Source organism: Pelodiscus sinensis, chromosome 2, assembly GCF_052426305.1.
Source record: "Pelodiscus sinensis isolate ZL-2025 chromosome 2, ASM5242630v1, whole genome shotgun sequence".
NCBI lineage: Eukaryota > Metazoa > Chordata > Testudines > Trionychidae > Pelodiscus > Pelodiscus sinensis.
This window is the reverse complement of record NC_143053.1, coordinates 154,158,325-154,446,682: the sequence shown is the minus strand read 5'-3', so window position 1 is coordinate 154,446,682 and position 288,358 is coordinate 154,158,325. Positions and strand designations below refer to the sequence as shown.

Below are 288,358 nucleotides of genomic sequence, written 5' to 3'. Positions count from 1 at the left end.
ACCAAGTGACAGCTCCAAGGAATCCTTGTGTTCCAACCTATCGCAGATGTGGTTGCATTTCAGCAGACCACGGGTTCTCCACCAGATGTCTGGGGCTATGACTACACTGCACACTACAGAGAAAAACTGTAGCAGTGGGGAGGGCACTAGACTGATGCTTTTAGCAGTGTAGATGGGGAGGCATGGCTTGGGTGAGTAAAAAGTCGTGTAGGGTATGTACTCAGGTATGTAATTGCCATCTTACAGGCATGTGTTTATTCACCTAAGCTGTGTCGCACAGTCTACACTGCTATTGATACCCGTGCTGAGGGGGCTGCATGTGTGCATGCACTGCAGGCCACCAAAAAAAAGCATCTGGTCATTCCCTTGATGCTAACCGGGAAGCCTGCAGTGCAGAAAGGAGAATCCTGCAATGGAAAAAGCGTGAGATGGGAGAAAGCGAAGAGCAGCATTCCGCACACAATGCAGTCTGAGGTGACGAGACATGGAAAGGTCTGAGAGAAGGGAGGGGGGAGAATAAGGCAGAGAAGAGTTTCAACTGGGTGGCACTGAGGAAGTTTTTGCTACCAGTATGAAAATTGGGTGCCAGCGGCAGCCAGCAGGTGAACCCTGCTTAGTGATCAGTTACTACCTGGCAACCACACTGCTCTGGAACCATGAGGCGTGTGCCTACATCGAGCGGGAGCACTATGCTAATGCATATGCTGCCACCCCCTCAATAGTGGCACCGAGGCCTCAGACCCCTCCTCTTTGCCAACCACCAGTGGGGCACAGAACCAGGAGGTGGGGAGAGGCTAGCACCCTCTGTAAGGAAAATATTCAGGAGGGCTGACATACGTTTCTGCCCCGCATACTATCTAAGGGAGGCAAGAGTGGGATCAGCTGTTTCCACATGGAGGTGAGAGTGGAACTGGGGGATGGGTCGGAATGGCCACCACAGCACGTGAGATGATGCTGGCTGCTAGACAGCAGCTAGGAAATACCATGCACCAGCCACTAGGGTGGTGGAAAGGCCTCAGCACTTGGGCAGGGCTCATGGGCACTCAGACAACAGCTCCCAGAGTGGAGGAGCACATTTCCCCCAAGTTTCAGTAAGGCCCCTTACTCCCCTTCCTGTCCCTCCATACCTCTTCCATTAACAGTGAGATTCTTCTCTACCACCAATTTTTTCTATCGTTGTCTTTAATACGACCCTTTCCACACGGGTGCTGTTTCCAACAGCTGCTGCTGCAGAGCAACATGGGAGAGTTTCCAAGACACAAAGGAGAGTTAGGGAATCAACAGGCACTGAAAGTTGGGGTGGGTTGAGCCCCTAAATCCCCACAGTGCCTTTGAAAAATCTCTCCCATCACCATCTCAAATGTCTAGCAGCCAACCGAGCAAGTACTTCATGCAAAGGGGAGCACAGCCCTTTTTTGTCCTGTGGCACATGTTAGATTCAAACCAGACACTTGGCCATCAGTGGCTGTATAATCTCACTGCCAACTACCCTCGGTGCTCAAATGATCAGTGTGGAAATCACAATGCTAAGCCATTCAAGATCTGAACAGTTCTCATTCGGACCCCTTACAGATATCTTCCCTAGTTCTTTAAGGTGCTTTAAAAAGAATAGTACCAAATAAGGCAAGTGCAAATTCCTTTTTAACCAAAGAATAACTGTCCTAAAGATATTTTCTTTTAATGACACAGTCTTATTTTATTTTCAGTACCAGCCTACTGACATTTGGCATCGCTAATATATGCTAAGAGGAGATCATCTTAAAAACTTGCAAAAAGGAAAGAGACAGAGAGAGTGTCTGCTGCATACAGAGCCCCCTTGACAGCAGCAGAGATTGACCAGCATCCAGATTATTCTTCATAATGGTAGAAAATGGATTCGAGTGACCAAGAGCAATTGCAGTTATGTGGAAATAAACTTGCTGAACACACAAAATGCCAAGAATCTGCGGAAGAACTCTGGGCAGAATGGGCTATTAATCACTGTAGTCAGCTGCATCTTATATACAATACTCACCTTGTGAACTTGAAAAATGTAACTATAATCAGAAAAAACTATGCCCTTCAAAAGACTCTTCAGGTGCCCGGCACAGTTAGTGCAATAACTCTTAGGGACAGTTTTCTGGCTGCCTCTGTTAACAGAACTATTCTTCAGCTCTGATTCCAGGGGCAGCTGACATTTAAAAAGAACTTTCTTTCCTTCCCTTTCCATTTTGCCCTACTAGTCACCTTCCCCATCTTCTCTCTGGATCTCGATTTTTGGTTTGAGCCTCTCTGTAAAGGCCTCTGAATTTGGGGGAAGTTCAATTGCTGATTCAGATCTAAAACTCTGCAGCTGTCCCTCACCTGTATCACAGACCAAATCAAAATATCCAGAAGCATTGGGGGAAGTCAGGATCTGAATCTGAATCCCGCAGCTCAGGGCCATCTCTGTTACTCTGCTAGTCCCCTTCAAAACCTATAAACTGTAACCGTTCAGAGATGAGAACACCAAAAACAAACCCACCGTAATAACGAAGAAATAAACTCCAGTTTCAATCAAGCCTGCATTCCCAACTCCTGGAACTCAGTCAGCAACAGCATCTGATATTCAAAAAACAAAAATGAGCTGCAAATGTTAGTCACAGGCAGAGGCAGCAACTGGCAGGAGGAAGTAATTGAATTCCCAGCTGGCTCCAAGAGATTCCATCATTCTCTATGTCAGCTGATTAAGTGCACTGGTCCCTAAAAACTCAGCATGAACTTGTAGAATTCTACCCAAGCACCACGTGGTGGGCTTTTAGGACGTCATCTCCTATTCTGGCTTCATGTCTGTCCTCACTCATACCTTCCTCTGTTGTGCCTTTGCTTTCATTCATAAGACCCTAAGGTCTAGATTTTTATAGGTATGGGTTGTACCTCCCTGGTCCAGCACCCTCAGGACCTGACTGGTCCCAAAGCAGGGATCTGGACAGACCAAGGGCAGTCAATGCTGGCCCCTCTGCTACTGCTGGCTGTAGGACCCACTCTGGTGGCAGCAGAGGGGCCAGCATTGACTAAGCAGGGACTGAGAGACAGAGGCACGATGGATGCGGAGCCCTACGAGCAGAGCCCTGTGGGAGTGCACCAAGTCCCGTAGCAGCTGAGATGCACTCTCCACTCCTGCTGGCTACCAGCGGCGCAGCTCTGCAGCCACCCTGCCTCTTCCCCCAAGCATCCCCTGTACCTGCTCCTCCCTCTGCTTCCCTTTCAGAGCTTGAGCGCTGCAAGTGAGCTATTTACAGCACTCCAAAAGCTCTGGGAGGATGGGGAAGGAGTTGCTGAGCAGAGGGCCCATCTTTTCCCTGTGAGTGCTCCAGTCTGGGAACATAGGCACTAAGAAGCCAAGATCCCATTGCTAGCTAGTTAGGTTCCAAAGTGCTGAACACTGCAAAAGATAAATAATTGTAAAAATCTGGGCTTAGGCCTTTAAAAATATGTGCAGTGAGAAAAAATGCAGGGAACTTTTTAAAGTGTGTGCCACACATATAGGGATGTGCTGGCCAAATATTAGGCAAATCTCAAGTGCTACAGCCATAAACATGCACTTACCTCCTAAAATTCATTAGCACTGTTGTATGATTGATTTCTAGCTAACACGAGCTAAGCAGTATTCCCACTGGCTTAGATACAGTAGTTATGGGAGGGCTGAACTCACTGTGCTACTGCTTTGTCACGTTCCCACAATTATCACATGTACAGGGACTAGAAAGAGGACAGCTACCAAAACACCTGACCCGGCTAGAATAGACAAAAACACTGTGAGTAAGCAGTCAGCACTCAGATGTATTCCCCATAAAAAATGTTTCTTGTTGCAAGAGATGGGAAACAGCCTCCCTTTTGAAGCTATTTGCTGTGAGGTACTTCAGATTATTGTCACTTGATTTCCACTGGTTTTAAGGGCACAATCTTGATCTACACCAGCTGAGGGTCTGGATGTAGAAGTTTAACTCCTCCTTCCTCACCAGAAGGAATAAAAAAGAATCCAGCTGACAGCTTGCCACGTCATAGACGTGCACAAAAAATGGCAAAACTTAAAATATCTTTCTCCCTGTGTACATATGTATGTATTTGTCTATTTTTATGGCTTATCTCAGACCTCATAGTCTATACCATCTAGTCTTGCCTATGGTCTTCAGCAGTCATTGAAATATCTTGTATTTCTAACCAAGTCTTTTAGGGCACGTCAACACAGCAGGACTAAAATGGAACTTTATGCAACTTCAGCTACATCAATTGCATAGCTTAAGTCAAAATAGCTTAATTCGGCTTTAGGCTCTGTGTTCCCAGCAGGAAGGCGAAGGAAGAACACTTTTCCTCTGACTTCCCTTACTCCTCATAAAATGAGGGTTACAGGAGATGGAGTAAGAAGTCCTCCAAATTGACACTAAAAATAATTTTAATTGACATTAAAATAATGTCTTGCTGTGTAGACACGCTCTTTGTTATTTCAGAATAAGATTAGTTATTCCGAAATAAGGCTGTTGTGTAGACATAGCCTTAGAGACTTTTTCTCCTATGTTTTCTCCAGTGATAAAACTTACAGAACCCTAACCCTCCCTCACACACCATTACCAGAATGGCTTATATATGTGTTCAGAGGAAGCCTAGTCAACGGGACACAGAAATCAGGAACCTTGGACTCTATTTCCAGCTATGCTGCTGGTGCATGACATTGGACAAGTTATGTCACCTCTTCAAAGTCTCTATTCTTCTCCCACTTTTGTCTCTCTTGTCTATTTGGATTGTTAGCTCTTTGGGGCCAGGAGAGTCTCAATCTGTCTGTAAACTCCTGGCACAATGGAGCCTTGATCGCAGCTGAAACCTCTGAACGCTGTTGTAATACAAAGAAGAATATATTAGTTAGCATGTGCCAATGAGATTATGATGATGAACATGGCACAAATGCCTAGATAGATGTAGAGAGAGAGAAAATGATATGATATTGTACAAGGGTCATTTATTTCCTTTGTATCTACAGACTATGGACTCGTGTGCCTTTATTACCGTATTTTCCGGCGTATAAGGCGACTAGGCGTATAAGACAACCCCCTAATTTTTTAGTTAAAAGATAGGGTTTCGTCTTATACCCCAGCGCCCCTCCGCCTCCTTTGCTCCCGGTATCCCTGGTCTGCTGGAGACAGTCCCCAGCAGACCAGAGGCACCGGGAGCAAAGCCGCAGCAGCGGCGGGGTCCCGTGCCTCTGAGGCTTTGCCAGAGCAAAGCCTCAGAAACGCGGCACCCCGCCGCCGCTTCGGCTTTGCTCCTGGTGCCTCTGGTCTGCTGGGACCGTCTCCAGCAGACCAGGGACACCGGGAGCAAAGCCTCTGAGGACGCCCCGGCAGCGGGACAGCCCCGGCGCGCCTGGGCTGCCCCGCCGCCGGAGCCCCTCCGCAGCTTTGCAAAGCCTCAGGGGAAGCCGGCGGCGGGGCAGCTCAGGTGCGCCTGGGATGCCCCGCCACCGGCTTCCCCCGAGGCTTTGCAAAGCCGCATACCCGGCGTATAAGATGACCCCCGATTTTGGGGGGATGTTTTTTAACATCAAAAGTCGTCTTATACACCGGAAAATACGGTATACATTTTCCCTTGATGAATCCTGTTGCAGCCTCTGTGGTTTGTGGCAAACATCATTGTTTCTATCTATTAAAACTCTTTAATCCATATTCAAAAGCCATCGAGAAAGCAAACAGGAATTTTGCCAAACGTTGTGTGTCATGGTAGCAAACATGGTTTAGAAATATTAAATATGTTTCATTGCCTACAGTAATCTGTGCACACCTTCTCCAGTTGCAGGAACTGAGGTAATAACTTCTGGTTTTGGGGGGAGGGGTGGAGAAGCTGAGCAGGGGAAAGAGGGTTGCACTTCACCAGCAGAAGCTCCAGATATCATTGGGCTCCTAGCTGATGTGAAGAGGGATTGTTTGTCCTTTTCAGGGAAAGAATGCCTCTGTGGCTGCTAGTTTGTGTGTCCCTCCCCCCTCTCCTCCGAATTAGGATTGTCATTGTCTCTGTTCAAGTTGCAAGTGGAACAGGAGTACAAACTGTCCCTGCATAGGCATGTTTTGAAATAATTTCCTTCATCCCCCACCAAAAACTTTTCAAGTTAAGAGAAAATAATGACTTGGATATTTAAAGAAGCGGTCCAATGTGAAAGAGACTTTCCCAGACACAGCAGTAGTGAGCTGCAATGGGGAGGAGGACATCCCTCCTACAAATCTATGTGCATAGATTAAAAAAAAAAAAAGGATCCATGTTTAGTGCCCTTGGATATCTTGTCAAAATAAAACCCTTAAGCAGAACTGGACTGAAAATGGAAAATATTTCCCACAAAAATATTCAAAAGATAGTCTAACAACATGAAAAGGTATGTGTGGGTGTGTGCATGTGACAGACAGAGAGAAAAAATGTTGCTGATTTTAAAATTAAAATTAAAATTCCCAGTTTTTCATTTAAAAACTGGAAAATGTAAGAAAAAAATCTGTATTTTTTTTAAAGAAAGACAGTTGTCATCAAAAACTGAAAAATGTGGCAAACAAAATAGTTCAACATCTCTTCAGTTAAATCCCACCTGTTCAGCCTACCAGTTTGAACAATACTGTATGCGTAAGTAGCAAGTTGACTGTGAAGGCGATTTATTGTTACAGCTGGCTGAAATTTTCAGACTCTCAATTTTTCAGTTATATTTTGGTCAACATTGAATGTTAATGAAAAAGTGGGCAAATTCTTCACAGATAATCATTCTACTTTTGAGCTCCGATAGAGTGGATTCTGAAAACTTGGGAATGTTATTGACATTTTGAATTTTTATGGGAAAAGGGGTTCACTTTTTCTGTATCTGTGCACTTAAGCTTTGTTAAGAAAACATTCTGCTACACATGGTCAATATGCACTTTCCAAATTCTCATATTTCACTGAAATTAAAAATCCTCCAGTACTGATTCTTAGTGACATAAATGCCTTACCCTGCAACATTTCCACTTTTAAAGCCCAACCATATCAACTGTAGAGCAATTCACATAAGACCAAAATATGTGTGATCATTGGAAAAGTGCAGTAAAAACACCTCCCCTGGCACTGAAATGACCTCACTGTTTTAACTGAAACATTCAAAAAAGAAATCATTCACCTTTTGAGCAGAGACCATTGGACCAAGATTTGACATGCCTAATGATTCTGGATGCATCAATTTTTGGATTCTTAACTTGGAACACCGTAGAGGGGCATTATTTTCAGAGAACAGATGCCCATCACTTTCTGAAAAATCAGGCAACTTTAAGGTTTCTTCAGGTTGGACACCCAAAGTCACAAGGCACTGCTGAAATCTTGATATTCATGTCTAGTTTATTTCAGCTCCAAAGGTGAAAGTTTTAGAAACTTGTGAGCAACTTAGCACATAGGGCTAGAATGGAAATGCCTGCAATCTTAACTGTGGAAAGGTACAACAAAAGAAGTATTAGAAAAAATAACTCCTGCTGCAGTCCACTCCAAACTTTTTCAATCAGTAAAGTATGCATCCATAACAACCCTTTATTGGGTTCATTTTTTCCACCCAACATCCTATTTCACCTTCTATCGTAACTCTATTTTAGCCATCAGTCCCTGAGATGAAACATTTCCAAAAGCATTTTGAAAATCTAATTATAACATATTGAAAGAGCCTTATCTGTTGACAGGAAAGGAAAAAAATGCTGCCTATTAAAAAGCCAATGTAAGGACCGTTTCCATTCAACTGAATAACAAAACTCGCTGATTCTAACTGGAGACAGATAAGAGGGAACAAAAATAATCTAAACAAGGCAACACAGAAAAATGTAGACAAGCTTTCCATCAGTCTTAAATACTATCTGTCATCTGTGTGTGTGTGTGTGTGTGTGTGTGTGTGTGCGCGCGTGCACCTGGGAGTGGCTGGACGTGTGCATGAGTAAGTGAGTGAGTGCGTGTGCACATGCATGTGTGTCAGGGAGAGAAGAGGCTTACATGGCACTTTACACACTGATCCACCACTAACACAATATTAATATAGGTTCTTACACTGGTAAGTGTACACAGCAGTGTGCTTCAGAATAAATTAACCAGTACATTTCTCCATAGTGTCAGTCTCTCTGCATAGGAAACACTGCAAGGGACCCAGCTGTTAGTAATTCCCGGGGCTGCTCAATGCTGGAGTAATACCGAATTTCTAAATACCAGTAGTCTGGTGGGTGTTTACCATGACTTGGATGCAATCACTGCAGGTGCTTCAGCAGTGAGCTTTACAGGCATTTGGGGACCCTTGAGGGGGTCCCTACACACACTTAGACATATGGCTATATGAAAGGGAGTTTTAATAGGACTTGCAGGAAAGGGGTCAAGTAATAGTGGTTTCTAGAGGCAGCCCAGTTGAGAATCAGGGCTTTTAGGCTTAGTGCCTGGGTTGCCCTCTCCAGGCAGCTGCTGTTCCCAGATAGAGCTGAACTAGTAGCCACTTCCTGGTTCAGGACCTTTCCTCTTTCCTGAACAGGGAAGAGAAGTGCATGGGGAGGGGCTTATGGGAGTCGTAGTTCCCTACTTAGCAGATCTATAACACTATTTACAAAATAGGAAGGAAACAGATGGCAAATCATTCTTGCTAAAAAAAAAAACATGCTAAGAAGGAGGCTATGCCACGAGCATCTTTGGACTCATGCTGTAAGGGGAAGAGTACTACGCAAGAGGTGCTGAGCCCTTTCCCATCTCACTGAAGCAAAATGCTCAGCATTGTGCATGGCCAAGTCATACTGGCTCATTTTCTCTCTGTTTGCATTTGAAACACATCTCTAGAGTCAGCCAATGTCCCATCAGGTACAAAAAAGAAATATAATGGGTCAAACTCATTTCTGATGCAATCTGTTGATAGCATTGGAGCTAGCCTGGAGATGAATATAACCCAATATGTTTCAAGAATGAAAGCTACCTTAGCAACCAAAATGGCATCACATACATAAATAAAAAGGGATGTAAGGGGAACACAAAGAAAATGACATTTCCAATATCAATTCATTTGTACTGAAGCAGAAAAGAATGATATACCCTTGCCTAGCTTTTAGGAAAGCAAACAATCACTTTGGCAGCCAGCCTAAAACGGGGTTCATAATGCTACATATGATATCTAAAACATTTTGACATTTTCTCGGGCTTTTGAAATGTCTCTATATATAGGAAATAAGCCAAATAAATAAATAAATAAATAAATAAATAAAGGGCTGGAAAAGTACATTTATTGGGCTTTTACAAACACAGCCTCAAGGTCAAGCAAAGCAAGTCATTTCCTTAAGTTCTGGAATTGAACAAGATGACTACAGAAAACTGTCCACCACAGGGGATGTAAAGTGAAACGTGCAATACCATCTCTACAGTGTAGTTGCAACCATGATGTAATTTTGAAAAAATGCCTGTTTGTTGACAGATTTTTTTTAAACATCTTAACAAGCTTTAATTGCTAGAAACATCAATTTGTTGTGTTTTACAAAATCACAGAAGCCTCTAGCAGGGTTCATGACAAAAGTATACATAGCAGGATACAATGTGCTAAGGCAATATATGTCCCAAAATGGGAACCATCACTGGCTTGTAATGTGCACAAAGGCTGTGATCTTCTAAACTCTGTGCATGTGACTCAACCCCATTGATATCAATGGGGTCACGCTCATGTATAAATGTACACAGGTGGCAGAGTGCTCAGTCTGATTGGAACCATAGTGAGTGGTACTGAGAACTTTACACAACACAGATCTAACATTTGTAAATATTGTTCTGACTTGTATGATGTTTTACTGGAAAGTTATGTTAATACCATTGCACAAATCCTGAACAAATTCAACCAAAGGACTGGCACTTTTGAAATGCACAGAAACTGCTAAGGTATGTCTATACTACAGCGCTATTTCAAATTAACTTAATTCAAAATAGTTCATTCGAATTAAGCTAATTCAAATTAACACATCTACACACAAAACCTATTTGGAAATAGCGTTTTGCTATTTCGAAATAGAGCATCCACACTGAGTGGACCCTGAACCAAAGTTAAGGCTGGCTGGAACCAGTGCCGGCAGGGCATCAGGTTAGGACTTAATGTGTGGGGCTGCTGCCTGAGGCTAACTGAGCTCCATGCTTAAAGGGACCCTACCCCCACCCCAGACAGACAGTTCTCAGGGTTCCCTGTTTGCTTGTCTTCCTCAATGAGGGACAACAAAGCAGTTCCTGTCTTGGAGTACCCACACTCAGGACACCACAGCACTCGGCCACATGGAGCCAGAGCTGCCCCTGGGCACACTGGTGCGTCTTGTGGGGGTCATTGCCATCAGCCCAGTTGCACTTGCTGCAGGCTGCCATCTGGGGCGTCTATCGGGGGGCTGTCAGGATCCAGGAGGCCCTGAGGGAGAGCGTTCACCCTGAGGAGCCCTCAGAGCCACCATGGCCCTCCCCACCAGGGACTTGTGCCCCATTCCTCCCTCATATCCTTCCACTTACCCTTCCCTAGCCCCCTTTCCTGATGTCAAATAAAAGACACGTATGTTCAAAAATACAAACTGGGTTTATTGAACAAAACTGGGAGGGGGGGAGGATGAACCTCTGGGGAGACTGGCAAAAGGAGGTGGGAGAGGGGAAGAGAGGGGGTGGGAGAGGGGAGGAGGATACCTGGGAGGAGGGAGCTGGAAGGGGGAAGCAAGGGGAAGAAGGGGGAGGGGAAGCTCAGGGTTGGGAGTCTCACTAGACTAACTTGGTTTTAATGCAAACCTGATCCTGGGTTCGCATCCTGCCATAGATGGCCGCATTACTCCATCTAGTGCGGAGATCATGGATGTTGGGGGCATCCCCCCCAAACTTGAATATACTCCATGATCTCCACCCTGGACCAGGAAGGCGCCTGCCTTCTCCAGCCCCTGGCAGGCTCCTGGAAGCTGGCAGACTGCTCCTGGGGAGCAGGGCCAGCCTTAGGCCGATTTAACCAATTCCCCTGAATCGGACTGCATGCCTAAAGGGGCCCCACACCCTGAACCCAGAAGTGTGCTTGGTGCCATGGGCGTGAGTTAATATTCAGAGCCGGAGACCCTGTTCTAGCAATATTTGGAGCTGGTTCTCTCCCCCGACTCTCCCTGGAGCCATCCCTGGCCCCCACCTGCTGGCCCCCCTGCACGTTTTCCCACCCCAGCCCCGACCCTGTCCCCATCCCGTCCCTGCTGTGCATGGCTCTTGGTGTGGCTCTCCCTCGCTGGCTGCTGCTGCCATGTGCAGCTTTCCCATGAGCGGGGATATGCCCAGGCGTGATGTGATGTCATGACCTGGGACTTTAAAAGTCTTGGCACTGCATTGCAGGGCGTGGCCTGGCTCCGGGTTCAGAGTCTGGGGCCAGAGCACAGACTCCGGCCCCGCAAAGTGTAAGGCAGAAGGTAGGGGTAGGGGAAAACTAGGGGGAGGGGATGGAAGAGGAAGGGGCTTGTGCAGAGGGAGGAGGGACAGGAAAGAAAGAGGAAGGGGCTTGTGTGGAGGGGGAGAGGGAGGGGGAAGAGGGAGGAGCTTGTGTGGAGGGGGAGAGGAAGCGGGGCTTTTGGGGAGGGGAAGGGGAAGGAGGGCTTGTGGGGAGGGGGAGAAACAAATGCCAGGGGGCCAAGTGCAGACAATGAGGAAAAGGGCAGGAGGGGAGGTGTCAGTGGGAGGGGGAACAGGGTGATGCTGGGAGAGGAGAGAGTAAGGGCATTGGAGGTTAGAGGGGGGAAGGGGAGGTGCTGGGAGAAGGCTTGAAAGAAGGGGTGGGCATGAGAAAGGTGTAGAAGGAGCAAGTCATGTGTGAGGGCACAGGGGCAGGAGGGGAACAGGAACAGAGAGTGGTGAGGGGGTGGGCATCAGGGAAAAAGAGGGCAAAGGAGGCAGGGGCAGTAAGGGAAGGGGGAGGCACCAGGAGGATGCAGGGGTAAGGAAAGGTGCAGGTGCCAGGGGATTCTGGGATGAAGCAGAAGGGACCAGCACCAGAGGAGAGAGGCAGGGCAGGTGTGTAGAGGGAGGTGTTAGAAGAGGGGATGAGGAGGGGTAGCTCACACAATCAGAGTGGGGCTACTGGAGGAGTGGGCACAGGGGGGACAGAAGGGCTGGTGGAGGGGGGCAGGTCATAGGAGGACTGAGGGCAATGAGAAGGGCAGGAGTCAGGACAGCAGAGGAGGGTGAGGAGTTGGGGGGCAGCAGGCACCAGGGGAGCTGATGGAGCAAGGGGATGAGACATGGCAGCAGAGAGAAAAGGTAAAAGTTTATAAGATATTTATTAATAACTTGGGTGCCACAGTGACACATCCAAACAAGCCACATGAACTCGGCACAGGTGCACAACACAAAATCCATTCTGCTCATGGGAGGAAACTCTTAGGCTATGTCTACTCTGGCAGCTTCTTGTGCAAGAAGTCTTGCGCAAGAACACTGCCATGTGTGAGCTGTGCTTTTGCGCAAGAGCATCCATGGCAGTGTGGACGCTCTTTTGAGCAAGAAAGCTCCAATGGCCATTTTACACCTGTTAGAAAAGAGCATAGCTCTTGCGCAAGACACCCTCTCTTACCACGCCGTACTATAAATTTCCTTGCACAAGAGCAGGCGGGCAGTGTGACTGCTCTGTGGGTTCTCGTGCAAGAACGCCTATACTTGCGTAAGAAACCGCGAGTGTAGACATAGCCTTAGAGGGAACACTTCCTCCAGCCTCTCTGCCCCCAAGTTAATATCACACACATCGGGTTAATGCAATTGCAGGATATTTGCATGAGAGGGGTTTGGTGGGGGCCAAACTAATCCCTGTTGGTAGGAAGATGGTGGGAAAAGTCCTTCGAGAGGGGTGACATGACACCTTTTACTTCTGGTCATGTGTCCATCTTGCCCCAAGTGTGTTGCCTCCAGAGGCCTGGTTGATGGCGGTCAGGGTGTGTGGCTAATGGGGGTCGTGGTGTGGTTAATGTGGGTTGGGGGTGTGGCTAATGGGGGCTGGGGCGTGGTTAATTGGGTCAGGGAGCGTGGCTAATTGGGGTTGCGGTGTGGTTAACGGGCATCAGGGAGCCACTGCTGGCTCTGGGCTGGCAGGCTTGGAGCTGGCACAGGCACTGTGGCCAGAGTCTACCCCTTTAATGGCTGCGGGGCTCGGGAAGAGGAGAGTAAGTTTTCTACACAGCACTTAATTCGAAATAGCTATTTCGAATTTGGCATTACTTCTCGTAGAATGAGGTTTACCAAATTCGAATTAAGCGCTCCGCTATTTTGAAATAGCAGTTTGCATGTATAGATGCTATTAAAGTTAATTCAAAATAACGGCTGTTATTTCGAATTAACTTTGCAGTGCAGACATACCCCTAGGGATTTTGCTGTGGGCCAACAACAAAAGAAACAAGGCAGAAACCCAAAGAGACCTCTCCTCCATATCATCTTTCATGAGCACCAGCTTTGATCTCCTGAGATGTTTAACTTATCAGCTGCTTGCCCAAGTACATAAGAACCTAAGAACGGCCATACTGGGTTAGACCAAAGGTGCATCTAGCCCAGTATCCTGTCTACCAACTGTGGCCAATACCAGATGCCCCAGAGGGAGTGAACACAACAGGTAATCCTCACATGATCCCTCTGCTGTCATCCATTTCCAGACAAACAGAGGCTAGGGACACCATTCCTATCAATCCTGGCTAATAGCCATTGATGGACAACTTTCACCCCATCACATATGTGTGAACTGGCAACACTGGGAAGGGTTGGAACTACAATTCACTCACAAGTTTAATTTGCATGTCAATGGTTTGAATCAGATGGCTGGGACATTATCAACAAACAAACAATGAAGGTGCCTATGGTTCTTTGTCTGTGTAGATTCTGGTGTTAGTTTTCTTCCTCTCTAATAGCTAACTAATGGTCCTTATCTGCTTCTTTTAACTATCCAGTTTTGCCTGTTACATACCTGCTCAGTTTTCCCTTTGATATTTATATACCCACTGCTTCCTTTTGTCCCCCCCTCCCCTTTCTGCCCTTTATTTTGGTTCTAGGCATACAAAACTCTGGTCATCTGAAGAAGTGTGTTGTGCCTACGGAAGTCCATAATACCATCTACATATTTTGTTAGTCTATAAAGTGCTACCAGACTACTTGTTGTTTTTTAAGTTTATCTGTACAGACTAACTCAGCTACCCCTCTGAAGCTGATATAAAATGGACTTTTACCTGGATTCATTTGGTTAGAATAGCTTTTCTCCTCTGAAATCAGCTGATTCTTGTGTCACCCAAATAGGGAAGGAACGGTGTTTTGGTTCTGGAAACATTTCTTCCGAGTTGGTTGGCAGACAAGTCAGCAGCACTCTTCACTGTGTTTCCAAAGGTCACTGCAACTGGATTCATGAGGCAGATGCCCTTATCAAGAAGTCATGTCTGCATCTGAGAGAAAACAAGTAGGCAATGAGTCACGATGGCAGTTTAACAGCAACACAATGGATAACAGGCCCTTGCTCCTCTAAGATTCAGAAAGCCTTTCCCCCGTGGTAATGACGGGCCTTTCCAATGCTAATCAATGACCTTTCTTAAGACACCAAGGTTGGGATTTTCAAAGGTGGTTAAGTTCCTAACTCCCACTTAAATCAGTGGGAGTCAGGTCCCTAACAACCTTTCTAAATTTCACCCTGACTTGGCAATAATCCTAGAGAATACAGTGGGACCTTATGTTTTCACAATGTATCGAGAAGTGGACCTCTACCTTATAGTCTTACGTTCTTCACTAGCCCTTTCTAGCAAACATGACGAGCCATACAATAGATGGTAGATCCTTATGAGGTTCTCCTCCCCAGCCAACATCAGCTGCTACTCTAATGGGAGACATCGATTCTTCAGTGATTCCAGTTGTTAGAAATATGTTTCATATATGCTGACACTTAAAATATTTTAGAGTCACACTTTTGGGTTTGATCCTTCACTGAGATCTCCATAAGCCAGTGCTCCATGCAAGACTTAGATGTGCACCCATGTGGGTCTCAAAGCAGGATCAGGATGATAAAAGGAACATGGTGATCGGATACCTGGATAGGCCACATTGAGAATGCCACACTCAGGACAGAGGGCAAGAAATAGGGTAACCAATATCCCAAAAGGGTGGTTTATTCTAAAATTAGATTATTCAGGCTGGAAACAAAACAGCTCTTGCAATACTACACTGGACAACAAGAAGCCAAACACAATCGCTTTTAGGCAATCCAGCCCTTGGCTTCCATCTGGAGAGCCAAATCTAAGAGAGTGAGGGATTTCTGAAAACCTGATTCACCATACCAAAGATCCAGATGCTTATCTCCAGGTCAATATGAGTCTCAGATCTCACCCAGTAATCATGCTGATGCCAGTCCTTTAGTAACTAAAAATGATGGTTTAATAATAAAAGGAAAAAGAAAGGCAAGTGTTGCAAATGGTTAAAAGATCAATATCCATACTGTAAAGCCATTAGATCCATTTCATTGCAGAGATGGTGAGGCTGCTGATTTGTAGAAGTCTTTCTGGAATCAATCTAAAGGATTCTAGTCCAATAGGTAGTCCAGGTGTAGTGTCTGTTCAAGTCCTTTCATGCATTTTTCAAGGCATTACAAATATTTATTTAGATTATCTCTGTCTTACAATTTATACTTGCCCTGTCAAATCTTAAGAAGACTAGAGATTCTAAAATCAGGCTAGAGACTTCTCTTTTATAGTTCTTCTAACAGGCTGATAAGCCTCATCACAGAAGTTATCACAGCAGGGCCTTCTTCCGCACCGATGAGGACTAGAAAATGCAAACTTTTGCTTTGAAGCTCATCTTCCATTTCTCCTGCATAAACTAGTTACACCCTTTCACAAAAGGCAATTAACTGGTTCTTCATTATAACAGAGAAAGTCAATTTGAAGACAGATAATATTAGATAATATTATTAGTTTTCCTCCAGTATCTTTGATCTTAAGCAGCTGCAATGTCTTTGATCATAAAGTTAACTGGATGCTGTCGCATACATAATTAAGGCAATTAAAACATGAAAGGGGGTTATTATCACTAGGCTAATCTGGTTATTTAGTTAAACTTCTAACAAGATATAGGTAAACATAAATGCACTTAGCATATACCTTTGATTTCTAGAACTAGTTGAACTTCACTGGTCTAGCACCCTGTGGACCTGGTGTAGACAGACAGGAACCCCCCTGTAACATCCATTTTTGCTTGCCTGGAGCATACAGGGCACACAGAGCAGTAAAAGCCTTGAACAGAAGGCCCGGATATGCAAGCTGCTGTGACCCTGGATGGCTATAAACAGAGATACGCCAATTGCTGACCAAGAGCCTTCCAAGGAGTACCCTTGACTGAAACCCATATTGATACGAACACACACTGTCCTGGGGGAGGAATCTCCCACCCAGTAAAAGAATGTCCAGTACTCACAATTTAGTTATTTCTCTTGCAAGTGTAAATTAAGTTGAAACTTGCTTGTAAGAAAAGGTGTCACAAAGACGGAGCAACACAATTTGGCATCATAGATAAGAAAGAGGATATGGGCCCCTATGGGTATAAAGATGGGTCCAGCAGCACAGTTACTCTGAGTGTCAATCTACCATCTATCTGCTGGTTGGGTTAGGTGTTTGACCTCCCAAGGTTCCACGGGGACGCCCACCTCGTATTCATCTTTCCTAGGAATTGAGGGACTGGCCCTGGCCTAATACGCTGGAGTTGAGAGGCACAGAAGATGCAGTTCTTTCAGAAAAAAAAAACTCTTTTTCAAAAGAACCCTGTACAGCTCATTTTTTGAGGAAGAAGGGTTCTTTCGAAATAGGAGTTTTTTCCCCCAAAAGAACCGTGTCTAAACTACTTTCAACTTTTGAAAAATGCTCTGTTGAAAAAGCTATCGGAAGAAAGTATGTAAATTAGCGCCGAATTTGCATATCCCTTTTGAAAAATAAACATAGTCCAGACGTGCCCTGAGAGTGAAACAAAGAATAAATTCCTCTCAAGTAAATGAATGTAACAGTATGGATTAGCATTGTTTAAACTCTTCATGTTGAAACAGAAAAACAGAATAAAAGTCTCATTAATCAAATTAAATATTCTCCTGGATTGGCTTCAGTTCCAAAGGGAGCCCAAAGTCTCTTGCTTGTGTAACCCACATACCTAGTGTGGTTACTGAGCAATGCAAGTGGTACCTAGGCCACAGCAACAGTTAAGACCAAGAGACCTCTACAGCCTGGGCTGGGAGCCCACTGGCTTTTAGCTCAGAGGGTAGAGGCTCCTATACTCTGCTTCAGAGGTCCCAGACAAATCCACCTGGTGGTAGTTACACACGGTCAGGGCTTGCCAAACAGTGGCCAGCCGTGCAGTTCTGCGCTCTGCACATGCGCAGATCGCTCTGTGCCGGCTATTTCGGGTTGTAATCTACTCGCTGTGGGCAAGTAGATTACATTATTAGTCAAGCCCTGCACATGGTAAAACACATTCTTCCCTTTCAAAAGAAAGAAACAGAAGTTTCCAGGGAGCTCAGAAGTGGCACAGCCTTCTAGTACCAAGACTGGGATGCTCTCAGTGGGGCCAAGACAATTGTTTCAGGGGACGAGCATGGCAGTGAATCTTATGTTTCATAAGAAGGGAATCGCGAATTCCCATGGGAACGCCTAGTAGCTAGAGCAATCTCATGTATAACTATTTTGTGAGAGAAATGTCTGATTTTATTTGATCAGCATTATTTTTGCAATGTGTTTCCTTGCTTATCAGGCTTCAGTACTGTAAATGGCACATTGCAATCCATCCCAGCATTTCCCCAATTGTCTACTATCAAGGAAGGTCCTCCAGCAAACCCTGGCAACAGAATTTGCTTCTGTAGTTACTATCTAAAAAAATGAACTAAAATGTATAGAAATGAATTCTGCGTTTTCTTTCTTGGATGTCAACATGAGTGGTGGGTAAATGCCCATCTGGGAAAGACAAGCCCCACCCTGCTTCTTCTACCTAAGACCCCACCTCATGGAGCCAAGCCTGCTCCAATAGTAGGCTGTTGATTAATCTCAGTTAACTCATGTGATTAACTCAGAAAAATTAATTGTGGCCAATTTAACTGTTAAGCAATAGCCTGATTGAAATATATTACATTTTTGGGTTTTCTACATTTTCAATATATTGATTTCTACTCACACAAATATAAAGTGCTCACTTGATATAATTTTATTACAAATATTTGCACTGAAAAAATTATAAAATAAATAGTATTTTTCAATTCACTCATACAAAAACTGAAGTGCAATCTCTATCACGAAAAATGTAACTTACAAATGAAAATTTCTTTCATTATTTACTGCACTCAAGAACAAAACAGTGTGAAACTTTCAAGCCTACAGGTTCACACAGCACTATTTCTTGTGTGGCCAATCACTAAGACAAACAAGTTTGTTTACATGTATTGGAGCTGCCTGCTTCTTATTTATAATTCTCCTGAAAGTGAAAACATGCATTCACATGGCACTTTTGTAACTGGCATTACAGGGTATTTATGCACCAGCTATGCTAAACATCCATATGCCTCCTCATACTTCAGCTACCATATCAGAGGACATTCTTCTATGCTGACGATGCTCATTTAAAAAATAATGTGTTAGTTAAATTTATGGCTGCATTCCCTGAGGGAGAATTGTTGTGTCCTGTTCTATCTTTTACATGCATTCTCCCATATATTTCATTTTATAGCTGTCTTACGTGATTACCCAGCACATGTTCATTTTAAGACCATTTTCACAGCAAATTTGACAAAATGCAAAGAAAGTATCAATGTGAGATTTATAAAAATAGCAACAGCACTTGACCCATGGTTTTAGAATGTGAAGTGCCTCCCAAAATCTGAGGGGGCTTAGTTGTGGAACATGCTTTCAGAAGTCTTAAAAGAGCAACACTCCGATACAGAAACTACAAAACCCAAATGTGGAAACTACAGGACCCAAGCCACCAAAAAAAGAAAAATCATCCTTCAGCTGGTGGCCTCTGACTTGAATGAATGAAAATGAATATGCATCAGTCCGTACTGCACTGGATTATTATCGAGCAGAATCCATCAACATTATGGATGTATGTTCTCTGGAATGGTGGTAGAAGCATCAAGGACATATGAATCTTTAGTGTATCTAGCACAGTGTCATCCAAATGCCTATATTCACTTTCAGTTGATTCTACGAGCAAGGAGCAGGCAGCATTATCTTCTACATTTGTAACAAAACTTGTTTGTCTGATTAATTGGATGAACAAGAAATAGGACTGAGTGGATCTAGAACTCTGCAAATGTACAGATAACCACTTTATAGCTGCAGGAATCTCTATCTACGGATGTCAGTGGGGCTATCCACAGCTCATTTTTGCAGATACAGATGTGGCTGCAGATACAAATTTTGTATCCATGCAAGGATCTATTTGTAGGCTCTAAAGCAGTGGTCACCAACAGGTCAATCGCGATAGACTGGTCGATCGCGAGGCCTTGACCAGTTGATCGTGAGGCATCCTGCCCAGCCCTCCTTATTTCCGCCCACCCCCGAGAAGCCCCACTACCTACCTCAAGTGAAAATGGAGGTAGTGTCGGCTTCCTGGGGATGGACAGAAGTCCTGCAGCTTAGTGCCACTTCTGGCAATTCCAGAAGTGCGCTAGCTGCTCTGCTGGGCATGCTGTGGGAGGGAGCATTGGCTCTGGAGGAGGAGCACAGAGACTTCCCTGCACCGTACAGGAAGGGTGAGCCAGCCCCGGGGCAGGCACGCACGGGGCTTCCCTGCACCGGGGGAGGGAGGGGAAGGGGCCCGGAGGAGGCACACACTGGCTTCCGGGGGGGGGGGGAATCCTGGGAGGAGGCAGATGCAGGGGACTTTCTGCCTCCACTGACCCCCTATGCCCTGTCCCCACTGCCCTATTCTCGCTCCCCACTGCCCAGTTCCCTCTCCCCAGCCACAGATCTCTGTCCCCACTCCCCTCTCCCCATCCACAGATCTCTGTCCCCACTCCCCTGTCCCCAGCTACAGAACTCTGTCCTCATTCCCATCCCCACTCTCTGAACTCTGTCCCCACTCCCCTCTCCCCAGCTACAGAACTGTCCCCATTCCCATTCCCACTCCCCGAACTCTGTCCCCACTCCCCCGTCCCCAGCTACAGAACTCTGTCCCCATTCCTATCCCCATCCCCACTCTCTGAACTCTGTCCTCATTCCCCTGTCCTGAGCCACAGAACTCTGTTCCCACTGGCACCCTGTCCCCTGCCAAAGGACTCACTAGCACCCTTCCCCAGTACTATGTCCCTTGTTCCCACCAACACAGTTGGGCCCACATTAGTGAAGCTTGGGGGAAGGGGGGGTTAAGGAGTTTTTTTTTGCATCTTACTTGTGTGGCCCCAACTGACTTTTCTTGGGTCAGTGACCCCTGACTCAAAACAGGTTCCCTGCCCTTCTCATAAATAAAGATAATGCAGAAACTTTTTGTTTGAAACGGTATTTTATTTTAAAATGAAGCCTGACAAACAAATCCCAAATTGGGGCCAAGCCCCATCTGGACACAGCATAATAACACTCCTGCACTCAGGAAGGATGGGCTCCACCTAAACCAGGGTGGAACCAGACTGCTGGCACTAAACATTAAAAAAACCGTAGAGCAGTTTTTAAACTAAGAGATGGGGGAAAGCCGATTGGTGCAGAGATGCTCGTAAATCGGAGGGAGACTTCTCTTAGAGGAGAATCCATTGATAGAGATTCTCTAAGCTGTAGTCAGAAACAGAGGAGGGGAGAGGGCAAACCATGGGCCAGAGCAGACAAACAACCGCATATAAATGAATCCAATGCATCAGGGAAGGGCACACAAATAAGCAGTGGCAAATTTTTAAAGTGCTTGTACACAAATCCTAGGAGTCTGACTAATAAGATGGGTGAACTAGAGTACCTCGTATTAAATGAGGACATTGACATAATAGGCATCACTGAAACCTAGTGGAATGAGGAAAATCTGTGGGACACAATCATACCGCGATATAAAATATATAGAAAGGATAGAGTGTAGAATCAAATGAAATAAAAATATTAAATGAATCAACATGTTCCATAGAATCACTATGGATAGTAGTTCCATGCTCCAATAATAAGAAATTAGCAATAGGGATATATTACCGACCATCTGACCAGGACAGCGATACTGACATTGAAATGCTGAGGGAGGTTAGAGAGGCTACCAAAATAGAGAACTCTATCGTAATGGGGGATTTTAATTACCCCCATATTGACTGGATACATGTCACCTCAGGAAGAGAACCAGAGATAAAATTTCTCAATGGCTTAAATGACTGCTTCTTGGAGCAGCTGGTGCAGGAACCCACAAGGAGAGAGGCAATTCTCTACTTAGTCCTGAGTGGAGCGCAGGATCAGGTCCAGGAAATAGCTGTTACAGGACCGCTTGGGAATAGTGACCATAATATAATAACATTCAACATTCCTGTGGTGGGAAGAACACCTCAGCAGTCCAGCACTCTGGCATTTCATTTCAAAAAGGGGAATTACACAAAAATGAGGAGGTTAGTTAAACAGAAATTAAAAGGCAAAGTGACTAGAGCCAAATCGCTGAAAGCTGCATGGAAATTTTTCAAAGACACCATAATAGAGGCCCAACTTAAATGTATACCTGTACCAGTCTCACTTGCCTTACTGCCACCTGTAAGCCCTCGTTGCGGGGCACCGAGGTATTTTTTCCAGGTGCTACTTTTGACGCCAACCGCAGGCTGGGGGAAAGGGGAGCCCGGGCCCGCCCTCGCTCACGGGCCCCAGCCCAGGGCCCTAAGGACACAGAACCACCTAGCTCAGGTCCGGCTGACGGGGCGTCCTGCCGTAACGCGTCAGCCCACCAGCCCAACTGGGCTCTGCCCTGGGCTGCTTCCTTTCCCCACCCCCGGCTTTCCCCTGCCGGGGTGTTTACCTTGCTCTTGGTCGACAGGCTGCCGGCGCTGCTTTACCCCTGCCCGAGCAGGGGGTTTTGATTACACCCGCCGGTTGGGGCTTCCATCAGCCCGATGGGTGCCAACTCTGGTTCTTGTGCCCTGGGCCTCCCCCCGGTTCCGCGTCCGCTCTCTCCCCCCCTCCCACCTTGGCTATGGCGGCGGCGTTTTAAATGTCCCGCCGCTGACGTCCTCCCTGACATCACAGGTCTGGGCGGGGACGTGGCCGACCGGCTTCGCCACGGGTTGGCTGCCACCCGGGACTCTCAGGGTGGGGAACTCCTCCTGCGCTAGCTCCTCCTCTATTGCCGCACACCGGTGCGAGCCGGTGCAGCAGCCGGCGCTTTCAGCCCCGGCGCGGCATGTAAACACGCTGCGCAACATCGGGCTGACCCCCCCAGGTGCCGAGCAGCGCCTGCTCGGCGGCAATCACGGTGCGGGGCTAGGCTGCCCCATCACACACACACCCTTTTAAATTAGTCACCGCTCCCGGTCCTGTGTCCTCCTCTCCTTCGTGCCATCTTGAAAAGAAGTCTGCGTTTTGGTGTCGGGTGCTGGCCCTGTGGGCTACCTCGAATGCGTAGGGCTGTAAGGTTAAGTACCAGCGCATTAACCGAGCATTCGAATCTTTCATAGTTTGTAGCCATTGCAGGGGGGTGTGGTCCGTTACCACCTGGAAACGGTTACCTAAAAGATAGTACCTCAATAGGTCAATCGCCCACTTTACCGCCAAGGCCTCCTTTTCAATCATTGAGTACTTACGCTCCCGCGTAAACAGCTTACGACTGACAAATGACGGGATGTTCGTCCGCCCCCTCCCCTTGTGACAGTACCGCCCCTATTCCGCTTTCCGAAGCGTCCGAATAGAGGGTGAAGGGATGGTTAAAGTTGGGCTGTGCTAACACTGGGGCCCGTGTTAGGCAGTCTTTTAACCTCTGGAAGGCTTCTTCACATTCTGGGGACCATCGTACCTTTTGGAGCAGGGCGGCCCATGTAAGATCCGTCAAGGGTGCCGCTATTGCCGCAAAATTGGGGACGAAACAGCGATAATAGCCATTCCCCCCAGCGGACCAGGGAGACGCAGAGTGGCTTTGCTCCCCGCGGCTTTGCTCTGCGTCTCCCTGGTCTGCTGGGGAGGGGCAGCAGACGGGGGGGGGGAGGGGCGGCGGGCCAGCAGACCAGGCAGACGCGGAGCAAAGGTCCCAAATTAAAAAACATAGCAAGAGACCTAAAAAAGTGTCACCGTGGCTTAACCACCATGTAAAAGAAGCAGTGAGGGACAAAAAGGTATCTTTTAAGAAGTGGAAGTCCAATCCTAGTGAGATAAATAGAAAGGAACATAAACACTGTCAAATCAAGTGTAAAAATGCAATAAGAAAAGCAAAAAAAGATTGAGGAACAGCTAGCCAAAAACTCAAAAAGAAATAAAATGTTTTTAAGTACATTAGAAGCAGGAAGCCTGCTAAAAAACCTGTGGGTCCCCTAGATGATCAAGCTATAAAAGGAGCAATCAAGGATGATAAAGCCATTGAGGAGAAACTAAATGATTTCTTTGCTTCAGTCTTCACGGCTGAGGACGTTGGGGAGATTCCCGAATCTGCACCGTCCTTTGTGGGTGATGAATCTGAGGAACTGTCCCGGATTGAAGTGTCATTAGAGGAGGTAACAAATCTCCGGGACCAGATGGCATTCATCTAAGAGTTCTAAAAACTCAAATGAGAAATTGCTGAGCTATTATCTGTGGTTTGTAACCTATCCCTTAAATCGGTTTCCGTACCTAATGACTGGAAGGTAGCCAACGTGACACCAATATTTAAAAAGGGTTCTAGAGGCGATCCTGGCAATTACAGACCGGTAAGTCTAACTTCAGTACCGGGCAAATTAGTAGAAACAATAGTGAGGAATAAAATTGTGAAGCATGTAGAAAAACATAATTTGTTGGACAAAAGTCAACATGGTTTCTGTAAAGGGAAATCCTGTCTTACTAAGTTCTTTGAAGGGGTTAACAAGCATGCAGATAAGGGGGATCCAGTAGATATAGTATACTTAGATTTTCAGAAAGCCTTTGACAAGGTCCCTCACCAAAGGCTCTTGTGTAAATTACATGGCCATGGAATAAGAGGGAAGGTCCTTTCTTGGATTGAGAACTGGTTAAAAGACAGGAAACAAAGGGTAGGAATAAATGGTAAATTTTCAGATTGGAGAAGGGTAACTAGTGGTATACCCCAAGGGTCAGTCCTGGGACCAATCCTTTTCAACTTATTCATAAATGATCTGGAGAAAGGGGTAAACAGTGAGGTAGTAAAGTTTGCAGATGATACCAAACTGTTTAGGATAGTCAAGACAGAAGCAGACTGTGAGGGACTCCAAGAAGATCTCACCAAACTGAGTGATTGGGTAACAAAATGGCAAATGAAATTTAATGTGGATAAGTGTAAAGTAATGCACATCGGGAAAAATAACCCCAACTATACGTACGGTATGACGGGGGCTAATTTGGCTACGACAAATCAGGAAAGAGATCTTCAAGTTATCATGGACAGTTCTCTGAAAACTTCCACACAGTGTGCAGCTGCGGTCAAAAAGGCAAATAGGATGCTAGGAATTATTAGGAAAGGGATAGAAAATAAGACCCAGAATATTTTACTGCCCCTGTATAAAACTATGGTACGCCCACATCTTGAATACTGTGTACAGATGTGGTGGTCTCACCTCAAAAAAGATATTTTGGCCTTAGAAAGGGTTCAGAAAAGGGCAACTAAAATGATTAGGGGTTTGGAACGGGTCCAATATGAGGAGAGGTTAAAGCGACTGGGACTTTTCAGTTTAGAGAAGAGGAGACTGAGGGGGGATATGATAGAGGTCTATAAAAGCATGAGTGGTGTGGAGAGGGCCGATAAAGAAAAGTTATTTATTAGTTCCCTAAATAGAAGAACTAGAGGACACCAAATGAAATTAATGGGTAGCAGGTTTAAAACTAATAAAAGAAAGTTCTTCTTTACACAGCATGTAGTCAACCTGTGGAACTCCTTGCCAGAGGAAGCTGTGAAGGCTAGGACTATAACAGAGTTTAAAAAGAAGCTAGATAATTTCATGGAGGTTAGGTCCATAAAAGGCTATTAGCCAGGGGATAAAATGGTGTCCTTGGCCTCTGTTTGTCAGAGGCTGGAGAGAGATGGCAGAAGACAAATCGCGTGATCGTGTCTTCGGTCCACCCTCTCTGGGGCACCTGGTGCTGGCCACTGTCGGCAGACAGGATACTGGGCTAGAAGGACCTTTGGTCTGACCCAGTACGGCCGTTCTTATGTTCACTCCCCTTTCCCCCTGACCCTACATCTGAGCCTATCATACACTGGAACCTCCTTCCCTGAGCCCCTAATATACCCCAACCCAAATTCCTGAACCCTCACATCCAGAAGTCTGTGGCTTGCTTAGTACCCTAACCCTACATCTGACCCCAACACTGCCCGGCCTGGCGCCCTCTCCCCGAGCCAGTGTCCCCTTATCCACCTTCTCCTGCATCCATATTTCCTCCTAGAGCTTGCACCTCTCACCTCTTCCCACACCCAAATCTCTCATTCCCACCCCAGGGCCTACACATCCTCTCTCAACCCAGCAAGGTTATGGCTAGACTGCAGGAGTTTTTCAGGATTCCGGAGATATCCCAGAAAAACTCTTCTACATCCAGGGATGCATTTGTTCTTCCATTTCTTTTAGTGGAAGAGCAAACACGATCTTTCGGTCACCTCTATATTCCTCTTTCCACAAGGAATAAGGGGGCTTCTAAAAGAAGGGGTTTTTCTGACATTTGGTGCAGTCTAGACAGGCCAAATGTTGGAAAAACCTTTTCCTACAGAAGAATTGGGGGGAAAAGCAGCAGTATAAGGGTTGGGGATAGCAAGTGATGGAGAGGAGGAGAATAGAGAGGGTGGAGTTTCAATGAAGGGGCGGGGATTCAAGGAAGGGGCGGGGCAGTAGATCTTGGCTTGTTCTGTCATTTTAAATGTGATCTGGGGTGTGAAAAGGTTGGAGACCACTGCTCTAAAGTTTTACATTGTTTTATTTCTGAATGCAGTTTTTCTACATAATTCTACATTTGTAAGTTCAACTCTCATGCTAAAGAGATTGCTCTACTGTACTTGTGATAGGTGAATTGAAAAATACCGACCTTTTTATTTTAGTAATAGAGAAGTAGCCATATTAGTCTGATCTTGCTAAAACAAATGGAAAAACTATGTAGCACTTTAAAGACTAACAAGATGGTTTAATAGGTGATGAGCTTTCATGGGCCAGACCCACTTCCTCAGATCATATTCTGGAAGAGAATTGGCATGACCATATATACCAAAGGAATACAATGAAAAAAGTGAACACATTATTAAACTGACAAATCAGATTTAGTACAGAAGCTGAGGTGAGGGGGAGAGAGGAAGGGAATAAGCTATTTGAGTCAATGAATGGCTAATCAGGGGTGACAAGTGGGAAGCTATCTTTGTAATGGTTAAGGTAATCAGCATCTTTGTTAAGGCCCATTTGTAAAGTATCAAACTTAAGCATGAAAGAAAGTTAGGAAGTTTCCCTCTGTAATCTGGTGTTAAAGTCTCTTTGAAGATGCATGTAGTAAGGTTGTTACCAAAAGGGAAATGTCTAGGTAGGTTGAAATGAAAAGCAACTCGTTTTTCCTTGTGAAGATGTCTGATGTCTGATTTGTGGGCATTGATTCTTTGGCAAAATGTCTGAGAAGTCTGTCCAATATACATAGCAGAAGGACACTGTTGGCACATGATGGCATAAATTATATTTCTTCTTGTTAGTCTTTAAAGTGCTACATAGTTTTTCCTTTTATTTTTGTAATGGAAATATATGTAATCAAAATAAATGTAAAATGAGAACACTTTGTATTCTGTGCTGTAACTGAAATCAATAATATTTGAAAATGTAGAAAACATCCAAAATATTTAAATAAATGATATTCTATTATTATATAGCTGCAAAACTGTGTATTTAATTTAATTGTGTGATTAATCACAATTAATTTTAATCACTTTCTTCAAAAGGTCATGGAAGACTGGAGAGATTCCACAGGGCTGGAAAAGGAAAAATATAGTGCACATCTGTAAAAAGGGAAATAAGTGCAATCCAAAGAATTACTGATCAGTCTATGCCCAGAATGATAAATGAGCAAATAATCAATCAATTTGCAAATACCTAAAAGGTATGAATATGAAAATTTACTGTCAGCATAGATTTGTCAAGAACAAATCATGTTAAACTAACCTAATCGTTTTCTTTGACAGGGTAACAAGCCTTGAGGATGGGGAAGCTGTAGATATGGTATACCTTGAGTTTAATAAGGCTTTTGATATTGTCTTGTGCGACCTGTTCATAAACAAAGTAGAAAAATACAGCCTAGGTGGAGCTACAGTAAGGGGAAAACCATTCACAGAGAGTAGTTATCAGTGGTTCACCGTCATGCTGGAAGAACATAATGAGTGGAGTCCTTCAAGGATCTGTTCTGGGTCCAGTTCTATTTAATACCTTCATCGATGATTTAGGTCATGGCACAGAGTAAACCTACAAAGTTTGTGCAGGCTACCAAATTGGGAGGGGTTGCAAATGCTTTGGACAATGGCATTAAGATTCAAAATGATCTGGTCAAACTAGAAAAATGGTCTGAGGTAAATAGGATATTTAAAAAGTCAAATGCAAAGTGCTCCACTTGGGAAGGAACCATCAGTTGCACACATACAAAATGGGAAATGACTGCCGAAAAGAGTACTGCAGAAAGGGATCTGGGGACATAGTGGATTACAAGCTACATAGGAGTCAACAGTGCAATGCTGCTGCTAAAAAACAACAACCAACATTCTGGGATATATTAGTAGCAGTACTTAAAGCAAGATACTAGATGGAATTCTTCTGCTCTATTCCATGCTGATTAGGTTTCAGGTGGAATATTGTGTTCAGTTCTGGATACACATTTTAGGATAGATATGGACAAACTAGAGAAAGTCCAGAGAAAAGCAACAAAAATGAGGAAAGGTCTAGAAAACAGGACTTATTTGGAAAAGATGGAGCAATTGTTTGTTGTTCTTTGTGAGGAATTTTGTCTGAAAAAAAGAGAAGACTGAGAGGGGACAGGATAACAGTTTTCAAGTAAATAAAGGGTTGTTACAAGGAGGAAGGAGAAAAATTGTTCTCCTTAACATCTGAGAATAGGACAAGAAGCAGTTGGCTTAAATTGTGGCAAAGGCAGTCTGGGTTGAACAATAGAAAAAACTTCCTTTTAGGGTAGTTAACCACTGGAATAAATTATCCAGAGATACTGTGGAATCTCCATCACTGGAGATTTTTTAAGTAGAGGTGAGACAAACACCTGTCAGGGATGGTTCTGGTGACACTTGGTCCTATCGTGAATGAAAGGACTGGCCCAGATGATTTCTTGGTCCCCTTCAGTCCTATGATTTTATGATTCGTGCTTTTATTCACATTCCATATTTATCTGGATGTGGCAAACAATGCAGAAATGAAACATTTTGTAGCTGTGCTCATATACTGCAACCTTTCCCATTTTTACTTATGATTTTTTCTTTAAGGATTTATTTTAATAACTCTAGCCTATTGACTAAAATCTGCTTTTTATGGCTTTTTAGATTGAATTGTTTGGAGGTCAAAAGAATAATTCCTCTAATAATGTAGTTTCTGCCATTTCAGCAGTAGTACTCATGAAATCATCTTTCTTTTGCGGAGGTAATTTCCCTGTCTTTAGAATACTCAATTTCCCTTTTGGTCCGTTAAGCATATTTTAATTAAAAGTGAATGGATTAGTCCAATGTCACACCTGATCATTCTTTTTGACTTGTTCTCTGAGAGCAACAAATTAGGGAGGAAGCCACTTAGAATGTAGGTAATAGTCCTTGCCAGGATCTCATTTTCAGCTATTCAGAGACAGTTACAGATAGCAGAATAGCTGAATGCTCTATGATCATTAAAAGCAACTTAGGTGGCCTTAAAGTGAATTGCTTTGCAAGTATGGTAAATAATACAACTCTTATATTCCGAAACAGGAGCTTGTAACTAATGAAAGGGATTTTGCACATATACGTACAGGTACACTCACAGATACAAGGACAAATCCTGATCCCATTGTAGTCAATGGGAATTTTGCCATTGATTTTACCAGAGCTTGGATTTGACAATATATCCACAGTCATTTTACAATATATTCAAACTGTTCCACTATCAGTGACGACTTCACAGGCTAGGGCCACATTCTGTAATTATGTGCTACTGCCATAGAAGTCATAATGGTCAGATGAAGACAGCTAGTAGATACTGCACCAAACAGAGGAGGATCTAGCTGCTGCTAGCAAAGTAAAAGAAAATCTGTGGAGAAAGATTACAAGTATTTTGTAAGTTCAATAGGCCAGATCCAGAGGGTGCTTGAAAGGCCTCTCACTGCTCTGGCTACTGATGATCTAAGAAGGCTCCCCCAAATCACTCAGTACTTAGATATTTTCAGCTGAACGTTTTCTGAGCCTCAGGAGTCTTCTATATGCTGCTCTTAAACAGTTCTAAAAGATTTGATTTTTTCACAAAACAACAGACCATTTTAGGCATCTACCACATCCAATACATTGCAGAGGTGTTTAAAATATGTTCATGGAGTGGCAGTTTTTGAAATTGGAAATTTTTGCAAAAAAGTTCACTACTTTTTTTTTAAATCATTTCCCCTAATTTCTTTTCTTCCAAATGTCTCCCTTTTCCAGTCCCTTTTTCAATGGCAAAATGGAAATGGATCTGGGATGGCAGGAAATAAAAAGGTAATCCAAGTATGGCTATCACACTCCATTAGAGTGCAACGGAACAGTCATATTCACACACTAATTCATCATAGAACCAAGGGCAAGAACACAATATTAGGAGTACAATGAAAATGAGTTATGATGATTCACTTTCTAATTTTTAATAACACTCTACCTTGAGGATGAAGTAATATCAGAATGTGTATCACCTGTGTAGCTGGAGAAATGCATTAATATCGTGCACTATATCTGAGTTATATTTCTTAAAAGCTTACAGAGTGGCAGTGCAGGGGGGAAATGAGAACGACAGGTGAACGAAACATCACAACTTTTATTTGGCCTGTCTCTGCCTGCCAATCAGGAAATCTAAAGTAATCTGACCACATGTGGACTGGAAAGCCAATTATTCGTTCTTTGTGTTACAGCAATGCCTCAAGGCTCCAGTCCCACTGTTAGACAACGCACAAATATAACAAAGAAACAATCGCTGCCCCAAAGAGCTTACAATCTAAATATAAGACTACAGGCAACAGGTGAATACAGCAAAGGTGGTAGAGCACAAAGTAACAGTCAGAGGCTTGTGATCAGCATAAGTAACTGTCAAAATGCACCAGCTGCTTGAGTGTTCTGTCGCTATTAGGACAGAGGAGAGTTTTAAGCAGGGAATCGGAAGAACATAGCGGCAGATTTGTGGATATTTTTTAAACAGAGTGGAAGGTCTGCTACCCCTCATCCCTTCAAAGTTCAGCTGGTGCCATTTCATTTTTCATGGCTTTTGGAGATTTCCTCCTCATTGACTAAAAATCAATGGCACACTTTGCACATGGAAGGCTTTTTTCATGTGAGGCTCTTAAAGTGATTTACAAACTTTCCCAAAGCCTCATTACCTCACAGGGCATGGCTACACTTTAGTAATGAACAAAATACCTTGGCACCAGATCCCAGAGCCCAGGTCAACTGACACAGGTTGTGGGGCTCAGAGGAGCAGTAGAGACGTTTGAACTTAGGGTGGAGCTCAGACTCAGAGGCCCTCCCCTCCTTGTGGCCTTTCAGAGCCCAGCCTCCAGCCCAAGCACAAATGTCTACAATGCTTTTTAGCCCATCAGCTATTATAATACCCTTTCTTTGCATGACTACATTGAGGCTCATGCAGCAGGGCCAACAGCCACTGCGTGGCCTGAGGTAATGCATGTGGGGGTGCCTCTGCACTCCCGGAAGGGGCGGGGCTGAAAGAAGAAGTGGGCAGGGCTGAATGCAGTCAGCCCTTAGCACCACCCAGACCACAGTACACGCACACACACCAATCTTCGGAGCCACACAGAATGGCACTCCAGCAGCAATTCAAAGTGGCCCCCGGGACTCCAGCCACATCATTGCCACAGTAGTGGCAGCCAGAAACTCCAGGCCCCTTTGACTCTCAGTTGCCCCCTTTGCCCATCCTGTTTCCACACACCCCTCTCCCCTGGTCGATGGGCCTGGGCTCAGGCCCATTTTATAACAAATGTGTCCTGATTCTGGGTGCCCTTAATATCAGGTGTCGTATGAACAGTACTCAAAATTAGTCGATATTTTTAAAATGTTGGTCTTACTTGCACACATGTATCAGTTCTCTAGTTCCCTGACAGAGCCAGGAACTGAACCCAGGAATCCTGACCATCAGTTTCTCACTATAACCACTAGACACACTCCATCTATTGTGGCCATGGCAGCAGCTGGAGACCCGTACAGCATGCTCTGGGCAGCACTGAGGGCTGCTCGGGGAAGTGTAGTGTGCTCCAGGTGATGCTGAGGCTGTGGAGGGGAGCTAGCCCCTGCCCCACCCTTCTACCTGAGGCCTCATCCCTTCCAGGCATGCAGAGCCAGGCCTCCTTTGCCTTGCCCAAGGGCCCGGCGAGTCTGTTGGCTACACTGTCCACATGGGAACGCTGAGTAGAGAGTTTTGTTGGGCTTCTCACTGCTAAAAATGGTCAAGTAATGCTTTTCATTAGTATTCCTCATCCTAGAGCTGATGGATGTCTCTTTCTCTTGACAAAACTGCAATGAGAACCGAAAATAGAACAACATAAATCTGTTGTGGTGATAGTGATTGGTTGTGGCCAGAATAAGGAATGGCTCACATTTAACTGAACTTTGCTACAGTTGTAACTTTTGAATCTACTGATCCCTCCTTAGATGCCACAGAAGAATAGTGGTAGAATTTGTACACCTTTTATAGCACCATTTCTATCCATTTTGGGGGTGCTCACAGAGGTATATGAAAGGGTCTCTCAGTGGCAATGTTGTAAGGGAAGGACATGGTTTAGTTTGGAAATTATTTATAAAAAATAAAGATAATGGAAATGGGTGACTCTAGATGACCCAGATCAGTAGTGACTACATATTGTGACCAGTTTGAGGAGGAAAAAGAAACTAGTGGAATTAATCTCATTTCTATTAAACAGGTGTTCCATGTCATGAGACCTGGCCCAGTTGTTGGGACCCTCAACAGAAACACTGAAAACTGAATGAACATTGATCTATTTTATAATCCTTCAAGATGTATCCTTATGTCTGGATTCGTGCACAATGATAGGAAAGCCTGGCCTGTTCTGTGGCTAACCAGAGGATTTACTCTCGAGAGCTGTCATATCTTTCCCAAACATAAAGTTCTTTTAAAATGGAAAATTATTTAAACCATACACACAGCAAGTGAAAGAAACACAAGTTAATTCGGTATGTAGCAACCTGAATAGAACCTTTTGCACAAGCTGCATGAGAAAAGAATGTGGATAAGATTCCAGGGAGTCAATCTGTATGCATGTGGTTGGAGTGCTAGCCGCAGGAACAGCATTTCTATAAATAGTTTTCTTAATAAAGAGCCCATTTCATTTTAGAAACATGGAGACCTTTCCTCTTATTGCTCAGTCCATAATAGAGTAGTTTGCAATAACACATTCTGAGAGCCAAATCACATCCATGGAGAAGCCCACAGGAGAGTGTGAGGGGAGAACGCCAGACGGTTTATCTAGCAGTTTTCAGGACACCGTCTTCTTTATAGGAGTGCTAGAGACAAAGAGGCTGATGAAATGGCAGAGGGCAAAGCTCTTACAATGCCAGAGATCCTTTGGAGCCAAGGTCTCCTTCAGATCCAGAATACATTCTGAGAAGAAATACTGGAATATACACCTTAACACACGCAAAGACACTTCCACTAAGCTAGGACATTCCACCAGAGAAGGAGACTGCATCAGGAAACAGGCCACCCAAAGATCCCAAGAGAACCTGCTTCAATAGCAAAGTCACCTACCACCTCACCTTGGAACCCATATGGGGTGTCAAACTACAGCCCATACTCACCAGAAAGAAATATTTCCTGAAGCCCCTCTTCTGGCCTTCATCAACCCTCCCTCTCCCCCAACCTCTGCAAATTCATCATTAGAAGAAGCTTCCCCAAAGGCCAGAACATACAAACTCAAAGCAGCGACAGACCTTGCCATAACACCACATGCAAAACCTGCAGAATACCTCGCCTGCTACAATCATCAACACCACGTGCAGTGGCTGAACTTAGGGCTGGGGGAGGCAAGTCCCCAACCCTGCTCCTTCTGCCCAAGGCCCCACTCTCCACAGGAGCCAAGTCCCTTTCCCCACTGCAGGGGCAAGCCTCCAGCCCAGCCCCAGAGCATAGGGAGGGTGGGCAGCACATGGCCCCAGACTTTCTGGCCTTACAGCACAAAATGGTCCAATAAGAGATATTGTATCACCCTTCTCGTCCTCCAGATCCACGCAAGCAGTAGTCATTACCAATGGATGGTTAAACCCCTCCATTGCCAATGGATGGCTCTGCTGTTCCCTTTCCCCCTGGCAGAATGCCTCTTGGAGCAGAGGACTCAGTAGGAGCCAGTGCTAATTATAACACCATGAATACTTCCATCCAGATTTCTTTATTTATAGGCAGAGCAGGAGATGCTGCTATAAGTAGACAAACTGCTTCCCCCATCCACCCTCAAAGCCTTATGGAGGGAAGCTCCTAAAGAACATCTACACAGGGTTTCCTTGGAGAGCAGAGGATGAGGTTGTATAGGCACATTCAATGAGACTGCTGAAAGACTATTGACAAATAGAGTGGGAAATAAAAGAGGAGGTGAAAGCGATACATTTCTCACTACCCACCCACCACCAGTTTGGCATTGTTACTGCCACAATGAGAGGCTGGAGGATTAAATAAGAACCATCTTGACTTTACAATCTTTTCCTTCAACAAAGAGAAGTTTCAGTTTCAAATTTACATGTTGCTGCCTAAATCAGAGTGTACCGTTCTGCTACTTGTCAGTAATTAGCTGACATCTCATCTCAACTGCTGCTGATCCATGTTTTGATGCCAATAAAATAAGATAATCAGTACATTGTTGATAGTTCTTCCCTCTACTTAGTAATGATTAGGCCTCAACTGGAGTACTATGTTCTAGTTCTTGATACTACATTTCAGGAAAGTGGTGGACACATTGGAGAGAGTCCAGAGGAAAGCAACAAAAATGATTACACATCTAGAAAACATGACCTACAAGGAAAGATTGGAAAAAGTGGGTTTGTTTAATCAGGAGACGAGAATACTGATTGGAGGGTCATAGTACATAACTTTTGAGTACATAACAGGTGGCTACAAGAAGTTTAAAAAAATTGTTGTACTTAATCTCGGAGGATAGCTTGAGAAGTAATGGGTTTAAATGGCAGTACAAAAAGGAGGTTTTTCTTAATGTCCAAAACATTTTTCTTAATGTCCAAAATGTCAGGGTGGTTAAGCACTGGATCAAATTGCCTGCAGAGGTTGTGGAATCTCCATCATTGTCACTATTAAATAGCGGTTTAGACAAACACCTGACAGGAATGGCCTAATTGTTACTTAGCCCTGTCATGAATGCAGGGGATGTGACTAGATGACCTATTAACGTTCCTTCCAGTCCTACCATTCTATGGCTACATCTAGACTATGTAGAATTTTCAAAAAAAGGATATGCACATTCCATGGGAATTTGCATATCTTCTTCTGACCTCACTTTTGGAAGCAGATCTTTCAAAAGTGAAAGTAGTCTGGACGTGGTTTTTTCGGAAAACAAACCCTTTTTCGAAAAAACCCCCTTCCTTAAAAAAAGGAGGTTTCCCGAAAAAATTGCATCCAGACTACTTTCACTTTTGGAAAGATCCTCTTTCAAAAGTGAGATTGGAAAAAGATATGCAAATATGGAATTTGCATATCCTCGTTCGAAAAAACGTAGTTTAGATGTGCCCTATGATTCGTGTTTGGAGTCTTGCAGTTATGGGCTCACTGCATCCTTTTCCCCCAGACATATCTTTTTTGGCTCCAGATTTCAGTGTAGCAGAATGTAAACTGACTGTGAAAATAGAATGCTGTCACTAGGTTGCAATCTCAACTCCATATAATTTTTGCATGGCAGCTTGATATCCAACACTTCCTAAATAACTCTATGTCCTTTACGCACATCTGACAATTATATTAGTCATACAGTTTTACTATTATATAAAGCATTGTGAATTTCTCATTCCATGCCAGCTTAGAGGTGCTCTACCAACTGCTCTTGGCTATAACATGTCAGAAAATACATTTTAGAGCCAAAGTAAGTGCATTACTGGCTCCAGCATGCTTTGGGGCAGCCATTTGGGATGCTTTTTTATACTCGGCAGCTCAGAATACATCAGCACTTATGGAATTATTACCTTTTTCCCCACTGTGTTTTCATGGTGGGGCTAAAGGCTTGCCAAATGAGGAGTTTTATTTTCAGTAGGGGAAACAATAGACAAGTCATCTGTACGTCCTAGTCTCGCCTCTATTATTTTTCAAAGATCTGGTGCCCCCAAGATAACTGTTTATCATCAGCCTCAGAGACAGCATCCCATTGTGGCACAAAAGGTGTTCATCTCACTCTTCTGTTTTTCTGAATTATTGTGTCGTAGAACAAGATTAAATCTTCACTTTGCCAAGGATCCCCACCCACAGAAGAGAAGCCACATCCAACCCCTCATTCATGAGCTCCTATTTCAGATACTTCAGTAACTAGACTAAACTTTTGTCCACAGCTTTGTTTCTCAGTTTCACACTGCCAAAATTATCACTGTACTACTTATTTGCAAACTCTGGTGCATTCCCAGTCTAGATCAAGCACCTTGTATCATCTATGCCCCTTGTTCATTCAACTCTTTCTCCTGTCATTAGATGTTCCTCACTCCACCTTTTCTGAGAAAGTAAACACCAAGGCTGCGTCTAGACTGGCAAGTTTTTCCGCAAAAGCAGCTGCTTTTGTGGAAAAACTTGCCAGCTGTCTACACTGGTCGCTTGAATTTCCGCAAGAACGCTGACGATCTAATGTAAGATTGTCAGTGTTCTTGCGGAAATACTATGCTGCTCCCGTTTGGGCAAAAGCCCTCTTGCGCAAATGCTTTTGCGCAAGAGGGCCAGTGTAGACAACATGGTATTGTTTTGCGCAAAAAAGCCCCGATGGTGAAAATGGCGATCGGGGCTTTCTTGCGCAAAACTGCATCTAGATTGGCACGGACGCTTTTCCGCAAAACGTGCTTTTGCAGAAGAGTGTCTGTGCCAATCTAGATGCTCTTTTCTGCAAATGCTTTTAACGGAAAAACCTTTCTGTTAAAAGCATTTGCGGAAAATCATGCCAGTCTAGATGTAGCCCAACTGCTTACTGCCTTGGCTCGGGGGGATTTCCCCAAGATGGAGATGCTTTTTGGGGTGCACCATACCACATCCTGCCAAAGCTCTGGGCGTTTGCCATGACAGCTGTTCACTAGGCTCACAGGTAAGACAACGGAACCACTTAATTTTTCTGTGCCTCACTTTCATTATCTGTAAAATATTCCTCTCTCTCATGGAAGACCATAATCATTTATATCCAAATTCACAGTCAGGCTACCCACTATAGACTTCTACAGAAATTGTGTGTATTGTTATCATAACTGCTCACTAGAGGAAGAGTTGATTGCTTAAATGAGGAGTCTAAAACTCTTTTGTTACCGAGAGACATATTTCTATCTGCTTCATATTACATTTAACATACACTGCAAAGTCATTGCAAAAACAAAACAAAACAAAACCCCACCAAGACTATGTCTACACTATCACTTGTGTCAGCAAAATGTATGTAACTCTGGGACTGAATAAGTCACCCCCCTAAGCGACAGAGTAACACCAACAAACATTTGCGTGCACAGTACTATGTCAGAGGGAGAGTTTGTTATGACATTTGTGAAAATGAGAATATAAGAGTGGCCATAGTGGATTAGATCAAAGGTCCATCTAGCCCAGTATCCTGTCTTCTGACAGTGGCCAATGCCAGGTGCCCCAGAGGCAATGAACAAAATAGGCAATCATCAAGTGATCAATTACCTGTCACCCATTCCCAGCCCTGACAAACAGAGGCTAAGAAAATCATTCCTGCCCTTCCTGGCTAATAGCCATTGATAGACCTATTGTCCATGAATTTATCTAGTTTGTTTTTGAATCCTGTTAATAAGAACATAAGAACTGCCATACGTGGTCAGACCAAAGGTCCATCTAGCCCAGTAACTTGTCTGCCAACAGTAGCCAATACCAGATGTCCCAGGGAGAGAGATCACAAACAGGTAATCCTCATGTGATCCCTCCCCTGTCGCCCATCTCCAGAGAAACAGGGGGTAAGGATACCATTCCTACTCATCCAGGCTGATAGATTCATGGAGGTTAGGTCCAGCGATGGCTATCTAGCTCTTTTTTGAACCCTGTTAAAGTTCTAGCCTTCACCACATCCTCTGGCAAGGAGTTCCACAGGTTGACTGTGTGCTGAGTGAAGAAGTAATGTATTGGCCCTCACAACATCCATTGGCTGGGAGTATCACAGGTTGACTGTGTTATTTTAAAGAAATATTTCCATTTGTTTTAAACTTGCTGCCTATTAATTTAATGTGGTGACCTCCTAGTTATTGTTCTATAGGAAGAAGTAAATAACTTTACCTTACTTACTTTCACCACACCAGTCACAATTTTATAGACCTCAGTCATATCCCCCCTTAGTCATCTCTTTTCTAAACTAAAAAGTCCTAATCTTATTAATCTCTTATTATATAACAACTGTTCCAAACCTCTAATCATGTTGTTGCCCTTTTCTGAACCTGGTGGGGGTAGAGATTCAGGCTAATGGGAGAACCCTGTCCTGTTGGCCTGTATCTTTATCAGCACTGATGCAGCACTGGACAGGTAGACATAGCAGTGGGTCATGACTTCTTGAGTGCCCCAAAATCATTTTAAAATGTTTACATCCTGATGGAGAGTATTAAATGTGCTTTAGTCTTTCCCTTGATCTGAACTTGAGGTAGATAAAACCACGCTAAAAAGGCAAGTGTTTCTTAGGTACTTGCCTCCTCAAATTGCTATTTTTCTTGAAGATTGCTTTTTCAGTGGTGGGATTTTTAAGAGGCCCTTGATTCCTCCAGTAAACAAACAATAGCTTGCAAAAGACTTTGAATCATAAGCTGTAATTTGTCACCAGTTTATCATCTTTTGAAGCTATGTGACCAGATATGGGGAAACAGACTGACCAGGCTGTGCCCAATTTATTCAATACACTTCCTGCAAATACTCCTAGAAGATAGGAAGTGTTATACTGGATCAAACCAAAGGGTCATGTAGTCCTGTGTCCTGTTTCTAACACTGGCCAACACCAGAGGCTTCAGAAGTTAGATTTAGACTTGTTCATTTAGGCTCTTTGTATGATACACTTGAATGGTTTGGAATTACACTGTAGCATGCTGAGAAGAAAATTGAAGGTACAGAAATCACATTTGGTGGCTAAAATGCAACTCAAACTGAGACTATTACCAACTAGAGAGCCGTGAGAAATCCGTTCGAAGAGGTGGAAAAGAACAACTGTGAAATGATATGCTATTGGGTGGCCATCTAGTGGTAGTTTTTGGAACTGTGTGTGTGTGTGTTTTGTTTTTTTCCCTAAAACCTAGACTTCTGAGAAGTGTCAGGTGGTATCTAGGGAGCTAAGGTGATGCTGTTAGAAATAAAGAAGCAACATGGTGCAGATCTGAGACCAAAATGAAGATGTATGTGTGTTTGTAAATACAGTATTTAAAAACTGGAAAGCTAGCTCATAAGAGATTGGCTATTTTAAAAGATGTAAGTGTAACTTTACCATCTATGCCGATATTTGAGCAAACGAGGAAATCAATCAAACAGATCCCAGAGAAGGGAGACCTTATATGCAGAAAAACATTCATTGAGGCATGAACATTTACAGTGTTGGGTTCCACAAGTTGAAAATGGAAGCACATGACATTTAGGCCTTGACAATTATCTTGTTGACTGATGTGCAAAATCAGATTTGACTGCAAATCGTTATTGAACTGCAGATAAAAACATCTTTTTTTAGACACTTGGAAGTACTAATGATTCCTGTAGTGCAAATTCAGTGTGAATGCTGTTAGAGAGGAAGTTTTCTTTCATTTGACACAAGTTCTGACAATCCACACCTAATCTATAGATTTGGACATTCTTGTCAAGGCAAAAGAGCAAAGTATAAAACACGGGCTAAGTTTTCAGCTGGTGTAAATCAACTCATTCAAGTCAAAGAAGGAACAATGACTTATGCTTAAGAGCTGTCACTGCATGAGAATTAGAAAGCAACCCCAATTAAAACTCCAGATCCAAACACAGGAATTTCCATACCAGATCAGCACCCAGGTCCATCTAATTCAGTGTCATGTCTCTGACAGTGGCCAACCTCAGTGACTCAGAAGAAGGGAAAAGAACCCTGCAACAGGCACATGTGGGGAAATCGGTCCTCCATATTAGATCTCATCTTGATCTTTATTGGCTAGGACAGGCAAGAAGCATGAAGCTTAACATCCCCTCCACACATTTTTTCATACTATTGACATCTCTAGAAATTCTTGATATCCAGACAAATCTCTAATCCCTTTTTAAAATCTTGCTGAATTCTTTACCTCAGTGACTTCCTGTGGCAATTAATTCTGTGGTTTGTTTATATATTGTTGAAAAAATTATTTTCCTTTTGTGCGTACTGAATTTTCCACCTTCTAGTTTCACCGATTATCTCCTGGCTTTTGTATTATGAGACGGGGGAAACAATATGTGATTTACCTTCCTATACTGTTCTTTATTTTATATGTTTTTATCATGTCTCCACTTACTCATCTCCTTTCTAAAGCAGCCAATCCCAGTCTTGTCAATCTCTCTTTATATATAAATTTTCCCAGGCCCTTTTCGCTGGATCCTGTTCATTGCCTTTTTCTGAACCCTTTTTAATTTTGGGGGCCTTTTTTGAGGTGGGGGAGTGACCAATCATCCCTAGCCTTTGGTGAAAGTTCAGGTCTAGATGTGGCTCTCAACTCTTTAGCTCATCCCCAGATTAGTGTGTGTTCAGCTCATATTTAGATTGAAGTGACACCTGTAAAGTAAAATTTGATTCATGCAATCACAAGGTTCAGAAGCTAGCCCCAGAGATGGCCAGCAGAGTATTACATTTTCAATCTAAATTCCTTTGTTCCCTTTATGTTTCCTACAAGCAGACAGCAGCTTCGCCTTTTTTCAAAGGTTCTGCCTCAGCAGGGGACTAAATGTCCCACTTTTGACTAGATAGGAGGTTCTGACTTTGTCAGTGTGAGGCAGTTAATGACATTTGATCTTTGACTCAGAAAAAGGTCAAGGCTAGGAAGAATAAGAAAGAAACCACAAAATAGTTACCTGGTTATGGTGTTGCCAGTCACTGCTAGCATCCATGGTTGTCTGGGCCTGGGAAAATAGTTCTTGCTGCTTTGCCTGCCTCCTGGCATCTCATTGCTCACTATGTTATAATCTTCCTCTTGGGAACGTGGCCTTCTGGCCACTCCACCATTTAAAGACCCCTTCTGGGATGACAAAATCCAATAGGGCCTGTGTGCAAATGCTTTTCTCAGATGGTGGTCAGCCCTAGTTTGGGGCGCTGTGCTATTGTACCAATGGCAGGCAAAGGGATCTGGGCCTGCCCACTATGCCAGGTACCCGCTCAGGAAGCTTACAGACAGCAGGCCAAGTCATCAGTCGCTACCCCTGTTGCTGTTTCCCTTAGCTCCTTCCTATCCAGCCTCTGTGTCTTCTCTGACCTATTTCTGTGCTTACCACAGAAGCCTGCCTATTCATTTCCCCATTGTGGGAGGGGGAGGGGAATTCTGGAGCTCAGCAGCATGGGTACACCATTGCGGAATGTCCAAACAACCAGCTGGACTCCAACTTGGCTGCTCTTCTCCTTCCTCCCCTGCAGGCACTTTCCCACTCTTTTGATGGGAAACCAGACAGACACGTGACCTACATTCTGCCGAGCCACCACAGGTTATGTAAGAGTTGCCTCACCAGTTGTAAAGTGCTGCCCTTCTGAGTGGCAAAGTTTGAAGCTGCTTAAAAGTGCATGCCAGCACCACAAGCATAGGTCTGGTGGTGGAAGGGTGAGTTTACCAGCACAGAAGAGGTGTGTTACCAGCTGCCATTCCTCCTAGCTGAAGACATACACACACCCACAATGATGCGGGGGGGAGATTGGACCGACCAATGCAAAGCAGAGCTAACATTGCCTGATCATGCCTTACCTGTGATACCATCTGGAGATTGGATCTGGAGCGGTCTCTCCACCATGAGGGTCCTCAAGCTGCAGGACATGGTAGAGATTCCCTAATCCTCCATTTCTTTCCCCGGGTCCTGTCCTGGGGAAGGGAAGTCACCTGTGTTGCAATCAGCATACTACTGCTTGTTACTTACCTTTAATTGTGGGGGTCCTTGTTATACCTTGGTTCTTAATCCTTTCATTTACCTTGTTCTGAACTGTTAAATAAATACCCTGTTTGTTTGCACCCATATTCTAATTGGTTTTATTTCTCCTAAGGGGCTGAGACAAACCCCAATTATAGAAGCGGGTAGTGAGAGATTCCTCTAGGTTGGTTCCCTTTTGGCCAGGTATAGCAGTCAACACCATGGTTACTTTGGCCCCTCCTCACCTCTCCCTAGACTCCTTACTCCAGAACTGGATCCCAGGACAAATTCTTTCCCTAGACTTCTTCCTTGTCCCTCAGCCTCGACTTTTTTCTCCACCTAAAGCCTCTTTCTGCTCTCAAATTCTTGGCTTTATAGTGCTGTCCCATCTCCTCCCCAGCTGGACATCACTCAGTTAAACTTGGCCTTCCTTCTTTCAGGTGATTTAATTGGCTGCTTTGACCCTCATTGACCAAATCAGGGTTTGATGGGCTACACACCCCATCACAGGAATATAAACACAAGTTTGAAGGCAACTAAAATACACACACTCACATCTGCATCCACTTGGAATTAATGAGGAGACAAAAATTCATGCCTAGCAGTTCACCCTTGAAGCCAATTATGTTAAACTAGGGATATATTTGGCCCAAAAAGTTATATTAGGAGATTACAGCTTGACAGGACAAAAGGCACAAGAGAACTGAAAAGCAGTTACTAGTGCTGTGTGGAGGTTTCATTTGGTTTGGTTTTGAATAGAGAAATGGAAGCATCTAAGATATAGCCACACTTTTGAGACTGACATATTTTAGAGAAATCAGCATTGTTTTAGGGGAAAATAGATCTTGTCATACAAACAATTCTTTTGATGTGATTACACATCTAGTTGGTAGAGGTAAATGTGTAGACATAATAAACTTCTGGACGGTATTTGACTTAGTATTGGTTAGAACCGTTAAAATCAATGGAGAACATATTAAATGGTTTTAAAAATGACTCACTGATAAGTCCATAAAGAAACTGTATATTGAGAACCAGCATGCAAAAAGGGATGTGTCTACTGGGGGAAACCAAAAAGTTTGTTCTTGACACAATGCTATTCACTATCTTCAATTATCTGAAAGAAAATATTAATCATTCTAATGAAGTTTGCAGACGAGACATAGGGGGAGTAATATATAATACTGAGGACAGGTCTGGTTTTCAGAGAGATCTGGAACACTTGGTCAGATTGGACTTGACTCCTCTGGACATCATGCTTTTTAATATAGCCATCACATGCAAGGTTACGCATCTAGGAGCAAATAATGTAAGTCACTTTTACAGGAAGAGGGATTGCATCTTGGAAATAATTGACTGTGACAAAGACCCAGTTCAATGCTGTAGCAAAGAGTTTGAATATTATCCTTGGATGTATATTAAGGAGAATACTGAGTAGAAGCATGGAGGTAATGTGACATTATCTGAACTATGTGAGACACTTTATGATGTTATTGATAAAAATATTCTAAAATTGCAATGAATCTTACCAGATATGCCATGTAAAGTATCAACAGAAAAGTTACAATTCGCTAAATACAATAATTACATGTGTATGCATATATCATCTTTGTATTGTGAGTTAGAAATGTGAGTGATGGAGCAACTTCTCTGCAATCTGAATCTTTGAACAAAGATCTGACATATCCATCCAAGTTTTGGATGTGGTCCAGAGGGACTCTGCAAGACAGCAAACTCACTAATGCTGCTAAAAACCTCATATATGGACTCTGAAGTCTCATGTATGCATCTGACTTTTTAGACCATTTAACAATTCTCTTCTTGTTTGTTTGTTTTTTTCTTTTATGTAAACCTTTAGTTTTATATATTATAGGTTTGGCTGGCAGCATGGTATTTTGGGTGAGATCCACAGTAATATTGAACTGATAAGATGTCTCGGCATTTGGAAATCACAAGAACATTTTGTACGGTCAACAGTTTTTAAATGACTTCTCACTTTATTGGACCTACATATTGACGGACAGAGAACTAGAATTCAATAATGAGGTCTATGTGATTACTTTTTTCAGCTTCTTGATAACCACGTGGGGACCAGGAGCACAGTTTGTGACTGGTTGGTGAATCTAAAATCATTGTAAACTTTTGAGTGAATCTGCCCTTCTTTTACAATGTGCCCTGACCTTGGCATTTTCAGCAAGAACTACCCTAGACCCCACAAGTCAAGGTGGTTTTATCTTTGTACAGCACTGGTGAAACCATTATCAGAATTATGCCTAGTGCTGATGTCTATATTTCACAGTGGATGTTGACAAAGGGTTCAGAAGAGAACTGTAAGACTGATTCAAATTCCAGAAAACCTTCCTTAAAAAGTTAATCTAGCTTGATTACAAGGGGTGACGTTTTTTGATAATACAGAGCTCTTTAATCTAGCAAACAAAGGCAAAAAAAAAAGTCAGACGCCTTTAGATATATACATTTAGGCAAGAGAGAAGATGAACACTTTTAATACCAAGGATAACTAACTATTGGAATAACTTACCTACAGATGTGGTGGATTCTCTACCGTTTAGTTTTAAATTCAAAGTTGGATGTTTTCCTAAACAATATGCTCTAGGTCCAGGCTGGGTGCAGAAATGATTGTTTAAAATTCTTTAACCAATATTATACAGGATGTCAAATTAGACCATAATGGTTTTCCTGCCTTAACATCTGTAGATCTGATTTCATTTCTCCGTATCACCGTATTACATGATCAAGTATCACAAAAGTTTGTTATGAATCCAAAACAAAAAATACAAAAGCTTGTGCCTGCATAGACACATTTAACTATTTAACATCTTCCCTGTTTACACTTGCAATCTATTCATTGTCACTGTAAGCTATAAAATCATCATCCAATGTATTTCCAAACAGAACAGAAATACTTATTAAACAAGCCTGCATTAACAACAATTTTAGCATACCTGTCTAGCTGTGGAAGAAAGCCTTTTGCAGGGAGTGATTTGTTTGTTCTATTTTTAACATTTCTTTTTGTCCTTAACCCTATTGGCTACATACATGGAGATGAATTACACTCACCAATTATATCTGAGAAAGTAAATGTTGACATATACAGTTGGACAGTTCACAAACGGAATGACAATCAAGGGGACACACTTGTCATCACTGTAGTTCTTCTGAAGTCCAGAGATCTCTAGGGTCAAACTTTGCATGAGGTCCTTTTTACACTTACTGTGATTGTTTCTATAATCACCACCACCAAATTTAGGTAATATCTTGCAGCCCAAAGAACTGCACAACACCTGAAATACATTAGCAAAGTCTTCACAGGAATACTACTACCCATCAAGAGTAAAATGCAAAATAGAACACGCCCATAACACTTTTTATAGTACATACCGATTTCCAGCTTGCATTATTCATGGAACACATTTTTAAATGAGAATATACGCTATGTCTTTATGCTAATGAAATCATTGTAAAGAGTGAACAGTATGAAGCCATGTAAATTGTAGGAGGTAAAACCTCAAGGGAGGGAATCGCATTACAAGAGAATCTCACAGAGATACAAGGGCACAATGCAAGCTGAGATGAACCAAAATGTGATGAGAGGCATGAGGTGAAGCTCTAGGGAGGTACGACAAATTAAAATGCCCTGAAAGCTTTCTGAAGTAACACTTTGCACCCAGACAGCATTGTGCTCTTCAGAGTGCTCAGTGCTTGAGTGCCTACCTTGGTTATTAACCAGTCAACATTCAGCAATTGAGATTGTGCAGCTATCAACTTATTGCCTATTCTAAATACAGGGGAGACCATGTGGTAACTGGTGACTGTTTAAATTCTAACAAGGAGCGCTGTTTATCACAACCTTAATCTTCAACGTGCTTCCCACATTTCCATTTATGGAATCCTTACAGTTCTCTTTGCAGACCACTTTACTGAGAAGGAACTGAGATAGAGATCTTAAAGTCCCTATTTTCAGAGGCATGAGGCACTGTAGCTCTTAGTTAGACCCTAAGTAATTTGTCAAGACCACACAAAGGCAGAATGGGAACTAGGACTAAATCACAGGAGCTTCTGGCTTCTAATCTCATTTTGACCACACCTCCCTCTCATGGAAATGATTGGTCCTGATTAGCCAATCCATTTATCAGCAAGTGATTTACTAAGGGCAGTTTTTGTAACGGGCATTTCTATCCCAATTCATGTCATGTCTCTCAGCAGCTACGTTAATCTGTTTTCTCTTCTTTTGACTGTCTCATGCCCTTTTCCTCACTCATCCACCTTAATATATGGTCTTGTGCACATCGTAGGAGGACAGGAAAACTAAGCAAAACAGAATACAGATCCACCATCTGATAGTCTCCATCTTTACACTAGAGCTGGAATAGACATGGGTCCTTAAGGGCTAAGACCAACATTTTATTCCCCGATTTAGTCTGGGAGATGGGCCTAAGTTGCAACATTCAGACACAATTTGCAGCTGACTCGTCACTGGAGAAACATGGATTCAGTGCTCTGACTGAGGCCAGCATCTGTTTAGTAGGATGGGGAATTAAAACCAGCTGGTGGTTAAGGTAAAACTTTGTTTTCTTTATACCAAAAAACAAAAACAAAAAACACTCCACATCATCCTAAGAGGTGAGAGAGAAAAATCAATGCGGTATTTATCTGCACTGCTTGAAAACCCACAGCACCGAAACAGCAAAGGAAAGTGAGGAAAGGTAATTCATTGGGCATAGAAAAACATAGTAGTTTATTTAGAGGAGGCAATGTTTCTTTCTCCCTCTCCAGCCCAAAGCAACCAGCCAACACTTTGGAATGGCCATATTTTCTCAAGCAGGATACCTGTTCTTTTAAGGCTTCTAGTCCCCATTACCTCACTTCCAATTTCTTTTCTGCATTCTGCTTTTCATTTCATTTATTTTATGTTCATCTTGACCCATAGCTTCCCCAGATCTGATGCTTATTTTTGACTCTGCACTTATCTGTTAATCTGACCCATCTATCAATAGTTGGCTAGCCAACCTTCCAGACTGTTCAGCCAGGGATTTTACCCAGACTTTTATCATTTTTATGTGCACTGCTACTGTCACAAGGTCACTCCTGGAAATGATACTATGCCTCAGTGGGTACTTTTCACCTAATAAAATATACAGGACTCAGTATATCCATCATGTTATTTAGAAACCAAATCCTATGTGGCAAAGTTGAGAGAAGAAAAATACCAAGCCATTTGAATCAGGCTGCCCTCCTTTAGACACCAGCTTTTGGCTGCAGCAGAAATGGTCATTTCTTTACTGATGTGTGGATTAAAAAAGCGGCACCGAGTGGACAGAAAACCTGGTCCTGGCTGTCTGCTAAAATAAATGGTCTTGTGTTGGTTGCATAGGCAATGATTCACATGTCCCCACACTCCTAAATTAAAAGACACTGTGGAATGAATCAAGTTGCAGATCCAAAATGCCAGGTCAAATTGCATAGTGAATATTCCAGGACGATCCTTCTGACTGTATTCGGGCAGGCAGGGACTCCCTTTTTGTTCCAATATGTGTTTGTACAGCACCTGACCCAACAGTCCCTTGGTTCATGGTAATACAAACCACACCCCAGTGAGGGGGTTGGGGATCTACTCCAGGAGGCTTGGATGTCTGTCAGAAGTCATGCCTGTGTAACCCACACACCTTCTGGGTATGGGGTAATGTCCCATCTGGTGGCACTGAGGCCACTTGCAGAGAGACTAAGGAATCTGCTCTATAGCCTGGCTACTAGTCAGCTGGGTTTTAGCTCATGCGGTAGAGGCTCCTGCGCTAAGCTCCAGAGGTCCCAGTTTCGATTCCGCCCACAGATGACTGGGGTCTGTCAGCATTACACCGGTATTGTATTCGCTGCTTTTGGCCAGCACGGCTCTGCTAAGGCCTGCAGCACTTTTCCCTTTACTCGGAGCCCCTTAAGAAGTCCACACATGCCAGATATTCAAACACATTCCAGTTCTGCAGTCCAGCTGGTTAAGTGCAGCACAGTCTTTCAAAATAGAACTCTCACATCCACAGTCTCCCTCCCACGGTCAGCTGGGCTCAGCCCCTTCTCCCTGAGGGTCAGTCTTCCTGCTCTTCCCACACCTCTTGCCTGGAATTGGATTTTCCCTATTGCTAACTCAAGGCCTTGCAATGTCAGAAAGCATCTGCCAACCTGCAGCTGTTTCCCCCTTTATAAGGCCTATGTGCCTTCCCTGAAGCCTAGCTGGGTAGCAAATTTTCCATCCAGATGCACTAGGCCCCACTCCCTCTTATAAGGATCGGCCTTCTAGTTCTGTGCTCATTATATTAGCACCTCTTGATGTGCTTTTGTAAATTAAAGTGTGTGTGTATCCATGACGGCGTCAAGCATCACAGCTGTGAGAAATGGTGAACATTTTGTAGCTGTAGTTAGTTACATACCAGCTTTGGTTCAAATGGATGATCAAAACAATGGAGTCTTCTACCTCTTTTTCCCTTTGGCAAAAAACAGAGGAAAGATGTAGTGTGTGTTATGTTGCGTTGGCATCCCAATGTGTGGTAAATGCTGCCCAGATACAGAGGAAGACAATGAAAAGTCACCAATTAATATACTCAAGGGGGGACCCCCCATGGGCCAAGCGCTTAGTTACAAAGGAGAGGAAACCCCATTTTTAAATGCACAGACATCAGATTCCCATTCCCAAACCATAAAACAATAAAACCTAACAGATTTATCTAAAATTTACAGATAGTGAAGAGTCTTTTCTTGGAGCGAGACTTTTTTTCTGTGCCCCTCAATAGTTGGAGAGAAATTGCTCAGAGACAAAGGAGGGAAAACCCCAAAAATTCCTTTGTCCCAGTTTGAAATTCCTACCTACATTTCTATTGGCTGCCTGTTACCTGGTTAGGTAAGGGGCATAGTTTACCTCTTAGTCCCCAGGCTGTTGGCTAACCCTCATGGTCATGACAGTATCACAGATCCCACACCAAAGACAATGCTTGTAGTCAATCCTATAATAAACTAAACGTTTCTTCACTGTGAAAAAGAAACAAGAGACAGTTACGTACAGGTTAAAGCAAGCAAGTGTATACATACAAATGGGTTACCAGGTATGGTTCCCAAAGAAGACAGGTATAGTAATCTGTAAAAACAGCGGTTCCTAAACAGACCAGTGCTGGGCTGTGAACTGCAGGCTGCCAAGTCACAGTAGCTCTGGGGGCCGGGATACACAACCCAGTGCCATCCCTCCCACCACCACCACACACATGTACTGCCTCACCTCTCAGCAAACCAGCGCTGGGCAGGGTCCCAACTATGGAAGAGCAATTTGCTGCCTGGTGAGAGGACTGTGCAGAGCCTGGCATGGCATCATTAGAGCAGAGACAACCCAGGCAGCAGCACTCAGCTTGTGGCTGGGAGGCAGCACAGAGCTAGGTGAGGGGGCAGAGTAAGCACTGGGAGCTCCAGGGATGGGGCTAGTGCTGGGAGATCTGGGGTGGGGGCTCTAAGAGGTGGGGGGCTGGCACTGGTGGCAAAGCTAATACTGGGAGGACCTGGGGTGGGGCTAATTTTTGGGGCTGGGGCAGTGTCTGGGGGTTGGGTGCAGTGAGGCTCTGGAAACAGGATGCTGGCACTGGGGGTCTGGTAGTGGGGGGCTCTAAGGAGCAGGGGGCCTGCACTGAGGAATTTGGAATGGGGGACTGGCACTAGAGGGCTCTGAGGGCAGGAGGCTGGTACAGGGGGCTCTAGGGATTAGGGCTGGCACTGGAGGACTCAGGGCAGGGACTCGGTGGTGACTGCTAGAGTTGAAGCCAGCTGTTTGCGGTGTCTCTGAGGACTGGGGCTTTTAGTGGCCCAGTAACATTTTATTTGCATATTTGCATGTTCATGATTTGCATAATGAATATGAAAATATGCAAATAAAATGTTACCGGTCCTCCAGAAGTTTGTGAACTTGCATGCTGCATTTCCTATGTCTCAGAGAGTTTGCTGGTCCGCAGTATAAAAACGCTTGGGAACCACTGTGTAAAAATGCCTTTCAGAGTAGGCCCGAGGTAACCTCAGGGGATCTCCATCTTAGGTTAGTGTCACTGGCTCTGAGAGTTTAAAGAGCAAAGAAGGGGAAAATGTTGATGTTACCCTTTTTTACCTTTTATATGTAGGGCACTTACAATGCTGCATCAGCACAGCCCTTCACTGAAGATGCTCCTACACTGATGAGCGAGCTTCTCCCAACAGCATCACTTATCTACCTCTTCAGAAAGCTCTCCTGTCGACCCAGCGCTGTCTACATGGGGGTTCCATCAGTGTAACTACATCACTCAGGGCCAGGGGATTTATCCCACTTCTGAGTGACATAGTTAAATTGATATAAATCTACAGTGTAGACTTGGCCTAAGCTCCCTTGCATGTTGTATTTCCAAAGTGAGAGAGAATCATTTACCATAGTAGTACATGTATCCATAGTAGTGTGACGTTCCTTCATGGTCCATTTAATCTTGACAGGCCTGTTGAATGGACCAGAGTAGTGTGGAAGAGGGGGGGAGGGTGAGTCCCATGTCTGGGTTCAGAAGTTCAGAGCAAACATTTTCAAAATTAAAAAGCCACCAATATTTCCTTGTAGCATAGAATGCAGATGTTACAAGTGAAATTCATGTGTCCAGCAATTTACAAGCATTCCATAGAGTCTGAACACTAAATCCAGTCTTAGAAGACTAATCCCTTTTTTGAAAAAAACTAATATAGAGGTGAGCTCGTTTGATTTCCTGTGATGACTTAGTCCTTAGCTAACACCTATGGCCTTGGCCAGAGTCAGCATTTGGTTAATCAGGGCCACAGGAGGAGTTATCAGTCCTCTTTTCCAGAACTAAGTCACAGTTCATGGCCGCTGTAGGAGCCAGTCATCTTCTCTGTAGCTGCTGTTGCTTCTTCAAACTTCTCAGACTTCTGTTTCCTGAGCATCCCATCACTTATTGCCAGGTTGCTTACCTCTGGCAGTCTTGGGTATTTCCCTCCGCTGCCTTTTCCCTACACCTTCCTGCTAGCTTTTCTGGTTACGTTGCCTAATTCCTCTCATCTTATTTTGTAATCAGCACTGGCTTAGCTCCAGGCTCTTCAATCCATGGAACAAGCCACCCTACTACAGAATGATACAATAGAAAACCTCAGCATCACTTTAGGTTCCAGGGTAAGGTAAATTTTTTTCTACCAGCTCCCTTATTTTCAGATGAGGTCAGAAAACACCTGTCTCAGTGAACCAACTTCACTCAGTTTAACCCCTCCCCAGAAAAATCAGCACCTAATAACAGTGCGGAGTGTTTCAAAAAAACATGAACAGCCTGTGAATAAAACATTAAACGTGGGCTCAAGCTACGATATTAGGATCCAAATCAGAATTTGTTCAAAGTTCAGGGATATTTGGATAGAGGGTTCCAATACAGACTACTACAGAAATGGTCCCAAGATATTCAATTTAGGTTGAAAAATCAAAATTAATCTGAATTTCCAGAGTTCAAAGAGAGGAGGTAGCTTTGCAACCAGCTCAGGTGCAGCTGTGGTTAACAATATGATTCATGGTCCTACTGCTTAGTTGTCCCACAGGGGGAGACCCAAGGAATTGCACTGAGTTCCCACAGCCTCCCAAGTGGAAATTTGAGACTTCAAGACCGTGTCGCCATTTTGAGGTCTACAAACAAATCTGTTAAAAAGATAGGGTTTAACTATTCTCCACTGTAGGCAGCATCCACAGGGCAGGGAGAGGAACAGATGAGCTTCTGGAGAATGCTGAAGTCTAGACCCTTCCCACAAAAGTCCTTTCACTTTCAAGTCAGAGCGAGAAGAGAGCCAGACATAAATGTTATTCCCTAGGAGAAAGCCTCCAAGAGGGAAAGAGAGACCCAGATAAAGTGTTCAGTGTGACTGGTGATGGAGGGAATGCAGAAAACAGGAGGGAGGGTGTCTTTGTTTAACAAAAGGACAGTAACAGCACTACCCATTGGTCACAGTGAACAGGTGCCAGTAAAGGGAATTGATGACTTTTGCATATATTGTTTCTGCGGCAAAATGAAACTCATATAAAAACTAAAGAGCAGCACTTCCACTAGGCACTAAATAAAGTAAGTCAGCATATTCCTCCAAACTTGCGTCTTTCGAGAACTCAACTGACCCTTATACGGGTAGCATAAGAGGATTTCAGCTTCAGTACTGTTTTTCCTTCAATAATTAATTCAGTGTGTAGAATGAATTTCCCCTGAAGGAACTGCTTGGAGATACAAGCTTGGTAGGGCAGGGAACTTACCTTATCTAAGTTTGCAAAGTAGTATGTAAATATACAGTGTGAAATAAATGCTTATTAATTAAAATAATCCACAGTCTTTTCCTTGCACTTCCCTTCGAAAGCTGACCTAAGGACACAGCACTGAGTAAAGCACATGTCTCTCACTGGAATTTTAATCTATGTTTACAGAAGCCCATTTACTGTTAACAGCAGTTGCAGTCCCACCAGCCAGAGCCATTAGCCACCAAACTCATTTCATTAAGAAATGCCAGTTGGATAGAAACCAGAATCCCCAATGTGAACACTAACAGCTTTAATTTGCCATGCTCCTGAGCTCTTCCTCCCAATGGAGATCTCTGTAGGTGGTGAAGAAGGAAAGAGGCCATGGCCCTAAATTACCCTTTTACTATCCTAACAGAGCTACCAACTACAGGGGGCACTGTACATGCCCATACAGTATAAGGTGGAGCAGCAGATGTGCCTCCTTCAGAGACAGCAGCATCTTGCTTCTGCAGTTCCTGTCAGGGTCCCATCCCATTCCGTGTCGACCCCCATGTAGTGATTAGAGCTGGTCATACATTTTAAATGAAAGTGTATCTTTGAAAAATGGAGTTTAAGCAAAATTCAAGCCGTTCACAGGAACGTGTCAATCGCAACCAAATTGTCAAGAGAAGAACGCCAAAACAAATTATTTCACCTGTTTGATTTGGATGTCAAAATGTTTTGTTTCAAGAAAGTCAGACTGTTTTATTTCAATTTCAACATTCTGCTTAGCCTTTTATAGTATTTTGTAATGCACATTTTAGTGTTTTATTTATACACACGCACACGCGCACACACACACACACACACACACACACACACACACACACACATTACTGTATTTAATATTTTATATTATAAAGTTTTAATCATGGTGGTGGGTGAAGGCCTAGCTGGGAAAGGCAAGCCCAAGCTCTGACCCCTCTGCTTGAGGCCAACTCCTGGAGCCAAACTCAGCCTACCCCGAGTCTAATCCATCCTATCCAGCTGGAGGGCCAGGGAAGCTGGGCTGTTGCTAGGGATGTAAGTGACTAGTTTCCCTCACAAAAAAAAGCTGGAGAAAGAGGTGAAAAAACTTCAGCGACCTGATTCAATGGTGTTGGTGTGGAGACAGGAATTAAAGATCTCAGAACACAGTGAAAACATCCTTAAGGAAAGGTTGTCTTCTTCAGAGTTTCTTGGCCTTGCTATGGACGAAAGCCTGGATATCATTGACATCCCACAGTTATTATTGCAGTTACCACAGATGCTATTTGTCAGAGCAACAACTGCAGAGCTTGATGTGACGGAAGAATGAGTAGACATGGTTTCCCTGCAAAATGGAACAACTGGGGAGGAAATTAAAATCACCGTAAATAAATGGAAAATGTGCAACATACAACCGGAAAAAAATTACAGCAATAACAACCGACAGCTCTCCTGCCATGCTTGAGGAAATGAGGGCTGTAGCTTTCTGAAATGAGCACTGAAAACAGATGAGAATGACTTTGTTTTATTGCGTTGTGCACCAGCAAGAACCATTATTTGCAACATTTCATTCTTAAAATGGCATAATGACAGATGTAGTTCAATGACGTCAGGGCCTGGGATAAGACCACCAGCAATTCTGGCTTTTGTGTGAGGAGTTTGAAACCCACTATGGCAGGCCTGGGCAAAATACAGCCCGTGGGCCATATCTGGCTGGCCAAGCCAACAAATCCAGCCTGCAGAGGCAGCAGGGAGCCCCAGGCAGGCTCCCCTGCTTGCCCCGCAGCTCCACGCACCGTGCAGAAACATGGCTGCAGGGATCTGTTTCGGTTTTAAAACTGAAGGGGAGGGGCAAAGTTTCAGGAGCCATTCCACCTCCAGCACAATCCCATTGGTGGGTTTCTGGCCAGAAACTAGCCAATAGGAGCTGCTTGTCTGAATAACAGGCAGCCAAAAAGAACCACACCCCCTCTCCTCGGCTCAGTTATGCACTGAAGCACATGGCCAGGCAAGCAGGCAGGCTGGGTGGCTGGGAAACATTTTAAGCTCTGCAACCTTTAGCTCTGCAGGCAGGCAGGCTAGTTTGGCTGCTGGCTGGTAAGTCTCCTGGCCACACCCTGCTTCTGGCACCCCAGCCCTTCCCTGCCCCAACCTGCTGTCCTTCCCCCCCGCCAATATACCCAAACCCTCTGTCCCCCTCTTATACCCATACTCCTTCCCAGATCAGGAACCCTAATCTCCTGCCCCAGATCACAATCCCCTCCTCCCCCTAGGTCACATCCCAAACCCCTGCACTCCAGTCCTCTGCCCTGGCTCACAACTGCCTCCTTCACCCAAACTCCCTCCCAGACTCCAATCTCCCTCCTTCACCCCAATCCTTTACCCCAAGCTCCCTTCTGCACCAACCTCCATCCCAGACCCCGCATCTCCTTCATTAATATCATGGAAGAGTGTGGCCCTCAGCCACTTTCCAAAATCTTGGAGTGGCCCCCCCATCAAAAATTATTACCCATCTCTGCACAACAGGGATTTGGTTTTGCATTCTGAGATAAATTGACTTTCATGAGGGGGAAGGCAAATACTTTCTGCAGATGTTTTTGAACCACTTAAACTTTTCATTGCTGGCCATAGAGAAACCAAACAATCTTTGTTAAATGTGAAGATGCAAGGCAAGAATAAGACTACATACAAACTACATGGCTGTCAACACATTCTGTAGTCACTACACAGGAGTGGGAACAAAACGTGACCACTGTCTTTTCTCAAGCATGCAGATAGTGATAAGGCAAAACCTGACAGTGCAGATGCTGTTCCTCAAATCAAAAGCAGTTTTGTGATGTGGTAGATGAGCTGCATTAGAATTATGATGCCAGAATCAATGATTTTTAAGAATTATGACTTTGGCTTCTGGTGAATAATTCCACTTAGGTAGCTGAAATGGAAGAAACATGCTCTCAACTCAAGAAGTTGCGGAACTGAAGTGCTCTCACAAAATGGCATGCAAGTTCCATCAACATTTTCCGGAAATTAGTAAGTCATCTTTCAGAAATCTCACAATTAGCCAGGAGGTTTATTTCAAGTTCCCCTCAACTTATAGCCATGAAGCACTTTCAAAGAGTAAAAGCAACGGGTGAAATTGTCTTACTCTTAAACACACACACGAGTCCTTTCCATTTGCCATCTCAAGCACAGACCCCAAATTCACTGAGCTTGTGTCTCAGAGGGAGAGCCGGACATCAAACTGACAGCCAGGCAATTAGATACATGCCATAAATAAGTTAGCTAAATGCAATTTCCACATTGTTGTGTATTTATTTAAATTTTTAGAGTATTTGGTTATATTTATAGTTATATATTTAATATTATTGCAGGTGTGTGTGTGGTCAGAAGGTCCACAGGGTATACAGCAGTCTTGTGTTTCTTGTGGTTAGTGGTGGTTGCAAATGTGGTTCCTGAGTCACCTGACTTTAAAACTCACTGATTTCAAGTTCTCTGTACAGTGGGTTAGGAAATGGTTTAAGTCTTATGGTGACAGGGGCACACATTTTATTTCACTGTGAGGAAGGGAATCTGCAGACAGACAGACATACCCAAGGACAACGATTTAGAATGGTCTTATCTGATAGGAAGCAGCTTATTTCAAAGCTTTACAATATAGGGTTGTATTACACCTATATTACATCTGTACTACAGGAAAACTGATTTTTGGAAACTCTTGGGCCATCTGCTGGTGGGTTAAGAAAATACAAAAAAGGTTTGTATGACTTTAAACAACTTATGAAAGTGTTGCTTACATCCTATGAACTATAAACAATGACAACCCAGAAAAGTACTACACAGAGAAGTACTCATGTTAAAAGGAGTGATCCTAATAAAGCCATCTGTTCATGTCTGTAAATCCCAACAATTGCCAAAATTGTAACACTTTTCACTTACCATGCTCTACTCCAGTTACTTCAGTGAAACCATATGGTAAGCTATTGCCAGGAAACGACTGGAATGCATGTAGACTTCAAGCTCTTTAGGGTGGGAATTGTAGCTCCTCTGTGTTATAAAAGTACCTTGTAGATGATGGTCACTACCACAACAGATTGAGTAATTCCAGTCGTTGACTATGTTGCTGCTTATATCACAAGAGTAACGCACCTCACAGGTGTCAGGCAGACACTCTTCCCACTAGGAGAGGGCCTCTCTTGGACTCTCTTCAAGTCCTGTCCAGCTGCTTCATGTCTTCATGCATAGAATCATAGAAATGTAGGGCTGGACATCTCTCAAGATACCAAGGTCAGACCCGGGTGCTGGCAGGATCCAGTAAACCTAGACCATCCCTGGCAGGTGTTTGTTCAATTTGTTCTTTGAAATCTCCAGCAAAGGGGATTCTACAACCTTCCTTGGAAACCAGTTCCAGAACTTAACTATCCTCACAGTTAGAACGCTTTTTCTGGTATTCGGCATTATGGATGGTCCGAATAGGAGAGGCAGACCCCAAAGAGAATGGGGAGATGATATAGTAGATTGGTGTGGAGCTAGTCTACAGAAATTAAGCCATTCTGCACTGGACAAGGAAAGATGGAAGGAAATAGTGAGGGAGGCATCAGACACCAATAGGCATTGAGCCCATGGTTGTTGATGATGATGAATATCTAACTGGACTCTCCCTTGCTGCAGGCTAAGGCTTCTATGCTTTATCCTACCTTCATGGAGAGCTACTGATCACTGTTCTCTTCATAAAAGGCCTTACAGTATTTGAAGACAGTTATCAGGTCTGTCCTCCCTTCCCCCTTCTTTTCTCAAAGCAAAACAAGCCCTTAAAAAAAAACCTTTTCCTCATAGGTTAGGTTTTCTAAATCTTAACATGTTTGTTGCTTTCCTCTGTATCTTTCTTAAAGTATGTCTCTCAAAATTGGACCCAGTATTCCAGCTGAGGCCTCACCAGTGCCACACAGAGTGGGATAGTTGTCTCCTAAATCTTACACACACCACATCTGTTATTACACCCCAGAATCATATTGGCAATTTTTCAACGGTATCACCTTGTTTTATATTCGGTTGTGATCCACTATACCCCCTAGATCGGGGTGGGCAAGATAGGGCCCGCAGGATGGATCTGGCCTGCCAAGCCATTTTTCCATCTTCAGTCCCCAATACTGGCCCAATGGCACCTTTTCAAGTAAGCAAGGACTATGGTTGCTACAGAAAAGGTATGAGAATGGAAATGTGGAAAAGAGGGGAAGTGAAACTGTGAAGATCTCAAGATGAAGATGCCGTGAAAAATCAAGGGAAAAAGAAGGAAAGATGGAGCTGGAGGGACAGTAACCCACCTTTAAAATATACATGATTTTAATAGCTAGCAAACATAACCAGGAAAAGAAATAAATATGAGAAAAGAGGTCACTCGAAATCCTATTTCTTTTTTAAGTTCTCCCATATGAAAGTCACTTTTCTACATTTTATAATAAAAGGAGTGACAGGAAATGCTCTTCACTTAAATTTAAAAAGTAGGATGCAAAGTGCTTCCAATTTCTTTTTTAAAAATGTATTTTATGCACCATTTACATTTTCATTACTTATGGTGCTTTTCAGTAATCCCTCCTGCTGGGAAGGAGATGCCCAAAGGCCAAAGTCTGTTTACCTTTGTTTACGGCTCAGAAAACAAAAGACAGATTTGTTCAGCTTCAATAAGAAATCAGACTGATTTCATTATTACTTTTCTAATACACATAAAAGTTGTTATATCAATATTTTGCTTAGGAAAAACATTACTGAAAGCTCTTTATCGCTTTAGGGTTTTACTTGTATTTTTTGCCAGTGTAATAAAAACAGCAGAGATGAAAAAAGACTAAAGGCTAATTTGTTCTCTCGCATGTAAAACAGAGTAATGCCACTGATGCCAATGGTGTTATCCTGATATAAATCAGGAATGCGTAAGAGTGGAATCAGACTTGTAGGGCCAAATTCTACTCTGTGTCACACCCAGGCAAAGTCACTGATTTCAACAGGGACTGTAAAAGTGTAACGGGGTACAAAGGTTGGCTTCTCTTATGATGGTGTCAATCCAAAGTAATTACACTGAAGCAAATGGAGATACACCAGAGTAAATAAGTGTTATCTGAGGTATGTGTACACTCATGCGTGAAGCTATCATAAAGGCTATCCATGGGATTCCTCCAGCATAGATCAATGTCCCTAGAATACTTAGATCAGGTCTACATTACGGGATAAGGTCAAAGTGACCAACTTCAACTGCATGATGACACAGTTAATGTACTTGGATCTACTTGGTGTGGTGTCTTCACAGCATTCTGTTGAAGGGAAACACTCTCCTGTCAACTTCCCTTTTGCTTCTTAGCTCTGTGGAGTACCAGAGTCGACACAAGAATGATCAGCCATCCATTTATCAAGTCTAGATTCAATAACTTGACCCTCACTGGATTGACTGCTGTCCCATCAATCTAGCTGGCAGTGAATGAAAGCCCATAAGTGTCAGCATAGTTGGCTTTATGCAGCAAAGTTTCCAGCAGTAATGGTTAGTGCCAAGAATGCTCTTCTGGAGGAGGTGGCACAGATTTCTAGATGACAAGGCCAGAAAGGACCTAGCCTGACCTGTCGAGCATGGGCCACCGAACTTCTCCACATTCCTAGAGCAGATCTTCTAGCAAAATATCCAATCCTGATTTAAAACTGTCCGTGATGGAAAATCTACCACAACTCTTAGGGTGTGTCTAGACTACAGGGTTTTGTCGACAAAAGTGGACTTCTCGACAAATCTATACCTGCAGCTACACTACCACCGAGTTCTGTCGACATAACGTTGACAGAACTCAGCAGTTTTGTCAACGCCGGTAAACCTCATTCTCCATGGAATAACGCCTTTTGTCGACAGAGTTCTGTCGACAGAAGGCATTATTGCATCTACACTGTCCTTTGCGTCTGCACTCTCATGTCGACAAAGCAGCTTGCTTTGTCGGCAGATCTGGATGTAGTCTAGACTCTCTGTCGACAAAGCCTCTGTTGACAAAAGCCTGTAGTCTAGACGTACCCTTAGTGTCTGTAAGCCTCTGCTATTTCCAGTAGCTAAAACAGCTTTTGGGTCTCCTGGCAACCATGCACAAGTAAAGGGAACCCCACACCAGCCTCTGATCTTAAATATGTGGGGGTGGGCTGTTAATGAAATTTTTTCTTTCATTCTCTTTATCATGGATCATCTTAGTTCATTCAGTAGGGTCTGATTCTGTCAACCTTCCTCACCCTCTGGGATGTGGTATGGCTCATGTATCTCACAGATGCAAAAAGTACTAACCATCTCACGAAATGCTACTCAGCATAAGAGAGTCCTTCCGCTCACTGAATTTTGGATTTGAGCTGAACAAGGAGGTTGGGTTTTTACTAGTGATTTTCCTTCACTTTTCAGAAATATTTTATTTTACAGGGTGGGTGTGTGAAGGAGCAATGGCACGGCCCGTTCACTCCATGCCTGAATTGTAACCACAGGCCATGGTAGGCTAAATGACAGAATTTTGAGAAGCACATCAAAACCACTGACTGCAGACAAAAGCTTCATAGCTCATGAAAAGACAAACTCCCAAAAAGGGATTCAAAGGAAAGTGGTTGAGAAACTTCACTGCTTCCAGCTAATACACTGAAAACATCTTTCAGGACACTTGGCTGGCGATTGAAAGTACAGAACATTGTAATACAACTAGTGGGACAACTGCAGCAGACAGAAATGAGGACAGAGAAACAAATGACCTTGGTACAGAACTCCTACAGCCCTTGGAAACGCAATGTCCCTGTGAAAAGATTTGCTGCAAATTCTATTACTCCCTTCCTATTAATACTTTATTTTACCTCCAGGGCACAATTACTAATGCAAATATACCTAATATGTATTCTGCAGCACTTTTTAATTTCAAGGATAATATACAGTATCTAATGTAGCATTCAGAGCTGATTAGCTAGCCCCCAAAAAACTCCATGGAAGAATTTGATTTCATTAGGATTCATCTCTTATTCATCATTCATTCCCATTTATATGGAGAGCCTGCATATCCCTTCTTGGTACAAACCCAACAGACTAATTGCAGGTCTATGCCCAGAACACAAGTAACCCCCTGTGTTCAGGGGCTAATCACAGGAAGAATGGAATTCTTCTCCATGCTCCTAGCAGCCTCCTCCGGGAGCAGCTTTGGATAGTGGGGATGATCATCCTCAGAAACGCACATGAAATTGTGATTAGAGTTGGTTGGGAAATGAGGGGCGAGTTCTGTGGAACATGTCAACGTTCAGTCACAAAGAGCAAAAACCGCCACTAGGATTTCTGCAGGCACATCCTCACTAATTGGAATTATTGCTTGGTGACTCCAACAGCATGTCAAGCAATGGAGAGGGCTGATAAGCTACCAAAATGGCCACAGAAGTTTGCTCTACCCAGCTACCTCCCCAAACAGTTTGGCTTCCTACTACATTAAACATTTTCCAGTGTTGCCTACCAGCAGTAGGTGGAAATGCACGCAAACCATAGCAGGAGACATTTGCTAACAGCTGAACTGACTTCACCTCTTCTCCCCTCTACCCACAGCCCAGACAGCTTCCACAGACTGACAGGACTAGGAGATCAAGCACTGAGTTTCCCAAGGGCCTCTTCTATTTAATGAAAACTTATAACCCTTACCATCTGGGACAAGTATCAGAGGGGTAGCCGTGTTAGTCTGAATCTGCAAAAGCGACGAGGAGTCCTGTGGCACCTTATAGACTAACTGAAGTGTAGGAGCATAAGCTTTCGTGGGCAAAGACCCACTTCATCAGATGCATGTACTTTATTGGTCAAAATCTAGAAATCCCTCCCACTTAGGCTACACTTTCCCCCATAACAAAGAGGTAGGCACCACTTACCAGGGTGGGGATCTGATTCCTTGCCCTCTGCCTATTCTTCACCAGATTCTTCAGTACATGCATCTGACGAAGTGGGTCTTTGCCCACGAAAGCTTATGCTCCTACACTTCAGTTAGTCTATAAGGTGCCACAGGACTCCTCGTCGCATCTGGGACAATAATTTAATTCTAGTTACAGATCTGGTATAAATCGATATCATTCTGCTAGTGTATTGAGTTGAAAAGATGGCAGTATATATGAAGATATGCACTTGTGCTTGCTGTACTCTTAATGGTGTTATATTTTAATAAGAACTGAAAAGATAGTTAAAATGAAACAATAGCACGTGTTCGATTTTTCTCCCCCTCCAGGGGTTCATCTTGGATCATATGTAGGAAGGGGAAGAAAGAGTTGCCAAAAAATGTGGCTTCCTCTCTAAATTAAAGATAAATATGTCCCAATTACATGTACTAACCTCCACAATAGTAATTTTATTGGTCAAAATCTAGAAATCCCTCCCACTTAGGCTACACTTTCCCCCATAACAAAGAGGTAGGCACCACTTACCAGGGTGGGGATCTGATTCCTTGCCCTCTGCCTATTCTTCACCAGATTCTTCCTTGGGCCTACCCTCAAGCTGGATTTTGGAAAACAGATCCAGGACACCCGCTAGCCAATCTGCCCATGTAAGCTGACCCTCCATTCCTCCATCATAGCTGTTCCTGAGACTCTGACTCCTCCTATGTTGTGGTCTCCTCCAGTGCCCTCCCTAACCTCTCTTCCTCCAGTCTGAACATCGACCCATTCAGGTTTGGCAGCAAGTCATACAGGACAATGGGCTCTATGCTTAGGATAGTGGTGCACCGCCAGTCACATTTTTCTTAGATAGGGCATATAGATAGAGTGTTGTCAGACTCAGCCTTGCAGTAGGGAATCTCTAGGTGTTTGGAGAAAGAGGGGATTTCAGGTGCTTCTCCCAAAAATCATGATTTCTCCTATACTCTCACCAGAGGTTAGCCAGAGCCCTGGTGTGCTTCTCTGGCCAGCTAGTAGCATCCTAGGTGTGTTTACTAGAACTAAAATGAACTGCACAGCAACTAGAGGCTCAGCTGTTGACCTGATGTATATGAACAGAGCTTCTAGTATTGAGGAAATGAGGGAAGTGACTAGATAAAAGGGCCAGAAGACACACTTAAGGGAATTGTGGGATGGCACTGGAGGATTATCTAACCACCAGCTTGGGTGCCCATGCTTTTGTGGCCTCCACACTACAAAATGGAAGAGTAGGGATATAGTTCAAAGCATAACAAACACTTTGCTCTATCCTCCCAGCAACACCTGAAAGTGAGTGTTCAAAACACACTTGGGCCTGTGTTTAAGGAGTTTGGGTGTGGGGAAAGAGACAACACACAGTATGCTTGCAAAGTAGACATACCCAGCGTGGCCAACTGTGAACATTGACCTCCGGACCCCTGACCCTTTTGTTGCAAGAGGGAGACACTGTATCTGGTTGTGGATGCTCTTCCAGCTACACCAGAACCTCTTACTGAAGTTCCGTCTGCTCTTTCTCTCACACTTCCTCTTTCACGAACATCCCATCTGTGGCTCCACAAAGTCACGAGACTTCTTTGTCAGCTTCCTCCTGGTACTGGCCAAGATGGCCATCCATCGCTCCAGGAGAAGGAAGCTGGATACCCGTGTGCACACTGCTACTCTTAGACCTATTTCTGTTCCCTGGTTCAGTCCCATTTCGGGTAGAATCACTCAGGGCAGTGTCCACTGACTCTTCAGATACATTTGAGGGGCAATGGGTGCTGCCAGAGGTTGTCTGCTAAGTGTCCCCTCTATTGATCCTTGAATTTCTGCTTTTGCCCTCACTTCCACTCCTATTTTTTTCTATTTGCTGTCCCCAAAAGTCAATTGCAGCCTGGGCTTAGTGGTTCCTCCCCCTTAATTAAGGGGCACAGGCCTTTAATTATGGGTGGATCTAGACTTGCCAGGCCCAGTACTATCCATCGTCCACACCTTCCAACTTATACTCACCTCATTTGTTGTAGAACGTGCATGAGCTGCAATGCAGTTATCAGTGAATTCTGTATGTTGATTTGGTTAATGGGGTATTTACTGTGGGATTATATTGATTTAGTGTAATGGTGAGGTGTACGGAAAACATGCAGAAAGGGAATGAACTAAGCGCTGGCTCATCCTGAGCCGTTAACAGTTGTGGGTTGCTATGGGATGATGACAGAGCTCTGAGGATTCCGGTTCAGCTTCCTGCTGAGGGATTTCATCCATAAAGGCAAAAGCCTGGGGAGTGAGAAAAACTAAATGACTCTGGCTGGGTCTCCATCTCTCTCAAAGGAGGCAGCTGGGGGAGCTATTCTGGGAAACCAGACTGACACAGACACAAACAGAGACTATCCAAAAGGAGTTAGACCTGTCTAAGCTCTCACAAGGGAGTAGTAAACGTTGGGTCAGAATGAGATTTGTAGCATGGTGCTTGACACTTTTTCCTCTGAATGTTTCGTTCCTATGGTTAAAATTAATCAATACTGTGGTTTGAAAAAGGCAGGTTGGTCCCCCCCCCGCCCCTTCCAGCACTGCTCTCAGACTCCCAACAGGAAGAACTACAGAGGCTGAGCTTGGCTGGCCCTGCTGGTTGGGTGTGGCCCACATCCTTTACACTGCAGCAATCTGTGAGAAAATCAGAGGGGAGTGTGTGTTTGTGTGCGCACATGTGTTGGAACATTATATCTGAGTATATGCAACAGCAACAAAGGAGGTGGTGATAAGAAGTCCATCTGAGGAACACCAATAGCTTCTCTATCTAATAGCTTTTGTTTAAAGGTTATTCATTGTTTTCCACATACCATTTTCAATGTTTGATACTGCTTACATGGTTTTCTGTGGGTATTAAATGTTTGTTAGTGTATGGTATTCTCTCTTTAGCATGGACTGGGAACTAGTAATACCCGTGATCAGGGCTTAACATGCAATAGCCATAATGCTTAACATTCTGAGTAGTGCTTTTTAAAACATCCTGAACAGACAGAATTCTAGTCTTTGCTTCAGCAAAGTGTTAAGCTGAGGTGCAGGAAGAAGGGGAGTGTAAAAGAAATATACGTACTCTTGCCTTTCCAGCCTCCTACCCCATTACTCGGGCACAGTTGGTACATGGGGTAGCATAGCCAGGGTCAGTGGGAAAATGTTGGCATTCCCCCTCCCAGAGAGGTGAAGCTCAAGATCTCAGAGACCAGGAAGGAGTCAGAGGTGCAGCTAGTCTTCAACTGTAACAGCTGGGCTCCTGCAGAAAACAGCATCCTGTTTATGCAACCCTGATTCAGCCCCAGAGCAGGCCCATCCTGTGCACTGAATGAGGCAGGGCTCTGGTAGGAAAACAAACAGTATGTGATCGTGTCATTAAATACTGATCACAAATATGAAATCTCTGAGGGTTTTTTTTAACAAACTGGAAATACATTAATTTTATCACATAGGAGCACACATACTTACATGGGTCATTAGCAGGGTTGGGACCTTTAGATCTACTACAAAGACCTCTGCCACTTCAGCTAACGGAGCAACAGGCAACAACCATAGGCTGATTATGGGGATAAAGCACTATTTCTGTCCCATGCCACCCTGACTCCTGTTCCTTGCCTCTCCAGCTTCTGTCTGCCACTGCTTTCTCCCCCTTCCAGCTTCTGCATATCCCTTGCCTCTCTATATTCATGTCAGTCTGCTTTCACCTTGTTGTCCAGGCTCCTCATCCTTAGTTCTGGTGCCCAGCACCACGGCAGCATGTGACAGCAATTGCAGGGAAAGACAGGTTCATACCCTACTGTCCTGGGATGGACCATGCTCAGTCACTCTTGTGAGGATATTACATGAACAGGACAATTGACATTCAGGAGTAGAGAGGATGGAGCTTGCTCAGCAGACACAGAATCTTTGGAGAATTTAAACATCTCTAAACTCTAACAAGCCTCTACAGCACATGTGTGAACTGGGGCTTTTCAAAAACTCACAACTTGACCCAATTCTGATGTTTTCCCACAAGAGCAACCAAAGAAACATCCCTTCTAATAGGTGACCACCTGCTAGTTTTGACATACCTGCTCCAAAGCAGAGGAAGTATATATAAAAGATAAACTATTCTTACAACAACTTGTTAACCCAGGCAAAACAATGTATTGTTTCCAACAATCAGTCTCAGAAATGGCTGGACCATTTATGCTGAATCTTTCAAAACAATAATTCATCCTGACGCAGGCATCTGCCACGGATAATGTCAGCCCGACTAGTAAGAGATTGGCAAAAAATATAAACAACTGAAAACATGATCTTTTAATGGAAAGTATCAGGGGCTCTTAACTATAGATGGCGCTACCTTACCACTTACACACACACACACACTAAATTAAGAAGGAAAGGAGGACAGGCTGGTGGTTACTGTAGCATTTGGGAGACCTCAGGTCATTTCCCCACATCCACCAGACTGAGTGATGTTGGACCATTCACTTGTTCCCCATCTGAAAAATAGGGTTAATAGCACTCTCCTAGCTCACAGACGGTTGTGAGGAGAAGTACATTGAAAGGATAAAAGCACTTAGCTTATGACATTATGGGCGCCATAGAAATACCTAAAATAGACAGAAATTACATAACTGAATAGGGCTATATTGTTTTGGAATTGTGTTCTCCAGCTCTTGAACTGCTATAATGTTATCCAAACTCTGCCTACTGTTCACACTTACCAACACTCTTAATAGTACAGAATGTCTACCCCCGAGAATTAAATAAATACATTAATGGAGATTGCCTATCTCCTAGAACTGGAAGGGACCTTGAAAGGTCATTGAGAACAGTCCTCTGCCTTCACAGCAGGACCAAGTACCATCCCTGACAAATTTTTGCCCCAAATGGCCTCCACAAGGATTGAACTAACAACCCTGGGTTTAGCAGGCCAATCAATGCTCACACCACTGAGCTATCCCTCCCCCTCAAATTGATTTATAGGACTCCTGTTGATTTACACCTGCTGCGTGTATATGTTGTCTGTGGTATCAATAAGCAGTATGCAAACATTTCAGAGTCCAATTCGAGCTGGCTGAAAAAGGCAGAAAAATGTTCATGAAAAAAATCCAAGATTTTTGCTGAATTTTCTAACAAGTTTGACCGCCGTATAAACTGGTCAAAACCAACAGAAGTGCACATATGGGATCAGGGGAGGGGATTGTCACAATCAAAAATTCTCAATCAAGTGTAATCCCAACATATATCTTCAGTGTCGCTCTAGTATGGTCATCGACATGGCAAATGTCAATTTTTCAATTCTCAAATAAGATTTAAAATAATACAGGCCAAATTTGCTAATACTGGAGGCCTTTGCCCGACTATACAAGAGAGTATTCCTTTGCTTAGTTTAAAGAAACTCTCCACCCATCCCGTACTTTGAATATCTCCTTAAAATGACAGACTTCTCTGGTAAAGCAACAATCAGTACTGTCATGAGACTTCTTTAATGGTATTTAAATATGCACAAACGACACTGTAATCGTCTAGGCTGACTGGCTATGCCTCTCATTTTAGCAGTGACACTCGTCACTTTGCTTAATGGAACGCAGGCTTTTCTTCCTATTCCTTGGCAAGCTCATGCTTTTAGGGGAGACGCTCTCTCCCTCTGCACAGCAGGACCTTGGCAGCTCTGCAAGATCCATAATCCCAGTTTGTCTCCTGGTGCAATCCATACCCAAAAGCACACAGCACAGAATCAAATCAGAAAGAAAATAATTTCTTAATGAAGGCAAACTCTCCCAAGAATGTGTCTTTTCAAAGCAAGGTGGAGCAATCCAAGCACTCCCCATCTGCTAGAAACTATAAATCAATAGATACTCAATTCACTCTGAAAATATGGGAGACATTTCCAACATGAAAGCTCCTTCCTTTCTATTATTTTATCCGATGTTCTAATGTGCCTATTTCAGACTGGGAATTGGCCAGAACAGTCTGAAAGCTTTCAGTTTGGTTAGTTTTGTGCATTTAACGGCAGAAAAGATCTGATAAAGCAGGATCCTACTTAGCTAACTAAATCAGCTTTCTAACACCAAGAAACGGATGCAGCTTCAAAATGAGCAAACTTTCCTACAGACATAGGCTTTGGGCCAAATGTTGTTTTTTCCCCTTCCATCTGCTAAAAATAAAACCTACAGAGTGACATGCCAGTCTATCATGGGATCCTTTCCAGTAGATTATTAATCAGGGCAGCTGATTCATTTTCCCACCTGGCTTTAAAGTTTAATAGCACATAGCATTGGTTTATGTGCTGTGCACTGCTGTGAGAACCGACTTTTCCCACTTTATTGCAAAAATAATATTTGTTGCCCTTAAGCAAGCATATAACATGAGCATACAGCATCTTTGCAGAGATTTAAAGGAACATGGCCCCATCACTGAAGTCAAAATGAACCACATAACATTAAGCTATACATGCAGAAAGAAAAAGAAAGACTTCATGCAAAGAGATAAATGAGCTAGGACATGTCACATTGCAAGCCGTTCAAATATGCCACTGATACTTTTAAGTTGAGATTGAGCCCGGCAAAAAGGAGGCATAGGGAGAGTGGGAATGGAAATTGATTGTGGGAAGGAAGGTGAAAGGAGGAGAAATTGAGGAGGGATTTGTTAGAGGGCAGACACTGAGTACACACAGGGAGTGATGCCATGTTCGCCTAGACACTAGCATGAGAAAAGATACAAAGTTCATCTAGGAGGCAGAACAGAACATGGACAGGAGCAAACTTTGAGATGAGATGCAGGAAGAGACAGAGCCTTAGAACGAAGTATGGGGAGTTTTCACTTTGGGCAGGAAGAGACAAGGAGCCAGCAAAGATATTTGGGTTGTGATTGAAGCAACAGCAACAAAATAAAATTAAAAAAGCATTTTGTCTGTTGAATGTAGACTAGCCTAGAGTAAAGGTAACAGTAATCCAAGTATGGCCTGGACCTAGGCCTTGGCACCAGGGAAAGAAAATAAGGGGCAGAAATGGAGCTGGTTGAAATTTAGGATTTCCAATTAACAAAAGAATAATTCATATTTTGAAATTTGGTTTCATTCTGACTCAGGAAAAAAAAAAACAGACTTTTAAAATATTCTTGTGAACCAAGAGTTTTGTTTTGGCAACACTGACACATGGTGTTTCTGAAATGAAATGAACTGAACTGAAACTGAACTGAAATCTGAAATGAAATTCCTGGATGCCCTCTGCTGATTCAAATTAACTTTGTCAGGCTCAACCATTGAAACTGACAAGCTTGTCAATTTCAGTCAGCAGCTGCCCAACCTCACAGTCTGCTGGTCTGGGGAAGCCTGGCCATAGGGACTGCCCCAGATCTGGGAGCCTGAGGGTTTCTAGACCCCTGTGGCTGTGGTCTGGGGGCCAGATACCCTGGGAATCAGGCAGACTCAGGAATCAGAAAGCCCTGACCCCAGGAGAGACTGCATAGAAGGCCTGCCACAAAGCTGCAGATCCTGGATGCCCATTCTAGAGAACTCATCTGATAAAGTGAGTTTTACCCATGAAAGCTCATGATTCTATATTTTTTTCTTAGTCTCTACAGGTATCTACACTATAGGACAAAGTCAAATTAAGATATACAACTTCAGCTACGTTAATTGCATAGCTGAATTTGAAGTAGTTTAAGTTGGCTTTTGGCACTGTCTACACTGCAGGAAGTCAAAGGAAGAGCACTGTTCCCTCAACTACCCTTACTCCTCATGACAGCAGGGTTACCAGCATCAACCGGAGTGCTCTTTTCACTTTGAATTAGCTGTCTTAACTAGACCACTAATTCAAACCCTGGAAGATCAACAACAGCAGCTTTGATCTTCCTCTATAGTGTAGACGTACCCTAAGGTGCCACAGGGCTACTAGTTTTTAAAGTTACAGACTAACATGGGTACACTTCAGACTGATACATGCATATAAACATTTTTTTATCTGAAATTCTAAATATTTGCTATGTATTTGTGCCACAAACATATAGTGATTCTTGGGTGACACACCTACAAATAAATTTGCATGAGTATTAAACATTAAAAAGGCTGTAGAGCAGTTTTTAAACTAAGAGATGGGGGAAAGCCGATTGGTGCGGAGATGCACGTAAATCGGAGGGAGACTTCTCTTAGAGGAGAATCCATTGATAGAGATTCTCTAAGCTGTAGTCAGAAATAGAGGAGGGGAGAGGGCAAATCATGGGCCAGAGCAGACAAACAACCGCATACAAAGGAATCCAATGCATCAGGGAAGGGCACACAAATAAGCAGTGGCAAATTTTTAAAGTGCTTGTACACAAATGCTAGGAGTCTGACTAATAAGATCGGTGAACTAGAGTACCTAGTATTAAAGGAGGAGACTGACATAATGGGCATCACTGAAACCTAATGGAATGAGGAAAATCTGTGGGACACAATCATACCAGGATATAAAATATATCGAAAGGATAGAGCAGGCTGGGTGGGTGGCAGAGTTGCACCGTATGTGAAAGATAATGTAGAATTAAATGAAATAAAAATATTAAGTGAATCAACATGTTCAATAGAATCACTATGGATAGTAATTCCATGCTCCAATAATAAGAAATTAGCAATAGGGATATATTACCGACCACCTGACCAGGACAGCGATACTGACATTGAAATGCTGAGGGAGATTAAAGAGGCTACCAAAATAAAGACCTCTATAATAATGGCGGATTTTAATTCCCCCCATATTGACTGGATACATGTCATACCAGGAAGAGAAGCAGAGATAAAATTTCTCAATGGCTTAAATGACTGCTTCTTGGAGCAGCTGGTGCAGGAACCCACAAGGAGAGAGGCAATTCTCGATTTAGTCCTGAGCGAAGCGCAGGATCAGGTCCAGGAAATAACCGTTACAGGACCGCTTGGGAATAGTGACCATAATATAACAACATTCAACATTCCTGTGGTGGGAAGAACACCTCAGCAGTCCAGCACTCTGGCATTTCATTTAAAAAAGGGGAATTACACAAAAATGAGGAGGTTAGTTAAACAGAAATTAAAAGGCAAAGTGACTAGAGCCAAATCCCTGAAAGCTGCATGGAAACTTTTTAAAGACACCATAAAAGAGGCCCAACTTAAATGTATACCCCAAATTAAAAAACATACCAAGAAACCTAAAAAAGAGTCACCGTGGCTTAACCACCATGTAAAAGAAGCAGTGAGGGACAAAAAGGTATCTTTTAAGAAGTGGAAGTCCAACCCTAGTGAAATAAATAGAAAGGAACATAAACACTGTCAAATCAAGTGTAAAAATGCAATAAGAAAAGCAAAAAAAGATTGAGGAACAGCGAGCCAAAAACTCAAAAAGAAATAACAAAATGTTTTTTAAGTACATTAGAAGCAGGAAGCCTGCTAATAAACCTGTGGGTCCCCTAGATGATCAAACTAGAAAAGGAGCAATCAAGGACAATAAAGCCATTGCGGAGAAACTAAATGATTTCTTTGCTTCAGTCTTCACAGCTGTTGAAGGATGTTGGGGAGATTCCCAAATCTGCACCGTCCTTTGTGGGTGATTAATCTGAGGAACTCTCCTGGACTGAAGTGTCATTAGAGGAGGTTTTGGAACAAATAGAAAAACTTAATGGTAACAAATCTCCGGGACCGGATGGCATTCATCCAAAGGTTCTAAAAGAACTCAAATGGGAAATTGCTGAACTATTATCTTGGTTTGTAACCTATCCTTTAAATCGGTTTCCATACCTAATGACTGGAAGGTAGCCAACATGACACCAATATTTAAAAAGGGCTCTAGAGGCGATCCTGGAAATAACAGACCGATAAGTCTAACTTCAGTACCGGGCAAATTAGTTGAAACAATAGTAAAGAATAAAATTGTGAAGCAGGTAGAAGAACATAATTTGTTGGACAAAAGACAACATGGTTTCTGTAAAGGGAAATCCTGTTTTACTAATCTATTAGAATTCTTTGAAGGGGTTAACAAACATGCGGACAAGGGGGATCCAGTAGATATAGTATACTTAGATTTTCAGAAAGCCTTTGACAAGGTCCCTCACCAAAGGCTCTTGTGTCAATTACATGGCCATGGGATAAGAGAGAAGGTCCTTTCTTGGATTGAGAACTGGTTAAAAGACAGGAAACAAAGGGTAGGAATAAATGGTAAATTTTCAGAATGGAGAGGGGTAACTAGTGGTGTCCCCCAAGAGTCAGTCCTGGGACCAATCCTTTTCAACTTATTCATAAATGATCTGGAGAAAGGGGTGAGCAGTGAGGTGGTAAAGTTTGTAAACTGTTTAGGATAGTCAAGACTGAAGCAGACTGTGAGGGATTCCAAGAATATCGCACCAAACTGAGTGATTGGGTAACAAAATGGCAAATGAAATTTAATGTGGATAAGTGTAAAGTAATGCACATCGGGAAAAATAACCCCAACTATACGTACAGCATGATGGGGGCTAATTTGGCTATGACAAATCAGGAAAGAGATCTTCGAGTTATCGTGGACAGTTCTCTGAAAACTTCCACACAGTGTGCAGCGGCGGTCAAAATGGCAAGTAGGATGCTAGGAATTATTAAGAAAGGGATAGAAAATAAGACCCAGAATATCTTACTGCCCCTGTATAAAACTATGGTACGCCCACATCTTGTACGCCCACTGTGTACAGATGTGGTCTCCTCACCTCAAAAAAGATATTTTGGCCTTGGAAAGGGTTCAGAAAAGGGCAACTAAAATGATTAGGGGTTTTGTTACGGGTCCCATATGAGGAGAGGTTAAAGCGACTGGGACTTTTCAGTTTAGAAAAGAGGAGACTGAGGGGGGATATGATAGAGGTCTATAAAATCATGAGTAGTATGAAGAGGGCTGATAAAGAAAAGTTATTTATTAGTTCCCTAAATAGAATAACTAGAGGATACCAAATGAAGTTAATGGGTAGCAGGTTTAAAACTAATAAAAGAAAGTTCTTCTTCACACAGCGTGTAGTCAAACAGTGGAACTCTTTGCTAGAGGAGGCTGTGAAGGCTAGGACTATAATAGAGTTTAAAGAGAAGCTAGATAATTTCATGGAGGTTAGGTCCATAAAAGGCTATTAGCCAGGGGATAAAATGGTGTCCTTGGCTTCTGTCAGAGGCTGGAGAGAGATGGCAGAAGACAAATCGCTTGATCATGTCTTCGGTCCACCCTCTCTGGGGCACTTAGTGCTGGCCAGTGTCGGTAGACAGGATACTGGGCTAGATGGACCTTTGGTCTGACCCAGTACGGCCGTTCTTATGGTCTAGAGAGACTTTTTACAAGCTAGCAGATCTAACAGCACTGATCTTATACTGACCTGCAAACTCTGAAATTCATTGTAAAGTATATGATTTATTTGACCGATTAATAACTATTCAGTTCTTTTTATATTAATAAATTATAACAAATGCAGTAAATTGGTAAGATAGAAAGTATGTATACAGTGATCTGGATGAGTGGCTGATTCTTTGGAATTAGAAGGACCTCATGTACAGGGAATCTGGTTTTCAGTAATCTCTCATCATAAATATCAGAAGTTTGGGAGGTATTTAGGGCTGGATTGCCTAAGAAAAATGTTTTTAGCTTCTTGTTAACCAAGATACACGATGGTGATACAAGAGCTCACTTTTGTCACTGGCTTGGTGAACTCTGTTAGAATAACCACCAGTTTTTCAGGGTGTGACTGCTCTGAATTTGGCACTCTTAGCTGTGACCCATGTGATGGCTGGAGAGTAGGTACTCTGCTTGCTGCGCCACTGTGCTGGGGTGTGGTCCAGAAGACCCCTTGAAGCTGCTTCCTGGGGTGCTGACAAAGCCACTGACACTTGCCTCCTTGCTCTCGGGGGTTTCTCACCACGCAGTCCTGCTGGGCCAGATCTTCTGGTCTCTGCCAGCCAGGGCACAGAACTGAGATCACTGCCCCCACGAAGAGCAATGCAGACACTGAAACTCTTCAGGTCTAAGGAGAAGGCAGTTTGGGGCCCAGCTTCCAGGGAATCCACTCCCCAAATGGGATCAGAACCCCAAATCATTCCGTTAAGCCCCCTATAACAATGAGAGGAGGATGTACACACTGATTGCTCCCCCAGGTACCAATTATTTACACTGGGCTTGATAGTAAATAAAAGTGATTTTATTAAGTACAAACAGCAGGATTTAAGAGTTTGCAAGTGGAACAGACAGAACAAAGTAGATTACAAATTTAAAACAACAGCAACTGCTTAGCTAGTACTAATACACTAAATGCTCAGTGCAAACTTACCCTAAAACTGTTCTTATTTCATCTAAACCTCCAGGCAAGAGAAGATCTTTTTCCTTGCGGGTCTCTGGTTTATTCTCTTGGGAGTGCCATGCCAGCCAAAGACAAAGAGACTGAAAAACTTTGCATCTTAAATAGCCTTCCTTTTAGGCTGGAATTTTTTGTTTCACATTCTCCCCTTCCACAGAAAATTACCTGGTGAGACCCTACCAGTTGGGAGGCGGGGAAATCACATGTCTTCCCAAGACCAACTGCTGCTTAACTTTAAAGGACAAAGGAGGCTGTTTACAGGTGATTACTCAGACATTGAGATGCCCCAACATTGGAAACACGCTTGGTGGCTTTCATTTGCATGTTTAAAGTCATAAATCATTTCCTATTCCATATTTCTAACTTTACCTACAAGAGTGATACATACACCAAAATAAGATATACAGATCCAGCAGATTGTGACATTAAAACTGAAAGGTTATATGAGGTATTTTGTCCAAAGCATCTTCAAGTTATGCATATTTGTATACATAAGACAGTCATACAGCATGGCGGAGGGTGAGCCAAACTGTCATAACCCACACCAAGCACAGCGCTTCTCTGCATTGTGACATCATTTGTCCAAAACCTTCCCTGTGTACCTACCTAAGATCCTGTGAAATTGTTATCCAGTTTATTAGTGCTAAACTAGAGCTACATCCAGACCTAACCCATAGATCTTGAGAAAGTTCACAACCAGTTCAACGCAGGTTGGGTCTCTCTTTAATGGTAACAATTAATATGAGATGCAAGTTGTCCTCTTCTGCCTGTCCATATGACCTTTATTCCGCTGACTTAAGAGTTGTGCAGATTTGTTGAGTACAATGGAGCCATGTGTGTCTGTGATTTCACTTTGTGTGGGGGCATGTCAAACTTTCCTCCCATTTCACACAACTGCCTCCAAATTTTATTTTATGGTTTTGGGTCAAAGTTGGACACTCCCTCGACACTCAGTTGTAGTCCCTACATTTTACCCAAAGTCTAAATCATGAAGAGCAGTGCACTTCAAAGATACCACACAATCCACATTACATTTCAAGATGAACATCAATAAAGCAAGGAACCTGGCCTGAACTTTGAGTGTGAAATGAACTAGAGACTGGGAGAGTTTCACCTACTTTTGGGTTTCATCAGGAAAATCTCAGAACTTCCATTTACATGCACTGAACAGATATGGAAAACTTTCATATATTAGAGTAATCACTTAAACCCATCTATAATGATCAATAACACATGCAGGTTAAAAAGTAAAGGACATCTAGAAAGGCCAGTTCAAATGAGCAGATCTAGCTCCCTACTATATGAGAACCAGACCCACTTTGAGCAAATTCTCGCTTTGTCACTGAAAACAAGCAAACTTTTTCTTCTTCAGGAACTTTTTCACCCTTGAGAGTGGCAGTGAGAGTTAATTGTTGTGACCATCTGAAACTGGGCCTGAATATGCCCTATCCTAATGATGTTTTGCTGTTTTGTAGCATGCTTTGTATTGTGGGTAGAAAGCTGCAATTCTACCAAAAACCACTGGATGGGAGTAAAATATCAAGCTAATTTTATATCAATCAAAAGGTGGACTGAGTTTCCAGTTAGAGCCAGTAAACAGAAGGTGCTGATGGGAAAATATTTTTTTTTGTGTGTGTGTGAATTAGCTTCAGTTTGCTGGATTGGTCTAGGTTGAAAAATTTAAGTTACATGCTTCTGCAAGTGCTGCAATAAAACTCCTACCGCAGACAAATATACAGAACATTCCTGACAACGTAGAGGGAGCAGACCTACTACCAGATACATGGTTGTTGCAATTTAAGGGAAATACAGGGGCTACAACATGGACTAAATATTTTCTTTTTTTCTGTTTTAAGTGCTCATGGGATCTTGGGTGGTGCTGATATCTATCATGTACTCTCTATCATTTAATTACTCGCATCCAACACTGATGAACAGAACACACGCACCTTGAACAAGGGCTACACATTTCCTGCCACACAGGAAAGTATGGAGTGAAAAAATTAAAACAAAGGAGCATGCACACAAACACACACACACTTTTTGTGTTCCCAGGACCACTGTCTGGAACTAATGCTGTTTTCTCTATTTTTTTAAGAGGTGACTGGGGGGGTGGTGGTGGGTTCCCCCCCCCCCTTCAAATAAACTGATTTCCTGTTAGTTTCCACATACACTGCATGGGACAAATTCCAGAGACAGAGAACACATTTTCCCTTGAATTGGAGGGGAGCTGTGTTTCACCCTTGCATACGATCCACTGGGCTATATTAGAACAAGATGTCTCATGCCACATGCATCACAAAAAGTTACACATCTGAAAACAGCAAGCACCAACATGGAGACATTCTTTCCGCTTTGGTTTTAATTTTTCATTAAAAAAAGCAATTACAGTTAATTTAGTGTTGATGAATGGTGCTAGAAAGTGAAGCCATGGGACAGAGTACGGGTTCTCTTTAGGTTCTTAACTGGCCCTTCAATATAGTGGTATCTGAGTATCTTATGCTCATCCATGAATTTTAGCTTCCCAATAGCCCGTGAGGTTGGGAAGTATTAGCCCCGTTACAGACAGGGAACTGAGGGAGCAGATAGATCAGATGACTTGCCCATGAACATTGAAAGTCAGTGGCTGAGATAGGAATTGAATTGCCAGGAGCCTACTCAAGTCCCAGTCAGTGCCCTGTGCTTTAGAGCTTCCTTCCCACATTCCCATCTTTCCTAGTAAGATCCCTTCTGGATGAGCTGTTAGCCAGCATCCAGGACCACTCAGACTGATGACTCTGTATAAAAGGGTATCAAATTCAATCAGTGCTAAGTGCAAAGTGAAGCCCTCTAGGAACAGGTGGAGACGGGCAACTAGTTTCACACGGAACCAATAGTGTTCAGATGGGTACACGTTTCATTCATTAGTGACCTGAGCTGGGTTTGGAACCAGAGGCCTCAAGGGAGAAAAACGTAGCACCTCATTACCTGAGCCCAATTCCCACATTTCAGCTTCACACTGGAAAAAAAATGCTTTTAGGAAAGGAGCTAAGAAAAATGATTGGGAGGTTGCATGGGAAATAGCATTCGGGCCATATTCATTGATTACAAGGGTGCTGTGTCTGGACTAGAAATAGTCAAATTTTCTGCATTACACACTGAACATTCAATGCCAAAAAATAGGCCCATTTCTTCCTCTGACCTCATGGAGAGGTTTTAGTGGGAACCAGTTCAGACACTGCTGGCACATTTATAGCTGACTCGGCACTGCTAATCCAGGCCTTGCCACTAAGCATTGGAAAGCAGGCAATTGAGCGGTGCTGGCAAAGGGGACTTGGGCCAATCCTGGAGAACAGGTAGTGAGGTGTGCAATTTATCTGTACCTTTGGACCTGGTGCAGTAGAATGTGCCTGCACATAGGACGCCACTGAAAATGCTCAACACTACAAAGTTCAGTTCCAGGTGCCTATCTGTCTGCAGCCTGTCTAAAGCCACCCTTGTCCCTGCTCTGGAGTTGTGCCACACTGTGGACTTAGTGCTGGTGACAACACTACCAAAAAAGGAGACAAGCTAAAGATGAAGGTTTGCTTCTTATCTGCTGTCTGGGCTCATGCCTGCTCCTCTCCCACCCTTCTTCATTCCCCCCTATTCGCCCCCTTAATATTTCTCATCTTTTCTCTCACTTATTTTTTTCCCCTTGTGAATTAACTTTTCTGTAGGTGGCAAACACTTAATACTTCCCTTTAATAAAATAGAGAATATCTTACTGCTTCTGTATACATCCATGGAACACCCACATCCTGAATACTGCATGCAGATGTGGTCAACGCATCTAAAAAAAGATATATTGGCATTGGAAAAAGTTCAGAAAAGGGCAACAAAAAAGATTAAGGGTTTGGAACAGCTGCCATATGGGGGGAGATTAAAAAGACTGGGACTTCTCATCTTAGAAAAGAGGAGACTAAGGGGGGATATGATAGAGGACTATAAAATCATGACAGTTGTGGGGGAAAAATGAAGTTATTTACTTGTTCCCATAACACAAGAACTAAGGGTCACCAAATGAAATGAATAGGTAGCAGGTTTAAAACAAACATAAGGAAGCATTTCTTCACACACCACGCAGGCAACCTGTAGAACTTCTTACCAGAGGACCTGCAGCTCCCCCTGCAATTGCTGAGTATGTCTGACAGCCAGGAACTGTTCTCCACTGCTGACGGACAATAGCTGGTCTGAGCAGCCAATTCCCATGGATGAGAAAGCAGGGGATGAGATGCAATACAAGTGGCTGTCACTTGTGGAGTGCAGGGCAGAGGGCATGAAAAAGTGGGAGGCTGATTGTATTTCTGTGAGTTGCATGTATTCCTGTGTAGCTTATTGATATGGCTCAGCAGGATATTGATGCTCACCATGATGTCAATGGAATCCTACAGAAAGAGGCTATTGAAACTTTTGGAGAGATCCTTGTAAACTCAAACTCTGCAGCCAAGCACTGTGCCTCAGTGCTCCACCGCGAGCAAACAATTCCCTCTTAGAGTCACACAGATTATGCAAAGCGTGACGAGCTGCAATAACCATGGGAATATTGTCCCCAGTGAGGTCTAGCCTGCCATAGAGACATCTCCGCCTCCCCTTCAAGCTCTCAAAGGCATATTCAACCACCATGCGGCACCTGCTCAGCCTTTGTTAAACGCTTTTGAGTGCTGTCCCGCATACAGTTTCATGAGCCTTAGCTGTAAAGCGTAAGGCGGGTTTACTAGGATCACTATGGCCATTTCCACATCCTCCACTGTAATCTTGTAGCTGGGGAAGAAAGTCCCCGTCTGCATCTTTCTCTGCAGGCCTTGGTTCCTGAAGATGGACTCATCATGCATCTTTCCAAACCAGCCTGCATTGATGTCTGTGAAACACCCACAGTGACCCACAAGTGCCTGCAGCACCATGAAGAAGTATCCCTTCCTGTTGATGTACTCGGTGGCAAGGTGGGCTGGAGCTAAAAATCAGAATGTGTGCATCATCTATTGCTCCCCCCCCCCCACACACACACATAGAGCTAGTAAATTCTATGTCTACAAAGCCAGCCACTATGTCATGCAATATTCCAGAGTCATGTGGGATTGATGGTCCTGCACACTTGCGGCAGTACAGCATCAACAGTATACTTCCCCATTCCAACCTGATTTGCAACAGACCGGTAGCAATCAGGAATCACTAGCTTTCACACAGCAATTGCCACACGCTTCTCCAGCGAGGAGACAGGTCTCATTCTGGTGGCCTTGTGCCGGAGTTTAGGGGCCAGCTCTGCACACAGCTCCAGGAAGGTTGCTTTAGGCATCCTGAAGTTCTGTAGCCACTGCTCTTCATCCCCCAAATCAGTGCTGGTTTCCCTAGTCCAAAAGTGGCACTCTAACCTGTAATAGCTGCTCTGTGACTGCTAAATGCACTGACAGGTGGCTGCTGTCCATATCATGCACACTGCCAGGCTCCTCTGAGTCTTCTTCCTCTGTCAGTAACTTCAAGATTCTCTCTGCTGTCATGTGCAAGGTCCTCAGGACAGTTAACAGAGCATGCAAGAGAACTGCAGTAGCCATTCTTTCTCACTGTAGATGCCAGAGCACACATCGCTGAATGGTGGTTGGAAACAATGCATGAAAGGATGCCAGAAGCACAAAGTGCTGCCTGGCAGGATGTTTTACATGGTCCCAAGATACCCCGCACTCTGTTCAGAGGTCCCAGAACACCTTGCAACAGATGGTATCACCAGGCAGTGTGGGGGACATACCCACAGTGCATTGCTCCCACTGTCAATAGGGGAGCTAAAGATATAGACACAATCTGTTGACAGAGGGAGCAAGTGGAAATACACCTTTTTTGGCAACTTCTGCCTGTTGACTGTTTCCTGGACAAAACCTGGTAGCCTAGGCAAACCTTTAGGTCGTTAGCTATTCATGACAGGGAGGGACAATGCCTTTTATTTGTCTGAAAAGCACCCACCACATTTGGGCTACTATGTAAACAATCAAGTAGATTTTCCTTTCAGATTTGTTCTGCATTATCTGCTCTTCAATTTCAACAGGTTAACCCTTTTTATGTGGCATAGTGGATCTCCTTCATAATTCTGAATGCCTCAGTTAAATCCCCTCGTGTTTGCAAGATCACATACAGTAGTTCTTTGATTCATCTTCTAGCTGTTTTCATTGCCTTTCAATAGATCTTTTTTTCTCTCTCTCTCTCTCTCTCTCTCTCTCACACACACACGCACGCGCGCGCGCACAAAGGTGAGCTGTCTGTAACAGAACAAGGCAGGATCTGATTGAATCAGGATCATACTGAAAAGACACAGGATTTTAGATTTTAGGGAGTAGGGGAGGGGGAGAAGGCAATGATAAAGCAATTACAGGACTGATTTCTTTTTTCATGCTTTGTGAAAGCAGAACTATTGCAGCAGATAATACATGAACCCAACCTGAAAGCCAATTTTTTTTACTATTGCAAGTCTCATTTACCATGGAGGCAGTGAATACAGCTATTCAGTTGCAGAACAATGAAGTACTGTACTCACCAGATTGCTCTGTTACTCTCAGGTTCCCCATTACCTGCGGAATGTGCTTCTTTCAGAGCACAAAAATCTCATTTCCCTCCACTCTCAGTGACTGCCAGAACTGGACTCCAAGCACCAGATGCCCATCTTCCATAGCAACCCTCCTGGCATAAGCCTGAGTGTAAAGATCAGGGCTGGTCACTGCACCAAGCAGCCCACCACTCTTAGCTCCTTCTCTTAAAGCAGCACTCTAGAAATACTGGACACTACTGACTCTTAGCGGCACCATGAATCCCACATCCAGCATAGACTTGGTTTCTTTTTATATTGTTTCCAGGGACAGGTGACACAAACCAAAACTCCATATCAAACAGTCAAGGTTCAGGTCTCAGTCCAGCCTTTACACCTCGGGTCCATGTTGGCCTGCTGGGCCAAAGGCACATATTTAACCTTCCCAGTTCTGGTAGAATCTGGGTTCAATCTCCTCAAATGGAAACAATGCACCCTATGGACTGAATGGTTCTCAAGTTCTTTGTAGTCTTTTATTCCACGTCTCCGATTCAAACCCAGGGGGACAGTCGGCAGTGCAATGGCCTTTGTGAAATCAGTTGGTGGTTGTACACCACCAAAAGATACTGCCACACTGGCAGCCTTATTAACTGCGTTTGCAAAGGCTAAAGGCTGAATGAGAATGAGGACTGCCACAGCTTCTTATATATATCATCTGATACATGGTGTTCCTCCCAGTAACACGTTGGATAAGTTTAGGTGGCAAGTACAATTTGCACCCAACAACAGGTTCTTTGCTCAGCAGCTACATACGATTACAGCCGCTCCCCGAGTTGCGAACGGTCGAGTTACGACCGTTCACACTTATGACCAAAGCTCCCATGGAGCAGCTGTAAAGGCAGTCCCCAAGTTTCAAACGTGACCCATGCTTACAAACAGCGCGGTCGTGTGTAACTCAATGGGGTCTGAGTTACGAACGGATTGAGTTACGGCCAAGTGTTTGGTCCGTAACTCGTTCGTAACTCGGAGAGAGGCTTATTACTGAGTGAGATTCATGAATCACACAAGCTGGAACTTACAGTCGAAATAAATCCAGATATCAGCATAATTATACAAACCTAAAGTGATAAAGAGTCCTGTGGCACCTTATAGACTAACAGATGTATTGGAGCATAAGCTTTTGTGGGCAAAGACCCTCTTCGTCAGATGCAACGAAAGCTTATGCTCCAATACATCAGTTAGTCTATAAGGTGCTCCAGGACTCCTTGTTGCTTTTGCAGATCCAGACTAACATGGCGTCCCCTCTGATACTATACAAAGCTAGGTGCAGTAGAACAAAACGGCCCCTAGACTGCGTGTACATCCAGCCTTGGCTGATAGGAGAGAAAAATCTGCCAATGCCAGCATATTTACCACATTGTGGAGACCAGCCACACCAAAGAGAGCAGAAAAGTAGGCAGAGATCATCACAAGAGGGCTTGTTCTTACTCAGACTTCTGACATCTTTGTGTCTCCTGTGCCCTTTCGTCCCTCGCACATCTGGCACAGCCTGTCTGGGCTTGTCATTCCAAGGGGTGGGGCGTGGGGATTATCACTACACTGCTGTGCTTCACAATGGTTTTCATATGTGGATGGTATTTCACTTCCTGATCACATGTACCAAAAATCCCATCAAAATCCACTACAGGTTGAGCCTCTCTTAACCAGGACTCTGGTCCAGCAGCACCACGGATGACCCACGACCAGAGAGCCCCGGTGGAGGGCTGGAGGCTGGGAACCCTGCAGTGGAGCTAGAGCCCAGAAGCAGGGCTGCCCTATGGCAGCAAAACCAGGAGCCAGCAGTAGGGCTGCCCCCCTACGCTGACACTGCAGGGGAGGGGAGGAGAAAGGCGGGAGGCAGCGGGGCTGGAGCCCAGCAGAGAAACTGCCCATCGAGACTGGGAGGCATCAGGGCCGCCTGGCAGCACAACCAGTCCTGCTCCTGGTTGTGCTGCCAAGCGGTGCAGCTGTCCAGTGGGACTGGGAGCCTGGCCGTGGGGCTGCCTAGCAGCGGGTCCTGGAACCCAGGAGTGGAGCTGCCTGGCGGTGCAGCAAAGAACCCGGCTGCCCTGTTACCACCCGGTGGAGCTGCCTGGTGAGGCCGCGAGGCAGTGGGTTGCCGCCCAGCGAGGCTGAAGCCCAAGCGGGGCTTGTCACCCGGAGGTGCAGCTGGACCCCTGCAGAGTGTCTGCCCTGTGGAGCTGGGAGCCCAGCAGTGGGACTGTGCGTTCCGGCAGCAGGGCTGCCACAGTGGAGCCAGGAGCCCTGTGTGCGGAGGGGCTGGTGGCAGGGGAAAGCCGGTGGGAGGCTGGCAACAAGGCCATGGTTTGGGTGGCTGGTGACAGGGGTGGGCCCAGAAATGAGCTTCCCTAGTCCAGCAAAATTCCTCATCTGGGACTGGTCAGGTCCTGAGGGTGCCAGACCAAGGAAGTCCAACCCATATTTCATGCTCAAACTGCCCTTTTGTGGTTTATTTTTTTTAATCACAAAATACATATTGATAAACTATTTAATCCCAGGTGAAGCATATTAGGCTAATTATATAGGCTTTATGCTGTTTATGCCTTACATTATTGGGCTAGGCTGCATATTTATAAACCCTTTTTAAAATTTGGTTACCTTTTATTTCCCCTACTAGCAACATCACAGTTTTAATTGCTTAGATTATCACCTCGTAAAGCATTTCAGCATGTTTTAGCACCTGAAATGCAGTTTAATCCTGCACACCAAACTTCCCTAAGATCAGGTCGGTCTCGGGGCTGACAGGTCAGCATAAAAGCAGTGATGTGTGGCAGTATGGGGAAACGTATTCTGTTGTTGCCCACGCTGTTCCCTTTGCAAACTTGAACACCTGCCTTAGTACAATGCCGTCTTCTCTTGTTAACCCTGCATCAGACATTCTACTCTCCGGTTCTTCAACCTGCCTGACAACAGGACTGTTTGCTTTTCATTTCTTGGACTGGGTTTAGCAAAAAGAGCAACGTGTTAGGGATTGTGGAGCTCCTCAGAAATGCCTGATCCTAAGCTCCCCACGTAAACGTTTTACATGACTTCCCATCTCAGTGGTCCTCCACCGTTGCCATACCATGACCCCCATGTTTCAGAGAGAAAAAAATCCTTGCAATCTACTTGCTACCTCCTCCCAGAAGGTCATGACCCCAGTTTGAAAACCTGCCCCCTCCCACCTCTGAGGCTCGAGGGAGGACTTCTATCTCCAGAGTCACTGATCTGTCACCTTATCTCCATCGCACAGTGGACAGTTTCAACTTAAAGACTGATGCTCCCCTGCCTTACACCTTGTGCCATCATTAACCCTTTCATACAGTGAATGCAGGACATGCCTGTTCAAGTAGATTCAGGCACTGGCGTGTGCACGGGGTGTGCCCAGGCACACCCTAATGTCTCGGGCCGGCTAGCCCGAGCCATTTTTGCACCCTGGGCCCCACCCGGCCCAGCAGCACCACGCGGTGCCCTTGAGGCACCTGGGAGTCCAGTTCAGCAGTACGGTGCGCATGGCACAGCACCGTTGAGTTGCCCGGGGGTGCCCCTCCCCGGCCCTGAAGCTTGGGCTGGCTCTGACTCCAGCCCTGTAAGGCAGAAGCTGAAGGTAAGGGGGGACTAAGAGGAAGGGGTGGGAGAGGAAGGGGCTTTTGCGGTGGGGAGAGGGTGGAGGGTGGAAGGGGCTTGTACGGAGGGGGAAAGGGAGAGGGGAATAAAGGGGAAGGCACCAAAGGGACAGGGTAGAGGAGACAAAAATGCTAGGGGGGAAGTGGAGACAATGAGGAAAAGGGCAGGAGGGGAGGTGTCAGTGGGAGGGAGGACAGGGTGATGCTGGGAGAGGAGAGGGGAGGGGAAGGGCACTGGGGATTGGAGGGAGAGGTGCTGGGAGAAGGCTTAAAGAAGGGGTGGGCATGAGGAAGGTGGGGTTGGAGCAAGTCATGTGTGAGGGCACAGAGGGGCATGAGGGGAATGGGGGCAGAGGGTAGTGAGGGGATGGGCATCAGGGGAAAAAGGGCAAAGGGGGCAGGTGCAGTGAGGGAAGGGGGAGGAATCAGGAGAGTGCAGGGGTAAGGGAAGGTGCAGGTGCCAGGGGATTCTGGGGGTGAAGCAGAAGGGCAGACACCTGCAGGGAGGGACCAGCACCAGAGGAGAGAGGCGAGGGAGGTGTTAGACGAAGGGATGAAGAGGGGTAGCTCACATGATCAGAGTGGGGCTACTGGAGGAGCGAGCACAGAGGGGAGAGAAGGGCTGGTGGAGGAGGGGCAGGTCTCAGGGAGGCTGAGGGCAGTGAGAAGGGCAGGAGTCAGGACAGCAGAGGAGGGTGAGGGGTTGGGGGGCAGCAGGCACCAGGGGAGTTGATGGAGCAAGGGGAGGAGACATGGCAGCAGAGGGGAAAGGTAGATATTAATTAATAACTTGGGTGCCACAATGGCACATCCAAACAAGGCACATGAATTCAGTACTGGTACACAACACAAAATTCATTCTGCTCATGGGAGGAAACTCTTAGAGGGAACACTAAGAGTTCCCCCCCCCACACACACACACAGACTCTCCACCCCTGCATTAAAGTCACACACATTGAATTAATTTAATTGCAGGATAGTTGCATGGGGAGGGGTTGGGGGGGGGGGCAAACTAATCCCTATTAGTAGAAGGATGGTGGGGAAAGTCCTTGGGTCGGGGGTCACATAACACTTTTTACTTTTAGTCATGCGCCCATCTTGCCCGGAGAGGGTTACCTCCGGAGGCATGGGAGTCAAGGGCATGGTTAACAGGGGTCAGGGGTGTTGCTAATGGGGGGGTGGTCAAAGTGCATTTAAAAAAAATTATTTAGGTGCACACCTTAATGAAATGTGCTGCGCACACCTATGGATTCAGGCAAATGCTTATCGGATAGTCCAATCGACTAGTTAATCCCCCCCCCCCCTTGCTGCCTCTATCAGATAGAGGCTCTTGTGCCCTGGGCTCTTGTGCATTTCAAAGCAAAAGCACCCACATGGAGCCCGAAGTCAGCAGGACTTCCTGCTGGCCCTGGGTTGTACACAGGATGCCAGTTTTGATATGTACAAGTCCCCAGTGGGGACTCTTGTGCATTTCAAAGCAGAAGTGCCCGCATGGAGCCTGGGCTCCATGCGGCGCTGTCACTTTGAAATACCGCACAGAACTAGCTGACCCCAGGCTCCACATGGCATTTCCAAGGAACCCAGGAATCCCCAGCTGATCCCAGATTCCATGGAAATGACATGCGGAATCTGGAGTCAGCTGGGGACTTCCCAGATGATCCCGGGCTCCGCTTGGCATTTCAAAGTGGCAGCACTGCATGGAGCCCAGGATCAGCTGGGAACTCCCCAGCCAACTCCGGGTTCCCTAGATATGCTGCAGGGAGCCGGGGGTCAGCTAGGGAGTCCCCAGCTGACCCCAGACTCCATACAGTGCTGCCACTTTGAAATGCTGAGGTGCTGTTTCAAAGGGGCAGCACCGCATGGAGCCTGCTTTCAAAGCAGAAGCACCCGTGTGGAGCCCAGAGTCAATGGGACTTCCCACTGGCCCCGGCTGCACATGGAGTTCTGTACTCCTTTGAAACATACAAGAGCCCCAGCGTGGGCTCTTGTACATTTCAAAGGAGGAATGCGGAAGTGCCTATCAACTAGTTGAGTAGTCTATGCAAATTCCATCAACTACTTGACTAGTCAATTAATCAGTATTTAACATCCTTAATTTCTAGCATTCTACATGTTTGCATTTAGTGACAAATGTATGGAGACACAGTGCTTTTACATTAGCAGCTAATACTTGGAAAGGAACAGCAGTTGCGTGGCACAGAATTAGGACTCTCAAGGCCCTCAGTCCTATCTCCTAACCAACCACTGATTCCCTGTGAGACTTTTGGCAACTCACTCAGCTATTTTTGGTCTCATTTCCCTCATCTCTAAAATTGGGAGGATGCTCATTTACTGTACAGGAAGGGTTAAGAGCTAAATTAAAAATGTTTTAAATATTTGGGCTCCATGTCTGAGAATGTGTTATGTATAAATGTAGAAGATTATAGCTACTCTGTTATTGTGCAACTATATTTTAATGAAGTAATTTTATTCCAAAAGTTCACAATTGTATTGATAGAAGGGGATCATTACAATAACACTTTATGTTGATGCCAGTTCTCAAGAGTACATGGATATAGGAATGAGGATGCCAAAATGGTTTTGTCCTATAAGATTTTTTTCCCTCTTTATACTGCAGTTAAAACTGGACGTAACCAGTTGTTAGCGACATTCAAGTTTAGCTATGTATACAGTGATATCAAATGCCATGTGCTATGTAGATAGCAAGTAATACCACCAGCCAAATTCATCTAGAAAGGAAAGAGTTGGACTGAGGAATAACCTTTGAAGAAATAACTAAATGTACTGTACCAGAAAAAAAGCTATTCAAGTGACTTTGTGTTTTAATTCCAGAACATTAGAGACTGATTTAGGGGGGAAACTGCTATTCAACAGCAAAATTACAGTGTGAAAGCTTCTCCAACTCACTCTTCCACATAACAACACCCAGCCTCTATTTCAGTGGTTTTCCAGACGGGAACCCATTTTGACAATTCAGGAAAACTTGATGAACCAAGGAAATTCAAAAATGGAGGGAGGAGGGAGGGCAGAGCTACCTGGGGAGACACTTGGCGACGCTTTTGAAATGTAATGGCGACCCATATTTGGGTCCTGACCATAGGATGGGAAACCCTGCTCTATTTAAACAGCTTAGAAAGTGAAAGCTGGCCAGTACCTTCAAGGAACATCTTTATGAGAAAGCTACTGACTCTATAATAATACCACATATTAATTAAACTGCACACAGACTATAAACATTTATCATTGATTTTACCATTTTCATCCCAATGGATCTCAGATTACGTATGAGGCCTTATATAACACATGGCATGCTCAAACATCAGCCACCTCTCAGGTGGAGAGCAGAAGTAGTAGCCTATGGAGCAGCAAGTTCAGGGAAAGATTAACAATGCAGAAAAACAGCAATAAAAGTCAGTGTCTCTATTACAGCAGACAAACCTTTGGCTCTTCAGGGCTCATCTAAAGGAATTTTTGTTACTAGCACTAGTACCACTAATCATTTAGATTAGAAAGCAAAGCACAAGGACAGGAAATGTTCCATTTCACAGTGAACTCTATACAGGCTAAGGAAAAATTAATTATTATGATTAAAACTTTGGGAGTTCTGGTGCCCAGTTCTGCTCCTTCAGAAGACAACAAACCTAATTTCATTGACTTTAATGGGACCAAGACTGAGTTGATAGTCTATTCACAATGTTTAGGTTCCCTTCTGAATTGAGGGAGGCCTGGAAGACTCATAGGCTACATCTACACTGCAGCCTTTTGTCAGCAGAGACAATGCAAATGAAGCACTCATTAGCATTTGTCGCACTCTCATTTGCATATTCTCTGCTGACGCTTTTTGTGGAAGAGGTTTTTGTGCAAAAACAAGGAGTGTAGCCGGGGCCATTTTGCACAAAAAAACCTCTTTTGCGCAAGATCCCTTATGCCTCAAAAAAGGGATATGGCCTCATTCTTCCATGGCTGTACATTTGCATAAGCATTTCATTTGGCTGGTCTTGAAAGGCAAGCTGTGTTAGAGAGCAAGTCTAGCAGTACATTTAAAGATCACAGTTTACTGACTGGAAAAGTACATGCTCAAGGACCAAGTCTGTTTCAAAATCTCAGCATTGTATCACAGTGTCTGGAAATAGTAGAAGATATTTAAATTTTTAAAAAGGTTGGCAAACAGCAGAGTCCTCCATGGTGCTGTCATGAAGTCTGGGGTTGGTGGAAGGTTTAAGTGTTTGTTAGTGTTTCTGTAGATGTTCTTCTGGGACGAATTTGTCTCTAGGTTTACTAGATGTTATTTTGCAACCATACGATAAAAGCTCTATTAGCCCTGACATCATTTGCATTTAGAATATACATTTTTCTCTGTCTCGCCCTTGCAAATGTTCTTTTTCCAGCTGCTTGTCATTCATGCCTAAGGATCATGGTGATGTAGTCACTAAAAATGTTTAAACAGACAGATGCTACAGTTAACAGTACATGGTGCTGCCAGCTGTTCTGATTTTATTGCTAGTTTTGCAATACTTCCCCCTCCCTCCTGGTTGAATGAAGTGAATAGGTGAGAATCTCAGCTCTTATTTCATTGAAAAAACATTTCTAGTCCCGGTGATTGCTGAAAAGCTGGGGGAAAAAAACTTCAACTCCTTAAGATTCAACAACAAAGGGTAAAAAAAAAAAAAAAAAAAACCCAATGCGTTTGTTTTTATTTTTTTTTAAATCTCGTGATTTTTAAGCCAGTCTTGGGATTTTGAGGGGTCTAATTCATAATGGTTTTATCTTCTGGGTTGGAAATACTGCATTTACCAACTGTCACCATCACGTATTGGAGATACCAGGCATTTCCATGGAACACATCCCAGCAAAAGTGAGAGAATAGACACTAATACAATGAATAGCTGAAAGGAAGATTTGAGTAGCCCAGATCATTAAAGGCTCCCCTGATAACAATAACAGGGAAAAAAAAAAGCAAGGAAGCTCTTTCAAGGAAGCAGTCAGTATTTTTTCTATCAACTGGTACAGATAACTGCATAAATGACACACAACAGATATTACTCAAGAAATTTTAAACAATTCCCCATTTCTATGCAAGAGGGATCTGAGTTTACTCTTTTCCTAGGGTTGCCAACCTTACATGATTATCCTGGAGTCTCCAGAAATTAAAGATGAATCTTTCATTTAAATGATTGTCAGGTAATGAACCCTCCAGAATTATGTCCAACCAAAACTGGCAAGACAACCTGGTATTTCTATAGTATCTTCCATCTGGAGTATCTCAAAGCACTTTATAAAAAAAATTGAGTAACACTAAAAACAGTGGGAAGTAGGGATGTATTGTCCCTTCTCACTTTTTTAAAGAAGACCATAGCCTGGGAAGTGAGGTAGTGACTCATGCAAGGTTGCAAAGAAATGCTATCTAACTGAAATCAGAAGCCAGATTTTCCAGCCCACCACTTGTGATGGTTTAATCGTAAATCCATCTCCTCCTGCTCTCATGCAGTCAGCCATGCAATTCTAAGAGTTAATACTTACTCTGGCCCATGTTACCCACCTAGTGCATATACCTCAGGGGTATGCATTACATTACTAACCAATAGTACCAGAAGGTTTTACATTTAATAAAGAAAACAGAACAAGGACGTAGGATGTGTACGCAGCTGGTTCAGATTAGTACTGCAGAATTTTCAGTGGCCAGTAACACATTCTTTAGACATTCATAACATATTTCAAAGCTTATGCTTTCCTACCTGTGCTACTCATGAAGGCCTAGTTACATAGTGAGGCCTATTTCTTGGCTTGCCATCTCTGCAGACCATAGGCACCTTGGGGAATACACACTGAAGAATACAAAAGAAAACCAGTTAGTGCTGAGGCTTGGGCCCAAGGGTGGAGGGAAGCAAAAAAAGCAATGAAAATAGAGAGGTGCTGTTAGGAGGATGAATTTCAGAAAATAAAAATAAAATTTGAAGGAAATAGTCTCTGGTGATAATATTTGTAAAAGACAGGACAGCCTTCTCTAGTCGGTGTATTGTAATGGGAAACCATTTGCATTGGCAAGTCATTGAAAGTAGCAATCATGCCGTCCAGAGACACAAAATATTTTATAATTGTGACATGTCACGTGTCCACACAGGCAAACAATATGCAGAAGTAATTTATTCCTATCCAGGAGCCCCTGTCAGGAAGCCTGTATTGTTTTCTTAGGTTGATGTAATTATTACTCCTCCAGGTAAAAGACTGGGATGCTGAGTTATAAATTTATTTCCCTAACAGTCACTTCCTTGGATCTCTTTAGAGTATTTTCTTTCCCTCCCCTCCCCAACCATTGAAGCAGAAGCATTGGTGATGTTATTGAAAGTGGCACACCAGCTTTTCCATCATTTTAATTTCTCTTATGGAGGAACGTACTCTCCATGGAAATATAAAATGATACATGACAGTATGCCATGGGTGCTAATTGAAAAAAGCAGGGAACTATTTCAGAGCATGGCCGGGAGGGTGACATGTTATGCAGTTTTCACCATTTTCCTTTTTTTAACCCCCCTTGCAAGGCCTCAATTCAAGTGGCATATTGTTTGACACTCACATCATTTCCCAATTACAATTTTTTTTTACAAAAATGGCTGTGAATATCTGAATCAATCCCAACATGGCTCTATTGCAGGACACAGCAATAACATTAGCCTCTGGGTACCCTTATATTTGTATTTGAAAAATCTTGTGCTTTGGTTTCAACTCTCTTTTTCTCTTCCAGCAGCTCTAGTTTTGCAATATGTTTGTATCTTCTTTGCTATAATAGTTTCCCCCATGTAGAACTCCTAAAACAAGGTTGGAAAGAAAAGGAAAAAGGAAAAAGGAAAAAGGAAAAAGGAAAAAGGAAAAAGGAAAAAGGAAAAAGGAAAAGCCTATGTAGATATGCTACATTGCCACAACTGCTCAGTAATCAGTACAATTTAGGTCTATAAAGGGTCTGAAGAAAAAGGAAGGGTTAATAGCTCTGAAAATTAACTCATTACGTTCAAGGTTCCCGATTACATTTGGAGGAGGAGAAAGGTGAGATTTTTCAAAGGCCCAAATGGGAATTAGATGCCCAAATGCCATTAATTTTCAGTGAGAGTAGGCAAGTTTTCACTTTCAAAAAGCTCCCTCTTACGTGCCAATCCGTGAAACACTTATGCACACACGTAACCAATTTCATATGATCCATTTCATCTCTCTCTAATGAGACTGAGTATGCAATTCATGTGTGCAAATGTTTCCAGGGTGGGATTCTTAGTGTATTAGCTCTGGAGTGTGTCTTGGCACAAGGCTGCGTTTTGATGTCCACTCCCTACTATGCATGTCTGATATCCATAGAATTGGATGTGGGATAGTTCTGGTTCTGTCTCAAGGAGAGCGGGGGGCAAGTCCAGAATGTCAGGGTTAAGAAATTATGAAGATATTAACACTGATGTCTCAAACTTTTTCTTTGAGCCCTGACCATGCCATAAACATTCCACAACCCACCTGTACCACAATAACCAGGCCCACCCATGAGGAAAAGGGTGGGCAAAAGGGACAGTAGCTCTGGGCCTAGTGATTCTAAAACATCTGGGGCTCCCGGCCACTGCCACTGAGGCAGCGATAGCAGCCACAGCCCTGGGCCCTTTAGAATTGCTGTCGGAGTCCCGCATGGTACGCCCCAGAGCCCCATGCCCTACGGGGAGGGGAAGGGGCACGGTGCAGTCCAAGTAGTGCTGAGGGCTGGCTGTGCACAGCTCTGCCCTTTCCACCCAAAGGCCCCGCCCCTTCCAGGAAGCATGAATCTGCCCTCCTCTTCCCACCTAGGGACCCGGCAATCCTGTCTGTGTTCCTGACAACAACTATTGTGCTGCATATCTAGTTGATTAAAAGATGCGCTAAATTAATAGCTCTATAGGTAAACACACACACACACACACACACACACACACACACACCTACAATAAAACTAAAAAGGATATGTAGGTACAGGTTGATCCTCTCTAGTCTGGCACCCTGGGGACCTGGCCAGTGCCAAACCAGAGATTTTGCCAGATCATGGCAGGTCAGTATTGTCTAGCAGCATTACCATCACGTCCACTGTTTACTGGGCTATTAGAAGACATTTAGGGGTAAATTAGAGCTAAAGAACAGCACAGAACACTGAGCACCCAGGACTAGTGGCTGTAAAACTTTATGAGACTACAGGAAACTTGGCCACACCTGTGCAAAGTGGAAAACTGGCTAACTAAAATCCGGCCCACGAATATTGCCAGACCAGAGAATGCCAGACTAAAGGTGTTCAGCCTGTACAAGAAAAGCAACAATCTTATTTCCGTTTCACTTACTCAGAGTGAAACTTATTGCTGGTGCTGCTCCACAGTTCTGTCCAGGCATGGGAGTACTTTGACAAGCACATACACATGCCACGAGCACACTTCATCCTGGCTGGGAGCAGGCAAGGGCTTTAGCCCCATGTGGCAGGACTCAGGCTTGGGCTTCCTATGATGGGCCCCAGTCAGTCTAATGCCAGCTCTGCTCTCTAGTTTATTTTGGCAGGCCCCTGCTCACAGCCCTCCAAGGGGCCACAGACACCCAGCTGAGAACCACAGATGTACAGGATGTATTTTTGGATAACAAAATAGGCTTCACTAGTTTATGATAATTCACAAATCCAGCTCTCAAACATGGGTTTCACAGTAGCTAGCCACACACTCAGTAGCAAGCTCAGTTTCTCACATTCTGACAGCACCCCCTTTGCGGAAGCCCGACAGAGCTGGAGTGATAGTGCCTGGAGGTATGTGCCTTTTCTATACAACAGTTGGGAGCCTGGATGCTCTGTCGAATGGGGCACTCCCACGCACACACACAGGCTTTCATTCTGATGCTTTAAAAAAAGAAGCTGAGAGAGAAAATCAAACTTGGCATCCTCTGTCCTCTCCCTTCCGCCTACAAATGTCTGAAAACAATAGGCCTCAATCACTTCCATCCAGCCACTGCTAATACCAGTGGGGGCTGCAGGAACATGAGTGACAGCAGAGTTTGTCCATCAACATGCAGGGTGAGATTCTGGGCTGCACCTCGCAGGAGACAGCATATGAGGAGCAGCTGAGCCAGGGGGATTTCAAGGTGGCTTTATGCTGCCTTTCTTTGCGCCCTAGGAAATCTAGGCCTGACCTCCACCACAATGCAGTGCAGGGCCATAGCAGGACAATTGTAGGAACTGGATGTTTGCCAGAACCAGAAATCTGAGCCCCAGATTTGGGGTATTTGATCAACAAAACCCAAAGCACTGCTCTTTTTCAGAAAGTGCTACGCCAAATCACCCAGCCCTACACAAGCCTTACCTCCAGGCAGGAGAAGGTGTTAAATTTTGAGGCATGAGCCAGCATGAACTAGCAAACAGGGCATGGGAGGGGAGTCAGGAGACATAGGCTCTAAATCCTAGTTCAGCCAGTGACAAGCTGTGTGGACTGAGGCAAGACACATCGTCACTCGTCATAGTGGTTTCCCCTGCCACTATTTGTCCTCTTTGGATTGGAAGCTTGTGGGGTGGGGGAGGAGGGGCTGCCTTTCAGCGCATGTTTGTACAACACCTCCTGCGCTGGGGTTCCTAGGCACTGATGAAATAGTAAATAAGTAGTGGTGCAATCTCAGTTCACCATCCAACTCCGATTATCGGGGAGGCCCTCCTGCTGTTGGGTACTGACATGCAAACCATCATGTGGCATCTCAAAGAGCACAGGTGGCTCAGAGCACTGACAGGAAGATTTTTAATGTGTTCCCAGCCCCAATTCCCAGGGACTGCACTAGAATTATTTTGGGGACACCCTGGCAGTGAAAGCTTCATTTCTCATAGTGCACCCGTGCGCAGAGCTCTTCATGCCTTGCTTTATCTGCCCCAAGCCAGCTGATAGATTTCCTCCTTTTAAAATACATTTTAAATTAACCTCATTTTAAATTCATATAATAAAATCCTGACATTTAGTGTTTGACAGCCTTGGGCTCAGTGCCGCAGGTAAGAAATAAACTCTGAAATAATCTGAGTGCATCGTTGGAGGACAGGTAGAATGCTGAACTTTTTATCTATAAGGGAGAGTGGTCATTGGGGTCATTAGAGGCAAACATACAAGTGACAAAGAAACATCTGCCTGACATTTAGAAAAAAAAGTTAATAGATCAACGTTACTGATGTATGCAACGTGACCAGCCTTCCCAGCTGTCAGATCCAATTACCAGCTGAGCTTGGACATCGCTGTCTTATATTAATACCAGTGGAAACCCTTATTACATTCAGTTTATCATGATGTCATGTCTTTCTCCTCCAAGACTACATGATTAACCTCGAGCAAGATTCCTCCCCATTTCCAGGCTGAGCTGCTATTTTCATATTCTCTTTGGTAAGGCTAGTTTAAAGAGGACGGTCACAAAGAGAGCAGGAACTTCTGATATTCAGTCTTTCCCTTATGATTAGCTTTAGTCTTTCCAAAAATTCTCTTTTGTATCCAAATCAGTAGTTTATTTTTTAACACAAATTCAAGCCCTTGCAAAGTAGCTCCATTCTCATTTCAGTTGCACAGGCTTATAGCAAGTTGCTTAGGCTTATAGCAAACTGGTGTAGGTAGTGTAATAACCCTGTAAAACCGTGGTCCCCAACACGGTGCCCGCGGGCGCCATGGCGCCTGTGGGGGCATTTGCATGTGCCCACCAGGTGCTTGGGGCTGGCCTGGCCCCGGGCACATGGCGCACGGTGAGCGCCGGCCCCAGGCGCGCGGCGCTTGGCGGGGGGGAGCGCCGGCCCCGGGCGTGCGGCGCTTGGCGGGGGGGAGCGCCGACCTAGGGTGCGCGGCGCTTGGCGGGGGGGGAGGGAGCGCCGGCCCCGGGCGCGTGGCGCGCGGCGGGGAGGGCCAGCCCCGGGCGCGCGGCCCTTGGAGGGGGCACCGGCCCCCGGGCATGCAGCTATGGCGGGGCTGCCCCCGGGCATGCAGCTATGGGGGGGCCGGCCCCAGGCACGCAGCTATGGGGGGGCCGCCCCCAGGCACGCAGCTATGGGGGGGCCGCCCCCAGGCACGCAAGTGTCCCTGCCCCCTGGCGCCCGGCGGCCGAACGGCCACGCCCCCTGGCACCCGACAACCTCAAAAGGTTGGGGACCACTGCTGTAAAACATTATCCCTTTTTGATGTGAGCAATGAGCTAAAATTTGGGATCTAGCAGGTTGGAGAAATTGATCATAAGAGTCAAGTTGTGCCTGTGTTTTGGACAGGCGTATCTATTGGTTTGGATGGTCTAGACAGTACTGGATTCTGCCATGAGGGCAGGGGACTGGACTCGATGACCTCTCGAGGTCCCTTCCAGTTCTAGTGTTCTATGATTCTATAAACTCTTGTTTCATAGAGCAGCTTGATGCTATGCCTACCAGTTTCAATGAGGTTTCGCCAAACCCAACAGCACAACAATAGGAATGTAGCACTCTACAGATGAGTCACCATAGGCTCGAAGGCTAACACTCAAAGCTATGGTGAGTCATGCTTTCCATTGGGTCCAATTAGCTCCAGTTAGGGTGCAAAGAGGAGGGGGTCTCTCGGAGTTCCCAGGGCAGGAATGTCCTTAGGATTTATGGGGCCCCATGCAGTACTATTAAACTTGTGCCCCTATCCCTGGTGGTAGCCCGAGGTGATGATGTTTTTTAGAGATGTGATTTTATAATCTTCAGGAACAGACCAATGGAATAGTTTTTAGAGCAAATTTTAAACTCAAGTCTGTAGACTAACACAGTAAATTCAGAAATTGGCAGCATGTACCTAGGGTTGGCTAATGCCTGTTAAATGGCTTCCTTACCACTTGAGTGGCTCTTTCACAGGTTTAGTGTTCTGCTAATAGCTCTGGCAGGCTTTTTCACTTTCAAATTAACTAGATCCTCTCCAGAAGAAGCAGAGTCACAGATCAGGGACAGGAAGAGCGGGTGGGTGGACATTAAAAACCCAGTGCTCCCTCAAATGTTCAGATGCCCTAACAGCTGCATATTCTGCATCTGAGTAAGGACAGCCCTGCCCCTGGAAACTAGGGAGCTAATCGAAAGGTGGCGTTGGATGGAAACTTTAGGAATGGTTCAACTCAGGCTATGTCTATACTGGCAGCTTCTTGAGCAAGAACTGTTTTATGGAAGAGTTCTTGCACAAAAAGTCTTCCACAAGATCACGTCTACTCTGGCATGTGCTTTTGCGCAAGAGCATCTATGGCAGCGTGGACACACACTTGCGCAAAAAAGCTCTGATGGCCATTTTAGCCATAGGGGTTTCTTGCGCAAGAAATTCATGTTGCCTGTCTAAACTGCCCCCTTGCGCAAGAGCTCTTGCGCAAGAGGACTTATTCCTTGTGGGAAGAGGAATAATTCTTCCGGAAGAAGCCCTGTTTTCCGACACTAGACTGTAAATTTACGTGCGCAAGAACGTGCGTGCAGTGTAGACACCCAGCAAGTTTTTGCACAAGAACAGTTGTTCTTGTGCAAGCAGCCACCAGTGTAGACATAGCCAGGGAGTAAATTGAGGACAATATTATGCTATCGTTTTTTGAAATACCTATAAAGTAAAACCCATTGATGGGGTGCGGTAGTCACTCTCTCAGGGTCTGATTGCTCTGATGAGGTCAAAGTAGTGTCACACTGAGATTGCAGGAAGTCCTGAGAGAGCCCTACATCAGATGCAGTACGGACAATACCAGCACATCTCCCTACATTGAGCCTCAGTCATGTAATCAAGTAGATCTCTGTAGTCATTTCCCATATACCATCAATCAGTCATCTGCTTGCAACAACTTTCCCCACTGATGACCTCCAAGACAGAGGCTCTACATACATTTAAAATCCTTTCTGTGCCCTACTCCCTTCAATGCCACCTATTTAAATGCTTCCATCCCAGGGTACCATCCATGTGACCCCATTCTATAAAGCAGGACCCAGGCAGCAATGGCAAGAGTTTCAAAAGCAGTCTAATGGCAGTAAATGGAACTATATTTGTACATAAATTAGCTTCTACTGAAAAATCTTTCCTGAACTTCAATTAAACAGTCTTCTGGGGCAAGAGCTAGTTGCAACCTTTTTCACTTTTATTCTTTAATAGTGAAGAGAGCAGTTAATTTGACCCCTTCGTAGTACTACATAACCACAAATGTAATAGGAGGATAGTTTTTTATAACTCAAGCTACAGATAACATATATCCTGGACTCCTGCCTAAAAGTGTCTCAGACACACATCTAGAAGGAACTACCATCCAGTGAGCCAGACAGCAAAATTACATTATTATTAATTTGGGGGAAAATATTAGAGAAATCCAAACCCCTTCACATATTTCAGGAGGGTGGGAGCATTCAACTTACACTCTGCAGATAATATTGTGCCTTCCTTTGTGTTTCCACTTCAGGTCCAAACCTGGAAGGGGGCTATATTTTACCCAGTGTAGATTGTGGCTAAAATTTTAAAACAACACTTTAAAAAGAGAGTGCTGCTTTTGATGGCAGAAATTGCATGAGTGCTGCTCAAAGTACAAGAATGCCACAATTCAGGCTGATGGAAGCCTGAAGTCTTGCCCCATAGAATACAAACACTAGCCCTAACTTGGTGTCAAACTTAAACTCCCCCCCATCCCAATATATCTAATCCAAATAAAAAACTACCTTGTCATCCCATCTGCATTCTGAATATTAATTAGCAAATACTTGAATACATTACAAGTAAGTTTGGAATAAACACAGCCTCCCACTGTGCATCCAGCCCTTGTGTTATGTTAACAAATCAGTTTGCGACTGTGCACCACTTGAAAACAGGAAGATTATTCTCCAGCTACTGTTCTGCTGTAACTTTATTCTTACTACAGCTGTGTACACAAGTTTGGCTTTTAATCTGAAATAAATTCATTTGACTTTTTCACATCTGTGAATATAAAGTGGAAAGAAAACACCTTTTGTACTCAGTCATGGGTGGTGGGTGAAGGTAGGGCTGGGGAAGGCAAGCCCCCAGCCCCATTCCCAGTCCCGCCTCTTCTTCCGAGGCCCCGCCCTCCCCATGGGAGCCAAGCTGCTCTCCCTCCCCCTCCCCCACTCCTCAGGGAGGGCAGGTCCAGCTTCCCTGGGCTGGAACACAGGAAGGATGGGCGATGTGCGACCACGCCTCCCTGGCCCCAGAGCATGGGGAGGGTATGCGTTTGGTGACAGCAACACTCCACCCCAGAATGGCTATAGTAGACAATCTGGGGGTGGAGTGTGGGTGGGGCCAGGCTGGCGGCTTGGGACAGAAGAGCCTTCCCCCAACTAAACCACTGGATGCTCATGGTCTGTTTAAAAAAAATATCTAACATACATATCCGTCAAAGCAAGGATGGGGGGATTGTGCCCCAATATACATTCTGGAATTTGGCATAGTTTTGCGGGGGAGGGCGGGAGACGAGAATTCTCAATGCTAAAGGAGAGATGACAGGTGGGGCGGAGAGAAGTGTTGAAAGTGAGAGTTTTATATTTGCTAAGGTAGAGAAAGGGAAGCCAATGGACAATACAAACCAAGAAGCGATACGGTTAAAGCAATGGGCTAGGGAAATAATCTCAGGAGCAGTATTGGGAATGAATATGACTGGACCAAGATTACCCTGTCTGTCAAGGCCAGCGAGAAAGATGTTACAATACCAGTAATGCGAGATGCTGAACCTTTTTAAAGCACCATGGACTTCAGCTCATTCTATTTCTTACCTTAGGTGAACATTATCACAGCTGCTGGGCATGTTTCCATAGTCTCTGACTCTTGTTTGGAAGGGGAGGTAGCTCTGCTTCTGACACCAAGTTCCACAAACTGAAGCTGATATTTATAGCAGCTGCTTTTTGTGCCTGGATGAAAGGTTGTCCAGAACTGTTCATACACTGTCCATTAAGTGATCTTAGTCGTTCCCAATTTGAACATGTAGGTTCCTGCAGAAAAGCACGCAGCTCAAATTATGAACTGTGTTAGATGCAGCCATGAGGATCTGATAATCCCTGGTTTGTTGTTTCAGTGTCTGAGTATCATGTAGGGCACCCTAGTTCTCACCCTCAGCTGGTGCCAGGCTATTCCAGCAGCGACAGTCATGACAAGAGGAGATCAGACATTTCATCCTCTAGAACTTGCACCTCATCCTAAAGGTGCTGAGAATCCACAATGCCATCATGCAGTGGACTGCGCTACAGCTGCCCAGTAAATGTTCAAGATTAAATCTGAGGAAAGCTATTCTGGTGGTCTGAAAAAATGACTTCTTAATAATACTTACAGTCTGGGGAATCTTCTGTAAGAAGCCACAGAATTAGACATATGAGGGCTTTGCAGCAGGAAGTTGTGAAAAAAATGGGAGAATCAAAGATTCCAGGTTCTCCTCTTCCTGGATTCCCTTTTTCTCCAGAAGTGACAGTACTACACTTCCACTGAGCTTCAGGTGTCTCTGCTGTAAGAATTTACCATTATTTCTTTGTATAGGACTCCACCTGTGCAACTCAATGGCAGCATAAACAGCAGTAATATGCACAGAGCACAGGGAAAGCATGTAAAATCATTTTTAAAATAATTCAACAAACCACCTGTGACAGTTACCCAGCAAAGCATTTTTGAAAGTTTTCTAGATAATTTTGATCTTCACAGAATAGAAAGTTTATTGCTTCAGCTATGCACCATGGAACATTGTTATTTCAAGCCAGTAAAGACCAATGGATCAAACTCCACTCTGACATAGGCAGGCAACTCTCATTGATTGGCCTGCATACATTTGTACTAGAGTTCAATTTGGCTCACTAGCTTGAATTTTTTTTTCTTGTTTAGCACTAATGTCAATAATAAAAACCGTGTAAACATTTCCATTGCAAAGGGTCATTTCCAGTTGCCTAGAACTTAGTTCATCTTTTACAGATGGTAGGGTTATTTTTCCAACTTGCTATTTTGTTTCCCTAAGTTGTGGATTGCCCTCCATATTGATATCCTCATCTTGTTTGCCAGGTGGTATCCTTTTCTGTTCAAGGTGGGAAACCTAAGGAGGAAACAGGGTCTTGTGATCCGTGTAAGCTGCCTGGACTTTCCTATTATGAGACTCTAGAAGGACTGCTCTCTGCCCAGTGGCAGCCAGTGTATATTATGGTCTAGCCAAGACAACGGGTCAAGAGCAGATGAGAAGACCTGCTTACCTGACCCTGTAGTGGTGTCATCCTTGGAACCTTGTGCTGCTTTTGTGGTTCTATATGCCTGTCTCCTGGCAGTCACTGTAGCCCCAGTGTGCTCCCAAATCTGAGAGTGGTCCTTGTCCTGTGAAACCATCAGACATGGTGATGGATTAATCTCCTTGATTTATTTTTATACCTACCTGAGTTATTTTGGGATTCTTGGCATCAAGCCAGTTTGTGGGTTAAGAGTGGAGTGCTTTATACTGTTTATATCTTATTTATTATTCTTGTTGGGGTCCTGTTAAATACATTTTTGTTCTGTTTGTACCTTATACTTGCTTCCTTAGTGTTGCAGAGTGTCAATTGTCCCCCGTGTTAGATACAGGATGGGGAACAGATCTGTAACATGGTGGTATGTAGATAAATCAATAGCTCCTGTTGAAATAATCTGTACCAGGTTAAGAATAGAGGCTGAGATTCAGCATATTTGTTCTCAAGCCCAAGTACAAAGTTCTCTTTAGAAGTTGAGTAGTAGTGGTCCAGCCATTTCTGAGAATTAATATGAGGAGGTGGTGTAGGAACTACACCTACACATACACACTTTTAATAAAAAATAACTAGTGAGTCGTTGGTAGAACTCTAATATGGGGGGGGCATTGTCAGATGGGCCATTTTATGGGCTGATGAATATTAATTGAGATTGTTCACTTATAAAGATTTCTAAAATATACTTTGCATCCATACATGAATGCACAGTCAGATGCCTCTGCACATAAAAATATATATAAACCATAGAAGAAGTAAACCATAAATTAATTCTTGTGGCTGGCTTATGCCAACTTCAGTGGCTGTCATGTCTTAGAAGAATGTTTAAAACAATGTCAGGGTTTAAGATCAGAAAATGTAGCAAAAAGATTTGCCTTAACTGTTTTGAAATGCTATACAGCACCTTAATGGCTTGCAGAAAAATCTCAGAAGGGGTTTAAAAGTCGGAAAAATTGTAACTCTCTTACTTTGACATTAAAAGGGTGGTGATAGTGTCAAGACCCTTTGGAATGCACGTAACAGTAAGTTGTTTTAAGATTAAAGCTTTAATAAAATAGAAATTTAGAGTTTAGATTTAAGATATACAATATGGCTGACCAAAATGGCATATATAGGACAATTCCATCTTTAAGCAAGACAGTGCGATGTAGTAATTCTATTTCCAGTAACATAATAGAAGATTCTATTTACTGTTGGAGATTCTATGTTCTGTTGCATAATAGGAAATTCCATTTCCTGTAACATAAGAAATAATTCTATTTCCTGTGATGTAATGGTAGATTTCACTTCTGGTGGGGAATAACTCATCAGAAAGCCCTCTTTTGACTGACAACTGACGGTTACAATAGAGATGCATGTAGCTGGGAGGAGCTACCAGTCACGTGTAGGTACACATGACTGAGCAGGTGAAGTTAACCAATATCTGGAAGCTGATTGGCTAAGCTTGGATAAACAACCAGAATAAAAGGCAGGCAGCTCATAAGTTGAACCTGTAGTGAGTTTTGGGCTTGATGGAGAGCAAGAAATAACTGTCTAAAAGGAGATTTAGGTTAGATGTCTACCTAAATCTCCTTTTAGCCAGTTATTTCTTGTCCTACTTTCAGTAGACACAGAGGAAGGCAGGTCACTTACCCTGCACAGGAACTGTAGTTCTTCAAGATGTGCCTCCTGTGGGCTGCTTGCTTCACTTCAGGTGCACACATGCCCATGCATCTTCATTAACAGTGTGTGTTTGGTCCACGAATGCAGCCTACTCTCATGCACTGTGCTGAGGCAATACAGGGCTGCACTGTGAAATCCCACTAAGAAAACTTTAAAATAGCGGGGAGGAGGCAAGGTAGAGGAGCACTTACAGGGACACATATCTTGATGTACCACATTCACTGCCCAAGGTGAGTTAACATGAGTGGTGGATAAAACTGCTGGTTAAGTAGGCAAGGGGGTGAGCAGGAAAGAGGGAAGAAAAGAGGGAGACAGTGGGGAGTGGGTGAGGCCTGGGCAGAGTGGGGGCAGGTCCTGTGGTACTGCCCCATATGCCACCCCTGCTCCATCTCAGTCCCTGACCCCACTTTGCCCAGGCTCTGTCCCTGCCTACTGTCTCCCTCTTCTCTTCCTCTCTTTCCTATTCACTCCCTTCCAGCCAAATCACTGAACCCAAATATAGCAAACAACACTTAAAAAACAAAACAAAACAAAAAAAGTTCTCACAATTTCTTTCTAAAGAAAATGGAGAATGTTTTCCATTGAATGCCAGATTGTGAAAACTGGACCTGCAGAAGGTACTGCATCCAAAGTACTGCATTTGAGAATAAAAATGTTGTAGTTTTACTTCATCATAAATACTTCATATTTAATGCACTAAAACAAAGATATTCTTTAAAATTAATCAGTCACTGCAGTTTAGTATGCTCATAACAAAGTTCATTGTTTTTAGTAAAGAGGAACATTAATTTATTGTGAGTGCGCTCCATAACAATAGATGTTTATGAAATGTCATAATGTCATCATATGTTTCCAAAGATTTTAGACCTAACAAAGGAGTTTATACTGATTTTGGTTGAGAGTTCTCTTGAGGTTAGATCATCAAATAGAAGTAAAGAAAGGGAAACACGTTTGTCCAACTATCTGAAAGAAAATGGTGTTGTAACTTTAAGGCATGGGTTCCCAAACTGGGGAGGAGAGGCGTGAAGAAATTCCAGGGGGGCGTGAGGGCTTCTCAAAAATCAAAAAGGGGGCATGATGCCGAAAAGTTTGGGAACCACTGCTTTAAGGGCTCTCTTCAACAAGGCAGTGAAGGGAGTGTGATGGGGCGTTGCACCGCCCCACACTCTGCATTGAACAGCAGGGAATTGCCCTGGCCCAGCTGGCTGAAAGCGCCCCACCCTCACGGCCACGTTGGGCATGCTCGCAAAGGAGACCAGGTATAAAAGCCCAGGGAGCCACTCAGTCAGGGCAGACCACCAGAGAGGAAGGAGCTGAGGCCTGAACACCCCAGGAGCAGCAACTTCAGCTGCCACCGCCCCAGCAACAGCCCCAGCCAAGCAGACCATCTAGGAGTGTCGAACCGCTGAGCAATGCCTTGAGAGCAGAGCAGCATGCTGGAAACAGTAGGAAATGGCCCAGAGTGGAGGATTATCCTCCAGGACGTCCTTCTCCTCTGGAAACTTGGCATGTTTTGGCAGGAATCCCCAACAGGGCCCTGGGCTGGGACTCAGAGGAGCGAGAAGGCCTGGGTCCTTCCCCCCCCCCCCCCCACAACAACCCAGCTTCCTAGCAGTCAGGAGGCTTACCTGTGGACTAGGCCTCAGGGCTATATTATATATACCCTAGGGCTATGTCTACACTGGCATGATCTTGTGCAAATACCCCAGCAGACCAGGGAGACGCGGAGCAGCTTTTCTCGCCCCGGAGGACGCGGGCGGCGGGACCGCGGTGCATCTGGGCATCCCGCTGCTCGCGTCCTCCGGGGCGAGAAAAGCCCCGTTCGTAACTGCGGATCTGACGTAAGTCAGATCCGCATAACTCAGGGACTGCCTGTATTTTAGATAAGGGCAATAATTTGAAGAATTCACTTTAGAAAACCTATTTGTTTGAAGAGCCAAACTTAAGGGTAAAGCTGAATACTCATGTAAAATCTATGCAAGGATTTATAATCTTCAGCAACAAAGTAATGAAATATTTAAAGCAATTTTAAACTAAGGACTTGCTGACATATTACAGTAATGCATAACTGTTTTTGTCAATACGTTCAGAAACTGGCAGCATATACCTCCCAGTTGGCATATGCCTGTTAAATAGGTTACCACCTAATGGGTCTTTCACAGGTTCATTGTTATGCTGGGAGCCTGCAGGAATGGTCAGAATAGGGATAGGAAGAGAGGAAAGCTTGGGCACTAAGGGGAGGTGATGCCTTTTTAACCTCTTCAGTGACTACTAAAACCAAGTAGTCATTAAACACCTTGGCCCTCTTGATGGCATCAATAATTAGCTCCACTTCTCAATTAAATTGTGTAACTCTACCATCTTTCATCTTTCTCTTGATCATAAAGCATCTATAGACTCCATTATTATTGCTTTTTATGTCCCTTGTGCAGTGAAACTCTTTTTAGCCATTCTGTTCCCCCATCATACTTGTGCTATTCTATTTTACTTCTCAGTAAGATGTTAATGTGCCCATTTTGGTAAAATTCCTTTTTGAGTTTCATGTCATTGATAAGCTCCTAATGCAGCAATATTAACCTCTTATTTTTTCTTTTATCTGTATTAGGATAGTCTGCTGTTGTGTCTTTAATATTGTCTCTTGGAGAAACTGCCAACTCTCCTGAATTCCTTTTTCTCTTAAGATTTTGTTTTCAACTTATTCTACCAGTTCTTTGATTTTTATTCAAGGTTGCTTTTTGGAAGTCCTTTGTTGAGCACACCCTCACTAAACGCTTTAGAACTAGCTGTGGTATCAATTTCTTACACATGTAATGAGTCCTCCTCCATATTCAAGGTTGTAGTAAGACTTGACAAACCATAGATCAATGAGTTAATGGAAACATACCCATGGACAGGTAGAGATGTCTGGAGTGAGTCAAGAACAGTGGTGCAAATGGGCCAATATGGTTGAGTACACCACACTGGAAAGTTGTTTTTAGACAGTATGACGTACCCGAAAGACTCCCTGCCAGCCATCTCCAGCCCCTCCACTGGCTGCTACATCTCTTTGAACAGGGCTGGGACCTGGTGGTGGGATTGGGAGTGCTAGGGCAGCCAGAGGAGCTGCCGGCATTCAGCTCCTTTTCCCCCTGCCCTTTCCAGTGGGAAAAGGAACAGAACTGCCAGCCCTGTCCCCCATCCCTGTACACCGACATAGCAGCTCCATAGAAGGGCTGGGAAGTTCACCATTGGGAGGTGCAAGGTGAAAGGAACAGAACTGACAGCAACACCTCTGGCTACCATACTGCCTCCAGGCTCCCTTCCTCCCAGGAACATGGGATGGGGAGTGGAGAGAAAGAGCATGTGGGTCCCGGGATGGGGGCATAGCGGAGTCACATGGTGAGTTCACATGGCCCCTGTTAGTTGGTGTGCCCTCCCTCTCCAGTACCAGTAAGAAATGTTTACTTACACCAAATGATCAAGGACCATCCAAGATTTACATTTCCCATATTTGGGGGATACCATAAGGAAACTCTTGAGCCTGATGTTTGTATTTGTCTCTATACTTATCTGCTAAGATTTTGTCTAGCTTCCCGATCCTTAAACCACAATGCTTAAAGAGAAAGCAGTCAAACAAGCTGCTCACCAGATGGCAAACTCTCTGCTCAGCTTGTCCAGCAAAATGCTGACTCACGTTACAGCATGTAAACCAGGGCTGAATTAAGCCTCTAAAAGCAGATTAAGAAGATTTCTGAGGAAAGGGCCATTTGTGGAAGCATGCTAAATCCACCATAGGCCTCTCTCCAGCTGGAAAGGTGAACCAGTCCTAGGAAAGCGCTGGGGAGAACAAGGTCTGGGAAGAAGACCCGACTTGCAGCAATGCTGAAGGTCCAAAATTGTCTTTTTTACATGGGTGGGAGTGTGAGAAGCAGCCCAATGTCTAGTAGAGAGAAAGCTCTGTCAGCAAGCGAAGGGCTTTGAGTAACGTGGCTGGTTAAAAAACATCAGAGAGCAGGATGGTAAACCAGAATTCCAAGGAGCACACAGATGCCTATTATACAAACCTTTTGGGCTTCCATAATTTAGATTAGGTCATTGGCAGATATAATGGCTTCAGTTTAGCTGTCAATCCTATGTAGGATATTAAACTATAGTTATTTCCCAGTAGAAGTTGTTCTGTTCCTCTTTCTGTAATTTATCACCAGTCCATTGGTAAGGAGATCTGGGAGAAGGGCGGAACAGGTGCCGAACAAATGCAGATCTGGAAACAAAGTTCAACCATGCAATTTTCTTAGCTTAGAAAACTTGCCTCCTCTTCCTTATAACTGAGCTGATCACCTTCATGCTGCTTCTGAGTATTGCCCCCAATTAATAAGGATAGTATCATTAACCCTCTTTAGATTCCTATCCTTGTATTAAAGGATATTTTGATGAGCTGAAATTACTTGATACACTAATCACACTGAAATCCAAGTAAAATTCTAAGGGAGGAGGTGTTAACAACTGGGAGTTTTCCTTTAAAAAAAACCCCACCCACCAACCAAACAAAAACCCACACCTGTAAAACCTAATAACTTTTTACCAGGACACACAAACAAGTTTTGTTCCAGTGAACATTTATGGATTTTAGCAAATGCTACTGATTCAACTGAACCAGAATGAAAACAAAGGGAAGCTCAAAGGTTTTCCCTTCTACCAACAGAATTTGGTCCAATGAAAGGTAGCACCTCACCCACCTGGTTTCTCTCAGACCCTAGGATCAACACGGTTACATTCACACTGCAAACACCGATTCATTATGGCTTTTCTTTTCTGCAAAAGTCTGTTAGCATTAGTCATTAAACTAATGTTTTGTTAAGAAACTTCACACTGAATTACCGTAGTGACGTAAACGTTTATATAGGGGTGTTTTTCTTTTCTGTTTGGATAACATGAACTCTCCCTTTCCTCACTGCCCAAAACATTTCTTTAGTGACTGCTTAGGAAGCAGTTTATTGCCAGACCCATCGTGTTCTTAGGATGATTTGGGGCAACCACTCTGAATCCTGTGCTTTGGAAGCCCTGCTGGGCCCAGGGTGGATCAGGGGACTAGTGGGACCTGGAACCAGCAGCAGTGGTTGGGCCTGTCCCTGCTCTCACTGGCAGAAAACAGAGTGCCTGGTCCAGGCCACTCCACTTGACTGGCACCAGCCATGTCGCTTGCGGGGGAAAGGGCTTAGGAAAAATGGCAGGACCGCTTCCTACACATTACCAGCAGGAGCAGGAAGCAGAGCAACATGGCTGGGAGTCGGTGGAGCGGAGCAGGCTCCCCACCTTTTCCCTCAGCAATGTGGCTGGGAGCTGAGGAAGTAGAATGATCTAGAGCCAGGTCACTAGTCTTTCTGTGGCTGCTGCTGGGGAATATGGGGGCTGACCCCTGCTGCCAGCACCAGGTCCCCTGCTAGTTCCTAAGGCAGGGCAAAGAGGGAAGGCTTGGGGTAAGGGAGGGGAACCTTTTTTGGTCAGAAGGTGCTGACCCACAGAAAAATCTGTCACACATTTCCCTCCCAGGATAGGGGGCTAGGGGGACCTAGGCTAATAGATTTTGTGTTCTCCAGCTCAGAGTCCCAAAGGCTGTATCCAGGCGAGCTGGGGGCTGCATTAAGCCTGTGGGTCTTAGGTTCCCCACCTCTGGCTTGGGGGGATGATGGAGTGGGGGAGAGGGAAGGTCCTGTAACTGAGTAGGGGGATGTCCCAGGTGCTGCATCCCCATAGGGGCAACCCTGTTTGTTGAAATAAAGGAACAGGTCTAAGCATGCTGCAACCCCATGCCTGTCTAGGCACACACAGACCATGTGTGAGAGATTGTACGGAAAGAGGCCTCAGAATGATTATCTTCAAGTCATCACAACTTTTTTTATGTGACCACACTGTAGTGTTCTGAACACATACTACCAGTTCATAAACTTGGTTCAGCTTTCTTGAAACTGAGTTGTAATTTCAGGAGTAGAACCCTAGCTTTTATTAAATTCATGGGAGTTTGGATCCAAGATTTTGGCTGGAGAGAATCTCTAGTTTAAATATAACTTCTATAGTAACAGATACAGTTTCCATCAAAAACGGTACAATCTACTGATCGTTTTACTTCATTTTCTTTACTATGCAAGTCCTGATAACAAATACCTTGCAGCAGCTTGAGTTAGAGCTCTCCCTTCAGCCTTTGGATCTTGGCTCTTCTTCTCCATCTCATTTCACTTGTTTAAAAACATTGATTAATCCTGGATATAAGTTTTTAATCCAGGGGTGGGCAAAATACAGTCTGCAGGCTAGATCCAGCAGGAGTTTCAGCCAAGCTCCCTTGCCTGCCCTGCACCCACATGCCACTCAGAGCAGCTGGCTTTGGGGCCATGTGCATCACTCAATGCTGCAAGCCTGGCGGAAAAAACTTTGTGCACTGCCCCCATCCCCAGCACAATCTTGTAGCTCCCATTGGCCGGTTTCTGGCCAATAAGAGCTGCCTGTTTGAACAGGTGGTGTACAAAGTACCCTTCCTCCTTCCCCCCCTTCCTCTTGGACTTGCAGCCTTGAGAGCAGTATACATGGCCCCTGGAGCCTTCATGAAAGGCAGAGAATCTGGCTGAGGAACCTGCTGGGCTGCTGGTTGGGAGTCACCCAGGTATGCTCCTCCCAGCCAATCTCTCCCTCCCCCCAACCCTCTGCCCCCGAATCCCTATATCATAACTCCTGCACCCATACCCCTTCACAGATCCTGCATCCCAAACCCTTGCTCCAGATCACAACCCAAACCCCTGCACCTCCTTCAGCACCTCAGTCTCCTGCCCCAGGTCACAACCCCCTCCTTCACCAAAACTCCCTTTCAGAACTCATACCCCCCTCCTGCACCGTGATCCCTTACCCCGAGCTCCCTTCTGTACCCAAACTCCATCCCAGAGTCCACACCTCCTCCATTAATATCATGGAAAAGTAAAACCCTAGACCACTTACCAAATTCTTATAGTGGCCCTGGCTCTAAATTAATTTTGATGCATCCTTTCGTTGTTCTGGAATTTTTCCACACTTTGAACGGTCAAACTACAAAGTTTGCTAAATACTTTTTTTTATATACAGTACCTATTGATAAGACACAAACATACTAATAGAATCCTGATTATATAAATACCCTATACCTTAACTATACTTTTAAGTGAATCACAGTGGTGTCCTTTTTCTATTGAACCAGGTTATCCAAACATGGACGACACCAAATACCATATAAATAGCATGAACAAACAGGATTTTACTGGACAAAACCAAATTCTAAATCACTTTTGATTTAAAAAAAAAGAAACTCATTTTCATGTTCAACTATCACAACTCTGCATGAAAATAGAGTAATTTATATCCATTAATTGAGGCACATGATTGATTTATTAAGTTAGGCACATTATAGTCGCTAAGTGACATTTAATTTATTCAGCCTACCTGTCCTGACTAAAGAGAGAACTTGAAATCTTACTAATTTTTTTAAAAAAATGAACTACTCTACACTGCACCCGCACCTGATTAGCACTGACAATTGTTCTGCTTTTACAATCACATTTCCTATTCTTCAAATGTGTTTTTTGTTTAATCTCCTCTCCTGCCTGTGTCATGTGAAAGAATCACACAAACAACAAAGCCCTGACTAAAACTGGTTGGCCCTTGATCCTTCTATTGATTGCATGTGAACAACCAGTTGCATCCACAAGGATGCCCAGTAAAGTCAATGGGACTTTTTGTGGACACAGACCTCTGACCATGGATTGCAATTGCAGGATCAATGACAAAGGAAAGATTGAAACAGACTACACACAATCTAAAGGCCATCAAATACACAGAAAATAGAGAACTATTTTTCTGAAAAGAGAAATGATTTTTTCACCAGTCTCTAAGTTAGTCATCCTAAGTGTTGCATGCACCAAATGCAAGTGAAAAGAAAAGAGAAAGAAATGTCATTTTTGCATGTTTAGCAGCTGAATTTATATGCACTCTGTTGACTGACATATACTTTACTGACACAAGGTGCAGAAAGCAGTTGAAATACAATTATTTGACAGGTTTAAGCCATTTACTTTTGTAGTATATTGGCCCAACATTCACAGACTGAATTTAATAAAATTAGACATTAAAAACAATTCACAACTTACAAAAACTATTTAAGTTAATTAGGAGGTTACAGTGTCTAAAGGCTTCATATATGAGGCAGGAGTTGATTATGTTTTGACATAAGGTACCTTGGCCAAAAGTGAACAGGATTGGGTAAAACAAGATATACCACCACCGCTCATCCTCTAACTTCATGAGCAGTTACTTATTATTTTGAAATCACGTAGTTAAGGATCCTTCCCACTACACATTTTTATCATCCTTCAAAGATACTGCTTTCTCCCTTCAATAGCTGTCACTTTCATTAATCTCCCTTTGATCTGGAAACTACTCTGCTGGACCGCAATAATTATACATTAATATAAGTTACATGCCATGCATTGGTCTCAGTGGTTTCTGTGGATCAGCAGCTGCAGAAAATAATTTAATGAAGTTTTAATTCAGAGGCCATGGGGCATTAAAAGCAGATGCTTTGATTTAACTTTCATCCCTCTAAAGGCAGCCTGTCTGCTAGACAGGTAATGCCAACAGCAGGAATTGTGAAAAGAAAAATGGGCCTCCCTCTATCACAAAAAGAAAAAGCCAAAACAGTGGAAGTAGGGAAACGAGGGAGTGGCCAGAAGCTCAGAAGAAAAGGCTTGTTAATTTCAGTTAATTTACGTGAACACCTGAACTTTTGGACACTAATCCAAAGCAACTCACCACTGCCCGAGGTTTGCTTATTGCACATTTTGCTTTTGCTAAGTTCCATTTGTGATATTTTAGTGACAAATAACAATTTCTGATTATACACTAATTAGATGGAAACACTGGAACAGGTTTCTTAATCTAATTGCTACTCCCTTTGGCAGCGTGCCATCGAGATCTGTGTTTTGAAAAAAAAAGCGTTAGAAATCAGGTAACTTTCTTACATTCTTCAGACATGTTAGGTTAACAATCCTCCATTTGTGTTTGAGAAAATATTGTATGTATCTTAGTAAACAGAATATGGCACAGTTCAGTGAAGTAAATATGCTGTATATAATGTCCTACGATCAGTAAAGCTTGTCATGTTTCAGCCATTAGAAAGTACAGGTTGATTACTGAAGTATGCAGTCCAATCACCAACAAAGGACATTTTTTCCTTTCTAAACAAACCGTTGTTGCAATACCCAACTGGATTCTACGTGTTCACAGCTGGGCCAGTTAAATATACGGTACAATCCACCCTTCAGAATAATGCAGCTCATTTAGTATAACACATAAAAAGCCATTACTGAAATCTGCAGCTGAATCAATTACACACACAGGGTTGATTAGTAAAGTATACACAAAGTAAATGACTTAAAAATGAAGCTTAATTAGTATGCGTGTGTCAATATAATCCAAGTAGTCAAGTGTCCCATTTAATCAGCACTATATGTACAAGGGGAATTAGCAGCATTTGCAGTACATAAACTAAATGTATTCCCCTAATATGTAGCAGGTTGCCTATTTGCGATGTACTTCTGTTTTATACGACATTTTTCTGTACCCTAAAAATAACCTTAGTTATTTACAAGTTCTGCAACTTCCAATGAATAATTTGCTGTATAACCCTATTAAATCTTCTGTATCTCCTCTACTACCAGAGTGATGATAAACTAAAAAGTTATTTTTCTTCTAGCTTAGGCTCTGAATAACTTTATATTAACTAGCTCTGCAAATTGAATATATACGCCACCACAAGAGTCTGGGATTACAGCAGTATTCTTCAACTACTTTTGCACTGTGATTACTCATCACACTTTATTGCAAATGTATGTTGCAAACGAAGGACTTTGGAACCTAAAATAGTCCCATGCTGCACAGAAAGTTAAATGTTTCCATCAGATAGCAAAATCAATTTAATTCTTGGAGGAAAGCTACGTAACTGCAACCAAAACCTTATGCCCTTGGGAGAGGAAGGCGATTAGTCAATACATGTTATTTTCAAAACATGACAACAGTTTTGCTTATGCATTCAGATTTTCATGGGAAAGTATTTTGGCTTTCCAACTATGTGTATAGATTGACTCAACCATGGAGTTTAGATGGTTTAGGAATTGTTAACGTGATATGGACCTTTACATTGCCATGTTATTGGTTCAAATCCATCCTAGTCGGTAATAGAAACATAATTTGATGGCTGTTTAGATTGTGCCCTCTATATAATGAGTTATTTATGTTAGTCCAGTTCTAAGTGGAAAAGGATAAATGTCATGGAATCCACCATTCATATCTGATACCCTTGAAGAAGGGTCTCAGTGCAGACCATAGATGTGTAGAGATTACAGTGACCCATAGCACTGTGGTTAGGTAAATGCAAGACTGTCTTTAATCCTGTTTATACAGACATTTATCTCTATGTACCCCCTAGTTGGCCACCCTCAATAAACAAGAACAACTATCACAACAAGGTGGATCCTCCCACGAATGGTGAGGAACTTAATATGGTGGCATGGAGATTATTGCATCATCAGTTCTTATACTGTACCTATTCCGTGAGCAGACTATTTCAGTCTCCAGTGCTGGCAACCCATTACCCTTTTTACCACAACTAATGTCACTCATAACATTACAAATAGCCAGTGCATTTGCGATAATTTTCATAGCAAAAAGACCTGTTCCCTAACTGGTGTTCTTTGAGATGTGTTGTTCATGTTCATTCTACATTAAGGCTACGTCTAGACTGGCAAGATTTAGTGCAAATACTCTAAACGCAAGAGTTTTTGCATTAGAGTATTTGAGTAAGAGAGCGTCTATACTGGCATGTGCCTTTGAACAAAAGATTTGCTTTTGCACAAAAGCATCCGTGCCAGTGTAGACACTCTCTTGCGCAAGAAAGCTCCGATGGCCATTTTAACCATAGGGCTTTCTTGCGCAAGAAATTGATGTTACCAGTCTACACTGGCCTCTTGCGCAAGAGGACTTATCCCTGAGCGGAAGTGTCAGAGTATTTGTGCAAGAAGCACTGATTTCATACATTAGAATGTCAGTGTTCTTGTGCAAATACTCGCGGCCAGTGTAGACAGGCGGCAAGATTTTGCGCTAAATCTTGCCAATGTAGACGTAGCCTATGTGTGTGCTCACCCTGTGCTTGGGTGCTGGAAATTTCTCACAGAGGTTGCTAAAGTCCCTCCCCTGCAGGTACTGCTGTGAGAAACTTCCAGCACCCAAGCACGGGGCGAGCACACAAACTTAATGTGGAATGGACAACACATCTCAAAGAACACCAGTTATGAAACAGGTCTTCTTCCTATGAAAAAATGGTTACTAACCTCACAACTGTTGTTCTTTGAGATGCATTGCTTTATGTCCATTCTAATTAGGTGTGTGTATGCGCCACTTGCATGAGTTCTGGAAGCTTTTAACCCTTAGCAGTATCCGTTGGGCCAGCCAGGGAGCCCCCTTGGAGTGGCGCTGCTATATCGGTGCATATACACCCCTGCTGGCCCCTCACCCACTCAGTTCCTCCTTGCCAGATGTTCCAACAAAGGGGAGGTGGGTGGGATTTGGAATGGACATAAGCAACACATTGTGAAGAACCACAGTTATGAGGTAAGTAACCATTTTTTCTTCTTCAAGTGCTCATGTCCATTCCATTTAGGGGACTCCCAAGCTGTTACCCTGGAGGAAGGGTCAGAACTTAAGAGGAAATAGACTGTAACACAGCCCTGCCAATAGCTGTATATTCCCCAGCCAAGAGAGCAATCACATAGAGGTTGGTAAAGGTATGGACTGATGACCAGGTAGCCTTACCTTTCTGTTTGGTATTATGAGAAGCAATCCCATTCCAGGTACATCCAGTTCTCATGGCACAACCAAACCCTGACCTTGCTTTAAGTTATGGTAAGAGGAAGCTGCATAACAAATTCGGCGGTCCTAGCTCTTATGATTTAGGAGGAATTCTCGATAAAAACAAACTCTCTAAAATATATAGTAGATAAGCCAATTTAGCTATCACAATGTCAAAAAGTTGACCTGGATCCTACTTTTCCTCACATTTTCTGAAATACCAGAATATTTAAATTCTTCTTCCCTATAAACACTGTTCTAAATTTTAACTAAATCAAGGCATTTTTGAAAACAGACAATCTACAGAAGGATTTATGCTCTAATGTGTCATTTTAAGGATTCTAACGCCAAAATTTGGATTCTCAAATCTCCTACTTATCTGCCAGCTAAAACTGTAGAAATACTTATGTTTCTGCTAGCAAATCCACTAAGCGTGTACATTTCTCTGGCAAACGTGCACACATCTCCTGAATGCAGGCCTAAACTCCAGTGATATTCACAAACAAGGTGTTTGCCTACCACTATCACCTGCAGGATCTAGTTCAGTAGCAGTGCTCTCTGGCACCTTAGAGTACACCCATTCAATTCAGCGCCCCAAAACACTGGTGGTGGTGCCACTGCTGTCCTTATACTCTACAGCAGGGAGGAGAGGAAATAATTTTCAAAGCGGGGGGGGGGGGGGGGGGGGGGGGGGAGAGGGGCGCGGCAGTCCATATATTTTGGTACATCAACACAGGATGCACATTACTTTATCAATGCAGGGGGTGTGGGGTCTGGGAGGGAGTTTAATGCAGGAAGGAGCTCCAGACTAGATCAAGGGATTGGGGTACAGGAGGGGGTGTGAGGTGCAGGTTCTGGCTGGGAGGTGCTTACCACAGGTGGCACCCAGCTGGTGGTACAGCAGGGCTCAGGCAGGCTGTCTGTCTGCGGTGGCTCCATGCTGCTCCTGGAAGCGGCTGGCTATTGACACATCTCTGCACATCCTTTGGGGGGGGGGATGGGGGCAGCAGGTCTCCAAGCACTACCCATGCCTGCAAGCACCATCCCTGCAGCTCCCATTGGCTGGTTTCCTTGTACAGTTGTACTCATAATAATTGGTGTATCTAGCTTTTTAAGGACATGATACCAAAAAAGTTTTCTGAAGGATTCTTAGTACATCTAGAAGCGAAGAGTGAGGGGGGATTTGATAGCAGCCTTCAACTTCCTGAAGAGAGGTTCCAAAGAGGATGGAGAGAGGCTGTTCTCAGTAGTGACGGATGGCAGAACAAGGAGCGATGGTCTCAAGTTGTGGTGGGAGAGGTCTAGGTTGGATATTAGAAAAAAAACTCTCTCACTAGGAGAGTGGTGAAGCAGTGGAATGGGTTACCTAGGGAAGTAGGGGAGACCATCACCAGAGGTGTTTAAATCTCAGCTTGACAAAACCCTGGCTGGGTTGATTTAGTTGGGATTGGTCCTGCCTAGAGCAGGGGGCTGGACTTGATGGCCTTCTGAGGTCTCTTCCAGCTCTATGATTCTACATGATGAAACTAGCTGCCAAGATCTCACAACACAATTAGTAGGTTGAAAAATGGAGACCTAAATTTCATACTCGTTTTAAAGATTTGATTTTGCTAAATGTTGCCCTTTGGAAAGATTTTTAGCAAGATCTGTTACCATTTCGAGAGCAGCAAATCATCTGCCATTTGCTAACAGTTTTAGCTGGAGGGAGAGATTGTACGTATTCAGACACAAATGAACAATACTGAATCAACAGCTAGCATCAGGGTTAGATTTAAAACAATTTTTGTTCATTTAAGATAGCTTGTTCTGGCTTCAAAAACCAAAATACTCTCAAGAACTTTTCCTCAGAAAGTGCACCGGTTCCTCATCTTAGTCTGTGATAGCATTTAACACATTTGTATCAACTACATAGATTGCTATCTTCTCTGATTAAGCTGCTATGATCTCTTTTCTGGCAAGATCAGTGTAGGCCCAAAATAGTGAAGAGATCAAGCATACATATGCTGCCCCTTTCTGGCATCTGATCTAATAGGGATATAAGTGGTACAGAACCTGAAGAATCAGTGGGGAACCATGATACACTTTAATTTGCCTGGATTTGTTTTTGCCTCTATTTTAGTAGCCCCTACTGAGAGTCTAATTACAATGCTGATAAAATGCAATTCCAGTCATGGTAACCTTGTGTACACAGTTGCTCTGGTTTAGTTGAACTGATGGGAATTTACTTGTATTTTAATGTTTTTTCAATATAGGCAAGACATGGGGGTCTCCTGTTCCCTTGCTCAAATTACAGCTGCAAGTCAGTCGGTGATTGCTATGAGCTTCTGAGTGAAAACCACATGGAGACTGCCACATACATAATAAGCAGCCAAAGGAAAAAAAAAATCCAGGGATAATGAAGACCAATAAAAGAAGATTGCAATGGGAGACAAGAGAGAAGTTTCCCTTTAAGAGTCACCAAATATTCCCTCTGTAACTGAAGAACAAGGTTTCTGGGAACTGAGGCAGGGAAAAACTCTGTGGGGTTTATGGTAAAAGAACAGATTCCAGAAAACAGAGGTGTTGCTTATGCATCCTTTTAAGGAAAGTAGCTCATTTTCCTGTACTCCTGTTCAAAATCATTAGATCCTTTATGTGGTTGTAACAGATTTAGAATGTATTCATACACAGGCAAGGAGTTTCTAATTATTTAACTCTCTCATCCTCTTGTTATTTCTTCTTACGTTTGCTGCTTTATTCATTCATCTATTGCCTTTTCCATCCTTCTGAACTGGATGTTGTCTGCAATTGTAGTGTGATTACAGAAGTTGAATGGGATTCCACTATCAGATTCCTCTTGCAGCCATGCACGCCTTAACTTTTCCACATAACCCTCCCAACACCTTCCTTCTCCCAAAATCCAATTAATCCACATCAATACCAATAGCACCTGCTAAGTAGTATTTTTTTCTGGGTATTGTCTACTTAAGACGTGACATTTTGGATTTTCCAGATCATCCAAACCTTTACTGTATAGTCACAAAGGTCACAGCCAACTGTCTCAAATGCCTCAGTCTGAATATTTCCAATTCTGAGGCTCCCACAGCAATGTGCGTTGGACTTGTGTCCATTTCCTGTGGGTTGGATACTAACCCAGCAATTTTTCTTGGAAAGTTGGGTGGTGATAATGCTTTTCTTTGCCAGAGTTGAATTTGTGGAAGCATAGTTCTATGATTTTAAAGGAAGTAGCAATAAACCTCTTAAAAAGGATTATCTTTAACCCCGGTATCATTAAAAACTAGAAGTCCTGTGGCAGTATCATTGGCAGTTAGACAATGACTCAACCCTACCTGTCCATGGGGCTAGGGCCCCAGAGCAGGAAAGGAACCAGCTGCTGGAACATCTGCACAGTAATAATTTGTATGATTAACTGATACCTGGATTCAGACATTAGATTATTTATACAGTAGCAATGGCAGTCTAATGTATTTGTTTCACTACATTCTGGAACCAGTGGTGTCTGTAGTTCTGTATCCCGTCTTCCAACCCTGGGAAATGCCAAATGCTCGAGGCAACACAATAAATGGGACACTTATCAAGTGATCCATTGCTGGTTGTCCAGTCCCAGTTTCTGCTAGTCAGAGGTCTAGGAATCACTGCATTCCTGCTAATCCTTTTTTTGAATCTATCTATACTTTTGGCCTTCATATCTGACAGTATGTTCCGCAGGTTGGCTGTATGTTGTTTGAAAAAGTACTTCCTTGATTGCTTTAAATGTGCTATTAATTTCAGTGGGTGATCCCTGATTATTGTTTTAGGCAAAGGGGTAAATGACACCTTCCTTCCTTCCCACCATTCACAATTTTATAGACCTCATCTCTTTTCTAAACAGAACAGTTCCAATCTTTACAAACCCTTCTCTGATAGAAGCTGTTTCCTGCCCCTATCACTTTTGTTGCACTTCCTCAGTATCTTTCCTAATATTTTTTTTAAATGGGGCAACCAGAACTACATCAAGTGTTCAAGGTATGAGCATATCATGGGCTCAGATAGTGGCATTATCATATTTTCTGTCTTACTTTAAACCCTTCCTAGTGGTTCCTAACATTGTTAGTTTTTTTTAAAAAAAACTATTGCTGCATATTAAAAGGAATGTTTCCAAAGAACTATCTTTGAGTGGCAACAACTAATTTAAAGCCTATAATTTTTATGAATACTTGGGATTACATTATGTACTGCACATTCCTTTGCATCCAATGTGTACTACTTAGCATTACTTATTGTGCATGGATCAGCATATTAATGAATGGAAATTAGCAGATGCAATTTACTGAGACTAAAAAGCCTTAAGAAAACCAAATACTCAGAATGAAAAGTGGTCTGTCCAAAGATTAAAAGCAGGCAAATGGTTAAGACAGGGCTGCTCCACAGCCATAGAGTAGGACTAATGCCTTTTATTAGAGGCATGTGTCACCTGTAAGAAACATGTTAAAATTTGCCAACAAAATTATATAAATTCGTAAAGATTATATTAGATGGTGAGCAACTCCAATGGCCTAACACCACCAGATCATTAGGCAGCATGAGAATAAATTCAATGGTGACAAGTACAAGATATTGCGTATTGGACATAATAGTTTAAATTATTCATATCTTCTCAGAAAACTCAGATCAGGAGTGCAAACATCCACTTACTGCACTATGGCAATCAGATGATCAAACCAACAGTTTAGGATGCACAAAGAATAGCAAAGGAAATAATGCATAGCTTTTAATGTCATTATAGAACAGTATACCGATTACTGTTTTCAGTCTGGCCATCCAATCTTAGCAAAGATTTAGTAGAAATAGAAAGGGTACAGAAAGTGACCAAAAAACCCTTCCATCTGAGGTGAGGCTGAGCTTAGGCCTATTTAGAGCACAGATGACAGAAATACATCTGTACTATAATAGTAATAGATATGTAGCCCTGTAGGCTGGTCTATTTGAAACAAAAAACAGGACTATGTAGTACTTCAAAGACTAACAAGATGGTTTATTAGGTGATGAGCTTTCGTGAGCCAGACTCACTTCCTCAGATCAAACTGTGGAAGAAAATTGGCATGACCATATACTGTATACCAAAGGATACAATAAAAAAAAATGAACACATATGAAAAGGGTAAATCAAATTTCAGAACAGGAGGAGGATGGGGGGGGTAGGTAAATGTCTGTGAGCTAATGATATTAGAGGTGATAATTGGGGAAGCTGTCTTTGTAATGGGTAAGGTAATTAGCGTCCTTGTTAAGACCTACGTGTAAAGTGTCAAATTTAAGCACGAATGACTGTCATTCATGCTTCCACAATTTGATCTGAGGAAGCGGGTCCGGCCCACGAAAGCTCATCACCTAAAACTATCTTGTTAGTCTTTGAAGTGCTACATAGTCCTGTTTTTTGGTGTACTATAATAAATAGTACAAAGGCACCATCAAGAACACTCCTATTTACTTTGCCATAATGCAAGAAGGGGACATATCATGAGAATGAGAGAACTCCTTTAAAATGAAAAAGGTGGGCTTTTTTTAAACATACCACCTCGCCTACCTATTTGCCCAGGGGTGGGCAAGACAGTATCTGTGCGCTAGATCCAGCCTGTGGCTGCCCTGCCACTCCCCCAGGCCAATGGAGACCTGAGGATGGTGGAAGGCGCAAAGTCTCCTCCCACTGCCAGGGGCACACGGTGCCTAGAGGGAACTGCCAGCTGTTCGAAACAGATGGCAGTTCTCTAGGCACCGAATGCATCCTGCAGGGCGGGAGAGAGGGGGCGGGGAGACCTCATGCACTCCCCACCCCCAGACCAGTCAGGGTCTGTGGGCAGGGGAGCATGCAAAGCCTTATGGCTCTGCCTCTTCCGAGGCCCCACCTCTTCCAGGAAGGCCCACAACAAGTTCTGAAATTCAAGAAGTGCCCCCCCCCTTTCAAAAATTGCCTACCCTGTTTTAGTCAGTATTGTAATACTGATTCCAAGAACTTGGAAGTTCAAAAAAGCAGAAATTTATATGGAAAAATCAGAAGATGATTCGCAATTACACGAGAGATGCTATAAAAATAAGCGATATAATCTCTCATGCTTCAAGTATAAACCATGCCAGGGTTAGGAAGAATTTTTTCCCTAAGGCACGAGCCTTACTGACTTTCTGCATCTTCCTCTGAAGTGCCTATTAAGGATTGCTTTCAGAGATAGCATGCTGACCAAATGGACCATTGCTATCATCTGGATATAGCAATTACTACGCTTACTACAAAGAATAGAAGGAAGTATTTTCTACCCAGAGGAGCACTTCAGATTCAGCAATTTGTGGAATTGCATCCCCAGATAGAATTGTTTTGAGTTGGTACAGCTACATTAATTGTAATCAGAAATGAACTGCGATATTCTCTAAGTTTTTAAGAAAACAAGCTATGTTTTAAGGATCTGCATGTAGTCAGTCACCATCTAGGATTCCATTTAGTTTGATTTTCTTTTTTTCAGACTTCTACCCGCTAGCTAAGAAAGCTTATGAGAGTCATTGAGAGGTTTGGAAGTACCACAGGACATTTTGCAATATGTATCTGACCTTCACTAACCATCCTGGCTGCATTTAGCAAAATGTGCTACACGTTTGTAACAGACAGGTTATTTTCATCAACAAGCAGGTAAAAATAGTTCTCTCCTGTTTATCTTCAAGAGCTTGAAATGGAACAAAAAATTGAGGACTATTTTTGCCATTAAATCCTACTATAAAAGAATAATTGTGGCCAGGGCCGGACTAAAGGGTGGGCTAGCCAGGCAGCTGCCCAGGGCGCCAACCTACGGGGGGTGCCCGGCTCTAAGCAGGCTGCAGTGGCCGCCCGGGGCGGGGGCCGTGTTAACCTCCGCAGCACCTGCCAGCAGCGCCCTTCCCTCCGCATCCGCAGAGCCCTGCACGGCCAGGCACAGCCCGTGCCGGGCTGTGCACCATCAGTGGTGGTCTGGCCTACTGGGCAGCGCATGTGCAGTGCGTCTGCCCATGTGCCCCGGGGGCAGGCCCGTGCATGCGTCGTGCGCCCGGTCGGGCCGTCCGCCCCGGGGGCGGCACCGCGCGCCTGGAGCCCGGGGTGCCAAAATGGCTTGGGCAGGCCCCGATTGTGGCAAGAAAACAGATGGGACAGCAGCCAACTAAGTGAAGACATATAAATTTGCTCGATCAATCAGATTCAGAGTTTAGAATTCTAATCTACTCCTAAAAATCTGAAATGCATCTCAGAGGGATAGCCATGTTAATCTGTAACATTAACAATGAGTAGTCTTGTGATACTCTGGATATTAACCAAAATATAAAGAATCATGAGCTTTTGTGGGCAAAACCCACTTCATCACATGAATTGGAGTGGAAATAACAGAATCCAAGATATATATAAACAGCAGAAGTACCATCTGTCAATTGTAGAACCCATGTTAATGAGGCTAATTAAGTGGGCTGGCTGTGTTCCATACATCAAATCCTGCTATGGGTTGCTAACCATGTTTCTAAGGTGCTGGGTTGCAGAATTCCAATCAAATTTTGTAGAGAAACTTTATAGTGATGTCAGCTACACTAATTTTAGGATTATTATATTTTATTACAGTAGCATTTATACAAAACAGTTCCTTCCCCGCAAAAGTTTTCAGATTCACCTCAAACCAGGAGTGTAAATTTGACCAGACCAATGCATGAAATTAAATTCTGTCTGGATACCAAACCATATCTGAGGTTAAGGGAGAAGCCATGCTGAACTACATTTCTCTTCCAAAGCCCAGGCTGTTCCTGGTCTGAATGAATGACTCCTGCTGTGAAAGATCTGGGGTATTTTCTGCAGGTATAATGTGAGATCCTTGAGTAACAAGTCCACAGTGACTTCTGGGCCAAAGGAGGATTAGGAGGTCCACAACTCTCCTGTTTCTGCTTGTGGAGGTTGTTGTGCTCCTGGTGCCGGGATATATACAGTTGCTGGCCTGATAGAGGACTGAATGGGCTGCAGTGCTGAGGGGGCAGCCAGAGCAGTTGTGGCCGGTGCAGAGCAGTTATGGTCAACAACACTGGAACAATCGTCAGCACAGGAATGGTTAGGGCTGGTGCTGAAGATGGACAGGCCTCGATGTCAGGCCAAGGTCTGCTGTTGTCTGTGCCAAGGTCAACGACAAGCATAGAGGAGGAATGAAGTGTCTATAGAGAAAAAGGGATCCCCAGAAGCAGTGTTCCCTCTAAACTGCATGGCAGCAGAGCTTCACAGGTGATTAGTCCAGCCCTGCCAAGTGAGAGACTCAGGGCTCTGCATGGAGCTAACTGGGCAGGGCTGATTAATTACTTGTGAAGCTCTGCTGCCTCGCTTAAGGGAACACCTTAGGAACACTGCCCCAGGAGCCAAGGATATAGACTGTGCCGATGGTGCCAGCAACAACTCCACTGCTGGGGCGATTCAGGAAGTTTCTAGTGCTGAGGCTAAAGATGACAACCTAACTCTGTGATCTTGGGTTAAGCCTTGGGACTGATGATAGGCCCAAGAGCCAGTAAGGTCACTTGATGGGGGCCACTGCCCAAAAGGCGTGTGAAGATGCCAAGACCAGGACCTCCTAGTGCTGGGTCTTCTTGAGCAGTCGGAGCCCATGTCAGATTCTGACTTGGACGCTGAAAAACCAGGGTAGTGCAGTGCTGAGTGATGCAACCCCAGTGATCTTTGTGTCACATCCTGAGTTGACCCCAGTGGGGAACTTCACAACGGGAACAGCGAGTGACATGGTAGTGGAAAGGATGTACCATGAGATGGCACTGACAGCTGGCACAGGTGCCGCCTCCCTCCTAGAAAGTTCAGGTACTATCATCTGTATCAACTCCCAGGCTGCCTTGAAAGTTTCTGAGGTCAAAGGAAGTTGAATGTCAGCCCAGTGAGCATTCATGGGTCAGACTTGACTGGACTTCTTTTGGGGGCAGGAATCAACATATCCTGAAGTGCTGCAGCTGGTGTTTCTTCTGCCCAGTGGCTTGCCTTCTCTAGGGGCTGGAGTATCTACCCCAGTGGTCACCAGGATCTACCAGTAGATCTTGACGCCTCTCTCAGATGATCCTGACTAGTTTGGCTGGGAGGCAATCAAGTGCTGGCACTTCAACTGCCCCTCCTACCACTGCCCTGCTGTTCCTGCACAGAGCCTCAAAGCTTTCCCCCCAAGGAGCCTCCTGCTTGTTGTGCAGGGTGGGGGAGACAGAGGCAGGGGGCACTGATGTCACTCTGTCCCACTCCCTTCTATCCCATCTTCACAGAGTAAGGAGGGCAGTGCCTCTGCAAAGAGGTGGAGCAGGGGCAGGGACTCGGAGAAAGAGTGGGGCAGGGGTATTTGGGTTTGAGGTAGATCCTGGACTGACAAATTCAAAAAGTGATCTTGTGCTTAAAAAGGTTGGAGACCACTGATCTACTCCTTTCATGCCTCTGCTTCTGAGACACATGGGCTGCCGATCTGCACCTCATGCCTCTATGGTTGGTGCTGGAATCTACTCAGTCCCGCATTGAGAGTCAACGGCACTGGGGCGCACTGCACAGACACAGTACCACGTGTTGGGCCAGATGGTGCTGACTCAGATTGGGGGAAAAAGAGCAGCCTCCATATGCAAGATTCTGAGCCTCTGGTTCATGGCCCTTTAGCGTATGCAGGCAAAAGCTCTTACAAATGTGGCACTTTTGACCTTTGCCCAGGCACTTCAAACATTGTGTGAGGGTCACAATTTGGCATAAGCTTGCCACAAGCCTGGAAAGCTTTAAATCCCAGGGATCAAGGCATGCCCCAGTCCAGAGAAAAGGAAAAAAAGGAGGGTATCCTCCTTTTAACAACTAACAAGAAACTACCAACTAGAACTATACTAAAACTATTAACTTAAACACTAAATGCTGCTAGGATTGCTTGCAACAGCAAGAGTGAGACATTGCAGATGCGATCACAGGGCAGTAAGAAGGAACTGGGGGATTGGCGGGTCAGCAAGGCTACATATCAAGTGCTGTAACAGTGCCACTCCAGGAAGCACCTAGGCTGACCTAAAAGTTGCTACTACGCAAAAATCTTGTGGCTTTCATGTGGAAATGCACACTTATGTGGAGTGTACATGAACAAGCACTCAAAGAAGACACGTTCTAAAAGATTTGCCTTCCCAGTATATTTGCTTCCATAGAGTACGCAAGGCTCTAGAATGAAAGTTGAGCTGACCTTCAGCAGATTGTATTTACCTACCCACAAAAGGATTTTGGATGTGAACTGAGAATTGCATCTAATTTGCACTACATCAAGTGGTATGTCTTTAGAAAGAATTTTAAGAAGTGAATTTTGAGAAACCCATTCAGGAGATGAAGATGATGCACAGCACCAGCAATCCTCACCATTGGAGATAATTCTTTCTCAATGACCTCTCAGAATCGCTATCATTAGGGTAAAATTACAGCCATAGCCATGGCAGAAGTGAACAATTCTCAGCACTTGGATAAAAAAGTCTTCTTGATATTGAAATGTGGGTAGCTACAAATCCTTTATAGCAGCTATTCTTTTATTAATAGGGTCAGTTTCTCTGGAAAGCATACAGATTGGCATGTCATAGGTATAGGTGGGTAACGTGTGACCTGTGCCTTACTGTGACTACCACCAGCCATTTAAGACTCTGGGTGCATAGAGTACATCAGAAGAAGTAGTGTTGTGCAGAAACGGAAAGCTCTTGTTCACACAGTCATAAGAATTTTGAGAAAAATGTATCGCGTTTTCTTTAAAAGTGGCGAGGAGTCCTGTGGCACCTTATAGACTAACTGAACTGTTGGAGCATAAGCTTTTGTGGGCTTTTGAGTTTTCTTTGGAAGCTTCTGCTCCAGACTCTTCCCTCTCCTAGGGTAATAAGCCCCTTCTTGTGTTTGCTTGGTGTTGGTAGCAACCATCGGTCAGGGATGGTTTAGGTATACTTGGTCCTGCCACAGCACAGAAGGATGGAAAAGATGACCCGAGGTCCCTTATAATCCTACATATCTAGGATTCTATAATTTCTGTAAATACAGAGACACTGAATTAACCCCCCATCCCAGCTTCACTTCATTGGTCACTTTCACATCTCCTCATTCAATTTCCCCTCCCCCCCATGTGGTCCCTTGGCTGAAAGAAACTGAGAATAATTGAATGTTATTTCTGTAAGAGACAGGAGCACTTGTCTTTATATCTCTAGTGGAGGAAGACCTTCTGGAGACTGGTTTCTGCTCTGAAAACTGCCTCCATAGTTGCTGGATAAAAGTGTATCGAGAACTGTCTGAGTCCAAAAAAAATAAATCCTTATTGGATACCATGGGCTATTTGAGCTTCACAAGAGAACATTTTTATTGTCAATTTTTTCCAAATTTGAGAAATTGTTTCTGGGCTAAATTATTTTACCAGACCAGAATTGCAGGAAAAATAAACATGCCCTAAAGACCATCATATACCAATAAGAACTAAGGAAGAAGACCACAATTGCAGGAATGGTTGGTTATATATTAGAAGAATAATATGTAGACTCAGAAGACAACAGTTTCTCAGTTCAGAGCTTGAGAAATGTTTAGAGGCTAGAGAAGAGAAAGGATTCCTAGAAAGTAAGGACGACAACCAGATATACGAACAATTACACCACAACTCTTATACCCTCTTCATTGTGTAATTTGCCTTAGTGCCCAGTTTTCCAATATTCCACAACCGTCTCCAGGCTTCTTACTCACTCCTTTATATTGAATACTTACATAGACATGGTGCACCAACACCACCAATTCAAATCCTTCTGTGCCATTTGAGCAACTCCAATAAAAAACATCAGTGAAATATATTTAAATTGTATATTTTACCTCAACATGCTGTGCATAATATTTTGTTGAGCAACTGCATAATATTGTTCCCTGTTCTGCTTAATCATGTCTGTGCATAAGAAAACTCAGGAATGGCTGCAAAAAATTATGAAAAAATAGATTTCTTTGATTAAAGTACTATATAAATAGCAGACCTAAAGTGGTTGCAACAGTAGACAACAGCTGCAGCATCTTTTGCTTTAGTCTAAATTTAATTTACTTCACAGGACAATTGGTCAAACAATGACACATTATAAAAATATCTTCTCCATTATATTAATCTTTTCTCTAAAAGGAAACTTACTGAGTAGTCAGCATTTTTGGTTTGTTTTCAAGACTAGGTTAGCTCAAAGATTCAGCTTAAATGAAATAAAGCAATTCAGAAGTGCAAGATTAATGTAATGTGCACAGTCATACTGCTTTTGGCTATATTAATGTTAAAAACCATGCTAATTTAACATTTTTCTTCAGTTTTTATTAGAAAAAAGCAGCAGATCAACATTACAATTCAAGAATCTAATCTAAGTATGCACTTGACAATTAAGCACATCTGAGTATGAAGTGAAAAAAATTCCAGGAAACCTTCAGTTATGCCAATCTCCTATTACTGAAATAAATCATTTTGCAGGCTTTCTGATGAGTGGAAATCAAACAAAGAACAAAAGATTTATTGCTGTGAAAACAGATCTGTAGTACAGTAGTAGGAATTTTCGGCACTAAGCATAATCAGTCAAGTTAACTTAATCAAAATGCACTACAATCCTTTGTTTGGCCATGAAAATCCATAAGCTGGCAACCCAAGTACAACTCAAGTGGCAGGTCTGGACAAAAAGTTAGCATGTAAAACCTCCAGTTTTCAGACATTAATAAAAATGCATTACATTCCAACAGCTCACAAACCAAATTAACATCTAAAAGCGAGCTGCCATTCAAAGAGCCAATTTTTTGTTCTGAAGTTCATTAAATTTGCTTCCAAAATTATTTCAGACCCACCATGAACAAAACAAAAAAAAAAAAAAAAAATCCATGAACTATTACAACTGAAAACAGAAAGAATTGCTTGACTTGGTTATTTTTTTCTCCACTGAGGTATAAAAATCTACATATAAATCTGATACTTTACTATAACAAATTGTACTTTTCATAGTTCCAATTTTTATTTCCTTTAAACCCTGTTTTACATATTTCTTGCTGTAAAAATCTTATTTCTTGATAGTGAATGTGGTCTCCATTTTTCTGTTCCATTTATTTCTGTAATTATAGTTAGTATGCTGGTTACCAATGCTAACCAGGAAAAACAAACAAACCTTGGAAGTCTCTTCACAATAGTACTTTCAGAGGTGCAAGCAAACTACAATGATATGCAGCTCTCCAGAGAGCATATTTCAGTGATTATGTTTCCATTGTCTAAACGTTCTCTAGAATGATTCTTTGATAAAAGAAACTCTCTTCAATCTTGTAAACATCAGCATGAGCAGTTTCACTAGTAAGTATATAGTTTCACGTCCTTATACAGAAAGGCTGGTTCACAGCTACTGAAAAGCTAGAAGAGTCAGAGTTCTAATATCTGATGAACTTTGCATCCTGCAGAGCAGAAACAGCTCCCTTTTTTGCTACTTAAGGATACAGCCAAAATACTTGCTGAGGTAGCCCAGTCAATCTTTTCTTTTGTAAAAACCGCTCAGAATATTTCTGGAAGGGTAACGTTGCGAAGTAGCCACTGTTGAGAGCGGCTGCCATTGCAGTCTCGGATGCTGGGTACCTGGCTGTCTTCTTCAGTGGCTTTGTCCAGGCACTGGTTACTGTTCACATGCAACAGGGTTAATTTCTTTGAAAAACAAAAACCAAGATATTTCAGAAAAAGGCGAGGTAGAAAAAGTAAATCTAATTCTTTTGATTTTTTTTTAAAAAGCATTTTGTGGTAACCAACTATACAATTAATATAAGGTGTATTTCAAGTCTACCACTGCAACACAGATTCAATATTCAATAAAATACACTGCGTTTGAAGGCAAATAAAAAAGTATTTCAAAATCTTGCAACTCTACCTCACTAAGAAATACTACTTAGTGCCATAATACACATAATTTCTCAGAATTCCATACTATCGAGAGACCCCAACTAAGATCATGCCCCATTGTATTAATATACACTAACATATACGTTGAGAATCCCTGCAGTGAAAAGCCTAATCTAAAAACACAAAGATGAAAAAGGGGGAAGGAAGAACATTATTCTTACCATTCTATACACATAAGTGGACTTACCTGAAACTACATATTAAATAGGTGTTAAAGTCAGGCATGTAACTCAAATTGTCCTATGTTCCATTAAAGTGCTTAAACCACACAATCCTTATTCAGTTGTATTTACTCATCATCTTTAAGCTGTTGTGTAACACACAAGAAGTAATATTTTGATTGTGTGCGTATAGAACCTCACATAGCTACTCTTCAAATTTATATTAGCAGAACATGTTTTAAACATGCTGCCAAGGCCCTTATCACTCTAGCAGAGGGAGTTCTCAGCTCAGCTTGGGGAGATGCTGTTTTATAATTTTCTGTTATAGCCCTCTAAAATCCTTAGTTCAATCCATAGAGAACAATAAAATGCATTATGCATCCAAACAATGCAGCTCTGATTTGTGTTTATTTAAATGAGGTCTGGAAAAAACACCAGTAGAATAAGGGTCTAAATTGACATGAAATTCAAATGATTTTTGAGTTAGGCTTTTACTGGTGGTTTAACCTATCGATCACCTACCAGAATACCACCCTAGACCAAGTAGGAGTTTATAAAAATGGGGAGAGTGAGAAAGATGACTGCCTGACTATACTAAACAAGAGAGCTCCCAGCAGTTGGGTATGTGCAGGAGGAAGGAACGCCTTGTGTGAGAAAACAGCCCACTCCAGCCTTAGTTAAAAGTTTGTGTAACTGAGGCCTGATCTACAATACAAAATGATCTGTGGCTAAATGCATCTGCCAGTAATCAAGTTAGTTTTGTGTCGGCTTTTCATTGCAGCTCACTGTGGGAAACCATGAAGTGTGCATTACTTACATGTTATGGAACTTAAGTCCATTACTGCACCACAAAACTCCCACCTATTCAATCATAAGTGCAAGAGTACACTAGGTACACACAATTTTCTTTCAGATGTACATAATTCTCAGTAGCCACATACAATACACCCTGTAAAAAAGCTGCCAATCCTATAGATTGTGAGATCTACCAGCAATGCCCAACGTAGCTCCCTATAAAATGTTCAGTCTACCACCATCCATTTACATTTCTGATTTGTTTCACTGCTAGTTTTAATGGTTCACATGTGCCAGGAAAAGTAGGATCTCATGGCATTCTGGAGAGCCAGCTAGTGCTACCTGTTTACACTGTGGCCTAGAATATATTAAAATGAAAAATACCATCTTAAGGCAGTGAGCAGGAGCAGCGGATTATTTATGAAATAAGCTTTAGTTAAAATCAGGGTTGGTTCTAATTCTTCTGGTTTTGTAACAGTATTAATGGTTGCACTCTTTTGTCCTTAGAGTGAGCTGAGCGCCCCTCTATATAGCCCAATGGGCTTCTCTTTGCCCTCCTTCTCCCATTTACTACTATAGAGCTACTGGGGATTGCATCATTCCTTATGGAGAATGGGAGGATAGGGTCAGGTAACAAGAGGTGCTAGTACCTCATAGAGATGAACACGGCTTTATTAAGAGGTGGAGAAACCATTTTAGAGGCCACAGGAAAGGGGAGTTTATTAACGAATCCCTTTAGATTCTAGAAAATCTCCTTCCCCTAGTCTAAGTGTGATTCAGGGAGTGGTTCTGACCACATCAATGAGCTTCTCTAAGATTTCTGCAAGAGGAGCTGTTTTTTCTCTTTTTCTATTACTGTCTCCATTGCAAGAATGCAACTTTCTCAAAGTGAGAAAAAAAATTCAGCCACAGGAACTGTGAAGTGTTTTTCCTCTCTCGGCTTTAACTGGTTATTTCCGATTTTCCTGATAAAATGCTGCCCAGATGCAACCTTGAAGAGCTCCACAGTGAGGCAGGAATCCAACTGAAAAAATGGAAGGAGGGACTTCTATAGCGTGCAAGCCAACCAAGGAATGCATTGATAAGAACCAAGAGGCGGCATGTAAGTTCTGCGCTGCTTAACAGAACAAAATAAGCCACTAGGTCCAAGACCTAGTTCTACTGGTTGAAGCTTTAGCAATGTATATCAAGGAATTATTTCAGATCTATGCTTCTGGCTGAATTTTATGTCCTACACACCCAAACTCAATGTCTGAAAATATATTTGTGATAGACACTGAAGGAAGGAAACACTCCAGAGAACAAGTCAGGCATTGGTACTCTGTCTGCTTTTGGGGGAAATGTGATAGCTCTTGCTAGCTAAGGAAATATCTTTGGGGAAAACAGATAGTATTAAATTTACATATTACTGTGGGAAGACAAAGGAAGGGCTTTTATAAAAAAAAAAATAAAAAAAAAAAAGAGCTTGAAAAGATAATGCCTTCTTTCTGATGCAAAAAATGGACAGGACCTTCTGTCAAAAGAGCCACAACCCTTGCAGAAGAGCAAAAAAGACACTGCTCTGGTATGGTCCCATAAGACTAATGGGTGAGTCCAGGTATGTTTCATAAACAGATGACTACAACCACCTGCTTGAGTGACGCGAGGATGTCTAGACGGTTAGAGCTCTCTCAACCAAAAACAAATTAACTGCCATATCAGAGCAGACAAACTGTCCAGATTTGTCTGATACCCAGATGCTTTGGAGGAAGGTGCAAACTAGCTTAATGAAGAAACATACAACCAGGAAAGGTGAGACGTTTCTTTCCACTGTCAGGCTACTAATTGATTGCTTATGTCCTGATACCTTGTAAACTTTTAGATAACACAAGTGAAAATATTATTATTATTATTATTGATGTCTAGCCATTCTTTTTCAAAACCTACTAAACATCTTATAGCATTGAAGTTTTGTTATTCAAAAGAATCTAATCTTGGTTACATGCCCACTAAGAACTGAAACTGTACAATTACTTCAGGACTTGGATGGTGTCTAAATAGTTCAGATTTATGCATGGCCTGTCAGTTATCTACATTTAATTCCATTTACTTGTGTTAGTTGAAATGCCTAGATTTAACTACTTCAAAAGTTCTTCATAATGATTTGACTGATCTATATTTTGGCAGCCAGAAATTTGCCACCTTATTCTTCAGTTCCTCTTATAGATAAGCAACAAACATAACATGGATATTTGTAAAAATCCTTTGAACAACTAATACATTAAACTTTCTTTTTAAAGAATAAATGAGTTCTTATTTGTCATTAGTAGTTTAGCCTCTCAACCGATAACTATCTTAGTTGCTTTAATATCTTTTGTGAGGTATTTTTAGCAAAGGCTTTTTGAAATTCCAAATAGGGTATCTATTGGTCCTCCTTTTTCTACTTTATCCTCCTCAGAAGTTATTAATATGTTGCAGGGATAGATAATTCTTGTTAAGGAAAATCTAACAGTCATTTAGTATAGTAGCTGATTTTAAAAATTTTCAAAGCAAGAGGTATTCACTGGGCCACTGTTAATAAGACAGGACATCAAAAACGTCACACAATAGGACTCCTCTCACCCTATACTAACATCTAACTGCATCATGTTTTTGGAAGCTGATATTTAACAAACTGTTGAAGTTCAACCTTACAGATTTATATTACATGAAAGCTTTCAAACGATATAAGTCATTTGTTTCTTGCTCTAGCAGTTTATCTGAAATTCCTATATCTCAACACGTAAAGGCTAAATAGTAAAGATTTATGCTCTTCAAAATTCAGTAACCTGACTTGAATAATAAAAATATTTGTTTCTAACACTGGCAGAGGCAAGATTTTAGATCCTGAAGTGTCACAAAGCCCATAATGTTGGTTTTATTTTAGTGGTTCAGGACTAAAGAAAAAAATTGGTTTTGGGTCAGGGTAATTTTCCCTTTATGATCTTGCTAATATAAAACCTTTCAGTAGAGGATCTTAAAGCAGTTTCCAAACATGAAGACTCAGTCCTGTGAGACAAGTAAAAGTTAAAACTGTTTTTGAGAAAGTTAAACTGAAACACAGCAACTTGCCCAAGTTAAAGAATTGATGGCACCTAAAAATACAATCCAGACTCACGGTGTCCTGTTCTGACCAACATACAATAGACGTTACTAACAGGAACATAATGTTTATCATAGGTTTTGTAAAAAATTGTATAAGAAATTAAGAGAAAGCCTTATTTCAGTATCACAAAGACTTACCATTGGATCATATTCCCAAAGTTGATTGCCTTTGAGGTGATGGCACTTGAGCATTGTAACTGGGCCATTAAGTTTTGAAACATCCAAGCATAAATCATCTGTTCGAATTTCTTTGTTGGCAGTATATGAGAAAACCTTTGTAGAAAAAATAATAATGTTCATCTACTGGATTCGGTAGAGAAAAAAAGCAGGATTGCATACCAGTTCATTATTATTTCATTTACAGCCAACTTAATTTCTTTACTTTTTTTTTACACTATATACACAACTGTTTTCTTAGGAGACACATATCATCATACTGACAGTAGCAAAGTTTGTGTCTCAAAATTTCCCAAAAGATAGAACAGGATGAGCTCCCTAAAAATGGACAATTTTGGCAAGTGGCAAGCAGTACAGCAGACAAAAAATTAAAGAGGGAAGCAGACAAAATAAAGTCCTGAGTGGAGAAAGACAAAAGTAAAAATGAAATCTATAAACATAACAGTATTTTTACGTCTGAATTTGCAAGAGACAAATCAACCAGAGAAAATCTGTAGAAAAGCAGTTCCAGAGATCCTACAGAATGGCTGCTGCATATATTACTTCTGGGGGAATTGTGCCAAAAAATTAAAAATTCTGTATGCAACACTTAAAACTATGCAATTTTTTGTCAAAATAACACAACATAATCACTGTCATTTCTATTACTTTAAAAAATTATTTCACAATTCCTATCAACAAGTATGTCTATAACAATAAAGACAACAGTAAAAAAAGATTCTCGCAGGAGTAGAATTAAAGAAACCTCGACAACAACCCAGTTCCCTCTAGGGAATATGGGGGAGACAACAATTCAGCTATGGGGCAGCCCCCAGATCAGTATCCTTTTCCCCAAGAAATGGGCATACCTTGATCCCAGACACCACTATTCTCCCCATGCAGAGCCCAGCCCCGGGGCACCCTCAGTTCAGACACACACTCCAGAGCCTTTACTTCTCTCAACTGCTTTGCTATTCTGCCAGGGAACATGGTGTGGTGCAGCCCTGCCCTTCCTCACCCTTTTGCAGAATTGGGTGTCCTGATCCCTTTCATGTCCCTGGAAGAATTAGCATCAAGCACAATTTGCAGCAGTGGCAGGCCTCCTGTCTGCCCCCTTCCCCCACGTGGTTCACACACCGGGGCACCAGAGCTGCACACTTCCTCTCCCCCTCCCTCCCTCCCAGCACTTTCAGTGTGCTGTGAATTCTCTGATTCGTGCTCTATCCTCACTCCTACCCTTCTGTCCCAGAGCGGAAACACCACCGGGCTTTGGTGCCTGAGTGCACAAGAGGCATGTGAGGAAGGGGGCACACAGGGGAGCCGCTGAGCCGCAGGTAGAACACCAGTTTGTCGCAGACTGCTGCGGCCTACTAAGGTGAAAGAGGGCCATTCATGAGCATCACTCCCTATTCTTGATTACCCATCTCAGGGTATGCAGTCTCCACCCCAGTCAAGTTGGGTACTCTGTTCACTGTGAGCTTGTTTGCAGAAAGTCCAGTGGCCCTTAGCGGTGATCAACAGCCACTGGACTCTAGAGAATGTGCAGCCTCAATTCTGTGGGGGAAGCGGAATTTTGCAAAACTCTGCATTGTAAAGAATTCCCTCTAGAGTAACAGATGATACCTACCTACCTGATAATGGATGATATTTAAGCCCACTGATGTCACTAGAAAGACACCCACTGACTACAGTGGGTTTTGAATCAGGTCCAAATGACTTACATTGGGGGCAACAAGGTAACATTTTTAGGCACTCTTAATTCATCTTGCAGGCCACACCTCACATTAGAGTTCATTAAAAAGCCTATTTTGTGTACAGTTAACTATTGAAAGTGCTGAAAATTAAACAGATGAGTAATGTCATCTTGTCACCTGATTTCCACCCATTCCATGACAGTTAAATATTCCAACTTTTTCATTTTCCTTTCTTGCCATGTTATCCAGGCATTGATTTGTCTCCACATTTCTTATCTAGAAAAGAAATAAAGCGTAGCATACATCAAGACAGGTTTTTATTAATAGTTACTGGGGGAAAAGAATCAACCCCCAGAGAATGCCACTGGCATCTGATTCACAAATAGTGATAAATAAATCTTCTGAAAGTTGGAGTTTCAGTTGAGCTTAAGTGCCCCAGGATACAAAGTTTATAATAACTCATGTAAGATCATTCTCATGAGATTTCCTTGTTTAAAGTAGACCAGATAGGTATCTATGAAACCAGCCTCATATTACTTCAGAGCTTCTAATGCTAACGTGGAACCGCTCAATGCATAGGTACATAAAAACAAAATACAATTTTAAGCACAAAAGATTCAGGTTTGATTTAAGATTTTAAGGAAGGTTTTTTCATACTTGTTTTGAAAACATAATGCACCATGATATAAAAGAAGTTGTAAGTTACTTGGGTTAGTTATAGTATCCAAAGCAGTTTACCAATTGTATTTGTAAGTCATACTCCACTTGTTTCCTTTGGCTAATCATAAAATCTGAACATTTTTAGAAACAAGTCACTATCTTACCAACCGGTACCCCGGTAACCTTCCTCCCACCCCATGAATTATAATGCAAAGGATGGAAAGGTAAAGAGACTAAAGTAAAAATGTAATACCAAAAGATTTTACAGTATTGTGCAAAAATACACTTATTCTGGCAGTTAGCTTTATAAACATGTTCTTTTCATGGTGATCTCTCTCACTTTGTCCCAAATAATGGCCCTGTTTCTGGAAAAATTGTATATTATAGCAGGGCTCGACAAATAGTGTAATCTACTTGCCCGGGGCAAGTAGATTACACCCTGGAAGAGCCGGTGTAGAACGATCTGCGCATGCGCAGAACCGTACGGCTGGCGAGCCCTGCTCGTTAAGCAAAATGTGATATGAGAGCACGGGGAAGATAAAACTGTTTTGCACTCCATTCTTCTGCTTTCTTTTGGTTTGCTCAAACATCTCAAAAAAATCTTCAATTTATATTTGTATATTAAACTACAAGATTTATCTGGCATTGCTTGGGTTGGCAATGTCCCCATATGAATTGGGGAAGGAGGACCTTCAGTCCTCCCACCCACCCTAAACGGTGCTGGGGGTAGGGTGGGAGCCTTGGGTAGGGCTGAAAGATTCATTATGCAGGCTGCCCCAGGGAGAGAGGACAGCCCAGTCATATGTCACCGCAGCAGCTTGGGACCAGATGAGATACATCTGTGCGTGGTCATCGCAACAGCTACAGATTGGGGAAGAAGATATGTCCTCCGTCTGGGGTTCAGAGACACAGAAACAAACTTTCTCAGATATATATTAGATAGCTGTCCCTTTCTGCCCTCTGCCCCAATGGGGTTCTAGCTGTCCCGGTTCCCACCTTAGGCTCCTAGCTGCCCCTTGTGGTCATTATATAATAACTCTCTTTCAGTGTTATGAGAAACAATCCCATTCCAGGCACATCCAATTGTCCTGGCACAACCAAACCCCGACCTTGCTTTAAGTTACGATAAAAGGAAGCTGCATACCAAATTTGGTGGTCCTAACTCTTACCATTTAGGACAGACTCATTTACAAACTCTAATATGGATTTATACATTCAGCCTTCAATTAAGACTAGTTTCACTGTACGTGCAAAATATTTAGTTTGCGTAAAACCAGAAACAACACTTGAAATTCACTGACAACTAATGCAATGGTAATGTCAAATATTATGCAACTTTAGTGACACTTGCTTCATACATACACAAAAGATACTCCTGCATTTCCTTCTCTGTGACAAGCAGTTTGTCTCAGTTTCAGCTCATAGCAACCAACAAGGATGGCTTTGGCCCAGGACAAATTGTGAGAAGAAAGTACAGAAAGTACACTCACACATGCAGCTGCTTTAGCAATCCAGCCCAGGCATGCCAGCATACAGTCCCAACTGTTCCTGAAACAGCAACTCCTCAGCAGTTTCCTTTACTGGCGTTAAGGGGGTGGAAGGAGGCATGTGTGTGTTGGGGGGTGGGGGGGAGGGAGAGGGGCCCTGCTTTCAGAGACTTGGGGGGGCAGGGGGAGAAGGGACTGGCTCCTGCCTCCCAGTCACTTCCTGGTGGTTGTAGGAAAAATGAGAATCTCACTGTCCACACATCACTACTACTCCAGGATGGGAAGTCAGTTTCCAGTTTGAGAAACACTGCGCCGCTCGTGACTTGTTAGCTATGAGGTACTGCATGCCGCAATGAATAATTTGAACTACCCAGACACATTCCTAGTTTTTAAGGTAACTAAACATTTGGGAAAGAGACTTAGATAACATTGTAGTTTTTTATTGAATTAAGCACTCAAATGTACACAAGCAGTTAAATTTAATCTACGTACGACACTGTATATAAATGGAAAAAATGAAATGTGATTTTGTAAATCAAATGTACATTCTCTGGCTACTATGTTACCTTAAGAGACATGGGCCAAACAGAGGGGCCAAGATATAAGCTACAAAAATTAGAGACAGAAAAGACAGCCCCCTCAATAACAGATTTGCCTGTTTAAAGAGAAAGTAAAAGGGGTATAACAAAACCATCCCTGGCACTATAAAAGATGAATGGGGATGTACTATATGCCCTCCAAAACCAAGGAGGTATTCATTTAAATACAAAGTTGTAACATTTAAAAGTGAAAAGGATATACATGCTTGTAATTAATGCATAATTAGCCATGGTACTTGGTCACTAGATACAATGGAAGCCCAGAGCTATGGCTAACTCTACACTTCAAAGAATAATCGGAAAAAGATACACAAGTTGAAAACCAAAATGTGCGTATCTTTTTTTCACTTTTCTTTCGAAAAAGACTTTTCCAAAATTTGGCCCTTCTACACTGGGCCAAATTTTGGAAAAACATCCTCTTTCAACACATCCCTTCTTCCTCATACAATGAGGAATACAGGGATGGCGAAAAAACATCCGCTTTTGCGGAAATTGTTCCAAAAAAGCAGATGTGTTCCTTGGACCCAGAAAAGCTCTGAAGTCTAGACATAGCCTTCAAGTCAGGAGTACTTGAAGTCTGAGGCAGGGAGTCTTTAAATTTAGACAAGGAGTCCCACAGATTAAAATCACACCTCCCCAGCAAAATTTGCTTGTTGGAGATATTGAATAAACCTTTCTTCTGAAAAGGTTTATTTTCATTGTGGCTTTATGATTAGGAGTAGTGCTTGACTGTCTCTGCCTCTCCTGTTCATTTGTTGCAGACACCAGCAGAGACTCTCAAAGGTGCATATATGTTCCTGTTTAGGTATTGAACCTTGCTTGCTGGAACACAGTACTTCTCTGTTCTCTTGGAGGAGTGGGAGGAAGGGGACAGAGAAAAACGTTTTCCAGCCATTAGGCTTTGATCCCATCTCATCACCTTTTCATTGATGGACAAAGCCCTTTGGAGTGAGCTGCCGCAGCCAGGATATCAATTAGGCAATGCAACATTTATTTGAGCTCCCCAATCTTCAGTTCCAGGTTTGCAACGACCCGCTTCAGAAGGTCCTGATAGGTCCTGAATCACCTGCCAAACCTGTCAACCTCCTCAATTGTGGAGGATGGGGACAGCTTGAGATGGACGAGGGGTTCTTTCCTCTTCCTTCTCTCTCCTGGTACTGGGGGTCAGTGCTGAAGTCAAGTTCCAGTGCCAAACAGCTAGGTGCATGTCCTTCTGAAACCACAGAGTAGGAGAGAGGACCTGGCACCCGGAGAAACCCCCAAAGATTCCAGTTTGGCCACTGCATTGTCCAGTGACCTGCTGGCCAGGTGCCTGCACAGGGACTGGTACTGAACACTAGTAGTGCATAAGCTACGTACCAGTGCTGAGCTTTAGAATATTCTCCTTTGGAGTCCAAAGATAAGTCTTCTTTCATAGACCATGGCTCAGTAGTACCCTCCCACTTCTACCTTCCTAGAGTTCAGGGGACTGGCAACAAACCAGCGATCATGACACTGGGATCATAGAAGGCTTGCCCCCAGAAAGTGCCTGGAACAAGCCCAGTGCTGGCTGCTTGCTCCCTCCTTCTGCTCACCAGAAACGGTAAGTGTCCCCTTACAGTTTGTGGGACAGGCTGAGAAAGGTCCTTCAATGCTTGGAAAACCTCCAGGGTCAATGAAGCCATCAGACATCTGGCACCAGCCGGGCTTCTGGGTGTTGTGGGAGGATCTCACACTGGACTTAGGGTACGTCTAGACTACCGCGTTTTGTCGACGGAAGTTTTGTCGACAGATACTGTCGACAAAACTTCCGTCGACAAAGAGCGTCCAGACACATTGAGTTCTGTCGACAAAGCAAGCTGCTTTGTTGACAGAACTCCGTAGTCTGGACGCAACGTTACAGGCAATAACACCTTCTGTCGACAGAGTTCTGTCGACAGAAGGTGTTATGCCTCGTAAAATGAGGTATACCAGCGTCGACAAAACTGCTGAGTTCTGTCGACGTTATGTCGACAGAACTCAGCGGTAGTGTAGACGCTGGTATAGTTTTGTCGACAAAAGTCCACTTTTGTCGACAAAACTAGGTAGTCTAGACACACCCTAAGTGTTTCTCTTCTGCACAGATGAGTGTTCTCAGTATGCTGCTTCTTATGCTTCTTCCTTGGCACTGTAGCAAATGGTGTTGAGGAAAACTCCACACTGATATCAAATTGCTTACCTCAAAATCAGAGCTGCTCAGCTTTGAAACTAGCCTGAGGACAGCTTCCATGAGTCCTGATGTCCTTCAGCCTAATAGGTCTGACTTTTTAAGTGCAAGGTCAAAAGTCCAGGAAGATCTGACACTTCTCCCTCATGTGAGTTTCCCCCAGACATGAAGTAGCTTGAGTGTGGTGACTCACTGGCATAGACTGCTACCAGAGATACAGGGCTTGGAACCTGGGGCCCGTGGGGTAAAGAACTCCATTGACAATAGAAACTATTTATACCACCATGAAAATCACCAAGAGTCCAAAATCACTGGAAAGAAAGCCTTGACATTGTAAGAAAGGTCATTCTAGCATCCGTCATGGGAAAAAAGAATGAACTGAGAGACTGTTGGACCAGTTGGAGTTAGAGCCAGCCCAATGGAGAAAAACTTCAGCAACAGATCACGCAGTGTGCACACACCTAACATGAAATGGACATGAGGAACCACTCAAAGAATTCCTTTCTTCATGCTGTGTTTGTAATTCTTTGATGTTTTAGATCTAATGCAACTAAGGGCTTGTCTACTCTGTAGAGCAGTGCACACCTGCTAGAGTGCAATATGAACCAACATGTCATGCACTGTCTGTGGATTCTTGTGGCACACATTAAAAGTTTTTGTGTACACCATCAGGATTCACAAGCAGTGTATGACATTAAATTTACATCTCAACTGGTATATACTAATTTTCCATGTATCTCTAAATTCCTTGTTAGTTTTAACTCTTCGTGAAGCACTATGCACATCAATGAAACTGAATAAAACATTTTCTCTCCAAAGCTCTTCCATGCTAATTTAGTACTGCTGTAAAAGAGGGATAAAGAAGCCCAATCTTTGACTCTGTGGGTCAACTGCTTGGTAATACTTCACCCAACTATTCAGAAGTCAAACATATCAATCATTTTACAGATGAAAAACATGGAGCTGTGAGATACCAAACTTTGGTGCTGGAGACACTGACTTCAGTTTTATTATTCAAATGGAATCTAAAAAACTAGATGTTACTGTGGGATCCCCCTTACAAAAAGGAAGATTAAGAGTATGTAAATGAAAATAATTCTTACCTCTCCCAAAGAGAAATAATGGCGTGGAATTTGGGAATCAGGATACACGTTTTCTAGGTACCAAGAGAAAGGCTTGCATTGCAGTTTGTGTCTTAGCCCAAGACGTGATGATATGTCTCCATAATCTACCTTTGTAACTCCTGTAGAGAAAAAAAACACAACTATTTCATACAGCAATTGCTAGTGAATTTTAAACAGCTGGATTTTGATTTAATTTTGCAATTGTGATAAATGCTCGAAATATATTTTGCCTATAACAAGCCAGCTATATATAACTATGGAATCTGGCATGGGATGGATATAAATGTAGGGATGAAGGATGAAATCACACTTTTAATTAATTATATCTATAACCTTATGAATTACGGACTGATTTTTATGAATAGGATTTTATAAATTAAACAATGTTAACCCCTTTAGAACAAATTTGTCAGTAGTCTGTTAAGAATTACATTTGAAGGATCTATTATTATAACTCCTTTTTAATACATTGTAACTGAAGTGACAGCATATAGTAACTGAACCCCATTTTAAACTCTGTACAGGCAGTCCCCGCGTTACGTACAAGATAGGGACTGTAGGTTTGTTCTTAAGTTGAATTTGTATATAAGTCGGAACTGGTACATATTGTAGGGGAAATGCTAGCCAAACATTTCTCCAGAGCTCAGTTTTATTCTCCCACACCTCACTTCCCTCAGTCCTTTATTCTTAAGCTGAGGTGTCTGCTAAGAAAAGCCGCTCCGCGTCTCCCTGGTCTGCTGGGGGGAAGCAGCTAGTGTGGGGTTGCCTCACCCTGTTTGTAAGTAGGGATCCAATGTAAGTCGGATCAATGTAACCCGGGGACTGCCTGTACTGCCTTAACTCTGTTTAAAGATATAGAGGGACGTGCATGTGTAAGAAAAATGGAATCAATCCCCAGCGTCAACCTGTCTTGGTGACCAAGTGACAGGGCCACCTGTAAAACAACCCCCCAAGAAACAAACACACAAAAGCCCGATCTAGAAAAAGGGCAAAGCCACATTCTCTATTAACCAATATTCATGGTCAATACACTACCCTAGGGCTGTGGGACAGGACAGGATCTATGGGCTAAAACATATAAAAAGATGAGGGCAAAACTACAGAACTGGGACTTTGATTCTAGGATCATTCTCCAGGAGCATCAGTAAGCATCAACAAGACCCAGCTCCACTTCTCATTTTTAGGCCACCTGGCCAGTGGACTAGCATGAGCAACTAAGGTTGGTAATAATATTCTAATAATAATTTTAGTAGTAAGGCATAATAAATGAATTCTGCATTCACAATACACGTGGCATATTCTCTTCTCTCCCCCAACCAAGATTCTGATAGTTCTGCTTCTCTAAGTGTAACACAAAAATATAAGCCTTGGGAAGGAATATAGCATGTCACAATTCTCCTACTATTGAAGGCAGACAGGAGAACATCTGCTCTGTCATGATCTACATAGGCTCTAGGATGGCACCATTGATATGTAGAGGCACTCTGGAAGGCCCTGCCAAACCCAAAATGAGAGAACTCTCCTGGACATCTCAGTGGGAATATCAAGAGTCACAAGTAGTCTTTTTAAAATCTTGATAAGATCCTGAAGTCATCCTGAAACAGGTGCCACATATACAATCAAATAAAACCCCTATATTTTGAGATTAGACAGACTGGACAGCTGCTGGGCAACTGAACCTGTGACATATGCTGACTGGAAGTGAGGGCACTATATGTCAGTTCCCCATATATCTGTGTTCTCATTGGTACATCTTGAAGCTGCCCTAATTTACATAATTTCCCAGCATTTTAAAATTTCATCTGACTAGTCTGTTATGAGAATCTAATAAAAAAAATCCTTCTTTACACAATTTCTCCTGTGTATTCCCTAGAGATTTTTTACAACACCCAAAGGAATGTATAACAGAGTTTGGAAGCCCATGCATTTGGAAAGTCAAAAGGGTGAGGAACTGGGGAGGGTCTGGAAGCAGGAAGCATGCCCCACCGCTTTCCGTAATGTCATGGGTATGGCACATGATGGTGCTATAGTGTGTGTTATTTCAAAGGATGCTTTACTTTGTCCTCGGAATGTTTGCTGGTGGATTGTACAGGAGACGCTGACTTTTGAGCAGTTTGATTTTGGCTCCTTCAATGAATAGTGATCTGTTTTATGCCTCTCTTTCAGCACTGGAGAACAAATGATCGGACTAACAACTATTAATCAAGAACATCTGAATTACAATTCAGTACTGTTTAGGTTTGTATTATGCTATCTTTCACATAGAAGTTCATTGGTGGCCTGCTCTAGCCTATCGGAAAGTCGTAATTATTTATTATTATAGATTATGTTTTAGGTATATTGTATAATATTTTCTCAGGGCCTATTTGAAATTAATACAATAATTTGATGCGTAAATTGTTATTTGCTCATATATAATAATTTTTATAATTTTTAAGTATAAATTGAAGGTACTTTTTAATTATTTTTATATGATACATAACTCGTTTCGTTGAAATAAAAACAAGTATAGACCAAAACAATAAGGGAGAGACTCGGATCTCAGAATAATTGCTTCAGCCTGGCAAACAATAGCCTTTGAATTTTCTTTCAAGAAGCACGGTGTAAACCAGGTACATGCTGATTCTTTTTTTGCCCTGGAATGTAAATATGACATCTGTGTGAGCTGCCTTATTCTGCATCCAGACCCTACTCCCCCGCCTGCTCTGAGTGTCTATTTGTCCCCAGAAGGATTACCAAAACGAATCGAGTGGCTTGCAAAGCTGGCCTTTATGCTATTCTTAGGATTTCTTAAACTTTGCACTTTCAAAGGTACATGTAATTTTCTTACATATATAATCCATGCAAGACTAACAAGTTAATTGCCCTCTGGCTGGCTGATGTACAACTGAATATTTATTAGCAATACTGGTATGCCCCAGTTACCCTTGTCTGGCTGTTGGTAGTTTGAAATTATCCAGTTTTATATCTTTCTCCTTTTTTATCTTTAAAGCAGATGTTATTTGAGCTAAATAGGTATCATTCAGAAATTGGAAACCCATCCCTGGTTAAGACCAGAGAGCAGAAAATGAAATACGAATAGGTAAAATGTAAGATAGATATCAGGTGTGCAAAGTGGGAATTGATGAGCAAACAGTCAAAACATGACAAAAAATGGATAAAAGGAAACTTTTTTTTTTTACTCAATTCATCTCTGGAACTCTCTGTCATTAAATAGCAGTGAAGTCAGAAGTTTGTAAGATTTTTAAAAGGATGAAGGCTTATTGATAAAGAAAACATCTAAAATACCATAGGTAGGATAAAAAACAGATTAAAACCCACTCACGTTTCAGATCATAAGCCAGCCACAAACTGGTGGGAGTGAAGAAGAAACATTCCCTATCTGGAGAAATCTGTCCACTGTAGTTTCTTGTGGACATGTGCGAGCACACACACCCCCCATCATAAGACTCATCTTGTATTGGCCACTTTTGTAGCTACAATACTGGACTGGACTAGACTAGAGGGTCCCATTGTCTGATTTGGCAATGCCTACATTCCAAGGGAATCATATGACAAATATTAACACAGTACAGTTAGGTACTTAAAACTCAGGACATATGTGACACCAGGCAATTAACACTGAATTGCATGCTTGTACAAGGGGAAGATCTACAGGGCTGTGATGCAATGCCTCCCTCCTCCCCCAGAGCTAGGCACCCACAACCTAATGCCTCTCTTCTCTCCCAGAGCTAGGCACTCCCAGTCCCCCTAACCTAATGCCTGGGTCCTGGAGCTACCGTCGCCACCACATACTTCTTCCTCAGGTGCTAGGACGAGGTGAGTACAGCGGCCAGCTGTGAGCAGGCACTTGACTGTGCAGAGTGGCCCGGCCGGCCGTAAGCATGTGCTGGGCACCGTGCACAGAGCGGCCCGGCTGGCTGCAAGCAGTCACTGCAGCGCAGTGCACAGAGCAGCTGGCCAGCTGTGATCTGCACTCGGCCACGTGCTCTGAGCAGCCAGCAGGCCTCACTTTATTCTTTTATAAAATGTAGTGGCGGGCCACAAAAAACTTCAATTGGGCTGCATGCGGCCCTCCAGACGCCTGTCTGACATGCCTGGGCTACAGCAGTCCCCTGCCTGTGGTGTGTCATGGGCTGCTCTAGCCAGGCCTCCAGCAGAGCTGAAACACCCCCTACCCACACAGTCTGGATGAGCTTAAACATGCCCAGCCCGCAGCGAATGCAGGGGGTTGCTCTAGCTTAGCCCACCATGCCACAGGCTGCTCTGACGAGGCTGGGCCTACTGCTGACTGGGGCTGCTCAGGCCAGCCACCACACGAGCTTCTCCCAACCTGCCAGGCCACAGATTACCCAGTAACTGTTAAGCGTCACCCAGTAAGGGTGATGCTTACCAGTGATATCGCTCGAAAGGACCATGCTGGATCAAAAGCCATATCAAATTATTCATATCATAAAAGTCCAAGATACTTGTGGACTTGTTTGTACAAATAAGAAAAGATCAGACCCAGAAAACACAAGAGAACCCTCAATGAGATTTTGGACAGGCTGGTGGATGAGCCAAGTGATTCTAATAACATTCTTACATCACAGCTGAGCATTCACATTTTTAGCTTTTACTTTGATGCTACGGTAGTTTAGATTTGCGTGACTGACAAACCCATGAGAAAGATGATCAGATTTGTAAATATGAGAGGAGGCCTTTGTGCTAATTCTATCAGGACTTCAAGCAATGACTGCCAAAATCCTTCTACTACAGGGTGGACAATAATTTCTGCATTTTTGACTCCATAAATTTTGGTAAGTCATCAGAGGCCAGCCATGGGCCCTTGGAAGGGGTGGGGCCTTGGTTGGAAGGGACAGGAATGGGGACAAGAAAGAAGGCAAGAGGAAAAGAGAAACAGTGTGTGAGAGACAGACTTTGTGACACAGACTGTCTACATATGTGGCACAGACAGGGAGAGGTACAGACGGCGGTGGCTCTGCATTTGAAATGTAGTATGAGCCAGGTCGGATAGGCAGTTTGGCTCAGTCTCAGCTCATGCCAGGTTTGGAACCAACTGTGCTGTGGCTCTGCAATTTAAAAGGCAGTAGGAGCTGCGGAGAGGGGGAGGGAGGGAGGGAAAGAAGGTTGCCCGGCTCCTACTGTCTTTTAAATTGCAGAGCCGCAGCGGGGTTTGGTCACGCACCTGGAACTGAACCAGACTACCTACCCAGCTGGCAGCAGTCCCTACCTGTGGCAAGGCTGCTGATAGAAATGGTGGTGGTGAGGGGGAGGGATGAGAGAATGGGTGTACACTGCCAGATGGTTTAACCAAAGAAGAATCGGAAAATACAGGACATTTTAGGTGTCTGGTATTTTCTGAATTCTTTTACCGGACAGGAGGCGAAAATACTGGACTGCCTGGGTCAATACCGGACACTTAGCAACCCTAAATGGGTGGCACCACGGAGACAGTGCTGGGGGGAGGAGGGGAGGAACCGGCTTTTAAGCTGGCTCCTACTTCTCTCCCCTGCCTCCGATAGAGGCAGCAGGGTGGGGTGGGGAGAGCGAGGAGTCGGCTAGTCGACTACTCCCTTACACCCTTATTTGGTGGCTCAGCTAGTGCACTCTCTGGTTTATGGGATCTTTTGATAAACATTCTTTAAGTTTGGATAGGTTTCCTCTAGGAAAAAATGTGTAGAGCTTCTGCATTTAATGAGTTATTTTTTCCACTCTGCTAGTTTATGTAAGCTATTGTTTGCAACAGTGAACAAATGGATGTTGAGCTTGATGGTATTAGTCTTTTAAACTAGTAGATTAATGCAGTTAGTAACTTCTGACCTAGTCCATCTTTTCAATGGGTAATGTATTGGTCCAGATGTGATTCTCACCCTGAGAAACTTGCATCCTTTGTAAGTATCCAGAGATGCTTAAATTGCAAGTCATATTTTTGGAATAATTTATAAATAAATGGACCTTTATGACTAAAAGCTGCAGAGGATTGTTTAAAACAATGAAGCAAGTTTTGGATACCCTGAAGCTTTCCAAAATCCTTTTATCCCAACTACTGATCCTTCCCTTACTGCTTGTGACCTCCCGGAATATTACCTATCAATCTCCAACAGGCCTCTATTATTCTTACTTTAGAAAAGGCTCCATTGGCTTCCCTTTCTGTACTCACCATTCTCACATCTTTTTAATAATTTTCTCGTCTGTTGGGCCTTCAAGTAAACTCCCCAGTTTAAATACTCTGAAAACTAATAACTGCCCATTATCATTATAGATGAACTACTTATTCCCAGGTGGGTAAACTCCTGATTGAGAGTTAACTGTATGACTATGAGAACAGTCTCAATGCTCAATTCTACTGTCCTACTAACCACTAAGACAGAAAATCAGGAACTGAATAATGGGATTGAAAGGAAAAGATAAAGGAAAACTAATCATGACTGATTTCATGGCTGACTGGTGCTCTTCTGGGAGCTAAATTTGTTTCTCCCCAGGAATTCTCACCCTCAAACTTGGCTACTCATTTCTTGTGGGCTAGATCATAAGCATCAATGGAAGAGCTGCTACATACAGGAAAAGAAAACAAAAAAGTTGAGGGGAATTAAGAGGGAAGAAGGAATTTATTAAGAAACATGAGAAAAAGTTAAAACGTAAAAAAAAACCACCTCCCCACCCCGCGCAGGGAAGTCCCGCGCGCACACCTGCCCCGGGGCCAAACACCACCCCCCACGCGGGGCTGACTCACCCCTTGAGGTAAGTAGTGGGGCTTCTCGGGGGTGGGAGGAAAATGGGGGCAGGGCAGACAGGACGCCTCGTGAGCGACTGGTCGAGGCCTCGCGATCGACCAGTAGCTCGCGATCGACCTGTTGGTGACCACGGCTTTAACAGAAATTTTTAAGTGATCTTTATTTTACTTGAAAGGCCTTTTCTCCAGAATTACTAGCATTTTTATTTAGCAAGTACTGACATTTATTTTTCACTCATATCTTCTATCTTGAATGGAATTGTTTCACAGCAAAGACTGCTCACCTGGGGAAATGATGTAAAAGAAATTCTTGAACTCATCCATCCAAACTTCTGCAAGACGCCTGTTATTTTTGTTGATAATCTGTCCTGTGCCACCTGGAAAAGTATAAGGAGTGGCTTTTCGGAACACGTGTCCAACATGCGAACAGGTTACAATTTCCAAAGTGCCCCCACACTGCCAAATCTGAAAGTGATAGAACAGTCACTGCAAAATTCTTTTTAAAAACTAAACCTAATTAAATGTCAAATTATGACAACCTATATTAAGACCTAAACACACTAAAATCATGTGAATAAAATATTCAAGCAGTATGCGTTTGCTGCTGAAGTTTTAAAGAAAGTTGAACCACAAACTGGTGAAAGTAACTGTCTTGGCACCTGGAACCAGAGTTTACTGAAGTGCTAAGCCAGCTTCTTACAGCAATAACCCCCATACAGATGAACAGATTCTTTAACTTCAAATGTATTTAACTAGTTCAGTTCAATGATTAGTTCATACAAAATAGAGAAACAGATAGAGAGTTGAAAAGTCAAAGGGCTCGTTTTCCACTTCAATTCTATGAAAGTAAAAGAGGTATTGAGACTGAAATTTACTAGTTCTAGAATCCTGAAATACATAGCAATGAAAAATAATCAGTTTAAGTTGCTAATTGCAGAAAATACTTCCTTTGTGTAATAGATCAGTTTTGAAGTCACCCAACATGGAATATATTTCAGAAATAGGGACAACATTAGGTAGATCACATATCTATAAAAGGATGCAACAACCAAGCTGTAAACGACAGAGGAAATACTAGCTTTTATTGGAAGGTTGAGCCACTAATATCAGTTTAGCTAATATCTCATCTCTCCAATATGCTATTCTAACAGAGCTTCTGAACAGGCAAAGCTTAATTGATTAATAGACTGCATAATGCAGTAGTGGGGCAACCTGCAGCCCACCAGGGTTGCTTATGCAGCCGGCAAGTCATTTGGTTTACCACTGCCCATGCACACTTTTGACAGAATCCTCTAGTTTCCATCCATGTAGTTTTCCTTTTCCTGGTATTACTAAAGCAATATGCATGTAAAGCAAGGGTACACAAAGTAAGGTGCTTGCTGATTGAACACATTGACTGTAAGAGCCATGGGCTATGGTTTACTGCTATGGTTTAGCCGGCCCATCCCATAAACTCTGGGTATGCAAGCCCAGTTAGTAAAACTACCTTATCCCAGGAGATTGTCTTGGTTATGACAATCTTCCAGCCCAGTGAGGTGGAGGGCCACTTATGTGGCCCACTCACAACCTAGGTTGCCCATCACTGACATAAATGGGCATTTTCCTTTACTGAAAATGCATCATTTTCAACAGTCCTCTCAAGAAGTTACATAAGATGTCATCTGCAGCAGGGCCAACAGCTTCACCGGGCCCCTGGGCAAGGGGGGAGACAGCTCCACCCTCCCGGAAGGGGTGGGCAGAAGGAGTGGGGCTAAGGCACCCAGCTTTCCATGCTCTCCCCTCCTCCCCCAGGCAGCCCTCACAGCCGCCCCGAGTGCATCACAGTAGTGCTCTAGCTGCCGTCGGCATGGTAGCGGAGGCTGGAACGTTGGGCCATTTTCAATAACCAGAACCCAGGTGCAACTGCCCTCTTTGCCACCCTCCTCTGCCCCAGGCAGGTTGGTCCTGGGTATCTGTGCTTGGATTTCAAAGGTATAAGGACTGCAACAGGTTACCATTTATACAATTTAAACTGTTTAAATTACAAAGCAAAACATTGAACTAAAAAGGAATTTCTGCTTACCCTGAAGGAAATTTCTAGATTTTCTCCTCCCCAAATATCCATTCCAGCATCATATGTTCCAATTTCTTGAAAGTAATCCCTGTCTATTGAAAAAAGGCCTCCTGCCATTGTGGGTGTCCTGAAAGATGACAAGTATGTTAAATCACTTTAAAGGCAAAATATTGGACATTTTGGATACACACAGAGAGAAATCTATACACCAAATCCTTTCCATACCATTTAAGTATCTTTGCATTTTTAACTTAGTTTAAAGGGGCTACCGCACATGCACAGCCAATCCACCCCCAATTCCTTCTCTGCTTGAGTGTATCAGTGTGAATTCCAAAGCAGAGGAAGTGGTGAGGGAGGGGAGAGTGGAGAACCCACAGAGACAACCATGTCAAAGAATATCAGTGATTTTGTAAAGTAACCTTTTATTTTCTGAGGAGTCTCCCTGTGGGTGGATCCATTTTAAGTGGCTGTCGAACAATGCCCCTCAATAGAGGGAGGGGTTTTGGAACCTGTGGAAAGCACCGAACATGCAAACTGCCAGTAGAGGGAACCTTCTTTGCAAACCATCAACTAGGGGCATGCTACTGAGGTCAAGAGTGCTCTGGTGTAATAAGCCCTAATTCTTGATGGAGCAAGAATATTGTTCACTTGGCAGCAGAGGTGAATACAGCCAGAATTCCATTTCTGTCATCTTTGTTTAGAGATGTCCTTACCCTTTGATTGCTCAGTAGTAGACAGAAAAGGACATGGGGACTTCCTAAATATTGTTTTGTCTTGGTAGTAGAGAACTCTATGTTTGTTGTGAGTGTGAAGATAGGCCTCGATGGCATCAGTGTGTAGGTCTGGGGAAAAACACAGTAAGTATATGGGTTGATTCAAATGAAATGGGGAGGCTAATTTAGATATGAATTTGGGGTGGGGCTGTGTGACTGGTTTGGTCACAGAGATCCCCTTGATACTGTTACCTGAAGTGCTGAAATACCACTAAGCCTGCCTATCTATATTTTGGGGTGCCCCACCACTCTGTCCTGCTGAATCAGACTCTTCCTCCAGCACTGATACATAAGTAGAGTCCTTTGCAGGATAATACACTAAAATGAGTTCAGCTCTAGGAAGGCTCAGTCAAAGGAACTTGCCACAGAATTCAGGTGCACAGCCCCAATGGAACCATAAACCCAGATAAATCCATTTTACTCTATATAAAGTTTTATAAAGCACAAGCTCATATTATTTGACTTTTTTTTAAATAGAGAGAGATATGCACAGCTACCCCTCATCAGGTAATTATTTACACTGGTTTTATTAATAAACAAAAGTGATTTTGTTAAGTGGTTGTAAGTAATAGCACACAAAGCAAAGTTACCAAACCAATACAATGAAACATGCCAGTAAAACCTAGAACAAAAAGAAACTTGTTCCTGCAATATCTTACCCTAACAGCAGTTCTAATCATCTTTCACAAACTAGAAAGTCTTCCAGTTTGGGCTTAGTCCTTTTCTCTGTTCAGTCTAAGGTATTTCTAGTAGTCATCTTGGGTGATAGGCAGGGATGACTTCAGGTCTGGCAGCTGTCCTTATTGTTTGGCTTCCCACCTTTATATAGAGGTTCTGACAAAGGTTGGAATCTTTTCTGTTTGGTTTGGACTTTTCCATAATTTCAGAGGAAAAGTATTTGGAAGATAGGTCCCAGCATCAGGTGACAAACGCGTGTCCTTGTGGTGATTGAGCCCCTCCCCCAGCCACCTCACTAGTTCATAGGAAAAACAAACCCAATTACAGATCATTGTCCTTATCCATGACCCATCAAGTTTCTGAAATACAGTTTGAGCCTCTCTAGTCGGGCACCATCCATGGTCTGGAATGATTTTAGTTAGCCAGATGTCTACTTATATATGCGTAGCCAAATTTCCCCACAGTCCCATAACATTTCTTTATAGCCACAAGTCCTGGCTCAGTGTTCTGTACTAATTTACCCCTAAATGTCTTCTAAGAGCCCAGTAAGCAGTGGACGCATTGGTAATACTGCTAGCCAATACTGATTTCCTGTGGGTCAGCAAATTCTCGGGTTCAGCACTGGTGAGGTCCCGAGGGTGCCAGGCTAAAGGTTCAACATATACCCTTAAGGGCCCTGTTTAGATTAGTAAAACAGGTTCGCACTTCAAATTTGTAACTTCAAATACAGAAATGATACACGCAACCCCATCACAGGGGGTAATATTACTTTTGTTTTTATGAAATATGGATAAGATAGATGTGACATTAGAGCTCCTAAAACCTCCCCCCGCACCTGCCATGCCAATCTGATGGCAAAGATGACAACCTTCATAGACAAGTGCAGCAGGGAACATGCTTTCCCCAGAAGAACGTGGAGCATGAAATTAAGATCCCACATTGGTCTTTCAGGGGTGAGGAGACATTCAGTAGACTTTTGAGAAAATGTTTGGATGCAGAGTGAACAAAGACAGAGGTGCAATCCACCTTGTGATAGAATGAGTGATTGTGGTGACTAAATGCACTTTTATGGAACTGTTGGAAAAGCCTGATTTTTTGTAAAAAGGCTTCAGATACAATCCATGATCTAAGGGAATGGAGTGAGGAGACAGATTAGCCACACACCAGAAACAGAATCTTAGCCTTTTGTGAGTATACCTTCTGCTTGGCTGATGACTATTCATGAGAATGCCTTTTACCTCCTCTGAGTAGTCAGTATCTAACTAGTCCACCCATGGAATAGCTAGGCCTTGAAGTTGAGAACCCGTAGGTTGGAGTTGGTGAATGAAGAGGTCTTGTACACTGGCCCAAATTTTCAAAATGATTGATGAGAACTGTAAGGCTGAGATGTAGAAGACTGGTCTGGTGTCTACTTTAATCAGGTTTGCCTCTGCTTGCGATGTAGTACATAAAATGGGCAGAGGTTCAGAGTAAGATGCAGCCTAGACCTTTGGGTTATAAAATTTCCCCCATTTTTTTCTTGTTGCCAGGGACATAGATACTGACAATCTTAAGGTGGCTCAGGAATCCTTAAGGGTATGTAGGGACGTGGCTGTGGCCTCTGCAAACAGTTTTTGGCCCTCAAAGGGTTTCACAGTGGCCTGAAACCCTCTCAGAAATCTGGATAGGTGGAGCCAGGATGCTCTGCACATCACCACTGATCTCACAATGGATTTGTGCAGTCCTGGCTAGCTCTAGAGAAGCCTCAAGGACTATCTTGGTGATAAGGGAGCTTTCAGAGATGTTAAGTATCAGAGGGGTAGCCATGATAGTCTGAATCTGCAAAAGCGGCGAGGAATCCTGTGGTACCTTATAGACTAACCAAAGTGTTGGAGCATAAGCTTTCGTGGGCAAAGACCCACTTCGTCAGATGCATGTAGTGGAAATTTCCAGAGGCAGGTATAAATATGCAGGCCAGAGTCAGGCTGCAAATGACGAGGTGGATCCAATCAGGGAGGATGAGGCCCACTTCTAGTAGCTGATCTGGAGGTGTGAATTCCAAGAGAGGAGAAGATGCTTTTGTAGTTAGCTAGCCATTCACAGTCTTTGTTTAATCCTGAGTTGATTGTGTCAAACTTGAAGATGAAGTGTAGCTCAGCAGGTTTTAAAAAACCTCACAATCCCAGGGATTGTAGATGTTGGATCTGTAGGCCTTCTTGTCCTCAGGGAGATGGTCAACAAAGGATGACATCATTGTGAAGAGGTTGTGTGAGAATTTTTTGAGTAGTGCAGAGTAATTCGTGAAGCAAATTGCAAAACTGGTGGAGGAACAGGCTTTCCATCCAAAGAAGTCAAGCTTTTTCCAGTCCTTGTCATAAGGGATAGACCTAGACTACTGTTTGCTCTTCTGGTTTACCACCTCCTCGATGAGAGAGTCAGGAGTGGGGTGAGTGAAAAGAAATCCAGCCTCTATGGCTGGGACATATTTTTTGTCTGATCATTTACAGGATAGGAGAACTGTAATGGGCATCTGCCAAATGGTAACTGGCAAAGCTATTTGAGCTGAAGAGGATACCTGAAGGATGTCCATAAGCTTCTGTTGCATTTCAGGGAGATTGGACAAGGAATTATCAAAAAAGCCACTACCCTCTTGAAAAAGCCCTGGAAGGACTTAAAGTCATCTCCGTCAGAATGGTATCGGAAAATAAAACCTTTCAGAGACTCAACAAAAAGATCTCCAAGCCCAGAAAAAGACCTGCTTCCTCCATTTCCCCAGGGAGAGCTAAGCAGCACAGACTTTCAATTTCTTCAGTGTCAGCCACTCCACAGCTGAGCACTTTTGACTCTATAGGCACCGACGGTGTGCCAGCAACTGCATCAAAAGGTGTCAAGGCAAAGGGCTTTTATTTGATTGCCTCTCAACACACACACACGTGGCTGCTTCAGTGGAACCAGTGCCAGCCTCAGGCTCACAGCAACATATTCAAACAGTGGGAGTGGTGCTTCCCTTTGATCCTGCTACTCCGCTTCAGCCTTTGATAGCCTCTGGAACAACTCTGGAAACTGGGAGAGCTCATCATGTTGAAACATAGGGTTTTATTTTGTTTTTAAACAGGAAGAAGAAAAAAGACTGTTAAATGAAACTAAGTTAACTATGTATAAACTAAAAAACTATGTTGCTGAGGTGGGCGTCGTGACTGCTGTACTACATCTCTGTGACTGCAGAGTAGGAACTGAGGAACCCAGACTGTGTGTATGCTATTTATACATTGACAGCTTGTAAGCTAGGCAAAGCGTACGCTTGGTTGGAGGGAGGAGCAGTGGTACTGCTAGCAAAATCTCTAATCAGAAGCGCTAGGATGCACCTTGACCCAGAATGGATCACCCACAGAGACATCTCTCAAAGGAGAATCTTTTGTTTTCCTGTCCTTTCACACCTGTATCTTAAAGTACAGTAACTAAACCGTTTTCTAGAGGAGTAGAAGATGGCCTACGTGAAAAGTCTCTCACTTCCACACCAACTGTTCAGGCACCTCTCTGCAACTACTGAACGTTGTTGCTAACTATTGGCATAATAGCCTGAAGTTTAGTCAGCATCTTTACTCTAGTTCCTAGTCAATAAGCGTTCACCTGACATCTGAATTAGCACTATGTTGGTGAGTTTCAGCAGCAGGAACTTATCAGTCACAGAGTTTACATCAATTGTTCCTCCCTAAAGCTATTCTCTATAGGTCAGGACAGAAAAAGTGGGTGGAAAGCTGCTAATACTCATGGGACAGATAGAAATTCTCTCTCTCTAAGGCTGATATCTTACGAAAGGCACCAATTTCCCCGAAAGAAAAAAACAATTTTCTGTATACCATTCCTCAACAAGAAATCATCATGGTCCAAGTACTGTTGCCAATGCTTACTTTCAATATCAGTGTTCAGAGAAACGAACACTATAATCAGGGATACATACAGCTCCATTACATACAGCTCCATTGCATTCCCCTTTCAGCTACTCAAAATGGTGCTAATTACTTGCTAATGATTTGCAAAATCTTCTAAACTTAAATTATTTACTTAGCTTTTTAATGACAAAATCAGTAATTTTATCACATATGCATGTTGGGTACTTTGACTACATTAAATTTGACAATATGCTTTTAGCACATATAAGACTTATCAGCAATTTCACTTATTCAGAAATGGTTTGAATTCAGTTTTTAAGAAATGACTGTGCACCTGCAATTAAACGTGAGTTCAATAAACTCTGCCAACAACTGTATGCAAAACAGCTAGACAGACATCTATATAAGTGTTGTGAACCAATCTAAAATATCAAGCCCTGGAAAGGCATGAGTTTCTGAATCTGATGGAACAGAAGATAACAGCTACCTCCACATAGCTATCGTTAGTAATAGCTGACATTTTAATTTAAAATGAAACCACTAGTTGTAAAAGTACAAGTAGATACTCAATAGGTAAATATACAGGCAAGAGGATGAGAATTAGAGGACCTAAGTTTACTTAAGTTTAAATTAAAGCAGTATAATCAATCACCCTCCCTTGGCCTAAATAAAGAGATTGCATTGCAAATAAAATCAACATGTAACTGTCACATCACTGAATCTCAAACATTTCCTCTCCGGGACTAAAAAACAGGTAAGAAAAAGGGTAATTGTGTTTGTCAAGTATATGGGAACTTGATGCCTTCATTTAAGCTCCCCAGTAATCAAATTGATAGTTAATTACGTGTTACAATAAAATTAAGGAATCTGAATTTTTTTCTCTTCACCATAAATTTAATCTAAAAACATATTTAGCAGGGAATCTCATCACAATACAGCCTTCGTATTATTTCTCAAAACATGCCAACTGTTATATCATTCCTCACTAGTTCTTGGTATAGTAGAACTGCAAAGACATGAACACCAAAGTTATGGGCTGACCAGTCAACTAGATACCATAGGAACCAGAAGTAGACAATCAGCAGCAGAGACCAAAAAAAGGCAAATGCTGTACTGTGACTGTGTTGCATTTCACAGGCACATCTGAGCTGCCTGTCCCCACTTCTATCCCTACATGTAGGGCACCCACCTACAGCTAGGAAGTGGAGATGCTGAGATTTGCTGGCAAAGCTGCAAGCCCCCACTGCCAGCACAAGGCATCTGGAACAGAAGCAATACTGGGACCTGCACTGCTTTCCTGTAAGTCGTGGGTGTTGTTTTCATCTCTCCTCCCTCCATGTGGAGAGGGGCATACTATTTTCATCATCCAGGTTGGGACACAAGCTTGCCTGGCTCAGGGAAAGAAGCTGCTTGGCTGACTTTGGAACCTGACCTGGAGTGAGAACTGCTGGAGCTGTGTTTTGTTCAGTTAAACTCCATTCTCCCAAGTGTTCATAACTCTGAGGTTTTACTGAATATAAAAACTAATATGGAAAGGAGACCAAAAATAATGAATAATTTTAGATATCTGATAATTTAATATAATCAATTCTCCTTACCTGACAGGAAGCGTCCGATCACCTTTCCTTCGGTCCATTTCTCTCTGAGGAACAGGATACCAGCGGAAATTCAACTTCCAGTTGAATCCACCATAGGTCATATCAGAACCTGCCATATATTCAAAGGTGTCATCACTGATTACATCAATGATAGGACACACTACTGTTCTCCTAGAGACACAAAAAGAGAGAAGTGCCAAAATCTATTAGTACAAAAGACCAACAGCTGTATCTTTTGTGTCTTACCTACTATACATAGCTAGCAACCCTTCGAAGTACTAGTACACATGAAGCCTTTTTCAGTGGACAAGAGGAATGAGAATTTAATTAAGAGTTTTTACCATTCCATTTGTAACGGTATTTGCTGACCAGGGAGAGTGCATGTTTGTCCTGATTTTAGTAATGGCTTAATTTTTATCAATATTACTTGTGTACATATGAACAGCCATACTAGGTCAGACCAAAGGTCCATCTAACCTCGTATCTGGTCATCTGACAGTTGCCAATACCAAGTGCCACAGAGGTAATCAAGTGACCCATTTCCTGTCATGAATTCCCAGCTTCTGACAAAGGCTAGGGACACCATTCCTGCCCGTCCTGGCTAATAGCCATTGATGGACGTATCCTCCAGGAATTGATCTAACTTTTTTTAACCCTGTTATAGACTTGGCCTCTACAACATCCTCTGTCAAAGAAGTTCCACAGTGTTGTATGAAGAAATGTTTCCTTTTGTTTTAAATGTGCTATCTATTAATTTCATTTGACAACCCTTTGTTCTTGTGTTATGGAAACAAGTAGATAACTTTTCCTTGTTTACTTTCTCCACAGCAGTCATGATTTTATAGACTCCCCCTTTATCTTTTTTTCTAAGCTGAAAAGTCCTAATATTAATCACTGTCCCCATATGGCAGCCGTTCCACCCCCCCTAATAATTTCTGTTGCCCTTTTCTGAATGTTTTCCAATGCCAAGATATCATTTGAGATGACAGGACTACATCTGCACGCAGTATTCAAGCTGTGGCCATACCATGAATGTATATCAAAACAGCAAGATAGTCTGTCTCACTCTAACCTTTTTTATAAATGATTCCTAACTTTCTATTTGCTTTTTTTGATTGCTGCTGCACATTAAGTGGATGTTTGCAGTGAACTACCCAGAATGACTCAGAGCTCTCTGTCTCGAGTGGCAATAGCTATTTAATCTTCATCATTTTGAATGTATGGGATTATGTTTTCCAATATGCACGACTTTGAATTTATCAACATTAAAATTTATCTGCTATTTTGTTGCCCAGTAACGTAGATCCTTTTGAAGTTCTTCATAGTCTGCTTTGGACCTAACTATCTTGAGTTTTATATCTGCAAGTTTTGCAATTTCACTGATTTACCCCTTTCTCCAGATAATTTATGAATATGTTGAAAAGACCCCTGTGTGGCACTACTAGTTACCTCTCTCCAGTCTGAAAACTCACCATTTATTGCTGTCCTTTGTTTCCTATTTAACAATCCATAAGTGGATCTTCCCTCTTATCCCTTGGCAGTTTACTTTGCTTAAGAGCTTTTGATGAGGGACCCTTGTCAAAGATTTTCTGGAAATCTAAGGACACTATATCCACTGGGCCCACTTCGTCCACATACTTGTTGACCCCCCTCAAAGAATCTAGTAGATTAGTAAGGCATGATTTCCCTTCATAGAAACCATGTTGACTTCCCCCCCAACAAATTATGTTCATCTAGGTGTCTGACAATTCTGTTTCTATCATTTCAACCAATTTGCCCACTACTAAAGTTAGACTTCCTGGTCTATAATTGCCAGGGTCACTGCTAGAGCCCTTTTTAAAAAAATGGCATAATATTAGCCATCCTTCAATCATTTGGTACACAAGATGATTAAAAGGATAGGTTACAATCAACAGTTAGCACCGCAATTTGACATGTGTTTTCAGAGCTCTTGGGTGAATGCCATCTAGTCCTAGTAGCTAGTTACTTTTTCATTCAGAGGCAGGGAATGTTTTTGGATAAGAGGTCACTGACAAAAAAAATATCAGTCAGGGGCTGCACAGAAATGAGAAGCAAAAAAACAAAAACAAAAAGCCTCATCAAAAACTCACTCACTGATATGCCCCACCCCAAGACAGACACTCTCCACATTCCCCTTGCATACCTGAGCCTAGAAAGGCACAGACTAGAGTTTGTGGGACTCCCCATGCTTTTGGGGTGAGGCAAAAAATGAGTGGGTTCAGTGTATGGGAGGGAGAGTGCAGGAGTGGGCTGGGAGGTGAGAGGGTGCCAGAGCAGGGTGGTAATGGGAGGGCTGGCCAGGCGGGAGGGTGCAGGAGCGAAGTGGGGGGTGCAGGCTGGAGATTGGGGGTCTGGGCAGGAGGGAGTGCAGGAGCGAGGTGGGGTGCAATGTCTGGGTAATGTATGTGTGTGTGGGGGGCGGTGGGGTGCTCCAGGGATGCACATGGCTCATTGTGCCCAGTTGCTGCCAGGCATCTATTGGCCATGATTACAGCCCACTGGAGTGGCGGGAGGAGGAAGGGGGAGTGGCAGCACATGGAGCTGCTTCCTCCCCGTCAGGCACAACCCATGGATTGGATCCAGCCCTGGCTTGCCTGACTCGAGCCAGCAAGGCTCCAGGGCTCCTCCCCACCCCCCAACAGCAGGGAGCTGGTGCAGCCCCACAGGGGAAGCTGCAGTTGGGAGCCCCAAGCCTCCGGAACCAGATCCAGGCAAGCCATGTGCCTTAGATTCCCCACACCTGGTTTAATTTATCAATTTGTACTTACTGCTAATAATGCTTTATGTATTCAAAGAAGCATACCAATATTAACTAAATTCCTCAAAACACTCCTGGAGTAATCAAGAAGTAGTAGTAATTATCCTCATCTTGCACATACTAAAACTGTGATAAAGTGATGAGGACTTTCCAATACAGCCATACAGCCACCCTAGATTATAAGAATTTTCCCTTCCTAGATGAATGCTCAATACATCTTACATGTTTTTAAGTAAATATTTGGTCTTTGCTCTGAAGGAATACTTAGACATCAACAACAAATGGATATAATGAAGTTACTCTGGTTAACACATATATACCAATGCCATGTAGAGATCTTCAACAGGAAGAACCTGCTTGTCCCTCATCCTGATCTTTAGGAGGGTGAATTCTGAGGCAGTAATTAGATTAATACTCTTGGAGATGCTTTTTGATAACTCTTTGTGGCCACATCCCCTTTCACGGAAAGTCACATAGCAAGATATGATTCAAAGGAGGGATAGCTCAGTGGTTTGAGTATTGGCCAGCTAAACTCAGGGTTGTGAGTTCAATCCTTGAGAAGGCCATTTAGGGATCTGGGGCAAAATCTGTCAGGGATGGTACTTGGTCCTGCTGTGAAAGCAGGGGACTGGACTTGATGACCTTTCAAGGTCCCTTCCAGTTCTAGGAGATAGGCAATCTCCATGAATTTAATTTAAAGATGTGTTTCAGTTGCACCTGAACCACAATTTATCCAACAACAACCACACAAGGAAAAACATGACTTAATACTAATTTCAAATAGGTGAGGAAGTGGTCCAGGCTGCAGGTGAAGGAGCTCCAGTACACTGTTCTCATTTTTATTATATTTTAGTGGAATGGATATTAGTATTTAACTTGAGGCTTGTCTACATTTATAGTGCTGCACTGGTGCAACTGTGATATTATATTGCTTACTGCAGACACTACTTACACTGATGGGACTTTCCAATACAGTCTTTCATCAGCATACTTAAGCTATCTGCATGAGAGGCAGAAGCTGTGTTAACGGAAGAAGCCATCCCATTGACAGCACAGAGAGCTGGGCCAGTAACTGCATCGCTTAGATGCATAGATTTTCAAAACCCCACAGTGACACTGTCCCTCTGACGTAAGTTGTAGACTAAGGCTGAGTCAGGGACATATACAAACAAAATATTTCATTGTAACTTTAAATTGAAACAGTGAGTTTTGCAAAAAGTTCCCTGGTATTAGCATTTGATATGAACACTAATTTTAATCACACATTAGTAAAATTCTGTGATATTACCTAATTAATCCACTACTTCAAATTAGTTTAGTAATATGTTCAGCTAAAGCCGATAAACCAAGTTAAGCCTGCAGTAAAAATGTTCCTTATTAACTTTTAGAAAGCAGATCACTAAAAAATCACTAACTACCTGTCAACTTTGATCCGTGCCAACAGAGGTTCAAGCCACCCTACTGTACATTCACAATGAGCATCTAAGAAGGTGATGACCTGTCCTTTAGAAGCAGCCGCCCCCTTCAACCTTGCTCTAATCAATCCAGAACGTTGCTCCATTCGAATGACATAAACTGGTACTTTTAACTTTTTCACATAGTTTTCCAATGGTCTCTTCAGGAAGTCTGCAAAATATAATCGATCAATAAGAAATAAAATAAGTTAACATGGTAATCATATGACTAGCTCCAACAGTTTTGTATGTGTACAATGTACTGCAATGATCCAGAATCACAAGCAAACTTAGTAATCTTGTTTCAGAAATACTTTTAACTCAATAAGTACATTAAATAAAAACAGAAAAGATCAATCATATTGAAACCTACAGAAGGAATTATCAATCTGTGGGAAAGAAACCAAGCTGTTCCATAAAAGGAGAGACCTGGAGCTCACATACCCTAACATGGAAAACCACAAATCTCAAATGCTCATTTTTCTTTATTTCCATCTTTCACTGCATCCCATGAAAGAGACGGAGAATGTAAGATAATTACATTAGGATCAAGTGAGATAACCAAGTTTTTCATCTGTAAAAATGTGCATCTTCTCCACGGCTACACAGGCCCAAACTGCATAGGTGGCTGTAGATTTTTATTGGTAAATATCAGTTTCATTTCACTCAAGCCGAAGAAAAAAAAGTATTGCCATAGATAATCAAAATTTATAGACAAAGAAAAATGCTGCTTGAGAACTTAGATATATGACTATTTACTTTGCATATTTGATGTGATGTTAAAACTGTCACTTTTAGCTTCTAAAAATCTCAACGTCTGCTGTCAGTGTTTGATCCCACCCCATTATCTGTTCTCTCCATAAACCTTCACAATTGTGAGAAATTAAGGAGATAAAAATTGAAAAAAATGCTTAAAATACTAAAACTATCCATCAAAATGATATAAAATTAGAACTCTATCAAGCCTACTTATCTATGGTGTGAGGCATTCACCTGACCTCCAGAAAGTAATGAAGAAAAAGGAGCAGACTATGGGAAGTTTGATGGTATGAGTTCTATAATTAAGGAGAATTTCCTTACATGTAGATTTAATAAATGGCTTATTTCATTTTTGCTTCCTTTAGAATTTCAGTTTCTTGCTAAGGTGTTCTTATTAATTTATCACCTCAGATCTAAAATAAAAGACAAAATCATCTAAGCATAAGGCAATATTTTAACTGCCAAAAGACCAACTAGCTCTGTAAGTAAAGGAACTATTGCAATATACTAGCTCTAGCAGACTACTAATCACCTACAGAATTAAAATTATTTGCATTACAATAACTGCCAAAAGACAAAAATCATGCATAGCTGGATTGTCTCTCTTCTCTGAAAAGCTAGTTTAGGATGAATGGCAACCAAAGGGAAAACAAACTATCCCGGGAATAGGGAAGAAAGAACATGATTAACAGATGTAGGAATACATGATCACAAACTGGCTATGTTCACAATTAGCAGATTTCACGTGTATCTTTTAGAAATGTAAACAAGTAATATATCGTATACTTATATTAAGAGTCTAGAATAAAAAATGGACAGTTATACTACTCATGTAGGAAAATAAATCTACAAAGGTACCAGTATAAAATAACTAGGTTATGAAATATATAGGAAGTGTAATGTTGCACAAAATATGCAATCAACTCTTAGTGTCTGTATTACAAATCTCAAAAAGCAGAGCTGACCCGAGGGTGACTACCATTAGTTGCCATTGCTCTGGCTGAATGAGCTCTAATTGACCCTCCAGTTGCAATGTAGGGAAGGGAAAAAAAAGTAGAATTACACTGTGATCCATCTGTTACACAAAACCTACAGGCAGGATAGATCTCTATCTTCGCCAGAGAATGAGATACTTCATTTTTATCAACATGTTCTAACAGGCTGAATAAAAAAATAAGGATTACCTGAGTGGCACAAACGAACTGAACAATGCATAATTTGATTGAGTACACAAGCCTGCTTACAAAAAGATTAATTGAGATTAAATAATCCACATTTTATCACAACCAAATATACTCCTCTATTTCAATTGCAGCCCTCCAGACACATTAAACAAACAGAACCGTGGGCCAACGTTAGGGCAATACTTCATTCTGATCTATGTGGAAGCCATGGTTTCAATTTCTGTGCTTTCCCTCCTACATTACCCACCACATGAGAAAGAAGGAGTGTGTCATATTGATCAATGTGTTCTTCCTGTGGAAAAATTCAGTAGTTGCCATAACCTTTTAAAATAGTCTAACCATTTATAGCTAGATCAACATAGGCAACAACACTGACTTGAAGCATGCAAATGTAATACCAGAAGACTGGTAAAGTTCTAACAGAAAAAAGATTTTTAAAAACAAAGACAACCCTGACTGGCAAAGATTCAATGTGAACCATCTTGTTCTGCTTACAGAATAGTAAAAGGTACTGCATATAAAGAGTTACTATTATTTCAGAAAGTAAAATCTGGTCAAAAGTGTTATGAATTTTGAAATTTTTAATTCCAAAAATAAACATTCATGGAATGTTTCATTTACTTTTTAAACTAATTACAGAATTAGGGATGTTAATATAGCCAAATAACCGCTTAGCCGATAAAATGATGCTTACTGATTAATGGTAGGTATTGTTTACACTCAACTAGCTCCCAGGGAGGCAGCTTTGCAGCGGCAAGGCAGTGAAGCCTCCTCCCTGGAAGATGGGTCCATAAGGGCTACTCGTTCTGCTCCTGGGTAGGCTTCACTGCCAACTTTGCAATATAAAGATAAGCTTTATACTACAGAGACCACAGTGTGCATAACAGCTAATATTTTTAGTGCACACACAATTACCATATTAAACTATTAACTTCCCTATATAGAAACAGGTTGAAATTTTTCAAGTTTTGTAAATTATCTAAATAAGGACAAATAATATTTTAACTGGAGTCCCAGGATACAATGTTGGGGCCTAATTTCCAAAATGAAAACAATGAGTAGTTCCAGTTCAACCAACTTCAAGGGGACTAGTCATAGTAATAAATACTCTACCCAGTCTTAAGTGTTTACAGAACTGGAACCTTACGTAGTATTCCAACTCTACTTGGAAGTAGGGTTGCCAGGTGTCTGGTTTTCTACCGGACAGTTCGGCGTTTGCACTCTTTGCCCAGTAAAAAAAAATTCAGAAAACACCAGACATGTGCAATTTCTGGTATTTTCTGAATTTCTAGCTGGGCGCCGAACAGAAGCCTGGCAAGGGCAAGGGAGCGACTGGGAGGCGGGGCTGCGATTGGCACTGGGAGCCTCTGGTTGCGTGCAGAAGCCGGGAGGGAGGAGTGGCCGGGAATCTCAGCCTCTCCCTCTGCCCTCCACCTGGCTTCTGCTAGCAACTAGAGGGAGTGCCTGCCAGGGGCTCGGCCCGTTGCACTCCAGCTGCAGCCAGTGGCTGCCCCAGCCCCACGTCGTCACTGGATCCCACCTCCAGCAAGAGACACAGACCCACCACTCAGGCCCCTGCACCAGGAGCGCTCTGGCTTGGCCAGGCTTGGGACCCGCCCCATGCACAGACCCAGAGCACCATGCGAAGTCAGAGACACATGGCATGTGTGGGCGCTGGGTCCTCACTTTAAGCAGGCAGCTCCTGTGAGCCCTCCCCCCCCCCCCCCCGTAACCCCACAACTGCCCTTGCGAGTCCCCGGCTCCCCTTCTACATGCCTCCTCACAACCTGCCCCTGTGAGCCCCCCTCAATCCCCCACTTCATCCCAGGGTGCTTTGACAGACACCCCAATATCCTGCAAAGTCGAGCAGTGAAGTGACCCTGGTCTCTGTTTGCCAGATGCTGGGAATGGGCAAGAGGGGGTGGATCACTTGCGATTTTTGCACCCTCTGTCTGGTAAAAAAAATTCAGAAAATACCAGACGTGTAATGTCCGGTATTTTTTGTTTTTCTAGCTGGGCACTGGACGGAAGCCTGGTGGTGCCTCCTGTGATTGTGTGCTGAAGCTGGGCGGTACGGGGTTTTTTGTTTTTTTTATATGCCCAACACACGTGGTTTTTTTTTCTTTTTTGTTCGACAAAAAATTTTAGCCCATGTGTTTGGAATTTTTTGGGAGAGCATCTGGCAACCCTACTTGGAAGTAAAAAGGAAAAAAGTGAGAGTCTAGCTGCCTGACCCAAAACTTCCTTCCAGAGAAGTCAGGAAAAGAACCTAGGAATTCTGACTGACAATGTTCCTCTGCAATTAGTTGTGTAAGTCACTGTTGAAGAACATGTTGTTACCCAACTTCCCTCTCTGGGGACTGGCTTATACAGCAGAAGACTATTATTCTTTGCATTCTTTAGGTACAAACCGGCTCATGATCAATGCATTGTAGTTACTGATCTACCCATAGCTCGCTCTCAGACATCTTATGTGAGAGGGAGCAAAATTTTATCATGCTGCATATGTCTAAGAGGTCTGAATTAACATCTCAAACTTAATTCTGGTATTTTAAAACTTGAGAAACTAATTTTGCAATCTTTTCATTCTTTTATTGTAGATTTTTTTGTAAACAAAGAATTAAAATAGATACTTTATGGAATTTTAAACTAACTGCAGTATGACATCTAATGGATAACTTATGCCCTTGCCTTTGAATACAACATATCCTTTCTTTAGAATCTTTCTGTAAATATTATCTAGTTGTATGGGTTTTCAAGACTATGTCTAGTGAAACACTGTTTTTATTAAATTATATAGAAATTTTCCTCAGTGCCCAATAAATTATAAGCAATACATTGGTGTTTTATTAAAGGGATCTATAGGGAAGGAAGACAAAGCAACACAGACAAAGCAACATTAATTTTTGTTTACTGCCCATGACTTACTAAAAATACCTGTGACTAAAACATAGCCTTACTCATAAGGAACAAACTTTTGTGGAAGAGAGATTGAATAGTCTGAAAGTAAAACTAAAACATTTGATTTTTTTCTGTGTATATTTGACTAGCTAGTATGGTTTCACCTAGTAGTTTCTTTTTTGATCCTTGCTAGTACATTCCCTCTTGATGTGACCTGCAATCATCCTGTGCTGACCTAGTTCTTAGCACAAAATGAGTAATTAATTCAGGTGTGACATTGACAGATTAGTTGTCTGTTCACACCAAAGTCCCCATGTCTTAACTGTAAATACATAGCGCACGTACATGTTAGACTTGTTTAAAGAGCTATTAAGAGTTATAAGAATGTGTTTAGACCCATGGAATATTTGTAAGTTGTTGCATGCATTAATTTCACTTCTAGCATCTGTATCTCATATTGTAAGGTAACTAGTATCTGCAAGTTCTATATAAAAAAAAAAGTTATCTGTTCTGTAACTGGTGTTTAAGATGTGTTACTTATGTCCATTCGAAGTTAGGTGTGTGCATGAACCACATGTACTGGTACCAGAAACTTTTTCCTTAGCAGTAAGGAACTGGCTATGGTGCTCCCTGAAGTGGCACCCTCATGGTGCAACATAAGGGGCACCTCCAGCTCTCTTCACCTTCAGTTCCTTCTTGCCAGAATCCTGCTAATGAGTGGAATGCTTGGGAACACATACATCAGCCCCCCCCCCCTCCCCCGCCCCCCGACTAGAGTAGAAGGAAGGCATCAGAGAGCTTTGTTGTTGTAATACTGAAGGGAACAAAACTGCATACAGTTCATGTTGTGCCTTGTGGCAAACAGGTCCACTTCAGGAGTTCCCCATCCCTGGAAGAGTATCTGGGCCATCTCTGAGTGGAGTCACCACTCCTGGAAAGATAAGGATCTGCTGAGACAATCTGCCAACATTTTTTTGTTGCTGAGATGAAATGCCTCCAGAGAATCATATGTTATATGCAGAACTCTCAGATATGAAGCACCTCTTGACAAAGGGCTGAAGAGCATACTCTTTCCCTTTCTGTTAATGAAGAACATGGAGACCATGGTGTCAGTCAATACCTAAACCACATGGTCCTTCAGTTGCAAGAGGAACACTTCACACACCAGGCAAATTTCTCTGAACTATTTGACATTTACATGTAATGTCAACTCTTCTGGGGACCAAGTACCCTGCATGTGCAACACTCCAAGTTGCACCCTACATCCAAGGCATCGATATCAGCAAAACTGATGGATGGATGCTGTCTAAAAAAAACACCTTGTAGGACCGTTCTGAGGTTGGTCCACCACTGGATTGACGCAAGCACATCTAGTAGAACGGTGACCACACCTTGTTCAGGTGTACCCTGAATAGGGGATAAACTCGTGCCAGCCAACATTGAAATGGTCACTTCTGGAGCCTTACGTGGCATATGCTGTATATGCATTCTGCCAGGTGGCCCAATAGGATCCCTTGTTCCTGAGGCCTTAGGGGGACTGCTTCCCCAGCTCCCGCTCTTCCTGCAGCAGGTTCTGCAATAGATTCTTGTGAAAGGGATCCCTGAAGAGGAATGGGGAGTGAGAGGAGGGCGTAGGGGTGGAAACAAAATGGAGGATAAAATCCTGCATCACAGTACTGTGGACCCAGTGGTTGGAGGTAATAGAAGCCCAGGTATGGAGGAAAATGGTAAGCTGGTTGGAAAAAAGAAGTAGGGAAGGATCCAGGATACTTTTTATAATGTTACCCAGGAGCAAACCCTCAAAATGTCTGCTGAGAGCTATACTGGAGATGGGAAGAAAATGCTTGTGCAAAGGCAGAAGGCTGCTGATCCTAATGGTGCTTGTAGGATTTCCCTTCCTTTTGGAAGGGATCCTGTCTCTGCTGGCTACACTACTGGGGCACAAGCAGTAACTTAAAACAATTTTTGGTTGACCTAAGGCATACAAGCTCGAGTGTTAAGTGTGTTATATGGGTCTTTGAGCCCAAACAGCTAATCAGTTTTCTCTGCCAACAGGGCAAGGCCATCAAATATAAGGTCCTACAGAGAATTTTGCACCTCCACAGGCTGTCCCTAAGATTGTAGCCACACACATTTCTTCAGTGATGGAATAGGCTATGGATTACACCACTGACTCAGCAGCATCTGAATCTGCTTGCAAAGCTACCCTAGCAACTCTCTGTCCCTCTTCTAGGATGGTGTGAAACAGTTTCCTAATGTCCTCTGGGGAGTCAACAAAGTTAGGCATGAATTTCCACAAATTAAAGTCATAGCAGCTTAACAGAGCCTAACAGTTGACAAACCTGAGCTGCAAGCTTATTGACAATTATTTTTCTCCTAAAACAGTTTAGTTTTTTAGGCTCTTTGTTCTTAGAAGTGGCACCTGGTTCGCCCTACTTTTTCACTCATTGACAGCTGAAATTGCCAACGAGTTCGGGGCAAGGCAATATGTAAGCATCCATACCCCTTGGCAGGCATGTAATATTGCAAAGCTCTGCATGGTAGTGGAGAAGTCTGCCAAAAGGCTTTAGTGATCTTGGCATCCCCTTCATGCACAGGCAGTACAATCCTGGTATGGGTTGCTGAGTTGAGGACACTGAAGAGGTAGTGTGTGCTGGCCCCTCCAGTGCCTCCACTGCCAGCCCCAAATGAGAGACCATTCACTGGTGAGCCACAGCATCTTCTTTGCGAACTATGGGCAAGGAATGAAGAAGATGCTGGTACTGTGGGTGATACTCCCTCTGGGCCTTGCTCTGTCTAGCCATTCTTCCCCTCCCCTGCTCCCAGTTGGATCTAGGAAGTTTCTGATATGGCACCAGAGCTTCTGGCACTGTTGGTCAGAAAATGGCAGCCAATGGCCTTCTGGAGGTTATTGAGACCACTTTTGAGCCCTGCAACTGTTGAGTCAAGCCTCATGGAGTCCACTGCCACTGGTCCTGAGGCCAAGGAAAATCTTGCAGTGCCAGTGGAGAAAATGTGCCACTAAGGGAGGACCTTGAACCATCTGTAAGGACTCTTCGTCTGACTCTGAGACCTGAGATGGGGATCAAGCTCCGGTAACTTGTACTGTGCAGAAACTGACCAGGTGTCCTTCTCCAATGGTGTCCAGTCTTTTCCTCTGACTGGGATCTGTAGGTGGGAGATGACACATTGCACGACACCGGTGGCCTCATTTGGCAGCTCTATGGGGATAGTTCAGCAAGTGATGCTGAACACTTCCTGACTGGTGCTGAAGTGCGGAGTGGAAATAGGAATGAGAACAAAGCTGTGAAGTTGAGCATTAGTGCAGTGTCAGAGACCTATGACCATAAGCTGGGGACCAGTACTGAGAATACCTGCATACATGACCTTCCAATTGTTATATGGATGGGGTATGACTCCACTGTCCACAGTACTGGGGAAGTGGGTAGGAACATGCTTCAGGAAGGCCATGCTGTCACACCACAGACTGATGCTTTGAGCCCATACTGTTGTGCCTAGAGATTTACCACTGGGGCTTCAATTGAGTGGCAAACCTGTGACCAGGGTGCTGCGGCTCACAGGACACTCCCTGAGGTGGTGAGTAAAACCTCACAAAGGGGTGAAAAGGAATCAGACACAAGACAGATTTCTCACAATTTGGATGTTGGCAGCAACAGAAGGGATAAGACTAAGAATCTCTTAGGTAATCAGCATTTCCAGGTATCGACTGATACCGCTGTCCAGGATGATGGGTACATCTCTGGGAAGATGGCGCCCGACTCCTGCTTGGAAGCAATGAGCTGCCTATTATGCATATAGGCTCACCTCCTGCCCTTTTCTTGCTCTTACAAGGAAAGTCCTTTCACGGTCTTCTTCTAGGCCATGGGTTCCCAAACTGGGGGGTGTGAAGAAATTCCGGGGGGGGAGGGGGGAGTGGCATGAGGCAACCCATTCCTCTCCCCCTCCCCCCCCCCAAGTTGTGCTGCTATTTTTTTTTTTTTTGGCCCCAATCAGTTCTTTTTTTTTTTTTTTTGCTCAAATCAAAAAGGGGGCATGATGCTGAAAAGTTTGGGAACCACTGTTCTAGGCAGCTGGTGTGTGGGAGGTTCATCTTTACTGTTCCAATGCTATTATGAGCTGGGCACTCTGCACCTCAGTTGTGTCGCTGTTAAGAGTCTGACCCTGACCACACTGGTGCCTGCTTCAGGGTCAACTCCATCAGAAATGCTATTAATCTGCTGCATTTTTCTTTTGCACAGTTTGAAGCTCTTACAAATGCAACGCTTGTCACAAATACAAATATCCCCCAAGCAGCAACTAGTACGGGGGTCACTAACCAGCAAAGGTTTTTTGCACTGGAAACAGTCCTTAAACCCCAGAGACTGGGACATGCTGTGTTCAAGTAAGGATGTTAAGAGGCGGGTAACTGGTTAAGTGTGTAGTTGATACAGTTTATAATTGACTACATGACTAGTTATAAGAAAGGCACTCTTTCCCAGCTTGAGCTGGGCCCAGGAGCTACCCCCGCTGCAGCTCTGCAATTTAAATGCAGGAGGAGTCAGGCATGTAGGCAGCCTGGCCCCTACTATATTTTAACTGCAGAGTTGCAGTGGGGGTAGTCCCGGACCCTGTGAGAGCCAGGACTGAGCAACACTGGCTCAGTTCTGGCTCACACCAGGTCGGGGACTGCTGTGGCTCTACGTTTTGAGGAGCCTGGGCCCAATGCAGGCAGAAGCTGCTCTGCAGCAGCCTTCTCTGCTTCCCCGCCTGCCTACAGGCACCAACACATGGGGGGCGGGGAGGGAGAGAAGGGGCACACTGCATAGCCAGTGCTGGGTTGCGCTGGCTTTTAAGCCAGTTCGTGCCCGCCCACTGCCTCTGATACAGAAGCAGCAAGGGGATGGAATGAGAGTTGTCGACTACTCAACTAGTTGCTTACACCTCTAGTCCCAAGGCTAAATCCTATTAGAGACACTAACTTGACTAAAGTACTGTACAACAGAAAAAACTATTTACAACTGTTCACAGATAACAGGAGAGATTGCTAAAGCAATAGTGTGTTCTGTGCACTATTACTAGCAGTAAGAAGGAACTGAGGGTGGGGAAGCCTTCTTTGTTACTTACACCACACCATGTGGGCACTCTCCAGGGGGCCCCAGGGCCAGTCCCCTAGAAGTACCGTTAAGGATAAAAACGGTCACTAATGCATGTGGAGAGCACGCACACCTAAGTTGGAACGGACATCAGCAAATATTCTATCAACTGTATAAATCACCAGACAGGAGAGAGACCTAGTGTGAAATGCTGGTTGAAGACATAAGGTGATACTTCCCTGTCATTAAGGAAGGCCCTTCAATGAGAGATGGACTAATGTAGAACATTAAAGAGGACAAAAAACTTGTTTACTCTCCCCTGCCAATGCAGATAAGAAATGCGTTTGAATTCCCCCAATCAGCTGAGCCTGCAGCTCAGAGCAGGAGAAGGGACTAAAATCACCCAACACGGAACTACATGCTGCTTGGATTCGGGAGGGGGTGGGGGAAGAATTACTTGCCATAAGCAAAAGATCCCAGTGCTTAGCCTGAAGAACAGGCTTACCTCTGTAGTAAGACAGACCAGAGTACAGTACTCAAGGGGGCTGTCTGATTCCACACTACGGCTGTTGTGCCTGAGGAATGAACACTTGACAAACTGGTTGGTGAAACAAATACAAAACTCACAACCAATTTGGAGTTTGTGCTCTGGTTCTTAATAGCCTGCCCTGAGGTTTGTATTCTCACTCTTGGGCCACTGCAGGACATAAGATTCTTATTTTAACTGAAACAAAATACAGGACTATGTAGCACTTTAAAGACAAGATGTTAGTCTTTAAAGTGCTACATAGTCCTGTATTTTGTTTCAGCTACACCAGACTAACACGGCTACATTTCTATTACTATTTTAACCGGTTACTTGCTGAAAAAGTGTTTGATATAAAAAACCATCAACAAATACATAAAATTAATAATGCTTCAGAATTTTGTTCAGTAGCTAATGATGCAGAAGTAACAGATAAGTCTTGTTTCCCTTAATATTATTTCTTTCCAATGTAACTAGAACTGTGATATTATGCAAATTAACTTCGATCAGAGCAGACATTGGCAGATATACAACAGGCTCCAGGCAAGACTGACTGCTTACTTTATTCAAATTAAATTGCCTCATGCTAGAATCTGAAATCTACTCAACTAAGACGAACATCTCATTTTTTAAAAAAGGCTTACTTCAATATAACACTTAACCAGCATGTGCAGAAACATTTACTTTTTCAACTGTTGTGTCTTCCAGTCTTCATTAATTTAAAGCCAGGTTTGCCTTGAAATCAAACAGACCTGTTTTGGAATTTAAGGAGTGGAGAGAAAGCTTCACAACAACTGACAAAGGGATGAAAATGAAATATATTTAAGTGATCTCAAATTATGAGTACTGTACCATTCTCGACCAATTTAGAAACTAGTTTAGTAGTTTAACCCTCAAAATCTGAAACGTAAGTTTCCTTTTGGTTATAAAGAGAACACAAGTTTTCTGCTTTTCATACAAAGCAGAAAAACACTGAATTAAAAAAATGTAGGCTCCAAGGGTGCTAACAATTTTATAATGAAGGATTTCTAATTTTAAAATGAGATTGAATGACCTCTTCAATTAAAAACTGAAAAGATATTATATCTACCACAAGAGAAGTGAGGAGAATAATACACATATCTTAGTTTATCACAGTGCTTATAGGTCATTCCTCAATATTTTCAAGCTACAATTAAAAGTCACTCTACAACTGACCATTAGCACTGTTCTGATATAGTGCCAATTAAGATGTTCTATAGATGAAATAGTGAATTCCATTGAAGATGAAAACATAAGCTTGTTTTAAGTTTGTACATATTCTAATTAATTTTGGAAATTTACTCCTACAGCAATCCCTACTGTAATATGCGCAAATCAGAGTCCAAATTTGACGTGTTTGTTAAAAAAGGTGATGGGGATCTAAGAAATAACTAAGAGAAAAACAGGAGTAGGAGAATGAGGAGGAAAGGGAGAGGTTGACATTTTATCATCTGTCCGAGCTAGTATATAGGTAATTTTTCAGGAATACATTACATACAATAGTTTAGCTACACACTGCATTATCTAAAGTGCACATAAAAAATTTACAGCTAACATGTACAGAAATTAATTTGAGATATTCTGTCCACATGGGTGATCCCCACCACAGGATGTATGCACACCTGTGCACTCCTGCCTGGAGCCCTTTCTGTGCAACCTTAATATAATTTCTTTTTTTTTATTTTTTTCTCCTTATAAGAGTCCAGGACATATTTACATGAAAAATCTAAGCCTTATAATTTAGAGAATATTTTTCAACAGCCAATTATGAAAAACATTTTTTCAACCATCACCGTCTCACATAATTCAGGAATCTAGGTAGCTGAAGATGGAAAGAATACATCAAGGAGATGGAATTGATCTGTAATCTGAGAATGCAGAAATGCAATGATTTTATGAGTATTGTGTGACTTGGTCAGTGAATACAAGTTATTGTATGTTTGGTTATAAAACTTTCCCATATGAATAAACTGATTTAGCTTAACAAGGGCACCAGGAAGAATCAGCAGGAAGACAATGGCTCCAGATAAGAAAATCCCAGCACACAACTGAAGGACAATGAGCAAAGCTTTAAGAACTTTACAGACCACGTTTAAGGATCTTTTTCCAGAGTGAGAAATTAGAGATAAAAAAGACTTGACTTAGCTGTTAAATAGGGCTCTCCTGAACCATGGGAGACAGAAGATTTTACGAGTTAATGGGGCAAACTATGCCAGCCAAACTGTAGAGATCTTGGGCGTAAAAGGGGTTGGTATATAAGAAATGTAAATCATTGCACAAGATGACAATGTGGAAGGTAATTACTTATCTGGTAAATTAGATATCGGCTTTAAAAACCATTTTTATTTTGAATGCTTTTGTTCTAGGTAAATACGTTGTTTTAAAGAGGCTGTTGAGTCATTGCTCAAGGAAGGGACAGACTTGCAGGTGCTAGACACAAGACAGATCCTGTTCAGGTAATCTATGTTGATATACTAAACACTGCAACAAGACCTGGTTTAAGAATTTCAGCATTCCACTCCAAGAGAAACAGCAGCAAGAATATGGAGATGAACGAGGATTGGCATTCTAAGCGTCCATGAAGGCATCAAGGTGCAGTTAGCCCAGGCATTGTGACCTTTGTACCTAATGTCTAAAGGAATGCCATGGTATATTCCTTGGCAAGTTGGGGTTCCAATTACCTTGGAATTTTTGCACAAGTTGGTGCATTCTTCATTATACAAATGGGCTGAAATAAATCTGCCTGCCCATTCTACTTGCTACAGAGAAAACTTTACCAGTAAATAAGACAAGACAATATTTAAGTACACCATCAACTGATTTAGGGGAAAACAGACATTTGGGGACTGTATTTTCATCCTACCTGCACTCTAACACTAAGCATACAAATTCATGGCTAATAGGATGGAGCTTCAGTGACTAGAAAACATTTTAAAAAGTTTTTCCTGCAAGAATATAGTTGAATTTCCTTTTGTGCGTTATTATTCTCTCCATTTTTCTTATGCTATTTGTCAATTTAATATGTTAATTTCCATTTACCCATACTGTTCCATTCAAAGATAGTCATACTGAATCTCTGGACCATAGCGCTTATTCAGACTTTAGTTCCACTAGTTCACTGCCTTTTTGCTTCATTTCCATGCTGTGCTTTCTTTTACTTCAGCTAATACTCTGACTCAGATTAGATTCAGTAACTCTAGAGATGATCTTCAAAGCTCATTTGAAATCCTCTCTATTCACCTACTTAATTTGTCAGCCATTGCATTCACTATCCTCTGCCTCATAAGTAATGCTGCTATATCCTGTTATTAAAATAATCTTCATTTATATAACCAATGAAGGTAACAGGACAAGACAGTCAAACAACTGGTTAATTATTACTGTATATATTCATACAGAGACAGCATCTTACCTTCTTGTGCATATAGCCACAATATTGGAGAAAATCCTCCACCAGACAGCAGTTTTTTAAATTTCAAGTATTTTATTTTATATTTATCTGTTGCAATACAAATCATAAATTTTTAAGGATACAATTATGTCATAGTGGTCTCAGCTGCCATAAACCTGTGAATGGTGCTATTTCCAGTTCAATTAAAAGGTCACCTCTGTCACTTAACTGTGACATTTCCTATTTACATGGATCCTACTGCCACATACTATCAGTACTTTAGTTCGCTTTACTCTAAGTGGGGTTCCGCAGGGGTCTGTTTTGGGACCGGCTCTGTTCAATATCTTCATCAACAATTTAGATATTGGTAAAGAAAGTACGCTTAAGTTTGCAGATACCAAACTGGGCGGGGTTGCGACTGCTCTGGAGGATAGGGTCATAATTCAAAATGACCTAGACAAATTGGAGAAATGGCCACTTAGGAAGGAACAATCAGTTTCATACATACAGAATGGGAAGCGACTGTCTGGGAAGGAGTACGGCAGAAAGGGATCTAGGGGTTATAGTGGACCACAAGCTGAATAGGAGTCAGCAGTGTGATGCTGTTGCAAAGAAAGCAAACATGATTCTGGGATGCATTAACAGGTGTGTTATGAGCAAGACACGAGAAGTCATTCTTCCGTTCTACTCTGTGCTGGTTAGGCCTCAATTGGAGTATTGTGTTCAGTTCTGGGCACCGCATTTTAAGAAAGAAGTGGAGAAATTGGAGAGGGTCCAGAGAAGAGCAACGAGAATGATTAAAAGTCTAGAGAACATGACCTATGAGGGAAGGCTGAAGAAATTAGGTTTGTTTAGTTTAGAAGAGAGAAGATTGAGGGGGGGACATGATAGCAGTTTTCAGATATCTAAAAGGGTGTCATAAGGAGGAGGGAGAAAACATGTTCATCTTGGCCTCTGGGGATAGAACAAGAAGCAATGGGCTTAAACTGCAGCAAGGGAGGTTTAGGTTGGACATTAGGAAAAAGTTCCTAACTGTCAGGGTAGTCAAACACTGGAATAAATTGTCCAGGGAGATTGTGGAATCTCCATCTGTGGAGATATTTAAGAGTGGGTTAGATAAATGTCTATCAGGGATGGTCTAGACAGTATTCGGTCCTGCCATGAGGGCAGGGGACTGGACTCGATGACCTCTCAAGGTCCCTTCCAGTCCTAGTATTCTATGATTCTATGAATATTAACAGGGCTCACCGAACCGCTCGCTAGCCGCGCATGCGCAAATCGCCCGAACCCTGCTCTTCCGGGTTACAATCTACTCGTCCGGGGTGAATAGATTGCATTATTTGTCGAGCCCTGAATATTAAAGTGAAAATGTAAATTAAACTTTTCAATTTTTCGGTAATGTTTTGGCTGAGGCAAAAGGAATTTTTGAAATTGAAATTTTAACAGCGAATGTAATTTTTTAAGATATGACATTTTCCTATGGCACAGAAATATTATGTTTCAACTACTGTTAACCTGTGCACAATTATGTTTATATATTTGAGTTGTTTAGGTTTTTAGGGTAGAAAGCTGTCTGTGTTCATTTGACCAGGTGATACAAATAGAATTTTATATGCTCTAAAACTGAATCCCAATTTTGATTTTCCCACCGAGGACCCTTTTAGCATTTGATTAAATATCCTAGATCCTTTTTATTTCTGCTTTTACCACAATGTACCCAAGCAGCATGTGTATGCTCCTGCCAGCATGACCTCTCACACAGTGCATTATGCTATGCAGAACAAATGACATCCTCCATGTGGCAAAGTGTCAATGCCGTACTAAAATGTCCTGGCCCTGCTTCCAGGGACAGAGCCCTGTATAACCCACAATGGACTGCCATGACCCAGGCACCTCATTATAGGAACCACTACTTAAGGGCTTTGTGAATGCCCTAGAACAGGAGTGGGAACCTCTGGCAGCTCACCTGGATCCAGCCCCAGAGGCTCAGATCCCCACCCCCCACCCGCATTGGTGAGTCTGCACCAGTGCTCCAAACCCCTCCCCCACCCTGCTGGAAGTTGGAGTGCACAAAATGTACTAGTCTGGGCCCCCCTAGACTTTGTTGTACAAGGGGAATGTGGGACTGGTCTTTCTCCTTCTCAGTTGGGGACCACAGTGAGGGATTTTTCCCCTTGCTTCTCACTTTTATGATGCCCTCAACTGATTTTTCTGTTGGTTAATGGCCTCCAACCCAAAAAAGGTTCCTCGCCCCTACCCTAGAAAGTAAAAGAGTACTACAGATTGCACAGAATTTGACAACAGTAGTATAGCATCCCTTTTAAAAATAAATAAATAAATAGCCAGAACTGCTGGGTCCTTTATAATGTTAATTGTAAATGAATGGGCAGGCTTTTACTATGTATTCAACGTGGAATGTTCCAGATACAAACAAACAAATGTGGGCACTGTTTCATTACTATACATTTTCAAATATCCCCAGAACTACATTCCCTCACTAAACCAATTTCAAATCTGAATTTTTCAAAGCACTAAGTCATGAAGCCATATAGATGGCATGCGAATACCACCAACACAATACCACCATATTACCTCTTTCGCTGGCATCATCTACAAGTACAATTTCTTCCAGCAAGTGTCGTGGTGACCGATTTATCACACTATGGACAGTTCGTAAAAGTGTACTCCAAGCCTCATTGTGAAACACAATAACAACACTTGTTGTAGGAAGGTTGTCCAGATATACCTTTGTTTTACACCTGTGGACAGAAAGGTAAATCAAATACTTTAAAAGTTGGCTTATCTATTAATGAAAAGTTTTTATAACATTTTAAAAAGCAATTTCTGGGTTAACATAAAATACACCTATAATATTTACAACTTTAAAAATTAAAGACTAAATTTTCTGATTTTAAAATAGCAAATAGATACATTTCTGCTATAACATTTCTCAATGTGTGTTCCAGCTTTCTGTCTCTTCTTAACATACATTGGTATAAGAGTTAAGAAAAGCACTTGCCACTATTATGCTCAACTGTTCAAAATCATAGTAGAGGGCTGGGAAAGGATGGAGAACTGAATGATCCAGTGGCTTAAGTAATGGAATGGCAAGCTTTTCATTTCCAATGCAAGTCTTGCTCCCTGCTCTGGTCAGCAGCCTTATAGCTAACTATTCAGTTATGTGCAGTGCAGGATTAAAATGGCATCCTTGTTAAGACCACAAACAAAATCACAAGATGTGCATTTAAACTATTTTCTCATTTTTCTTGTATTTCCATCACATGCTTGTTTTGTGAATAAGGAGAATCCATCTCCAAGGATGCCACCTCTGAAAACATACAATTAGACCTAGGCTCATTTAAGAAAAAAAAAGTTAGTTAAGCAAAAACTATACAGTCAACATTTTTACAACAGAAAAAAAAAATCGAAAAATTAAAAGTATATTTGCAAAAAAGTAATTTGTTTGGAATATTGTATAGCTGAAGGAAAGAAAATCATTTAATATAGCTACTGTCATATTTAATATAAGATGGAATACTTTTTAATATTTTAGTAGTTCTCAAAAGGTTGTCTTATTTTGGCATTTCAAACAAATGGTGCTCAGCCTTTTGTTTTCCAATTCAAGCCCTGCAATCCCCCCCCCCCCCCCAATCCTCTGCATGGGCCAGGTACAATCGAGCTTTACATCACAATTCTCTGTAATATGAAGCGTGAACAAAGTTACCCGGCATATAACGAATATCACAAAATCTCTGGAAGAAAACATTATAGCCGTATGATGAAATGGTTATTTACTTTGTGGTTCTTTGAGATATGCTGTCCATACGTATTCCACTGATGGTACACAAACCAGTGAACTCAATTGTGGATTCTTTTGTCCAAGAGTGTCTATTTGGGACTGTCTCTATTCCCTGAATGCCCTTGTACTCCCAACAATGGCATAACAGGGCAACTTCAACAATGCTTCAATTCCTACACCAATATAGAATCCAGCTGTTATGAGACATTGTTGAGGGAAAGGACAATAGTTTGTGGATAGCACATCTCAAAGAACCACAATTACCTTGTTCACATGTAATCCACTGATGGTGACTCTCCTCACTGATCAAATTTGATGGAGGTGTGCAGTGGGAGACTAAATGACTGTAAAACGATCCTCCCAAAAGGAGCATCACACCACGTTCAGTGGACGAAATGGATTTGAGTTTGCAAACGAAGGCTGTCTCAGGTTAGTCACTGTGCTATCAGAAGATAGTCTCAGAAAACCTCTTTCACCGCGAATTCTCTGAAATTACTTCAACTGATGAAACTAGCTCTTCTGAGATGGATCACAGAAAAAGGCACAGGAGGACATAGGAAGGGTGTGATATAGATTAAGTATCCCAGTTTCATTATCTCCATAACCCCATGGAAATGAGAATAGTCGTTGCTAAAAAGAGGGGAAATAACTGAATCCACTACAAGTTTTATAGAGCTCTGAACTCGAGTCAAATTTGTTGCCTCACTATAAAAATGGGTGCCCAGAGGATACTGACAGCTTTAACATTCGTCTGAAATTTCTGACATTTCCGCAGCAACTCAGAAGGTCTTTGAGTAATAAGAGAGTCCTAGCTTTGACCCAGGACCTAATATCGCTCCCCTGACCCTTCTCAGAATCCTTTGAAGTTTGGCACTGAACAAACCCCATCTAAAAAAAAATATCCACAATAATCTATCCCTCCTATAGGTTGCTGGATGCTTATAGAACAGAATGACTGCGCCATGACCATATCCAATACAGTAATGACTGTCTAAAGAGAAGAGTGATCAGCTGGCCTTCCCAAATTTATTTAAATTCCTCTATATCCTATGAGATCCATAAGAAATTTAGATATCAAAGTCAAGCATTGCCAAAATCAGCTATAAGTTGGCAATTCCAATCTGTAAGTTTGCAGGAGGCTAATTACTATATCCAAACAGACCCAATATTTTTAGCTCCTTAACCCTCAGGGTAGATTTGGGGTACTTTTGCCTCAACATTTGATAGACTGTAGCTACAATCAGGGAACATGGAGCGAGGTGGTTATGAAGTTAAAAGTAGAAAGTGGAACTTGGTATTGATTCTCTGCACACTTGCATTTTAGAGCTATGTAGGCTGGCTTCTGCCAAAAGCAATTTTGAGGGATCTAGGATACATTTATGAATAGGCACCACTAGACAACCTGACATGGTATTGTGCAAAATTTCCAGGAGCTTGAGAGATCTCTTCTAGACCATTTCTGCTGGGATCTTCAATGTGTCCCGCAGCTCCAGAGCAACCCTTGGAAGGATCTGAAGTCATCTGGTTATAAGAATGACATGAGAGGGGATGACAGTCTCACTGGGAGACAATGTGAATGAGTACTTGAGAAGAGTCACTGGCTTGTAACTTCCTCACATTGTTCAAGATTCTCATCTCTAGGGGGCTTTTCTTGAGTAGTTTAAGTGCTAATCTCTGACAGAAAAGATGAAGATTTAATTTGAAAACACACTGAAGATGATTATCTCCTTGAAAATTGGAAGTCCCGTGGGGCCTGGTACCAAGAACGAGGGTCCCTGTGACTCTTAGGGTCAGGATAATGGAAACTGACCTAAATGATCTTTTAGAGATATAATTTATAGATCTTCATTCCAGGGAACGCAAAAAAGAGGAATCTACTACTACTAAAGGCTGAGGAGGAGGAGTTAACTATTGGACCTGACTGGCAGGATCAGTATATATACTCTGAATGTGACTTTTCACTGTACTTACACAACTTTTGAAAATGGATTTAGATGTTGCAACACTCAGATCAATGCCTTTAAATATCTCGGCTTTGTAGTGCATAAATAACACATTTCAAGTCTGATGGATAGCCGTATTAGTCTGTATCTGTAAAAAACAATGAGGAGTCATATAGCACTTTAAAGACTAATAGATTTATTAGGGCATACGTTTTTGTGGGTAAAACCCACTTCTTCAGACTAATTGGAGTGGAAATTACAGAAGTAGGGGTATATATAAGGAAGAAGTTTCTTGTGTTAATGATGCTAATCCAGTCAGGGTGGAAGTAGGTCATTCACAGCATTTGGTGTGGAGATGTGAATACGAAGAGGGGAAATTGCCTTGGTAATGTGCTAACCAACCGAGATCCTTATTCGGTCAAAAGTAGATAGTGCTGAATTTGCAAATAAATTCCAGTTCAGCTGTTTCCCATTGTAATCGGGTAGTGAAATTCTTTTGTAAATGAATGGCTACTTTCAAATCCGTTACTGAATGTCCCAGGAGGTTAAAATGTTCCCCTACAGGTCTGTGCGTGTTACTCTTCCAAGATTTTCTAGGCGTCTAAGGAATTAAAATCAATGATAAAGTCTAAAATTAATTATGTAATTAAAAGTTAAGTAGTCTAGTTCTCTATATATCATAATACTCTAGCAGCAACATGTGCACCCTACTTTGTATATCAATCATCAAATAAACCAGCCAGTCTAAACCTGCCAACACTTCATGGTTTCTCTTGGGGTTATAGATTTTCAGTTCCTCTTATCTGAAGAAAGTCTATCATATATGTGGACAGACTTTTCATCTGAAACTAAAGCAGCAGCACTCCTGTTTGCTACTGAGGCTATCAGGGCAGAAGCAGTTCCAAAATAACTCTACACTTCCTGTTGCAGCTCCCAGCACTACCCCCACCTATGGCCTATAAGCAAGTGAAGAGCCTCCCCATGGCTGCTACTCTCCACAGGGCTGGGTAATGGAGGTTGAGTATCCTCCCCCTTGACCTGCTTTTTCTCTCTCAAGGCTGGCAGGTATTTGAAAAGCTCCCAGGCACTACTTTCCCCCAAAAGATGCAGAAGGTGGCTTAGGGGGGGAGTGGGAGGAGGAGACTATTTTACATTGAAACTGTGCTGGAAGTTTAGGTTTTAAAAAAAAAGAATAAAATCAGTGGCTTTAGTGACACATTCTTTTGAAATTAAATGCTAACACTGATAGGGAAGATGAGAGAACATGAAACACTACGGTCTCTACTTTTCTTCTTGCACCTCTCTAGAACTAGATGTATTTATGCAAGCTTATGTGAATGTTTGCAAACTGGTATCTTAAAACACTACAATACTGGAAGACATGCGCTGCACGCACGCGCACAGAGAGAAGGAGGAATGATAAATAGAAGACCATTAAAAATCTAATAACTCTGACATGATCATTAACCCCCTCAAACTATTACCATAACTTTGTCATTATCCAAGAATGGAACAATAGTTGTGTCTATAGACAGATATATCATTACTTTATAGCAGGGATCATCTCCTTTCTGTATATGAAACACATCAGTACAACAGGAAATTTTATCATAATATAAATATTTAATAACAAAATAGCTATATATGTTACTAGAAATGTTCCTACTAATGTTTATAAAACCACAGTTCTTAAAAGACATAAAGGTATGAAGTGAGTCTATGAAAGATTTTTTTAAATTACATGTATTTGGTCCATGTCTGTACATTTTAAATTATTCAAATAGCAGAATGGCATACCTTTGGGGCTGGGCATTTGACCAGTCTAATCATAAGTGGCCAAGCGATTAATCAAATAAGGTCTAAAATGGTCAAATACTTTAAAGCAGTTATCAGAACAAGAAAGAACGAACTACATAAGTTTCTATCTAAGGCCAAGTTTTTTGGAGACTAAGTCCAATTACAACAAATTATTTATCTAACTCACAAGAGAGTTAAATTAATAGTTAATTAGTTAGCATTTAAATGTGAATATTGAAGACTGAACAACTACAAAATAATTACAGAAATAAAACATATTGCATTTAAAATTACTTTTCTTTTATAGTTGGTCTTATGTTTGATAGACAGCAAACCAACTTTGAGCACCTTGCTTTCAAGTTTTATTAATCAGCTTTAACTGCTTCTTCTGTCTTTGTCATCAAATTCATCAGTATCTTCTCTCTCTTTATCTGATGAACCCCGAGCCAGCTTTTATCTGTCCTTTTCTTCTTTAATTTTAAGTGAGAGTCATCAGCTTCCTAGCAGTGGAGCTTGTCAATCTATTTCTGATTTTTTGAATAGATGAGACAGAGGTGGAGGAGGGGAAGGGGGGATGAGTGGTCTACTAGATTAACCGATAAGCCTAGCTTTATGGGTTAATCAACTAGTCAACTATTCATTCACATCCCTAACATGAAAGTTGCTTGGGCTTTGTTGATAAACAAGTAACTATATCAGACCCCCTGCAGGCAGGGGCTGCTGCCAGAGAAGCCTCTATCTGTAGCCAACTCAGACTGCCAAGGACAGAGGCTGCTCTGATACCCCTGCCACTCCTCACTGCTGTATCAAAGGCAGGCATGGGGAGCTGGCTTTTAAACTGACTCCCCTCACAGACCAGCTCCCACCTGGCACTGCTTTATCAGAATAGAACTCTTAGCAGTTATTTGACTATTCTATTACTCAATAGCTAACATCCCTATATTATATGTTGATAAACAAAATAGTCTTCCATAGACCCTATTCATTGATATTTTTAACTAATCAGCAATATATTGAGCTGTGTAGTGGTGTTCAGTTGTACACTGAAATGAGTAATACACTGGGTGTGGAGCTGTTACCATGAAGCTGACAACACCCTAACTGTGCTCCATCCAACACTACAGACACTCCCGCACAATAAGAACACCAACACTTTTTTATATTAGCTGTTTCACATTCAGAAGACTTCCTGCAAGTAATTTCTTAATTGGTATTTTATAAACTGAATGCAATTTGGGAAAAAATTCAAGTCCCACCCCTACTTTGCTCAGGCTCCACCACCTCCCTATTGTTCTCCTCTTTTCTCTGCTCCTTGATTCCAACCAAATCCCTGAACCCTAATGTAGCAAGTGATATTTGGAAAAAAACACTTTTACAAGTTCTTTCTGAAGAAAAGGGAGCACATTTTCCACTGCCCACCAGATTGTGAAGACTGGACATACAGAAGGTACCTAACTAAAAGCACTATGTTTGGGAATAAAAAATGTCAATCACAGGGTTTTGGGGTTTTTAAAAACTATATCTTGAAGTTTGTCAGGGATTTATTTGCAAAAACTCTGTAGTAAGGACAAGTCAGCTGTCCTGTTGAATACAACATTAAATATTGTGGAATATATGATATAGCCCTTCTGTTATACATTTTCTTAATCAGTATTTCTAAGCTGATTTTATATTTTAAATATTCTCTTAAGCCTTCATAAAGTAATCATTACCAATTACTTCATATTTAAATTCACTGAAACAAAAGATATTTTAAATTAATCAGACTAATTACATAACACCACTGGTTTTAGGAAAGGAAACACTAATTTATTTTGGGTGATCTTCATAACAACGCAAGTTTATGAAATTACACCATCTGTTTGTTATACCTAAAATGTTTGGAAACATTTTTAACAACGGATTTTATATCCTAATGAAGTTCTGGTTTTGATGGAGGGTTCTATTAAAACTATTTTATTGGTCCAGCAATCTGGAAGAAAAGGTATGTTGTACCTTTAAGGGTTCTCTAACAGGGTGAAAGGAGATTAGGTATGGATGGAAAGGAGACGACTTCGGAAGCAAGTTTTTGTACTACAGCAATTAAAATTAAAATGGGTATTTTAGATAAGGTTAGTCTTTTTAAGAGTTTATTTTAAAATGTGTGTATCTGAAGATCCAAGCATTTAAGGCTAAAGCTGAACACTCAGATTTGGCATCTAAAAATCTATGCAAGGATTTTTTTAGAGACGTAATTTTATAATCTTCAGCATCAAACTAACGAAACATTTAAAGCAAATAAACTAAGGTCCTGTACACAGTGACACATGACTGTTTTTGTCAGTAAATTCAGGATTGGCACATGTCTGTTAAATGAGTTCATCACCATTTAATGGCTCTTTCACAGGTTCAATGTGTCATTAATAGGTTTGGCAAACTGGAAGGCTTGTCACTTAATTTTACAGATCCACTTTGGAGAAGAGTCACGAGTCTGCAAGCAATAACAGCCTGTTACCGTAGAAACTTTCAGGAATGGTCAGAATAAGCATGGTAAGAAGGGAGAGGTTAAGCACCAAGACCTAGGGAAGGAATTGCCTTCCCTTGTCTCTCATATCTGCCACCCACGCTTACCAGAATATGTATCTGTGGTGAAACAGGGAATCAGCTGATCAGTTTGCTAAGAACATTTTAGCTCCAATTTAGATTGAAAACAACCCCAAATGATTGCTGGTGGAAGTTTTACATTGCATGTCTATCCCTTTCCTGAAGAACTGGCCTTCAACCCTGTGAACTAAAGTGGTTCAGTATCATTACTTATTTAGATTGCTTATCGCTCCCAAAACATGCTAGCCACTATTAAAATGAAACTACTTTTCCAGCAACTTCCATCTAAATAAAAGAAAGGATAGGTAAGAGAAATGCAATACGCAAAGCAATCAGGGTGACTAGTCTTATTAATTCATTAATATATAGATTTTAATATTAAACACATTTAAGTTTCTTGCATTCTCTCATCAAATAAGCTTCTCATCTTATCCCACACAGAAATCTCCATCTTCAATCTCCCCAACATTTGATCTCGTGACACCAAACAAGTGAGAAAGCGATAAGTAGATGATAGCCACATTTCTTCTATAATCATGGAAAGAGTATTTAGAGAGCAGATATAAATGAAAGAGTAAAGACTCTGAGAAACATCTTAAAAGAAGGACATTCAATTAAGGAATAGACCACAAGAAAACACACACTGCTGCTGAAAAAATGAACAAAATGGACAACAAGGCTGGCATCATTGTCACAATCAAGCAGAAGGGAGAAGATTTAGATAGCAAAAAAAATGGTACATGAGGCCTTCAAGGGGATGAGATGCCTGAACTTATGGACCAGAGAAGTATATGGGAGTGCAAAAATTCTAAGAGGCATTACCTATCAGAGAGAGACAAGAAATGTAATCTTGAACTAAAAATAATCTACACAAATTTCCGAAAAATGCGCACAATCTTTTATCAAACCATTGAAAACAGTGCAAGATAAAGCAATATCATGTTGGAGTGTTTCTTTAGACCTTATTTAAATTATGAGATTCTGCAGATCAAAGTAGTAGTATGTATCTAAGAGAAAAAGGTAGCTGTGTAAATTGAATTTCATTCTCAATAGCTTCTGCCAGGACTAAAAAGCTATTAGAGAAAAACATTAAGCTACTGAATCTAAGACAGGGGTTGGCAATAATTGTTGATGTGGAGCCACTCCAAGAATTTGATAAGTGTTCAAGGGCCGCACTCTTCCATGATATTAATGGAGGGGGTGAACAGTTGGGAACAGACTTCTGGTGTGGAATCTGGGAAAGGGGTATGGATGCAGGAGAGAAATTCTCACTTGGAGGAGGTATGTAACAGTGGGTGCAGGGGCTGGGAGGGGATTGTGACCTGGGGTTGGGGTACAGCCATGTTCCCTCTAATCTTTTCCATCCATGTGCTGAATAAAATGTTTAATTGCACTGAGGCATGTGTGAATGTACACCACCAGTAGAAACAAAAAATACAGCTGTGGGCATTCTTCTAATCAACTAGGCAGCATCTGAATCTCTCCCCTCAGTGGTCACACAAGTAGGGGTGCCAGATACCTTCACAAAATAATCCCGAACTTGGCAGGGAAAGAAATTGGTTGAGAGGGAAAAAAAAATTGAATTACACAACCGTGCCCGGAATAACATGATTTCCCCAGCCAGCCCATTGCCGGCAGCTGCGCGGGGCTTCCTCCACCTCCGTGAAAGCGGCGGAGAGTTCATCGCTTGTCATGCCATTCGCCGCTGACTCCCCCTCGCCGGAAGCTTTGCCCCCTCTCGCAGGCCGGTGGCTGGGTTTCCCCAGTTGGCCCGTCGCCAGTGGCTGCGCGGGGCTTCCCCCGCCTCCCTGGAAAGCAGCAGAGGGTTTGCCACTCGCCACACCGTTCCCCGATGACCCCCCCCCCCTTGCCAGACACAGTGCAGGTCCCGGCAGACCTGTCACAGAGGCATACTCCCAACCCAATCCCCCTTCCCTCTCCTCCCCTTCTCTTCTCCAGAGCCAAACACCTCCCCTCTGCTGTAACCCAGGCCCCTTTCTCCCCTAACCTTATGTCCCGGTCCCAACAGACATCACCACTTGAAACGCAATCCCCAGCTTTTCCATTATTTTCAATGGGAAAACTGACCCCACATAACACGTTTTCACTTAACACGATCATTTTCTGAAACATATCTATAGTGTTAAAGGAGGAATTACTGTACAGAATTCACAGTCTCTTGGTACATAGTCCCCTACGTGTTCCTCCAGATCAGAAGATATTTTGATGATAAAAACAAGAGCAGAGAACAACAACATCCATTTGGGATCCCTCCATCCCACCAGATGTTTTAGTTGTATGGCATGCTAAATCAGGTGGTTGAAGTGGTAAATGCTGAAATTTTAACAGGACGCTAACAGTCTTTGCAACAAGTTTCATGCAAAATAAAACTAAGCAAAACAGAGATAAGAAATGTTGATTTAAAAGCCTATGATTTAACCCAGCTCTAAAGAATTTATATGGGGACAGTAAGGCTACCACTATACTGTAGCCTTCTTGCAGAAAAACATATACAAATGAAGTGCGGTGTGGAATATCACCACGCTTCATTTGCATAAGTAATGAGCAGCCGTTTTTGCGCAAGAGGCTTTTGCGCAAAAACAAGCCGTGTAGATAGCTCCTTTTTCCACAAAAACCCCCTCTTGCGCAAGAGCCATTCTTCCTCGAGGCATCTACACTGCTCGTTTTTGCCCAAAAGCCTCTTGTGCAAAACTAGCTGCTCATTACTTCTGCAAATATTCCACCCCATGCTTCATCTGCATATGCTTTTCCGTAAGAAGGCTACGGTGTAGCCGTAGCCCAACTGTTTCTTCCCTAGCCCCAGTATTATCCCCTTGCCAAGTATTTCAGTGTTGGTGCTAGAATTCCTCCAAATAATAGAATAGTTTAGGCAGCACACCACCTACTATAATGCAGTTTATATTTGTGAAAAAATATAAATTGCAAAAAATAGATATATAATTTAACTTAATTGGAATACAGATTACAGTATCCTTACATTTGCTATAAATTAACTATTTTCCACTGTGCATGAAGTTAAAAGCTCGATTTAAAGTATGATTCCTAAAGAAGAAAATCTTATTCCTAACTTGAAAATGTGTGATAAATACTGGTTTAATCTTTCCTGGACATCAACAGCCTCTTGAAGCTATTATAAACAAGTCCATTATTTAACAATGATCTTGACACTAGCTCTAGTATTCAGAAAAAAATACCCTAGAAGGCACCAAAAGGGAACCCATGCACTGGAATAATAATTTTAAAAAAACCACTATCATCCTGTAGTACCAATATGGCCAAAAGGACCAAAAACTAAAACATCAGAGCAAATAATTTAAAATCCACAATTTGCTGGACTTCCTTCAAACAAACACTTCATATGCAATCACAGTTTTAATTTATGGCAGTGTAAAAAAAGCCACTGCGAAAAAGTCTATAACAGAGCCTTCCACTACCTCTGACAAGAGAGCTTCATCTATCTTCACAATCTCAGATTATAGCCTTTTATGTTAGAGGGGTCTGTTAATTTATACAAATCACAAAAATCTCTCAATCTTTCAACCAATGACCTGAGTGCAGACAAAACCTTCATTGTTTCCACACATTTTAATTCAACTTGCTAAATTCTCTGCCTTTATTAGGGTTTCATAATTTACCTGACATCAAGGGAATGAAATTTTCCTTTCGTCTTATTTCAAAGATTTGGATAGAAGAAAGGTCGCATAATCTCATGAACCAAGTAGAAATCTTCTTTAGACCCTGGAAACAAAATCCAAAATGGTCCTTAAAACCATTGTGGTTACAAACTTCAAGCAGAATTTCAAGAAAGGAACGTGGCCATTTACTAGTTTTGTTGGCATAACAAATTGCTCCTAGAAAAGCATTTTTTGATAGAAATACAGAAGGATTTGGTTCTCCAAATGAATGAAACAAACTTTTAAAGCCTCCCTTGCCAATCATATTTCTCATGTTGGAACTACCAAATCTCAATTAGTAGGAAAAATGATGGCTTGAACCAAACTGGATAATATTAGTGTCTCTGTACAAGATAAAAACGTTTAAACATACATTGTTTTGGCTTACCGCAGCAATCTTATTTTTAAAGTTTTACTTTTATTTTCTATAGGAAAAAAACAAGATTTATACGTACTGCTTTTTTTCAAGAAACATTAATCCAACAAGAAAACTTAGGTCAGATTCTGAAATATGCTCAAAAAACACTAAGCATTTTGTCTAACATGTAAAATATCTTTGAAGAGCCTCTTGCTCTTCACAGTAAGGCCAGATGAGAAAAGTATTCTAGACTGGAAAAGAAGCACTTGATCAGATGCTTTCACATTTTTGGCATTACTACGGTCATTGCATCAACTAACTTTCTTCAGTGTACTTATTAAACAGAGAGGTTAGTATGATTTTCACAGTATTACTGGTTGAACTTTCAAACAATTAACTTTAATTTAAAGCATCCGCTGCTTCGATCCTAAGTTTGGAGTGTAAAGCCTTCTCAAATAATGGCACTATTTAGAACTGATGGAAAAGAATGTTACACTTTTAGGGTACATCTAAACTACATCCCTCTTTTGAAAGAGGGATATAAATTAGACATATCAAAATTGCAAATGAAGCCAGAATTTGAATTTCCCATGCTTCATTTACATAATCACATCTTGGTGTTTTCGAAAAATGTTATTTCAAAAGTGAAACCGTGGTCTAGATGCAGTTTTCTAAAAATGAGGTTTATGGGATCTTTCAAAAAAGGCTTTTCTTTTTGAAAAAACTGCATCTAGACCATGGTTTCACTTTTGAAATAGCATTTTTCGAAAGAACGCCAAGACGTGATTATGTAAATGAAGCATGGGAAATTCAAATCCTGGTTTCATTTGCAATTTTGATATGTCTAATTTATATCCCTCTTTCAAAAGAGGGATGTAGTCTAGACATAGCCTTAGTTCCATCTCTGTCCTATTTTACATTATTAGAATCTGAACAGAACAATTAAATATGTCTTGAAGTATACAAAAATTCTGGTAGTTTATGGATCTAATCATGTCTCTATGGCCAGTTAATCAAAATATCAGGTATCAAGAGTGGCTGACACACCTCTATATCCACATTTTCAATATTTCAATTAGGGATGTGAACATATAACTGAGTAAATGGTTAACCGATAAGCCTGGGCTTACTGGTTAAAGTTCACGGTTACATAAACACTCTCACCCTGCTCCTGGAAGCTGGCTGCCTCCCCATGCTGCTGCCTTTGTATCAGTGGCAGCAGCATAGGGGTGACAGCAGGAGCAGAGCTGCAAGTGCGAGCCAGGGCATGCCGGGAGCTGGCTTAAAAGCAGATTCCCAGCATGCACTGGCTCTCAGGGAGCCGGCTTGCCACCTCTGATACAGAGGCAGCAGCCAAGCACCCTGGGAGTGGGGCTGGCAGGTGGCAGCTGGTATGCACCTTGAGCTAGCTTAAAAGCTGGCTTCCAGCATGCACTGGCTCCCGGAGAGCCAGCTGCCACTGCGGGTGCTTAGTTTTTCAGTGGTTATGCAATTACCTGCTTTTTAACATCCCTAGTTTGAATATGCATGTATTCATACTATGGTCCTGACAAGAATTTGTGGTGATTTTTTAAATAATTCTGAAGATAAATTGATGAGTTCTGGCATGAGGTATAAGTATGCAGCTTTACTATACTCAAGCACAGGAGTAAGTCTAAATTTTTTAAAATGCTATCTGGGGAAAAAAGCATCTTTAAATATACTCTGATGGTTTCGGTTCTAATACACCTACTTAAGCAACTTAAATCAGAAAAAAAAATGTTTGATTATTTCTCTGCCAAATTAAATTAGGAGTCAAACAAGCTGTTACTATTACATGGCAACTGCTATTAGGGGAAGATCAATTGAAGATCTGGAAAGTAAACTTTAGTACAATGTGTAAGCATAGAATACTTTGGGCGGGTCTATACTTACAGCACTTCAGCTTCATTGTTATAGCCCTTCAGTGAAGGCACTACTATACTCTACTCCTGGGGAATGCAGTGGCCAACAAAGAATGTGGTGCCTCCACAAAAGAAATTTGCATATCCACAAGGCTCTAACAATATTTTATAAAACCTATCAGTTTAAAAAAAACTATAAATTTTCTAGCCCTTCTCGCTTGTAAGGATAACCTTGAAAATTTGAACCAACTGAACTCCTACACAGTTTTCTGCAAAAAACCCTGCAGTATCAGAGTCATGAACTGCCCCCACTCAAGTCAGTGATTTAACTCAATCTTCAAATAAATCTGCATATCAACACTTAACTATTTTACTGCTGATAATTTTGGCACTAATATTAAACATTTACAGTGAAATAGCACCAATAGACAAATACCTCTTGTGCTAAGTGCTACACAATCATAGGATGACAATTCCTGCTTCAATGAGCAGATCTCAGGTTGAACTGTTTAATCTCCAATTCCTAACTGCCACCAAAATCTCCAATTGTATGCCATTCAGCTGCCATAACTTTCATCTAACCCAGAAAAAAACCAATTACTTATGTATAATTGTAATTTTTTTATTTAGGATGTGCGCATACACATGTAACTCAAGTACATGTATGCTCCGTGCACTGAAGTCAGAGAATGTTGCCTAGCAGTATCCATAGGTATGATGCTCACGTCTCTCCCTTCATAGCCAGTGCAAGGAGTATAAAAGGTCAGTGCCATTCTGGTTCCCATCAATTCCTTCTCAACCGGGACAGCTGTGGAGTCATGCCACTCTGAAGAGTGCTGAAGGAGGTACAATCAGGGTCAAACTCAGATTACTAAAAAAGACCTGATAACGCCAACTGTAGAACATAATCAAGAATTAGGCGCACAATTTTTACAAAGACAGTGCATAAAGTTACTTCAGGCAGAATAAAAAATACAATGACATTTCTAACACTACATCTAAATTGTATTTTATAAACTCAACTACACTACACCACAGACTGAAGATGTAAAAGATACATGTTTTGTGTATACATTAGATATTTTAGTAGCAACATCTTGGTGCCCTTTTGCTATGTTGATTCTAAGCGGTTACTGCTGTTATGGAGAGTGTCTGACCAAAGGCACACAAAGAATTAAGAATGTTTTGGTAGGAATAGGGCAGCCACATTCAGGATGGGGAAACCACGTTTGTTGGGAATGGAGCTGGGGAACACCTAATCAGCAAGACAGAGGAGTGAGCTCAAGTGCAGGAAACAGGCTGAGTAGACAGCTTCATGGACCATCCTGGCAAAGAATGGATGGCTGGGAAGAGCACCATATGCAACCTGCAATGCGTGTTGGAAGGTATGGCTCCTAGCACAGAGAGCAGAGAATGGAGGCAGGAAGGGGACAGGTCAGTCAGTTCCTTGGGATTCATATCTTCTGACTACCCACCTCAAAACAGCACACTCGCATCCTGCCATCAGCAACCAAGATCAGGGTACAGCACAGTGCACAGGAGCTGCCTGATACTTCTGTAGCCAGACAGAAACCCCCCTGTAACATCCATTTTTGCTTGTCTGAAGCATGCAGGGCGCACAGAGCAGTAACACAGCATAGTCTTTGAAAGCCTTAAACAGAAGGCCCAGATATGCAGGTTGCTGTGACCCTGGATGGCTGTAAACAGAGATATGCCAATTGCTGACCAAGAGGCTGCCAAGGAGTGCCCTTGACTGAAACCTATATTGATACGAACGAACACAGCCATCCGCGGAAGGAGGAATCTCTCGCCCAGTGAAAAGATGTCCAGTACTCACAATTTAGTTCTCTCTCCTGCAAGTGTAAATTAACTTGAAACTCCCTTGTAAGAACTGGCATCACAAAGACAGACCAACACAATTTGGCATCCTAGATAAGAAAGGATACGGGCCCCTATGGGTATAAAGATGAGTCCAGCAGCACATTTACTTTGAGTGTCAATCTACCATCTATCTGCTGGTCGGGTTAGGTGATTGACCTCCCGAGATTCCACGGGGACGCCCACCTCGTATTCATCTTTCCTAGGAATTGAGGGACCGGCCCTGGCTTGACTCGCTGGAGTCGAGAGGCACAGAAGGGGGTAAAAATTGTACCTGGATGTGGTCCTTTGTCTTAAGTGTACACATAGATTTAGAGCTCTTTAAAGATTAAGCTGTCACTTGGTACCATTATTTCTATTTTCTATCTTTATTTTCTTTGTAACCATTTTTAAGATCTATATTTGCTAGCAGTTAAGAAATAGAGCAATAGCCATTGTAACCATATGATTTATAAGCTTCTTTAATAAACCTGTAACTATTTAAGCTTTAACCTGACTCCTTCAGTTGCTGTAACAGAACCAAGCACAATTTAAAAGAACTTCAGCCGGTCATAAGGGACAGATATAGGAAGAGCTGGGACATTTGGATCGCGTCACTTCCAAAGGACAGATCCGTTGGGGCATCTCTCAGTCTTCCCTAGGCTGCCCACTGCGGAGGGATCCTGTATCCTAGCAGTCAAAGTCTGAGATGTAATAAGCTCTTCCTATAAACTCTGGGGCGTCTGTCAGCCTGTTGGCTGCCCGCCGCGACGGGACCCCGGTCCTAGCGGTAAAGGCACGGACGTTAAACGTCTCGGGATGCCCTTCAGCCTTTCAGGCTGCCCGCTGCGACAAGACCTTGCGTCTCAGCAGTTGAAGACTTGGGTGTGACGCGCGGACACACACACACACACACACACACACACACACACACACAGTCAAAACAACACCGCTTCAAAACAGCAACCGTGTCCCCACAAACCTTCCAACTGTGCCTCTGCTACTTCCCCCAAGCCCAGCTCCCTCCCCCATTCCACAAAAAATCCCTCTCTTCCATGCCCTCTTCCCTACATATGTTCGTCATGCAGTCTGTCAGGAAAGCCCTGGAGTTTCACTGAAGGGTCAGTGTCTGCAGGGGAATGGAAAGATGCAGTTTAAGGGGACAATGCCCCTACATACTCCATCCTGATCTGTCCCAAGATGTAACTTCACAACTGTTGTGCTTATGCAGTTGCTACACTGACATTACCGAATGGGCAATTCACAGTACAAAAAGTGTTCCCATGGGAAATGCTGATTGTAAGTGGACATTGGTCTTGCAAGGTTTTGCTGCAAACAAGTGTCTACTGTACTATTTCTAATCATTGCACCACTCTCCTCTGCCAAAGCCAAAGATAAAACCTAGTGTTCCTGATTGATCACAAAAGTGCACTTGAAAACAAACAGCTGTATAGCCCATTGGCAAAGTATGCATTATATCCCTCTCCAGGAGTTGGTCCACATGGGTAACCGCAATTTTTCTTACAGCTCAAATGGTAGAGACCTGAATTGGGGATGTAAAGGTCTATAAATCAAATAATTCATGAGTGCAGATAGTTAAAAATACCATTAAAAACTAAAGTTAGTACAATTCACACAGCGAGAACACTTTTTTTTCCGAAATAGTTTGTTTTAAATAACTGATCACTCACATGTGTAGAAAATAGATTTTTCACACATCGGTCATTTGCGACCTATGTGGATGGAGGAGCATTCCAAGGTCTTTTCACACTGGAGGGCATAGATACTTCACTATCAATAGTGTACTAATATTCCGACACAAACTTATAAAATCAAAAAATTGTTCTTTACTGGATACTGGCAAGGAGGAACGAAAGTGGGTCCCCTGGGAAGCACAGATGGGAGAGAGCTGGTACCAAGAAGGGCTCTCCAAGGGCTGATACTAAGATAGAATTAAGTCTCAATATCGCTGAGTAGGAGATCAGCTGGCACAATGAAAGTCTGCAGCATCTGGGAGGAGACCATAGATGGCAATCAGTACTGTGCCAGAACATGCTCTAGTACCCATCATGATGACACGTATTCCTGGATCTAAGGAGATGGAAAGGTAATAGGGACTGCTCTTGGTTCCTCAGATGGCTGTAAGCACCTCTTAACTCTTACACCTTACTCTGTTCCAAGAAGAGAAAAACGATGTCAAGCTCTACCTTCTTTGGCAAGGTCTGAACTGGGGAAATCTGCACCAAAATCACGTGCAGTATGATGCAAAAACTACACCAGTCTTGAATCCTTTTCTTGGTATTCAGAGTCAGCACTTGGGGAATGAAGTCTTTGCTCCCAGAGCAGTGTGGAAGTCTAATTTATGGCTTTGGGGCCATGGCTTTTAGCCAAGGGAAGGCCTTTCCAGGTATGAGCTACACCTCAAAACATTCTTATTAACACAGACTGTGAAGTGAGATTGCCTCAACTTTCTGGTCAAAACAGAGAAGAACTGCAGTTAACTAAATATCACAGATATGAGACTCCCCCAAGCAAGAAAGGCATCTGTTGTGCCCATAAGGTAAGGAGATTGGCCTGTCACAAGAGGAACAAGTCTTAACCCACAATGTCTTAGATTCCACCATGAAAATGAAGCACAAATGCCTGAAGAGATTCCCTGTGCAGAAAAAAAAAGGAAGGTGGAAAAATGCTTCTCACATGCAGAAATAAGCCACATTATTTAACACTATTACAGGCTGAACCTCTCTAAATTGTGACTCCCTGGTCTGGCAACAACACTGGTCCAGCAATATAATCCAGGTTCCAGGACCAGAGTCCCGGTGAAGGACTAGTGACTGGGAGCCCTGTGGACTAGCGGGGAAATGGGTTGCCAGGAGGGAGCTGCTGGGCTGACCTGTGGGGCCAAGACAACTGGTGAGGCTAGCAGGGCCGATGGCAGATTCCAGCCACCAGCTGGGCCAGGACTGAGGAGGGAATAATGGCGAGGGGGCAAAAATGACTTCCCCTGGTCTGGCAAACTCCCTCATCCAGGACTGGTCAGATCCCAAGGGTACTGGACCTGGGAGGACCGACCTGTATTTTTATTTACAAAAGTGTATCTAATTACCAGACACTGTAGTTCTGACTTGCTTGTCATGTGCAGCAAGAGGAAACTGAGGGTCTCTGCTGAAGCATAGTTGGATCCAGGAAAGTCTTTCTACTCTCACCTGGTAGGAGGGAGGGAATGAAGACAAACAGCAAACAGGAATGGCCGCAAACAAAGCTTCATACACCAACAGTGGGATCCATAGAGACTTGAATTCAAATTTCAGAGATGCCTAATGAAAGAGCAACAGCAAAACCAGTGTGTGTGTCTCTCACACGCACGCGCGCGCGCACACACACACACACACACACACACACACACACACACACTTGTTTTGATACCAAAATTGGCATCACTAATATGTATACATAGCTTAAGTGGAAAATGGTCTATTGACATAGATTTCAATTGAAACAATAGATCCAAATCCTTGAATTCTAAACAAGGTGATAGCGAAACTTGTGAACATACCTCAAAATGGTATATATTGTAGGAAAGGCCTTCCTACAAAATCTAATACTGAAAAGACTATAGTGACAGCCTGATTTCAAATAGATAATTTTCTCTGTTCTTAAAAACTTTTAAAACTTAATACTCATTTTTAATAAATGTTGAGAAATCAGTACTCCATTCAATCCTTCCTTTCAAAAAATGTATAGTATAACTTTGAAGTGAAGTGATATTTACTCATTTTTGCATTCCATTTTTCATAAAATTTGGTTCTCAATATGAACTATTTATGCAGTCTCCGAACACAAGACGAACTATATATGTAGGAATAACCTGAAATGCTAGATTTTTTACTAAGTACAAGTGATTTAGTAATAAAAATCCACATTATAGCATATTGCAAATTAGAAGCTGTTTGTGTAATGCACTCCGACATCTTCGTTATATTCTAGCAAAAAGCTGAAGTGTCAAGTTCCATTCCACTGTTTACTCCTGGGGGAATTCTGCACCACTGCACAATGCAGAACTTTGCAAAAATTAATATTGGATGTGCAGAATTTCTTTTTTCTTCACTCAAAACTTAGCTGCAGTGATGACGGCTGCCACTACGGGCTACATATAGAAGACAAGACTGGGGCTATGGGGAGAGAACTGGAAGGGAAGGGTCAGCAAAGTAGGATCTAATTTATTAGAGGGATTTCTTTAACTCTCTACTTGAGGAATTTTTACATGTCTGTACTACTACAGACATACTTGCTGACAGGTGTTTTTAAATAAGTTACCCAAACAATTGAAACTGACATGATTATATAGTATTATTTTGACAAAAATAATCTGCAGAATTTTAAAGTACCATGTGAAGATTTTTTAATTTCTTGGCACAGAATTACAACTAAGAGTAAATGCCTGGCAATTATTTTTAAAAATTCAATTCTGATATGTATCTTATGCTACAAATTTCAAATCAAACTATGTAGAAATATATAAAAACACTGGGTAATCATGTGTAAATGCCTTAAATCCTTTCTGAACTCAGTTTTAAAATATCATAGCCATCATTATTGTACGAGAACATCCAGGTGCAAAGACCAATACAAATCAGTTAAAGCAAAACGAATCTAGTTACTGCAGAAGATACTTAACATTTAATTCAAAATTCACTGTCATTTCATGGTATGTTTTGAAAAATGTTTACATTATAATTTAAATTTACTACATTATACCTTTTGTTTTAGGTTTTCAACAAAACAGTATGAAGGCCTACGACAGTTTGATACATCCACAACATAGTACCATCCGTTTGCATAATTTTGCTAGAAATTGTTAAACATGTCATTATGGGATCCTTAATCACCTTATCACACTATCATAGCATCATAACATGAATGCAAAATGAGTTTTTTTTAAAAGCTGTTCACAGATATGGTGATGAATATCCAGAAAAACTTAAATTAAAAAGGTTACATAATACACTGCCTGGTATCAGATCATCAAGTCTAGTATCCTGTAGCAAAATACAGAAACTTAAGCAAAAAAGCCCACAACTACGTAATACAATGTTCCCTCTATTTTTTCTATCCACGTGTAGAATAAATTTTATGTGCACCAAGGCATGTACAGATATGCAATGCATGCTCCCAGCTATGGGAGCTCTGCTAATCAGCTGGATGGCATCTGGGCGGCTGCCCAAATGTGTTATGCTACATAAGAAAATCCTTTTAAATTTTGTAGGTCAAATTTTAGATTTGAAAGTACATTAGGATTGCTGTTATTTTCTTAGTTTGCATAATTAAAAAGCTCTCTTGCCTTTTACTGGATAATTTAGATTGTCTTACCCTATAAAATAGGACTTGCAAATGTCTAAGTAAATAATCTTACACCTGCACACAATTAATTTAATTTCTCATGTTTGCACTAAACTGTAAAAGTAATTGAACCCTCTAAACTAGTATAAAGACTTTTTTCAAAGCAATAATGAGGTAAACTTAAAAACTGGTTTCATGTGCATCTCATAGTGTAACATGCCTTGAATTGAAACAGAACTTTAATCTTCCAAATGTGGCAATTATTTCTGAATTTCACTTCCATCTCTCCAGTAAAAAAGCTCTAATGACGAACATATCAAATTTAGACTAATTAAAAGCAATTGTAGATTATATTCCCTCAACAATAATCTTAAGAAAACCTTTTGAGCTCCTACAACTAAAACCATCTGGCATATTACAGTGTTAACCAAAAGTCTCACACACTGTACCTCAAAGATGCTCTCTTCTATTCCAAATAGCTTATACTATCAGGGTTATATCATACAAATGAATCCAAATAGGTGGAACCATGTGCCTTGACAGCACAAATCTATTTACAAGAGATAGCCATGAAGGAATAAGTGACACACAAGAAAGAGAAGAAAGGATGCAATTAAATATATGCAAACATATATACATATACATGAAATAGAAAAATCTGTGCATCATTCAAGAAAAGTTTTTGCTTATATCCCTCTATCGTACTAAAATAGAATTGAGCAGTAATAAATAAACAAACTGCCATTTTGAAAATGAAGCAATCAAGCTAAATATAAATACATAATCTACCTCAGTTATTAAAAGTTAATTATGAACCCATGTCATTGAAAGCTAGATCTAGCTTAATACAAATCGATCACATTACAGAAAACTCTACCATCTCCTATACTACATACCCACATGCTCCTCAAGTTACTTTTGAAGTAGTATTTTTAAGTTGTAGAACTAGAAATTTCCAGCGGAAAACAATTATCTTTTTTTTAAACCCCTGATTACTTCCTTTAGGATAGCAGGATAGAAGGGGGAATAAATAAGTCTAGCAACTGAACCCTGAATCAGCAGCAGCTCCAGTGGAGCTTCCAGAGGAGAGGGTTTTATCCCCCAATTCACTGAAAAGAATGCAGGCAGCAAAATTGGGAGAAAAGCTACTTCATGAGCTCTGCCCAGCTGAAAGTCCCTCCCACCCAAGTCATTAGGAAAAATACAAGAAGCTACCATTTTATTTCAGTCATTGTTAACTAAAATTGAATCTGAAAGAGTCAATAGCATGCAAGCAATTTCAAATGTTGTAAAGCCAGAATGACATTACAGAATTATATGGAACCTAGACAAAAATATGTATCAATTACATTAGATAAACTTATTTCAAATATACCATTTCTTGTTAAATATTTTCTCCTATATAAAAGAAGAATTAAGTTTGGTACATTATATATTTGAGACTTCTGCATTCTTCAGATTTTCTCTTGAGATTTATTTTCCATAGCCGACTGATAATTTAAACCAATTTTAATCATGTGTCCTACATTTGTTTGTTATTTTCCTAAAGAAAGAATGACTCTCACTGGCTGGCATAACCATTAAAATATTCATTTGCAACTAAGTATAGCCTTTAAACTAAATTTGATACCACTTGTTGATACTGTAATGCGAAGAATACACTATTTCTATACACATTTACATAGCTTAACAACCATTTATTCAAATATTTAATTTTTACATTGTTAGAAAATGGTCAGTTTTGCATTTTAATACATTAGATTATTTTTTATTCATTGTTTCTGTCAAGATGCTTTTGGATGTAAACAAATTCAATAAAAAATGCACAAAAATAGCATTCTGAATTTGTATAATAAAATTATACCCTAATGTGCTCAATACGTAAGAAAAGTTGATCAAAACATTTTGTATTCAAAAACTGATTAAACAAAAGGACAGTCTTGTTGCTAAAAGTCAGCTTGTGCAAACACCATTTGTCAGCACTTTTGCTAAGAAAATACTTCCTCCCCCCTACTCCTGCCAACAAAGCAGTGTTCCCACTTTCACTTGCCAAGGCAAAACATTTTCATTCTTGGGAGATTTTTTTAAGAGCCTGTGAATTACAAAAGCCTTGTTGATCAAGTGCAAGTGCCAACTTACCCTTAGATTAGTAGAAAATCTTTCTTGCTTTTTTTCAAATCCCAATCAGTTTTGCCCCAACTTTAAATGAATTAGCCCCATTGAACAGAAACAGCTGAATAAACTCATATGAAGAAAATATTCTCTTTACACCTACCATATTTCACCAGTGAAAGCTTGTTTTGCACTTAAGCTCTGATCCCACTTAAAATTACACTTAGCTAGTAATTTATCAGTTTGGGGGCTTCACTTTCTTAAAAAAAAACTTTCATGCATTGCTTACTTATTTTAATAGATTATAGTAAATTTAGGTTTTAATGATAATACAATAAGTCATTTTTAAACTTAATTTTATATAGGATTTTTAGAAAGAAAAATGTGTTTTTAAAGAAATCTGGTATTTAATATCTGATTTTTATCTACTCTAAGTTTACTTGCCAAAAGGCCAGTTAAGTTTCTTTTCTTGACAAAGGTCTAATAATCATTATTAGATGATGAGCTTTCGTGGGCCAGACCCGAGGAAGTGAGTCTGGCCCACGAAAGCTCATCATCTAATAAACCATCTTGTTAGTCCTGTATTTTGTTTCAGCTACACCAGACTAACACAGCTACATTTCTATCACTAATAATCATTACTAATGGCATGGTTACAATAATAGTAAGTGGAAATTTGTTAGCTTTGCTTTTAAGTTGAATTTTACAAATGTAGCTCCAACCTCAGTAATTGTAACACTCTCTTATAACTTTCAAATCTACACTGATTACCAATATATAAAAGAACAATGATTACTATGGAGAATTCTTAATGTGTGTTCTTCAAATTAATGCATGCCTTTGATAGAATAAACGGTACTTACCCTTCTAACCTGACATCAGGTAATGATCTGTTAAGTGCAATCATTTCACTTGCCATTAAATTAAACTGATTTATTTTAAACATCTCTTTCATTTTTTCTTGATCCTCTTTAGGAATAACAACAGGTTTTCCCATTTCTCCCGGACCTTCATGTGGTTTCTGTACCGGTTCTGGAACTAACAAAAAAGTTTTAACACTAGACTATTCTGAAATTTACTATAGAGATAAGACTATTGCAGGCACACTTACATTTTCTTGTAGTTTATGTTTTACAAAAGCATATCCAATTTCTTTAATAATGCATTTTTCATAGGAAGCAAGACTTTAAAATGTCACATTTTTAAATACTGGAAAAATAAAGGCTTCAGACTTAAGATATTTAACAAGAGCAATTAAGTCTCATTCTCAGCAGCTGTTGTCCACCTGAAAGTCCAACAAGTACCTGTCTTTCTGTCCTCACATTTTACACTGTACAAATCTACTGCATCACAAATTTAACTCAATTCTGTAATAAACCTCTACCTTTTTATTATTTCAGACTTTCCAAGGATGGGGGGGGGGGTTATTTCATATTTAGTAACATCCACTTCTACATAGATTAGGAGGTTGGCAAATGAATTTATTTTTATACAAATTTCTACTTAACTGAAGACTAATCCCTTCAAATATGTATGATATACTTTATGATTTGCCATTCTGAAAGAATGTAATTTGAATTCATTCTTAAAAACAATCCTGTCTCAGTTTCCTCCGGATTTTAATTTTATCAGAATTTATTACAAATTGGAAACAATGTGTTAAGCTCATCCTGATCTGTAGCAACAAACAAATTTAATGTTACTCTTATAACTACACATATTATTTCTCATGACAATTGTTTGCTAAATGAAAGATAAAATGAGAAATCGAACATTATTTCACTTTTATACTCCTCACAGGACGGGAATGACTACTCCACATGGCTCCTTGTGGGAGCCTGGGGGGAGGCACCGTGCTGTTGTCCTCCTCTGACCAGCAGCTCTTCATGGAAGGGCAGGGGGAGAGGGTAAGGGCCAAGGCTCCCCTTCTCCATCTGGCACTGCAGCCAAGAGCCGGGAGGAGGGGTTGGGTCGTGGTCAAGAGGACCACGTACGAAGGCTGATGGCCGGAAATATTCAGCCCTCCCCAACCCTAGCTGACCACTCTCTTCCTGGTGCAGCCATCCCAATGGTCACTCTGCAGTATAATTGTCCCCCATGCTCACTGCCCACTGTGTGCAGAGCGTAACTGTCCCTCCTATAAGACCCCTCCCTTTCCATATTATGGAAAACAATTAAATTCCAGGCACATCCCCTTTTCCAGACAAAAGCAAACTCTGACCTTGCTTTAAGTTAGGATAAGAAGAATCTGCATGCCAACTTTAGTGGTTCTAGCAATTACCATGTAGGAGTCCCTAAATGGATCCATGGATGAACAGATTCCGAGACAGACAAATGCACAAACTCTCAAATTATATATAGAGAAAGTAACAGTTTTATACTGTTAAAAATATTTTCTCTAAAACATTGAGCTCCATTGGGTAGCATATGGAAGCTATTCCTTGAAACAAAGGGGGTCTAGAATAGCAGAGCTTTCTTGAGGAACTGCGCTATAGAATAAAATAATTACTGTTTCAAAAATCAGCATTTATTACATCCCAATACTGTAGGGTTTACTGTACTAATTTTTAATAAATGTGGTTTTTGTTCCAACATTTGTTTGGTAATGAGATCACTGCCCTTCAAAATTATGATACTAGCTAAATACAGCTTAGTTACACAGCTCGAATGCTACTGATGTCAGTGGAGTTACTGTAGATTTACATTACAGCGGAGAAAGATTTGCATTACTCTGTTTTACGTTCTTATACTATCAACTTCATGGCAATTGATTACTAACAAAATGAAATTTGTCTTCAAAATGCCTCAGATGAGAGCCTACACAACTTCCACAGGTTTTTTTGTTCAAAATTCTGAAAACATTTGTGAGAGGTACAAAATGAAGCCACAATCATACTGTTGGGCATTATCAATGGGCAAGTATGCACTAACATTTAAACCAAGTTTTAATTTATGAACATCCACTCACCATCTCCAGCAGGTAGGCCTCGTTCTTTTTTCTCATCACATTTGTTGCATTCACTGAAGTAAAGCAATAGAAACATATCCAAAAGGACCCAAACCAGTGAGGTGGCAAGAACCACCTTACAATATGCAAATTTTCTCATGGCACTTTAAGTAAAAAAAAAGTATGAATAAAAATGTCAACAAGATTGCTTTAATCCAGTTTGAGAGACAACGTTCTGTATCTGAAAAGGGGAAAAAAATAAAAGTTACAAAAATAATGCAAAATGAAAAGCTAACACCCAAAAAAAAAAAACAATTTTACTTACATTTTAGGATAACACATTTGTATTTCAAAAGCTGTTATCACAATAGTCTGCACACAAAATACTCTAGGCCAGTGGCTCTCAAACCATTTTTCCTAATCACTTGAGAATTTCTGAGCATCTTGGCAGACCACTTAATCCTTTCCCAATGTGTTTGCATCATATGCTAACTTTTGCAAAGCGTTTTGGAAGAAAGCGCTACATAAAGAAATCTTAAACATTTTGTTCTACAAATAAAAGCACACAACTCAAATTTTAGTATCAGTAGGGGTCTCTCCCCTGAAGCTGGGAAGAAGGGCAGTCTCTCCTCAGCAGCCACAGCCCTGGCTGGAGATCAACATAAAGGAAGTTACTCACCTGTGCAGTAAGGACTGTTCTTTGAGATGTGTCCCTCTGAGTGCTCCACTGTTGGTGATAGGTCACCCCCGGAGCCACAGATCGGAGCTTTTCAGAGCAGTTATCAGATAGGTCACACATGCACGAGAAACAGCCTGCATGCACAAGAGGAAGCGAGGAGGAAGGGATGGTAGTTGAGCACCCAAAGAGGGGACACATCTCAAAGAACAGTCGTTACTGCACAGGTAAGTAACTTCTGTTTCTTCTTTGAGTGATGTCCCCCTGGGTGCTCCACTGTAGGTGACCAGAAAGCAGGACTCCACCAGGATGGTGGGGCTCACCGTCACTGTAGAGAATACTGCTGTAGCCACCACTGTATCTTCTGTAAGCTGTGGCATAACAGTATAGTGATTAGCAAAAGTATGATCAGATGACCAGGTCGCTGCCTAATAGATGTCTTTAAGAGGCACATTCTTCAGAACAGCCATTGACATTGCCTTAGCACGAGTAGTGTGCGCTCTTGATGGAACTGGTAAAGACCTCTTACAGACAGAGTGACATCAAATGATATATGATGATATCCATCTAGATATATGCTGAGTTGAGACTGGTGTGCCTCGCAAGCATTCTGCAATGGACACGAAGAAGCGTGAAGTTTTACAGAAGGCTTGGGTTCTATCAATATAGAAGGCCAATGAGTGCCTTATGTCGAGGGTATGTAGCATAGCATCTCTAGGAGATGTATGGGGTTTCGGGAAAAATATGGAAAACACTATTGGATTGATGTGGAAGGAGGTGCAGACTTTGAGCAGGAAGGAAGGGTGTGAGTGTAGGGTTACTTTGTCCTTTGTGAAGATGGTGTAGGGTGGTCCCACCACCAATTCAGCAATCTCACCAACTCTCCTTGCCAAGGTGATGGCAAGTAGGAACACTTTCATCAATAGGAATGGAAGACACAGGTAGCCATAGGTTCGAAAGGAGGCCTCACGAGGCAGTCCAAGACAAGATCTAGGTACCTTATGTGGGGGGTACAAATTCTGAGCCTTTTAGGATATTCTGGTGATAGTGTGAGCGTAGACCCAAAACCCGTCAGCCCACACATGAAGCGCTATTATTGCAGCGAGATGTACCTTCAGTGAGGAGATGAACAAGCCCCCATGGTTTAGGTGTAGTACATAATAAAGGATTGTTTGTGTCTGAAGTATGGGGATCAACCTGCTTTTGTTGGCAACATGAAGAGAACTGCCTCCACTCTCGCAGGTTAAGTGGCTCTGGTTGACGGACATCAAGTGTGCAAGAGCACCGTCTCACCTGCTCTGAATAGACAGTTTCATTGTCGTGGAACCAGAGAAGTGCCAGGCATGAAGGTGCAGGGTGTGGAGCTGGGGCTGCAATAGCCTGCCTTGATTTTTAAAGAGGAGGTAGTGGCAGTGAGGAAGCGGAATCAGTGGTTTGATGGACAGGCTGTGGAGGTAAGGAAACCAAGTCTACCTCAACCATGAAGGTGCTATCAAGATGAGCTGAGCCCAATCAGACTGAAGTTTGCGAAGGACTCTCGAGATCAATGGAACTGATGGGAGGGCATAATGCGGAGGTTCCCTCCTGGTGATTAGGAAAGAATCATCTGCTGATTCTTTACCCAGACCTGCTCGAGAGCAGAAGCAGGGGCATTTGGTGGTGTGATGAGTTGCAAAGAGGTCTATTGATGGGTTGCTCCATTCGCACAAGACAGAAGCAAGGACCGCCGGGTGTATTTCCCATTCTCCGTCAGCAGAGAAATTGCAACTGAGAGCATCCACCATGGTGGTGTTCACCCCACGTAAGTAAGATGCACTCAAGGTGACTTTGTGATGAACGCATCAGTTCCACAGACACACTGCCTCTGTGCAAAGTGACCAGTACCGGGCGCCCCCTTGTCTGCTTATATAAAACATGGTGGTGAGTTGGTAACGATTGCCACAAAGTGTTTGCAGGTGTTCCTCGCAGCCCTGAGCTCGAGGAGGTTGATGTGTAATACTGTTTCATGGGGAGCCATCTGCCCTGGGTGATGTGATCGTGCAGGTGAGCAGCCCAATCTAGGAGGGCGGTGTCTGTGGTGATCTGCATCACTGATTTGGGCTGATGGAAGGGGACCCCAGTTAGGGATGACGTCCACCATTTGAGATAATGCAACACGCTTTTGGGGACGGTGACTACTTTATGATGTGGATGATGGGACAGCTTGTATATTGTTAGTCAATGTTGTAGGGCACAAAAGTGAAGTCATGCATGCTGTACAACGTTAAGCAGTGGCAGCCATGTGGCCCATAAGCCTGAGGCAGGTAAGTACTGTGGTAGGGGGCTCGTGGAAAGAATGGATACTACGCTGTTTCGATGTGCAGGACGATGTGGAGGGCAAGCTTGAGCCAGCGAGGAACTGAGGCAGGCCCTAATAATGTCTTAAACAGGCTCTGAGGTGGACTTGTGTTTGTTTATGAGTAGGTCTAGACAATGAAAAAGAGGTCTGGTCCTGGAAACCACATTGGTGGTATCTGCATGAGGTCATGCCTTTATAAGGCAGTCTTCCAGGTACGGGAAGATAACCCCACCCTGCTGTCTGAGGTAAGCAGCTACCATAGCCAGGACCTTTGAAAAAACCTGAGGGGCTGAACAAAGTCCAAAGGGGAAGACCTTTTATCGGAAATGATCCTTGCCCATGGTGAATCTTAGGAAGAACAATTTTCCATGTGAATATGCATCCTGTAAGTCAAGGGTTGCAAACCAGTCCCCCATCTCCAGTGCTGGGATAATAGAAGCCAATGTGACCATCCTGAACTGTTGAGTGCAGCTGGCCAGTATGCACTGTAGGAACTACCTGCAGACCACCTGAATGGGGAATCGGTTTAAGAACCTCTGCTCTAGACATTTTACAATTAGGATTTCTAAATCTGGTGACATGTTAACACTCATGCCTGCAAAATGCCAATGCCAGTGGCTGAAATGGCAAGTCTACTCAACGCAAAATAGAATATGTAACTACAATCAAATTAAAAGCCATTCTTTGAATTTGCACTCAATATATTGTTTACCTTTCAAATTTTGGTTAGCCAACATAATGAAAGGCCTGAATACAACGGTCTTTTCTAACTTTTCTTAAGACTGAAATACACATTGGATAGAAGGGAATTATTAACAGTACACAGAGAATACAAACTATTAGGATTAGCTTGTTGAGAAACAAGAAAATGAAGCAACTCTTGCTCCAGCCTTTACTGGCAAAAGTTTCAGAAATGCCAGTATTTTTTTAAGACTGCTGTAGAATGGCAAGCAACAGTTTTGTTTTGTTTTTTAATTTGCTACATTGCTAAGAAATAAGCAAGCTCTATTTTGCTGTCTCTGAAACACTTTCAGTTATCAGTTGCCAATATTCTACAGCAATTTTCAATTTTATTTTCAAAGTTTAAAGACTATAACTTACTACTCCACATATAACTAAACATCAGGTGCCACACATGTAAAAAGCAGAATTTTCATGTTCTAATACTTAGAATCACAGAAATGAATGTGTAGAAGGGACCTCTAGAGGTTAGCCAGTTCAGTCCATACTAAGGCAAGATAAGCTTAGAGCGCCAACAGATGTTTGTCTAACCGGCTCTTAAAACTCTCAAATCATAGGAATTCCATAGCCTTCTTGGACAAGCTTTTCCCAGGCTTAAATATTCTTACAGTTGGAAAGTTATAGCTAATACCTAACCTAAGTCTCCCTTAATGTACTCTCAGTGGATATAAAGAACAATTGATCGCTGATCTCTTCATAACAACCTTTTTACATATATGATTATTTATCTCCCCATTGACCTTCTCTGACCTAAATTATAGAGTTCTTTCAACTTCCTCATAATTCAGGGTTTCTAATACGTGTGTAAAAATATACAAAAACATTAACTATATAACTGATCAAAATTCTATAGGTTACACACTTAAACGTTTTACTGGGGATGTAAGGGTAGGGAAAGAAAGGGGCCCAGAAGGGATACCCCCTCTAATGTCAGGCCCTCAGCTGCTGTCCCTCACCATGGCTGCCGGTCCTTGCATCCCCCAGTAGGATCCCAGCCACTGAGTTTAACTATTAACCAAACAGATAAGCATCATCTTATCGGTTCAACTTACATCTCTAGAAGCTAAACCACTTATTCTTACTCTCCTCCAGATTCCTTCCAATAATGTAATTACTAATTTCATATGTTGCCTTCAATGAAAGTTGGAATTAGTACTTTACAATCAGGGTCTCATTCCCTTACGCTACAATAGTCTCTGAAAAGTAATCACTCACTAAAAGTTTTCTCCATAATCCCCAAAAGATCCTATACTGTAACTATATTAGCATATTACATAGATATCAATCCAAAACTGAAAGAGCACTGAACACATTTGATATACTGCAATCAATTATTAATGTTCTTTTTAAAATATCAAATTGATTTAGACTTAGCTATTCATTTTGTAATAGGATACTGCTATTAAAAAATGTTCCAACTCTGACAAGCTTTTTATGCTAAGAGAATGAAGACTATTTTTATTAAAATCTCACAATATAAAATAGAAATTAAAACAAGAGACTGCTTATGGTTAATAGCTTGCTGCTGAATGTTTAACAAAGATCAAACTAAAAAGTGGCAAGTATGGCAAGATATAAAAAAAGGAAAAAGATTTTCAGAACAGTCTTATACTCATGCCCTCTTCTGCGCTAGAGAGAGGTGTCTTCAGAAAAAGTGTCACCACGAGAAGGCCATTGGTGAGCTTGAGATCACTGCCTACCCTGATTATCAATATTCTCTCAGTTGCCTGGCATTCCATCTGTCTCTTCCCTCATCTTGTACTTCGATTACATGCTTTTAGGTGTACAGAACTTCTTTTTGTTCTGTTTCTATCGCACTTAGAATAATGGACTCCTACGTGCTACACTATTGCTACTAAAATATCCCCAAAGCATATAATGCACCTTTGTGCACTATGTTAGTTGATAACTCACTTATATCAAGTAAAAAAACCCACATCCTTTGTTGCTAGGTTTACCAAAGCACATATTGATTACAAGAACATTATCAAGTGCAGGGAAGGATCCAGCAATAGAAGTAATCTGGTAGACATCCAATGCTAAAGAAATCTCAACTAATAACTGTCACTTAAAATAAGAGTCCTTCTACCTTATGAGCTTGGAAGGAATCCAATCATTGAATCTAGTTTGACAAATTTGATTACTGAGCAAATATTTACTCAATTTTAAACTTAAAGTTTTAGAAATGAACCTTAAGGTCCACTTAATTCCACAGACACTACTGTAAATTGCGGTACTGAATTGTCAAAAAAATAATGCAACTTGCTTTCATGAATTGCTTCCAGCAATAAACTAGAGTGTTTATGCAGGAGAACAAAACTGTACAAAACTTTGGCTAACTGCTACAGTCTATCATTAAATTCACAAATGTTAAGATTTTACTAGGAAACTCTTCAACCTTGAGAAATTTCCTTTCTGGGCAACTTCTTCTGCTTCCTGGGCTGGAAAAAGTATTCACCATATGCATTGTTGCTATATATGCAATCTCTTCCTGAAGCATCTTTTACTGGGGATGAATTAGCAATTACCATCACAGTTAGAAACAAAAAACCATAGAAATAAAAACTTAAAACAACAGCAAATGGTCTGGTAGCACTTTATAGACTAACAAAACACGTAGACGTGACTAGGAGTCCTGTGGCACCTTATAGACTAACCAATTTATTGGAGCATAAGCTTTTGTGGGCAAAGACCCACTTCATCAGATGACTGGAGTGTTCATCTGAAGAAGTGGGCTGTGCCCACAAAAGTTCATGATACCATCTACACGTTTTGTTAGTCTATAAAGTGCTACTAGACTATTTGTTGTTGTTTTAAGTTTTTCCTGTTACAGACTAACTCTGCTACCCCATGAAACAGAAAAAAGATAACTCAAATACTAATACTCCATTTACTTAGGCAACTCATTATGGAACAAACACTGCCTTGCTTCCATATTACAAACCAATTTCCATAACATGGAAAGGTGGAGCAACTCCATTCTTGTCTAGGAAAAGGTATTCTGTTTGTAGGGTTGTAGGTAGGAGAGAGTTTAACCAATTAACTGTTTAACCAATAAGCGGATGCTTTTTGGTTAATGGTATCTGTTAACTCAGCCAGCACCTGGGGAAATGGCTTCACAGCAACAGGGCAGTAAAACCACCTTTCTGGGAGTTGGGTGGGCAAAGACTGCCCACTCTGCTCCCGGGAGCTGGGCCAGCAGGGGCTGGCAGCCCCATGCCTGGGGAGCCTTCTGCAGAACCTGCAGCACATGTAACTGCTAAGATTTTTAGCAGTTATATCAGGGGTCAGCAACCTGTGGCTCACTAGGGAGCCAGATATGGCTCTTCTGGAGTCCAACTCAGCCCCCTCCCTTGCTCCTCCCACAGCAGGAAGCCAGCACTACAGTCTTACATGGCCCTCCGCAAAATTGGAATGCCAGCACTAGCTTCCTGCCTGCGGAGAAAACTCAAAGCCTCCCCGTATCTGGCGTGAAGGGAACAAGCGGAGCAAAATAAAAGTCTCAGTGCACCGCTTTCCCGTCCCTCAGCATGTGGGAAACATGCAGCCAAAACGGTTCCACGCACACTGGCCTTTTTCATCAGCCAGGAAACACTTCCCTGGAGGCTTCCCCTGCAAACCCTTTCTAGAAGCTTCCAAAGAATGGGAGCAGCGGGAGGCATATTACAGGGTGCCTGCCACATGGTGCAAAAGCTACTAAGTGCCCCCCACCCCCTCACTCTCCCCCTCTCCAGTCCAGAATCCCTCCTGCCCCCACCCCCCTGGACAGAATCCCCCACCTTGCCCAGGCAGCCAGCCCCCAGCCCGCTCCTTGTCCTCTCCTACATCCCACCTCCTCCCATCCAGATGCTGCGCTCTCATCCCTATCCCATTCACTGGCATCTGTCCCACACACATAACCCCTCATTTTTGGCCCCACCCCAGAGCCTGGGGGGGGCACAAAATCCACTAACCCCCCAGAACAATAAATCTGGCCTGACGCCTTCAACCCCGTCCTCCCTGTATCTCCTCCCATACGGGTCTGGAGTACCAGGGAAGTGAGGTGTTTCAGTTGGGCGGTCACATCAGTGAGGGCTGAGGTTTTTTTGTTTTTTATTTTGCTTCTCACTTGTGTGTTCCCTGACTGATTCTTCTGTGGTCAGTGATCCCCAACCCAAAAGAGGTGCCCCACCCCTGCCATAAATCAAGACAATGTTGAAACCTTTGTGCTGGACATAATATTTTACTTTATTTAAAAACAAAGCTTGGCCAACAAGTCCCCAACTCGGGCCCAGCCCCCATCTGGCCATAGGATCGTAACACTCCTGCACCCCCCCACACACCAACCCTGAGCCCATCATACACCTAAACCCCGTCCTGAGCCCCTCATGCCCCAATCCCCTGCCATAAAACTCCTGCACCTCCACACACACAAACCTTGCACCTTGAGTCCATCATACACCCCAATTTCTTGTCCTGAGCCCCTAGTACACCCCAACTCAGATTCCTACACCCCATCATCCTCCTGCCATAAGACTGACAGAAGAAATCCTGGATGTATGCATGAAGTTGGATTTGACCAGTTATGATGTATATTTCAAAGAAATGTGTGAAAAGATGCAGCAGAAGTCCCATTAAGTAAAAGTCTGAGTACAATGTTTCATTTATACCATTATCAATCATGTCAATTATCAATATTATAACATTGTATGTTTTCAGTCATGCATATGGGCAATCTTATACAGCTCTTTGTTGACCTCCTGTTCTGAATTTTGACATAGTTTGGCTCTTTGGTTTGAAAAGGTTGCCAACCCATGGGTTACGTGGTTACTGTATTAGATGGTGAGTTGCAGTGTGGGGAAGAACACAAGGCCGAAGTAATGAAGTTATACTATTTTTAAGTCAGATAAACCTTTAATTGTATCTCCTTGGAAAAATCTGATAATCCAGACAAGAAGGATGTCCTAATGTTCAAAGTGCTAACCTGGGACTCAGGGGATCCAAATTCAAACTTTCTGCTCTGCTGCATACTTCTTCAGTAACTTTGGTAAAGTTACTATCTCTGTCTCAGTGACTTTCAGACTGAGAACTTTGAAAACTAATCATCTCCAGAATTAGGCCAATCATTTTTCATTTCTCACACTTCATCTTATGACTACCTTGGGCTAGAGGAAGCTGGATGGAGAAGATAGATATTGTTACGATACAGTAAGACCCATCTATTTGTCTGCTTCATGCTGTAGGAAAAGATGACTGTAGTCAGACGAGTCCTAGGCTCAACATGAAAATGCATCTTCCTCCACTTAAGAATTGGATGAACATACTGACAGATTGCTCTGAAAATTATACTGTTAGAAGCTCAAAGAGCTTTTTTCTTTATTTATCCTCTAGCCTAGGGCATCACAGGAGTGATCAGGAAGAAGAAAATCTATGACTGTCACAAGATTTATTGAATAGAAAGAACCAGTGCTAATTCAACAGATTAGTTTCTTTTGGAATCTATGTACAGTAAAAGTGGTGTTATTTTGCACTTCACATACTGCCTCCAATAGCAGGTGCCGCCCCTGCAGCTCTCACTGGTTGTGGTTCCTGGCCAACAGGAGCTGTGGACCCAGCACTGGGGGGTCAGCACAGTGCCCCTGGGTCCATTCTCCCTAGGAACATTGACAGCAGCCAAATAAAGCTACAGATTATGCCTGTGGAGAGAGGCACCTCGCAGAGCCACCTGGCCATGCCTCTGCCTAAGAAAAGAACGGTTACTTACCTGTAACTGTTGTTCTTCGAGATGTGTTGCTCATGTCCATTCGAAGTAGGTGTACGCACCGCATCTTCCAGAGAGTTTTCCCTAGCGGTACCAGTAGTGCCGGCAGGGCACCCCCTGGAGTGGCGTCGCCATGGCGGGGCATAAGTACCCCTGCCGGCGCTGCCCCACCTCAGTTCCTTCTTGCTGGACACTCCGACGAAGGGGAGGTAGGGTGGGAGTCGAATGGACATGAGCAACACATCTCGAAGAACAACCGTTACAGGTAAGTAACCTTTCTTTTCTTCTTCGAGTGGTTGCTCATGTCCATTCGAAGTAGGTGACTACCAAGCTAACCCCACAGAGGAGGGGTCAGAGCAGTGATACCACCAGAGTCATGAAGTGAGGTGAACAATAAACGGATTTATTTGAACAATTCAACACTGATAAGGCACCATTTAAGAACAAAGACAACCGGAAACATATTTACATCACAGAATCGAGGACTGCAGAGCCCACCCTTGCATCCTCCCTGGCCTGCTGAGGTAGCGCATAGTGTGTTGCAAGCGTCTGAAGGGAAGACCAGGTGGCTGCCCTGCAAATTTCTGTGATCGGTACCTGGGCACCAAAGGCCACCGAGGATGCCTGCGCCCTGGTGGAGTGTGCCTTCACCCTGTGTGGGGTTTTACCAGCCAGGTGTTAGCATTCTGTGATGCACTGCACCACCCATCTTGATAGCCTTTGCGTGGAAATAGGCAACCCTTTGACCCTGTCCCCGAATGCAACAAACAACTGTTGTGATTTATGGAATGGCCCGGTCCTATCAATGTAGAATGCCAGCGCCCGCTTGGCGTCCAGGGAGTGCAGAACCCACTCCTTAGAGGAGGCATGGAGTTTTCGGAAAAACACCAGGAGATAAATCTCCTGAGACAGGTGGAATGGTGATACCACCTTCGGGAGGAAGGCTGGATGAGGCCGTAGCCTTACACTGTTATTGGAAAAAACAAGGTAGGGCGGATCTATAGTTAGCACCCTTAGTTCCGACACCCTTCGAGCCGATGTAATAGCCACGATAAAGGCAACCTTCAATGAAAAGTGCAGCAGGGAACACGTGGCCAGCGGTTCAAAGGGAAGTAGCATAAGCCTGTGAAGGACCACGTTAAGGTCCCAGGCAGGAAGCGGACCCTCACCGAGGGGTACAGCTTTTCCAGGCCAGTAAAAAACCGTTTAACCACTGGGTTAGAAAAAAGGGAGACTCCTGCCATACCAACATGGAAGGCGGAGAGAGATGACACATGGACTTTGATAGAAGAGAAAGATAGGCCACTGGACCGAAGCTGGAAATGATAGTCAAGAATAGTTGGAATAGGAGCAGAGGACGGGTGTACTCCTCTCTGGGACGCCCAAGACGAGAAGCGCAGCCACTTGGCAGCGTACGACCGTCTAGTAGAGGGTTTCCTGCTACTGAGGAAAACCATCTGAACCTCTTGGGAACATTCCCTTTCAGGTTGGTTCAACCACGGATAAACCATGCCATTAGGTGGAGAGACCGGAGATCCAGGTGAACCATGATCCCCTCGCCCCAGGGTTGAGTTAGCAGATCCCGGACTGGAGGGAGTGCTATTGGGTCCTGGACAAGCATGTCCACCAGGATGGGGAACCAGAACTGTCTGGGCCACCTGGGGGCTATGAGAATGATCGAGGACCGAAATGTCAATACCCTGGAAATTAGGGGAAACGGGGGAAAGGCATAGAGAATGCCCTCTGGCCACACGGTCGTCAGGGCATCCCCCAGGGAATATTTCCCCAGTCCCAGCAGGGAACAGTAGTTCCTGCACTTGGCATTGCTTGCCGAGGTGAACAGGTCTAGGTGGGGATAACCCCACCTGCGGAAAACCTGGCGGAGAGCAGAGTCCTTGAGGGTCCACTCGTGGGCTCTAAAGGATCTGCTCAGCGTGTCCGCTAGCAGGTTTTTGCACCCCGGGAGGTATTCCGCTTGAGGTGTGATACCGTGCGTGACACACAAATGCCAAAGTTGCAGGGCCTTTTTGCAGAGGGGAGATGATCACGCCCCACCCTGCTTGTTGAGGTAAAAGACCGCTGCTGTGTTGTCCATACGAACCAGGATCCAGCGGGGGGTGAGCCTTGGCAGGAAGGCTTCGCAGGCTCACCTCACCGCCCGCAATTCCTGGACGTTTATGTGTAGGGCTCGCTTGGAGGGGGACCAAAGGCCTTGAGTTCTGTGTCGCCCCAGGTGCGCTCCCCAACCCAGGTCGGACGCATCGGTGACCAGCGTCAGGGACGGGGGAGGGGTATTGAAAGGGACCCCACTGCGTACCACAGGTTCCTGGGTCCACCATAGGAGGGAGTCCAGAATTACTTTGGGCACCGTAATTGAGTCCCAAAGACCGCTGGACTGGCTGAAGGCCTTCGCCAACCACGCCTGCATGGGTCTCATCCGCAATCTGGCATGGCGGACCGTGTACGTACATGCCGCCATATGGCCTAGGAGCCTGGAGTAGACCCGAGGGGTTGTTATAGGAGACCGAGTTAGCCCCGAGATCAGCTCCACTATGGAGAGGAACCTGATCTTGGGCAGGAACGCCCTTGCCACCCTCGAATCGAGGAGGGCTCCCACAAATTCTATCTGTTGCGAGGGAGTCAGGGATAACTTCTCGAAATTTATCAGGAGTCCTAACCTTAGGAAAAAGGGCTCTTCTGAGTGCCACGTGAGCTTCTACCTGCCCGTACGAGCGACTTCGGATCAGCCAGTCGTCAAGGTATGGAAACACGCGCACCCCTTATTTGCGGAGATATGCAGCAACCACCGCCATGCATTTCGTGAATACCCTCAGTGCCGTACATAAACCAAAAGGGAGCACCGTAAACTGAAAATGGTATTGGCCCACCGTAAACCTGAGGAACCTCCTGTGGCTGGGTCTGATTGCCATGTGGAAGTACGCGTCCTTGAGGTCGAGAGTCGCGTACCAGTCTCCTAATTGTAGCACTGGGATGACCGATGCCAGGGTCACCATTCTGAACTTGTGTTTTACTACCGCCTTGATTAGATCTCAGAGGTCCAAGATGGGGCAGACCCCACCCTTCGGTTTGGGGACAACAAAATAACGGGAGTAAAAAGCCCTTCCTCGCAGCTGCAGAGGAACCTCCTCTATCGCTCCTTTTTCGAGGAGCGCAGACACCTCCTGACAGAGGATGTGTTCGTGAGGAGTGTCCCTTACTAGAGACGGCGAAGGGGGATTTGAGGGCGGCGAGCCTAGGAAAGGGATAGAGTAGCCTCCACTTACAATGTTCAGAACCCAGGCATCTGAAGTTATTAAGGCCCAAGCATGGGCAAAAAAGGATAGCCTGGCCCCAAACAGGGGGCCAGGGCAGGAGATTGGTACGGAACTCTCGAACGAGGCATCAAAACTGAGACTTGCCCTGATGGGAAGGACCGTGAGGACCTCCACGCTGGGTATCGGTCCTGGGGCGATGACGTCGACCCCTAGCCCCCTGAGGGTGCGCGGCCGCCCCGGAACCTCCACCGGAGGCCCGGGAACGGCGACTCCAGTAATCCCCACAGGGGACCTGGGGCTGCGCCCTTCCCTGCTGCCTATAGGGCAGCTGTCGCCGCTGCGGAGCCGGCGTGTGGATGCCCAAGGACTTTAGGGTGGACCTAGTGTCCTTCAGGGTATGGAGCCTAGAGTCAGTGTGCTCCAAGAACAGAGCTTTGCCCTCAAAGGGCAAGTCCTGAATTGTATACTGCACATCCGGGGAAATTCCCGAGACGTGGAGCCATGCCCCCCCACGCATAACGACACCAGTCGCCATCGTGCGGGCCGCTGAATCCAGTGTCCAGAGCCGCCTGGAGAGCAGTTTGCAAGATGACTTTGCTCTCTGAGGCAACAGCCGCGAACTCCTGACGGTCCTCCACAGGGAGTCTGTCTCGGAACTTTTCGACGGCCTGCCAGGTGTTAAAGGCATACCTACTCAGCATCGCCTGCTGGTTTGCGATGCGGAGTTGAAACGCCCCCGTGGCGTAAACCTTACGGTCCAACAGGTCCAGCCTCTTAGGCTCCCTAGGAGAAGGGCCCGGCTGAGGGAGTCTTTCCTTTTGGGCCGCGGCCTGCACGACCAAGGACCCGGGGGTGGGTTGTGAGTACAGGTAATCATGCCCCAAGTTTGCGACGTAATAACGCCTCTTGACCCCTTTTAAGGTAGGGATCAAGGTTGCCGACGTTTGTCACAGGGCGTTGGTAATCTCTGATACCGTTTTGTTAAGCGGTAAGGCCAATCGTGCAGGCGCATCTTCCGTGAGGATGTCCACCATTGGATCCGTGTCCTCGATAACAGGTTCCACCAAAACGGCCAAGTTGGCAGCCATGCAGCGGAGGAGGTCCTGGTGCGTGCGGGCATCCATTGACGGCAGACTTGAAGCAGGGTCTGCTAGTGCCTCGTCCGGGGGGGGGGGGGAGAGGGGACGACTCCTGAAGTGGCACAGGAACAGTTGTCACCAGCTGCGGAGCCGTCTGAGTAGCTTGCGCTCCTGATGGGTCCACCTCCGGTGCCGGCAGTTGCGGTGCCGCTGGATCGGGTTGAGGTGCCCGGAGAGGGGAGGAAGGGGCTCAGGACAGGCACGCCGACGGTCAGGAACCGTGCCCTGAAGTCCCCGACCCCAGAGAAGGAGGCAGCTGACCTTGCCACTGATGGTAGGCCCAGGGGGTCAAGAAAGGCCACTGTGGGTGTGGAGGCCACGTTTGTTGAGTGTGGTCCCTCCTATGTCTGGACCTGGATCTATGGGTCGAGGATGCCCTCGAGGAGCCAGAACGGACAGAGGAAGCATCCGAGTCTGAGGAATAATCGGACTCCGGCCAGGGTGGAGCCGATGAAGAAAGTGGGGCAAACCTTGCCATTGACTCGGGCTTACCCGCATGAGTACGTCCTGGCCGCACTATCTGTGGGGTCGGGGGACCCATGCCCTGTGTCGGAAGGCTCGCTGACTGTTGTGGCACCGGGGGACCCAGACCCAGTGCCGAGGGTTCTACGGCACCCAGTTGCGGCACCGGGGTGCCCAGGCCCGGTGCTGGCTGAGTCGCCAGCAGCTGCGGCACCGGGGTGCCCAGGCCCGGTGCCGGTTGAGATGCTGCCCAAGGCTGCGGCACCGGGGTGCTCAGGCCCAGTGCCGGTTGAATTGCGTCCGGCGGTTGTGGCACCGGGGTACCCAGGCCCGGTGGCTGACGAGACCACTGCGTCGATGCCGGTGCAGATGAAAACACGGAGACGGACGCCGGCTCCTGAGTGACCTCCATGGAGGAGAGAAAGGTCTGAGTGGACGCCACATGGCTACTCAGATATGGTACCGGCACCGCCAGGCGGGGAGCTGGCAAGGAGCTCAACTGTATCTCAGTTCGCGCATGGCTGGAAACTCCCTGAGAGTGACAGCTCGGCGACGAGAAGGGTGCCGAAGTAGCGACCGGTACTGACCCCACATGGGGTGGTCCCGACGCATAAGCCACTTTAGCATGCCGATCTGGGCCATGCTGGGGCAAAGCTGTAGCCAGCCGAGCCTCCGACGATGGTGACCTCAACCCTTCCGAGTCAACCGAGGATGGAGGGGAGGTCGTGAAGCTAATAAGGTCCTGCGCCACCTCGAATGTATCCGGCATGGATAGGCGGTGTGGAAGTTGGCGACCAGAACTACCTATGCCTCCTCGGAGCAGACGGTGCGGAGGGGACGATACGTGCACCAGAGAGCCCACAGTGCGGTGCCCAACCGACACTGTCTTCTTTGAAGGGGACCTTCCCTGGGATTTCTTCACTCTCTTAGATGGAGGAGAGCGTGATCAGGGCCGAGAAGTCGACGCCGACGCGCGGTGCTGGTGAGGGGCGTCCCGTGTGGAAGCCAGTGCGCTGCGCACTGCAGGCTGTTCCGGCGGCACTGGCTGAAGCGCTGTCTCCATGAGGAGAAGTTTCAGGCGAGAAACCCTTTCTTTTCTGGTACGGGGCTTAAAGGACTTGCAGATTTTACAGGCAATAGCCAGATGAGCCTCACCCAAGCACTTAAGACAGCTGTTGTGTGGGTCGCCCCTGGGCATAAACTTCCCGCAGTCAGCGCACATCTTGAAGCCTTGCGGCCCTGGCATTTCTTACCCCCAAGGGGGAAGGAACAAAGCAAAGAACCTAACTATGAGAACTATTTACAAATGAATGTGAGAACGGGAACCATTAACTAACTAAGTAGGCTGGGAGATATGGAGACACTCCAATGACCATCGCCACGGTAAGAAGGAACTGAGGTGGGGCAGCACCGGCAGGGGTACTTATGCCCCGCCATGGCGGCGCCACTCCAGAGGGCGCCCTGCCGGCGCTACGGGTACCGCTAGGGAAAACGCTCCGGAAGACGCGGTGCACACACCTACTTCGAATGGACATGAGCAACCACTCGAAGAACAACAGCAGGGACTTCTTACCGCTGGTACGGAGTCACTTGATCTGAGCATCACTTAGATCCAGCACTCCACAGATTCTCCTGCACCTCAGTCCACTGATCCCTCCCGCACCCCAAACACCCTACCTCTTTGTAAAAGCAGAATTTCTGACCAACAGCACTACCCCGGGGCATCTCCATAACCTGTCAAACAGCAAATCTTTTACTGTATATTCCTGTGGGACTTCAGAGTCTGGTACTTGACTAAGGCCAGAAGTTATCAAAGCAAGTATGAAGGGCCGCAGAGCCCTACTGTTCCTGGATGAAGTCTCAGTCTTGGTTTCTTAGCCACAAAGAGATGGCTAAATCAAAATGTCAATAAATGGGTTGAAATTAGAGCTGCCTGTCATGAGAGCATACTTTGCTAAATCCTAAAATGGTTAATTAAAAGGGACAATGGCATAGCTCAATAGAAACTGTGTGTTGTAGTTATTGCCCCTGCTAGTATGTTTAGGGAAGTCTCTCTAGAGCACTTCTGGGTCTGCTTAAGGAATTAATCCTTGAATATATAAGCTTTGTTCAACAGTGGCTGAAGAATAAATTGAGCATCTCTGTAAAACTAGATCTTGCTTCAGAAAAAAACACCTCCAAGTAGTTCAAAAGGCTTCTTGCAGTACTGCTGTAAAGCGAGGAAGGGATCACAGACACATGGCGAAGAGTAGGAAGCCCTCTTTGTTCATAGCACTGGATTGCACTTCCATTTCCAAAACTACTAAACAACCAAAGAAACATAGAGCTTCCATTAAAAACCCTCTTGTAAAAGGACTTTACCAAAAAGGTCAAATATCAGATGCCTATATCTTTATGCAGCTATCAAGATGGTAACTTAAAGACACAAATTCATTTAGAATGAAGTTGAAAGGAAAAAATGTATAACCTCAAGCAAGCTATGTTTGAAGGTCAGAAAAAATCAAATTTTGATATGATCCACTTGATATTACAGAAAAGGTCAACTTTAAATTACTGTTCGTACTGTACTATTTCTTTTCAGTTATTTGTTCCATCGGTAAGTGTACCACAGTAAGCTAAAAGTTAGATTCCAGTTCACACCCCCATATAATTGAGAACAAAAGTAACAGTCCTCTTTCTTCCATATCACAAGCAAGCAGTCCTGTTTAACTGTGGACCGACCGTAACTTGGATTGCATTAATAATCTTCAACCGACAAGTTTATTTCAGGCATTACACTGCCTTTAATAATGTTTAACAGGTTTCTGTGCTGTATTTAAGCACAGATACAAAGCTGAATTGAAGCCAACATGAATGTCAGAGTTCTGGCTGAAAATATGTTGTGAACTACTACTAAAGAAAGATTTAAAGCAGTCAGTTTATGATTTGATCAGTTTCAAGTTTATCATTACAGAAACCATGTAATTTCTCAACTCCTTAACATATTAGACAGCAATGGCTGCCCTGAAATTAACACAGCAACATTCTAAGTCTGTACAATCTGACTCAGATTGATTAATTTAAGGAAAATCAATTATGTATTTTTAAACTACTGGTATCAGTAAGAGGATAGTGGGGCAACAGGACAAAGACTTTACCATTTCTATTTTCTTGTTCAAATATATATTTAAAGCTTATTATATTCAGCTCACTGAAGAAAAGGTTTATAGTAGCTGGTCTAAGAGTACTTACACTGAGAAGATTTGATAGCAAAGAGCTCTAATTCAACAGAAAGGCAGAAGACGACCCAATAGCTGGATGCTGCAGCTAGACATATTCAGACTAGAAATAAGGTACAAATTTTGAACAGTGAGAATAAACAACCAGAACCTATTTACCAAAGGATATGGTGGATACTCCATCCCTTGGTGACTTTAAATCTATATTATTTTTAAAAGTTTTTCCTGCAGGACGATAGAACGACATCATGTCACTCTGCATCCCACAGCTGCCCACCTCCTCCCTTCCCTGCTAACCCAGCAGGGGGGATTGGAAACCCATGGCTCCTGAGCAGCAGCGAAAATAATCTCCTGCTGCTGGTGGATTTCTGCAGGGGAAGGAGGAAAATTGGGAGGAAGAGGCAAGGGGGCCAGCAGAGGGGCCTGCTGTATGGGGAGGACTAAAAAAGTTCTGGTGGTGGGAATGGGGGCCAGCAGCCAGGCCCGTGGGGGGGGGCAAGAGGTGCCCAACGGGAGAGGGGGCACCAGACTGGGGGACAGTCCAGCCCCTAAACTGGGCTGGGAGGTACCCCAGCCCGTGAGCACCCCCTGGAAGTGTTCCTGTGGCAAAGGGGGGCGGGTGAGGGGCCGGCAGCGAGGTCATTGACAGGAGGCCCCGCTGCAGAGGCCCGATGAGGGGAGAAGGTGAGAGAAGGGCTGGAGTGGGGGGCCACGGTGCCTCTCCGTCTGGCCCTTGCCCATCCCACATTGGACCTCTGCAGCAGGGCCTCCTATTCTCTCCCCCTCTCCCCTCCTGCCACGAGCCTTGCCACCACAGACACACCCTGTACCACCAGCCCCTGACCCAGTGCTGGACTGTCCTTCTGACAGCTGCCATGTGGGTGGGCGGCTGGCGGAGTTTAAATTGAGCCATGTGGCTCCTCCTCAGTTCGGGGCAGGGATGGGAGACACAAGCAGCAGCCGCAGGGGTTCAGGTGGGGAAAGGGAGACACATAGGACATGCACGGTATCGTTGGTCCGGGGTGGGTGGGAGCCACATAGCCTTCCCTTCACTGCTGGAGGACCGGGCCCTGTGCTCCTTTCCCCCTCCCTGCCAAAGGGAGAGAGCCCAGCCAGCCTCCATCCAGACCAACCTCCCCAAACTCAGACAGGCGGCAAGAGGAAGGGAGCCAGGTCAGTCTCAGTATGACCCACGCTCCCAGCAGCCAGAGCAAGGAGACCTGGGCAAGCAGCAGCCTCAGTCTAGCCCAACCTTCTGGCAGCTGGAGGGAGAGAGCCAGGCCCACTCCTACTCTTGTCTGGCCCAGCCCCCTGGGCAGCTGGAGGGAAGGAACCAGACCCACCGCAGCCCAGCCCAATCAGCCAGAGGGACAGAGCCAGGCCAGCCAAGGTCTGCCCCCACCCGCATCAGTGGCCAGAAGGGGGACAGCTGGGGCTGTCTACCCATGGTGGGGGGGGCTGGCAAGCACTGTCACTAGTTGAAACTGAATTGGTATTTAAAAGATCTACTCTAGTTCAACCAGAAGTCAAGGGTTTGATCCTAGAATGACTACTTAAGGGACTTCTGCAACAAACATTTTAAAATTCTGCACATAACATTTTACAAACATGCAAATCTTATTTGTTAAAATATAGCAAGATATAATCATGCCAGTTTCAGTTATTTTGGAAATTTATTTATAAATGCCTGTTACAGACACATTTACTGACAAAACAGACACTTCTTGCCCCTCACACCCAAGAGCTCAGCTGGGGGCCAGACACTCAAAGCACTTCTCCACCAAAACCCTCACAGGACTATCCACAGGCCAGATAGTCACACCCTTTTCCCTCCTTCCCCACCCCAGAGACCAACCACAGGGCTCACTCCAGCCCACAAAAATATCCCTATCCTCCTAAAGTCGAGAGAGAGAGAGCGCGTGCGCCTGATGCTGCGTCCTAGGCTTACACAATTTCTTACACACCTCTGCCTCTTCCTTCTTTTAGGACATGCCAGGAACTACAGCTTTGTGAGCTGGGCCCTAGTGACGGCCAACATCTCTGCAGATCATTTCAGTATACGGAAACAAGGAAATTCTGTGCATTCAAAATGCTGCATTGTAGAGTTGCACAGACTTCCTCCAGGAGTAAATTACAAAGTGAGATTCTATGGCCTGTATTATGAAAGTTCAGACTAGATAAACATGTGATTCCTTTGCGAGGCATGGCCAATTTGGAGGAGGACAGTAAAGTCATACAAGATATGGGCAACCCTGAATAACTGAAATGGGATGAAATTCAATAATGCAGAGTCATGTGCTTAGGGATTAAAATATTTTTTTTAAAAACTATAAACTCTGGACATATCAGTTGGAAGAGACAGGAAAGAAAGACCTGGGAGTGTTTATTAATCATAGGACAACTGAACTACCATTGTCATATGGCCCTGAAAAAGGCTAATGTAACCCTAGAACGCACAGGTATTTCCAGTGGAGACAGAGAAGTGTTACCACCACTGTACAAGGAACCAATAAGACCATCTCATCTGGAATACTGTGTCCAATTTTAATTTCCCATGTTTAAGAATGAAGAATTTAAAAAGGAACAGGTGCAAACAAGGGCTACTAGGATAATCCAAAGAAGGGAGAACTTGCCTTATTAGAGTAGTTTTCAGGAGCTTGGCTTCAATTGGTTAAAAACAATGAAGGCTATGGAGAGATAGCTATATTAGGGTATCAAATTTGGGGAAAGTTAAACGGGGAGTCAGACAATTGAAAAAGGACCACTGGAGACTAAAGGTATTAAGAACTCTAGGGAAAAACTGCTGGAAAAAAAACAAACAAACAAAAAAGTCACCAAGCATTATCTTTTCTGAGATGTATTGACAGAGAACTGCTGAGAAAATAACAGCTTACTCACTCCCACAAGCCTTCAACTGGTGAAAGGGTCCAAAAGAGGGACCTGAAGACTTGCAAAGTAAGAATGAAGGGCTGGTGCCTAGACCACAGAACAAACTTGGAAAAGAAATCAAATTAAATCTGATCTGTTTAAAAAAAAAAAACAATCAAGTTGAAAACATTTGGGGAATGATACTTTCACACATACTGAATGTGATGAAGATAAAAGGAAGTCTGTAATGCCTAAGAGGGATGCAATATGAGAACATATCAAAATGAGATGAGCTTTAAGGCAATGATACAAAGAAAAAAACTAATCAGATTTCAGGTATTACATCATGGCCTAACAAGATTTTATCTGAAGATTTTATTTTCAGTTTAACTTACTACCGGCTCTGTGTTCTTGAGGAATCAAGGCATAGTATTCAGCCTGTCTGACTCATGAAAGATGCCCCCTACAAGTTTCTGCTTGAATGAAAGCAGATTGGAAAAAAAGACTTACAAAAAGCAATGAAAAGACAAGGGAAAACACACCTAAATCCTCCAGAAACTTCCACAATTTCATTTCCAAAGATAGGACAGAAAGGCATCTTCCTTAGCATACAGAATGGAGAATAAATTCCAAGGCAGGAACTGCACTGAACTCTGGGACCAAGAAAACACTCCCTGATGGGAAATCTCTGCTCTTATGAGGTTGGAACACCAGGGCTGGCTTCCCACCTGAGGAAGGGGAGAAAGTCCTGAGCCACCCCACCGGATCCGGCTCACATGAAAGAAGCGGAGCCACAAGCAGGTCCGTGTGTGGCTCCTCCCATAACTGGCTTTCCCTGCTGCTCCTATTGGCCAGATTCCAGCCAATGGGAGCAGCGGGAGGCCATGTCTAGGACATGGAGCCTGGGAACAGCGCAGGGCACAAAAGCGAGTAAGTGCCCCTGTTCTCCTCATGCCCAGACCCCACCCCTGTAATGCCCCCCACCCCCAACTGAGACCCCACACACCCTGCTCCTGCACCCTCTCCCCTGGCCAGACACCCTATCCCCACCATTCTCCTGCATCCTCCCTCCTGGAGACACATTGAAACTTACTCTTACACTCTCCCCCAGACAAGACACCCTACTCCCAGACGGCTCCTGCATCCTACCTCCCACTCAAACCTTGCAGCCTTGCCCCCTCCTCTACCTCACCTATGACCCAGACCTCTCACCCAGATCCTGCACCCCCATCTCTATTCCATTTGCTGGCAGCCCCACCCTGGCACACTGAACCCCTCATTTTTGTCCCATCCAGGAGCCTGGGAAGGTCCACAAAAATCCACTAACCCCAGCACCCAGATGAGTAAATCTGGCCTATGGGTAGCCCTGAACCTCAGCCCTCCCTGTTCCTCTCCCTCCCCTCATTGGGCTGGAGCACCAGAGGAATAAGGTGTCACAGCTGGGGGCCACATCAGTGAGGGCTGGGGATTTTTGGAAGGGTTTTTTTGCATCTCACCTAAGTAGTCCCCAACTGATTTTTCTGTGGGTCAGTTGCCCCAACCCCAAAAAAGGTTTCCCACCACTGCCGTAAATAAAGAAATAATTGAAACCTTTCATATTGGACATAAATTAATATTTTACTTTATTTAAAATTAAGTTTGAGAAAAAGTTAAAGCGATTAATCTGTTTTATAATTTAAATTAAATTTTCTTTTCTTACTGGTTAAATTAAACTGTTCTCCCTAGCAAAATGGCTCAGGTGTAATTATGTAATTAGAGTTTCCATTAACAACTGGGGGTCCACAGAAAGGTTTGCATTGAGCCAGGTAGGCCATAGGCCAAAAAGTTGAGAACCACTTATCTAGCCTGACTAAAACAAATTTGGAATACTCCCTTAAATCATCAGTTTACCCATAAATAATCTAGTCTTCTCCCTTGATAAGAACAGTTACTTACCTGTAACTGTTGTTCTTCGAGATGTGTTGCTCATGTCCATTCGAATTAGGTGTGCGCACCGCGTGCACCGCATCTTCCGGAGCATTTTCCCTAGCGGTACCCGTAGCGCCGGCAGGGCGCCCCCTGGAGTGGAGCCGCCATGGCGGGGCATAAGTACCCCTGCCAGTGCTGCCCCACCTCAGTTCCTTCTTGCCGGACACTCCGACGAAGGGGAGGTAGGGGGGAAGTCGAATGGACATGAGCAACACATCTCAAAGAACAACAGTTACCGGTAAGTAACCGTTCTTTTCTTCTTCGAGTGGTTGCTCACGTCCATTCGAATTAGGTGACTTCCAAGCCAACCCCACTTCAAGGAGGAGGGGTCGGAGCACCCAGAAAGAGAAGCCCACGAAAGCTGAACAATCCAAACAAATTTATTCAACCAAGCGAACACAGAAAAACTGTAGAAAGTGCAATGTGACACCGATAAAACATACATATTTACAATAAAGAGCTGAGGACTGCAGAGCCCACCCCTGCATCCTCCCTGGCCTGCTGCGCCAGAGCGTAGTGCGCCATAAAGATATGGAGCAACAACCACGTGGCCGCCCTGCAGATTTCAGTGATTGGAACCTGCGCCCCAAAAGCTACAGAGGACGCCTGCGCCCTGGTGGAATGTGCTGTAACCCGGGGCGGGACTTTCCCGGCCATAACTCTCCCTAATACACCTTGTGACCCAACTGGACAACCTCTGAGTCGATATGGGGAGCCCTTTCATCCTGCCAACGACAGGGATAAACAATTGTGTGGATTTGCGAAAGGCTTTAGTCCTATCAATACAGAAAGCTAGCACACGTCTAGCACCCAGGGAATGGAGCACTTGCTCCTTAGGAGAGGTGTGGGGCTTTGGAAAGAAAACCAGGAGGTAAATTTCTTGGGACAAATGGAACGGTGACACCACCTTGGGGAGAAAGGCCGGATGAAGGCGGAGCCTCACATTATTGTCAGAAAACACTAGGCAGGGCGGGTTTACAGTTAACACCCTCAACTCGGAGACCCTGCGAGCCGACGTAATGGCCACAATGAATGCAACCTTCATAGACAGGTGCTTCAAAGAACACGTGGCCAACTGCTCAAAACGGGGCGACAAGCCTAGACAACACGAGGTTGTGGTCCCAAGCGGGGAGAGGAGGTCTAACCGAGGGACACAACTTATCCAAACCCTTAAGGAACCTTTTGACTACAGGGTCAGCAAACAGGGAAACTCCTGCCAAACCAACATGGAAAGCGGAGAGAGATGTCACATGGACTTTGACAGAGGAGGTAGAGAGGCCACTGGACCTAAGTTCAAAAAGGTAGTCCAGAATGGACAGGACAAGTGCACAGGACGGGTGCACTCCCCTTCTGGATGCCCAAGACGAGAAGTGCCGCCACTTGGCTGCGTACGACTGCCTGGTAGACGGTTTCCTACTACTTAGGAGCACCATCTGTACCTCATGGGAACATTCCCCTTCTGGTTGGGTCAGCTACGGATAAACCAGGCCATCAGATGGAGAGAGCTGAGATTCGGGTGAACCATGGTCCCCTCGTCCTAAGGTTGGGTCAGGAGATCCTGAGCTGGCAGGAGTGTTATAGGCTCCTCGCTGAGGATGTCCACCAGTATAGGAAACCAGAACTGTCTGGGCCACCAAGGGGCTATCAGGATGACCGTGGACCCTGGTCAGAACCCTGGGAATTAGGGGAAATGGAGGGAAAGCATAGAGCAGGCATGTCCAAAGTCCGGCCCGCGGGCCAATTGTGGCCCGTGTTCCGGTTTAATACGGCCCCACAGGTAATTTGGCAATATCTATCTTTTATGGCCCCCAACAAATCCCCGAGCACCGCTCAGGACTAAGGATGAGCTCGGGCGTGTTCGCAGCTCCACGTACCCGAACCCGCCAGGAAGCTGATAGCGCACAGCGCTAATCACAGGTACTGAGACATTTTCCTGGTCCACAGCTTCAGAGATCGGGAAATGTCTCAGTACCTGTGATTGGCGCTGCGCGCTGTCAGCTTCCTGGCGGGCTCGGGCACGTGGAGCTGCGAACACGCCCCGAGCTCATCCTTAGACTCTTCACCACACACAGCCACAAAGGCAAGAGAATTCTTGTTGGGCAGTGTATTAGTGCTCGGACGAACACACTTAGACCAAAACCTCTGGCACTGCGCTCACATGATCCCTTCCCCTTCTGGTCAATTTCAAAAATGGCAACTGTAAATAAGAGAAGAAAAGTTGACAGTGAGGGCCGCCGCTTCCAGGACAGGTGGAAAGTGGAATATTTCTTCAGTGAAATACGGAATCACTGTGTTTGTCTGATATGCCAAGAGACTGTGACTGTTTATAAGGAATTTAATGTCAAGAGACACTACCAGTCGAGACATAGCACATACGACAAGCTAACAGGGCGCGACCACAGTGAAAAGTTGAAGCAACTTGAAGCTGTTTTAATGTCACAACAGCGATTTTTCACAAGAGCCCGTGAGTCAAATGAAAACGCCACAAGGGCGAGCTATGAGGTGGCAACGTTAATTGCTAAAAATTGCAAGCCTTTTGCTGAGGGTGACTTTATCAAAGAATGCGTTATGAAAATGGTTGAGAATATCTGTCCCGAGAAGAAGCAAGAGTTTGCCAACATTTGCCTGGCTCGTAACACTGTAGCACGGAGAATTGAAGAGATTTCATCAGATATTAAGAGACAGTTGACGTCCAAAGGAGTGGATTTTGACTTTTCAATAGCCTGTGATGAAAGCACGGACCTATCTGACACAGCTCAGTTGCTGATTTTTATGAGAGGGGTGGACGATGAAATGAATGTGACTGAAGAGCTACTTGACCTCCAGAGCCTTACGGACCAAACAAGAGGAAAAGATTTATTTGTTTCTGTTAGTTCCGCCATAGATTACATGAATCTGCCTTGGAACAAAGTTACTGGGATTATTACTGATGGGGCACCTGCCACAGCTGGTGAACGAAGTGGATTATCAACCCTAATCTGTAACAAGGTGATCGAAGAAGGAGGCAAAGCTATTAAACTCCACTGTATCGTTCATCAACAAGTTCTCTGTGCTAAACATCTCAAATATGATCATGTTACGAAACCGGTGCTAAAGACTATTAATTTTATTCGCTCTAAAGCCCTGTGCCACCGCCAGGTTAAACAGTTTCTACTGGACATCCAGACTGAATACGAAGATGTTTTATATCACAATGATGTAAGATGGCTCAGTCGGGGGTCTGCACTGCAACGTTTCTACTCTCTCAAAGGAAATCAGAGAATTCTTGGAAACAAAGGGACAACCAATGCGAGAACTATCTGATCCTATTTGTCTGGCTGATTTGGGGTTTCTAGTTGACATAAAGCATCTGAATGTACTGAACACGAGTCTTCGGGGGAAAGATGCAGTGGTGAACCAGCTTTATTCACACCTCAAAGCCTTTGGAACAAAGCTGCAACTTTTCATAAGGCAGTTGTCACAAACACAGCCCAATACCATACATTTTTCAGCGTTGCAGGAAATAATGAACAGTTTTCCACAGGACAATATCAGTGCGCAAACGAGCAGGTATGCAGCAGACATCGCATCTCTGGCTGGGGAGTTTAAACGGCGCTTTCAGGATTTTGCAGCTATTGAACAGGAGATCAGCCTTTTCTCCTCTCCATTCTCTGTTGATCCCGATGATGCTCCAGATCAGCTGCAGCTCGAGCTCATTGAGCTGCATTGTGACAGCGAGTTACGCAATCGTCACCAACAGCTCTCTCTTGTGAACTTTTACTGCCACCTGGATAAGAGCCGGTTTCAAGAGATTCGAACATTGGCTAAAAAAATGCTGAGCTTGTTTGGCTCAACATATATGTGTGAGAAGACATTCTCTGCTATGAACCGTGTGAGGACAAGACTAAGTGACTCTCACCTGCGTGACATTTTGCACATCAAAACCACTGCCTTTGAACCAGACCTAGCCTATGTGCTGCAGTCCAGATCTCAGTTTCACCCTTCACATTAGTGCAGGCAATTTTTTTTTTCCAATTGAGATGAATACATTGTAAAATCTCAGTTGGTCTAAATCAGTTATAAATATATTTGGACACAACATGTATATTTGGTGTTATGTTCCTGTTCATATTTTTTGAACTTAAAAGTTGACAGACAACCTTTATTACCAATAATATGTAATGTACTTTACAATGTTCCTGACATATATTTCAGCTTTCTGGATTTTTTTTTCATCTGGCCTTCAGATATGAAAGGCAGAGTGATTTAACACCGGTTTAGATTTGTCATCCATGTGACAAAATGAAAAGTATGCCGTTTGCAATAAACTTTGCATAAAATAGTTAATTTGCATTTAATTTTAATAGTTCAAAGAATGTCAGGCAAAATGGTCGGCCCTCACGCATGTTCACTTCATCAAATCTGGCCCTCTTTGAAAAAAGTTTGGACACCCCTGGCATAGAGGATGCCCGCCGGCCATGTCACCGTCATGGCAACCCCCCAGGAGTGTTCCCCCAGCCCCAACAGGAAGCAGTAACGCTGACACTTGGTATTGCATGCCGAGGCAAACAGGACAGCCCCACCTGTGGAAGATCTGATGAAGAGCCAAGTCCCTGAGAGACCACTCGTGGGCTCCAAAGGACCTGCTCAGAGCATCAGCCAGCAAGTTTTTGCACCCCGGCAGGTACTGTCTGCAAAACTATGTCATGCTCTACGCACAGATCCCAGAGGCGCAGAGCCTCACAACAGAGGGGAGGCAACCGGGCTCCCCCCTGCCTGTTGAGGTAAAAGACAGACGCCGTGTTGTCCATGCGGACCAGGATAGAGCAGCGAGAGAGTTTCGACAGGAAGGTCTCGCACACTCTCCTGACTGCCCTGAGCTCCCGGACATTTATGTGCAGAGCCGGCTCTGCAGGGGACCAGAGAACCTGGATCCCGTGACACCCCAGATGTGCTCCCCAACCAAGGTCCGAGGCATCTGTGACCAGTGTAAATGAGGGGGGAGGTACGGTGAAGGGAACGCCGCTGCACACTACCGCCTCCTGAGTCCACCATTGTAAGGAGGCTATCACCTCCGGAGGCACTGTGAGAACCGTGTCCCAAAGACCCCTGGACTGGTTGAACGCCTTTGCCAACCAGGTCTGCAGAGGCCTGAGCCTCATTCGAGCATGGCGTACCACATACGTACATGCCGCCATGTGACCCAGCAACCTCGAGCAGACCCGAGCGGTCATGATAGGGAACCTAGTTAATTCGGAGACCAGCTCCACTATGGACAGGAACCTGGTTCTGGGGAGAAGTGCCCTCGCCACCCTGGCGTCCAGGAAGGCACCTACGAATTCGAGGTGCTGAGAGGGAGTCAACAATGACTTTTCTTCGTAAGACTGGGACTCATGCTAAACGAAGAGGGTCCTTGTGAGGGACACATGGGCCTCCACTTGTTCGTAGGAACGACCACGAATTAGCCAGTCATCCAGGTACAGAAACACGTGTACCCCTTTTTTGTGGAGGAACGTCACTACAACTGCCATGCATTTTGTAAAGACCCTTGGTGCTGTTGAAAGGCCAAATGGGAGCACTGTAAATTGGAAGTGGCATCGGGAAACAATAAAAAGGAGAAACCTCCTGTGGCTGGGTCTTATTGCCACATGGAAGTAAGCATCCTTGAGATCAAGAGTTGCGTACCAGTCTCCTAACTGTAGAACCAGAATGACAGAAGCCAGGGTTACCATTCTGAACTTGGATTTCACGACCGCCTTGTTGAGGTCCCTGAGATCTAAGATGGAACGAACCCCGCCCTTGGGTTTCGGGACAATGAAATATTGGGAGTAAAACCCCTTGCCCTCCAGATGTAAAGGGACCCTCTCCACAGCTCCCTTTTGGAGGAGCACCATCACCTCCTGGCGGAGGGTGTCTTCGTAAGAAGTGTCCCTGAAAAGGGACGGGGCGGGCAGGTTGGAAGGGGGCGAGCCCAGAAAAGGGATGGTATAGCCACTCCGACGCCTGGGTCTTAAAGATAGTCAGGTCGTGATTTCTGCCCAGGCCTGAGCAAACAGATAACCTGGCCCCAAACAGAGGACCCAGGTGGGAGGCTGGTGCGCAACTCTCTAGTAGCCTTTCAAAATTGGTGCTTGTGCTTCTGGGAAGGACCTTGACCAACCCCACAGGAGTTGTCCCCTCTCGGGCGACGTCGATGACCCCTTGAGGACGAGGGGCCCGCAGCCACCCCCACAACCCACTAGGAGCACGAGGACGGCGTCTTTAGTAATCCCCATGGGGGACCTGGGACTGAGGTCTCCCCTGCTGTCTGTAGGGCAGCTGATGACGCTGAGGAGCCAGCGTGTGGATCCCCAAGGACTGGAGAGTAGACCTCGTGTCCTTGAGCATATGGAGCCTCGAGTCCGTATGCTCCGAGAATAACGCCTTGCCGTCAAAAGGCAGATCCTGAATAGTAGTCTGGACATCAGAAGGTATTCCAGACACCTGCAGCCAGGCACCATGGCACATAGCCACAGCTGACGCCATGGTGAGGGCTGCAGAGTCAACAGCATCCAGGGAAGCCTGGAGGGCCATGCGTGCGATGGTTTTACGCTCAGAGGTCATGGTCACCAACTCCTGACAGGTCTCAGCAGGCAGCTTGTCCTTAAACTTATCCACGGCCTGCCAGGTATTAAAAGCATAACAACTCAGCATCACTTGCTGATTAGCAATGCAGAGTTGAACCCCACCGGTGGCATACACCTTATGGCCCATCAGGTCAAGACGCTTGGACTCCCTAGCTTTCGGGGATGGCACCGGCTGGGGAAGCTTCTCCCTTTGGGCCGCAGCCTGGACTACCAAGGATCCCAGGACAGGTTGGGAGTACAGGTGTTCGTGCCCCGACTGGGGAACGTAATAGCGCCTCTCGACACAGGGCATTGGTAATTTTGGCCACGGTCTTATTAAGTGGCAAATCCAAACGGGCGGGCGCATCGTCCGAAAGGATGTCAATAGTGGGGTCCGTGTCCTCCACTACCGGCTCCCCAGGGACACCAAGGTTGGAGGCCAGACGCCTAAGCAGCTCCTGATGTGCTCGGGAATCCATAGTAGGCAGTGTCGGTGCGGGATCCGCAAAGGCTTCATCCGACGACGATTTCTGGATTGGTGCCGGGCCCAGCGTAGCAACTGGTTAAGGTGCTGGTTGGGCAAGCGGTACCGCTTGCGGAAGCAGCTCCGGTACCGAGGTCTGTGGCTCAGCCGCGGCATCCGAGGCAAGCGACCTCTGGAGTGAAGGAGGGGGTCGCGGCAGCGATGCCGATGGTTGCGTTCAGCAACCCGAGGCTCCTGGCACTACAGAGGAGGGAACAGGCCCCTGCTACTGGTGGTAAGCACACGGTGTCCAGAAAGGCCACTGCAGTTGAGGCAGCCAAGGCTGCTGCACCCGCGAACGATCACATCGGTGCCGGGAATGGGATCCACGAGCCGAGGAAGCTCCCGAGGACTCCGACCTGAACGATGCCGCATCAGAATCCGACGACTAGTCAGACTCCGGCCAGGGAGGCGCAGATGACGAATGTCCTGTCACCGAAGGATGGGAAAACTTGGCCATGGACTCGGGTTTACCCGCGTGCGCCCAATGAGGGCGTGCCAGCACGGGGAAGACAGGTCCCAGTGCCGTTAATGGTGCCTGTTGCGGTACCGGGAAACCCGGTCCCGGTGCGGAGCCGGTTGCAGCACCAGGAGGACCAGTCCCAGTACCGATGCTGGTCGCAGTACCGACACGGAGCAAGGCTGCGTTGCCGAAGCCGGTACCGGTTGCGAGACGAACCCCGAAGAAGCTTACGTCACCATCGATGGTGGTACTGGCAAGGTCCACAGGGTCGATGCCGGTGCCTGCGACGGTGCCAACATGTGAATCGGTGCTGCCGACTGGAACGGCACCCCTGGAAAGCTGCCAAGACGGGGTCTGGGAGAGGTCCCAGCACCAAGGACGGTTGAGCCCAGTCAGGCGCCGGGTGAAGCCTGGTGGCCTGCGTCGAGACCGGCACTGATGAGGAGGCAAGCGGTACTGGTCCTACAGGTGACGGTCCTGCTGCGTAAGTGGCCGGAGCCATCTGGTCATGCCGGTGCGGAGGCGAAGCAGGAGCCAGCACAGACTCCGTTATAGGCGACCTCGACTGTTCCGCCTCAACTGACAACGGAGGGGAGGTAGTGAGGCTAATGAGGTCTTGCACCACCTCAAAGGTGTCCGGCGTGGTAGGGCGGTGCGAGGATAGCTGCCCTGGACTAGACGGACGTCCCGCTTCCTTACGCCGCACCGTGGAGGATGAGGACTTGTGCACCAGTGACTTGGTACCATGATGTCAAGAGAGAGACCGGTGCCGGGCCCTCGACGCCGAGGCCCGGCCTCGGGATGGAGCATCTCGCGTGGACACCGGTGCGCTGTGCATCGCAGAGTGCCCAGCCGGTGCTGGCTGTAAAGCCACCTCCATGAGGAGAAGTTTTAGACGAGAGACTCTCTCTCAGTGCGCGGCTTAAAAGACTTGGAGATCTTACAGGCGTCTGTAAGATGGTCCTCACCCAGACACTTCAGACAACTGTCGTGAGGGTCTCCTTTGGGCATGAACTTTGTGCAGACAGCGCACGCCTTAAAGCCTTGCGGCCCTGGCATTCCTCACCCCCGAAGGGGGGAGAAGGAAAAACAAAGAGACACCAACTATCTAACTAATTGAACTATTCAGAATTATCTACAATGCCAAGAGAAACAGGAACCATTAACTGATCTAAGAGAGAGACACGCTCCAACGACTGTCACGGGCGGTAAGAAGGAACTGAGGTGGGGCAGCGCCGGCAGGGGGACCTATGCCTCGCCATGGCGGCGCCACTCCATGGGGCGTCCTGCTGGCGCTACAGGTACCGCTAGGGGAAACGCTCCAGAAGACACGGTGCACACGGTGCGCACACCTAATTCGAATGGACATGAGCAACCACTCGAAGAACCATTGTTCTTTTTCCACAAAAATCCCTACCACGCTCATGTAAACTGTTTTATATCTAGATCTAAATTCTGCATTAGTTCCTTTGGAACTTTATCCTCTACTTACTGATCATGTTGGGGACTCAGCCTGCCTCCAACACTTTTGGCCCTCAACTACATCAACCACCTGAAAACCCCAATGGAGTCCAGCTTCATGGAGTGCGAGCTCTCTCTTTCCTCCTACCACCCCCTAGGCATAAGCCTCCTGAACTTGCCTTATGTGATAAATTCAGGTTTGCTAGCCCTAACTTTTGTAATCAGATTTTAAGTTAGATTTAATATTGTAACTGTTTTGTTTGGCTCCCCTTGTATTGTTAGTACTGAGCAATAATTTTCATGGTTAAGCTATTTGCTTCTCTTCCCTCGCCTCCCTCTCCAACCCCCATTTGGCGGTGTTATTTTTGGCTTTCCCAGTCGCTCTGCAGTAACCTTCTTGTACCTATGCCAAAGATCTCTATAGTATCCTAAAACCTCATGGGCTACGTCTACACTACGAGTTCTCTCAGCAAAAAATACGCTAATGAGGGACTCATTTGCATGAGTAATGATCTCATTTGCATATTTATGCCAATCCGATTTTTCGCTAGGGTTTTTGTGCAAACACAGTGTGGATGTTTTCTTTTTGCGCAAAAACTCCTTTCCCACCAGATTGGTAAACCTCCTTTTTTAGGGCATAAGGATCTTGCGGGAAAAGAGGTTTTTCCAAAAAAGAAAAGAAAATGTCCACACCACTTGTTTTTGCACAAAAACCCCTAGGCAAAAACGGATTGGCAGAAAATATGCAAATGAGATCGTGACTCTGCAAATGAGTCCCTTGGTTAGCATATTTTTTGCTGAGCAAACTCGTAGTGTAGACGTAGATATGGTGTTTGCTCATCAAGTGGGTTACTAGCAAAACAGTTGTGGCATGAAAGTGGAACTAGGGTTGTACTGAACCTGGGGCATATGAGGGTGGCAACATAAACTGCTGTTCAGCCCAGCACACTGACTCAAAAGGCACAACTCTGCTGTCCAACCCAACCTACTGAGTCCAGAGACATAAGGGGTCAGCTTGTGAGTGCTCATTAACCAGTCCTCAGACATGCTCTGTTTAATGTGTGATTGTGTATTTTCATCTGATTCTAGGGTGGGAAGAACCCAGCCCTGGGTAACTGTGGAGGGACTATCCTGCTGTGGCCAGCCCTGGAGTCCCCTAACATGGTCTGTCCCTGAGCTCCCCAGATAGAGCCCTTGCACCTTAACCCTTTGCCCGAGCCTATACCCCCACACATAGCCTTTATGCCCTAAGCCTTTGTTCCAGACCTGAGCCCCTCTTCTCCAGCCCAAACCCAGACCTGTCACACTCCTGCACCCCAATCCTCTGCCCCAAGCCCCTTCCCACATTTAGAATCCATTAGCCCCATCCCCGCCACATAATTTTGTTATGTGCACCAATACGAAGGTGATGTGTCTGCTTCATATTGGTACTCATACGCTTCATATTGGCGTGCACAAAATTCATTCTGCTCAGGAGTGGGAAAAATTAGAGGGATCACTCAAATATGTATGTTTACACTGTAAAATATATTGCAACATGATACAAATTAGAAATATCAATCTACAAAGTTGTTTAGAAAATATCAAAATGGGATGTTTAGGAAATTGGAACTCCTTCCCCTCCCCCGCTTTTTTAAATGAAACAAAATTTTTGCAAAATCTACAAAATTTAATCGAGCATTTTTATTTAAATGGAACTTCACTCTTTGATGGAAAGCAGTTCCATCTACATTTTTCAGTTCCTGTTATACCTTCTGATCTTCACACTGATTTGAGAAAGTTTTTGCCACCTAGTTAAACTGAGTGAGTAATAATGTTTCTACTCTTTAGTGCAATGCCTGCATGCTGGGATGAGGGGAAATGCTAATGAAAACAGAATTTACCATTTGTTGCATTACATAACAGAACCAGAAAAATCCTTGAAGTGTGTGATCTGTAATTCATCATGTTTAAAGGACTCTTTTTGAAAGCTCGTGTTCGTCACATTTGTAGACAACCTTACACAAGTTTGAACACAATGCTGTACTGATTAAGCTAACCAGGGAAAAGAGTCGTCATGGTATCAAATGTGGTAGTGCTTTATTAGGTTCTGCTAACATGGCAGATTGTGTGTGATTGACTTGGGGAAAAAATTGACAGTCTTAGAGGTTAACTGTTCTGAAAAACAATGTACTCTAACTACTTACATATCAAGTTTCAAAATTTAACCTCTTTTTGGTTGTTTGTAGAAAATGTGGCAATAAGTTTATATCTTCATAATACTCAAAAAGCTATTGAGGATTTTGCTTACCCAACAAAAAATATTAGAAGAGAAACCAAAACAAGTGAAGTTTCAACCAAAAAGCTTCAAAAAGTGTGTGAAAACAGAAGGAACACAATGGTAACTGATCTGCAAACTCAAGTATGAATTAGCGGTTTGTCTGGAAATGGATGACAGCAGAGGGATCATGTGAGGATTAACCGTTGTCTTCCCTCTCTCTGGGGCAGCTGACATTGGCCACTATCAGAAGACTAGATACTGAGCTAGATGGACCTCTGGTCTGACCCAACATGGTTGTTCTTATGTAACTGGTGTGACAAGGTGGGTGATTTTTTATAGGACCAACTTCTGAAGCTGGAAAGCTTTTGAGCCACAGAAAGCTCTTCAAGTTTGTGAAAGGAACTCTTAGGGCTTGGATACACTGGCATTTTACTACAACGCAACTTTTTCGTTCAGGGGTGTAAAAACACGCATCCCCTGAGCACGGCAAGATATAACGCTATAAAGTGCCTGTGCAAATGGGTTCTCAGCACTGGGAGCTATGCCTTCCATTCAGGTGGTTTACATAGAGTACTGGGAGAGCTCTCCCTCAGCACTGGTGAGTAGCAATACTTTCACTTTCTACATTTTAAATTTAAATGTTATCATAGCTCTAGTGTCACAGAAAAATGCCAGGTGGAACACATTGTTTAGTTTAAGTACATACCACATAGTGTGAGGTACTAAATTCAGAATGTGATCACACCTATCAGGCCTCATTCTCAATGGAAACCTGCACACAACTTTCAAGACACAAACTCAAGAATTTATATTACTCTGTTATACACCAGAAATAATGGACTGAACAGACACTGGATTTATGGCTTATTACAACAAACTCTGGAAGTTCCTTTCCCAGACCTGAAGAGCTATCCACAACTCAGAAGTCTGTCTCACCATTCTCCCTTGCTCAAAAGGGGAAGGCCTGAGGAATAAAAGTAATTTGTTAGTGCATGAGAAAGTTGTAAGTAACTCTAAATAGTGAAATTGTATACAAAATGTCATGTCCAGAAAGCAAACCCAAAGACCAAGCAAATATTTATCCTTTTTTATTCCTAGTAATTTTATGGCTACTTGCCATTTCAGTAGGAAAAGAATTCAGAGAAATACATTTCAAATTCATGTCATCCATGCAAATTGTACATTTTATAATCAACTTTACAGCACCTGCCCACACTAAGAGAATTAATCTTTTGGAGTTTACTGGGTATCAGAGAAAGGGCTATGAAGAATCAATATATTTTGGGGACAGAACATTTTTCTCTTTTGTGCTGTTGAAGGGGAACTAGTTAGTCTGAAAGAGTCCTTTCAAATTTATATTTGGAAGTTAGTCTTTTGAAAGGTGTTAATTTTACTGTTCTAGTAAGCCTGTTATGGATAAATGAATTAATTAATAATCAAGACAACTAGTGGCGAATACCATCCTTCTGAATCAGAAGTTTTCATACACAGAATCCTCTGTCTGAAGAACAGACTTGAATTCAGGCTTTATGTTGAGAGAAGAATGAAAAAATTGGTGTTGCTTTACACCTCCTTTGAAATTCTAAATAAAGGATATTTCTAATCATCAGTAGTGAAGCAGTTATGAGTATAACTAAAACATCACTAATTAAATGATTATAGAGGAGGTTTTCTGCTAACTATTCATAGCTGACATGAGACAGAATGGCCTTGAAGTGACAGAGAGGGACTTAAACTGAAGTCCATGATGCCAAAGAATAAGATTCTGCAAATCCTCCTTTCATTCTGAGACACATTGGATATAGACAAGCCTTACTGTAGCAATGTCAGCTGGTTTATGTTCTAGATACTTTACACCTTAATTACTCACCTTTTCTGAAGATTTATAGCCATCTGGATGGTTTGCTAGCATTGATGCAAGTGTGCAATAGGATTGATCTGTTGCATTGTTGTGGAGAGCAGGTGGCAGGAGCCATTAAAAGGCAGACAAGGCTAGGCTGCTCTGGCATACACATAGAAGAGGATTTCTATCCAGAAGACCTTTATACTGTCCTAGAAGAACAAAAATCAAGTTAAGCGCCACATTCTTATCTTCTAGATTTCCTATATCAGTTTAATATCACAATTCTGAAGTTCTGAGGAAAAGAAGAGTGAGCTTACAATAGCTGTTGGATGGAAGCAGTGAATTCAATCTATATGAAGTGTTAGATCTAGCCTCAGAAGGGAAGAGAGTCAAATGTCACCTAAACTTTTCATCCCATGTAATTGTTACTGTAAATGGAGGTTTGAACTATTTAAATTTAAAATTAAAAGTTCCCTATTTATGACCATTTCAAAAATGTCTCTTTCTCCAGCCAGCCAAGATATGACATACATATCAGTTAACTAACAACTGTGTAAGCTGGCTGAAGAACTATTTCGCCATTTTCAAATGTTCAAATTTCCCATACTTGGTGAAGTCTGGTGTGTTTAGTCTAGGCACTTTTTTTTTTCTTCAATAAAGCAGCTTATTTTTGAATTTTGAGCAACTTTTTCAATTTAATTTTTTAAAAGGATTATTAAAAGGCTATTGAAAAAAGCTGCTGCAATACTAAACTGATATGGGTATAGTGTTTAATGAGAACAAATGCCTTCATGCAACTTTATGGAAAATACTTTAATAGTGAAAATTTGCAAATGCAAACAAAAAAATTTTCTAAACCTATTCTTGTGTTATCTGTTAAGATTTTAGCAGAGCATAATGAAGCCCTGCTGGCTCTAAGATAGCTGCATGTTCTTCTTGCCAATCTGGTACATAAAGGGGCTGCTGCTGGGACAACTTAGATACAGGTAGTAAATTCCTGAATGAAATACACACTTTCCATAAGAGTGCTGTAATATCACACAGGAGAATGTTGGAAGTGTAAAAATGATGGAGCTAGCCTTTTTTGATGCAATCTTAGCCCACAAATACCACACTTTCTATTCTGAGCTAAGTTTCTCATAACATATGCTGTGAAAGGAGACTGATAATTTAGCATAATGTTTCTGTGTTATATTGTCCATATCCGTGGTATTCAACCAGTTTTGAAGTACAGGCAGTCCCCGGGTTACGTACAAGATAGGGACTGTAGGTTTGTTCTTAAGTTGAATCTGTAAGTAAGTCGGAACTGGCATCCAGATTCAGCCGCTGCTGAAACTGACCGCCAGTTCTGATTTACATACAGAATCAACTTAAGAACCCCAAGCGTCCCCGAGTCAGCTGCTGCTGAAACTGATCAGCAGCTGATTCCAGGAAGCCCGGGGCAGAGCAACTCTGCCTGGGGCTTCCTGTAGTCAGCGCTGGTCAGTTTCAGCAGCGGCTAAATCAGGACGCCTGGGGCAGAGCAGCTGGGGTGCTGCTGGGTTGCTCCAGTAGCGCTGCTCCTCAGCACTACTGGACCAACCCAGCAGCACCCCATCTGCTCTGCCCCAGGCGTCCTGATTCAGCCGCTGCTGAAACTGACCAGCAGCAGCTGAATCAGGACCAGAGCAGCTGGGGTGCTGCTGGGTTGCTCCAGTAGCGCCGAGGAGCCGCGCTACTGGAGCAACCCAGCAGCACCCCAGCTGCTCTGCCACAGGCGTCCGGAGAAAAGCCTAGTCTGCTGGAGAGGGAGGGGGGGCTTACTAGCTGCGCCCTCCCCCCACCCCAGAAGACCAGGAAGACACGGGCGGCGGACCGAGACGCACCGCGGTCCCGCCGCCTGGGTCCTCCGCGGCTTTGCTCCCAGTCTCCCTGGTCTGCTGGAGACCAGCAGACCAGGGAGACGGGGAGCAAAGCCTCTGAGGACGCCGGCAGCGGGACAGCCGCGGGGCGTCTGGGCTGTCCCGCTGCCGGCTTCCCTCGCGGCTTTGCAAAGCCTCGGGGAAGCCAGCAGCGGAGCAGCCCAGGCGCGCCTGGGGTGCCTCGCTGCCCGAGCCCCCCCGCAGCTTTGCAAAGCCGCGGGGAAGCCGGCGGCGGAGCAGCCCAGGCGCTCTTGGGTTGTCCCGCTGCCCGAGCCCCCCTGCCGCTTTGCAAAGCCTCGGGGAAGCCGGCAGCGGAGCAGCCCAGGCGCGCCTGGGGTGCCCCGCTGCCCGAGCCCCCCCGCAGCTTTGCAAAGCCGCGGGGAAGCCGGCGGCGGGGCTAAGCCCTGGCGCGCCTGGGGTGCCCCTTTGCCCGAGCCCCCCCCTCCCCCCCTCCGCGGCTTTGCTCTGCATCTTCCTGGTCTGCAGACCAGGGAGACGCAGAGAAAGCCCCAGAGTACACGGGCGGCAGGACCGCGAGGTCCCGCAGTCCGTGTACTCTGGGGCAGCCCCGTTCGTAACTGCGGATCCGACATAAGTCGGATCCACGTAAGTCGGGGACTGCCTGTAGTAGCCACTATAGTGGCTACTGCTATAGCAAACTAGCCACACTCAACTGGCCAAATAGCCACTCTCAACCAGCCAAATAGCTACATGTGGCCAGCATGCTGAACACCACGGGTTTAAATAATATAAACTTAAATGGGGAGAAAAAAAGCAGACATTGATAGCAATAAGGACAAATCAGTACTTAGGAACTGCAACAAATACAAGATACAAAAGATACTAGTGAAAAAAGGACCCAGTAGGATTAAAAATCAGAAGACTTAATTCCTTAACTATATCAGTAAAAACCCCATATCCTAGCAATGTTATAGGTATGATCAGGGCTCGACAATTAATATAATCTACTCGCCCATGGCGAGTAGATTACAAGCTGGCACAGCCGCACAGCGCAATCACCGCATGCCGAACCGCGCAGCTGGCAATCGGGGCTCGCCGCGGCTTGGCGAGCCCTGGGTATGATAGTAGACAAGGATAAGAAGATTATAAATCATGGAGAAAAGGCAGAAGTATTCAATAAATATTTCTGTTCTGTAGTCTGAAAACAGGGTTATGTATTCATATGGCACCATCTTTATTAAATACTTTTTTTCCAACATTAAAGATGCAGTGTATTAGCAGAATTGTCTTACGAGCTCTTAGCTCCATTAAAGGTGATTCTGAACAAGTCCTGGAACAATAGGAAAGTCTCAGAGGAGTAGCAGAACCTAATGTTGTGTCTATACATGCAAATGGTAAATGAAATACAGGCAGTCCCCGGGTTATGTCAATCTGACTTACATCGGATCCCTAGTTACGAACGGGGGGGGTGCGCAGCTAGTGCGGGGTGCCTCCCCCACTGTCGCCGCCTCTGGTGGCGCTGGGGGCACTTCCCCCCAGCAGACCAGGGAGACGCGGAGCCCCTTATCCCACCTGTCCCGTGGCCGACCGGTTTTGGCAACTAGTTTTACTTACTTTGAAAGTGTACTTTTAAACATATTTAAAGTACAGGTTGAACCTCTTTAGTCTGGCACACTCGTCTGGAATGATTTTAGTCAGCCAGATGTCCATTTGTGTGTGACCAAGTTTCCCGAGGTCTCAACCTGTATTCTCTTTATGACATGAGGTTACACTGCAGCATTCTATTAAATCTTTGAGAAGTGGATGGGAAGCATACAGTACACCATGAAATCAATGAACAAAAAATGCTGTTCCAAGTAAAAAGGTAGCTGGCCTAACAGGAAAGCTGTAATGGCCAGTTAAGTTACAAGTGATTTTATATATTTATCCCTTTCCAATTCTCTTTACCACCTTTTAGGTCTTGCAGACTGTACATCCATATAGTACATACATCTCTTAAAACTCTAGCTTTATTTTAAATGGAGAACTCAAATATATACCTTGTGCCAATATTAAGATTCATCGCATGGAAAGATAATGTACAGTTGGTGGCTCCTGCTGTGCAGAAAGGAAGCAAGCAAGACAGGCAGGAAGCCTGGAGGGGCTTGCCAGTCCTGCTCCCCTGTCATCTGGCTTCCTGTCAGTCTCACTCCTCACTGCATAGTGGAGGAGTGAAACAAGCAGAGAACCAGAAGATAGATCTGTTCACTTTCTTGCTAGAAAGAACCCCAACATTGGCCACTTCAAACTGGATTTGTTCACTTCTCCAAAACAGCAGGAGAGCAGGACAGATAGAGATCCAATCATGGCAGTCAAGGCTGCCCAATCACTTCACCAAAAACCCACAATAGGGAAGTAAAGCTACTCTTACCCCTTCTCCCCGCCCACTGCTTTCTATGAGTACCAGGCACATCTTACCATACCCCAAACTCCTGCCTATTAGCCCTTCATTTTTGGTTTTTAAAAATTTCACTTGTTTTTTTAAAACTTCATTTATTTTACCTCTTCTCTCTCCCCCTCCCCCCAAAAAAACCTGAAAACAAAAAGGCATTATATATAGGTGCCTTCTACAGGATTTTTCCACCGTCTTGTAAATAATTTTATTCAAGCCATTTGTAGGTCCAGTATCATGTTACTAGAGAGTAGGTATATTAAGTTGTGGGTAATTGACTAATCGAATAGCCGATGCATCTTGCATCAACTAGTCGATAGGGCATCTCTGCCTTTGAAGTACAGAAACAGCCCTAGGGTTATTGCTACACTTTAAAGGCAAAAGTGCCACGTGGAGCCTGGGGTCAGCTGGGGACTCCAGGCTAAACCCAGGCTCCATGCGTTGCTGCCGCTTTGACATGCCTCAAGGAGCCTGACTCTGGGCTCCTGCAGCAGCGTTTCAAAGCAGCAATGCTGCACAGAACCCAGGGTCAGCGGGGACTCCCCAGCTGATCCCAGGTTTTGTGCAGCGCGCTGCTTTGAAAGGCCGCCGCAGGAGCCCAGAGTCAGGCTCCTCACAGCATGTCAAAGCGGCAGCAACATGTGGAGCCAGGATCAGCGAGGAAGTCCCCACTAAACCCTGGCTCCATGTGGCACTGCCGCTTTGAAATGCCAGGATGAGCCTGATACCAGGTTCCCACAGCTCCCATTTCAAAGCAGCAGTGCCGCGTGGAGCCCAGGATCCGGCCCCAGGCTCCATTGATAGAGGCAGTGAGGAGGGTTGAAGCAACTAGTCGACAAGTCCTTCAGATCCCTACTAGAGAGACCACTTCTTCTGATCCACTGAAGTGATTTCTATGTTCAAACAGGCATAGCAAGGATCACTGATAGCACTGCAGCCTTCTGTCCCCAAACTATATCTGGTACAGTTCATCTAGGTACCAAGGAGACTAATGATGACTAAGAGAAATAACTCAGAAATTTAAAAATGACTAAAATTGAGAAAGTATTTAAGTTGTTTAATATAACAATTGTAAATTTACAGTTTTGCAATTTATGCAACAAATCTTCTGAAAAATTAGTGGAAGATCATCAAAAACAAGGTAAGTCAATTTCAGAGTTCCCTCAAAAACTTAATTTCTAACAATTGCAGAAGACTGACACGAAATTTTATCTGTCCCCTCCACAGACTGGAATGTGCCAGTCAGGAAGACTTAACTCTCATACTTCATATAGTATTTTCTTTTTATATATTTTAATAATTTTATATATGAGCTTTTCATCTAAGAATCTCTAAATACAAACATAGGCAAATACTATCACAAATTTACAGATGTGGAAATGAAGTACAGGGAGATTAAATTCCCTGTCTATTGTAAAAGGTTACTCAGTCAGTGACAGAACTTTGAACAAAATTCAGGTCTCAACTCCCTACTTCTGGCTGCTACATTAATCTACTTTTTAAAAAAATCTTAAAAGGTATGACAATACAGAAGTGGTTGAAAAATACATCTAACAAAAGGCTTCTAAGGTAAATTCACAGAACTCAATTCCCTTTACAAAAGATGCTTTATTAACCAGAACAACGGGATCAACAATTTCAGGAACCTAAAAACACCTTGTCTTTTACAAGAGAAATTTCCAAAGTTTAAGACTGAAATTATTTCAGTTTCTTTTCGCTACTAGATAACAGCATCCATTTATTTGATCCGTGGCCAAAAAAAACCAAAAACTAGAATTAAGCAACTTCTGTCCATACAACCCCTTTATTTTATCTGTTTTGGATTGTACTGATTTCTCCTACCTCACCTTACATGTCTTCTCAGAAAAACTAATCACTGTTTCATTGGCAGCTAAAACATACAATTTGGTTATCTGCAAGGAAACACTGTGGTCACAATCTGAGCTACAGTCTCAGTCTTACAAGTACATTAAAATTAAATAATACTGCCTAACAGCATTCCTCTGTTTTTGTTGGACAACCATGCCAGTTTCTCATTTTTATTTTTGGTTTTACTGAGGGACACTTCGAAGTGTCTTAAATCTGATAATGGCAAACTGATGGATCTTCTCATAGTGCATTTTAAAGAGCAGCTGATGGATCTTCTCATAGTGCATTTTAAAGAGCAGAAAAATAGAAGCTTCTTGTGAACAAAGTTTTCTGCTTCCATGCATTTCACGTAAGCTTCATGTATGCATAGGGAACTAATTCTAAACACTTCTAAAGGCTTATTTTTCAAATAAGTTACACAAAACACTTCATTTTTTTGAAGAGAAATCCATGGGCATGTTACAAAACTTGTAGAAAGTAAAAGAATGTTTATTTATGCTGCCTTCTTTACCATACTCTACACCAGTGGTTTGCAACCTGTGGCTAGGACTCTGACCTTAGACTATGTCTAAGATTTTCAAACATGTCTGCACATCCAAGCGAAAAAATTATAGGTGCCTGCAAATGAAAAAAAGTTAAAAATCACTGATTTAGATTGTATTAGCCTTACTTGGCTAATGTCTGCAGTACTAATCCATCAGCCTGAATCAGCACCTAGTTTTTTCCTACCCAAAACCAGGATATTTTCAAGACATAAAACATTTTTTATTTTGTTCCCTTCACATACCAACAGTCTTGGATTATTTTATTTTTATAAAAAATTATATGAACAGATAGCAAGTCAAGGACTGATTTCAAATTACGCTGTTTGATCCTGGCAACAACTGTAGCTAAGATTTCAACTGCAAGGCTGTAAAAAAAATTGAAACCATTTCCCTCAAATGATAACTGTCTTCTGCAGCAGCAACTAATCAAAGTGCTATTTATTTTACTACTAAGACTCTCTGGCATAGTTGACAAATTCAACTACTACTTGCCTTTCTGGTAGCCTTAACTGTCTATAGTGGAAAAGCCCAGACCTTGTTTTGCTCATATTCCCCAAGGATAAAAACAGTAACAAGTATCACATTGAATAGCTATTTAAGAGAAGCTCAGACTTGGGCATGTCCAGCAGTACATTTTTTCCAAGTTTCAAACACAGTGTCCCTAATATTGTGTATGTCACTATCAATTGGGCCCATCCCGTCCTCCTTTAACTAACATTCATTATACTGCTCCATCCCTGAATCAGCTCCATCCTCGTTGCTCCTCTCCCATTTAGCCCCTTAGGTCTCCCTCCCCTCTGACAGGAAGATATTCTTGTGCATGGTGTCATTCAGTCCATTCCTGGTTTGTTCTCCTCAAACCGGCAAGGAAATCCCTTACCCACTTGATAGTGCTTTAAACTCATCCCATTCTTCTGAACATAGTATCTATCTTTCTCCACCTGGTCCTCCCTCTTTGAAAACACTCTTTCAGCAGTTCCAAAAACTGCACATTATGACTAAATCAGGGGTGGCCAACCCACGGCTCTCAAACCGCACAGGGCTCTTTGCTCAAAGAAATGCAGCTCTTGCTAGTTCAGAGGCACGAGTCCAGACTGCTCACAGCTGCTCTGCACACATGCCCCAGCACCTAGAAGGAGAAGCACATGGTAGCTACAGAGAGACCCAGGCATTAGGCTAGAGCAGGGAGGCTGGGGGTGCCTAGCTCTAGGGAAGGGGTAGGTGCATTGGGTTAGAGCAGGGGGGCTAAAGCACCTTAAACTCAAAGTCTTCATGGATGCAGAATAAAGCAGCCAACACTGATGTCATATTTAAATTCCAGGGCAAAAAAAGAATCAACACGTACCTGGTTTACACAGTGTTCTTTTAAAGAAAATTCATAGGCTATTGTTTGCCAGACTGAAGCAATTATTATGAGATATGAACGTCTCCCTTATTGTTTTTGAACCTGTCATATTTGCAGTCTGGGACAGACCTGAATTTTTAGAACTATAAAAAGCCATAATCTTCATAAGATTTAAAAAAAGAGGAAACCATACCAGAGATCAACAAGCTGGAGTGAAACAGGCACTTCAAATTGTGCTAATTTACTTCTCAGTTCAGTTTAATTTAAAAAACTCACAGGACATAATAGGGCAGCAATGTTAAATTTAAAATACATGGTGGAGATGCTTATTTTTACTGTGAGAATATTACTGTATTTTCAAAGGGTTTTTTTTTAAATCTGATGTTTGTTCCTTGTCAAGTTCTCTGAAGATCTATGGACTGACCATGAATTTAAGTGACTAGAGACTTTTTTATTGGTTTTTGTCTGAAATGTCCTGTAATATTATTTTGAGAGAGGGGAAATAAATACATAATACGTGGTTCTTTGCACTCTATCCACGGCTATTGTGGCTCTTAGTCTATCTCAGAGCTACTCAACACGCAGCCCAAGGGCCACATGCAGCCCGCATCCCATTTCTTTGTGGCCTGCGGTGCAATATGGGTTTACGCGGGGATCAGCATGTGGCCCGCAGATGGGATCCTTTGAATATGGCCTCCACTGGAAACACACTTCACAACAGCAAGGCATCTCCCAGGCGGGGTGAGTACTGAAAGACGCAAGTGGATGGGCTGGCTGGAACAGATGGGTACAGGGTGTTGGCATTTCTAGCCTGCAGGGAGGACGTACCAGGAACACTGGGGCATTATGGGAAGTGTTGGCTGCTTAGCCTTGTAGGCAGAGCCAGAGAGGTGATGAGTGGCTCACACTAGCCACATTTGGGTCCAGCACCACAGTTTAAAGCTTAATCTTTGTATTCATGCCCGTCAGTGTGAAAGAAGCTATTTGCATTTACATGCAAATATATATGCAACCACACTTAAGTTGTGGCCCTTGGCATGTGCTGTGAGTATCACTGTGGCCCCCGGGACTTTCAGCGTTGAGTAGCCCTGCTCTAACTGGTTGGCCACCCCTGCCCTAAATAGTCATGCCATCAACAGATAGGGCTGGGGTGATGCCTGATGTCCAGTGTAATCAGTAAGCAGAGCACTTCAGCAGCCACCCAAGAGTGATTCAAATGTTGTTATATCTTAAAGTGACAAGTCATTTTGGATTTCTCAAGCTTTTTGGTGTCCAGCTTGACACATCTTAAAGGGTTTGGCTGTCAGAAGGACAGAGCTCAGTATTTTCTGAAAATCTAGCCCCTTCAAAACAGCTTGATATCCCTAAAGATAAGTATTTTTATTTTTTAAAATCTTCACCTTAATTTTATATTTCAGAAGATATTCCATGGTGTTTTGTATTCGTAAATGTGATATTGACAAAGTAATTATGTTAATTGGTGATTTAATGACATTTCAGTAATTTTTGACTTATTAAAATATGCTATTGCAAGTGTTTTCATAATTTGCATATAAGATGGAAGAACAATATAAACCATTATAAGTTAAAATACTGACATTTAAAAGATTTTGGAAAACAGAAAATTAAAATATTTACTTACGTACAGAAAGAGATCATCTAAGATACATCAGCGAGCAAACTGAAGAGGGAACAAATACAATCTGCCTAACAAGGTACAGTACTTCTATGTTCCAGGGACTCCAACCACTATTATTCCCAGGGCTCAACAAATTATGGAAAACCCTACTTGCCAGATGAAAAAGGGACTTGCCACCTCCTCCCCAAAAGTGTTTTTTAATGGCATAAATTCCTAATAAGAATAAGAATGGTAATTACTAATAAGTTATTAATAAATATCACCCAAGTCCTGCCCTCTGGCTCGCGCCCCGCCTCCTCACACTGCAGCTGCACGCAGGCAGCCCAGCGCTGAGAATCGCCGCACTTCCCCCTTCCCGGCAGCGCTCTGCTCCTCCACCGGCGAGCAGATCGGATGAGACCGCGCCACGCATAGTGCGGGCCGCGGCCAGCCTGTCACAACGGCCCAGTCCGCCCTTGCACTCGCCAGCTGGTAAAATCTACTCACCATGGGCAAGTGGGTGAGTATTTGTTGAGCCCTGATTATTCCAATTTCTATGACCAGACAAAGGGAGACCTACAAAGACCTCTGAGATCAGAGGTAGAACTTTTAACAGTACTTCTCTGAAATCATGAAGCTTGCCATGACCTACAGAGCTGCTGGATGATCAAAGTCTGGCTTATCAGTCTTAAAAATTAAGTTCCCAATAAAAAGGGCATTTTTTGCTCCTTCTAAAAGTAGTACTGTTTATTAGGGATGTTAAATATTGTTTTAGTAATCATTGTAGCCACAACAATTTTTCACAGTTACATGGTTACTAAAATGCTCCCCTCAAGGGCAGGGCCGGCAGCCAGTGCACTTAGGGCTCCACTCCCACGCAGGGCATCAGATTGAGTTGGCCCAAAAAATCGTCTCCTCATGCAGACCCGACTCCTGGCTACCACTCTGCACTCCTGCATGCTCTCTCAGACGGTGGGCTGAGACTGAGCCAGCCTGTCCAGGCTGAGTTTAAAATATAGAGCATATGGGAGGGAAGAAAGGTGTCAGTTACTGGGACCATTAACAGATAAGCAATCATTTATCGGTTAAACAGTTAGCTGGCTAGCCACTAACATCCCTACTATTTATTAGGCATGAAAGCAATTCAAGAATGAGGGCATACACGATTTTTGTAAAAAATGTAAAAGGCTAAAATTTATAGTGGATAACTTTAAAGGATACCAACCACCTTAAAATCGCATGTGTCTCAAAAATGTCTTATCTACAAATACCCTGTGGACACTAACTGAAATATAAAAAAATGTTGTTTTGTTTATTCACTTAGTATCCTCAGATTTTCAGTTTCCTCTGAGTAATCAATTTCCCCTTTTGCCTGTGTGGATTTTTCCACACAGTTAGAACCAAGAGAAATCATTTATAGAAGAAAATGTGATTGAAAACACACTAATATTGACAGAACTCACAGTCAGGTGACAACTTCTGAAACTTTGTACCTATTTAAGTTCTGTAAATACATGTTTAAATAAAACTCAGCTGGACATCATTCAGCCAATGAGGGTCTAGGTATTCTAGTGGTAGCTCTTTAGCCACATACACACTGATGCCTGGTCTACACTGCACAGTTAGCTTGATACAAGGCAACTTACGTTAACTGTGGCTGTATCTACACTTACATTTCACTCCTGCTGACGTAACCCCACTAAGCTAAGTGAGTGGCAGAGTGTCCAGGTCAATGTACTTAGGCTGATGAAGGAAAAAAAAATTATTATTAAATTAAAGCTTTAAAAGACAATCCTTCTAAAAGCGCACCAAAAGACTAAAAATAATAAAAAAGTGCACCAAAATGTCTCTCATAAAGTTTTAAGCTTGCAATGTAGGAGAAAGATTGGTTGGCTAACAGTTAGCAACCTTGAATCGTACTTAGCCAACCAATCTTTCTCCTACATTGCAAGCTTAAAACTTTATATTTGACATTTTGGTGCACTTTTTTTTATTATTATTTTTAGTCTTTTGGTGCGCTTTTAGAAAGACTGTCTTTTTAAAAAGGTTTTTTTTTATTATTTTTGTCTTTTTGGTCTTAAATCTGCTGTGTTTCAAGTAAAACTCCAAGGTTCATTTTGATATGCTTATATATTTTGACGTAGACTTTTTTACAACTTTTTTTTTTTGCACAAGGTATTTATATATTTGATGTAAATGAAAACCAGCTGTGTGTAAGGCAATGATAAAGTTTTTAAGGTGATCGACCAATTGTTTTGTTGGTGAAAAGGAAGAAGGCTTTGAAGACACTGTAATTCTAAGGCATCTTTATGACAAACAGTATTGCCCATTCATTTGTTTGGATCGATTTCATCGATCTCTATGCCTTCTAAAGAACGTATTCAACTGAGTGCCACAAATGGCTGAGTTGGCACAAAGTATTGAAAGCCAAGGATCACAACTGCTCTATCCACTGTGGTCTCTTGTAGTTTGTAGATGGTGACAGCATACGTATGAATGATTGGAAGCATTCGCCGCTCCACCAAGCCATATCAAAAATTCGCTTGAAATTGACGTGAAAGGTTTGGTGATGTGCTTTCTGACATTGCCTTTGAATTCAATTTCAACTTTAGAGATATCGGTTTTGTGAATTTAGGTGCGGCAGAAGTAGGGCCATATTATATTGGTGATGGTGTCAATTTTGATGTTGACCAAGCCTTTTGCTTGGTCAACATCGTACCGAAGCATAACTTTAAGCACCCAGGTATATTCTAATTCTCTTTAGAATGCCTGCCATTCGATTGATCTTTGTTGGGATAGCTTGATAAAGGTTAGGCATTCTTCTTCTCTGCTCAATGAGGGTATCTTGCACTGTGATTGTGAACATTTGGAGGTTCACATTGTCTAACCTGGACAAAACTTGATTATTGTGGTCACTACCATTTTACAAGATGGCGTGATTCTCAAAGCTCTTCCGAGTGAAAAGTCCCCTTGTTGTTGGCACCCTCACATTTACGCAGTAAAATATTTATTCATTCCCGTGTGAGTTTTTCTTCTTGAAGATTATTTATAATTTCGATAAATGTTGTATCCATTGCTGTCACATGTTTTCAGTCAATTCACAAAAGCTAAAGAGGCACCAGAGATGCACAGTAGGTCTCATTGAAACAGGTTGCTTATAAATAGGACTGCCTGATACTGATGGAAGTTGAAGGAGATCACCAAAGAGCAAAATGTTCAAGTCTCCAGCTGCTCCCAGTGTGGCTAGACTTGAACCCACCACCCTGTGCTCCCCAAGCAAATGGCCTATCCCCTAAACCACTCCAGAACTTTGCAAAGTCCTTCCAACCCTTCCATTATAAATACAATGCACACCCATATGTTTGTATACATATATGCATGTGTGTGTTAAATTTGAAAATCCCTTGACAGACAGACAAGAATGATAGACAATCTTTCTATTAAATGGCTAACAGTAACAAATGCAGTGATTACATTAACTGTTAGCTCTTGGAGGCTGCTATTCAACAATGCACCATCCTGACCTGGTCACCATTGAGAACTTAACTGCCATCCCCTTTAAAGAACCACAGATTTTGGAAATACTTTTTCCTGATTGGATGGTTTAGCAATTCTACAGTGTGATATGCAATTGCTCAGCTGGCCATACCAGTTCCCATGCTGCAGATGCATGCCCAACAGGAGTAGATAGGACATGCTGGATCTCGCAGATCTGGGGAGAAGAGTCTGTGCAGGCACAAGCTCCGATTAAGCCATAGAAACATGGACATCTACGAGCAGATTACTAAGGGCATGCAGGGGAAATGCCACAAAAAGAACCAGCAGCAGTGCCACAAGTGCCCACGGAGTTACAGCAGGAATACCAGAAGGCAAGGAAAGCCAACAGCAGATCTAGTGTGGAGATGAAGATACAACACTTTTACAAGGAGCTAGGTGCTATCCTTCCAATAACTGTGCATGCAGCATGCACAAACTTGCTTGGACTCAACATGAGCAAGCACTTGAAGAAGAACCAGGGGATCCAGCTACACAGTGTTCCAGGATGTTTTTGATTCTACTACAGTCCAGCCAATCTTGTCAGTCAACCATCGGCAAGCCCAAAGCAGGTGAAGGAACTGCTGATATTCAGTTTGCTTTGAAATTATAGGGATGCCTGGGGTAACCCCAATCCATGGCAGGCCCAGTGGAGCCAGAGCAGCCTCTTGCCCCACTTGTTAACCGGAATCAGTTAACCAGTTCACCTTTCACATCCGTAGTTTGATTTTACTACACAGCTATTTCCACAAGAAACTCCTTGTTACTCAGCTTTTCTGGCATCACATAATATGTAGCAATAGTGCACAGAGTCTTTCTGGGATCTGTTTGTAATATGATCCAAATTCAGCCTCTTCTTAAAATACTAACCAATTAGCCCGTCATCAGATGGGATTTTCAGGTCTTTCCTCAACATCCTATCCCCTTTCTATCTTGGTCTTCTCTCCTGAGCCTACAGTCTCTCGCTCCGTCTCTCTCAGCTCTCCCTCTCGGAGTGCAGAGCCCCAACGGCTGTTTGAATCACTTGCTCCCGCGTGGCAGCACGGCTGAGTGGCTCCCTGTGAGCTCCAGCTGCCCCCCCGCACCATTTCCCTTCACCCCAGTAATGATCCTGCACCCTCTCCCTCCCCCCTGCCAGGATCTGTTCACGGCCAGGGGGCAGGGCCTGGAGCCACCGTCACAGCGCACATCACCGCCCCGCCCCCCTTCGCCTCCCACTATGGCACTCGGCTGACTTCCGCGCTCCTCGGCCAGGCTGCCACAGGGGAGCAAGCAGAGCAAGCAGCCGTTTGGGCTCCCCCGCGGCGGCCCAGCCAAGTGGCGCAGAAGTGAGCCAAGCGTCACAGCGAGAGGTGAAAAGGGGCGGGGGCGTGCCGTTGGCTCCAGGCCCCGCTCCCCAGCCATGAACATCACGGCCCACCCCCCTACCCCGGCGCTCAACTGACTGCTGCACCGCTTGGCCGGGCTGCCGTGCAGGAGCAAGCGACGCAAGCGGCCGTTTGGGGTCCGCGCCACTCCCCATGCAACAGTGTCCCCCAGCCAAGCTGTGCTGCATGGGGAGCGGCACGGACCCCAAACGGCTGCTTGCTCCGGCGTGGCAGCCTGGCCAAGCAGCACGGTAGTTAGCCGTGCGCCACGGCAGAAGGCAACAGCGCCCCCCAGACGCAAGACTGTAAAGCTACTGCATTACAGACGCACAGACATTGGGCTACTATATATATGATTTCATCTACTGCCTTCTAGGGATGTTAGGAAGTGTCATGTAGCCAACAAAAATTGTTGGTTACACGATTAACTGGTAATTGGCTCTGCATTTAAAGGAGCTTGGGAGCCGGCACACAGGCAGGCTGGCTCAGTCCCAGCTTGCACTGGGTCCTGGCAACCACCCCTGCTGTGGCTCTGCATTTTAAATTTTAAATGCAGAGCCACAGTGGAGGTAGCTGTTGGGACCCAGTGTGAGCTGAGACTGAGCAGTGTGCCTGTCTACTGGCTCTCAAAATCCTTTCAATAGAGTTGCAATAAGGGTAGCTGCCAGGACCTGGCGTGAGCCAGGACTGAGAGAGTCTGACTGTGCGCCCACTCCCAAGTTCCTCTAATGCAGAACCACGGGGAGGGAGAGAGTTTTGCCAGTAGCATTAACAGATAAGCATCCACTTACAGTTAATCGTTTAACTGGCTACACTATTGCATCCCTCCTGCCTTCTTCAGGGTGCCTAACACTAGTGCAAAAAAGAACCCCAGCTTCTCAAGTTGAATAATCAGAAAACAAGGAATATGAAATTAGTGACCACTTGTGAAAATTGTAACTCATTTGTCCAGCATCAAAGAATATGCAGAGGCAGGGACAGAATCTAATCCCTTCAGGGCACCATACCCTGCCTCATTCATATACTTTCCAACTTCTGCAACAAATGATACAAGTCACACAGACAACAGTCTCCTTGACTCTCTGGACGAGGGGTAGGCAATAATTTTTTGCCGAGGGCCACTTCAGAAATTTTTGAAGTGGCCTTGGGCTGCTCCGAAAAGGGTGGGGGGGTTCAAGCACAGACCATGCTTCCCTACCCTCAGACCATGATTGGTCTGAGGGTGCGAAAGTACCTTTGCTCCCCCCAAAAGGTTCCCACTAGACGCAGTCTCCTCCCACTGCCAGGGGCATGAGTGCTCTCCCTTCTGTCCCCAGGCAATCAGGGCCTGGGGGAGGAGTGCACAAAGCCTCCTCCCACCCTGCCAGGAGAGAATGATGCTTCTAAGCACTCCTTGCAGGGCAGGGCAGGGCAGGGCGGGGCAGGGCAGAGGAAGCTTTGCACGCTCCTCCCACCCCCAAGACAATCAGGACTTGGGGGAAAGAAGCACATGAAGCCTCCCCCGACCCTGCCAGGAGCTGTGTGCTTCTGGCATGGTGAAGGAAACTTGGTGCACTTCCATCTGGCCCCAGGCTCTCATTGGCCTGTGCAGGCCCTTTTACCCACCCCTGCTCTGGACTCATATATATTGTGTGGAAGCCTATAGCAAGAATACTGAGTACCCAGGAAAGTGTGCCCGGTGCCACAGCTGGGAACAACAACTGTAAGGAGAGTCTCGCTGAGATGATGCTTCCTTCAGCCAGATGGCTCTTGGCACAAGCAAACTAGAACAAACTCTAACAAGTTTTTACTGAGTATATGTACCTGATATTTCAAAGGCTTATCACTTGGCCAGATTTGAATGTTTCTCCCCTCACATCCTCCATAGTACAAGGGGTGAATCTGATAAAACCAATCCCCCAGACAAATTTCAAGACCTTGCTCCAAATCATAAAGGCACTAGAATTTCTGAACTAAAAAAGTTTCTTAAAAGACAATGCATTTTCCAAAAACATGGGCACACTTTCCCTGATTTCCTTCTCAGAAATAAAACTTTACTAAAATGTTCCAAACATTTTAACCCAAATGACTAAATTTTGGTAAAGTTATAAGCAACTAAGCACAGGGTCTTACGAGATGTAGAGCTACCTGAACTTTATATTATATAGAGCTGGTAATGCCATTTAAACAACTAGACAATTCATCCAGCATTGCTTGGGTCCTTAACTGGAATAAATTACTCTGGAACGAGGCTGGGGATTCTATACACAAGCTGCCCCGAAAAGAGGACAACGCCATCCCTCTCTCACTACAGCAAGCACAACAGTGTGAGGGGTGCATGTTAGTGATGTTAAAATTAGATTAATAAATAAAATAGTTGATAGAATGTCCATTGACTACTGAATTAGTCAATAAGAGCTCTTCCACTTTGAAATGTACCAAGAGCCCACCCAGCTGTTACCGCATTTCAAAGGCGAAAATGTCACATGGTGTTCCACCTTTAAAATGTACCCAGCAGGGGTTCTTGTGCATTTCAAAGACTGAAACTCAGCATGGAGCCTGGGACCAGCAGGAGACTCGCTGGCCCAGGCTCCATACGGTGATTATGCTTTGAAATTCACAAGAGCCCCAGTGAGGACTCTTGTACATTTCAAAGGTGGAGCATCACAGAGCTGGAGCGAACCGGCTTTTAAGCTGGTTTCCCTCCCCCCCCCCAGTACCCTCTCCTCTTCCAGCCCCCCCTTTTGCCTCTTTCTGATAGAGACAGTAAGGGGAGAGGGGAAGCAACTAGTTAACTGGGGTGTAGGCTTTAGCTTATTGGATAGCTGACCAGTTGATTAGTCGCTTACATCCCTAGTGCATGTGCACCGGTTTGGGAATAGACAAACACACAAGCAGAACAAACTCTCTCAAAGATATAGTAGATAAGTAATGACAACAAATAAAATGAGAATTTGGTACACATTAGGCTACTCTCCTTCAGCATGAGGACACTCCTGATACTTCCAGTTAGGAAACTAAGATAGTGTTGCTTAAAGTATTTACATCTTTAAGTTAAGAAGTGACCAAAAACTATCAGCCAAAATATACTGTAAATAAGTTACCCATCAAAACCAGAGATGCTCAAAACTGGAAGCTTAAAAAAATGGTTTAAATAGCACCCAACATCATACAAAGTATTTTTCCCCAATAGAGAAGACACAATCCTTACCCAGAGGACCTGTCAGACTAATTTTAAACAATTCAATCAGAGTGCGCTAAATAAAGCGGTGCTGAGGATAAAGATGGAAAAGCAATCAATAGGATTGCACAGAAACTTAGGGAAGGCCAGAACTACAGAACACTAAACTTAAAGAAAATACGACAACCTAATCTAGTAAGTTGGCTGGAGGCATCACAAAATAGCAAATCTCCAGGAGGAATTTCAGAGGTAAGAAGGTAGGAATTGGTAGCTTAATAAGAGAGTTATAATTAGGTATGTGAACGAGTAATCAAGTAGTCAACCACGCAGGAACTTATTGGCAGGGCTCAACAATTAGGGCAATTTACTCGCCACGGGTGAGTAGATTTTAGCCCAGTGCGGCTGCACAGCGTGGTCTGCGCATGCACAGCGTGTGGTTCCGCTTGGCAAGCCCTGCTTATTGGGTAGCACTATCAACCACTCAATCTCTCACTAAGAGCACAGAGCTCTGTGCTCTTAAAGGGACAGTGGATCCAATGCACAAAGATGCTGGCTCAATCTCTGGTCCTCTGCTGGGTCTCAGGACAACCCCCACCCCCGGCTGCCACTCTGCATTCTGAAAGGGACAGACCAGCAGCAGCTGGTCCCACAGGTGTCTCTCAGCACAAGCCCCACCCCACGCCTCCCATTGCTGCCGCTGCTCTGTCCCTTTAAAAATGCAGCATGACAGTGGAGCAGTGGAGAAAACTTCTGGGGAGACACCCCAACCCCCAGAACCAGCTGCTGCTACTCTGTTCCTTTCAGAATGCAGAGAGGTAGCACAGGGGTTATCCTGAGACCCGGCTGGGGACCAGAGATCTTTACATGCCAGCTCCTATCTGTCCCTTTAAGAGTGCAGAGCAAGGGGGAGAGGGGAGAAGTTGTGCTGAGACCTGGAAGTGAGCACTGTAACTGCCTTTCCCTAACAACTAGTCGAGTAGTCGATGGACTACTCAACTCGCAAATTAATCACTACTTAACATCCCTAGTTACAATTTTCCTCAATTAAAAGGCCACTTTTCTTCATGTAAAACCAGCTCTGCTCACGGACTGGCTGCCTGTCGCTCCGTACTGCTGCCTCTGATACAGAGGTAGCAGTGTGGAGTGGCAGCAAACCCTGTATGAAGGGGGAAGGGTTGAGCTCCCGCACCCAACACGAGCTGAACCCCAGGGCTGTTGCTACACTTCAAAGGTGAAAGTGCTGTGGGGAGCATGGGGTCTGCCCATGCCCCCTGCGGCATTTCAAAGCATCATCGCCATATGAAGACTGGGGTTATCAGGGGATTCCCCCGATGACCCTGGGCTCCACACAGTGCTGCCACTTTGAAATGCTATGTGCAGCCCAGGCCAGTTGGGATCACAGGCTCCATGTGGCACTGCCACTTTGAAACACCCCCTTCTCTGCCCGTCCCCCTTGCTGCATCTTTCTAATAGAGGCAGCAATGGAGGGGGGAAGCGACTAGTCAAGTAGCCTGTTGACTATCCAATAAACATTTGCTCATTGTATAGTCAAGTAGTCATTCATATCCATAGGCTGGGGGAGGGAAAGGGGGGCAAGGAGGAATGTGTTAAGTCCATACGTTTTTGCTTATCGATTAATCAACTACACTATTACATCCCTAGCTTTTAGGAGAGGGTAGTTTGATGAAAGGCTATTTGCAAAAGAATACACAGGTGTTCAAAAACTAGAACCCTCAGGTGACAGTAAAGATTGTGAAGCAGTCTATGACGTATGACAGTTGTGAAAGTGTGCACCCATCAGTGAAGGAATATACAGTGCATATTGTCCAGCAACTTCTACTTTCCTTGCTTTTGTGGATTTATATCGCGTGTCTTATGTACAGAACAATACTGACTGCTTCCTAACCAAATCAGTGTATTGCTTAACTTTTTTTATTTTATGCTGATTTGGTTGGCAGCAATTGTATGTGAAGAAAGGGGTGGAATTATCAAGGGCAGACTAGAAATTGCTGATGGAGAAATTTTCACCTTCCAGCAGCTGTGCACAAAACCATCTAAAGTAGGATAAAATCTAACAGAAGGACTAGCTGCTGAGAAGTTAAGTGTATTCGGTTCTTACCACACTACTATATCCAATGCATAATTTTTAGTGATTATGGAAATGTCATTTTTAGCCATTAAATTCAAGTATTAAAAACATCTATTACTAATTACATTACAACTACTTGAGTCACCACAGTTTATCTACACATGTATTACTAATCTTTTATCAGACCAACTTTGATTAGTGAGAGAAGATTTTAAGCGACACAGATCTCTGAGAAAGATACTCCAAGCATCACAGCTAAACACCAAGTGGAACAGTCTGTTTAGCCAGTTAGCAAGGCCATTCCTAAGACAGAATAGGGCCCAGGACAACCTCCTTCCCAGGCCCAAGCCTCTGCCCTGCCCCCACTTCATGCCTTTCTCAAAGCCCCTGATTCCTACTCTCTTGAACAGCAATTGGAACCAGTGGAACTGAGATGGCCCCCATGCCACCCAAGCTCTGCATCTCCACCAAAGCAAGGAGTGGGGGGGGTGCAGGATGACTGCCCCAAACCATCTAACAGACTCTGGTAGTTAGCACATACTCTAAGGCAGCACTTCTCAAACTGGGGGTCCCAACCCAAAAGGTGATCACAGGTCTATTGTAGAAGGTTGCAAGATCAGAAAAATATTGTTCAGCACTCAGGGCTGTGGAAGGTATATTAGTCACTATTCTCTATCAGCCATTCATGACAGACAGCAAGCTGCTACCATTCTGGTGCAGAAAAGTAGAATTACCACATCTTACACACCATATATGATTACATGCTTCATTTCATGCTCCTGTCAGTATGTACAGGCAGTCCCCGAGTTACGCGGATCCGACGTACGTCGAATTCGCAGTTACGAACGGGGCTTTTCTCGCCCCGGAGGACTGAAGCGGCAGGACGCCCAGATGCGCTGCAGTCCCGCCACCCCCATCCTCCAGGGCGAGAAAAGATGCTCCCCGTCTCTCTGGTCTGCAGGAAGACCGGGAGCAAAGCCGCGGACCACGCCCGCAGTGGGACAGCCCAGGCGCGCCTGGGCTGTCCCGCTGCGGGCGTGCTCCAAGGCTTTGCTCCCCGTCTCCCTGGTCAGCAGACCAGGGAGATGGAGCAAAGCCGTGGAGGACGCGGGCGGTCCCGCCACCCATGTCTCCCTGGTCTGCTGGGGGGGGGGGGGGGAGGGTGCAGCTAGTGCCCCCCCCTCCTCCCCCCAGTAGACTAGGCTTTTCTTGCCTACGCCTGGGGTAGAGCAGCTGGGGTGCTGCTGGGTTGCTCCAGTAGCGCGGCTCCTCGGCGCTACTGGAGCAACCCAGCAGCACCCCAGCTGCTCTGCCCCAGGCTTCCTGGAATTAGCCGCTGATCAGTTTCAGCAGCAGCAGCTGACTTGGGGACGCCTGGGTTTCTTAAGTTGAATCCGTATGTAAGTCAGAACTGGCATCCAGATTCAGCCGCTGTTGAAACTGATCAGTTTCAGCAGCGACTGACGCCAGTTCCGACTTACATACAGATTCAACTTAAGAACAAACCTACAGTCCCTATCTTGTACGTAACCCAGGGACTGCCTGTATAGTAATTTATCATCTTTTTTGGGGGCTGGAGATCATCAAAGTAGGGATGCAAGGGACTTGATGACTAACCAATAAGCAAAAGCTAATCAGATAGTCAACCAGACCCTCAACAAGTCACTTGCCCTCCCGCCCTCTTTGCTGCCTCTATCAAAGGCAGGAAGGGAGGGGGAGCTGGCTTAAAAGCCAGTTCCCCCCAACACCGTCTCTAGGGACGTATGGGGGTAGTGGGGACCGGGTACGAGCTGGGAATCAGCTGAGTCCCAGAAGCTGCACCTCTGCTTTTTAAGTGTATTAAGAACCTACCAGCTCTTAATACATTTAAAAATCAGAAGCAAAAAGCGGGGGAGGGAGGGAGAAAAGGGGCAGCATCAGCCAGGACAGCTGACACTGGGCACCCACATTGCTGAGCTTTAATCTTTTAAATGTATTAAGAGCCTACTAGGTAGGATAATTTCTCAAATGATTCTTGGCTCATGCTAGGTCCCCCACCGCTGTGCACCAGACTTTTAAATGTATTAATAGCCGACAAGCTCTTAATACATTTAAAAGGCAGAGCCGCAGCAGGGTTAGCTTCTGGGCAGGGAGCTAACCCCATTGTCGCTCTCCCGCTTATTGACTAATCAACTAGTTGATGGAAAAATCTATCAACTAGACATTTAGTTGATTAAACTAAATTTAACATCCTTACATCAAAGCCTCAAAAGAGTTACCAGAAAAAAGTTTGAGAATCCCTGTTCTAAGGAACCAAATTGCTGAAGAAAAATTTTAATCAAAACCCAAATTCAAATACTGTATTCCCTATTAAAACCTGGATGAAAAACATGCACCATCACAGAAAATTCAAGGCCAAAAAAACCTAACCATGTGCAAAATGTTACATTTGGTCACCTACATTGGTGGGGAAGGGGGGGAGAAGATAGAATGTGTATGCCATTTTATAGCTTTTTAGAATGAAATCTTATCATGAAAGTGCTACCAGATACCTCCATGATAGTAATACTACAAATCAGTTTTCCTCTTGGCCATTACAATTCATTTCTCATGCTTGATCAGCTACCTGGCAGTAAAGTTTTTGTACCCAACCTCTTTTTTCTCCTCCATCACAAACAATTCATAGCCATAGAAGGTCCCTTCTCAGCTACAATCGACCGATGATTTCACCCACTAACTTTACTACTCTGGTTCCCATTCACCAATGATTCCACTGATTCCTTGTTGAACTAAGAGTTAAAACTTCCTTATTTTCTAACTGAAGTGACAAGAATCTTGTTCTATCAGTTTCAAGAAAACCGTATCTCCAGTACAAAAAACTTTCAAACATGTCATTTATATAAATGTACCCATGACCGTTCATGAAATGGAAAAAAACCACCTCAATAGGTTTTTTTTGGAGGGGGGGGAGAGGGGTTTTTTTTTTAAAAAAAGAGAAAATAGTATTTTCACACACTTTTTCAGAAATCATTTCTGACAGCCTAAAGGACAACTGAGAAACTTGAACACCATAGTGGGAAAAGCAAACAAAGAGATAGCCCCGTACAGGTAGTATCACCAGCAAAATGGATTGAAAGAAGTTAACCCAATGGGAGAATAGATTCAAAAGGAAAGGACAGATTTATGTAATATCTTAGATGACAACAAATTTGAACTTCACAAAGAGGAGACAGCGATCAAAAAGGATGGTCGTCTTGTTAACAAACCGAGACACTCAATAACTGGGTTCAGTTTCAAAGCTCTACAACAGATTTTGCATTGTCTCCACAGGGAGCTCAAATTATGTTTTCCCTTTTGTAAAATGAGGATTATAATATAGCTGTATCTCACAGGGGTGCTGAATGTGACGCATGCATAAACTTCAGTGTTGAGGGCCAAATAATTTGATAGCAAAAAAAAGTCAGAGTCCAGTACCTTTCTGCAGGTAGCACCTGCAAGATCTGAATTCTACTGTGATGTATGATACAAGCTAAACAAGTGACTTGACAGGTAAATAGACCTGAGTCACAGCTGTATTAAATTTCCACAATCTCAATTACAGGCAGTCCCCGGGTTACGTACAAGACAAGTACTGTAGGTTTGTTCTTAAGTTGAATCTGTATGTAAGTCGGAACTGGCGTCAGCCGCTGCTGAAACTGATCAGTTTCAACCGCAGCTGAATCTGGATGCCAGTTCTGACTTACATACGGATTCAACTTAAGAAACCGAGGCATCCCCAAGTCAGCTGCTGCTGAAACTGATCAGCGGCTGATTCCAGGAAGCCTGGGGCACAGCAACTCTGCCTCGGTCTTCCTGTAGTCAGCCGCTGGTCAGTTTCAGCAGCGGCTGACTTGGGGACGTCTGGGGCAGAGCAGCTGGGGTGCTGCCTGGTTGGTCCGGAGCGGCGCTGCAGGACCAACCCGGCAGCCCCCAGCTGCTCTACCCCAGGGGTAGGCAAGAAAAGCCTGATCTGCTGGGGGGGGCACTAGCTGCACCCCCCCCCCAGCAGACCAGGGAGACGGGGGTGGCGGGACAGCCCAAGTCCTCCACGGCTTTGCTCCATCTCCCTGGTCTGCTGACCTGGGAGACCCCGAGCAAAGCCGCAGAGCACGCGGGCAGCGGGACAGCCCAAGCGCGCCTGGGCTGTTCCGCTGCGGGTGTGCTCCAAGACTTTGCTCCCCGTCTCCCTGCTCCCTCCTTTCCCCCTGGTCCGCTGGACCCCCCCAGCAGACCAGGGAGACCGGGAGAAGCTTTTCTCGCCACGGAGGACACAGGTGGCGACCCGGCGCCCGTGAGCTCCAGGGCGAGAAAAGCCCTGTTCTTAAGTGCGGTTCCGACATAAGTCGGATCCGCATAAGTCGGGGACTGCCTGTACTATTGCTCGACACTTTTGATATATGACAAACTGATTTGTCATACGATTTCACCTATCACATGCAAGAAATTCTTTCACATGAGAAGTTATGACCTCAAGAACTGAGCAATAGTGATATGGACGTAATCCAGTAAATTTCACTCTGATGCTCCTTATAGGGAATTGCTATTTTGTAAGAACTGTGGGCACTTAATCAGTCTCCACTGGGAAATTTTACAAAAAAGTAAAGTGATTCTATCACCTGTGCAATTGACCTAGCCTTACAAAAGCTTCCTACATTTTTACTACTCAACTGAATCTGTTAAAAAATCTATTTACAACCTAAAAAGCAAGTTTAAATCTGTAAGATAAACAAGGTCTGCCAGCTGGATCCTCATCTACATTAGTGCTGCAATAAATAAATAATATATCAACTCCTGTTTAGCTAAACAGAGTAAAACGGTCTTTCTTTGTTTTTTAATACTTCTTAAAGCAAGCAAAACTACAAAATGTTCTGTTGATACTATATGGTATATTGATAAAAGACTGAAAACACTTATTTTTCCACCCTTACAAAAAGTGCCCCCAGCAGCTGCAGTTGCTGCTGATCCTGCTCTCAGTGCTAAGGAAAGCTCAACAAGACCAGCAGCGTCAAAGACTATTCTACTAGTTCTGCTCACTAACAGCATCATAACCAAAATCTTCACCCATAGCATCCACCAACTGGAAATTTCATAAGAGCAGGGAAAAGGTGAAGATCGAGTTATGTGAAAACTTACTGATCCTCTAATGAGATAAATACTAATCAATAAAGCATTAGCCTGTGCAATATTTTCAAAACAATATTTAAAGTATCAGCCTGTCTAGTGAATGCACGTGTCAGTCTATAGGTGTGTTTTTTTCCAGTTAATGCTGTCTTAACTAAATTATGCCAAGGTACTGTAACAAATGTCAAACTCACGCACTGAAGCTCCTGAGATACATGAAATAGTATGAATTAAAAATAGTACTTGATTTCCTTCCTGGCACAAGTGTTTTAAATTGTTGCCTGAGACCCATTAATAGTTTCTCTGTTTACTGAATCTTCCTCTACCACTCACATACTGATTAATTTACTCTTCCAGTTGCAAAAGAAATTTCTGGAGCTGAACGGCACTCCTTTAAAGCAGGGGTAGGAAACCTACATTCTGTGAGGTGAGTTGGTGGAGCACAAGCATCAGCTCCCACATTGCAGCGAGCAGCCATGAGCCTCACAGACCAGATCAAGGCAAGCCACAGACTGCATCTATCCCTGGGCTCTCCCTGACAGAGAGAAGTCATCAGCTCTGCTTGCTTCAGGAATGAATTTCCTGCAAGCATCTACAACCCCCTCCCCTCCGTCGCCGCTGCCGCTGCCTTTGGCCAGGAATCTCAGCCAATCAGAGCAGTGAGGGATGGTGCCTGCAGGCAATGCTTCCCTCCATTACACAGAGTTGCAGAGCCACCTGTGTCTCCTTGGGAACTGTGCCAGTTAGGTGCCCCAATTACTGCCACAGCCTGCTCTTGCACCCCATCTCCCACCCAGAACCCACACCTGCCCCCTACCTCCTGGCCCAGACCCACCACACAGCCAATCCTAGACCCTGTACCCTTACACTGAGCTTGCTCCCTGGTATCGCTCCCACACACTGAAGCCCTCATTTTTGGCCCATCCAGAGCCTAGTCCCAGGAGTAAGACCTGAGTCTTAGCACTTCCCTCCGTCCCACCCCACACTGTGGGGCTAGACCTTGAGAGGAACAGTGACTGTCTTTTTTTTCCGGCTTCTCAGTTGGAGGCCACATCTGTTAGGGTCCACATCCCCTCCTCCCCTCCCACTTCTCACTTGTGCATGACCTCTGAGTTTTCTGTGGATCAGAGCCCCCCCAACACATAAATGGTACCCCATGCCCTACTTTAAAGGAACATCAACTTACACAAACTTTTTCAAGATTTTTTTTAACCCTAACGAGCATATACTGATATCTCTATCCAAGGCTCTATTAAAAATCTTGCACACACAAAAAAAGGGGGGGGGGGGGGAAGCTATGAGTTTCTCCAAACCAAATACCTAGTAAAACAAACGTTTTATTTAACATCCCCTTCCAAGAGTCCTATACCACTGCTACCCACCTAATTATGGACAAGGAAAGAGAGAGAAGCCTCTCACCACACACTGAAAGTTCAACATTAGTTAAAAACATACCAAGGTAGGAAGTGAGTTACAAAGGCATACAACTCCAGTACCTCCTGACTGCAATTTCACCAGAATGTCCCACAGAATAAGTTGGCCTAAGATAGTTAAATATGGGCTATTTAGGTTTGCATAGAATCATAGAAGTGGAGGACTGGAAGGAACCTCTACAGGACAAAGTAGGACCATGTAACAGCCAGACCATTCCTGACAGGTGTTTATCTAACTTGCTCTTAAATAAGTGAGATTCTGCAATCTGCATAGGCAATTTGTTCCAATGCTTAACTACCCCGATAGGTAAGCTTTACTAATATCCAACCTAACCCCTTCTTCCTGCAATTTAAACACATTGTTTCTTGTCCTATCTTGAGAAATTAAGAACAATTTCTCTCTCTTCCTTGTAACAATATTTTGTGTACTTCTGTCCCTTCTCAGTCCACTTCTCCAGAAGAAACATTTTTTTTAATCTCTCCTAGGTCATGATTTCAAGACCTCAAATAATATTTTAATTTTGAATGGGGGGGTTGGGGTTTTTTTTGGGGGGGGGCACTTCTCTGGACTTTCTCCAATATGTCCACATCATTCCTGAAATTTGGCATCCAGAAATGGACACTATACAGTTGATGCCTTATCAATGCAGAGTAGAGAAGAATTACTTCTTGTGTCTTGCTTACAACTCTTTTGGTAAAATATGGCATCAAGAATAAAAGTTTTAGTTAACCCCAACATGAATGTAATTGAACTATTAAAGTTGCCTATTTTGTAAATAATTTTGTATTATCTGACTCACCATTCCCCCTCTACAGTGAGCTTCCACTGTGTTCTCCCATAGCTGCAGAACAGAAAAAATATATATAAAAACTGGAAAATGTGATTGTACTGCCACAAACTGGGAGAGTTGGTATATGAATATGAAACATTTAAATTGCTTTTACATTTACAGCATATTTTAAAATCAACCTCAAGGAACACTGAAGCAGATACACAGGTCCCCAGATCCTTCAAGGTCAGTCTATATTTAGGACAGGTCCAAGTTTCTTGGTCAAAGTATAGTCAATAAGTCTATAAAATAATGACTGATGTGGAAAAAGTGAATAAGGAAAAGTTATTTACTTATTCCCACAATAAGAACTAGGGGAGGGGTCACCACATGTAATTAATAGGCAGCAGGTTTCAACCAAACAAAAGGAAGTTTTTCTTCACTCAGCACAGTCAACCTGTGGAACTCCTTGCCAGATGATGTTGTGAAAACTAGGACTTTATGGGTGTATACACAGCAGGGCTTAACTTGAAATAAGCTACACAAATTGAACTTAGTCAATTGTGTAGCTTATTTCAAAATAACTTATTTAGAAATTGGGAGCATCTACAAAGGACTTATTTCGAAATCACACACTTCCTCTGACTTCCCTTACTCCTCGTACAATGAGGGTTACAGAAGTCAGAGTAAGAAGTTCTCCATCTTGACAGTATTTCATTACAGGCAGTCCCTGGGTTGTACAAGATAGGGACTGTAGGTTTGTTCTTAAGTTGAATTTGTATGTAAGTCGGAACTGGTACATATTGTAGGGGAAACTCTAGCCAAACATTTCTCCAGAGCTCCGTTTTATTCTCCCACACCTCACTTCCCTCAGTCCTTTATTCTCAAGCTGAGGTGTCTGCTGAGAAAAGCTGCTCCATGTCTCCCTGGTCTGCTGGGCGGGGCTCTAGCTTTGTATCTCCCTGGTCTGCTGGGGGGAAGCAGCTAGTGCGGGGTTGCCTCACCCCGTTTGCAAGTAGGGATCCGATGTAAGTCGGATCCATGTAACCCGGGGACTGCCTGTATTTCAAAATAATTGCCTGTTGTGTAGACATGGACTAAGTTATTTCAAAGTAACGCCAGTTATTTTGAAAAGTTATGTAGATATACCTTAACAGGTTTAAAAAAAGCTAGATAGATTCATGGAGGTTAGGTCCACCAATGACTATTAGCCAGGAGGTGTAGGAATGGTGTCCCTAGCCTCTGTTTCTTTGGAAATGGATGACAGGAGAGGGATCACACAATGATTACCTGTTGTGTTCCCTCCCTCTGGGGCATCTGGTATTGGCCACTGTCAGCTGACAGGATATTGGGCTAGACGGACCTTTGGTCTGACCCAGTATGGCCATTCTTATAAGGTCCAGACTTCAAAGGGAAAACAAACAAAAGGTGAGTGGAGGAGGGGAAGTCCAGATGTGGCCTGTGGTCTACCTATTGACGACTCCTGAACTAAAGGGACAGGAAATCAAGTATAAACTGCTCTTGGTCACCTAAACAGTCCAAGGTTTCAAAGTATAAACAAAATCTTGTTAGAGGGCACAGCTGGGAGAGGGGTACATGTCCCTCTCCTGGGGCAGGTCCAGGTTCATCTATCTCTTGCATTCCTGAGCCAGAGAGAGGAACGAATCAAATGGTGCACTTCCCCCTCAGTCTCTGATGAAAGGAAACAGCCAGCAATGTTCCCATACAAATCAGAGGAAAGGAGAGAGGCGCTTCAGCCACCCCCAATACCCTTAAGGGCCCCTGGGGAGTGGGAGGCTCTGGGCTGAGACAGTCCTGAAGAGGGGGATGCCCCAGCCAGCCCCTTTCATCTGCCAGGTGAATCTGTCTCTTTAATATACAGTATTATAAGAAGCATCCCGTTCCAGGCACATCCTATTTTCCTAGCACAACCAAACTCTTACTTAGGATGTTAAGGACTAGTTGACTCTCTGATAAACAAATGCATATCAGATAGCTGACAGGATAGGCAATTAATCCGTTTCCCCCCTCCCCCCGTTTCCCCCCTCCCCCCGCTGCCTCTATTAGAGGCAGCGGGGAGGGGGGGGGAGGAGAGAGAAAACGGGGTACTTCAAAGCTGCAGCACCGCAGGGAGCCCAGGTTCCGTGCAGCGCTGCTGCTGCTTTGAAACGTTGTAGCGGCGTTTCAAAGAGGCAAACCCACCCTATCTACTAATCGAATAGTTGACGAAAAATGCATCTACTACTCAATTAGTGAAATACACACTACTTAACATCCTTAACCCTTATGTTGTCTTAAGTTATGATAAGAAGCAGCTTCATACCAAATTTGGTGGTCCTAATTCTTACCTTTCAGGAGGGGTTCTTGAACAAATGGATACACAGACTGCCAAACATACAGAGTTTAAAAATACATAGTAAGAAGACTTTATGCAATTTTCAAAGACAGTGGTTTTTATTTATATTGAAAAGATTTCCTTTAAAATCTTTGTACTCAGTTGCATAAACCCATATATTTAAATTATCAAAAAAGCAACCAATGAAAATGTTAACCAGCTCTTTAATATACTAACTCAAAATGTGTCAACTCCTTTAGATTTTATGATGGTTTATTCCACATAATGGACCAAATTTGATCAAAGATTTTTCCTTTTATAAAGTGTTCAGGGGTATTGGAGGAATACCTGTAAGATGTACAAGTCACATAGTTAAAGCATGCTTTACTCACATTTAGAAAGTCAGCATCATGTTCAGTAAATTGATAGTACTGCAGAAGGTGATTTTCCCCAAGAATTATTTTTCTAATAATTTGTTTTATTCCTGGATAAAAAAAAATAGGAAGCTAAGAGTATCCCAAGGGCATTCTGTGCCAACAAATTAAGAATTCTGCACAAAATGTTTTAAAATGCTGCAAGATTTATTTGTCAATAAATACACAGGCTTCGCTTTGTCACTGGCTGCATGAAGATGAGAGATCACTCCCACCACAAGGACACAGACTCAGCAGTGAAGCTGCACTCATCCAAGGCCTCGACATACCCCAGAAACACCCTGAGGCCATGCTCATCTGTGCCAGGAGTACCAGGTATAGGGAAAACAGGTAGGCTCAACCAGGCAGAATCCAAGTGTGAAGGGCTCAGTGTGGAAAGACCCAAGTGTGAGGCAAAAGGATTCTGGGAAACACATGATGAGTGTAAGCACCTCAGTGTGGAGATATAGGTATCTATATGAACAAAGGCTTATGGGAAGAAGGTTTGAAGTGCAGGGGCATTGAGCCTTTGCAGGGACTTTCAAGTGAATATAGTTGGGTCTCAGCCAAATAATTTGGGTGTCTCAGTAGTCTGGGTGGTGGGGCAGTGGAATTATGGGTGCAGCTAATTGGGTGTCAGGGGCATGAGAATATGGCTGTGGGGATTGAGTGGTGCAGGTGGTGAGGCTTATTAGGGTAGGTGTTCAAGCACAGAGCTTAGAGGGAGTGGTTTAAATGCAGGGGTTGAGGTTCATTGGGGTAGGGTTTGTGCATGGAGGGCTAAGAGGGATCTGGATGTACCAGCTAAGGCTTGGCAGGGATGTCTAGGCATGGGAAGTCCAAATGCACATAGGCTGGGTGGATAGGAGAACAACTCCCCCTTACAGCAAACTCACCCCTACAGTTGAGGAGCATTTGGGGCAGGAAACATGCAGCTGAGGAAGGTTTCTGGAGGTGGGTGTGAGATAGCCCCAGTTATTCCTTGCAAGGGGTGTCTTGGCCTCTCCTGCCTCAGCTAGAAGTCACTGGCTTGGATGTCCCTAACCTTGCTTTGATTTACCCCCTACCAGTTACACTGGATGCATGAATCAATGCATCTGTGCTACCAAGGATGGCATGTGATTGTTCTTGCAGCTTCCTCTTGCTTCCATGTCAGAAAGTCATTTTCCTGAGGGGAAGCAAAGAAATCTGTGGGGGGACATGAATTCTACAGATGGGTAGTGGTGCAAAATTTTCCCAGAAGTATCAATAGACATATTTGAAATACACAAAATATTAGCACTGGGCAGACATATATTAGGAGCAGTGTTTAATATATTTTAACAAACCTGAATACAGGGTAAGGAGTGATATAGCAAAGCCTCCAGATTACAAAATTAGTTAAGTTCACAGAAAAATTCACGAAATTCAGAGAGACCTGTATCGAGTTAAGTCACCAACCAGTAGATCCCAGATCAACTGACAGATGATCCTGATGGGTTTTAGCCAGGAAGCTATCAAGTGCTGGCAATTCAGTTGCCCCTCCACCCACTGTCCTGGAGCTCCCCTTTTCCCCCTCCCCCCCCCCCAGATCCTCCTGCTTGTGCAGGGTATGGGAGGGAGAAAGGTGGGGGGGGGCACTGAAAGTGACAGACATTTGCTTTGCCAAGCTCCCTCCACAGCGAAAAGGGGATGGACGGAGCTTGACAAAGCAAATCTGTCACTTTCACACAATGTGTGTGCCTCTGCCATTCTCACAAACACGCACTGTACTTCACTCTCCTACCAATCCAACACATACGTGGGTTGTTGTTGTTACTTCTTTTACGGCTCACAAAGTGTGCTATGTTTGGTTTTTGACTGGTCTGGTCATTTCATTATTTGCATTTCTCTCTCATGCTTAAATTTAATATTGAGTAGTGAGTTCTAAAATGCCTAACCTGTCATGGCTGGAGTAATTATCTCTATGGTAATTGCTGCTCCTAGAAGTGGTTGTCATGTCCCTGCAGCCTCTGAGAAAGGGAGAACAGGGAGTCTCCACATGCTGTCCTTGCCGGCAGACACCACTCCTGCAGCTCCCATTGATCAGTAATGGGAAACCATAGCCAGTATAAGCTGTGGACTCAGTGCCTGTACATACCAGCTGCTTTCAGGAGTAGTGTAGGGCCAGTGCAGGAGTAAGCTAGCCTTAACCCCAATGCTCCACCACCGGGAAGCCATCTCAGTTAAACGGTGCCCAACCAGAGCCTGCTTCCTGAACCTTCTCTTACACCCAACCTCCTGCCCGACGTGAATCCCCCAGCACCCAAACTTCTTCCCAAAGCTTGTACCCTGAACCCCCTCCTGGACTCCAAACCCCTATCCTGGGCTAAACCCAGGGCCCCTCCCACCCTCAGCCCAAGACCAGTGCCTGCATCCCAAATCCCTACCCCAGCTTCGTGAAAGAGAGAGGATGGAGTGAACAGAGTGAGGCCTTGGAGAAGGGGTGGAGCAAGGGCGGGGCCTCGGAGAAGGGACAGAAAGAAAGCAGGGCAAGGGGTGGAGCAAGGGCGGGGCCTCAGAACAGGGACAGGAAGAAAGCAGGGCAAGGGTATTTGGGTTTGAGGTAGATCTTATATTGCACTTCAAATTGAAAGAGTGATCTTGTGGTTAAAAAGATTGGAGACCACTGAGTTAGGTGAACAGGAAACAGGATGTCCAATAAACTTCAATGTCAATAAATGCAAAGTAATATGAGAATACTGTGGATTGCATTTGTAATTCAGTATTCTAAAATAACTGTAAGCTCAGGAAAAGGTTCTGGGCAGCTCAAGGAATACCTCTGCTCAATGAAAGACTCAACAAGACAAATAAGATATAAGGATGCCCCAGGAATTGGGAAGAGAAAATGAATTGTATCATATACACCACTAGTTCAATCATCTTGAATATTATTATTATACAATATCTTGTAGTTCAATGCAGAACTGCACTGACAAAGTAATTTAGAGAACACAATTGTTTACATTTATACTGTACTGGTTTTGTGAATTGATAACTTTAGTGCTGGTGAAAAAAGTGCTGGATAACAGCAGACTGATGTCACCAAGACATTTAATATATAAAACCACTCACATTTTATATTTAACTGATAAATATTTGACAAATTAAAGTGTTTTTATAGTGTAATTTTAAAAAGTGACCTAAGATTTATTAGATGAGCTCTATTAATACACACTTATTTTCCCAAGAAAAGAATCTTCAGTCATTTAAGGTAAATAATTTAACATGAACATTTACATATACATGGGTTCTTGAATACTAGCCTTGCCAAAGAAAAGGGCAGTGAAGACAAACAGCCTTCGCTGACAAGATAGCAGCATCCTGCTCTGCCAACACAACAGTTTGGCACACATGAATCACTCTAAGATTCATCTCCACTTTCATTTTTTAAAACTATCTAGTCTGCTTTGTTCCATTATCTTTCAACAAATTCAATGAGAGAAGACAGGAACATTTTTTAAAGCATATATGTAAAACATAACTGCATCACCTGAAAACTAAACCATCCTAATGCCAGTCATACAGTACTTGTGGAATTTCTGTGACACTTATTTTCATCTCTAAAGTCTACTGTCCATCTCAAACAAATCTTTATAAAATCTACCATTCTGAAAATAGTGCTCCGTAATAAAATTCCAAGAGCACTCTCGCTCCTGGATCCCAGAAGTCTCAGCTCAGAAACGATGCCGTTGGTGTGCTGAAGAAGCTACAAAGATAGCGTTCACATCACCTCTTGTTAACCGAGCATATGCAATTTTACCAACACCACTGGTTCTAGAAAGATTTGCGTGCTGAGCTGTATAGAGATTTTATAGCCAACTTAGCAAAACTAGTAATTATTTATTGAAATGTGATAACACCCTATCAAAATGATTTACTAAAATAGAACAATCCAGCATTAAATGAAGAACCAGAATAAAATTTTCCGACCCTGGAACAAGATGAAGCTGGCAATGGGAAAGGAAATGCTTTCTCCACTATAAACAAGCTTTTGAAATAAAAATGGATTATCTGGTGCTTTAAGTGTCAGAAATACAACAGACAGCACGATTGCCACTGTTTCCTAGTGAGGGAGTAATAGAGTGTATAAAATACTTAGCTAGTTGCATAGTGTTGGCTTGTACAGCTGTTGGCTGCTGTAAATTTACAGTCACCAACACAATTTTATACAGAGAACAGAAAATTACGGCTCACTTTTTTCACCACCACAAAAAATATCTTCCAAAGCAGCTGCTGTACAGAAAGACAGCCTTTAGTCGGCCTCTCACCCCCAGAAGTGTAGCCGTAACAGGCTCTGGATGCTGAGGAAAGCAATGAAATACTGTGACCTAAAAGATATGGCCATATTTCGCAGCAAATCTTCTGAGAAAGAAGAAAGCTTCTTTCTTAAGATACCAGCTCACTAATAAAACAAGCAGCAGAGTCACACACACACACACACACACACACACACAAACTTGTTTTAAAGCAACCGCCAAAACAAAACCCTTCGTTTTTTATCCTCTTCAGCTTTATGAATTAAAAAGGAAATAAAACAAATCCTCCTCACGCTGGATACGAATCTCAAATATTAGTCACACATTATGTAATAGCCATTAACTGATCAAACTTAATGTGACAGTGGTGCAAAGGGGAAGCGCTGGGGGATGCAGCTGTTACTCTTCTGACCCCAGGCTCCAGAGCAAGTTCCGTGCCCGTAGGAGCAGATCTTCCATTCCCTAAACACTCCGTCCCCTTCCCACACCAGCTCTCCTGCAAGCCCCAGTCCGGGGGGGCAGCGGGTTTTTTCGCCCCGGGGGCTCCGAGAGGTTCGGCTGGCTCCGCTCCTCCCGGGGTGATGACGAGGAGCCGCCAACAAGAACCAGTTTCTGCTTTTCACGGACTCGCTTCCTCGAGGCGGGGGAAGCGCCCGAGCCAGCGGCCGCCGCTGGGCCCCGCACGCGGGCAGGGGAGACGAGAAACAACCCCCACCCCGAAAGCCTCACTCACCTCAGCGCCCCGTCCGCAAGCGATGGCCCCGGCCCGCAGCCGAGGGACGTAGCGGCCGCCGGCCGGAGAGCGCCGAGCCCCCCGGCCCCGCTCCTGGGGACAGCGGCAGCAGCAGCCGCCCGGCCGCAGGGGGGCACCAGGGGCGCGGCGACGAGCCGGGTGAATCCTCCGGTGCCCGGCGGGGCGCGGGCAGGCTCCGTCCCTCTCGCCAAGTTCAGGCGCGGCTGGGGCTGGGGCGGGGGCCGCCTCCCGGCAGGCAGCGGAGGCTCCCCCCCGAGTCCCGGCGCGTGCGGCCGCTCCCGCCTCCGACTGGCCGAGCCGCCCCTTCCGCGGCCGCCGCCAGCGCCGCTCCGGGCGCAGCGCGAGTCGGTTACACGGGAAGCCGCCGCCCTCCGCGCCTCGCAGCCCGCTGGGACCCCTCCGCCGCCCCCCGGCGCTGCTCCCCGGCCGCCGCGTCTCCCGCACGCCGCTGCCTCCGGAGCCCTCCTCAGCGCCGCGTCTCCATGGCCGGCCGGGGGCGGCGGCTTCCTCGCGGGGTGGGGGGAGGGGGCGGAGAGAAGGGGCGGTAACGTCCCCGGCGCGCGAATACGTCTCCTGCGCCTCGCGCGCTGGCCGGGAGGGCTCCGCCCCCTTCACGCCTTCGGCTCCGCCCAGCGCTCGCCCGGATGTCCAGGGGAGCCACGTGGTGCGCTAGCGGCTGCGGGAGGGGGCGGGGCCAGGGAGGAGGCGAGCGATGCGAGGGTGGGGGTGGGGCGGGTACAGCGACTCTATTACACAGCATCACTCTCCCCGTCCGTGGACTTGAGGGTAGGAGGTTGCAAGGGGGAGTTTTAGCTGTGAGGCAGCAGGCCAGCCCCCAGGGAGGGAGCAGAACCCTCAATAGGCCTGCTCTCGACCGCACCCTTTGCATATTTAATTGGAAGCACTTGTCAGATATACAGTTTTCACGTGCATTTTTACATAGTGTAGAAAAAGGGGTTTTGTTAGTCAAGCGTGCATTTTCTTTGGTACAAAGTTAAGAACGTACAGGGAAGAGACAAAAGTATTGTCCTCAAGCCATGACAGAAAGCATGGGGCACAGTCTGTTTTGAATGTGGTACTGTGCACCTCTTCTTGTTATAGATGCACAAATATCTTTGTGATCTTCTAGACTGGTTTTCCAAAGTGACACATTTGTGCAAGGAGTTATTGTACTTGCACACTCATAGTTTGTAGATTTCACAGTAAAATTATCATTTTTATGGGACTTGCTACATACTCACGTGGCCATCTCAGCCTCAGTTAAATCAGTAATCTGCTACATGCACCCACACTGTGTGCATTAGATTACCATGGTTCCAGAAAGCTGCCGATCAGTGTAATATGCAAGAATATTACAGGGCAGGGGTAGCCAATAACAACGATGGTTCACTAGGGTTAACCTCTGGCAGGCTGCCACCACTATATTTACATGCATGGCCACAGGTACCAGCAGTCACAGCTCTCCTTGGCTGACGATCACCTAATGCGAGCAGCAGGAAGCAGTGCAGCCCAGAACACCACTCCCCGCAGCTCCCATTGGCTGGAAATGGCCATCCATGGCCAAAAGTAGTTGATCACCGTTTGCTGGTATCTGTGGCCATGCAGGTAAATATAGCAGTGAGGGCCCATCAGGAGCTAACCCTGGCAGACTGGATCAGGCCCACAGGCAGGTATTTGCCCAATCCTGATATAAGGGGGTAGAAGAAAGTGTTTTAGCATTACTCCATGGCTGTATCTAGACTGCATCCCTTTTCCGTAAAAGGGATGCAAATTAGACACATCGCAATTGCAAATGAAGCGGGGATTTAAACCTCCCCCCCGCTTCATTTGCATAAACATGGCTGTTGCTTTTTTCCAGCTCAGAGCTTTGCCGGAAAAAAGCGCCAGTCTAGACGCGGATCTTTCGGAAAATAAAGCCTTTTCCGAAAGATCTCTTATTCCTCTTAAAATAAGGAATAAGGGATCTTTCGGAAAAGGCTTTATTTTCCGAAAGATCCGCGTCTAGACTGGCGCTTTTTTCCGGCAAAGCTCCGAGCTGGAAAAAAGCAACAGCTATGTTTATGCAAATGAAGCGGGGGGGAGGTTTAAATCCCCGCTTCATTTGCAATTGCGATGTGTCTAATTTGCATCCCTTTTACGGAAAAGGGATGCAGTCTAGACACAGCCCATAAGATTCTGATCCTCTATTTAGCTACGTAGAGACAAACCCCTGTAGATATGTGGAACTCCATTGTGACTTAGTGGGGATGCTGTCTCCTTCTGTAATCCTATACTCGCTCTGGTGTTGCATTCACCGTTTGCTTTATAGGATTATATGTGATACTACTGTCCTATGCTGCTCTGTAGTGACAGTGTGTGTGGGTGTGCCTCCGTTTCCCCAGACCCGGCAACACTAACTGCATGAGGAGGGGGAGGCTGAGTGAGACTCACTGGGGAAGTATGTGCAGCCTCTCACATCCTGAGGCCCTGGGGACAGAACATATCACCTTGGGCCTGGAAGGAGGAGGATGGAGGAAGCGGGGCTGCCTGGGGCATGTGAGCAGTGGCTGTGGGGGGTAAGGCAGTCTCTGTTGAGTAGGATGAGGAGAGTAGACTGGGAGCAGAAAAGGGGGTTCAGGGCCCGTGAGCCCTTCCCCCTCTCCCCCGCCCCGAGGACTAAGCCTGCCTACCCTGGCTCCTGTGCTAACACTGGTCCTAAGCTACGCTGTGTTTCTGTGAACCAGTAAACCTTCTGTTTTACCTGCCGGCTGAGAGTCACATATGCTTGCGGATGTGGGTGCAGAATTGGGGGCTCCCCAACTCGCCATCACAGCCATTGCAATCATAGCTCTCTGCCTGTTTAACTCTTGTATGGGTAATTCCCCGGAAAACATTGTAGGAGTAATGCTTTTCACAGATACACTGGGTTAGATTTTTATGTAGAGAGCATTTAATTCAACTGGAAAGATACTACAAAGATTAAAGTCAGTCATTAGGCAGTGATATTTTCCAGTTGAACAGGGCTTCTGAGAATGACTCTAGTTTTTAGAACATACTTTTGCTTGCATACCTTTATAAATTGCTTGCTTCAGTGCCCTCTCTAATGTTCAAAACCTGAGTGAAGAAAATTTTAGAATTATGGTAAACAAATCTTTTATATGTTCTTTGAAACTGTGTAAAGCTTTTAATATTGTTTACATCACCCAAAAATGTACTAAGTGCTTTACAGATACATAATTAGATAGATCTGGTACTCTAAGAAAATCTACAGTTGTTTTGTCCTTTTTTTTCTACCATTTCCATCTATGTTTCCCTTCCAAGCTTCCTCAATCAGCTCTTGTGCTCCCCTTCCCAGTTAATATAGAACATTACCTGAGTTATTTCCTTTTCTGTAATTGTAAAAGTCTTTGTTGCCTCTTGCTCCTGGTATATATTACTGCTGTCAACTGTTTCCTCTTGCTCCTGGTATATATTACCACTGGTATATTACTTCTTAAAGGGCCATTGTAAGTATTTATGCTTCCAAGTCACTGATTTGGGAAGTTTGTCTCCTCATAAGGATTTACGGAAGACGAAAGATAAGCCATGCAAGTTCAGAATGTATATATATTTCTATAGATGTTGATTTTATAAGAGACCATGAACATGTATTTGCAGAATCGAGCTTCTCGATATTTGTGGTCACACACGGTTGCTGGTGATATACAGTCCTGGGTTTGGAAACATTCCAGAATAGATTTAAGACAATCACTAGATGAAATGTGCCTTTTTAAAAGGTAAGGGTTATCTGATGGAATGAGGAAGTTCCATAGTGATTGAACTCCAACTGTCCTTAAATTCTTGGTCTATGGAAACCCTGACCTAACCCCAGGGGACCTAGTGACTATTGGAATCCACAGGCTTCAATTAGACACCCAGAGGAAAGCACAATGCACAGAGAAAATTAGGTGCTTAAAGCCTGGTCTGCACTGGCAGGTTGTTGCACCAGAAGTATGCAAATGAGGCTAAGCGTGGAATATCGCTGAGCCTCATTTGCATAACTAATGAGCCGCCATTTTGTGGAAGAGCTGTCTACACTGCCCCTTCTTGCGCAAGAAAAACCCTCTTGCGCAATGCCGCTACGCTGATTATTTTCAGGAATAACGCCATTGCGCAAGAGGGTTTTTCTTGTGCAAAAAGGGGCAGTGTAGACAGCTCCTTTGAGCGCAAGAGCCTCTTCCACAAAAATAGCGGCTCATTAGGTATGCAAATGAGGCTCGGCGATATCCCACGCTTAGCCTCATTTGCATACTTCTGGCACAACAACCTGCCAGTGTAGACATAGTCGTAGAGCCTAAAATAAGAAATGTCAATGAGGTGTGTAGATCTACACCTGACTTACCAAATGGATTTAGGCATTTATATTGGGGGCAGAGGGAAGCATATCTCTCGCTTTGAGATTCACAGCCAAATAGGAAGAGGTGTTGTCACTCCTCTTATAACGTTTAACACACTGGGTAAAGCACTTACCCACAATGTGGGACACCCTGTTTTAACTTGCCTTGTTGCTGTGGAAAATGGATTTGAACGCAGGGCCATTCTCTTTGGCAGTATATGTCTGAACTATAGAGCTTATGGGGTGTTTATAGTTTCTCTTACATAGGATCCCTATACAAAGCATGGGGAGAGAGTATGTCTACACTAGAGGATAAGGTCGAATTAAGATATGCAACTTCAGCTATGTTAATTGCATAGCTGAAGTTGAAGTACCTTAACTCAACTTTTGGCACTGTCCACACTACAGGAAGTCACTCTCCCTTTGACTTCCCTTACACTCCTCATGGAAGCAGGACTACTGGAATCAACTGGAGTGCCCCTCTTGGTTTGAATTAGTGTGTCTTCACTAGGCCCACTAATTCAAACCCTGGAAGATTGACTGAGGCAGCTTCAATCTTTTCTATAGTGTAGACATACCCTTAGATGCTATCCACAAAAGTCAAAACACTAGCCAAGGAACTGCCTAAGAGAGTCAATGGTAGCTGCCAATGCCAGGCATGCATTCTAAGACCCCTCGCCCTCATGGGAATTTAGCTCTTAAGTCTGGGCTTCAGGGAGATACTTATCGCTGTGTAGGAGCCAGAGCTGGGAACCCCTTTCCTGGACTCAGGCAGTTTAGAAACCTAAACAGTTTCTTTTAAGATAGTAAAAAAGATTCAGGGAGTGGCCAAGTTAGTCTATAACTGGAAAAACATAAAAAATAAAAACAAACAAACAAAGAATAGTCTAGCAGCACCTTAAAGACTAACAAAACATGTAGATGGTATCATGAGCTTTCTTGGGCACAGCCCACTTCTTCAGATGAATGGAGTATTAAAGGTCCAATTCCAAAATATATAGGGAATGGGGGAGGGGAGAAGGAAAGGACAGAGGAGGAAAAAATGTCAATTAGAGTGTTCACATTACATGAAGCTGATAGAGAACATGAATGCTCTAATTGACTTTTTTTTCCTTCTATCAGCTTCATGTAACATGAACACTGTAATTGACATTTTTTCCTCCTTTGTCCCTTCCTTCTCCCCTCCCCCATTCCCTATATATTTTGGAACTGGACCTTTAATACTCCATTCATCTGAAGAAGTGGGTTGCATCCACGAAAGCTCATGATACCATCTATATGTTTTCTTAGTCTTTAAGGTGCTGCTATACTATTTGGTTTTTAAGATAGTGTTAGGCACCTGCCTAACTCCACACAGATCAAGAATCAGTCTGTATCTGTCTTCTTCTCTCCAGGAGCCTTCATTTATACTCCCCTCAGCTGGGTCCTGATTAGCTAGTACCTGTCTCAGTTGTGAGGCTCTGTGCTCTCCCAGGGCTGGGTTTTATTCTTAGGCTACGTCTAGACTGGTATGATTTTCCAGAAATGCTTTTAACGGAAAAGTTTTCCGATAAAAGCATTTTTGGAAAAGCACGTCTAGATTGGCAGGACGCTTTTCCGCAAAAGCACTTTTTGTGGAAAGGCGTCCATGGCCAATCTAGACGCGATTTTCCGCAAAAAAGCCCCGATCGCCATTTTCGCTATCAGGGCTTTTTTGCGGAAAACAAATCTCTGCTGTCTGCACTGGCCCTTTTGAGCAAAAGTTTTTTGGAAAAAGACTTTTGCCCGAACGGGAGCAGCATAGTATTTCCGCAAAAACACTGACAATCTTACATGAGATCATGAGTGCTTTTGCGGAAATTCAAGCGGCCAGTGTAGACAGCTGGCAAGTTATTCCGGAAAAACGGCTGATTTTCTGGAAAAAGAGGCCAGTCTAGACACAGCCTTAGGCTACATCTACATTGGCAAGATTTAGCGCAAAAGCAGCCGCTTTTGTGCAAAATCTTGCCACCGGTCTACAATGGCCGCGAGTATTTGCACAAGAACACTGACGTTCTAATGTATGAAATCAGTGCTTCTTGTGCGAATATTCTGACGCTCCCGCTCAGGGATAAGTCCTCTTGCGCAAGTCCTCTTGCGCAAGAGGCCAGTGTAGACAGGTAACATCAATTTCTTGCACAAGAAAGCCCTATGGCTAAAATGGCCATTGGAGCTTTCTTGCGCAAGAGAGCGTCTACACTGGCACGGATGCTTTTGTGCAAAAGCAAATCTTTTGTTCAAAGGCACATGCCAGTATAGACACTCTCTTACTCAAATACTCTAACGCAAAAACTCTTGCGTTTAGAGTATTTGCTCTAAATCTTGCCAGTCTAGACGTAGCCTTAGGCTACGTCTACATTGGCATGATTTTGCGCAAATACTTTTAACACAAGAGTTTTTGCGTTAGAGTATTTGTGCAAGAGAGCGTCTATATTGGTCCAGGACTCATTGTAAGAACGATTCGCTTTTGCGCAAAAGTGCGTCTACATTGGCGGGACGTTTTTGCACAAAAGCAAAAGCCCAGAACCGTTTTGAAGAGGGCAAAAGGGCAGCAGTCCTTTCCGGGGGCGGGGGCTGGAGCTCCTTTGAGACACGTGCTAAAAGGGATCTCCCCGGACAGCCGTTTCTCTCCTGCTGTGTGCTATAGGACCTCTTGCAGGGACTGACAGCCATAGCAGTTCTATTTGTGGGTGCCCTCTGCATTCTTGGATATCACTGCCTTGTGCCTTTTAGTGCCTTTGGCTGATTTTTGGACCTCAGCTCTCTTTTTCTACCATGGAGCCAGGGGTGGCCTTGTGCCTGCTCTGGGCCCTTCCGGCCATTTTGGATTGCCTGCAGCTGCTGCTCGAGGCTGCTGCACTCCTCCTCCAGGACCTTGAGGTGCAGGTCGCTCTGGACTCCCTCACTAGGGAGGCCATGGCATCCCTACCCCAGGATGGAGAGGTCTTTCTGGAGACTGGACACCAGCACCGACTGGTGGGACCGGCTGGTCCTGGGGCAATGGGACAACCAGCAATGGCTCCAGAACTTTCACATGCGAAAGCAGACATTCCTCGAGCTATGTGCCTGGCTCTCCAGAGAACCACTCCAGAGAACCACCACCCGGCTGCGGGCACCCATCCCAGTCGAAAAGAGGGTCGCCATCGCACTATGGAAGCTGGCCACCCCAGACAGCTACCGATCGGTGGCACACCAGTTCAGGGTGGGCAGATCGACCATCAGTGCCGTTGTCATGCAGGTAAGTCCCAGGAGGAGTTGCGGGGGGGAGGGGGAGGGTGCTGCACTCCATGCCCAGGGGCAGGCAAAGCTCCAGGCTGGGTCACCCAGAGGTTTGGGCCGTCCCTCCCTTGCACAGGCCTGCTGGTGGCAGGGGGGCCATGGGGAAGGGGGCCCTGCCTTATGTGATGTGTTCCCCTGTGTTTCTCTGCACCCTTCTGCAGGTCGTCCATGCCATCAATGACATCCTGCTCTGGAGAGTCATTCGCCTGCGCAACGTGGAGGCTACGGTGGCCAGCTTTGCTGCCCTCGGGTTCCCCAACTGCGGGGGAGCTCTGCATGCAACCCACATCCCCGTCCGTGCCCCGGAACATCGAGCGGCCTATTTCATAAACAGAAAGGGGTACTTCTCCTTTGTACTCCAGGCCCTCGTGGACCACCGTGGCTGTTTCCTGGATATTTATGCGGGCTGGTCCGGCAGGGCACACAATGCCCACATTCTAAGAAACTCCAGCCTGTTTGAGAGGCTGGAGGCGGGCACTTATTTCCTCCAGCGGGAATTTACTGTCGGGGATGTGCCAATGCCCACGTGTATTGTGGGGGACGTGGCCTACTCCCTGCTGCCCTGGCTAATGCGGCCCAACACGGGGCGGCCGGACCACAACCGGGCCCAGTTCAATGACCGCCTCAACTGGGCCTGCAACCAAGTAGAGTGCGCCTTCGGGCGTCTGAAAGCCCAGTTCCATTGTTTGCTCACCCATCTGGAGATGGGTGAGCAGAATGTCTAAGAGGTAGTGGCCGCGTGCTGCGTGCTCCACAATCTCATGGAGTGGAGGGGGGAGGCCTTCCTCCTGGCATAGATGGCAGGCGAGGGCCAGGCCTTCGAACAGCACCACACAGGTGCCATCCGCCAGGTGCACCATGATGGGGTGCGCATCCGGGAGGCCCTGACGGAGATGTTCTCTCAGGCCACATAGTAGGGTCACCTCTGTCTCCCTTTACATCTCCCTCCCATCCCCTACCTTTCCCTCCTCCCCTCCCCTTACCTCCCAATAAACAACCAACACAGTTTTTTTGGAACACAACGTTTGAACTTTTTATTTACAATGGGGAGGGGGGAGATGTAGGGTGGGGGAAGGCTCTCAACTGGGAGGGGGGAGCTACTGCTGGGAGGGGTGGCCCCTGCGATTGCTTCTGCGGGGGCAGATCAGCACATGGGGTCAGGCTGCGTCGGGGCAGGCAGCACTGGGAGGTGGGCAGGAGGGGCAGGAGCAGAAGGGGGCACGGACATTGCTATGGGAGGGATGGCAGGTGCATGGGGCAATGCCATGCCATAATGTATGGCATGGCCAATGTGCATGGTGAGGGTGGAGATGGCATTTTCCATGCGCACACACTGGGCCTAGAAGGGGCCCCAAGCCTGCTGGCGCCACTGCAGGTCTGCCTCCACCCGTTCGACGGCCTGCATGTGCCGTCGAAGCAGCTGGTCCCACTGCTGGACCCACCGGGAGGTGGTTGAGCGGCTGGGGGTGTTGCCGCTGCTGCAGGGCTGGAGGGTCTCCTGCTTCTGCTTGGTCCCGCTGCAGGGAACAGAAGAAAGGATGGGTCAGTCAGGCAGCCCGGCCACTGTCCCCACACTCCATACCCTCCACCTCTGAGCCCAGGTGACACCACAGTAGTGCGGCTTGGTCCCACTCGGTTACCCCCTCCCCCCCATGTTGTATGTTTGTATACAGGACTGCCCCTGGAGTAGGGTCCTCCTCCATGTATTGTAACCACCGGTCTGTGTCCTGGCTCCTTGGAGGGTGGGAAGGCGCTTGTGTTGTGTTAACCTGTGGAACTCCCTGACAGTGGAGGCTGTGAGGCTTTGGGCTAATCAATGGTGTTTGACAGGGAGCAAGATGAATCCCCACACAGTGCCTGGGAGCACTTATGGCAGACGTGGTCTGGGTTCTCAAATCCCCCATCACGTTGCTGTCTCCTGGGCGGAACCAGGGGTGACTGGGGAGTGTACCATCCTTGCAGCGAAACTCAGGTGGCCCCAAGGCCAGCCCAAGCGCTTTCCCCCTTCCCCTCCCCCTAGCCTTCACAATACAGTAGCCCAGGGATACAATACTGTGTGGCCGCAGTGGGGACTTCCCTCAGGGAGCCAGCCAAGGCACTGGGAGCAGGCGAGGGGCTCAGTGGGGCCCACACTCACAGGGCTGTGGTGCTGCGGTTTTCCCAGGAGCAGCTGGCTGTGCCTCACAGCCAGGCATAGGATAGTGTGCTGCTCTGTGTGCTGCACCCTTGCAGAGCTGTGGGCTGTGGCCTGAACCCCTGGGGCCCTGGCTGGTTCCAGCCGGCATCCACCCTTCCCCCCTGGTCCGGACGTGAGTGAGCAGCATGGTCCCAGGCGTGCCCTGGAGCTGCTTGCTGTGGCCACGTGCCGTTCGGTCACCAGGCTGCACATGCTGCATACTGCTAATGCTACACAGTGTGCAGCTCATGCAGCCTGAGTGACGCACTCTCCCACCCCCCCCCTCTGGGCACCTGGCTCACCCCGCCCTTGTGAGTGCAAAGTGGATCCTTCCCGGGCCTCTCCAGTTGCAAGGTGACAGTGCTGCCCTCATCCTCCGACCTGCTGGCTGGCTCGTCTTCTTTCCCCGCCTCGCTGGGCCTGGTGACGGGGGGGCGCCTGCAGGTGTCCGCGGGCACGGATGGTCTGTGGGGTGGTGCCTGACCCAGGATGCGGTGGAGCAGTTGGTAGTGGGGGCAGCTGTCGGCTCCTGCCCTCTGGCCCGGACATAGCCCATGCGCAGCTCTTTCACCTTAGCCTGGACCTGCTCGAGAGTCCGGGCTGGATGTCCCTGGTGCGACAGCGCCTGGGCCATGCAGTGGAAGATCTTTGCATTGCGGCGACAGGTGCCCCGGGTGTCGTGGAGGGCCTCCTCCTCCTCCCACAGATCCAGGAGGGCCTCGAGTTCCCCCGGGGACCAGCATGGGGCTGTTCGCTTTCTGCTCCTTGGGTCCTCCTGCGTTGCAGGTGCAGATGGCTGTTCTCCCCCCTGGAGCAGCTATCCTGGTCTGGTGGCTGTTGGGGACGGCAGCAGAGCCGCTTGGCAGAGCTCTGGGCAGAGGCAGCAGAAAGGTTTCTGCCTCGTGGCCTCTGCAGGCTTCGTCTGCCTTTATGGGGTCTCGGGTTACCAGGAAATCCGGAGCTGCCTGCAGGTACAGAGCGTCCAAGCAGCCACTAGGGCTTTTTTCCATTTAGACTGTTTTTGCGCAAAATGTCTTGGCTGCCTGTCTACACTGGCCTCTTGTGCAAGAACACTTGTGCAAGAGGGCTTATTCCTGAGCAGGAGCGTCAGAGTATTTGTGCAAGAAGCCCTGATTTCTTACATTAGAATGTCAGCGTTCTTGTGCAAGAACTCGCGGCCAGCGTAGACAGGTGGAAAGTTTTTGTGCAAAAGCAGTTGCTTTTGCACAAAATCTTGCCAACGTAGACACAGCCTTAAAGGGCTAGTGCTAGGCAGACACCTCATCACAGAGAGACACAGATGCCTGGGAATTTGTACAGCAGAAATTTAGGCATCAAGTGAGTTGAGGTACCTACAGCATTAGGTAGCCGGTAAGCCTGTCAAGGGGCTGCGCACATCAGGAAGCCTCGAGGTAAAGTTTCATCCATGGCTACCTGTGACACTGTTCCCTGGGCCTCCCCACAAGGGGTCTCTGCATTACCCCTCTGTGCCTTTCCTGCCCCACCCCCCTTCCCACCTTCCCGTCCTCCTCTCCCGATAAACCAAATCTTGTGTTTTGTAACAAACTGTGTGATGTTTATTTGGGAAATATATAACTGGGGAGAGACTGGAGAAAGACTTGGGGGAGAAAGGGCTCAGGGATGGGGCTAAGACTGGCCTTGTGCGCGAGGCCTTTGGTGGCCCTGGGGGGAAGGGCTAGGAGGAGAAGCCAAGGGGAAACTGCTGTGGTGCAGCTGCTGGACCGCTCCATTGTGGCAACCATGTGCTCGTTGGTATATGCCACGCACATCACCTCATGCTGCTGGGACAGCTGCTCCCAGATGGTGCTGCACAGCTTCCGGTCAGCCTAGCACTCCTGGTTCTCCTCCTCAAAGTTCCTATTGAGGAAATGGAGGCACTCGAGGTGTTCTCTCGCCAGGTCATTCTGGGGTCAGCTCCACCGGTGTGTCTCGTGGGGTCAGGAGGCTGGTGTGGGAGGTGTTGCACATGCCCCACTTGCAGCTGGTCCAGCTGTGAAGAAAACTGACAAGAGCAGCCATTCTGGAAGACACTGTGCATGAAGCCTAGCCCTACTCTCTGAGCCAACACTAAGAGGTCTTGGTCCAGAGGACAGTAATGTGCTTCGAGCAAGGCCATCTATGGCCTAGACAGTGGGCACTTTCCTGCAGAGGCACGGACATCCCAGGGGAGCCTTGCTATCCCCAGACTGTAGGAACAAGCAGGCATGAGAAGGTGCCGGCTAGACCAGGAGCCTGCAGGCGGGGGGTGGGGCCGGCTTCGCTTCCCTCCTTCTATTTCAGAATAAGAAGCCTCTTATTTCAAAATAATGGGCTTGCTGTATGAATGCTTACCTTGTTATTTCGAAATAACGCTGTAGTGTAGATGTGCCTTGTAACAAGTGTATATATTTGTATTGGGAAGAGTGTTGAGATTTAGTGTTCTGGTATTGCAATCTATTTGGTTGATATTATATAAGAAAAAGTATTGTTCTCTTATGAATGTTTATATTGCATTTTCACTGGGCTAGTGGAGCTGAAAAATAGATCTTTTTTTTTAAACTTTTTTCTATTGGCTTGTAATTATTTCCATTGCATCACTTTCTCTCTCAGTTGAGTTTTATAGCCTTATTGCTCCTTCCAACATGACATGAAATGCATTTCCCATTAATGGGAGCTGTGCAAGCACTGAAAGTCAGTTTAGCCTTTAGGATTCCACCTAGATGAAACAGGCTGGGTTATAGCAGGAGAAAATAACTTATTAGAATTGTTTATTTTAGAGATTTCTTAATTTCACAAGCTGCTTGGATTAGTCTTTCATAGTCCTTTTAATTGGGAACTATTTTTAAAAACAATGTTTTCAACCTTTTGGGGACTCCTAACTGAAAATGGGTTAGCACTTTTTCACATAAAATCATTCAGATCAGGATAGGTGTGCCTGGCCCAAAGTTTTCTCCAAAAAAGTATGATTTTATTTTCCTTGCTCATTTGGGATCCCTTGCATCTTTTCTGGCTCTTATTTATTCCTTCAGCCAAAAAACAATTTGTCATCTTTCACCAGTTCTTCAGGAATAGAGATTCATCTGTGATGCAGAACAGCATAGCTTTTATGTAAGTATCCTTCCAATTATCTGATTACTTTCTCTCACTCAGATTTTCATGAAGCTTTCCTTCCTTTGCAGGTTGAGGGAGAACTGATTGTTGCATGTCCTCTTTCTCTGACCTGATCTGCCCCAGCATATCTTGAGCTCCATCATATGTAACATAAGAGGTAGGAGTTACAGCAGCCCCTGAAGCATTAGTGTAATAAGCACATGGTAAGAGAAAATGTTGCTGGCCATTTTTGTTCTTTGATTTAAATTACAATCTACCCCACTATCTTCTTTGTCTAATAGAGTGATGCTGTGTTTTCAAAGCATTAGTTCTGGAGTACGAGCAGTTAGAAAATACAAAGCCCCGATTCTGGAAATATTTAAGTTCATGCTTAATTTTGCTACCCTGCCTAGTCTTGATGACAGTTGTCAATAGGACTACTCTCAGCAATAAAATGAAGAACATGTATAAGCTTTTGCAGGATTGGGTCCTTAGAGCTCAACAATAATTTAACCAAATTTTCAAAAAAACAAGTTCACCTTCGGGCATAAGAATTTCAGTTTTAAACAGTAATTTTCAGAAAGTTACAAGCATTTTAAACAAGTTTTGGCATAAAAATGCCTTTAGCTATAGCATTTCCAGTGATCTCAATGGAGTGTCTAAGCATTTTCATTCCATATGTCATTATTTGTTTTGATAATTATTTCAAAGCTTATTTTAAACAAGGAAAACATTAAGAAAAGAGAGCTGTGTTTCCAGAATGTTTCTGGCAGAGTGACAGCGTGCTTTTATATATTGCAAAACACTCATGTAGTAAGATGATCCATGACTACAAAATATAGTTATTTAAACTACAATAGAAAAGTAACTGCTATGCAAATATTCCCTGTGACTTCAGGGGAATAGGATTTATCCCGAACAGCCCCAGGCTAGACAAAGTGAAACTGATTGATTCTATCCTTGAAGAATTGTCAGTGAGCTATCAGAGCTACTCTCTATTAAATATAGGTACACTTGGGGCAACATAAATGTGTAATAAGTCACTGAAAGATGAAGTCTCTATTTCATTTGTATTTTTAAGCTTTATGAATAAACAAAAATAAGATCTGTGTATGTAGCTGTTGGAAAGTTTGTAATTATATTTAAACTAACTCTTCTCTCATGCAATATTAAAATAATATAAAGCATTTCATTACATGATAGCCAGGGTTTTTTAATAATCTTGTCCTTGCTGCAGATTAGATCTAGGTATTCTCAGTTCCTATCCTTGCCGTTTGAAAAGGCATTATGAGTGATTAGAACTGGGGTGGCCACCAAATATTTTGACATGATGGCTTGTCACTGACATCTCCACCAGATGCTCTAATACATTCATTACTACTCATCCATAGTTACACCAGGTGGTTAAATAATACCCAGGCTTGTCTTGAAGTTGAAACAAGGAGACCCTTTGGGGGTTGGAGATCTCTGGGAAATCAACTGGTAGAAGGTCTACTTTAAAGTACAGGTACTTTCTGAAAAGTTACTGTGAAATGCCATCTTGGACATTCATCTTTGTCTCTTGTTTGTTCCTAGAAAAAAATATGATCAGTTTACAAGTAAAACAATAATTGCCCCCACAGTTGCAGATGTGCAGAGTCAATCTGTGTTCTTTCCTTCTCATCTATTATCATTAATTTAATTTTAAAAAATTCTGGGGGCCAAATTAGTCTCCCAGTCAGAATTTTTGATTCAGAAACTTCAGTGACAACTCTTAATCCATTTGCCTTCAATGACAGTACAGAGGCTAGTGATTAAAACATAGTATTCAGTTGTGTTGATAATGCACATGAAGCTCACTCTTTTTATTTTAACTTTGTTGACTCTGCAGAGCTAAAAGGAAGAAAAAAAAGCAGGAAAATCTACTCATTATTTGCCCAAAGATACCTGCTGATTTTAGTAGCTAAATATCTGTTCTCAGGGAAGCTTAAAAAACACTGAAAAAAATATCATTAGCTGCCTTTTCTACAATAGAGACCACATTGATTAGCATTAATATTTAAGACAGAGGATTCCACCCATAACTTAATGTACATATGATTTTTACTGCTTACAAGATATGAAGAAGTCAAAACGGTAGGTGCATATTACAACACAACAATTTCCAAATCATCTAGAATGCACTGCTGTGTTGCATCACATTTGCTATTTACATAAAAGCATTACCAAATCAATCATAGCTAAATATGGTTTGAGCTAATTTTTCAGATCGGTTATTTCCACAAGGTCCTCTTTTCAGTATAAGGGTCAATTTTTATTTCATCTGTTTTCTCTCCTGTAATTTTCAGGAGTTTAGATTACATCTTTAAAATTAGGAATGTTAAATTTAGTTTAATCAATTAGTCGATTAGCTGATAAGCAGGGGAGCCACAGCAGGGTTAGCTCCTAGCCCCGGGAACTAACCCCGCTGAGGCTTTGCCTTTTAAATGTATTAAGAGCCTGCTGGGAATCAGCTGTCCTGGCTCGTGCTGGGTCCCCCCTGCTGCACCTCTGCTTTTTAAATGTATTAAGAGCTGACAGGCTTTTAATACATTTGAAAAGCAGAAGCGCAGCATCTGGGGCTGGGCAGATGCTGATTCCCGGTTCACACCCAGTCCCCACTTACCTCCCTGCCTCCCTAGCCCTCCTTGGAGATGATACTGGGGGGAACCAACTTTTAAGGTGGGTCTCCCCAGCACCGACTCCTGCTTCCTCCCTCCCCCTTTCGATCTGATAGAGGCAGCAAGGGGGGAAGTGGCTAGTGGAGGGAATAGTCAACTAGTAGCTTACATCCCTATTTAAAATATCTCTGTTTTTTACAAAAGTTACTTTTATTTAGGTGGATGTACCAGGCAGGCAGGTGGGCCGAAATATGTGACTACTGTAAATGTATGTGTTGGCATTATTCATTGCTTTCTACAGTTGGTGATCGCTGGTACAAGTGGCAACTATCATCTTTTACCACTATATCTTGACTCAGTTTCCTTTTGATCATCTGGTACAGGCCTTAGGAATTCATCTCTTCCTTCCAGGGATTTGGTCTCTGGAACTTGTGGATGATACTAAGGTACTCAGTTAATTCTTCCAAAGTATAAAGATGTCCTTCCCTATAACTCTGGGATAAGTGATCTCATTGAGTTCCTGTGTTAATGATTTTCAGCTTTCACTAGTTTCACATTATCATAGCTCTGTTTCCTATTCTTTACTCTTTTCCACTTTCTTCAGCTTCTAGTGCACAGTCTGTTGGTACAAATATAAATCTTTAATTCAATATTCACATAAAAGGACTCTAATTATATGATCTTGGTGTTATTATACTAGTTCTTGCCTTTCCACAAGTCACAGGATGCCCTGACTTTAGCCAGCACAGCTATAAATAGTGTTAATCTTTATTTCACAGGTTTTTCTCCAATGGTTTTACAACCTCTTAAATAGTGATGATTGTACATTTCAGGAACACACATCAGTTACAGATTAAGGGCCTAAGCTAGAATGCAGAGGTAAGGTAGAATGGGTACCATGCTCAGCATTTCCTCTATGTACATGGAGGCTTATAGGAAGCATAATAATGCAGTTCTGAAATATGGTCTCTGGATATTTTTTTCCTGTTTGATTGCTATTAGTCATTGTTTCGCTATCCAATGTGCTCCTTGTCTTCCTCACTTTTCCTACACTCCAGTCCCTCCTATCATTCATCTCTTCCACTTCAGTCCTGAGTGTCCCTTCAATCCCCCAAGATAAATTTTTATAATATAATGAAAATACATATTCAAAACAATTAAAAGGAACTAAGAAGACATTGATATAATCACTGCAGCTGATTCATAATGAAATGAGGAAGCCAGGAG

General features: G+C 43.8%; 1 protein-coding gene across 3 annotated transcripts; it reads right to left on the bottom strand.

The window, feature by feature from the left end:
• Positions 1-125,332: 125,332 nt before the first annotated feature.
• GALNT1 (polypeptide N-acetylgalactosaminyltransferase 1) lies at positions 125,333-272,095 on the bottom strand. Of its 3 annotated transcripts, XM_075921643.2 has the most exons (14): positions 271,555-272,095; positions 266,524-266,615; positions 236,662-236,843; positions 201,097-201,316; positions 198,992-199,166; positions 175,354-175,520; positions 158,851-159,058; positions 154,654-154,824; positions 147,742-147,859; positions 145,964-146,144; positions 138,923-139,062; positions 133,066-133,164; positions 131,177-131,311; positions 125,333-126,707 (listed from the first exon to the last, which is right to left on the bottom strand). In XM_075921643.2, the coding sequence occupies exons 4-14, from the start codon at positions 201,233-201,235 to the stop codon at positions 126,561-126,563; spliced, it is 1,680 nt and encodes a 559-aa protein (XP_075777758.1). In that variant the 5' UTR covers positions 201,236-201,316; positions 236,662-236,843; positions 266,524-266,615; positions 271,555-272,095; the 3' UTR covers positions 125,333-126,560. The 3 variants fall into 3 exon arrangements, with proteins under 3 accessions (XP_075777758.1, XP_075777757.1, XP_075777759.1); XM_075921642.2 differs by lacking the exon at positions 266,524-266,615; XM_075921644.2 differs by lacking the exons at positions 236,662-236,843; positions 266,524-266,615.
• Positions 272,096-288,358: the final 16,263 nt, after the last annotated feature.

Coding starts and splice junctions, on each gene's coding strand:
- GALNT1 (XM_075921643.2), bottom strand. CDS start 201,235: ATGAGAAAATTTGCATATTGTAAGGTGGTTCTTGCCACCTCACTGGTT. Junction 199,167..201,096: donor AGGCCTACCTGCTGGAGATG/GTGAGTGGATGT, acceptor CTTTTTTGTTAG/TTCCAGAACCGGTACAGAAA. Junction 139,063..145,963: donor CTTTTACATCATTTCCCCAG/GTGAGCAGTCTT, acceptor TTTTCTCTACAG/GAGTTACAAAGGTAGATTAT.